The following is a 269,155-nucleotide window of genomic DNA, read 5'->3' as shown; positions in this document are numbered from 1 at the left end:
TCCTCCCGAGGTTTGCCCCTCCATTTCCTCCTCATCATTCTGCAGAAATTCCAATCTGGTATCCTGCAGATTCCCCTCTGCTACAAGGAGAGAGTCCCCCTGCGGAGGAATAGGGGCAGGTGCAGAGGGGACCAGCTGACGAGTCAAAACACGCCGTGGTCTACACCCTTCATCGAAATAACCTGGAGGGGGTTCACTCTCGGGAGAGTACCTGACTGCCATAATTTTTAAAGATTTCCACAGCTCTGCTGCTGTGTCCCAACAAAACCAGTAACATAACTGTCCCGGATGGTCTTTTTCGATCTGGCTCTTTACTTCTCTTAAGGCAGCCTGTTCGAAAGAGCCATACGAAGGCCACCTCATCTCCAGGTCGGCCAATACCGCGGTATACCCAGTCCAATTCCTTACACATAGTGTGTACAACTTCTTCCTAGACATTCCTGTCTGTACTGGGAGTTTCCCTTCGTTCCATAACTTATTTACAATCCCCAACGGACTCTCAAGAGGCACGCTAGTCCCTTGACCCATGGTGTCTGACAGGAGCCCTCCAACTGGCGTTTACCCTGCTGTCCAATACACGACCCCTCAATATTGAATTGGCTGGGAGAAATCTCCTGTGGCGCCTTGCCAATTCATATATGAGTGGTCTGACCACTGGACAGAGGTACCGCACCAGAAGGAAACCCGGACGAGCCCCCAAATTGTTAGGTAATAAAGCAAGTCCTCACTCACCTCTCCAGCACCCGAGTTCGTGCGGAGTTGGTATGGGGCACACAATTCTGTCAGAGACCAGACACCAATGCGTTGATTAACGGGCTCACACTATCCTTAGCTCTCAAAGCTTTAGATTAAGTGTGGCCCCTTTATTAGAGGTGAGCATCAATATTTATACACAGAAGTAAACAAAGTGATTAACAAAAGATAATGGTCATGCATAATCAATCAAGATTTTACAGGAAAAGCAAGTTTAACAAGTAAATGCATAGAGATAAAGGCTAATGGCTACTTGAGAAAGGGGGTGTCATGAGTAGTTTGCAGGTCAGTGCTTTGTTCGATAAAGGGTTCAGAAAGGATTATGCAGAGACGGCCAGTCTGGGTTTGTTTTGGCTCCCCAAAGTTCACCAAAAGTTTAGACCCAACAAGGGCCCAAAATTCATGTGGCCTGCATATTTCTGTGCCTCCCATGCAGAAAAACACAAAAGAGATCTGTGGGGGGAAACGCATCTCTTCCCCAGCAGCCCAGGCAGCGTGTCTGTTCCAGCGTGCCTGGAGCAGCTTTAGAGATGCAAATCACTGCGGGGGGCGGGGGGCTTGGCGTTCGTGCTTGCGGGGGAGATGTTGATCACCATCAGCGGGCAGGGCGGGCCAACAAGAGAGCGAGACTATGTCTCTCTCTTGACACTGTGACTCCAGGGGTGTGGAGGAGGATAGGTCTTTTTGTTATGTAGGAAGAAGGCTTTGTCCCCCAGGCAGAAGTGTAGCAGCCTGCCTGCCTAGTAAAATGTAACTTCTTGAGACTTGAAAAAACACTTAATTAAATATTAGTATCATGTTACTGAAAACTGTTTGTTTTTAAGTTAAAGCAAATAGCTTCCGTAAAAAAAACATATTTTGTTAATGTTTCTGGTTAATTGATCTCATTTTGAGGCAGAAATGAAGCAACCTGTCTGCATAGTAACATAGTTAATTATTCTATTGTTAGTTAACTGTTCCCATTCTCAGTCAATTCCCCCAGGAGCATAAAAACCTGTAGATGTTTTAAGGCCCCTACATTGCCAGAGTGATGTAAAGCCTTATAAATGACAGTAAGGGAATCAGCAAGGAAGATCTATGTGCTCTCTCACTTTTTCCCTGTGCCAAAATGGCAAAATGGGGTTAGATTTTTACTTACCCATTTAAAAAAAAATACTTTTGAGGGCAAATAAAACATTTACCAAGCAATCAATAAAATGTCAGGACAATTAAAATCAAGCATTTCCCAAAGTATGTAGTTAAGTCCAGAACAATGATTAGCAAAAGTGTATAACTTTTCATGTGTGAAAGTCTTAGCAATTAAAAATGACATTCTACTTTTTTTTTTCCTTCTGTTTGGTGTTCCGTAATGTAATTTAAATGAAAATCCAGGGTTATAACTGAAATGCAGGGTATTAGTTACTAAGTATTTGTAAAAGCAGCAAAGAGTCCTGTGGCACCTTATAGACTAACAGACGTTTTGGAGCATGAGCTTTCATTGGTGAATACCCACTTTGTTGGATACATGACATGCATCCCACGAAGTGGGTATTCACCCACGAAGCTCATGCTCCAAAACATCTGTTTGTCTATAAAGTGCCACAGGACTCTTTGCTGCTTTTACAGATCCAGACTAACACGGCTATCCCTCTGATACTTAAGTATTTGTAACTTAACTTTCATGTCTTTAGGAAATGCTGAATAGTTAGGGACTTTTTTCTGTATTCTAATTTTAAAGACTTACCAAAACAATTGAAACTGGTGTGATTACGTTGCATTATTTTGACAAATAAAATTTGCAGAATTTTTCATTCTTTGGCCCAAATTTTTTTGGCGCAGAATTCCCCCACGAGTAGTATCTGCCTGTTGTCATACACTTAGACTGTCACTTCTTTGGAGCAGGGAGCATTTTTTTAGTCTCTTGGTTCTGCATCTAGCACAATGCGGTCCTGGTCCATGACTCCTAGGCACTATGACAAAACAAATAATAAACAGGCCCATCTATTAGTCTAACCTACCGTGAAAGCTTCAAGCCCATTACTTCTGAGATGTTCCTTTGTAAATGGAAAAGTCACTGATTTTTCTGCTTTTTTTCTACAAATATTTAAGCTTTACATTTTTAATTGCATTTTTATAAACAAAGCTAAACAGGAGTTTGACATTTCTTTGAGTTTTCAACTGATGTAGCTTACTGATGAATACACATCACCCATGCTTTTTGAAGCACCTCTCTGTTAGGACATAAAAGGCAAATGTTGCTAAACAAGACATCCACATGGCAGAATTTTCAGAATGCAACGAAATTAAAACAAGCCATTTTTAGGCATACCAGAAGGTGCACTGCATGATTTCCCTCAAAGAGGAGAGGAAAACTTCTGCTCTTAAATATACATGGTAGATCTCATCTGCCTGAAAATATGATTGTCTATTTTGATAGAAATTCCATAAATATATAGAGAGTAGATAATCAGACGTGAGCTCCTCTGTGTGAATCTGAACGAAGAATTTAACCCCAATTGAAGAACCGGATGAAGGTCAATAAAGATAAATGCAAAGTGCTCCACTTAGGAAGGAACTATCAGTTTCACACATACAGAATGGGAAGAGACTGTCTAGGAAGGAGTATGGCAGAAAGAGATCTAGAGTTCATAGTGGACCACAATCTAAATATGAGTCAACAGTGTGATACTGTTGCAAAAAAAGCAAATGTCATTCTGGTATGCATTAACAGATGTGTTGTAAACAAGACATGAGAAGTCATTCTTCCACTCTACTCTGTGCTGGTTAGGCCTCAGCTGGAGTATTGTGTCCAGTTCTGGGCACCACATTTCAAGAAAGATGTGGAGAAATTGGAGACGGTCCGGAGAAGAGCAACAAGAATGATTAAAGGTCTTGAGAACATGACCTATGGAGGAAGGCTGAAAGAATTGGGTTTATTTAGTTTGAAAAAGAGAAGACAGAGAGGGGACATGATAGCAGTTTTCAGGTATCTAAAAGGGTGTCATCAGGAGGAGGGAGAAAACTTGTTCACCTTAGCCTCTAATGATAGAACAAGAAGCAATGGGCTTAAACTGCAGCAAGGGAGATTTAGGTTGAACATTAGGAAAAAGTTCCTAACTGTCAGGGTAGTTAAACACTGGACTAAATCGCCTAGGGAGGTTGTGGAATCTCCATCTCTGGAGATATTTAAGAGTAGGTTAGATAAATGTCTATCAGGGATGGTCTAGACAGTATTTGGTCCTGCCATGAGGGCAGGGGACTGGACTCGATGACCTCTCGAGGTCCTTTCCAGTCCTAGAGTCTATGAGTCTATGAATCTATGAATCAGGCAAGGACTCACACCATGTTTTCATTCATTGATACATGACCTGTGAATAAAAACATTGCTTTATTATGCTAACTAATCTTTTTTGGCTAATCAAGCCAATTTGATAATTAGCTTGGGTGGTGAAAGCTAAGCCATCTCTGCAAAATGTTTTGGGACAAATTGTACTCTGTTACACCCATGCAGCCCCCTTGAAACCAATGCTGCCAGCTCCTCAACTGTAGCACAGGAGCACTCAGGTAGAGTCCAGTTGACGTAAAAAGGAACCCCCCACCCATATGTGCAGGGGTCTGAGTTATTGCATTCCAATTCAGGGCTAGGACTTAAAATTGTAATTCCGTAGGCCTAAACAAACTTCTCTTGTTTAGTACTTATTTGTAGGAAGTTGTAATGAGTTCTGTTTGCCTTTGCTGTAACGGTAATTCTGGGTATTTTTAATTGCACCCCTTTCCTTGAGTCCAGCTGTTTCTAAGAAAACCCAATACACTGCAGCACTGTTTTTATTATTGTTGACAAACTCCTTTAGTTTATATATTATTGTGTGCAGAGACCCAAATTTCAAATCAATGTCAAATTATTTCTTTTACCTATTTAAAAACAAGTGGTCACACTTTTACTTGGAACACATCTTTAAAAGAAACCTTTGAAATAATAATTTCACTGAGGTTTGGTTGGCATTAAGGAGAAGCAGGGATCAAATTTTTTAATTTATACTATTTTATTTCAGTTGAAGCACTGTAGACTTAAATGATGGAGACACCATAATTAACCTTGGACTCACAGTATAAAATACAAATGAATTCAATGGTAACCTTGCATATTAGTTTCCCTTTTTGTTATAAGATGGTATTGATTTTCTTAATGTACAATACTACATAAAAATAATACAAAGTATTTTCTAAGAGAGAATTTCAGTAGGCTGGAATAGGTGAACAATTTTTTTCTTTCTGTGAACAAAGTCTATTAAAGGAATTTCTACCTCTCTCAACATTTGAACAGTACTGCCACAACTGCAATACTTAGGCTGGAGCCCCCCTTGCTATAAGAGAGGGAACTGCTGGCAGACCATTCTCCACAGAAATCCCTTCCCACCTGATCTGAAATATACCAAGACTGTTGATCTTTGGGGCATCCTGGAAGGCCCATCTTTCCTGCCCTGAAGCATTTGAGAATGTTGAGGGTAGGGCAGGGGAGCTATGGAAAGGATGGAGTAGGGTTTGAGTCATTGCTTTGTTTATTGGATTATGAATGGCTTGGGGGGTTGTTTGTTTGTTTATTGGGTTTTTTGTTTTGTTTTGTTTTTAAGAGTTGCATCTAACTATGGTGGTTTTTGTTTGTTTGCTTGCAAAACTGTACAACACTTAAACAATTTTCAGAGATGAGAGGGTGCCCACAGCCTTTGGATAGGTGCCTTTTTATTGGTATTAGGAATCAAAATAAATAAATTAGACTCTGATCCTGAAAAGTTATATGCATGTGCTTAACTTTACACACTGTGAATAGTCCCACTGACTCCACTGGGACTATTCGCATGTGCAGAAGTCTTTGCAGACTCAGGACCTCAATTTCTACCACCACTGTATCTACTAGTAGACAATAATAGTCTGTTAAAGAAACGTGTGAATCCGGGTGCTAAAGCTCTGGAAAGATAGAAATCGCTTTAGTTGGCTACCCATTTTTGCTTTTTTTGTATATAATTAAAGAACAAGAAAGCAAACAATGTATGCTGGAATGAAAACAATGCAGTAAACCCAGGAGATCCATATTGTCTTTTGCTCCTTGCCACAGACAAGAAAGTAAGTTCATGGTTTTCAAATGACAAGGATAAAATCAGTAGAGGAAAAATGCAGCTGTCAAAATTCTAAGACAACTAGCTAGACAATATAAATTAAAAACTATGGAAGTACTGGAGAGTGTCCTTTATAAGTTGTACTAGAAAGATCTGAACATCATGAGGGTCCTTGATTGGGGTCAAACACAATCTGTGAAGACAATATCTGAATGTAAAATACAGAACTCTTTCCCTCTTGTTAACTTTGTTCTTTGAAGTCTGTATAATTGTATTTTTTTAAAACAAAAGAAGTCAATGTAGCACTGTAGCCCTCATTTTTTCTATTTCATAATAAAAATCTCATCCTGGTCATGCATTTCTAGGGATTTCTAGAACTTTACAGTCCATTGTCTTTCACACAGCCTTTGTTTTGCTGATTGACTGAACAAATATTCATGGCTATGGCTCTTTCCCTTGATCTAAAGCAAAACAAAAGTTAGTTTGCAGAGTTTTCACTTGGTGGAATTAAGAGACACAGTCAACTGTTAACATCACAGGACTCCTCAGTTTGCATAAATATTAAACTAGAATGCTTCAGTTTTAACCCAGGCAGGTCCGCTTAATAATGAGTGAGGGGAAAAAAAACACCAGAGTTTCACTTCATAATTTCCTTACACAGGAACTGGATTATTGCCTTGGAAAGCTGTGCAAATTCTTCCACAGGGATTCCTGTGCACAATCCCATCTGTCAAAGTCTTTGGGCCACATTCTCAATTTGTGTAAACTGTTGTAGCTCAAGTGAAGTCAATGGAACTGTGACATTTCACAACAGCTGAACGGTGTTTATCACTAAAAAAAAGCAAAATAGATAAAATGAAATATATAGCTGTTATCCTACGCAATGAGAAGATCTACTTACAGGTATTTTGTACAGTGGATTAAATTTTTGTAAGCAGATCAATCTATACATTTTACTTTGCATTGTGTAGGTAACTACACACGCAGAATTGCTCCCATAACATGACTTGCCCTACTAGATTGCTTTCTCTCTCCAGCTTCTGATCAGAAGTAGACCAAAAAAAAAAACAACAAAAGAATGTGAGCAAGGTAATGGACAAATTGAAGGTTTTGCCATGTGAGGGAAGTGTTCTCTATTCCAGTGAAAGTGTGTCACATGACAAATAGCTTCCTTTGCACCTCCGCCATTTCTTATTACATTAGTGGCCCACCAATTATGTCATTTGGCCTTCTGTAATCCAATCCTTCTCCTAGTCCTCCCTTCTTTCTCTTTAATTTCTATTTTTATTCTTTCACTCCATTCCCTTCTGTGTTTTCTTTACTGTCCTCTGCTCCCTCTAGCTTGTTTTATCTTCTTGAAAAGGTACTCAGATACCATGATGATATAATTAGATACTCCACATTTCCCCATCCTTTCACTTTTCTTTCATCCTTCTTCCCTATTTTCCTCTTCTTGAGTCTCTTTCCCCGCCCTCATGGGCAGCTCCAGGCACCAGCGCACCAAGCGGGTGCCTGGGGCGGCATGCCTGTGGGAGGTCTGCCAGTCCCGCGGTTTCGGTGGCAATTCGGTGGCGGGTACACCAAAGGCGTGGGACCAGCAGACTTCCTGCAGGCATGCTGCCGAAAGCCGCCAGACTGCCATACTTGAGGCGGCAAAATAAATAGAGCCACCGCTGCCCGCACCCTATTGCTTCCTTACAATTCTTTGACTGCAAATCAGTGTCATTAATTACTCACAGCAACAATATCCATCTTTTCCCAAAGTTGGGCTGTCTACTTCAGGAATGAAACACAGGATGGATGTCTCTAGTGTAATTTTCAGCACATCAACAGCAGCAGTGAGAGGCTTCTGAAGACCTTGTGACAAATTCTTCAACTCCTTGGGACTTACGCCACTGTAACACAGCAGAATTTGTCCCCTGTGAGCAGAAAGAAACTATTATTTTCATGCCTTTGAAAATCCCTCTGTGATGAAAACTAAACTAGGACTTTGTTTAGTTTCTTGCTGTGATTCATTGGAAGCATTTACTTTTTCCAGACCCAATATTCATAGCTAAAGAGAAGTATCAGCTGAAAAGATAACCTCTTTCCTCTTTGTTAACAAATAATGTCATTGTGGATTGGTCATAGATGAGTACATGAAGTCAAAAAGGAGAGACTATATTATATTGCTTACAGACAGAGTTTCCTATGTGTATAGTAATAAATAGATAGTTATTGCTACTATAAGCAGGTCATCTAAAACACAGTTTTACTAAGGAGGCTCTTAGAAGTCTTCTGAGTCTCAGAAGACCATACCATAGCAATAGAATGTACCAGTCTGGAATAATTTTAAATGACTGTGCTTCTTTGCAGATAAGATTCACTTCTCTCCCAGTAAACTGAGGTTAGGCATGAAATTCATAACAAAACAAAATCCATGCTTTGAAAAACTGAAAACAGCAAGCAATAATCAGGAAAGGGACACAATTCTGTCCATCTATTATCATTTGTCTCGTACTTGGAATGCAATATACTCAGGGCAGGGACCATCTCTTTGTTATATGTTTGTACAGTGCCTAGCACAATAAGATCCTACTTTTAAGTGCCATCACAATACAAGTTATACATAATGATATCCACCACCACATCTTTGGTTCATGGCAGAAACAGAAGAATTGATTTGTGTAAATAAAAACAAATGAATGTGTATGTGTGCATTCACACACTTTAAAGAATGTTGACACTGCAAAATAAAGCACTCAAAAGTTTCAAAATCTCAGGATTAGGGTTACACATGGGCAAGTAGAATTTCTTATTTTATTATAGCTTTCAACAGCAGAAGCACTCTTTTTTCCCCAATATAGATGTAAAATAGTGTTAACAAACAATCATAATATTGCATATACTTGTATTGAATGTATTGCAATGTCTTCTCCCCTTATATTTTAGGGAATGTCACTATAGACTAAACACATTTTTATTTCTTTTAATGGTATTATCCTGAAATTTCTTTAAGCAGTCTTGTATCTCTGTTTCCACTAATCTTTGACAATATGTACAAGAGCCCAATTCTTCAGGCTGATTGAAATGGATGGACTCTTATACCTATGCAGGCCTCTATTAAAGGCAGAACCTAAACAGATTTTGAAATTTAATAGGACCATTATGATCATCTAGTATGATCTCCTGTAAATATTACACAGCCCTTAATGTCACTCAATGATCCCTACATCTAGGCCAACGCTTGTGGCTGAAAGAAGTCTTACATTTAAAAAGCCATTCAATCTTGATTTAAAAACACCAAATGATGGAGAAATTGGTAAATGTGCTCTTGAATGGTACAGGCATCTGCCTACACAGATCAGCTTGCAGGATTGGGACCCAGATTGTTAATTTGAAAAGTAACTTCTAAAAGTGTACCTGCAAAATTTATGGGCACATCTGTTCAGGCAGATTAAACAGACAATGCATTCACAAATGTGGGCTTTTTGAGTGCAAAAACTGATGTGCCTAAAATGTCTGTGCTTTTTTTTGGAAGATTTTAGAGAAAAAAACTGTACCAAAATCTCCTTTGCAAAACATTCTCATGAACTCATTTAGGAAGACATTAAAACTCCAGAAGAGGTTTCTGGGTTCAAGCTACATCATGTACTATCAAAAAAAGCTGTATTAAAACAGGATTACATCTTCTTTGGGAAACTTACTATGTGAACTGTGCGATTATGGATATAATCCTATTTTTTCTTATTGAAGTCTTCTAGAAGAGAATTTTTTTAACCTCTGTTTTCAAAGGAAAACAGTTCCCTCTGCTTATATCCTATATTACACCTATTTATGTTGTCAGTGGTTTGTACCTTTGGCAGTATGCTTGTTAGTTATTCATAAACACTTTTTCTTTTTAACTTACTTGTTTTGTGATAAAACAAACAGCATTGTTAGAGATGGAAAAAACATATCTTATCTGCCTTATTAGGCCTGAGCTCTTTAATATGCAACATCTGCTTTCTGGATATCATCTGTCAATTGTATTAACAATGGTTTTGAAATGCCACAGTAAAATTATCTGGATATGAGTCTCTGCTATTCTTCTACAAATCAACATTCTTGCTATCATGTTGGTACTTTATTCATAATATTCATAACAAAATGGAAATTCAAATGTGCTTGTTCTGCCCACTAAAAATACTTAAAAATAAATTAAGATTAACAAGATTTTTTTTCTAGAAAGCAGGTTAGCAAAAGCAACAGTTTGCCATAGTCTTTTGAAATACTATTATAGTGGTGGCACCTGACACCTACATCTATATTTTAATTTTCTCCAAGAAACATTTAGATCCAGACTGGGTTTATTCCTGTGCAACTGCACAAAAGGCAAGAGAAAGCACAAAAAGTCTCTCTTTCTTGCAGCCATGTACAGAGGTTAGGCTCAGTCTCAGACCTTGTACTCTCTGAGCTCAGTTTTCCCACCACAGGAGACAAGTTCACTGAGTTCTGTGGGAATTATACCTATCCTGCAAAGGGACAACAAGGCCCCTGAGAGTAAGAACGGTGCAAAACTAGCACTAGCAGCAGTACTAGCTTCCCATAATGGGCATGGATGGGTGATTCTTAACTTTGTACTTGGTACATAGATACCACAATGATTGGTGCGCTAGAAATTAACAGAGAGAAACAGTAGCCCAAGAACAGTCAAAACTTCATTCTGGAGTAGACACACTTCATCTGAAGAAAGTCTAAGAAAGCAGCTCAAAGCCAAATTGTGTAATAACCTCAATTATATGCATCTCATTTATTCAGTACTCACTTTTATCCAACACCAAACATTTATTAACTGCATTAAAAATTTGAAAAGTCTGTCATCTATCCAAGCTAATTCACTGTTTCAAAACTGAGCAGAAGCAATCTTACACCAGTCAGAAGCAAATGCAATATTTAAAATAGACATTTTGTGAGATTTAAAACATTAGATGCTGCAAATTGTCGACTACACTTTCAAAATGAATAAGAGAATAGAATGCCCCAGGCTATAAACATGAATTTAAGAAGAAATTAATTATAAAAACAAAATTGTTAGGGCACATCAGTATTTTCCTCCTATATTTTCACTCAACATTTTCTTTCCCATTTTGCTGCTGCCAACACTGCTGCTCAAAATTCAGCATCATGGACCTACCTGAGCAATTTAATTAGGGGAGTAAAACAATATTAGTTCTTATTCCCTATGTTTGCTAAAAGACCAAAGATAACATTATCAAAAGTGCCTATGTGACTTATGAACTTAAGTCCTATTTTCTAAAGCAATGTTGGAGCCTGAGTCTCACTGAACATCTAAGCACCAAAGTCACTTTTGAAAATGGGACTTAGGCTTCTCAGTCACTATGGCATTTTTGAAATTTTTCCCCATGATCTGTAACTAAAATATTAATATCTGAGAACATAGCAAGGGTTTGCCTTCAATATGCACTCAGTCATGGCAACTCAAGCTAAATAAATGCCACAGTACATTATGGCAATGCTAGGATTGGCCAACCCTCCAGGGTTGGCCTAAAGTCTCCAGGAATTAAAGATTAATCTTTAATTAAAGATTATGTTATGGGATGAAACCTCCAGGAATACATCCAACCAAAACTGGCAACCCTAGGCACTGTTGAACTCAGAGACTAGCTAAAGAGCGGCTGTGTTATCCCACATAAATGCAATTGCACCAGGCTTACCCTACCACAAACCCATATTACCCCACTTAAACCCAAACCACCTGCCATCAAGCAGCTTCCAAATCCCCTAGTAGCTCAGGACCCTCTAACCCAGTGCCTCCTACCTGCTACAGGAATTCCTTGCCAGCCCCAGTTGCAGGCAACCATCCAGCAACATACTCCCAGCCCCCAAGACACTCTGGAAACCCAGCCAGATCTGTCAAGTTTTGTGGAGCTCCCTGACCTAACCACACCATTGCTCAGGGCAGGATGTGTTGACCATAATCTGAAATTGATAGATATATGCAAATTACTTGCAAAAATGCAATTTTTCTCAAAAAATTTGCATAAAATGTCACACTTGGAGCAGAACAAAAGTTGACAGCTATGCAGTTTGTGGGTAGGACACTGTCAGCCCAGAAAGGTTTGCTGTTTAACCCCAAAGGCCAACATACCCATTCACACACTAATTAAGCACCTCAAAGTTAGTTAATGGTACAACAACCTTAGCTCTGAATATCCCTGATTTTGTCTAGTATTTCAATTTTGTTTTAATACGTTTTAAAATGTGTGATTTTATATTAATGCAATGCAAAAAAAATGTGTTCCAAAAATGAATACTTGAAGCAGGTCTTATTTTAAATGATCATTGCATGTCATTGGCAGAGCCGGCTACAGGCACCAGAAAGGAAGCAGGTGCTTGGGGCGGCCAATGGAAAAGGGCGGCACGTACGGGTCTTCGGCGGCAATTCAGCAGTGGGTCCCTCACTCCCTCTTGGAGGGAAGGACCTGCCGCCAAAGTGCCACCAAAGAATGAAGTGGAGTGGTAGAGCTGCCGCCAAAGTGCTGCTGATTGCAGCTTTCTCTTTTCTTTTTTTTTGCTTCGCTGCTTGGGGAGGCAAAAAAGCTGGAGCCGGCCCTGTTCATTCATTTACAGACACACAAACACACTCACACACACACTGCTGGCCTGATCAGAACACACTTCGAAATGGCTGATCAAAAATTCCTTTTTATAAGTCCTTTCCATAGCAACTGAATTCACACAGTTGGAATCCTACAAAATGATAGTTTTGCTTTGCAGATAATATATACTGCACTTTCACTGAACTGTTATGCACATTTATTAGGGTCGGTGGCAAATAAATATTCTCATTAACTTAAAGGAGAGATGGATCAGGCTCTGTGTGTAAAATTCCATGCTTTGAAAAACTAGATTATATAAATTATGTACATGAAAGTTAATGAAGTGCAAACCCATAAAAAGAGTTAAATAACTAGACTAATATAAGAAACAGGTCTATGCCAATTATTTTTACCTGATGAATTTACTGAGGTTTCAAGCAGGCAAAGAGATATACTATGTACAACACATTATGATTATTTCATCTGTCAAATCTGTAATGGATATTAGTAAACTTCTCTTTTTATTACCATAGAATTGCAAAAGGGGTCTGTTTAGCACTGTAGAGATTTATCAGAGGGGTAGCAGTAGTCTGTATCCATAAAAACAACTGGGAGTCCGGTGGCACCTTAAAGAGTAACAGATTTATTTGGGCATAAGCTTTCGTGGGTAAAAGCTCCACTTCTTCAGATGCATGGAGTGAATATTAGATACTGGCATAGATATACTGGCACATGAAGAGGAGGGAGTTATCTTACAAGTAGTGAACCAGTGATAACAAGGCCAATTCAGTCAGGGGGGATGTGGTCCACTCCTAATAACTGATGAGGAGGTGTCAATACCAAGAGAGGGAAAATTGCTTCTGTAGTGAGCCAGCCACTCCCAGTCCCTACTCAAGCCCAAATTAATAGTGTTAAGTTTGCAAATGAATTGTAGTTCTGCAGTTTTTCTTTGAAGTCTGTTTTTGAAGTTTTTTTGTTGAGGGATGGCTATTTTAAAATCTGTTATTGAATGTGCAGGGAGACTGAAGTGTTCTTCTACTGGCTTTTGTATGTTACCATTCCTGATGTCTGATTTGTGTCCATTTATTCTTTTATGTAGAGACTGTCCGGTTTGGTCAATGTACATGGCAGAGGGGCATTGCTGGCACAGGATGGAATATATCACATTAGTAGATTTGCAGGTGACTGAGCTCTGATGATGTCGCTGGTGTGGTTGGGTCCTATGATGGTGTCACTAGAGTAGATATTGGGACAGAATAGGCAACAGGGTTTGTTACAGGGATTGGTTCCTGGGTTAGTGTTTCTGTTGTGTGGTGTGTAGTTGCAGGTGAGTATTTGCTTCAGGCTGGGGGGCTGTCTGTAAGTGAGGACTGGGCTGCCTCCAAAGGTCTGTGAGAGTGAGGGATCATTTTCCAGGACAGGTTGTAAATCGTTGATGATGTGCTGGAGAGGTCTTAGCTGGGGGCTGTATGTGATGGCCAGTGGTGTTCTGTTATTTTCCTTGTTGGGCCTGTCCCGTAGTAGGTGACTTCCAGGTACTGTCTGACTCTGTCAATCTGTTTCCTCACTTCCCCAGGTGGGTACTGTAGTTTTAAGAATGCTTGATAAAGATCTTGTAGGTGTTTGTCTCTGTCTGAGGGATTGGAGCATTGGATGTAGACAATGGATTGTGTGATGCATCTTGGATGGAAGTTGGAGGCATGTAGGTAAGCATAGCGGTCAGTAGGTTTCCGGTAGGGTGATGTTTATGTGACCATCACTTATTTGCATGGTAGTGTTTAGGAAGTGAATTTCTTGTGTGGACTGGTCCAGGCTGAGATTGATGATGGGGTGGAAATCATTAAAATCCAGGTGCAATTCTTCAAGAGTCTCCTTCCCGTGGGTCCATATGATGATGTCATCAATGTAGCACAAGTGGGGGGGGGACTAGGGGACGAGAGCTGAGAAAGCATTGTTCTAAGTCAACCATTAAAATGTTGGCATACTGTGGGGCCATGCGGGTACCCATAGCAGTGCCGCTGACTTGAAGATATAAATTGTCCCCAGATCTGAAATGGTTGTAGGTGAGGACAAAGTTACAAAGCTCAGCCACCTCGTGTCCCACTGCCTCATAAGGGAAACTGTTCCTGACAACTTGTAATCCATCCTTGTGTGGAATATTGGTGTCAAGAGCCATTTATTGGCCATTTATGGTGGCCAGGATGTTGTTTTCAGGAAGATCACTGATGCATTGTAGTTTCCTCAGGAAGTTGGTGGTGTCTCAAAGATAGCTAGGAGTGCTGATAGCATAGGGTCTGAGGAGAGAGTCCAAATAGCCAGATAGTCCTGCTGTAAGAGTGCCAATGCCTGAAATGATTGGGCATCCATGCACCTGAAGAAGTGGATTTTGACCCACAAAAGCTTATGCCCAAATAAATCCGTTAGTCTCTAAGGTGCCACCATACTCCTCCTTGTTACTGTAGAGATCATTTACTACAGCTATTCTTTTGCCAGTTTAAATAACTGACACAGTGAGGGCCCATTTCTGGTCCCACTTGTGACAAAGGAGTAAGAGCAGGCCCTGAAAAAAAGTACAGGACACTCAACCATGTATTGTGTGAAAAACTGGGAGCTACTAGAACTGAGTTCCAATGTGATTATGTGAATTTTAACAAAAACAAAACTCACCACCAAGAACACAGACAATCTTTAACCAACAGCCATAGAACAAAATGTATTTTAAGCTCTGCTGCCCAGTCATTGTGGGTTCTCCTGCCTCCCATCCATCCTCCATCATTTGTCTGGAAGTTGTGTACTTAGCCCCTTATTCTGTCTTCCTACCTTTCTGCAAAGAGCTTAGCACATAATGTAGGCACTATATTTAAAAAAAAACAAACCCAAACTCACGCATGTGGTATGTCTACACTTTGAGTGGGGGTGTGTGATTCCCTGCTGTGATGCCTGTCTGAGAGCATAGGCATGTACTCGAGGTGGCTAGCCCACCTCGCCGGTCATTCTGACACAAATACACTTTATTTTTAGTGCACCAGTTCAATGAGAGCTAGTGGCAGCTGGGAATCACACCCCAAGTGTAAAGTGCAGACATACCCACTTGCAATACAAAGATGGTGAACTGTGCCATTTAGACACAGCCCTATATTGGGATTAAAATGAAGCCATACTAGCCCCTCCACAAAGGCGAGCCACCTCGCTGCAATCTCCCTTCAATGGGAGCTGGTTATTCCTCCTGGCTGCATTAATACCACTCAGGGTACATCTACACTACGGGATTATTCCGATTTTACATAAACTGGTTTTGTAAAACAGATTGTATAAAGTCGAGTGCACGTGGCCACACTAGGCACATTAATTTGGCGGTGAGCATCCATGGTCCGAGGTTAGCGTCGATTTCTGGAGCGTTGCACTGTGGGTAGCTATCCCGTAGCTATCCCATAGTTCCCGCAGTCTCCCCCACCCCTTGGAATTCTGGGTTGAGATCCCAGTGCCTGATGGGGCAAAAATCATTGTTGCGGGTGATTCTGGGTACAGCCACACCCCTCCCTCCCTGAAAGCAGCAGACAACTGTTTCGGTCCCTTTTTTTCCTGGGTGAACTGTGCAGATGCCATAGCACAGCAAGCATGGACCCTGCTCAGATCAATACTGCAATCGTGGATGTTGTAAACACCTCGCGCATTCTCATGCAATCTATGCTGAACTGGGACCTGCAAAGCCAGGCGAGGAGGAGGAGGCAGCTACGGCAGCGTGGCGACGAGAGTGATGAGGACATGGACACAGAATTTCTCTCAAACTGTGGGCCCCTGCGCTTTGGAGATCCTGCTGGTAATGGGGCAGGTTCTAGCCATTGAACGCCGATTTTGGGCCTGGGAAACAAGCACAGACTGGTGGGACCGCATAGTTTTGCAGGTGTGGGACGATTCGCAGTGGCTGCGAAATTTTCGCATGCGTAAGAGCACTTTCATGGAATTTTGTGTCTTGCTTTCCCCTGCCCTGAAACGCCATAATACCAAGATGAGAGCAGCCCTCACAGTTGAGAAGTGAGTGGCAATAGCCCTCTGGAAGCTTGCAACGCCAAAGAGCTACCGGTCAGTCGGGAATCAATTTGGAGTGGGAAAATCTACTGTGGGGGCTGCTGTGATGCAAGTAGCCAAAGCAATCATTAAGCTGCTGCTACGAAAGGTTGTGACTCTGGGAAATGTGCAGGTCATAGTGGATGGCTTTGCTGCAATGGGATTCCCTAACTGTGGGGGGGCGATAGATGGAACCCATATCCCTATCTTGGCACTGGAGCACCAGGGCACCCAGTACGTAAACTGCAAGGGGTACTTTTCCATGGTGCTGCAAGCACTGGTGGATCACAAGGGACGTTTCACCAACATCCACGTGGGATGGCCAGGAAGGGTTCATGACGCTCGCGTCGTCAGGAACACCACTCTGTTTAAACGGCTGCAGCAAGGGAATTACTTCCCAGACCAGAAAATAACAGTTGGGGATGTTGAAGTGCCTGTAGTTATCCTGGGGGACCCAGCCTACCCCTTGATGCCATGGCTCATGAAGCCATACACAGGCAGCCTGGACAGTGGTCAGGAGCTGTTCAACTACAGGATGAGCAAGTGCAGAATGGTGATAGAATGTGCATTTGGCTGTTTAAAGGCGCGCTGGCGCACATTACTGACTCGCTCAGACCTCAGCCAAACCAATGTCCCCTTTGTTATTGATGTTTGCTGTGTGCTCCACAATCTCTGTGAGAGTAAGGGGGAGACCTTTATGGCGGGGTGGAATGCTGAGGCAAATCACCTGGCCGCTGATTACGCGCAGCCAGACACCAGGGCGATTAAAAGAGCACACCAGGAAGTGGTGCGCATCAGAGAAGCTTTGAAAATGAGTTTCATCACAGGCCAGGGTATGGTGTAACTGTTGTGTTTGTTTTCCCTTGATGAATCCCCCACCCCCTGATTGACTCATTCCCTGTAAGCAACCTACCCTCCCCCTTCGATTACAGCTTGCTTAAGGAAATAAAGTCACTATCGTTTTAAAAGTCATGTATTCTTTATTAAAAAGTCATTATAAAAAGAGGGAGAGAAATGACAAGGTACCCCGGGTGTGGTTTGGAGGAGGATAGGAGGGAAGGAAAAGGCTACTAAAAACATTTCAATGTAATGACAGCCTTTTGGTTGGGCTGTCCACGGGGGTGGAGTGGGCGGGTGCACGAAGCCTTCCCCCACGCGTTCTTACACGTCTGAGTGAGGAAGACATGGAACATGGTGAGTGGTGAGGGTGGTTACACAGGGGCTGCAGTGGCACTCTGTGACCCCGCAGCTCTTCCTGAAGCTCCACCAGATGTCGGAGGATATCAGTTTGATCACGCAGCAGCCCCAGCATTGCATCCCACCACTGCTGATCTTCCTGCCTACACCTCTGATCTTCCTGCCGCCATCTCTCATCTCGAGCGTCTCTCCTATCCTCACATTGGTCCCTCCTATCTTCACGTTGGTCCCTCCTGTCCTCATGTTCACTGGCATATTTCCTTTAACTTGATACCATGTCCTTCCACTCATTCAGATGAGTTCTTTCATTGTGGGTCACTTCCATGATTTCCGAGAACATTTCGTCTCGCGTCTTCTTTTTCCTCTGCCTTATCTGAGATAGCCTTCGGGATGGAGTAGGGAGACTTGAAGAATGTGCAGCTGCATGAGGGAGGGAAAAAAGGGAGAGAAGTATTTAAAAAGACACATTTTACAGAACAATGCTTATGCTCTTTCACAGTGAACAACACTATTCACCTTACATAGCACATGTGATTTCACTCCAGAGTCGCATTTTGCATCTTAATATTGAGTGCCTGCGGCTCTGGTGTTAGAGATCTCACAGATGCAGGCTGGGGCATCAGAATTCAGCATGCATGCGGCCATGGTAAGCCATTGTCTTTCGGCTTCTGCAGCCTTCATATACATAGTGCCCTCCTTTCCCAAATACCAAGCAAATCCTGTTCAGTGATGCTTCTTTCCTGTTAACATGCAGCAGCAGAAGCCACCCTCCCACCTCCAATTCTGTGGGATGATCGCTTTACCCCTCCCTTCACCGCATGGCTGGTATCATGGAAGATCACTACTAATCACCCCCCTTACCCCCACCACCACTGCGTGGCTGGTAGCAGGGAAGATCCCTGATAGCTAAACGCGAAAAAGCTCAGCGCTATTCCCCTCCCCCCGCTTGGCTACGTGCAAGGAAGGATTTCTTTTAAGCAATAGGCAAACAGCCCAGTAGGAATGGCCATCTCTGTCCCCTTACTTAAATTCCTGAATTTCAGCCAGGTTACCATGAACGATATCACTCTCCTGAGGATAACATAGCGAGATAAAGAATGGATGTTTCTTGAATGCCAGCAATCACCATACACAGCTATGCTTTGTCATGCAGTGATACCCGATTACTTGCTACATGCATGGCGTGGTAAAGTGTCCTACTATGGTGGACGTAATAAGGCTGCCTTGCCCAGAAACCTTCTGCAAAGGCTTTTGGAGTACCTCCAGGAGCGCTTCATGGAGATGTCCCTGGAGGATTTCCGCTCCATCCCCAGACATGTTAACAAACTTTTCCAATAACTGTACTGGCCGTGAATGCATCCCAAGTCCTCATGGCCAATTCAATCATTAAAAAACGCTTGCTTTTAAACCATGTTTTATATTTACAAAGGAACACTCACCAGAGGTCGCTTCCACGGCTTCATTGTCTGGGCTACTGGCTTGTGAGGGCTGGGAGGGCAATTCCGTCTGGGTGAGAAAAAGCTCCTGGCTGTTGGGGAGAACGGAGTGCTGTGTGCTCTCTGCAAGCTCGTTCTCCTCTTCCTCTTCCTCATCTTCCCCGTCCACAGAATCCTCAGTCATGGCTGAGATTACCAACCCCACCTTGGAATCCACGGACAGGGGTGGGGTAGTGGTGGCAGATCCCCCTAGAATTGCATGCAGCTCAGCGTAGAAGCAGCATGTTTTCGGTCCTGCCCCGGACCTTCCGTTTGCTTCTTTGATTTTCTGGTAGGCTTGTCTGAGCTCCTTAACTTTCACTCTGCACTGCACTGAGTCCCTGGCGTGGCCTTTCTCCATCATAGCCTTGGAAATTTTTTCAAATGTTTTTTCATTTCGTCTTTTGGAACGGAGTTCTGTTAGCACAGAATCCTCTCCCCATATAGCAATCAGATCCAGTACCTCCCGTGCGGTCCGTGCTGGAGCTCTTTTTCGATTCTCAGGAGACTGCATTGTTACCTGTGCTGATGAGCTCTGCGTGGTCACCTGTGCTGATCAGAGCTCCATGCTGGCCAAACAGGAAATGAAATTCAAAAGTTTGCGGGGCTTTTCCTGTTTACCTGGCCAGTGAATCAGAGTTGAGATTGCTGTCCAGAGTGGTCACAATGGTGCACTGTGGGATACCGCCCGGAGGCCAATACCGCCGATTTGCAGCCACAGTAACCCTAATCCGATATGGTAATACCGATTTTAGCATGACTCCTCTCGTCGGGGAGGAGTACAGAAACCGATTTAAAAAGCCCTTTATATCGATATAAAGGACCTCGTTGTGTGGATGGGTACAGCGTCAAATCGGTTTAACGCTGCTAAAATCGGTTTAAATGCGTAGTGTAGACCAGGCCTCAGTGAACAGGAACAAGAGGAAAATTGAACCATGGTCTGATCTCCTCTTCACCTTGGGTGGAGCACTGTGTGCTCCAAGGAGAGCACTGAGGGAGCACTCCTTGTGCTGCCTCTGAATGCAGGTAGTGCGGGTATGCCTGGCCCTCTCACAGGCTGTGCAGGAGTAAGGGGTGAAGAAAGACTCATTGCATCTTGCTCCCACTTCACCTTTGTAAGGGCCAAAATAACCTGGGTGGTCCCCCAAACAGCACTGGACATTTTACAACTAAGACAATATACAGCTGGCTTTCCTTGTACTCTGTGCAAAAAAAAAAAAGAAAAAATCACTAGAGCAGAAAGAATAGTCATTGCACTTAGAAAAAAAATTGGACTATTTAATTTTCAAAACAAGACTCAGAACATCTCCAAGAGGCATGGACTTCCCCCGGCACACCTTACCAGATGCATGTCAGTAAAGTGATTGTGTTTTATGGGGGGAAAGTGATATTTAAGATGCTTTCTTTAGTGTTAGATACTAACACTGTTAATTCTGACGACATCTTATCTAACTTAAAGTAAGTCAGGTCAACAGAAAGGCATTGCCAGATGACAGCAACAAATGGTTTATTCAATAAAGATCATTCAAATGGTGCTATTCATCATTTAGTTGCATAGTGAACTGGAACCCAGCTTTCATGTCTAATATTTCTAAAACTAAGTAAGTTTCTGTTTTCAATACTAGTTTCACTGCAACAAAGAGTTCCAGTCACAATGGGGAAATGTTCCTTCTGATTTAAAGGCCGTGCAGTTTTTGACAGGTCTGAGCTATGCTCTTTATGGCTTTGTTTACCCGTTTGAGAACAAAATGACAATTCCCTGTGCATAAATAAGTTGAAAAAGTGTCATTGCTGCAGATCTTTTTCTTTTGAAGTCAACTTAACAGGGCTTTTTAAAAAATAAAATATCAAGTAGAAAATAGACAAAAATTTGCCTGGTTTTGTTTTGTTAGAGACTGCCTAGAGTTTGAGGAGGAAGAGTTAAGTGTCTGCTCAAATTGTAGCCTCCAGTTTTGCTAGCTGAAGTTTTCATTTTATGAAAGCAAAGATAACCTTCTGATGTACCAAAGTAATAGCAGGTAGTAAAGATGGTGCTCCCACCAATGGCCCCTGGACCTTCTGTGTCTACCCTCCTACCAAAGAAGGAAAAATGAGGGGATGGAAAGCCACTTTATTCTTTGTTTCATCCATGCTTAGCCTCAGCCAACAGCTATCTCCCATCCCTTTCTCGCTCCCTATCTCAAAAGAGGGGTTTTGGGGGAGGGAGCATGGGAGTCTGAGTGAGGGACAAAGTAGTTCAGGCAAACTATACTTTTCAGAAGTGTAGCAAGAACTGCTCCTTGGTAAACAAGACAGACAGAACAGGGACTTGAGCTATACAAAAACTTGTCAGTCTGTAGCTGTAGTTATTTTCTTTAATAAACACCTACTTTTTAAGGACTATAGTTCTATCTATCTTGACAGGGTCCAGGCACATACTCAGGGTGGCTAGCCTCTCCTGCCGCTCACACTACAGTGGCTATACTCTATTTTTAGTGAACTAGCTCAATGAGAGCTAGTGCCAGTATGTCTCCTGGAGCTTGGAATCACACTCCCAGTTCAAAGTGCAGACATACTGTAGCACCCTGGCACCCCAATATTCACCACTGTCATGTAATTAGGATATGTTTTGTACAAAGTATGCCCTGTGAGATATCATTCTAAAAGTCTTGATCTGCTAGACATTAATATATTGTTGGATTGTATGTGCTATCATTGTATGTGAAGTTATGAAGTTTGGCTATGTCTATGTTGTGCGGTTGAAAACACTTACAAGCAGCCTTTCAGGTACAACAGTAAAAAGACCATACAATGTTAATGGCTGATTGAGGAAATGCACACAAGCACAAGGATTACCCCAGGAACTGTGTACAACAGAAACCTCTCAGAGATAGCACTACACAATGGGAACTGTTTGACTCAGGTCACAGCAAAAGAGCTTTCCAGCAAGAGGGAAGAAGATATAAAAGAGGAGAAATGACATCATGATGGAACCCATCACTCTCCCTACAGCAACATACCTGGAAACACCTGAGGAATAAAGACTGAACAGGGGGAATTGATGGTCTCAGGCTAAAGGGTTTTCTAGCCTGTGTATGAAAACCTGGGAAACACAAGCTGCAAAGCCAAGACAGCTTGTGCCTTAAGAATCTGCCAGCCTGTTTATCACTCAGGGTGAGCATTTGCTAATTCATAATCTATCTAGTATGTTAAACTCAGTTTGCAGTTTTGTTTATTTACTAGGCAATCTGCTTTAATTTGTTTGCTATCACTTATAATCGCTTAAAATATATCTTTTTATAGTTAATAAACTTATTTTATGTTTTAATCCAAACCAGTGTGCATTTGCTTAAGGTGACTGGGAAAAATCTCAGCTTGTGTGCATGATCCTCTTCACATTGAGGGAGAGGCGGACCGGGTGTTAGACGGTACTGCTCTGGGTTCCTAGCTTGGGAGGCTGGTGGTTAGAGAGCCTGCATGTGACTGCAGCTGGGTGTGTCCCTACTTGTGTGAATGCTGGAGAAAGTGCAAGCTTGGAAGGCTTTGCAACTTGTCACAGCAACACAGTGTGAGAGGGAGCCCAGGCCGGTGGGTCAGAGGGCTCAGTGGTACCCTAGTTTCAGGTGGCACCCCAGGAGGAACCCGTCACACATACCCACTTGCAATATTCAGAAGCTGAACTGTGTCATTTAGACACAGCCCTTATCAGGGGTAGAATGGAGCCATACTAGGCCTTGCACAAAGGAAAGCCCCCTTGCAGCAACATCCTGTTAAGAGGATGCATCACTTGGAGTGGTGGAGGTGCTCCCCAGTCCCAGAGCTCAAAGCTCCCAAGGTCATAATTTGGGCTTGTATAGGGAAAATGTGTTTGAAGGTATAAAAGCAGTATTCCTCAACAGTATATATGATGGCCATCTAATTATGGATATTACATATTTCCACATATATATAAATATACACAACCCAAAGTTTCAATCACTTTAAATGAAACATTTTGCTGAGATACAATGGAACATTTTGTGTGCCATGACAAAACTTGCAAGTGAACATTTCTGTCGAATGCATCACTTTAGCACTTGCACACTAGTCTTTCCACTCCCACTCTTTTTGGTCACAGTTCATTGCTACAAAATTTCTGAAGTGAGATGAGTTGTGGCATGAACCTGGAATGTAATCACAGACCTTTACACCTTCAATCTAAAGTTCTCCCAATAGAGTTAATGCAATGGTATGCCTCACATCTTTCAGAGAAAAATTAGCCGGACCTTTTGCCATTATTATTATCTACTGTTCTGATTTCTAAAATGCACAACATGGATTTAATGTTTGTTTAAATAACACTTGCAACTTAATTTAATATATACATGATGCCCACAATAAGTTAGGGTTATCGATAAAATTTTCAAAATGGAATATGTGTAAAAAGAGTGTATTTGGCATCATTGTACCAGGAACTCACGTTACATAGTGGTTACACTATCTATGTATGTGCCAGCCAATTATAGCTCAAGGAAACACGGAATCTGGTCCAGTTGTTATAGAAAGAACATCATTCAATTTCAATGCCATGATGTTTCATCCCATGAGCCATATATGAAATTCAAATACCATATATGGCATATTGCTAAGAAAATGTTTACAGTGGTTTAGAAACCAAATTTTTCACTGTTCAACTGTCAGATACAGGTTGTACATGCAGAATTAATATTCCATACAGCAAGAAACCACACATTGTTTCTAGAGGATTTGAAGAGCTTTCACTCCCTGAAAAATATTCAGGAATATTTTTTCATTTGTTTTAGCACTCTTATTCCATGTTTGGGTTAATTGTTTATAATAAGATCCATTTCAGCCACATGAACAATAGAATATAGTAGGATTAGCCAGTAACCAGCACCTATAGTTATACTGTGAAATTTGTATGAATTAAGGAAAGAGTAAAGTAAATATTAATTTGCAGATAGGTTAAAAAAAGGCCTGGCTCTACAAGGAGGGAGTTGAGAGCACCCAGTACCCTGCCAGATGGGTATCACATAAACAAAATACAATCAAATTAGTTACATGATAACATATATTGTTACATCTTGTTAGACGGGGATTTGATTGGAACTGAAAGCTGAGGTCCAGATGCTGCCTGTTTCAGTTAGTATGCTCTCTGGCCTTGTTCATGCTAAGAAGATTTTAGCAATCTTCCCATTGTTGGTCTACCTTAGGGCAGGGATGGATACCATGGCGGTAGAAAAACCTGAGTCCAGACTACATTAATGCATTAACCACAGAGTTGCACTGGTGCTTCCCCAGTGGTAGAGGAATTGCTAAGAATTCTAAGTGGCGACACTGCCTCTTGGGCATAATGAACACAGGGTCCAATTCAACACTAAGAGATGTCAGTGGAAAGACTCCTACTGACTTTGATGGGAACTGGATTCTGGTCCTAGAGGACAGATCAAGAGCATGAAAGATTTGACTGGAAAACAATCAGAGAGGGGCAATTGTCTCTTTTTGCATCAAGTGCATATGATTAAAAGATCCTTCAACAATAGCTACAAAGGCAGGTCAGTCTAAAATGCACTCTAGTATTTTATCTCAGCTAACAGCAAATAACACATAACCATAGTAACCAGTTTGGTTTGAGAGATCCCTATTATGCTAAGCAAAGAGATAGTAGAAAATATCAGCAGAGACATGAAGACAGCTAGATACTGGGAATGAAAATGAAGTCAATTGGAGTTTTGGGTATTCAGCATCTCTGAAAATCAGATCATAGATGTGTTAGGTTGGATACTAAAAAAACTGAGGCATGCAAAATTAGTACACATTTTTAAAAAATTCACTTTAAATTAAAAAGTCACTTGCCTAATATCATGCAGATGGTTAATGTCAGAGCTGGAAAAATAACCTATAATTTTGACTCACAATAACTTCCTTTAACTCCTAAACCCCATATTCAGATTACACACTACAGCTTAGGTTGGTATAGGTTATGTCCTGGACCCCACACTACACGAAGGATGTGGAAAAATTGGAAAGAGTCCAGCAGAAGGCAACAAAAATGATTATGGGGCTGGACCAGAAGAGAAGAATGAGGGGGGATTTGATAGCTGCTTTCAACTACCTGAAAGGGGGTTTCAAAGCGGATGGATTTAGATTGTTCTCAGTGGTAGCAGATGACAGAACAAGGAGTAATGGTCTCAAGTTGCAGTGAGGGAGGTTTAGGTTGGATATTAGGAAAAATCTTTTTCACTACGTGGGTGGTGAAGTACTAGAATGGGTTACCTAGGGAGGTGGTGGAATCTCCTTCCTTAGAGGTTTTTAAGGTTAGGCTTGACAAAGCCCTGGCTGGAATGATTTAGTTGGGGATTGGTCCTACTTTGAGCAGGGGGTTGGACTAGATGATCTCCTGAGGTCCCTTCCAACCCTGGTATTCTATGATTCTATGTCGCTCAGTGTGAATAAGCCACCCCTCAGAGCGATGTAAGTCAAATTGACCTAGGTGCCGGTGTTGACAGTGCTATGCTGGCACAGAGAACTTCTCACACTGACATATCTACCACCACCCACAGAGGCTGGAGTAATTAAGTTGATGGGTGAGCTCTCTCCTATTGGCTTAGAACAGGGGCAGGCAACCTATGGCACACATGCTAAAGGCAGCATGCAAGCTGATTTTTAGGGGCGCTGCATTTTAATTTAATTTTAAATGAAGCTTCTTAAACATTTTTAAAACCTTATTTACTTTACATACAACAATAGTTTAGTTATGTATTATAGATTTATAGAAAGAGACCTTCTAAAAACATTAAAATGTATGACTGGCACACAAAACCTTAAATCAAAGTGAATAAATGAAGACTTGGCACACCACTTCTGAAAGGTTGCTGACCCCTGGCTTAGAGCATCTGCACTAGAAGTGGTATAGCTGCACTGGTGCAGTTTTGCCACTGTAAGATGCCCTTGCTGCTTGTCAGCCCCTTTCAGTGGCACCAACTTTGGAGTCCAGTTCGGGAAGGCCCCAGAGTCCTCCACAAAGAAGGCCTCTGACTCCATTTTCTCCATCTTACATGTCCCTTAGTCTCTCAAACGTCTGTACCAGGCAATAGTTCCCACAGTCCTCTATCTTCCCCTTGTATCAGGGTGACTGCTTACCTGTGTTCTCCACCATGTGTAATGGGGCACGACTCATCACTGTGGTGCCTCCTGCTGGCCGTCCTTGGAATTAGCTCTGGTTCGCCAGTCTGGCCCCATCTAGTGGTGTCTCGCCACTGCTGCTTCTGCCATCAGGACCTATGTCGCTCTTAGGACTGCAGTGTCCTCTTCTGGACATAGCTCTCTGGCTGTGCCCTACTCAGTTCTCTCCCCACTTCCAGGGGGCTGGCAGTCCTCTGTCCAGACACTTGCCTCAATGGCATGTTGCAGTCTCGGGTCTAACCACCTGCATCAGTGGCAAACTGCAGCCCATACTCTAGTCACTCCCCTCAGTGGCAAGTGGGGTCAAAGCAAGGGAGGACCCAGACCCGGTCGCTACTCCAGATCCTGGCCCAGGGACCCTCTAGTCGGCAGCCACGCACTGTGTCACCTCCAACCCCCGCCATCTGTTTCCCTGGGCCTTTTCCCTGCAGCTCTAGCACCTTCTCTGTTCTTGTATCTGGGCTTCAGTCTAGCAGCGGCCAGCCAGGAGCTCACTCATGCTCCTCAACCCAGCCCATCACTGCTCTGGCCATGGTGCTGTCTCTTCTTCCTTTAGGGCAGCCAGTCCTCCCTCTCCAGATTCCAGGGAGTAACTCCAGCTGCTCTATTCAGCAGCCCTTCTTATATGCTTCAGCCTGGCCCTGACTGGCTGTCTCTACAAGCCCTTTCCTAATTGGTGCCTCCTGCACAGTCTCCCTGGGGTTGCTTTAACCTCTCTTCTGCCAGTGTGGGGCAGATGCCCCACCACACTGACATAGGAGGAAGTGACTATTCGGCTGAGAAAGCCAGAGATGATGCACACTTACTGAAGTGGGTGTTTCATTATTCACTCTGTTGTTGGGATTATAACTCATCGTTGGTGTGGAGAATTTGGGAATTATTTTAACATTTTTATTAATGATATATATGTGATCAGTTTAGCCACTCATTTTGTATTGCTATTCTTTGAATGTGAAGGGTTTAAACTCGACTGTGGAGAAAGGGGAAATAAGACACAGCTAGACATCTTGTAGGCAGCAGTTCTGTCTTGATTGGAACCAAATGCATCATCAAAATGTGAATGGAATCAACACATGTGAATGGAAGACCCAACAACTGGACCATTTAAATGACCAGCAGCCAAGAGCAAGTTATTAACTCTTTGCAGGTAACTGGAACGGAAAAACCCCAGCAGCTGTAGAAAGAAGCCAAGATGTGGATGCTGGCCTTTAAAGGGCACACAGAGAGCAGAGACACACAATGAAGGAAGGTAGGAAAGAAGGAAGGAAAGAAGGAAAGAAACACAAGCAGATTCCAAGAGAACATGGAATATTGGGGAAGTTGCTTCTGCCAATATAGAATCTTTCTTAGGCCCTGTCTACACACGATGATTATACTGGCATAGCTATGTTGGTGTAGCTATGCTGGCATAATACCATAGTATAGATATAGCCTACAATGGAAGAGGTTTTATAGGAACATCACTTCCCTGAATGAAATTAGCTTCTGTTGACACAGCTGCATCTACACTGGGGATTAGGTCGACATAGCTATGTCAGTTGGGTGTGCTTTATACACCCTGGCCAGCATACTTATGTCAACCTAACTTTTAAGTATAGATCAAGTCATAAGCTTTGCTTTTCCATGCTGACCTAAGGACTCTCAGATTCTGAATTCAGTTGACTAATAAATGTTGGCTTGTTTTGAAAAGGTTGCCTTGCATCCCTGCAAATACTTACTAGTTGCACTGGGGTAAAAGTCTCTAAACAGGAGTCTGAACTCATTTGGACTTGCATTTGAGAGCACACAATAAGAAAGAGGGTTGATGTACCCTGGAGGCCCTGTCTCTGAGCCATGTGGGTCAACCTTGTGAAAGGCTAAGCCCAGGGCTTAGTGAATGTGAAGGTGCTCCCAGGGGCGGCTCTAGGGATTTTGCCGCCCCAAGCACGGCCAGCAGGCTGCCTTCAGCGACGTGCCTGCGGAGGATCTGCTGGTCTCGCGGCTTCGGGGGACCTCCCGCAGATGTGCATGCGAGAGGTCCGAAGCTGCGGCACCAGCGGACCCTCCGCAGGCAAGCTGCTGAAGGCAGCCTGCCTGCCGCCCTCGCAGCGACCGGCAGAGCGCCCCCCGTGGCTTGCCACCCCAAGCGCGTGCTTGGCGTGCTGGGGCCTGGAGCTGCCCCTGGGTGCTCCCAAACAGACTGTATAAAGGCTAGGGTATTGAATCCTGGATCTCTGACAACTGGATTGTCAGTCAAAACACAATTCAGACAGACAATGAGTCATGGCTGTCTGACAGGCTTGGCCAAGATTTTTCTAGAGCAGCACTGCTGAGTCACTTGGTACACAGACTTAAGAGTGTGTCTTGTTCTGACATCTTACGGCTGTCAAGGTGAGAAGTTAGTTTTCAATTATCAGTGTCATTCTGAATGCAATTTAGTTCTTTAAATCAAAACATTTCTTGTGTACTTGTACTACAGCTTGGTAGTGAGGCTATAATTAAGGTTGAATTTATAGATAGTGTGGTTAGAAGAAAGGGTTGTTTTGTTTTGTTTTTGATGATTTCTAATTATTTTGACCAGTCCTGAATAATGAAATTTTAAAAAGCCTTTAGGGCATTCAATCCTTCATGTAAAAAACAAAATAAAAACCCTGAGAGTTGTTTAATTTTGCAAAGCAGTTAGGGCCAAATCCTGATCCTCTTGCAGTCAATGACAAAACTGTCAGTGATTTCAATGGAACTAGGGTTTGGCTCTTACTACTACTAGGTTAGTGACTTCTTTTCTTAATGCTTCTATATATGGCAGATATGTAGTGCACTGTGTAAAAATACAATATTGTATTTGTGCAACTCTCACTTGCTCAGTACAGTGGCTCAAAACACATTGCAGAGCATTCTAGTATGCTATCTTCAATCTTTAGGTGACTTGAACATAGGTAGAAACTCATCACTTTTTAATCTCACACTCTCCTATCTCTGTATAACTAGTAGGAAAACTCCTTACTCTGTTCACCAAGCCACCCTCTCCCCATCTTTTCCCTAAGTGTTGCTGACCTCTAGTGGTGAAGATTTACAAGATTTAAAGGCACAGGAACTTTTAAAAGTGGATGTCATCTCCTCCATCAATTCTATTCCAGGTAATTATTAGGCCTCTCAAGAAATGGATTCTTGGTACATCCATGCTGAGCTCAGCTTGGTAGAGTGTAATAATGTTACTGTACCACATAAGAGGTAGTGAGCTGAATAGCTATATAATGTTCCAAAATAATGTTTGATGTGGTAATTTATAATGAACTACCTATGTAGTGTATTGTTTTAGTAAAAAATAAATAAGACAAATTGCAATACATTGCCATAAAGCATGCTTGTCAAAAGGAATCAGAATGGTATGGAAAAGAGGAATAAGACCTCAGATGTGATATTCAGGACATTTCTTCAATCTTTACTTTATTCCTCAGGTAAGGCTTTTCTATACCTGTGGTCATATTTTAGGGTTGCATAATTTTCTGTAAAAGTATGAAAGGCTTTTTAATCATCTGAAATGATGCAGTGAAAAGAGGCAGCCATGGTAATGGAATGGTAAACTGTTGTAAGCAGAGTCAGGATAAGCTCTACCCTGACATCTGGTGGAAAGAATGTCAGAGAGTGTATTTGCATAGGCACGCCCACCCTATCCCAGACTTCCAAGCTGTGGGATTGCTTGGTGACAAATTGCTCACCCTCAGTTGGGTGGTACTGGCTAGACATGGGACATGGGTTCCAAAACCCAGAGAATTGAGAGAGGCTGGGAACAGGTATTTGTGCCTGGTGGTGCAGCAGCCTCCTTGTGGAGCTAGAAGCACCAGTTGCACCCCCTCTTCTCTCCACTGTGGAATGTCAGAGTTGATTTTTTATTTCCTTAAGAATCCAGATACAGGTTACTGAGCTGAAATCACTTTGGGCTAATGGTGCACTAGCACTGGGGCTCCCCTACTATGAGCTGGAATCACTAAGAGCTGAAAATCACTAAAAAGCTAAAATCACTGAGCTGAGAGCACTGTACTCAGTGCTAACTAGTGGGGAGCCCAAAGCTATACTGTGGAACAGAGCTGTTGGCGGAGTGGAGCAGTTTGTGGGGATGGCTGGAGCGGATCACGGGACAGCTGGTGGCAGCGGAGCGGCTGGCGGAGCGGAGTAGCTGTGAGATGGGTGGAGCGCCCACAGAGCGAGCAGAGCTGAGCAGTCTGCAGGGACAACTGGAGCAGCCCACAGGGTAGCTGGTGGAGCAGAGCAGCTGGCAGAGCGGAGCAGTTTCTGAGGATGGCTGGAGGAGCAGAGTGGAGCGGCTGGTAAAGCGCAGCAGTTCGTGGAGAAGGCGGGAGCAGAACCCACGGAGAGGCAGGGCAGTCGGCCCTGGACCACGTAAGGTGCCCCTTTCTACCAGGCTGGGGCGGGGGAGACCTCTGCAGATAGGCTCTCGAACTTTGGGGCTGCACTGACCCAGGACAGAGACTTTTGGGACTGTGGGTGATTTGGGGGTTGCTGGACTCAAAAGCCCAGGAAAGAGGACACAGCTCAATTTCCTGGGGTGGGTCTTGGCTCACGGTTTGGTCTATGAACTCTAGTAGAGGTGTTTTTCCCAATTTAGTGTTTGTTGTTTATCTCATGTATTAAATCTTTTCTGCTACACCAAGACTCTGTGCTTGCGAGAGGGGAAGCATTGCCTCTTTGAGGCGCCTAGGGGTGTGTGTAAGATTTTCCCAGGTCACTGGGTGGGGGCTCGAGCTGGTTTGGAATTGGGTTATTGAAACGGAACCCCTGGATACTGAACCCGGCCCTTGTTGCTGCCAACTCAGAGGGGCAGAAGGGTTACACTGTATTATACTATTCAGCGACTAAATGGAGATGTGTGTGTCACATACCTTATTTAGGCTAACCTCAGCCATTCCTGTAGAACAGTGATTCTCAAACCTGGGCCACCACTTGTTCAGGGAAAGCTCCTGGCGGGCCGGGCTGGTTTGTTTACCTGCCGTGTCCACAGGTTCTGCCAATCGTGGCTACCACTGGCCCCGGTTCGCCACTCCAGGCCAATGGGGGCTGCAGGAAGTTTGAGAACCACAGCTGTAAAACATAAAAGGACCTTAGTGTGAACGCATCTGGTATATCTCTCTGAAAAGGAAACTCTGTAGTCAGTCCATATCTGATACAGAAACCTGATCTGCTAGTTCCAGCCCTGTAACCTACCATGTGCAAGGTACACATGACTAGGGTTGCCAACTTCATAATATTTAAAAACTGGACACTCCAGCAAGAGTGCTGGAACTCCCCTGCCCTGCCTCTTCCCCCAAGGCCCCACCCAAGCCCCGCCTCTTCCCCTAGAGGTCTCGCCTTTCCTCTTCCCCGAGGTCCAGCTCCTGCCCCACCTCTTCCCCCCCAAGGCCTTACGCCAGCCCCACCTCTTCCCCCAAGGACCCCCCTTCACTCTTTTTCCCTTCTTCCCCCCTGTCACTTGCTGCTTTTCCCCTCTCCCCCACACTCCCTCGGGTCCGGAGGGACTTGCCTGCGGAGCTGGGGCTGGGAGATGCAGCCACTCAACGCAGGTAGGAGGTGGCCCTAGTTTAGTAGGGGCTGGTGCGAGTGATGATCCAGTGCCTCCTCGCCTCCCCCACCCACAGTAACCAAACTTTGGGTGTTTGGTCAGTAGATCTAATCAGACACTGTCAGGCAAGGGTGCTGGAACGGGGCAGGGTGTTGGGGGCCATGGGCCCATGACTTTTTACCAGCAAGAGATGGGGGAGAGAGGGTGGAGAGGAGTGAGCGGGGTGAGGGCCTCGGGGGAAAAGGTGGCATGGGGGCAGGGCCTCTGGGGTAGGGCTGCCAACTTTGGTTGGACATATTCCTGGAGGTTTCCTCACATGACATAATCTGTAATTAATGATTAATCTTCAATTCCTGGAGACTCCAGGACAATCCCTGGAGGGTTAGCAACCCTACTCAGGGGAAGGAGTGGCATGACGGCAGGGGTTTGGGAGGAAGGGGCAGTGCAGGGACAGAGCCTTGGGGAGAAGGGGCAGAATGGGGGGGAAGCCTCAGTGGGAAGGGGCGGCATAAGGGTGGGAGGGTTCTGGGGGAAGGGGCAGCTCATGAGGTGGGGCCACAGTTCAGATGCCAGTGGCCTACCACACTTATAGGGAGCTTCTGCTGCTTCTGCTCCAGACTTTTTGGTCGAAAACCAGACACCTGGCCACTCTGCACATGACAGCCATTTTGTAATTAGTAGTGCACACATAGCCTTGACTGACCAGGCCATCTACTCTCTTAAAAATGCCCTGGAGAACTTTAACTCTCAGACACCAGAAACAAATAGAAAGGAGCTTAATTTTTAATGTCTTTGTCATAAACAGATGGTTAAGGGTTAATGTCTCTTTTACCTGTAAAGGGTTAAGAAGCTCAATTAACCTGGCTGACACCTGACCAGGGGACCAATGGGGGGACAAGATACTTTCAAATCTTGGTGGAGGGAAGTCTTTGTTTGTGCTGTTTGTTTTGTTCGTTGTTCCCTCTTACACCCAGGTTTTCTCCGATCTTTCTAAATCAGTCTCTCATGTTTCAAAATAGTAAGTAATAGCCAGGAAAGGCGAAATAGTCTTACGTTTGTTTTCTTAACTTATGAATGTTTTTCCTTTTGCTGGAAGGATTTTTACCTCTGTTTGCTGTAACTTTGAATCTCAGGCTGGGGGGCGGGGAAGTCCTTCTAGTCTATATGAATCTGAATACCCTGTAAGCATTTACCATCCTGATTTTACAGAGATAATTTTTACTTTTTCTTTCTTTAATTAAAAGCTTTATTTTTAAGAACCTGATTGATTTTTCCTTGTTTTGGAATCCAAGGGATTGAGTCTAAACTCACCAGGGATTGATGTGGGGGGGAAAGGAAGAGAATGGTTAATTCCTCTTTGTTTTAAGATGCAAGGAGTTTGGATCTGTATAGCTTCCCAAGGCAACCCAGGGAGGAGCAAGTCTGGCGGGGGGAAGAGGGGGAATGGTTTATTTCTCCTTGTTTTAAGACCCAAGGGGTTTGGGTCTTGGGTTCCCCAGGGAAGGTTTTGGGGGAACAGGAAGTGTGCCAAACACTATATTTTGGCTGATGGCAGTGTACCAAATTTAAGCTAGTAATTAAGCTTAAAAGTGATCATGCAGGTCCCCACTTTTTGGACACTAAAGTTCAAAGTGGGGAAAAGACCTTGACAGTCTTCATGCCAAAGTTTTACTCAGAAAGTTAAACCCATAAACTTGTGGCCTAATGATGAATTCTGGCTAATTGCAGAGCTATTTTTGTCCTCTGTACCAGCTTGTATGGTATGACAGCCATTTGAAGGGCCTGACTGAAAGAACCACTGAAGTCAACTGACAAATGCCGATCAACTTCAGTGAGCTATGAATCAGGCATTATTTTACATAAAATCATAGAGTTTAAGGCCAGAAGGAACTACCAGATCAGCTAGCCTGACATCCTGTATATCACATGCTAGCAACACTGCCCAGTACCCACACAATGAATCCAACAAAACTGAGATGCTGATTAATTGAGAGCTCAGCTCTTTTTGTACTATATACCAGATTCTGCATTCTGCCTTCTTAGGAGACTATGAAAAGGGTTAAAATCATTTAACCAAGCTACAACTTGCTCTACCATTCGGCTTCTCCAGGCCTTTACTCATTACATGGGCCAGAATACTGGGAATAACAATCAGGTTAACTTTTAGACTGACAGCTTCACAGCCACTAACAAGAGTGTTGTAGAATCATGTATAATCCGGTATAAAAGCAACCATTTTTTAAATTACCGCATTGCACTACTTTCACTACACATCCCCAATTAGAACTCTCTTAATCAAGATGCAACAAAAAGCTCTGCTTAGACATGTATTTTTGAATAATGCATGAAATCATAAAAAAACTGTCAGTTTTGGTACAGTACAGCCACAAACAACTTACTATTGATTTATGAAGGGCTTTTCTAATGCTTTGCCTTTGTCAGTTGTATTTAATTATTCTAAAGTCTGAATTTACAAAGAAGAAGATAGCTTTGAGCTGCTCGGTTGTTTTCCATTTAGAGCATCCTGTTTTCAATAATTTATTCCAATCATAGCAAAACTCTTATTTATAACATGCAGCCAAACTGTGGGAGCCTATGTTCTGAAACACTCACTCCAACTGCAAATTTCCTTGCTATTTCCTGTACCTCTTTATACTAAATTATACTGGAATATGTATGTGGCTAGATACTGGATGTGTGTTCTTTTGTAAAATGAACATCTGCCAATTCTGAGTTGTGGTGAATCTCAGGGCAATAAAACAGCACAAAAATGTGTGAGAGGGAAGGCCACTTGGTTTATAATCAGAATTATACAGTTACCTTGCTTTTCCACAAATAAAAAGGCATTGCACAGATCTGTAGAAAACTCCATACAGTACTGCAGTTCTTGATGCTCCAGTTATCTCTAGGGGACAGATCCATGTCTACAGACTCATGGTCAACAATATATCCTAAAATGGAATAAAGGCAAGAGTGTGAAAACTTAAATATCAAATTAAGCATATGAACATACATTTTAAAATGTTACAGGATACACTGAAGACAAGTAACATCATGATAGATTTCAAATAGATTTTTTAAACTTTAGATTATTCAGTAATTTTATTATTTCAGTGCAGTTTTGTTTTTTAAGAAATAAGGTCACTTGCGCAGAAAATTGACACACTGGATATGTATTCGCCCCAGTGACGTTCAGATGGAGTTGTAGTAAAGATGAATTTGGCCCCATTGTGTCTCCACTGTGAATGAGGCAGCATCAGAGAAGCAATATCAACAATTCCTCCAATGTAATTGTTGCTATCGTGGATTATTAGCAATGGATCACGGGTCCATTATAATGCAGAACATGTCTTTTTTACTCTAGATCTAAAGGTAATGAGATTTTGTGTGAGGAAAGCCACAATTCTGGTTTGCAAAGAACTCAGAACATAGAAAAGAATTTAGTGCAACCAAAAGCATGACCAAACCTTGGACTTTGTTCCCAGAACTCAGACACGTGTGCAGCTCTGAAATAGAAGAGCATTCTGTATATTAACATGCAAATGAGGAAACTCAGAGCCCTGCTTCATTTTAGAATTCTTGATCTGTATGCTGCTCTGCCTAGGCATGCATATCTTATAGACTCATAGACTCTAGGACTGGAAGGGACCTCGAGAGGTCATCGAGTCCAGTCCCCTGCCCTCATGGCAGGACCAAATACTGTCTAGACCATCCCTGATAGACATTTATCCAACCTACTCTTAAATATCTCCAGCGATGGAGATTCCACAACTTCCCTAGGCAATCTATTCCAGTGTTTAACTACCCTGACAGTTAGGAACTTTTTCCTAATGTCCAACCTAAATCTCCCTTGCTGCAGTTTAAGCCCATTGCTTCTTGTTCTATCATTGGAGGCTAAGGTGAACAAGCTGTCTCCCTCCTCCTGATGACACCCTTTTAGATACCTGAAAACTGCTATCAGGTCCCCTCTCAGTCTTCTCTTTTCCAAACTAAACAAACCCAATTCCTTCAGCCTTCCTTCATAGGTCATGTTCTCAAGACCTTTAATCATTCTTGTTGCTCTTCTCTGGACCCTCTCCAATTTCTCCACATCTTTCTTGAAATGCGGTGCCCAGAACTGGACACAATACTCCAGTTGAGGCCTAACCAGCGCAGAGTAAAGCGGAAGAATGACTTCTCGTGTCTTGTTTACAACACACCTGTTAATGCATCCCAGAATCATGTTTGCTTTTTTTGCAACAGTATCACACTGTTCACTCATATTAAGCTTGTGGTCCACTATGACCCCTAGATCTCTTTCTGCCATACTCCTTCCTAGACAGTCTCTTCCCATTCTGTATGTGTGAAACTGATTGTTCCTTCCTAAGTGGAGCACTTTGCATTTATCTTTATTGAACTTCATCCTGTTTACCTCAGACCATTTCTCCAATTTGTCCAGATCATTTTGAATTTTGACCCTGTCCTCCAGAGCAGTTGCAATCCCTCCCAGTTTGGTATCGTCCGCAAACTTAATAAGCGTACTTTCTATGCCAACATCTAAATCGTTGATGAAGATATTGAACAGAACCGGTCCCAAAACAGACCCCTGCGGAACCCCACTTGTTATACCTTTCCAGCAGGATTGGGAGCCATTAACAACTACTCTCTGAGTACGGTTATCCAGCCAGTTATGCCCCCCCCTTATAGTAGCCCCATCTAAATTGTACTTTCCTAGCTTATCTATAAGAATATCATGTGAAACTGTATCAAATGCCTTACTAAAGTCTAGGTATATCACATCCACCGCTTCTCCCTTATCCACAAGGCTCGTTATCCTATCAAAGAACGCTATCAGATTAGTTTGACACGATTTGTTCTTTACAAATCCATGCTGGCTATTCCCTATCACCTTACCACCTTCCAAGTGTTTGCAGATGATTTCTTTGATTACCTGCTCCATTATCTTCCCTGGCACAGAAGTTAAACTAACTGGTCTGTAGTTTCCTGGGTTGTTTTTATTTCCCTTTTTATAGATGGGCACTATATTTTCCCCCTTCCAGTCTTCTGGAATCTCCCCCGTCTCCCATGATTTCCCAAAGATAATAGCTAGAGGCTCAGATACCTCCTCTATTGATGTCAATGTGAGGAACCATGTAGCACTTCCACACACCCCATATTCAGTATGCCACAAATGGCTTTTTAACTGAAGTTTTGCATAGGACAATCAACCACAGCCCATCATTCAGCCAAGGAATGAGTTGCTTTTTCATAGAGACATGCAACATCTTTTAACATCAGCATGGGATCTTGGTACATGCCAGTGCCCCACAATTCACAAGCCAGAATTATGAAAGAAAATAAACCCATTTCCTTTTTGATTTGTGTACAATACACTAATTTTCCTCGCTGACAGAAGCAATTTTGTAGACATTTGGAATGAGATCATAGTAGATTTCTCTAAAATACACCACTACCCTGATATAACACAGCCGGATATAACGTGAATTCGGATATAATGTGGTAAAGCAGTGCTCTGGGGGTGTGGGGCTGCGCACTCCGGCAGATCAAAGCAAGTTCAATATAGCACAGTTTTACCTATAATACACTAAGATTTTTTGGCTCCTGAGGACAGTGTTATATCAGGGTAGAGGTGTACTTTTTCTTTTACTCCCATTATAAGTTGGTTAATTGCTCACACAGCAAATGTATAAGCCAGGCAATCTTTTCTTTGATGTGGTTGGTTGTTTTTTTTTGGTTTTCTTTCATACTGTTGCAGTATGATGGATTCTATGGTTTGGGAACACACTAACATACTTGTGAGTCTCACTGGTTTCTTTGTGTAAATATCCCAGGATGTGGGGGAGCCAAACAAAAGTCTTGCAGATAAAGACAGATATAAGTAGTGCATTATAATGTATTTAGTTGATGGAATTTAAGCCCCAGAAGATAGAAAGGACATATGTTACTGGGGAGGAAGGTTATCAAATATTTAGAGCCAATTTTAGGGGGAGCAGGGATTTTCCTGGCTTCTCCACAACCAAGAAACTTGCGAGGAGTAGATCTGAAAGCTATAAAGAGACATGAAGGCAAGAGGAAGATATACCTTTTAATTCCAGCAAAGCACATTGAAGTAGGAGTGCCCTATGTAGACGTTGTCCATCATGTCATAATGTCACCTATTAGGCATTGATTGCCTCTTGTGAAATGCTCAGTACCATCAAATCCCAATGTCTTCTACAGGCACTAAGTGGGCTGGGAAGCTCACAGGAGTGGATTCTGTTACAGAGCTACAGGATGATATCCAACACTGCATAATGCCCCAATCCTGTAAGCATTCATGCACACGAACAGTCCCATTGAATTAGAACTACTCATGTGCATAAGTGCTTGCAGGATTGGGACCTATCATTGTAAAAGCCTAAATAACTTTGGTGCTCTAAATTGTATGGGAATTTCAAGACAAGTGGCAGTCCTCTGAGGGGTCATATTTTGGAAGGACAATTGTAAATATTTTTGCTAGAACATAGAAACTGACTAACCATCCTTAACAGATGGGCACTTAGATTTGTGCTGTCTGGGAAATGATAACAGTAACTCAATGGCTGGTAAGGGCTGAGATCCGCTGAAAGTGGAAAGGTTTTTCAGAGCACACAAAAATTACAGTTTTTTTGGTTATTATTTGTATGACTATAGTGTGACGTTCTGTACCTTGTGGGAATACCCTCCACGCCCACGTTCACCCTATAATATGATTGTGTGGTATCTAATGCAAAGTTTGTCATGTCGGGTGTCTTCGGAAGGCACATGATGTACTTAGCACTGTTGTTACAGTAATGTTATAGGTTGCAATTTCATGTACATCGTTATGAGGTTGAAAATGTGTCCTCATGGTTTAAAGCAAGCCCAGGCAAAAAACATCCCAAGAACAGGGGGGCAGTTCACACCTCATACGGTCATGGATGGGACAAACCCAGCCCAGTGTCACAGGAACAAAGGACACTGGCCTAGGCAACAACAAAGGATCTGTTGGACTCTTGAGTGAGTCACCCCCCCTTCCTTTGGTCAGTTTGGGACTGCGATGAGGTAATGCTCACCTGACTCTGAAGTGGGAGAGGGCAAAGTCAAGAGGGAAGAAATAACAAGATAAAAGGGAGAGACGTTTGCCATGCTCTTCCTCTCTCTTCCACCTCCATCTATAGACATCACCACCAAGCAACTGAAGCGCTGATCAAAGGGGAGAGCCCGGCTAAAGGGCAACCAGACAGCATCTAAGTTTGTAAGGGCATTGAAAGTGATAAGATCAGTTAGAATGTGTTTTGCTTTTATTTCATTTGAACAAATCCAACTTGTTATGCTTTGATTTATAATCACTTAAAATTTATCTTTCATAGTTAATAAAATTTTTCTACCTGAAGCAGTGTGTTTGGTTTGAAGTATGTCAGAGACTCCCCTTGGGTTAACAAGCCTAGTACATATCAATTTGTTAAATTGACAAACTCATATAAGCCTGCAGCGTCCAATGGGCATAACTGGACTCTGCAAGAGGAAGGTTCCTAGGTTTGTGTCTGGGACCCGACATATTGGCTACTGTCATTCAGTTTCACAAGCCAAGCTGTTTACATGCCAGAGGCTGTGCATGAACAGCCCAGGAATGGGGGGTTCTCACAGCAGAGCAGGGTAAGGATGGCTCCCAGAGTCAAAGATTGGAATGCCCTTGCAGATCACTGGTCTGGATAATACCAGGGGAACAGCACATGCAGTGCCTAACAGCCTGAGCCACTGACAAAGACCCTATTGTGCTAGGCGCTGTAAGAACCCACCCAACTCCCCGCCCCAAACCCAGTTCCTGCCCCAATGAGCTTATAAATCTAAGTACAGTGCTGTTTTCCCCAGCTGCAGTATTGTACTAATTACTTCTGGTGGAGAGAGACTGTTCTATTTACCACGTCTCCCTATTTGGGTTTCCCTTCTTTCCCGTTCTTGTTCTTCTTCTTCCAAATTGTTTCTGAAACCTCTACAACCTAAACGTGGCTGCTTTGCCTCCTCAACTCTTCTAGGGAAAGAGGGGTCCCTCCGCACTCCTCTTTTCGCTCCTCCCCAACCCCTACCCCATACTTCTACTTCAGCTCCCACAGTTACTTCTTTTATTTAGAGACATATCCCTCTGCTCTGGGGAACAACCCAGCCCCTTCCTTCTGAACGTGCTCACTGCCTCTGTCCCTCTCCCTTCCCCCACGCCAGCAGCGAGGGGTCCGTCTCCAGCCCCCGCCTCTCCACACCAGCTCGGCCCCGACCTGCCCCCCTCCCTCATTCTTCCACCAGCCCGTCAGCCCCGACACGCTCCCTCCGACTCTCCCCGCAGGGCCGCGGGCCGGGCGCTCCCGGCCGGCTGCCCAGCAGCGCCGCGCAGAGCGGGGTCCGGCCGCACGAGGCGCCCTGCCGCCCGCCGGGCTCAGAGACTCCCGAATCCCGTCCCCGCTGCCCTGTCCGGGGAGGGCTGGAGGCGGCCCACGTGGCTCCTTCCTTCCTTCCTTCCTCCGAGTCCTGCCCCGCCCCTTGCAGCGCAGCGGGCTGCGGCTGCCTGAGACCCTGGCCTGGGGGCACAGACTCCCGGAGGGTGCGGTGGCTCCTCCCTGCCGAGGGGTGTTATTCATGCTGCCCTAGACAGCGGGGCAGCCCGTCATTGCTCCCCTAGGGGGGCTTGAAGCCAGTCTAGTTAGTAGGGTCCGGGTGGGAGAGCCTGGGCAAGCCCCTGAGCTGTGTGGGGAGCCCCACTGCCGGCCAGTCCATGGGTGCACTGGCACCACAGGGATGACCCTGGTATAAAGTGCTAGAGGGACAGAGCCAGTGACACACGCCTAGCACCCATGCCCAGCTCCTGGGTGACTCCAGCTGCCAAACCTATGGAGAAGGGAGAGCAGCAGTGAGGGCAGCATCCCAAGCTGGCCCCCCAACGATGGGGACAGCTTCCTCTCTGGTGAGCCCAGCGGGCACTGGAGGGGAGGTGATCGAGGATGCCTACGGGGGAGGTGGCGGCGAAGCCTGTGAGATCCCAGTGGAGGTGAAGCCTAAAGCTCGCCTGCTGCGCAGCTCTTTCCGCCGGGTGGGTGCTTCGCGGCCTGGAGGCCTCATCGGGGCCAGCTTCAAATCCACTGCCTCAGTGCAGGAGTTGGAGTGCATGGCTGAGTATGAGCGTCTGAAGAAAGAATATGAGATCTTCCGTGTCAGCAAGAACAACGAGGTGGCCTCTATGGTCAAGAAAGAAGCCAAGCTTGACCTGGAGAACAAGAGACTCCGGGCAGAGCTCCAGGTAACTAGCAACTGTACTGACCCTTGCCACAGTTTATAGGGGAAGGGGTGGGAGTGAAGATCTCATCTCCTGAGACAAATAATAATACTTAGCTCCTATATAGCGCTTTTCATCCTTACATCTCAAAGCACTTAATAAGTTGAGTGTATCCATTTTACAGATGGGAAAGTGGAGGCATAGAGAAGACAAGAGATTTGTCTAAAGTTATTCAGGAAATAAGTGTCAAAGCTGGGAACAGAACCCAAATCTCTTTCTACTCACCATGCACCTTCTGAAATGGGGAATAGACTCCTCAGCTATGGCTTTAGCACTGACCTCCTTCCTCCCAACTAGTATTTGAGTGGAGAGCAGTCCAGTGCTTTTTATCTCCTCCCCTTTCCAGCATCTTCTGGAAGGGCTGTCCACCTCCCAGTATTCTCCCTCCTACTCTATGTGGAGCTGCTGAGTAGCACCCTTATAAAATTCCGGTTTTTAAATGTAGCCTGATAGAAACACCATTCAGAACTGCAGGCTAAATATTTCAGATCAAGATAGCATTGTTTACATGAACAAATCAGAAACTAAAAAAAGAAATGGACAGTTAAAAATGTGTTTAATGCCTTTACCTGTGTTAATCTAGATGTCTTTAATAAAAATGTAGGTTGGTATAATAAAATAAAACATCTAGTTTACTTTTCACCATTTAGACAGTTTGTTTATTATTTGCAATACTTCCAGCCTGAACTGGTCAGTTTCACTTTTCTTTCCAGGTTTCTTCAGAGCCCCACTGAAATAAAAATGAAGTCAGTGGGGCTGCATTAGAGCACTGGGGTCTGCTTGCACTATATGTATCTTATAACTTTAAAAACAAATTTTGTATTTGTGGATAATCTAAGCCAGCATTTCTCAAATGCGGCCACCAGGGACTTTTCTTAGGCCACAGCCTCTTGGGTGATGAAGAGGGGCAAGGAGTAACCTTCCCCGAGGGCTGCCAGCGGGAGCTGGTCTCTGTCCCCTTATGGAGTCACAAACACTGTAGGAGCAGGTGGCCAGCGTGTATTCCCCACCTTCTTGGGGACTATGGGGCTCGGGTTTCAGGCTTAAGCCCTGGGGGGTGGGCAACAGGCTCTGGACGTGCAACGGCAAGCTCCATCCCTCAGCTGCAGTGCTCCAGGCTCCGGGCTTATCCCCTGCACATCACCCTTGACCCTCGCTGCCTCCTCCAGTCCCCATCTGTGCACCAGGGCCCCAGACTCTCGCTCTAGGCTCACCTCCCCCATCTCCCTTGACCCCTGCTATCTCCCATCTATTCTCCTATCACTCCTTGGACCTCCCCATCCGGGGCTTAATTTGTCCCCCAGCTTGCAGGGGCTGAGTAAGTTGGCTGTGAAATGTGATATTAACAATATCAGGTTTCACAGCCTCCCAGATAGTTAGCAAGTCTGCTGTGAAAAGTGATATTAACAAATATACAAAATGTCACTTTTCACAGCAGACTTACTAGTTAGCAAGTCTAAAAAAAAGCAACCAGAAAAAAAGCAAAACATGCAAAGCATCTTATTTGTGTTTCTATTCTGTTTTGGTCCAGTAATTAATAGACAACTGTACATTTATTTTTAATTACTGAGTCTGCAAAAAACCCCTACATAAATAAATTACAATGATTTGGACATGTACATGTGCGTATTTATTTATTTTTCCTAAAGTTAATTAAATATTTTAGGAAGAATTGTCAGAGCAGCCACCAGCAAGAGTTGGTAGCTGCACTCTGAGGCCACCCAAAAATTTGTTGCGAGAACCCCTGAATCTAAGCATTATACCCAGATGTACAGATACTCTAGTCTCAATCTGTGTATTATATAATTTTAACCTTCGATTTAATAAAAATTTTAAATATTTTGTTTCTCATTCATGATAGGATTGCACTGTTGCACTTATTTGTGTTCCAACACTGCAGTGCAATGTTTAAATCTAAACAAACAAAAAAAACCAAAGAATAACTTCTTCCTTGAATTAAGAGTTGCAAAAGGGCAACAATTGGAGCAACACTTGAATTTGCTATCTAAACTCAGTAGCTGAAAAATATGCTAAAACTTTATAGCAATAATATTTTTCTCTCAGAGAAATAATATATTAAATATTTTCAGGCTCTTCAGAAAACTTACCAGAAAATACTTAGAGAGAAAGAAAGTGCTTTAGAAGCCAAATATCAAGCCATGGAGAGAGCTGCTACATTTGAACATGACCGGGACAAAGTCAAGAGACAATTCAAGGTAAGCATCTTCACTTTATTCCCCAAGAAATTGACCCAGAAAATCTAAAGTAATCCCTTTAGCCGTTATCCTTCAGTGAACTCTTTGTGGGTAGGTTCTGCGTAGATGCAGATGTCTGCCAGTACAAAACTCATTGCAGGACTGGGGCCTTAATCCACTATTTACTCCAAATTAATCATACCAAAATTTATCTGTAGAAATGTTTTTTAATAACATTTAGTCTTAGTGGAAAATAATGCTTTTGAAAACAGAAAGGATAAAACTTATCATTGCTCAGCATCCTAGCACCTTCTGTGCCATTTCATCAGCTCTTGCCAGTTTCACAACTAGAAGGGGCAAGAAACATGCAGATCAGAAGTTATGTTACATGGTGTTTTAAAGAAAAATAAACTAGGCTCAAACACTGATTTTTGTTATTTCTCAGTAATGTTTATATTTAATTTGTTAATGTTCAACATTTTTAGTTTTCTTTACAAAAATAACCCCGTGCCAACTATTGGCACATCTCTTTGTGCTACTAAAATACAAGAGCTAAGTGAAGGTAAAAGCCTTAATATTTTTTTGCCTTAGGGTGGCTTGAAAGGCTTATTAATTGCCAAGCTGATGCTTCTGGTTTTCCCCTCCTGCAGCTGATCCCACTCCTAGCACCCAAAATTAGACAGTAAAAACGCTTCTCTGCACTGTTTAGGGCTTACCAATGTCATTAACTGTAGCAGAGGAAATGTTTTGGTAGATAAGTACGGCAAGAATTGCTTTCAAAGAGTTTTGTTTTAAGTTGTATTTGTAATTAAGTGTACCGATCTCTTTTATACTCTTGGGATCTTAAGTACTTAGTTCTGATCAAAGACCAAGCTCGCTAATCACTTTTAGCTTGTGATAGTAATATTGCATATAAAAGACAATTGCAGATATCTGGTCTCTGTATTTTAAACTACTTAAATTAAAGATGTATCGCTGTCAGTGCAACAATCCATAGTAAAATAATATATGTCCATTCAAAAAATAATAAGGAAATCTTTGAGAACAAATTATAGTTTTGTTGCTGAAAAAAGCTGGCTTTTATTAAAACTAAGTTAAAAACCATGCATATTACTTATGAGCTTATTTTAGTACTAAACATTCAAAAATCCTGAGTCACTAACTCCAAAATCATGGCATTGATTTAAAAATCATGATTTAAAAATAATAAATGTTGGATTCCTTTATTCGTCTTCTGGTTTAGAGAGAATAGGTTGCACTTGGGATGTTGTGAAGGCCAAGACTATAACAGGGTTCAAAAAAGAGCTAGATCAATTCATGGAGGATAGAGCTATCAGTGGTTATTAGCCAGGATGGGCAGGGATGGTGTCCCTAGCCTCAGTTTGCCATAAGCTGGGAATGGGTGACAGGGGATGGATCACTTGATGATTACCTGTTCTGTTCATTCCCTCTGAAGCACCTGGTATTGGCCACTCTCGGCAGTGGATACTGTGCTAGGTGGACCTTTGGTCTGACCCAGTATGGCCGTTCTTATGTTCATTTGGGTCACATTTTCTCTACCACAATGAGGGCTCAAATCTCACTTTTTTTTAATGACAGCTGATCACATGAATTCAGGAGCTGGGGCTATAGATCAAACATCAAATTTCACAAGACTTGTGATAAAATAATAAGAGTTGTCTTTATACTTAAAAAAACCCTCTTTTTCTAGATTTTCAGAGAAACTAAGGAAAATGAGATTCAGGATTTATTGAGGGCCAAACGAGAACTGGAGACAAAACTTCAGAGACTGCAAGCCCAAGGGATCCAAGTATTTGATCCTGAAGAATCTGATTCAGATGACAATTGCACAGAAGTTACTGGTAAGAATTCCATCTGCTACTTTTAGCAAGCGAATAAAAAAGATTAAATTCTATGAAGCATAGCAAAAGAAAAATATATATGCACTATAGATTTTGAGGTTTTGTAATGCAAGTTTTAAAAGCACAAGGAAATATTGTGTGAAGGATAAAAAGAGTTTACAATTTAAATTGTGTTTTTTGAACTCTGTGGAGGCCCTACACTAATTAGCCATTTTTGGTGATTCCATTTATTTTTATAGTGCCCCATATTCTAAAAGACACCTTGATTTTCTACCTTCCCTGAACCTTTCTGCTTCTCTTGTATTTTCATTGTGAGTTTCCTGCTATCTGATCTCCTTTTCACAAGTCTAGAGGTTATGTTCCAGTTTGGCATATCAGCCCCATATAACCCATCGGAACAGAAAATGAACAAAATTCATTGGAAACTTAGGCAGAATATCAAACTGGAATTTGACAAGAGGACCAGTTTTGAACAGCCTTAGTCTTTAACAACACTGGATATTTAATGGTTGTAGGCATTCAGTCTCCTGGTTTTACATCTGATCTAAAATATGGTATCTGCATCAGCACACGGCCCATTAGTGCCATGCCAGGGTATTGGTTAGATACAGACTAGGGATCATCAGCCTCACTTTCTGCAACACTTGGGTTTTCCCTTGAGGTCCAGTGTCGAGTGCTGTTACATCTGACCCTGCTTTGCTAACAAGATGTGACACAAATCACAGCTGAAGTGGCTGAATAACCTTCAGAACTAGAAATGTTTCATGTGATATGTATGGCTCTGATTCTGCAAAGCACTTATCCACGTGCTAAATTCTAGTGACACCATTGATTTTAACAGGCCTGTGATTCCTACCTCTATCCCATGTATATTTTCTCCTTTCTTCTTTTATGTTCCTTCTTATTTATACTTCCTCATTCCTCTTTTTAAAAAATCTTTCTTAACTTATTCTCATTTATTTTCTTCTTCAAAGAGTTGAATTTAGTGGTCTTGAAAGTGATAGATTAGTAGGCAATGGTGTAATCCAAGGATAATATGAGAAGTCAACTAAGAAATGTATTTCACTCCTGACCTGCAACACTTTTCTGCTCTCTGATTCTGGGTCTTTCTTAAACAGAGACTGTCAACAGTGTGGTGACTTTGTGAAGTGCACAAATGACTGCAGTAAAACTATGAAGCTCTTCCTTATAGGTGACCTAATACAACATATGAAACCAACGATGAGGTCCTCAGTTTTGAGAGACCCATGTACTAACATGCTCTGTTACCTATTTCTTTAATAGCATGGCTTCTCTGTAACTGTGAGGGAGTTCTGATTTAAAACTACATTAGCCAAAGCAGTGAGCGAATCTGCTTAGGGAGAAGAATTTCAATTAGTGGCATTTGTCAACAAATTTTAACTGAAGTGTTTAGGTTTGACAATGTATTTCAATTAGTGAAAATCAGTTTGTATTTACTTTTAAGCTACTGGAGCCCAATCTGAATATTGGACTGGTGGAGTGTTGGGAAGTGAGCCATCAATGGGTAGTATGATGCAACTTCAGCAGTCTTTCAGAGGGCCTGAGTTTGCTCATAGTTCCATAGATGTGGAAGGACCATTTGCGAACATAAACAGAGGTAAGCAACTGGTGTTTGTCTGCTAAGCGGGTTTAACAAAGGGCTGTTTACATACAAGTACTGTTTACCATGGAGGTCTTTTGCATTCATTCTTATGTTCCGTTAAGGGATTTACCGTGTCTGTCACTCCATATTTTGCTTTGAATGACTGTTTTTTGTAAAAATAAAATGGAAGTAGAGCTAAAACACACCTAATTGTGTTTAATGTTTTTGCTGCTAACAATATGTGCAGCAGTATTCTTAGGTAATGACAATGAATCTCAGTGCTTCATAGTAAATATACCAAGTACCAATTTATTGTATGGGGGCTCAAAAAAAGGCTTTAGATGACCCTGCTTTGAATGACATAATCAAGAAAAATTTATTTTAAATGTGATTTATTTTAGCCTGACAGAGTCCTGGTATCTTGTCCAATTTTTGCCTTGTTTTTCAAATTCTCAGATCCTTCGCCACATAGGACATATGCATGGCCCCTCACAAACTATGGCCCCTCTCCTTCAGCTGAATTTGCATAGGAAGACCCTTCTAGGCAGAGTCCCATTGACTTAAATGGAACTCTGCATGACTTTGAGGGTTCATCCACACAGATCCAATTGCATGATCAAGATCTATGCATGCTGAATTACATTTGTGCTATGGGAAAGATTATCACTGATTTCCCTGTCAAGTCCAGTATTTTGGAATTAGTAACAACACTTTCTAACTTGGCTTGACTCACTCACTACCTTAATCTCAATACTAGCCTGTGACGCAGACTCAGTTCAAATTAGTTACTTAGACAAGTAATTTATCATCCTTAACTTTGAGTTTCTCTCCATATGTCGCTTTGTGACACCACTTTACTACTAATGAAAGGTCACTTTTTGGACATTTTCAAGAGACCATTAGTAATTCAGTAGTCAGTTTATCAGAAAAATGGTGTTTTATATTTCAAAATACATTTGCAGGAATTTGCAAGATTATAGTGAGCTATTAGAGATCTCATAAAAATACAAAATTACACACATTGTCTTTCAGAAATGCTAAAGTGTTAAGACTTTCCCATGTCAAGCAGCTTCCTTGGAACTGCTCAGAACATAGGTAATGTTAGTCTACAAAATGAGAAGCTAAGAAAAGAATTAGCTTAAAGCTTTCTGTGAGAAGCTGAATTGACATACAGCGTACACATGGAGAACAGTGCATTTTATGTAAAGAATTATGCTACCTATTAGTCCACCAAAATTTGTTAGCTTAGTATATTTACAATAAATTTTGAAGCAGCAGTATTTTACTAAGAATTGCTTAGTTAGGCATCTAATTACACAGGCATCTTTATTACTCCTGTTAGAGATTTAATTTTTTTGTATAGCAGCCATCAGCTTGACATTTTGGCTAAATTTCACAAACATTTATTTTAAAGGAAACATGATAATAGATATGTAACCTGAATATATTTAACATTCAGCTGTTATGTTTTGCTATGTTTTATAATTTTGCATATTATTTAAATCTAATTTTTAATTAAATCTGAAGTATTTTGTGATATATTAGTATGAAAGATACTCTATAAAATGAAGTTTATTATTTCCTCAGGGTGTGCTAGGAGAGCATTGATGCAAACTGTTGTATGATGTAACAAGATAAGGAGACCTGTGTCTTTGTATATTGTTTGCAGATGACTGGGATGCTGCGATTGCCAGTTTATTGCAGGTCACGCCACTGTTTTCCCACTCTCTGTGGAGTAACACAGTAAGGTGCTATCTCATTAATACAGATGAGACTCAGCCTGAAGTGGACATCTTCATTAGGGTGAGAACAGTGCAAAAGTTATGTTAATTGATCATTAACTTAAGGTTCTCTATTTTTCTCCTTTAATACTTGTTCATTGAAACTGTGGTAGTTCTTAAAAGGTTTAGGAGTCGGATCTTGATCCATTGAAATCAGTGGGAGTTTTGTTAAGGATTTCAATGGAAGAAAGTTTATATTGAAAAGAAATTGGGTTTACTAGTAGGTCCTTATTGAAATACGTAATTAATAATAAAGGTCAGTTTATTTAAATTTCCTTTCAGAACTACTCACCAAAACTTCAAAGAATATGTGAAACAATGGGGTACTTCTTTCAAGTTGTTCATTTTCCAGTAGAAAATGGAAATCATTTCCAGGCTGTGAGAAAATGGGAAATTGAGAAAAGTTCCTTAGTTATTTTGTTCATACATTTAACTTTGCCAAGGTAAGTTAATCGTTTTGCAGATTGACAAAGCAAAGAGAAACTGATAATTTATGTACAGCACGTAGCTTATTAACATGTATGCAGCGTTCCACGTACAGCATTTTTTAAGCTAGTTTCGTCTAACAAATCTTTCAGACTTTAGATTTTCTAGCACAGACAGTTAAAGCAGCTTCTTTCTGAGGTTTCCCTGTTCCTGTGGCTCTAGATTCTATTAAAATAAAACATAAAAGAGCCATCATAATGTGAAAATTTCTTGCTTTCCAAGAACAGCTTTTTGCTGTTCATAGTGATAGAATCGTAGAAATTAGAGATGGCATGTGTGAACATCCACTGCGTGTTTTATTTGCTTATCTATCTATTCACCTGCCTATATTACCTCTGCTTTTATTTGGTCGCATATTCTTTTTGTCTCCCTAAGTCACTTCTCAGTTAATTTCCTTGCTCTTCAGTGCAGTGTCGTGCCCTTGCCTGTTGTGATGTAATTGACTAAATCCATGATATTTTATAACAACTGGTAATGCAGTGCTTTTCACTTCGACAGTGGATAATTGGTCATCTTACTAGAAGAAAAATAATTTCCTAAACCAACAGTATTGAATTAAAAATAATGTTACAATTCAGTTGTGATTGTTTCTATTTTGCAGCTTGGACTTTTTTTCTTTTTGGCTGTATACCATGAAGGAGGAAGAAAAGAGGGATTAGAAGTAAAAATACTAAATAATGGGCATAGAGTCATCATTTTCAATATGTCCTTATACAGTTGGACAGCCATTTTGATGATCTCTATCAGGATATTGTCTGACCCATAATTTTTTATCAGCAAGGGGCCAGGAACAGTCTAGATTTTGGCCTTTTAATGAACTATGACATTACTGCATTAAGTGTCTGAAGTTTAGCTGCCTTTGGAGTTGAGCAAGGATTGGGGAAGAAAACTGGGAGATGAATACATTGATTCATATGGAACTCTGTCAGCTTTGGTCAGGAACTTGGGGTGAGGCTTCTCTAGCTTTTTGAGTCTGCTTAGAGAAGGAGCAACATATGGAACATCAGTCAGGAATGTGTCCCTCTCCTAAACAAAAAAAGGTACCTACAGTGTCTGTTGTTCTGTGCCATTGAACTGTCACACAAGGGGTTAGGTTTTGAATCTTGGCGATTTTCCTTTTGCCGTTTTGCTAGCACCCCTGTTTGGATGTGGGATGTCTAGCCTATAAACTAAATATCTGACTAAAAAAAGGATTTTTTTGCTAATGGGCAAAAAGGCTAATTAATAACTTGCTAATTGATAATACTGCTGACTAACTAATGCTAGCAGTGTGTACAAAGAAGCAGGCTCACAGAGACATTTCAGGGGTTCCATCTCGCTGGCACAGGTGGTAAAAAAGAACTGAGGGAAAATTGGGTCTGCTCTGCCCTTTATGTCCTTGGACAAGTGCGGGGCAATGCAAAGATATTGAGAGCGTTTCAGGCCCTGCTGACATTGCTGGCCAAAAGAATCCAATCTTGCGTGCATGGGCCACGTGTGCACCAAGAGTGGAATCCATGTGGACAATACATCTCAAAGAAGAATGGAGAGCTTCCTGACAACCAGGGCCAGCTCCAGGGACCAGCACAGCAAGCAGGTGCTTGGGGCAGTCAACGGAGAGCAGCAGCACGTCCGGCTCTTCGGCAGCAATTTGGTGGCGGGTCCATCAGTCCCTCTCGAAAGGAAAGACCTGCAGCTGAATTGCCGCCAAAGAATAATGAAGCAGTGGCAGGAGAGTTGCCGCTGAAGTGCCAATGATCGCGGCTCCTCCTCCCCCCCCCCACCAGCCGCCTGAGGTGACAAAAACACTGGAGCTGGCCCTGCTGACAATAATATTAATTTAAATAGTTTTTTTGTACAAAAAGTGAGATTAAAATTATAATGCCTCATGTGAGGAAGATTACACCTATCTGCTAGTTTGTCTCCCTTGAGGCTGGCTCTGTATGTAGCATAATAGATTCACAAGGCAGAACTTTCAGGAATAAATACAGATATTCCTTCTTACAAGTACAGTGCACTGTCCAGATTCAAAATGGGAGCATAATTTGTCCATTTTCATGAGCCTTAACTAAGATCCTGACCCTATTTCTAATAAGGACAAAAGAAGTTTTCCCTTTGACTTTAGGGAGCAGGATAGGGCATTCAAATAATTGATGACAGTGTGTCAATACATTTGTTAATAATGACTTGTGACTCTGTTCTCATGTGTATGAAAAGCTAATGCAGAACTATTACTGTTTAATTTGAGTACCAGTATGAGAGGGTTTGTAGAAAATAGACTTTTGAATTAAAAAAGCAATAATGTGTAAACCTGCTACTGAAAGAATCTTAATATCTACAGTCCAATTAGCGGCAAGAGAACTTTTCTCCATTTTCTTGGCCCAGACTTTGGATATCCTCTGTTTAAATGTCTGGCTGCCTCCATGGTAAAAGGCATGCTCTCTCAATTAGATTTTGCACTGAAACCCATCCTTAGAGCTTATATTGATTGAACTGTGAACTGCAACAGTGTAATATAGTTCAAGATTGCTGATTTCCAATCTAGCTGTTTGCTGGAGGACTGTGAAGAAGCCTTATTGAAAAATCCTGAAGGAAAGCCCCGGCTGATTTACCGCAGAATAGAAGATGGCAAAGTCAGTTCAGACCCTGTGCAGCAGTTAACTGAGCAAGTTTGCTATGTGAACAAAGCAAAGGTACAACATGTAGAAGGTTGTTATGTTTCAGAGATTTGTTGTCCTCTTATTTTGTAGCATAAAACTTGTAACTTCAGATATGACCAGAAATTGCATAACAGATCCTTTGTTATGACATCTTTTGTGAACAGGTTTACGGTGTTGAATTTTATGAAAGTGTAGATTTAAAAAATTGAGCACTGTGCCTGTACAGAAACTTGAACAAAGTTTTATTCTAAGCTGCACAGAGGGGTGCAACTGAGCAGAATTTGTCTCTAAATTTCTTACAGAATCCTTATGGAAAAAATCCTATAAGATTTAATAGAAAAGAACTGTTCTATATTATTTTAGCTAATCCTCTAGGAAAAAACAACCCTGCTATAGAATTCTTTGGAATGATTTAAAAAAAAAGTATATACAAGGGGCATCCTCTGTTTAAATTCTATACTATACTGTAATTTCCATAGAATACTATTAAATTATTATATGCTAAATCCCTATTACATTTCACAGGACTTTCCAATTAGAGAAACAGTCTAACCACATCATTAATGATGCATTTTCCTGTAGTGTTTTTTTGTATACCCTCAAAACAAAGGAACTCTGATTCAAAGTCCCCTCCTCCTGCCTGTGGGTTGACTACTCAAATAAGGAAATGGACAACAAACAACCCTCTAAAGCATACAAGGCATTCCAGGCTTTGCTTGAGTACACTCTCCTGGCAGCCATCTTCCCTTAGAAGCTGACCTGTTCTTACAGGCACCTTCATTAGCAATGAAACACAGCTGCCTTAGTAAATCATTTTCCATATGTCCTCTCTTAGCTTCCATGAGCCAAGAGGGGAGCCCTCCTGGGTCCTAGCTCATTGTGAAGCCTTCCTATCCACTCAAGGTATCTTTGGTGAGGTGGAAGCATATCAATTTTAAATGAAATTGTGTTTTACGGTGCCAGAGGGTAAGCCTCCAAAGTATTTTTCATTTTGAAAGGTGGCGAATGTTGTTCTGGAAAGAATATACGTTTTGGATATATTTCATATCTACATGCCTCAGTAACTGCATCTGTGTTTAATAGTCAATCCCAGAGTTGCTTCATACTTTGTCATTAACTTTTTCAGCTCATTGATCACATGGGAGGAGTGGAAGAAGGAGCGTATGAAACTTATAATTGTGTGGAAAAGATCATTAAACAGGTAGAGTACATGATGCATGTATTCCACATGAGAGGCTACTTTGCGCATTCCTGCTTACAATTCGAATGATAGACTCTGGGGCAGTGCCATCCAGGGCTTTACAAAATTGCCATATTGCCAGTATTCTGCAAGCGCTGTAGTAAATCCACAGTCTATTTAATAATCTGTTTATATTCACTACAAATGAGTGATGTTTTGTCAAAATGCAAAGGCCTCCATATGTTTCAGCATTGTTAATACCTGGAAGTAAGGAAAGCCACAACCGAATAAAATAGTTTAAGAACTATGCTACTGTAGGCAACCTCCATCATGGGAAAACTGAAAGCAGCTTCTTGAGATCTCAGTATAAAGTGTCACTAGGACTCATTTGGTCACATCCTCTGCTGGTGTAAATGGGCACAGATCCATTGACATGAATAGAATTCACTCATCTATCCCAGCGTTGTTACCTAAAGTGGGAATGGATATAGTGCGTAAAAACTGTCCTGTCCAGTGTGTGTCAGTATGGTATGCAGCCCATACTATATGGAATACATTTCATGCCACAAATGTAAGTCCAGAATGACATGCAAGTGGTGCCCACTGCCTAGTTGAAAGAATCTGGGGCAATGATAGCATATACTTTTAAGGAGTAAGTTACAATATTTCCATGTGGTTTGTTTCTTACACAGGATATATTTGGCTGTGAAAGCACAGAAGTGGAAGGCAAGGATTTGGGTAATAAAGAGGAATCCACTGCACCCGAGGAGGAAGTTTTTGGAGATGTACTGTGGGATGCACATGATGAACAAGAACAGATAGAAGCTTTCCAGCAGGCCTCTAACTCAACATGTGAACTAGGATTTGAGAAAGTAAGCAGATAGAAATGTCTGTTGATTAAGGGAAATAATGATGTCTGTGTTTCATGTGCTGCAGTGATGCTGTTGTATGGAAGGACTTATGTTTGAGAACAACCTTGGGGCTTTCACACCTTAGGCTAGAGGAGACCATATGTGTTAGACAGATGACATATTTTGTTTCTGGAACAATGCCAGTTATGTCTGTTTTAAAGTGTCCTTGATGAAGAAATGGTCCTTGTTTTTCCATTGGAGGAAATGTTGCCATGATAGCATGCTGTCTAGAAATAAGGGGTTCTCTTAGAAGGTGGGTAACACACCGTACTTTGAAGCCTAAATGAAAGGCCTCAAACACCTCTTTGAAGCAGATGAAAGCCCTGTCTCAATACAGAGAATTAGGTCTGTTGGAATTGGATAACGAAAAGATTAGCGTATAGTCCCACAATCTTAATGTATCTGAGCCTGTGTGAGAGAAAGACATAGTAACATTAAAAATAAAGGAGTACTGAAATGCTCTGTACTTCTTGGGCTGCCTCACCTGTAAGCCCTTGTAAAACTAGGAGTGTTAAAAACAGATACACCTAGAAAGGATTGAATTAATATATCTAGAGCAGAGGTCGGCAACATTTCAGAAGTGGTGTACCGAGTCTTCATTTATTCACTCTGATTTAAGGTTTCATGTGCCAGTCATACATTTTAACGTTTTTAGAAGGTCTCTTTTCATAAGTCTATAATATATAACTAATCTATTGTTATAAGTAAAGTAAATAAGGTTTTTAAAATTTTTGGGAAGTCTCCTTTAAAATTAAATTAAAATGCAGAGCCCCCCGGATCGGTGGCCAGGACCCAGGCAGTGAGAGTGCCACTGAAAATCAGCTTGCATGCCACCTTTGGCACGCGTATCATAGGTTGCGTATCCCTGATCTAGAGGAATCTGTGAAAAGTGCCTCTGGTGGGGAGTTATGTTGCTGTTTGAATAGGTCGGTGTGCTTTCATGCTGTGCTGTGCTTCCTAGAGGAACTAGCTGACAATGTATGCTTGCGCCTCTTGGAGATGCAGCACGCACAAGCATAGCTCCGAGAAAGCAGGGCAAAGGTGGCTATAAGCCATCATTTTGTCCTTGGGATTTTGGGCTGATTGGGAACCAAAATGGCCCATGCTGTCATTTAGGAAGTTGAGGGGACTGCTCTAAATTACAGCAGTCCTCCCTGGACTGTCTTTGAACTGCTCTTCAGCCTGGAGCTTCTCTAAATGGCTGTTGTACCATGCACTATGATCGCACCCCCTGTTCCAGGACTCATGAGCGGTCCTGTGTAAGCCCTGGTCTATCCACAATTTTTTTATTGATTGAACTATTTCAGTTAAAGGTATGAATTTTCTACTGAAGTAGTTAAATCAATGTAACTCCTAGCTATAGCAGCGTAAAGGTGCCTTATACCAGCGTAGCTGTTCCTCCACCCTTTACACGAATAAGCTTTAACAACATACGGGAATAGTTAAAGTAGTATAATTTCTTTGTTAGATACAATCTAAGTGAGTCGACAGCTATGTAAGAGAAAGGCATAGTAACATTAAAAACAGAGGAGTACTGAAATGCTCAGTACTTCCTGGGCTGCCTCACCTGTAAGCCCTTTGTAAAACTAGGAGTGTCAAAACCAGATACACCTAGAAAGGATTAAATTAATGTAGTGCCTATACCTAGGGAACCCCGGGCTCGGGGACTTTTATGGCTCCTCTATACTGCCACAACAGCACTCAGGGGCTAGGCTATAACGGGAGAGAATCTCTTCCATGAGGTTTTGGAATGCAAAAATGTAATCATAGGGATCAAATGTGAGGAGTTAGTCCTGGAAAACTAGCCATCTCCCACTGACAGATGTTGTGTCCCATACATTATTGGCAAACCTGACACCGTCTGCTGTGCTGCCTCCAACAGAGATGAAAGCTGGAACAGAGACGTTTGAATGCCGTTTTTCCAGTAAATTTGATTAACTTTCTTTAGAAATGGAAATTAAAAAGTTAACACAGAGATAATTTCTTTCCTTAGAATTGTAAGGAATGTGCTCTGCTATTCTTCATTCATAGTATTCTGTACTTCTGGCTCTATAAGAATTTGTAGCTTCTAAAAATAGCCAGTTCCATATGATCAAGTGACAGGGAACATTAGAGCACTATCCTTTTGTCCTTGGCTATCTATCTTAGTTTTTTATGTGCCCCTGCTCCCATCAACATAGTGTCTGAGTGCCTGTATTTATCCTCATGACACTCTGTGTGGCAGTGCCATTATTCTCATTTTAGAGATGAGTAACTGAGGCATAGAGAGGCTAAGGAACTTGCCCAGGGTCACACAGAAGTCTGTGATGCAACAGGGAATTAAACCTAATGCACTAACCACCGTTCTCGGAGGTCTACATTCAAATTTGCCTTGTCACACGTCAAAATGATTTTTTCTCTCACTCTAGTCCATAATGAACATTTGCTTACCTCATAAAACCACAGCGTAATAATTTGGTAATACATTCTCGTGAGACACAAGTCTGGAACACCACTGGGGTCTGGCACTCCAAGATTGCAGTACATTAAAAGAGGTGCAGGGGGAATTGCATGCCTTCTTGTACTAGGTCTTACTGTACCAGTGCCACTAGTCAGTCACATTTATTAGTACTGCAAATTCATCCCAAACTAATTTTTAAAAATTATTTTCTACTTTAAAATGTTTTATGGAAGAGGTATTAAATAGTAGTTTTTAGTGATTCTAGCACTTTCTATTCTTTCTTCCCCATTAAAAAAGCAACAACAAAACCACTTTGTTTCTGTATCCGTATATTTTGTTTTACTCTTAGTCCCTTTGACTTCAATGGAACTAAACATTCTTAAAGTTAAGTGTGTGCTTAAATATTTGGAGGATGCATTAATCAGTATATTAATTAATTTGTAGATGTATTTTTTAAATACTGGAGCCATTGTAACTTAAATTGTTGTGTTTGCAGTATTATGAACGTCTAAATGATCTAGTGGCAGCACCAGCACCCATCCCACCTCTTCTTGTGTCTGGAGGACCAGGCTCTGGCAAATCTCTTCTCCTGTCAAAATGGTATTTTTAAAAATGGTTAATCTTTTTAAAAATTACACTTCAAACAAGAACAGCTGAACACTGGATTGGTAGCAGGAGAAACCAGCATTAGAAAAATACTGAAGTTCCAAAAGCACCCTGTGAAGTCTAGTTCTGTTTTTAGGAACACTTGAATAGTTGTTCCCCTCTGGGCACCAGTTACAACCCACAGGGGACAGTGCCACGGAGAACCCCAAACCTCAACTCCTTCACAGGGGTCTGTACACTGTTCTGAGAATGAGGGTGATGGTGGCTCCAAGAGAAAGTGTCACCTCCACTAAGTCACCCCGCTGAGGTAAATGGGAGGGAGGATCCAAATCCAGAAACATATTGCAGAAATGCATCTTGCAGTCTCTCATGATTTACAACAGAACCTGCTGCCATAAAATAAACTGACAGTATTCAGTCTCCTCCCCCAAGGATCTCCTCTTTTTGATGTTTTATCTTTGTATTCTGTGAATGTAGTGAGTATCTGAAAATCCCTCTAGTCCAATGGAGATCAAAAGTGAAAATTATGAGGTAAAATATTTAATTATGGATGACTAATTGTCTGACTTATTTTATTATGTATATACTGCACATGCCAAGCTAAAATGTATAATTACATTTGACAAATCTACAATAATATTTATTGGAAATAAGAATATATTTGCAAAAATATGGGCTATTGGGAATGTATGTGTGTTGGTTTTTTTTGCCCCATTAGGATTCAACTGCAACAGAAGCGTTCACCAAACACACTAATTCTCTATCACTTTGTTGGGAGGCCCATGTCTGCCAGTTCAGAATCTGCACTAATCATTAAACGGCTTACTTTGAAGGTACTCTAGTTATTGTTTAGCACATATAGCATTATTCAGAGAGAGAGAGTGTGTGTGTGTGTCTCTCTCTCTCTCTCTCTTATAAGTTCTTATGGCCCTGCTGTACCAAATCAGCGTGATACAGATGATGATTGCCCCCATTTTGTTGAGTTGATCATATATCAGAAATAAATTAAAATATCCCTCCGTGAGGCTTTTCATAATACATTGTCATCAGTTATGATTCAGATGAAAAATATTGGTGCTTTATAAAGAAAGCCTCATAAGCTTCTTTTACTATTTCCTGCCATGTGGCCAAGAAAAGAAGCAGGTAGCATCTGTTTTGTCTATGCATTGAGAAACCTGAAGCTGCATTTGCCAGTTGGCACCACACTGTAGTTAGACTATTGTTCTTCTTCAATTTGTTTTAGAAGTACATGTCTGATATGTGTGGAATAAATGAGAGGTCTGATTCTGCCAGGATTTGAGCTCTCTTTATCTTTAGAAGAAATCACTCAGGGCTGCACAGGACTGAGCCCTTCAGAAAGATTAAATCAACTCTTCCCTGTGTTGTTAAAAGCCTACGAATTTTTATTTATACATTTTCCACACTTCTTATTCCTCAGATGGTCCCATGGGATTTTTAACCTCACGTTGTCCATCTAAAATTAAATATTTAAGAACTTCAGAAAACTTTCTCCTTTTTAAAAAACGTCTTGCTCCTTATATGCAGTGAAGGGAAAACAACTTTGTATGAACTTGTTTGAAATCAGCTCCCCAGGAGTGAATGATTTTATCTTCTGTCCACCTGTGTCTTTCTGTCCAAGTCCCCTAAGCATTTCTTAAGATGCAATATTTTTGTGCATGTTTATAATTTTGCAGCTCATGCAGCATTCTTGGTTAGTGTCACCTTTAACACTGGATCCAGCTAAGCTCTTGGAAGAATTTCCTCGTTGGCTGGAAAAACTTTCTGCTCGTCACCAAGGCAGCATTATCATAATTATTGACTCTATAGACCAAATACAGGTACATTTCCAACCTAGCTGGCCTTTACAAGTGCAAAATAAACTTGGAGTGATGTATCAGGTTAATAGTGACAGTGAGACAGTAAAAGAATAAGTTTACTATGAGAGAGAAAATAAGTAGAAAATATTTTGCAGTTTTACTAGATGAATTAAATTATCATTTGATTTATCTATAAAACTTGGTATTTCTGGAATTTGCCAGAGCATGTTGCCTTTTGATCTGTCTCATTGCATGATCTGCTGGGGGTGGATCCAAAATTATGGACTGATTTGTGGGTCAGGTCATGTATCCAATCTGTAGGTGGTGAGAGTCTACATGATACTATGCTAACTACTTTACTTAAGTTATCACCATGCTGGTGCACATAAAAAGGGGAGTTTGGCTCTATATAAGAAATGTGGCCCTGAATAATTTTAAGAGAACGGAGGCAATGAAGATTGTTTTCACTGGGCTGAACAGTTAATGAGATGATAGTGATTTGTGGCTTTTGTTTTTAATGAATTTTGAATTAATGCTCTGAAACTTGTTTTTAAGCAAGCTGAAAAACATATGAAATGGCTGATAGATCCCCTGCCAGTGAATGTAAGGGTGATTGTATCTGTGAATGTGGAAACATGTCCTCAGGCATGGAGGTACGTTGTTCTTTGGGGAGGTTTCAAAGTAGCCTGTTTATATATATGTGGCAGAATAAAACTGAATCTTATTTTTTACCCATTGAAGTCAGTGGGAATTTTGGATTTGGATTTTCCCCACTGAACATATTATAATGCATCTTCAATGTAGGCATGTGCGCTTGCAGACTTCCAGTACTTTGATGTAGTCAGCTGTCTTAGGGCAAGTTTAAAGATACAAATGTGACTTTGTAGTATTAAAATCCTTTCATAGCAGAAGAGTGTAATTTCAGATTTCTGCATTGGTATCTGCCTTTTTGCCCCTTCAGGTAGTTAGGTCTCTTTTTTTTTTGCATACTATTTTGCTGGATTTTAGTGTAATTTTGTTCTCTCCCACTAAAAGGTTGTGGCCAACTCTTCATCTTGAGCCATTGAATTCTAAAGATGTGAAACGTCTCATTAGTGCAGAATGTAGCTGTGCAGATGTTAAATTGACCAAAGAACAGGTAGGTCTGTTGTAATTCTGCTGAAAGTATTTCACTCTAGAGTCTAGTATAAATTTTTATAAAGATGTGGAAGAGTAAAATGAGCTGATGAAAGCTTATTCTTGTTAATGTTTCAATAGCCAGGAAAATGTGTGGTTTTTTTAGTTAACTCATAGCCATTTTACACAGGATTTGGTGTAAATATTTTTATCTAGGGGCTGATAGCACCAAATTCAGATGGAATCATAGGCGCCGACTCTGTGGGTGCCCTGGGGCTTGAGCTCCCACGTAAAAAAACTGGTGGGTGCTCAGCACCCACCGGCAGTTCCCTGCCCTGCCCCAGCTTACCTCCGCCTCCTCCACGAGTGTGCTGCCACGACCTGCTCTCCCCTTCCCTCCCAGCGCTTGCGCCACAAAACAGCTGATTCACGGGGCAGGGAGGGAGGGGGGGGGAGGAGGGGGAACGCAGCACACTGTGGAAAGAGGCGGGGCTGGGGCAGGGATTTGGGGAAGGGATCCAATAGGGGCAGGGAGTGGGCAGAGTTAGGGCAGGGACTTTGGGGATGGGATTGGGATGGGAGCGGGGCCAGGGGCGGGGAAAGGGTGGCGTTGGGGCAGGGCCATGAGCAGGGAAAGGGGCCGGGGGGCACGGGCACCCACCAGTGCCAGAGAAAGTTGGCGCCTATGGATGGAATAGTATAAATTACTAGTGAAGGAACTATACTTTTACCCATCTTTCTGCAGACATGTCCTCCTGTTTTAGTATAATATGTCTTTGCAGTAAAAATGCTTGGACATGTGCAGGGAAGCCATTTTGAATCCTGTCCATGGAGCCTGACCCTAACAAGGTGCAGACCATCTCTTGAGATGATCTAGCCCTATTTGATCCTTAACTTGAAAGGAAGCCTCCACTTACATATATCCCACATCATGGAAAAACACACTTTTTTTACACTAGTCATGATGTGCTTTTTTAACATCCACAATCTGTTTTTCAGTGTCAAATCCTTAACTCTTCAGAGTGCTTAATATTACATTGGCTTATAATATTTCTTTAAACACTTGTCTTAGGAGAAGAAACTTGAGAAACACTGTCGTTCTGCCACAACTTGCAATGCTTTGTATGTCACTCTTTTGGGCAAAATGATTGCTTGGTAAGTTGAGATGGCCTGACATTATTGTGTGAGTCTGTGGATTTTAAAAATACAGATTGCTTTATCAGCGTATGAGAAAGTGCTCAGTTGAAAAAGAATTATTCTTTGTTGAGATGAAACTGCTTTAGCAGAAGAAAATAGAAAGTTATTTTCCCCATTTTTCTATAGAAAGGAAAAGAAAGCAGCACTATACAGAATTAATGGTCTATCCCATTTTGATGCTAAATATTTAGGTACCCACTGAATCTGAATATATTATCCTCTCCCTATTCTGAATCCAGGAACCAAATCCAGGTCTCTCTCCATCCTTTTGCTTCACTCTTCTTTTTGTAGCTGTCAGTCCCTTTATTCCCTTTGTAAATATTAATTGGGAAGTATTCCTTTTATATTGAGAGGTGCTTTGTCTGTGGGCGGATGTGCCTGATGCTTTGCATCCTAGACTGTGTCTACACTGCACTGCAGTGTTGACAATGGGGTTGTAAACTCCAGTGTGCACCATGAGAATGCTGTTTTAGTATGAACTAAAAGGGAGCTAGTGCACATTAACGTATTCCGCTTCAAACAGGTCTATGTTAATGTGAACTAAGTACCTTTTAGTTTGCGCTAGCAGTGTCCACATGGGACAGTTACAGTGGAACACTTCACACCCACATAGTCCAAACTTCGGGCCCATGTAGATGAGTCTATAAAATTTTAAGATCAGGGGAGCACCACTATGATCCTCTGGTCTGACCTCCTGCATAATACAGGACATAAGATTTCACCCTGTAATTCCTGCAGGTGGAGAGGATTCATCCTCAGTTATGTTCTATGTCAAAGAACATAACTGAGCACAGCAACTTGTGGCTGATCCAACACGTATCTTTTTAAAAGACCCATCAGTCTCACATTAGAGATTCCAAAGAAGGACATTTGTGATTGGTGGCTCACAATTGCTGCTTGTTCTTTATTTAAATATTTTATTTTTAGTTGCTACTGGAGACACACTTTATCAAATAACCAGGGGTGGCTCTAGACATTTCACCGCCCCAAGCACGACGGCATGCCGCGGGGGGCGCTCTGTCGGTCGCCTGTCCCGCGGCTCCGGTGCCTGCGGCAAGTCCACCGGAGCCGCGGGACCAGAGGACCCTCCGCAGGCATGCTGCCGAAGGCAACCTCCCGGCAACCAGCAGAGCGCCCCATGCGGCATGCCGCCCCAAGCACGCGCTTGGCGTGCTGGGGCCTGGAGCCGCCCCTGCAAATAACAGTATTAATTTGGGAGCGGTTACAAGCTGCAAGTGCTTTGGAGGATAGGACTAAAATTCAAAATGATCTGGACAAACTGGAGAAATGGTCTGGAGTAAATAGGATGAAATTCAGTAAGGACAGATGCAAAGAACTACACTTAGGAAGGAACAATAAGTTGCACACATTCAAAATGGGAAATGACTGCCTAGGAAGGAGTACTGTGGAAAGGGATCTGGGGGTCATAGTGGATCACAAGCTAAATATGAGTCAACAGTGTAACGCTGTTGCAAAAAAAGCAAACATCATTCTGGGATGTATTAGCCAGGAGTATTGCAAGCAAGACACGAGAAGTAATTCTTCCACTCTGCTCCATGCTTATTAGGCCTCAGCTGGAGTAGTGTGTCCAGTTCTGAGCGCCACCTTTCAGGAAAGATGTGGACAAATTGGAGAAAGTCCAGAGAGAAGCCACAAAAACGATTAAAGGTCTAGAAAACATGACCTGTGAGGGAAGATTGAAAAAATTGGGTTTGTTTAGTCTGGAGAAGAGAAGAATGAGAGGGGACATGCTAATAATTTTCAAGTACATAAAGGCTGTTACAAGGAGGAGGGAGAAAAATTGTTCTTAAACTCTGAGGATAGGAGAAGCAGCAATGGGCTTAAATTGCAGCAAGGAGATTTAGGTTGGACATTAGGAAAAACTTCCTAACTGTCAGAGTGGTTAAGCACTGGAATAAATTGCCTAGGGAGGTTGTGGAATCTCCATCATTGGGGATTTTTAAGAGCAGGTTGGACAAACACCTGTCAGGGATGGTCTAGATAATACTTAGTCCTGCCTTGAGTGCAGGGAACTGGACTAGATGACCTCTCAAGGGCCCTTCAAGTTCTATGATTCTATAAATAAAATAGCAGCATCTAGTTTTATGTTTCTGTCTCTTTATGTGATATAATCGTATTCCCATTCCGTTGCCTGCTAAACTAAAGGTATCGCTGCTTTTTTTTTTTTAATTACAAAAGGAAGACTCATATGGAATATGTTGGTAGTTGTGTTCAGGTGTTAAATTATTTGGGTTCTAATCCTGCAAGATGCTGCACACCTCCTGAAGCCAGTAGGAGTTGAGGGCACATAGCACTTCACAAGATGAAGATCTTTAATAGCTTAAATGCACTTTGTGGTTGTCAAATTTAACATATTAAAAAGCTAATCTTGTCCATTTGCCCAGTGCTGGAAGTGCAGGAAATATTGATGAAATCCTTCAACAGTGTTTCCAATGTCAAGATACAGTATCACTGTACGGACTTATTCTGAGATCAGTTCAGGAGTCCATGCTGAACGATAAAGACAAACACCTTATGAGAGAGGTAAGCAAACAATGCAATGGAAACTTTTGGAAGAAACATGTTCCCTTTCCTCTGGATGAGTTTCTGTGAATTAAATAAAAACAAAATATTTGAGGACTTTTCAGTAGTGTGAAATTGGCCTTTTTTTAAGTGCCAAATATATATAGCATTAGTTTGGACTGTGTCCTGTTCTGCACTTAACATATATAATCAAGCTATGCTTACTTAAACCAAGTAACCACAAATGTTTAGTTCTGTGATCAATTCCTTTCAGTCAAGAAAAGGTCTAATACAAAATTCTCCCATGTTGGATGAAACACTTCTTGAATTAGGAAATAATCATCTGTAACGTTTAGAAATTCTGAGGACATTTGAGAACTGGCAGCATGGGCCCTCCACCATATGTCACTCAAACTGAAGTCCCCATAATAACAGCTTTTTTTCCCTCTATACTTTATAGATAGGTGCTTAAGGAGCCAGTCATCCTGTTCTCTAGTATGATTTGGTGGTCTATAGTAGGCACTTAAGTAGTGCTCCATCTTGTTGCCCTTTCTGTTAAGATATTGATCCACAAACATTCAAGAGCCAGTATCTAATGTTTGGATTATTCTAAGAGGAAAAAAAAGTTAATAGCCAAATCCATCTAACTGAAGTTACATGAGGGACAAATTTGTCTCAGAAAGTGAAAGCAGTAATACTTATAATTGTATTTGCAGGCAATTTTGATGCATGTAGTTCTTATGAGATTATGATATTTATATTGTACTGAATAGCGTCTCGAACAACTTCAATCTCTGAAATTCCCTTATTGCTTCAACAAAACACCTTCTGAAGGATAAAAATATGTATTTAATTTGCTGTAGTAAAATGGAAATTGACAAATTTGTGTAACAGTCTTATATGGGGACCCCAAAGATGAATAATTTATCCTTTCTATAATGTTTCCAATCTAAATCGTCCCTAATTTTTAAACCAGTTACTGTCTTAAAGGTAAAACTGCATAAATATTTCTATAATGCTTGGGTAACAATGTTCATTAGAGACATGGTTTTGTATATTTTTGGAAAGATTTCTGAAATCACTGTCTGATAGCCATGTTGGGCCCAGTATTGCCTTTATTTACTCCAGTATAAATCATTCAGTCATTCCACTGAAGCCAATAAGATTGACTCCAGATTGACACCAGTGTAACTTAGCAGAATTTTGCCTGAATTGTACATCCATAACTTGATCTTTAGGTGGAATTAATTTATGAAGCATGTTTTCCACCCCACCCTTGGTAACTATACTATGTACTTTGTGTACTAAATGTATCAAGGAAGCCTATATTATGTTTTAAAACCTGGCATTCAGTATTTGTCTTGGGATTCAGTATACCTGAGTTACTCATTGAGCAGTTGTTAAACTTGTGAAAGCATTAATGTTTTGGCTACACAGGTTCTCTGTGTCATCAGTGTTAGCCACAATGGAGTGAGTGAATCAGAGCTGATGGAACTTTATCCCGAACTATCCTGTGTCACGTTAGCCTCTCTAGTACACAGTCTGCACAAGATGGGTATGCTGACATATGGCTGTGGTTTGCTAAAGTTTCAGCACCTCCAGGTAAGATTCCATACATTTAGACATATGCAAATAATACTCCACTAAATTAGAAATATTTCGCCAAACTCTGCTCTTAAATACATTGGTATAACTCCAAGAGTAACTTTGAATCCACTTATGTTTCTCTAGATTTACAACAAGGTAAATCAAAGCAGTATGGCCTGCTGTCTTCCCTTAGACACACAAGCATACTATATAAATCTGCTTAATTTTTTATGTAATTGTCATTGACTTAGTCTACAAAATGTTGTGGGTTTTTTTGTGCCTGCGTTATTCTTGACTATTTGAATGGTTGCAAAGCCGTACTAAGTGTTTGTATTTTTTTCCCTCCTCGGAACAAAAAATTCATTGCTTCAAGGTCCAGGACCAGTCCTTTATTAAGCCCTGGACCAGTGCTAAAGAGCACTGCTAGTCTAAAGCATGTGACCATTTTTAAGGTCTAGAGAACCAACAAGACTAGAAATAAATGATGTACACCATGGAAAGCGGGAGATTCTCTAGTTGCCAGTTATGCATTAATTTCTAGCTCTGGTGGTTAACTAGATTGCCTTTAAACTACGTAATTTTGTTTATATGTTTGTCTTCTCTCCCACTCTTTCTCCCTTCAGTTCTGATCTGATGTCAGTGTCTGCTGTCTTGAGGATTCTTACCAGGATGATCAATGTTGTTCTCCATCAGCATTCAAAAATTGCTTTCTCATTGATTGCTAACTCTAGCGGTCCTAGAAAATATTGTCTACTAAAAATCAAGTCAGAATTGAAGGGGAAACGAGGATGATAATTTTTAAGCAAGTGATAAATCTAAGAACTTTAGCCTAATTTAGTACTTTGTTTATAGTATAGTTGAATGCCAACAATGTATAACTTTATTAGTTTCACAAAAAGTAAATATACATTATCAGTTGTACCTCCATTATCTTCCCCTTTCCCAGCAAAGCCTGGGAGGCTATTTGAGAACGATGATGTTAGTTGCAACCAAAAGAGTTACAGTTTCCAAGGTCAAGGGGAACACGAAAGACCCAATGAAATTATTGTTACTGAGAAAAATAAATATCAGGCTTCCTCCTTTCCCCACTCCCTCTCCCACAGTATGATATATTTCCTCTTCTTAAATCCCTTAGGCCTTTGTAGCTTCTCTTCACTCATATTTTTTAAAAATTGATTTGCTTTCAAGTTGAAGATCCCTTTAGCAAAAAAAAAAAAAAGATTTAAAATTCCTCAGCACAAGATCCTTGTTTCCCTTTTGTGTCTTGTAGGGAGCCCCATGCATTGTTAGTATGTAACGGACATATATTGATGACTATAACTCTCTTTTTCAGGCTTGGGAAACGGTGAGACTAGAATACATGGAAGAAGGTCAAAATAGTATTTCTACTTACAGAAGAAAACTAATAGACTACTTCACCGTGCAGCTAAGGTATTTCAGAACTCCTCAGAACACAAGAAATGTTATAGTCTTTATAGCCATACTAATCTGCCAGGGAGAGGGGGGACACAGAGGAAACACAGGTACTATAGGCTTGAGAACACAGGAGCAATGCATGGTGGAGGAAACAATACCTTCCTCAGCTCTCATGGACCATTTGGGCACAGAGTCTAGAAATTCAGGCTATGCACAGGGTACAGGGTTTGCCCTTTTTTAAAAACATTTGTTTTCATGAAAACATGTCAATAAACGAGGGTGTGCTGACCAGTCTAAGGATAACTTGGGAACATTTTGTTTTTGTATTACCCTGGGTTTCATGAGTTTTGTAGATCTGTTAATAATTTATAATCTGTGAAGAGTCAAAGACAGACGTTGGATCTTTGATTCAAGCTGTAGTTAATAGTTTCATATTATAGACCTTCTTTTCACAAAAAGGGGGTGGGAAATTGCATACACAAGTCAGGTAATTGGTGATTTAAGAGGCTAACTGGTTGTTTGTCCATGTAGTTGTGTGAATTACTATTTTCCAAATCAAGCCCTATAATTTTAAATGTTAGGAATGGAAAGGGATTTTATTTTGGTTGCTTTTCTTCCATTAGTCAAGGCAGAGTGACTTGGAGAAGTGCCGATGAACTTCCTTGGCTTTTTCAACAACAGGGCAACAAGCAGAAGCTACACAAGTGTCTCCTGAACCTCTTTGTATCTCAGAATCTTTACAAAAGGTAACAGAGTAGCCAGGGCCTTCGTATGTATAAACATACTGAAATGGTTTAGTGTTAAGTTAAAGGCATGAAATAAAGTGTCTTTACTGTTTTGTTTAAAAAATAAATAATATAAATGATAAAATGCACAAATATGGGGAGAAATTTAACGAGGCCAATATGTAGCCCTATAGCAGGGACTGAAAGCTGGCTGAAGGGTACTAACCAAAAAGGGGGTGAGAAATAGCGAAGTATAAAGTTATATGGCAAGATCTAATGAGGTACCACTTATGGGATACCCTGCCTGGCTGGCTGATTGCAGAGCATCCAAGGCATGGGAACCAGTGCTGTTCCATTGCAGCTGATCCCTTTTGTGCACCTAGGTATATCCTGGTGTAGCGTGAACCCTGTTTGTGGGTGCTCTGAACATGGTAGTGTGTAGGTGCACCAGGGGGCGGGGCAGGGCAGTGATTCCTCTGTCATGCAGAGACCCTCTGTCCTTCCATGCTTCACAGCTGGGAGACCAGTAAGGTGCTGCATAGTCATTTTGACTGTTGGACTACAGCAGCCTTCACAGAGCTGCTTTGCAGCATGAGGGAAAATTCCTGAGATGCATATTCCCCATTCCTTATACCCTGCCATCCAGCTGGTTCTGAGCACAGAGATTTGGTGTTCTGTATTTTACTTCTTACTTTTCTTGTTAAAACAGGGGGCATTTTGCAGAATTACTGAGTTACTGGCAGCTTGTCGGAAAAGATAAGAGTTCAATGGCAGCAGAGTATTTTGACTCTCTAAAGCAATATGAGAAAAGCTGTGAGGAAGAGGAAAGTATGATCCGTCTGGCTGATCTTTATGAAACTCTGGGACAATTCTTAAAAGATCTAGGCCTTCTCAGTCAGGTAAGTGCATCTAGGAAGCAAGGGGAATACCGTGTAACAGCAAGCAAGCTAGGAATTTAAGCAGAGCATAGTATGTGCTTGATAAGATGTTTTGTGTTGCAGTGTTTTTTGTACATTATCTTACCTGCTCTAGTCACATTCTCAACTTCTTTATTACAGGCAGTTGCTCCTCTGCAGCGTTCTCTGGAAATTCGGGAGACTGCACTGGATCCAGATCACCCCAGGGTAGCACAGTCTCTCCATCAGTTAGCAGGAGTATATGTGCAGTGGAAAAAGTTTGGAAATGCTGAGCAGTTATATAAGCAGGCTCTGGAAATCTCTGAAAATGCTTATGGAGCTGAACATCCCAGGGTTGCTCGTGAACTGGATGCACTTGCAACATTATACCAGAAACAGAACAAGTAAGATTAATAGTAGTGGTGATTTCCTGGATTTCTCATAACATGCAAGTCTTTTGAGGTTTTTACGTTGTCTATTTGTTTCTACGATTACACATTTTAATAGATTTAAGTTCCTTTTGATGCATGTGCAGAACTGCTATTAATATTAATGAGAACTATGTGTTTGTTCAAGAGGAAGGGTCTAGAAAAAGATTTGGGGTCTAGAAAAAGATTAGTAAACATATTTGTGCATTATTCAAATATATAGTTATAACAAAGTAATCTTTTTTAAAAATGCCCTTGTATTGGTACAATTGTCACCCTCGCAAAATAGTTGTGAATACTTACCAGCCCAAACATAGGAGGTAGGTGGTATCATTATTTATTATTAATTATTATTTATTTATTAAGAGCAGCAGCATCTACTCACCTATCTTTACCTAGTGACTGTTAATAACAGGGAAAAATATCTTAAGGAGATTTTTCTTTTCCATCAAAAACAAATTACTAGCCCCAGGCAAATGTGTAGGTAGAATTTACAAGTCCAGTTGCAGATTTCTGTGGGTTTTCCAAAGGATATATGTATCCAAATCCTACTTGTTTTCTTTTAACACCATGTCTATGGAGTAGGGAAGTTTTACATATGAGAAAAATGATTTACCCTTAATACTTAATGCACATGTATTAAGTGACCTTTCCAATGTGACAGTAAGTCTCTGGTGGAGCCAGGAACAAAACCCAGATCTCCTTAGTCCTAATCCAGTGCCTTAAGGACAAGAACATCCTTCTTCTCCAGCACATACTTTAATATACTGAAGATATCCTGACACTTCTTATGAGGCAAATCCTTTCCCAGTGTCATTGCAAGTAGGCTAGTGATATTGGTGAGGGGAGAAAGGGAAGGAGTCCTCCCCCAGGAAATGTACTTCGGTGTGACACTCATTCAAAAAGTTTCTTGGTACAGTTTGTACTGTTGACTCTGCAGATCAAGCTCCTATACTTGCATGTAATTCTAGAGGAAACTGCCAAAATTCTCCTCTTTCTTCCTCTGCAAACTACTCCCCAACCAAATCATGGAAAACCAAGACTCTGAGTCCTTACCGTCTCAGTTGCAGAACGCACTCTAGATTTGTGTTCAAACTCACTCCTCTTTCTGGGGGATTTTCTTTTACGGGCAGTGGCAATAACATAATAGTTCAGCCTAAGTTTCTCCTTCAAACTAGGAAGTTTCTAGCATTGGCTTTAGAGTTTTTGTCTTACTCGCCAGTTCTCTCTATGCACAAAGCAGCTTGCATCTATTTACATTTAGGGTGGAATTAAGACATGCTGTCTACAACTAGTCAGCATTTCTATGCAGGATTCCAACACCTGCTAAGAGGGAGGTGTCATAAACAGATAGCTAAGGGTTAATGTGTCTTTCACCTAAAACAAAAGTAACCTGAAGCACCTGACCAGAGGACCAATCAGGAAACCAAACTTTTTCAGATCTGGGTGGAGGGAAGTTTGTGTGTGAGTCCTTTGTTCTTGGGTCTTCTGCCTGTACTCTCTCAGCTATGAGGAGTGATTTTTTCTATTTCCTGCTTTCTAATCTTCTGTTTCCAAGTTGTAAGTACAAAGATGGTTTGTTGTTTTGTATTTACATGTGTATAGTTGCTGGAGTGCTTTAAACTGTATTCTTTTTGAATAAGGCTGTTTATTCAATATTCTTTTAAGCAAATGACCCTGTATTTGTCACCTTAATACAGAGAGACCATTTTTATGTATTTTTCTTTCTTTCTTTTTTATATAAAGCTTTCTTTTAAGACCTGTTGGGAGTTTTTCTTTAGTGGGGAACTCCAGGGAATTGAGTCTGCAGCTCACCAGGGAACTGGTGGGAGGAAGAAGTCAGGGGGAAATCTGTGTGTGTTAAATTTACTAGCCTGACTTTGCATTCCCTCTGGGTGAAGAGGGAAGTGCTTGTGTTTCCAGGACTGGAAATAGAGAGGGTGGACTCCCTCTGTTTAGATTCACGGAGTTTGCTTCTGTGTATCTCTCCAAGAACACCTGGAGGGGGGAAGGGAAAAGGTTTATTTCCCTTTGTTGTAAGACTCAAGGGATTTGGGTCTTGGGGTCCCCAGGGAAGGTTTTTTGGGGGGACCAGAGTGCCCCAAAACACTCTATTTTTTTGGGTAGTGGCAGCTTTACCAGGTTCAAGCTGGTAACTAAGCTTGGAGGTTTTCATGCTAACCCCCATATTTTGGACGCTAAGGTCCAAATCTGGGACTAGGTTATGATAGGAGGGGTAACAGAATAATCTTGCTAAACTGTTAACACCCCTAACGCAGTCATAAGCATTTTGCATACTTCTATCTTTGACAAAATGCGTGATCCTTTCATGTATTTATACCTGCTCCTGTATTTTCCACTTCATGCATCTGATGAAGTGGGTTCTAGCCCATGAAAACTTAGGCCCAAATAAAAGTGTTAGTCTCTAAGGTGCCACTAGGACTCCTCGTTGTTTTTGCTGATACAGGCTAACACGGCTGCCGCTCTGAAACCTGATAGGTGACTTTCAGGGGGATTTGTGCTCTTAAGTCACTTAGGTGGCATTTTGAAAATCTAACCCAAAATGTATACTGTTGCCATGTATGGTGTTCTAACATTTTAAATAACTGTTTTCAGATATGAACAAGCTGAACAGCTGAGGAAAAAATCCTTTAAAATGCGACAAAAAGCAGCAAGGCGGAAAGGCAATTTGGTAAAGATTTGATACTTAATCAAAATGGGGGCTAGCTGTGGTTTTGTTGAATGGATGATGAAGTGTCTTTGAGGAGGTGTTCTAAAAATCTGATGCTTAAGTGCTTTTGATAATTGAAAGTTTGCCATCTTAACCACTTTAGGAGCAGCACTGGTGTCTGCTCTTTCAACCTCATTGGAAATAAAGGTGGATAAGTACAACTGGAATATTGTGGTGAGCGAGGGAAAATAAATAAGTGGATATAGAAACCTTCCAAATATCAGACTTTGGGGATTCAAATTTCATGCTGAGACTATATGTTGTTGAAAGGAAACTAGAGAAATTGCTCTGTAGGAGGTAACTGAGGACCTAATTCTACAACACTACTGTGCATAGTGCCTACTACCATAGATGATAATGTCACAATGGTGACAATGCCAGTAAGCAGTATACTTGGTAGTGGTTTAAGGATGAAGCCCTAAGAGTGTGCTTCCTTTTTATGGCACTTCAGTGATTTAGATAATGGCATAGAGAGTACACTTATAAAGTCTGCGGATGATAGCAAGCTGGGAGGGGTTGCAAGTGCTTTGGAGGATAGGATTAAAATTCAAAATGATCTGGACAAACTGGAGAAATGACGTGAAGTAAATAGGATGAATTTCAGTAAGGACAAATGCAAAGTACTCCACTTAGGAAGGTACAATCAGTTATACACATACAAAATGGGAAATGACTGCCTAGGAAGAAATACTGCAGAAAGGGAACTGGGGATCATAGTGGACCATAGTGGACCATGAACTAAATATGAGTCAACAGTGTAACACTGTTGCTAAAAAAGCAAACATCATTCTGGAATGTATTAGCAGGAGTGTTGTAAGCAAGACACGAGAAATAATTCTTCTGCTCTACTCCGTGCTGATTAGGCCTCAGTTGGAGTATTGTGTCCAGTACTGGATGCCACATTTCATGAAAGATGTGGATAAGTTAGAGTCCAGAGAAGAGTGACAAAAATGATTTAAAATCTAGAACACATGACCTAGGAGAGAAGATTGAAAAAAATGGGTTTGTTTTGTATGGAAAAGAGAAGACTGAGAGGGGACAGGATAGCAGTTTTCAAGTATGTAAAAGATTGTTACAAGGAGGAGGGAGAAAAGTAGTTTTTCTTAACCTCTGGGGATAGAGAAGCAGCAATGGGCTTAAATTGCATCAAGGGAGGTTTAGGTTGGACATCAGGAAAAACTTCTTAACTGTCAAGGTGGTTAAGCACTGGAATAAATTGCCTAGGGACGTTGTGGAATCTCCATCATAGGAGATTTTTATGAGCAGGTTCGACAAACACCTGTCAGAAATGGTCTAGATAATACTTAGTCCTGCCATGAGGCAGGGGACTGGACTAGATGATCTCTCGATGTCCCTTCCAGTCCTGTGATTTCATGGAGGCATACTGGGTGTAATTCACCCCCATGCAGAGACCAACAAAAAGCCTATGCAACCATTAATTCTCAAAATAAGGCTTACATGAGGTCTATTTGGCGCAAAGGCCTTGTGCTGTCCTTCTGCACTGGAGTGAATTTTAGTTGTAGATATTAAACTTTTGATGCTGATGCACTTTCATTACCTTGTGCTTTGCTTTAGTTTGGATTTGCTCTTCTACGTCAACGAGCCTTGCAGCTGGAAGAGCTTACGTTAGGCAAAGACACACCAGATAATGCTCGTACCCTCAATGAGCTTGGAGTTCTCTATTATCTGCAGAATAATCTCGAGTAAGTAATGTGTATGTCACACAGTCATAGATTCCCTCTCTCTTTCTTATATCTAATGAGACACATTATATGGAACCACATGAAAAATTCCCAGTGATAAGTCTAAATACTCTCAAATATAAATACAGTGTAATTTTCCAATTTTTTAGTTTCTATTATGAAGACTTCACTCAGTATCTGAAGTCTGCTGTATGGTGAGTGTCATTGGCATCTGGATATTTAACACGTCACTGCATTTCCTATTTTAGAACTGATGTATTACTACATTAAATTTAACTATCACTAGTTGTAAATATAGGGGATTGTGACAAGTCCTCTGCCCGCCCCTCTTCCTGGGGCCTACTGGTTGCCCCAATAAAGCTCCAAGAAGCTTCTAGTTATGCAGCACCCCTGGCTTTATTTACACAATGTTTTCCCACTACCAGTGTTATGCTACGTACAGAGCTTGCAGGCCCGATCATCTCCTCTCCTAAACAAAGTCTGCCCTCAGCCTGGAGACTGACCTTCTTCTGGCCACCAGCCAGCCTTTGTAGCCCTTGAATCCTCAGGCCCGCAGGTGCAGCTAATTCTAAAGGCCCGGCATCAGGCTTCTCCCCAGCCCCAATCTATTTCCCCTGATTGAGGTTGGCTGAGCAGGGGCTAATTAGGTGCCTTTGCACAGCACCCAGCTACAGGGATATTTTATGTCCTCTACCATGCTTCTCTATTACATTAGACTCTTTTATAAAATTCTAACAGCAAGGTTTTTTTTCTTTTATAGCATTCAAAATGCCAGTCCTACAAGGAAAGTAATGAATTGTAAATATATATTATATGTGAGATCCTTGTCCCTACTCTGGTTCCTTTTTGATTTGCAAAAGGGCCAGAGCAGTGTAAAGAGGCACCAAAAGCCACATAACTGGCCAGGAGAAAATTCCCCTAGCACAAGAAAGGCAGAAGACATCTATGAAAATGTCTCCTAAGAACTGCCTTGCAAGCCCCAGTTCAGAGGCTGTGAGGCGTCAGGGCCACAGCCCTGCAAGCTGAGCCCACAGGGAAACCTGTAGATGTTCTTTAACGTAGCGCCCCCCACCCCCACCCCCCATATAAGTTACATTGAGATTCTCTCAGATACCTGAAACAGCCCTGAAATGGAAGAATGCCTTAAAGCCACCTTAACTCCTTTTTTTTGCTGTGCCTCTTAGAAGTGCAACACAGAATTTCCCCTCAAGTCTTAAAGTCCTTTTAGATATATATATATATTTTTGTATCTGAATGTGAGGCTCTTAGTGGCAGAATAAAGAAGTTAAAATATGTTGTGCTTTAGAGTGTTTACATGTATAGGCACTAGTTAGTGTAAAATCCTAGTAATGAGAATTGACTTGTAACAGTTGATGCATGTATATTATTTCTTGTTTTACCTGTCATACAGTCAGGCCAAAGTCACTGACGATAAATGACTGGTATCTGTAAAATCTGCCATGTGAGATTATTGTATACTCTACAGTCCGTCAGTTCAGCCACAATTTTTTCAGATGCTATCTTTTTCCTGTAGCTCTTTTCCCCCCAATTTAATTGGTAAGGAAAATGGCACACTGTCTTCTAGTAAAGATGAAAGTTTGTTATTGCATTTTGAAACAAGAGTACTGTGCTGTAGTTCTGAATCAACCATTAAAGGGGCTTTTTTGATAGATTGATGCAGCTGAAGAGAATCAGTGATAGAAGCGAATTTGTTTGTATAAATGAAGCTACGTCTACACTACAGGATAAATTCGAATTAGCTTAAACCGATTTTATAAAACAGATATAAAGTCGATTGTGCGCGTCCACACTAGGCACATTAATTCAGTGGTGTGCGTCCATGGTCCGAGGCTAGCGTCGATTTCTGGAGCGGTGCACTGTGGGTAGCTACTGTAAAATAATGAGGCCAATAACGTCGATTTGCGTCCAAACTAACCCTAATCCAATATAGTAATATCGATTTTAGCGTTACTCCTCTTGTTTTGTAGGAGTACAGAAATCGATTTAAAGAGCCCTTTAAATCGATATAAAGAGCAGTGTAGTGTGGACAGGTGCCGCGTTAAATCGATTTAATGCTGTTAAAATCGGTTTAACAGCGTAATGTAGACCAGGCCTGATAGATGTAAGCCTGATCTGTAGCCATTATGTAGGGAGCACTCCTTTGGCTCCCATTAGGTGACTTCAGGCTTGAACCCATCTTTTGTGTATGTATTAGTCCTTCTCTCCATCTAATGTGAAACGGATATTTCCAATTTAGTAAACTGACCTGTCTCAAGAATAGGGTGACATAGAATGTGTGTGTGTCAGGATGGCAAACTACCTAGCTGTAATGGATATTGCATGCAGGGATTCTACTGGGGAATCACTTTTTTTGTCACAGAGGGAAAATAGTAAATGTGTGATGGAATACCACAATAATGTAATAAAATACATAACCATTTGATAGGCTAGACACTTGAACAATTACTTCAGAGAGAGCCTTAGGATAGATCTTAATATGTAAATTATAGCAGCTGAGCCTCTTCCTTATAAACCTATTTCTTTTACAGTCTTTACAATTGTTTGCAAAGGGAATTCTAACTGCTACTTTCTGAATTTTTACATAGTTCCAGAATTGTTTTACCTGATCCTGCCACTTGTTTCATGAATGTTTACTCCTGGGAGGAGTTACATTGAAGCCAGTGAGATTACTCACATGAGTAAGGGTTATTTGTATAAAAAAGGGTGCAGATCAGACTCAAAAGGAATACTCACAAGATAATGTAATATAAGAAAAAAATTTGACCCAACTGACCTAAAGTGCTAGCATGTGGTATTAGTGTTCTGAGATTGCATTTGGTGCTCTGGTTAACTCTATAACTATATTATTTCAGTTAGACAGTGTACTGTTACCTATTGTCTGTCTTTCGTGTTTGGATATACAGTTACTCACTAAGCCTGTTTAATTGTGTTGCTCTGTTGTATTTGTTTCCCAGTGGCAGCTGAAATGTCTATTAGAATACAATGCACTTCTGCAGGTACAAAAGGTAGCTTTCATGGAATGCACATATTTAATCTTTGGAATATTGTTGTGTGATTTGTTTGTAGGACAGCTGAACTTTTTCTGAAGCGCTCCCTAGAAATGAGGGAGAGGGTCCTGGGACCAGACCACTCAGACTGTGCACAGTCTTTGACAATCTGGGCAGCTTTGTACAATGAAAAGAAACACTACGATAGGCTGAGGAACTGTATGAAAGAGCTTTAGAAATTAGGAGGCGAGCACTAGCCCCTGATCATCCCTCACTGGCTTACACTGTGAAACATCTTGCAGTACTCTACAAAAGCTGGTAAGTGTGTCTGTGTATTTTACACATCATTTAAAAATAATGTCTTGCTCTTTCCATCTCAACAAGAGGCAGAGTATCAAAAAGAGTTTGGATATCAGCATTCTCCAGAAATGCACGAAAAAAATCGAAGTAGATAAATTAAAGTTGTCTCAGTTTTTGTGCCCCTAGGAGCCTGTGGGACATTTTCCTAAAGAAAAGCTGTTCTTAATAATGTCTTCAGTGTATTGGGCACCTACAAACTTTTCCTTTAACTTCATTCAGGCAAATATATTCAGCCAGTAGATATTTACCGTAAAGGAAACAACTCAGTTAGAAGACAGAATTATGGCTGTTGCCAGGGAATCGCTTCTCCACTTTCTTATTTTGAGTTCCTCTGCATAACTGTATGCAGCATCCTTTGCAAGCATTTGTTCCCATCAACCCTGATGCAGACACCATATTTTTAGCACCTGAGAATAATTTTATTCTAATTTTACATGGTGAACCCTGTCAGCCATCTAAGTATTTATAAATAGAACTGGCAGCAGCTCTCTGTGTGGTATCTTGAGCCATTTCTACTTCATTTCAGTTCAGGTGAAAAATAAGCAATCATTCTGGTGTAGAACACTCTGTGATGATAACATAATTAATATTATCAAATACCTTTATAAATATTAACTGTCAATGACTGGCCCTATATGAAGGGGAATCCCTGTCCTATGGGAATATTGTAATCCGTCCTCAGCCTTGCGGGCTAGGCAGAACATGAACCCTAAAGTTTCCAACTGTGACACAAAGAGTTCAAATTCAGAATAGAGTGATGGTAGCTGAGTGCTTCTTTCTGCACTCTTGCATTTTGCCATTCTTCTAAACTGGAAGTGTTGTCAGTAGGCTACCGGTGTGGTGCTCAGCTCTTGTTCGATGGATGATAAGTCAGCTTTGTGCCTGTTCCCTCTGTGTGCTGCCCTGGCTCTGTGCAGATAGCTGAAATAGCAGACCCCGAGAGAACCCCCAAAGACCACAGATTCTGGTAAGGTATGAAGGCACCTGGCTAGGTGTCATAGGTCTCACCCCCATTCTGAACTTTAGGGTACAGATGTGGGGACCTGCATGGACACTTCTAAGCTTAATTACCAGCTTAGATCTGGTCTTGCTGCCACCATCCAGAATTTCTGAGTACCTGGATCACTCCCTTTCCCTCAAAAACCTTCCCCTCCCTGGGTAGCCTTGAGAGACTCCTCCACCAATTCCCTTGTGAGTCCAGATCCAATTCCCTTAGATCTCAAAAACAAGGAAGAATTACTCCTCCCTCTCTTCCCCCCCCCCCCCCGCAATCCCTGGTGAGTCCAGATCCAATTCCCTTGGATCTAAAAAAAACAGGGGGAAAAATCAATCAGGTTCTTAAAAGGAGGCTTTTAATTAAAGAAAAGAAAGGAGAAAAAAAAAACCCCTCTGGGGGATGGCATATCCGCTAATCTCACAGACAATAGATTGAAAACACAGGACGGTCCCCTGGGCAAAAATCTTAATACACACAAAAATACCCAATTTGATAATTCCCTTAATGACACCAAGACAAGTTACAAAAGAAAATAAACATAAACCTATTTATTCCTTTCTAAAACTTACTACTCTGATCTTTTTCACTCTGGCTGAAACTGAAACTGACTAAACAAAGGAAACTTCCCTCCTTCCTTTTGAAACATCTTGTTCCCCCATTGGTTCCTCTGGTCAGGTGTCAGCTAGGCTAGGTGAACTTCTTAACCCTTTACAGGTAAAAGAGGCATTAACCCTTAACTATCTGTTTATGACATCAGGTTTAGTTGTCAAACGAAGCACAGTAATAGTTTCCCAAAGACTCTGCAAGACACACCTACGATTTTTACCCCGTAGCAATGGACCGGCTCAGTCACTGGGGGAACTTTCCACTGCCCCCAAGGCCGGACAAAGATGAGCACTCCCGACCTCCTTTTATACAGTTACAGGACAGATACTCATCCCTACTGGATGTATTGAAGTACAGCCCAAAGGGTACTGTCTCCTCCTTTGATCATGTTGTTTCAAACAGATAGAACTTTCTATCATGCTGTCCTTTTGACCCTGTTTTTAAGATGCACCTGCTTCTAGCAACCCTCTTTCTCACCAACTTCTGTGAATGAGGCCTGCCTCTGGCTCACAGCCCAGCTTTTGCTTAGCAATGCCTGGAAGTACTTTGGTTCAGGCTTCAGGCCTCAGGCTGGGCCTCTGACACAGGAATTTATGTTTCAGGGCCTCATTTTACTACAGGAAGAATCCTGTAAACTTACTTCCTGGCCAGACTGTTCCTGTGCTTTTGCACTAGTGCTTTTACTGCTAACACCTCCAATAGCATTCTGAAATGGCTTGAGATCACATGAGCTTTTCCCATTTCAGACTGCTGCAATTGACTCTGCCAGAAAAAAAACACTGCTGTGCTTGGATGAACATAAATGAATTAGTGGAAAGGAAGAGACTAGAGTTGGAGGTACATAAAGAATTATTAGATACTTGACTGTAGACAGTTACCTCTTGATATAAAATCATAGCTGGTGTGTGTGAAGAAACAGAGAAAACTGCAGACCTTACACATCCAAAACTACCCTAGACATGTTCCTGAATTTCCATTTCATGTTAAATGTCAAAACATCCATATTCCAGAAATAGAATCCCAAATACATGCCCCAAGTTAAAAAAAAAATAAAAAAAAAAAAATCAGTAACTCAGTACATCCAATGAAGCAGATACAAGGAAGGGAGCAGATACAAATCTGGAGTGGAACAAAATTTGCTGGTAAGTTTCCCTTTCCCTCCTGTAAAATTAAGGTCCACTAGAACTATTTGCTGAAAATCAACTCTCGCCTCTGCCATCTGTAGTAAGGGTGGGGGATACAGCTGCAGGGGATGGAGAAAATTTTTTGATGGCCAAGAATGAAACTACCTTTTAAACACTCTCTCTTGTAGATACTAGTGGAAGGAACATGCTTGAGAAATAATCAAAACTAGAGATAGTACCTGGAAGGACTTAAATGGGAGTTGAAGGCAGTCGGACCATTAATAATGATCAACAGGAATGGTTTATTGTAGATATTCATTAAGGGTCCAGTCCTGCAAGGTTTAAGTGACCTTTCTTGTCGTGAAAGCAATTATAATTTTTCTAAGCTCTTTATTCACAAAAAAATGATATGCATATAGGCCTGCTATAACCACATGTCTGGTTTTAACATTGGTTTGTTTTCTAGGGAAAGCTTGACAAGGCAGTGCCTCTGTATGAGTTGGCTGTTGAAATTCGACAAAAATCATTTGGTCCAAAGCACCCTAGCGTAGCTACTGCCTTGGTAAACCTGGCTGTTCTTTATTGTCAGATGGTAGGTTTTTCCTGTCTTATTTTTTTCAGCAATTTTATATATGAAATTTAACAGCATATAAAACGACACCCTCAGGGAATTCAATCTCATGTACATTTTTACAATCTGAAAGAACATAATGTGATTGTACTGATTGGAATTTAGCCAGGGTGAAAGGTTAAATTAATCCCTTTAATCTTGTAAAAAACGACCATGGGATTTTTAATAAATCATATAAATCACAGCCTTTGGTTTAAAACTACATCTAAAGCACTGGTTTAATACTGACTGAGGGAGCATTAGCTACGGAAATTCTGGCACTCCTTCATGCACACTGATCAAGTGCAGTCTTGCCTAGTCTTTTAAACTCTGATAAGACTGCAGTTGTAGTCTTTCTACTTCATACCTAATATAGGGTCAGAGAGAAAGAAACATTTACCAATATCTTACCATCCATTTGTTTCCTTATATCAATAACAGTAAACACTTTTACTTCATATATCATATATTGTTATGTTGCTTGGGATCTGTAAACCTGACTTTGAAATAAGAGGTTACAGCTCATTCGCTAAAACCCAGGAATGCATTTGGTAGTTATAACCTATTCATTTAGGATAAGACTTTCAACCCACCAAAGGAACTCTGACCTCAATTATCATAAAATTAATGGGAACTGGGTGTCCAAATCTTTAGGTTGCTTTGTGTCTCACTCTTATGGTAAACAGTTCTTTTAAAAACAAATACTGTTTTGGTTTAGTAAAGAAACTTAAGTCTAGGATATGCCTATACAGTTTGTAGAAACCAAATAGTATGTGTAATACCCATTTAAACAACTGGTTTTCATCTTGTTTTCCTTCTCCCACCCAAAAAGAAAAAGCACATTGAAGCTTTACCTCTGTATGAATGTGCATTAAGATTATGAAGACAGTTTGGTCAGATGCATCCTCGTGTGGGAGAAACACTAAAAAACTTAGCTGTGTTGAGGTAAGGACAGATATTTTTCTCCAATCACCTAATATAGGGAACTGCTTCCATTAAAAATTAACAAATGCGAATAATTATATCAATAGAAATGCTTTATTAGGCAAGCTGGGGGCTAAAATGTAAACAGTGTTGGTAACTGCATTAATTATAGTAGGGTGACAGTCTGAAATGATGCAGACTAGAACCCTGAGGTACATATGCACCTCTTTCCTTTGACAACATGGAGGGACTTGGATCCAAGTCTGGTCCTATCACAATCAACTCTTCCAATTTATTCCTCCACTAATGCATACAGTTACACTTAACACAGTGAATGCAGCTGGAGTGCATGCTGATAATTCCTAGTGGCTAGTGCCAGCTCCATTAGGGCAGAGTTAAGATTGGGATGGTCCTTTACCTTTGTATTTCCTTGTTTTCAGACATTTAGCTGAACTCAATGTCCTGGAAGGGCACAAGCTAACACCAGGCAATCTTAACTCGGCCTTAACCAAAAGATTTTTGCAGACTTCAGTACAGGAGTGAGTTGGTGGGATGGATTTGGTTAAATTTTGGTTTCTCTCCAAAGCTATGAAGGAGGAGATTTCGAGAAGGCTGCCGAGCTGTACAAGAGAGCCATGGAAATCAAAGAAGCAGAGACTCTGTTGATCGAGGGAAAAGCACTTCCCGGCCCTCGTAAATGGAGACACTTTTCAGGTTTAAGAAGTACATTATCTCCAATGTTTTTCTAGACCAGGGACAAAGGTGATGCAAACTGGCACAAAAACAAATGCCAGTGAAGAATGCTTGATGGTTAAGTACTTAAAATAAGCCTGCTTCAGATTAAAAAAAAAAAATTCTAGGAGACAGTTTGTGATGATGAAAAAATGAACAAAGTTTTACATTTGAGTTTAAATATTTCTGTTCATGCCATTTTTGTGGACCATGTGATACAGAGTTACTTCTGTGTTACACACAGGCAGTTAGTGAGACTGGCTGAGTGTGTTCTGGTTAGTTAATTGTTCAGACGTAGCTGTAATGCCAGAAAACATCAGTTTTTGTTTTTTCTCTATACCTCTTTTTAGTAGAGGACCTGTGAGCTGCAAGGTATAATCAATAAAACAGCTACTAGGTGTTATTCCACGTGAGTTCCTTCAGTGTCCACACTGTTTTGGTGTTTGTATCTTCTGTCTTTTCAGGAGCAGTTTGTTGTTCAGGGACCAGTATTTTGAGACCCATGATAGTGTGTTCCACCAAAAGAAGGAAAAGGGTTCTTAGTAAGACATGCTTTGAGTTTTTAGATCATGGTGTGTTGAAGGGGGGGCTTGTCTATGTGTCGTTTGTGCATGCAAGCCTGGGGTGTAAATCCACAGCCCACCAGCCCTTCACACTAACTGGCCTTGGGACCCTGATACCACACACACAAATGTCTATTGTGTGCTTTGATTTAAAACTGTTTTGAAATAGACTGAGTGCACTATAGAACTTTTAGTGCATGGTAGCAGTCCACACAGCCTCTGAGTGTGCAGCATGCTAATGCACTGTAGATTTACATCCCAGCTTGTCATGCATGAACTGATGACGTAGACAAGCTGACTGATATCTTTGTCCTCTTTAGCTAAAGCTTTTTAAATTGGTGTCAGTTATATCCACTTATTTTAGTAGGAATATGCTTTTTCAATGAGTAACCTGAGAGAAAAATATTATGAATTGATTGGGGACTAGCGCACATCTCTCAATTTTAGTAGAGAGAAACTGCTCATTAAACTCCAGTATACAAGCATACTTGTATTAAACAGAAGAAAGAACAGAACAGCATCAGTGAATTGCAGTAAACTGATTTGTATTAAACTTACAATGGAGTATTTCTCCCAGTTTAGTTACATGATCAATTAAGTCTGTTTGTTTACAAACAATAGAATAAATTCAATAAATTCACTAATTTAAAAATAATGCTCCTTTCATACTTTAGAGTTCAGTGTCAGATCTGTGAGGAAACTTCATTTGTGAACTAATCCATTATTCAGCTAGTGCTAAAGTGCCGAGCTGTTTATCTCAAAGGGATCTATTTATCTTCCCCTTTTCCCCCCCTTTTAACCGTGAGCAATTAAGTCAATTCCAGACCCTCCCCTTCTTCAGCATTTTTTCTGAATAGAAAAGGAATATTTACATAATATGTAACTTGGAACGCTTAGTTTTTATACTGCTGCAATTTAAAATGCACCAATCAAAACTGACATTGAGCACTAAAACTTGGTTTGAAGAAGAAACTTCTGACTACACTAACGATATGAGTTCTTGCAGCATAGAAAAGCTGTTTTTATCTAGACAAAAATTGTAATCTTCTAATTTCAAACAGATGGATGTTTGACTTCTTTGGAATGGTGTCCGAAACAGGTGTACAGCTCTCTGATTCTCCTTCTGTAGAAAACATATCCTACCAAGTCCCTGTTCGTACATGAATTGAAGGCGTTAGTATATTTGGTATAAGCGAAATTCTATGTAACTTAATGAACACAGTAGAACTCCACATCAAAACTGATAGTGTCTTCCAGTGTATCAGCAGAGATTTAATGGTACAGAACCCATAGCAAAGGCTCATTATTAAAGATTCACTGTTAAAAATTTAAGTTGATAGTATATTGTAGCTTACCACATAAATGAACAAAGTTAGCAAAAATAGACAGCATTGAAGTGTATTGTTCACTGAGTTACAAAAAAAAATCAGACATTTCCACTAGATTTCTCAGTCAGAGAAATACCATGGTTCGTTTTAGACTTCTAAAATTCCAATATGCTTTAATTGCAAAGGTGAAAAACATCATCAGCCACAGGGAGCTTCTTTTTTAAATTAGTTTTAAACACTGGTACACAATCATCTGCAAAGTTAGGTCTAGATTCCACCACCTCACTTTTACACTTGCCCATTCCAAATTGTAAAGTTGCTTTGCTAACTACAGTCAGTCAAGAACTATTTTGCATACACTAACATCATCTCTCTAATAATTTATATAGGTATTAATTACTATTTTGTAAAACGGTACATAGGATAAAATTGTAAATATTTGCTTTTGTATAAAGCTGTCAGCCATGTAAAGTAGTAGCTAAATCAGGCGTCTCAAACTTTTGTACTGGTGAGCCCCCTCCTCCCTTTCACACAGCAAGCCTCTGAGTGCGACCCCCCCCTTACAAATTTTAAAATATATTTAACACCATTATAAATGCTGGAGGCAAAGCGGGGTTTGGGGGTGGAGGCTGACAGCTTGCAACTCCCCCATGTAATACCTTGTGACCCCCTGAGGGGTCCCCAACCCCCAGTTTGAGAACCTGAGCTAAATGCGAGCCAAATAATTCTAAATGAATTTTAGAATTATAACTAGCTTTTAAAAACTAGTCTTCTCAAAACACCTAAAAGTAAACAAAGAATGAAGTTTCCTGTGCAGTTAATTTTTTCAGTGATAAGTCATAGCCATGTGTTTTACATAGTAAAAATGCTCATCAGCTGCAGTGATGAACATGCTAGGAGCTGTTTTGGTCAACTCAGTCCTTGACCCAGTAACAAAGAATTCATATGAAAACACTTGTGCCTTACACTGCATACTCACACCACTATCAAACACAAGCAATACATACATAAATACTTGTTTATGAAAGAATAGGGATGTGACACAACCTGACAAATCACTCAACCCTTTAAAATTTTTCTAGTGAAATTTATGGCCTATGAAAAGATTGAAGCCTTCCATTTACTCACAAAACAGGTACAGCCACACTACAAACTTAGACAACATAGCCCATTGAACAGTAGCCAGCTGGATGCTTACAACTACCACAAATCTGGTTTACATTTGAAGCAGTAATGTACATGTTAAAGACTCCATTATCAAGCCTCTGAACCACTCTATCCAGATAAGGTTACTCCACCTTTAATTTCCCCCATATTGCCAACATGTGGAAATATCATTCCACATCATGTGCGATGCTTACCTTTTTTGTGTGTCAGTTTGTCTATTACCTTTAATTTTCCCCTAGAGATTTTGGACCCTAGCATGATGAGAAATGAAAACTTACAGTAGTACAACTTTGTATTTTAAAGCAGTATGTAGACAACAGCAGAATACAGTTATGAGATGCCATCTCCAAGTTTTTATAGTTCCGTTTTACCAAAAGTTCAAGTTTTAAGAAAGGAATTTCTTACAGGACCTTATTTCTTGATTCAGCTCTAGTGCAAGATCCCAAACGTTAAATTCAATATTCCATTTGCCTACATGTTCTTCATCTTGGCCATGAGTTCTTCTAGGCTTTCCTCAGACTCTGCCACTGTTGTTTCCCCAGCTACAACATTCTCTTCCTATTAGCAAAAGGGGGGAGGGGGAATATTTAGTTTCTTTGCTCTGAATAAAACAAGATATAACGGACCCAAGGAGTTCAGAATGCAGAGTTCTTGCAAGATCAGGCCCAAACATTACAACATAAGCTATTCCATAGCCATTTACAGTTTTATATGTCTGACCCAAAATCCACTGGTAAACTCCATTCTGATTAGGATTTAAGAAAATGAGTTTTTGATGCATAAGTATGGAAGTCAGATTTCCCGGAGACTGAGCTTCAGTTTATGGTAATTTGACTGCATCTTTCTTTTAAAGATAAGTTATTTGTAGTTGGGGATTGGTCCTGCTTTAAGCAGGAGATTGGACTAGATGACCTCCTGAGGTCTCTTCCAACCCTGACATTCTATGATTCTATAAAATTTGTAAAAATGGTTTTGCCTGCCTAAACAATTGGGGAATTCCTCAGTGTGCTTAAACCTCAACACAAATAGAGAAACTGAAATTCATTAATTCCTGTTGCTCTCAGAAGTGTCAAGCTAATAAATTGTTTAAAATAATTTTATTGTACAAACTCAAGCATTAATAATTTGATTGTAAGATATACTCAGATTGAATGTACAAGCGTGCAATTATTTTACTAGAATTGTTACAGATGGGGTTTTACTATGGACAAATGGTAATAAGTTGATAACTATCATGTATTTTCATCAGTTTATGTAATAACTGAATGCTTTTTAGTACATTCCAAAGGATATGGCAGATAACTGATTTATAGTATTTTCCTCTATGACTAGTTTCACATAATACAGAACCTTCTAAAACTGTCATTAAATAAATCTATAAAAGGGATGATTTAACATTACCTTGTTTGGTATGGTATATGCTACTGTAATTCCCTTTGGAAGATCAGGAAGTGGACCAGAAGCAGCCTTCAGTTCCTCTTCTGAAACCTCCGATACCAGCTCAATACCTAAGTGTCAAAATGTCAACTAATTATTTAAATAAAAAACTGTAATCAGAGGATCAGAGTTATTGCCATTAGATAAAACTGCAGCAACCAGAGCTTATTAAAATAAAAAAAATACTTTAACAGTACATCCAGTAAGAGACCTTTTAAGTCAGATTCCCTACAACATATTTTAAGTGGCTCCAGGGATGGGCCTTTCAACTCCCCTATGGGTACTCTTTCATAGTCTAAGTCATTCATTGTAGGGACTTTTCTTTCCTGATAGTAATTTTATATTTTCATTTTGTTACAGAAACCTGATTATAATGAATATTCGTTGACAGCTATTTAAAGGGACATGCAGATAAACTTAGACCCAAACTTGAGTTCTGTATAAAAGTTCCTGTAAAATCTAATGAATATTTTTACAAGATTAAAGAAGTTTGTTTAAATAAAATATTTTCATTTTATTTAAACAAACTTCTGTAGTGTTGAGATTAAATTTTCACCTGTTCAATATCTGAGAACCAAAACGTGAAACTGGTTTAGTTTAATTATCAGATTTATTAGAAGTGAAAAAATGTGAGTAACCGATAGTGTTTAATAAAGATTAGTTAAATTCCTTGCTTTGTTGGTGGTGTTCATTCAAGTTTGAGATGATTGCTTACCCCAGTCATTGTCTTCATGAACTATTTCTTCTTCCTGTTCAACTACTACTTGTTTTGGTTGTGCAGCCTTTTTTTCCTGAAGAGACTACATGAATAAACAAAACACAAACATGAATTAGTGGTTATTTTTGTTGCAAGACTGAGGAGAGTTAAGACAGTCTAAATATTTGTGTGAGTTTGGCCTTTTAGAAAACATTTAAGGGTGACCTGCAAAGGATTAAAAAAGGGCATAGAACCATAGAATATCAGGGTTGGAAGGGAACTCAGGAGATCATCTAGTCCAACCCCCTGCTCAAGGCAGGACCAATCACCAGAGAGATTTTTGCCCCAGATCCCTAAATGGCCCCCTCAAGGATTGAACTCACAACTCTGGGTTTAGGAGGCCAGCATGCTCCTTTACTATGTATAAAGAAGGCCTGAAAGGATTTCTTCCCCCAATTCAACATCAATGACTAATGAAAATTTTGGGGAAAATAAGATTTTTAATATTCAACACTCACACTCTTTAATTAAGAGGCTAAGAGAGCCCACAATTTACATAATCGTTAAACCTTCCACAAATCTTAAAGCAAAAGCAGGGAAGAGCAAAGGTGACACTCTTGATATTTTTAATACAATATAAAAAATAATAAACAGTTCAAATCTTCTTTATTCATCAGAAAGCAAAGCATAATTTTTTAAATAAATTCATTAAATGTCATCTTTACACACTGTTAAGCACATACATAAGAGGTTGCAGGATTGAGGCCTAAGCAACAAATATTTTATTAGGTTGTTTTATCGCTTTGCCCAGGAAAAAAGTTTCATAAGTCACTTTGCCTACCTTTTACTTTAAGATGACCTACAAATACTTCTGAAAATATTTCAAATAATCTAACTTCAAAGTTTGTGCAACTATCAGGAAACAGCCTGTCAACACTACAGACTGACCTGCTTTATTTACCACAGACCTTCAGCATGCATTAATAGATGGATTTTTACCTTGTATGCTTCCTGCTGTTTCCTGCAATTTTTGTCATTGCAGTATGGGTTTGGCTTCATGGCCATAGTTGGAAAGAAATCCTGCATCGCATTATAACCAAGATAGTAACTCACAGTACCAAAATTTAATAAAAACCTGGAAAAACAGAATGAGAACTGCAGTGAAATGAAAGTATTTTCTTGTTCGCAGCTCCAGAGTGAATTGCCTAAATGCTTTTTCCAGATGTTATATTTTGTACCCCTCAGTTGTGATACTGTATTGTTACCCTAAATGACTGGCATTTGGTTTTAAATTACCTATACCAACTTCAGAAATTATGTAGTAGATCCTCACTTGGTGTAAATCAGCATAGCTTTATCAGATAATGGAGCTATCGTGAATTATACTGCATGAGAATTTGGCCCTATGTTTGTACAGATATAAATATGAGAGATGGATCACGGATGAAATTTGATACTTGATTGCAAACCCAGGAAATGGTATGTTTAGAACAGGATTGGCAACCTTTGGCACACGGCCTGTAAGGGAAAACCGCTGGCAGGCCGGGACAGTTTGTTTACCCGCAGTGTTGGCAGGTTCGGCTGATCGCAGCTCCCGCTGGCCGTGGTTCGCCGTTCCAGGACAATGGGGGCTGTGGGAAACAGTGGCCAGCACATCCCTTGGCCTGCACCACTTCCCGCAGCCCCAGTGGCCTGGAAAGGTGAACTGCGGCCAGCAGACACTGCAGATAAACAAACCGTTCCGGCCTGCCAGTGGACTTCCCTCATGGGCCGCATGCCAAAGGCTGCCGATTCCTCATTTAGAATGTCTCATGGTGCAAACTTCCCCTCCACCCTACTTGTGTCCAATACCATTCAGTCAGGGTGGAATTTTCAAAAGCAATTAACATTAGCTTAACTCTCCTATCACTGAAGAAAAATCTTCAGTGGGGACAAAATTAGGCCAGCCTGACCTCTTGGAAATCACACACTAAAAACAGTTAATTTCTTATATTTATTACTAGAGAACCAAATTCTGCCTCTATGTAAATTCACACAACATATACTAAAGTCAATGGCACACCTGTGTAGCTGAAGGCAAAACAACCCTCTGTTTTACTTCACAAAATTTGGATTGTTTTTAATTCAGCATCTGCACCTAACAGCATCTGGACAATTATCCCCAGAATAAGTTTGTCTAAAATAGGATTTTAACACACAAACTCGAGACAAAAATCCTATTTTCCAGACTTAAAAATAAGGAAAGGGAAACAAATTTATGCACACAGAATTGTTCAAAATTTTCTCATGGACACAGTTCTTTGAACAGCTGGAGTTTGTGATATTGTAGAAAATTTTATTATACAGTAAAAATATTTATAGCTGTTTTGCATCACTGAACAAAAACTATGCAGGACTAACTCTCTTCCCATGCTTTGTGCAAAGGAAACTAAGAAGTTATTCTGCTACTTTGACATTCTTCAAGACTTCATAATTCAAGATGAATAAAAAAACCCAAGTATCGCGAAAGAGCACTTGAAACAATTTGTAGAAAATGGTAGCTCCAAAACAAAAAGTTCAGTGACTCAGGATATGTCTACACCAGGGGTAGGCAAACTATGGCACGTGTGCCGAAGGCGGCACACAAGCTCATTTTCAGTGGCACTCACACTGCCCGGGTCCTGGCCATCGGTCTGGGGGTCTCTGCATTTTAATTTAATATTTTAATGAAGCCTCTTAAACATTTTTAAAACCTTATTTACTTTACATACAACAATAGTTTAGTTATATATTATAGACTTATAGAAAGAGACCTTCTAAAAACGTTAACATGTATTACTGGCACGCAAAACCTTAAACTAGAGTGAATAAATGAAGACTTGGCACACCACTTCTGAAAGGTTGCCGACCCCTGGTCTACACTAGGGGAAAAAACAAACCTGTGGCAGCAAGTCTCAGAGCCTGAGTCAACTAACTCGGGCTCACACTAAAGAGCTAAAAAATAGCAGTGTAGACTTTTCTGCTTAGGCTGGAGCCTGGGCTCTGAAGTGCCCCTCCCTCCCCCCGGGTTTCAGAGTATAGCTTCCAGCCCAAGCAGAAACATCTACATTGCTATTTTTAGCCCCACAGCACCCGAATCAGTTGACCCAGGCTCTGAGACTTGCTACCACAGGGTTTTGTTTTGCAGTGTAGAGGTACCCTCCTATCACATATCTTGGTATCAACTCCTTTAAGCAAATGCCTTTGTACATGAGTGTGTATGAAAGAGAGGCAGATCTGTCACTGGGAAAGAAAGATCACCAATCTCGTAAGCTTATAAAGTCCTGAAGACGTGAAGCTCTAATGATCAGAAAGAAGCCTGTTGTATTCTTTATAACAAGATACTGTAAGTTTAGTCATAGAAGTTCATTCAAATAACTTACTTCAGAACATTTTGTACAAGAATCCCTGCAACTACTCCCATAGTGGTAGGAAGGCTGGCAGCACAAACTCCTTCTCGCTTTAATGTTTTTTCATCAATATTGGCAGCAACTACAAGTGGGGGAGCACACTGGGAGGAGAAAAAAAGCAATCTCATTAAAAAAAATTAATAAAAACCTCAGACCACACAAAGGCAATAACCAGAATTACTATGAACTAAAACAAGCTGTGGCTATGTAGCCTTGAAATACCAGTTTCACACCACATATTGTTTTAAAAAGCACAAACTAGAAATACAGTGAATCCTAGATTTCAGAAAAGGACCCCTTAGCCAAGGATTGCATACCGCAAAACAAGCAGATTCACCAGGTATGATAAGTTGTATATGTCCTGAGACTGCATTTTCACTCACTCCAGATTCCATCCATGTTTGTCCAAGCTCATTGCAGGCCTTGAAAGCACAAACATACACAAGAGTTACTATAAATTAACACTGTAGAAGTTCGTTAAAAAAGGTTATTAGAAATCATGCATTACACTGATGAATCTGTGACTTTTACCTCTTAAAGCCAGAAGACAAAAGAACTGTCAGATTAAAAGAGGTCTGGCTATAAACTATTTCTGTGTCTTTTTTTTTTTTTAGTAACTCTGACAATAACAAAAATCAAAGGCCAAATATGGGTATTGGATTCACGAAGGCAGATCTCTGCACTTGTCTGGAGCGCCATAAAAAATCAGTGGGGGTCTGCGCAAGTACAGAGCTCCAACTCACAGTTGCCAGATCAGGGCCCGGGAATCTAATATGATTTATTAGGATTTTCTATCAATTTCTTTACTGTTTTTCCCCTTTAATTATATTTATTTTACACACATGCACACACAAGAATGGATTTATTATATTTATACATTTATATGCATCATATATACACATGCTGATCAAGCTAGTAGGTGGATGGCAACAAAAATGTTTGTTTTGGAAAATACACTGCATTTGTTACAACTGTGAAGGAAAACTGCACAGTAAAAACTGTATACTGCCTTAAAAATGTACATCAAAATAGAACGATTCTTATCAAATATTCCATAGGATAGTTATACAAAGAAAGTTATTAGTGAATTTAGACAGGGTTTACAAGATGACTCAATACAAATAAAATTTAATAACAAAAATACATTTTTCCTTTACTAACCATTACTTACTATCACATGTAATCTGTTTTAGGTTTACTTTTTATGCTCTAAAGAACTGAATAAAAAGCTCATTTCCTCCCCACATTTCCTTATTTTCCCATATATTAACAGACTCCTTAATAATGTTTTGCCTTCTTTATGGTGCACATAACTTCTGTAAATAATAATAATGGAAGACTGTATTAGCAAACCCACAAGAATATGTGCAGACCTCAGATGCTGTACTTACAGTGTTAATTGCCATACGAGCTTCAAAGTTGTCCACGCAGCTCAGTACAAGATCAATAGGTTTCCCTTCTTCTAACCCACCATAACTAAAGTAAATACCACAGTTTACATGAGGATGGTTTGCAAAACACATTAAAATTGTAGTCAAGACAGTTCATTCTTTTCATTACATAAATTGATGGGAAATATATTCCTATCTAACAAAATAGTCTGGATCCTATTTAACACTCACAGTCTCAAAACAATTCAATAAAACCCTGTTTATCCATGAGCAGGGACATCCATAGAATTAAGTAAAAAGGCAGTCCTTAAAAATGGAGTCATCTGAGGAATCATAAGAGATTCAGATAAGAGGATATTTCAGACTAAAGGAAATATCACTGGGTGTAATTTGTACCTCTAACAAATTTTTTAAGAAGTGTCGTATAAATGTTTATTTCCCCTAATAGTTTCTCTTTGCATAACATATCTGCAGTCATTTCAGAACTAATTTGAGAGACATTAATTATATTGAAAATGAGAGTCAAGCTACTCAAAAGAAAGGATTGTGCAATTTGATGTCTTTTTAAAGAAGTATGACAACATATGGAATCTTCAATTTGGCGGGAAAGCTAAAAATACACTAATATAAACAAGGAACAAATTTAATTTAAAGTGAGACAAAAGTAAAAGCTATCTACCAAGATCTACTTGGATAACAGGGCTAGGAAACAAAAAAGTGTCTTTATATACATATATTTTACATAAAATGTGATTGTTTTCCAGTAAGAGGCCTAACGTTTAAAAAAATTATGAAGCCAATAGAGTATTTTAGACTTTATTTACCAACAAACATCAAAAGAAGTCTTGTGCTTTTCTAAAATTTTTTTACCTTATTCTGTCCATGAAATGTTGGAAGTTATCCACTGTTGTGATATTGTAGTTATGTACTTCAAACTGAACATCAGGATTAATATTCCTTATAAAGAAAATAAAATCAGTCAATAGTGATAATGAATGCAGTAGCAATCTCAAAGAACTCCCTCACTCATCCAAATCACAAGCACTGCTGGAATTTTTAGAAATTGGTGTAACTAGCTAATCTTTCACTTACAAAAGATTAGCTAGTATAGCTATTCTGGCAAACCCTTCTAGCATAGACACAGCCACTACTGGCAAAAATGTGCTTATGCCAGTTCTCTGAATGAAAAGCTTTACTGGCAAAAAATCACTTTTTGCTGGTCTAACTGCATTTCCAGTGTAAAAATGTCATTAACAAATAAATAAAAAATCCTACATCTACTCTAGATTATACCAGAAAAAATTCTAGTGAAGCTCAGTCCTTGGATTCCATATGAACAAGCAACTTTGTTGTGGGGTTTTTTTGTAGAGTGAAATATCGAAGTTTGAAGTAGCATCCCATGTTAAACATATCTGATACCCACTATATACCTCAAAGTATGCTCCGCTGCCTGCACTTTACTTTGTCCAGCTTGATGAGGTTGGAAGAAGAGCCTGTTCATGTTCGCCAGCTCCACCTTGTCATAATCAAACAGTAGCAGCTACAATGAAGATTATAATAATATATATGAATTTTCAATGGGTCTCTGCTGATGAACACCATGTATTATAAACAGCAAACTGTGACAAGCCCTGATCCTATAAATACATCTGAGTAGTTCCATCCATCAAATGCAAACCATTATTGAGGTGTATGGACTGCAGGACTGGGCCCTAAACTACTGGTCACTAAGACCTGAGAACACCAAACTGTTTAGATCAAGTCACCAGAACGATGGTTAACAGAAGACATCTATCTAAAACAAGCAGAACGTTCAGCAGATTATCCACATCAATAGACACTAACTTTAGTGAGTGTTCTTTTGACATTCCTACATGTGATTATTTCAAGCTAATTTCTGATTGTATTTTTGAGTTGCAAATCTAGCGTGTAGATAACAATTACTCATTTTCAATGACTAGCTAATACAGAAGAACATCTGATATGTCGATTTGTATCAGCTCAGTAGACCAAAGAGTCAAGTATCCTGTCTTAGACAGAGGCCATTACCAGCTGCTTCAGAAGAAATCATAGAATCATAGGACTGAAAGGGACCTTGAGAGGTCATCTAGTCTAGTCCCCTGCACTCATGGCAGGACTAAGTATTATTTAGATGAGAAGTAATTAAGCTTTTTTTTTTCCTGAGGCCCCCAACAACATGCTATAAAAACTCCATGGTCCACCTATGACACAATAATTGTTTTTCTGCATATAAAAGCCAGGGCTGGTGTTAAGGAGTAGCAAGCAGGGCAGTTGCTGGGGGCCCCATGTCACAGGGCACCCTGCAAAGCTGAGTTGCTTATGCTTCTGTTTCACCCCCGGGAGGCAGGGTTCAGGGTCCCAAGCGTCACCCGTGTGTGGCAGGGCTTAGACTTTCTGCCCTGGGCCCTAGTGAATCTAACACTGGTTGTGCTTAGCAGACCCCCGGATCCCTGGTTGAAACCACTGATCTAGACCATCCCTAGCATGTGTTTGTCTAACCTGCTCTTAAAAATCTCTAATGATAGATTCCACAACCTCCCTGGGCAATTTATTCCAGTGCTTAACCACCCTGACAGTTATGAAGTTTTTCTTAATGTCCAACCTAACCGCCCTTGCTGCAATTTAAGTCCATTCCTACTTGTCCTATCCTCAGAGGCTAAGGACAACAATTTTTCTCCCTCTTCTTTGTAAGAACCTTTTATATACTTGAAAACTGTTATCATGACCCCTTTCAGTCTTCTCTTCTCCAAACTCAACAAACCCAATGTTTTTCCATCTTCCGTCATAGGTCATATTTTCTAGATCTTTAATCATTTTTGTTGCTCTTCTCTGGACTTTCTCCAATTTGTCCACATCTTTCCTGAAATGTAGCACCAAGAATTGGGCAAAATACTCCAGTTAAGGCCTAATCAGTGCGGAGCAGAGCAGAAGAATTACTTCTCATGAAGCTTACAGGACTCCTAATACATCCTAGAATTATGTTTATTTATTTTTTTTTTTTTTGCAACAGTGTTACACTGTTGACTCATATTTAGCTTGTGACTGCTAAGCACTCGTTTCTCATTTTGTATGTGTGCAACTGATTGTTCCTTCCTAAGTGGAGTATTTTGCCTGTGTCCTTACTGAATTTCATCCTATTTACTTCAGACCATTTCTCCAGTTTGTCCAGATCATTTTGATGTTTAATCTTATCCTCCAAGTCACTTGAAACCCCTCCCAGCTTGGTATTGTGCACAAACTTTATAAGTGTACTCTCTCGGCCATTACTGTACCTAAATCATTGATGACGATACTGAACAGAACCAGACCCAGAAGTAATCCCGGTGGGACCCCACTTAATATGCCCTTCCAGCTTGACTGTGAACAACTGATAACTAACTATTCTCTGGGTATGGTTTTCCAACCAGTTATGCACCCATCTTACAGTAGCTCCATCTAGGTTGTATTTCCCTAGTTTGTTTATGAGAAGGTAATGTGATACAGTATTAAAGGCCTTACTAAAGTCAAGATATACCACATCTACCACCACTTCCCCCCATCCACAAGGCTTGTTAGCCTGTCAAAGAAAGCTATTAGGTTGGTTTGACATGATTCGTTCTTGACAAATCCATGCTGCCTGTTACTTATCACCTTATTATCATCTAGGTGTTTGCAAACTGATTGCTAAATTATTTGCTCCATTATCTTTCTGGGTACTGAAGTTAAGCTGACTGGCCTGTAATTCCCTGGGTTCTCCTTATTTCCCCTTTTTATAGATTGACACTCTATTTGCCTTTTTCCAGTCCTCTAGAGTCTCTCCTGCCTTCCATGACTTTTTGCAGGTCATCACTAAGGGTTCAGATATCTCCTCAATCGACTCCTTGAGTATTCTAGGATGTATTTTATCAGGCACAGGTGATGTGAAGACATCGAACTGGATTAAGTAATTTTTAACTTGTTCTTTCCCCATTTTTGTCTCTGATCCTGCCTCATTTTCACTGGCATTTACTACATTAGACGTCAAATCACAACTAAGCTTTTTGGTGAACACTGGAAAAAAAAGTTATTTAGCACTTTGGCCATTTGCACATTTTTTGTTATTGTTTTTTCCCCCTCATTGAGTAACGGGCCTGCCTTGTCTTCCTTCTAATGTATTTGTAGAATGTTTTCTTGTTACCCTTTATGTCTCTAGCTATTTTATGTAAATGATATAACCTGCTTATTAGGATGAGTTATGATATAACCTCCTCATAAGGTTTCTTCCTAACCCCGAAGAGACAGAGGTTAGCTTTTGCCTTGAAGTATGAATGTTTAGATCCCTTCCTACACTTAAAAAACCCTGTACTATATTAACTCTGGATGTTCTCGTTACCCATATAAATCTAATTTTTCCTGCTGCTAAGCTCTTGGCCTCTATATCTTGTGACAATGAGTTCTATGTATTAACTGTGCATTGTGTGAAAAATTGTGTCCACTTATTTGTTTTAAATTCATTGCCTCTCAATTTAACTTAATGTCCCCTTGTTCTTGTTTTTATGAGAAACAGAAGTGCTCAATCTTCCTTCTCTGCATTATGCACCCCCACCCCGCACAATCTTTATTAACAGCTTTTCCCCCTCCACTGCCTTCTATGGCTGAACTAAAAGCAATACAGAAGGAACCTGATGCAACAGTGTGCAGCACCCAACTGAAGGTGATTTGCAACATACAGGACTAGGCCCTAGGTAAGGCTAGTCTACTTGAACAGAGAACAAGTTGCCTCAGAAGACTCATCACTTTCAATGTTTTTGTCAGTATTTCTCTTTTGTTTGCTTCAGCTGACTAACATTGGTGCAGACTCAAACAAGAAATCCATCTTGCCAGTACCTATTATATACAGGACTAGTTCATCTGTTTACTGGTACATGAAGAAAATGTATATTACCTTACCAATGCCACATCTTGTCAACATTTCAGCAGTCACACTGCCAACTCCACCAACACCTATTACTGCTACCGTAAAGGTACGGATTTTCTGTAACAAGAAAAATAAACACAGATTAATATGTTACAAAGTAGCCTGCATGAGAGGAAGTAAAAACAATTTTCTAAAACAAATATAATCATACCTCATAATCTTTCACAATTCCCATTCGTTTTAATGCCATCAGGCGGCTAGGAAAAACAAAACAAATAAATAAAAAAACCATCCAACATAGTCAAGGAAAGCTCTCTCAAAATCACTGAGATTCAACTTTTTACTGTTGCTCAAATAGTTGTGACAAAGAACAAGCCCCAGAGGAGCTCAAAATAGAATTAACAGTTACACAGTAAATGCTGTGGAATTCTTGACTACAGAGAAGGGACACAAAAGAGGAGAGATTAGCATCGATAATTTTATTTCTGAAATATTTAGATTTACACTACTTCACTAAGGTATCTAAAAGAAAAAGATTCAGAATATGAATATAGCCATATTTATGATAGTACTCCTCTAAGATTACTTTTTTAAAAAGTGTTAAGTTTAAGCAATCAATTAAAGATGTACTAAAGACTAGAAGACTAAAACTAAAGTAAAATGGTAAATTATTTGAAAATAAACATAATAATGTTAATAAATTCAAAAGCAAAGAAAATGAGTTAATGGCTTTGAAATCAACACTAACATAAAATGTCAGATTTCTCACCAGATACTATAATCTCTTCCCTGAAATCTAATATTAAGTACTCTAAAGCAGATTACAATAATTAAATTTTCCACTTGTAGCTAGCTGTTATCAAGAACCATCTGAGACCCTTAATTTATATTATTTTCCTTTCCTTTTATTTGTTTTCCAATTCTATTTCTAAAGTGTATGCATTTCAGAAAGTTGAAGTATTAGACACACTTCAGAATGAAAGCCCCTATGTCACTATATCATGCAACCAACCTACTAGCATCACATCACATTCTCTAAACAGCAGCTTAGAAAAAACCAAACATTTCCTGCTAGCTTCAGAAGAACATGACTTTAACTCTTCTGCATACTGGGTTTCTAACGAATAAACCGAAGACCACTGTGCTCATTACACTTAAAACTGCTAAGTGGACATGTATGAAGTGAGAATGGAAACCCATATCTATGCACAGAACACTAAGGCCCCAATGCTGCAAGCACTTACATGCTTTACTTTATTAGTGTGAATAGTCCCACTGAAACAAATGAGACTATTCATAGTATTATTGTTTGCAGGATCAGGAGGGAGAAAGAGGGAGAGGAGCATGTACATACAATTTCAATTATTTTGAGGACTAATGTGGCTGCAATAACTGCTTTCCCAATGCCAGGCTAATGCCTTGATAACTACCTTAAAAACAAAACAAAACAACAAAATCTTTCAGGGAGAACAATCTTTTAACTCCAATACTGGACTATGAGAGAAATTTGGAGGTACTGAGCTATTTTCAGGTTCTGAGAACAACTAGAAAGGAAAGGATTAAACACAATTCTGGTACTGAAACATTTTAAATAGTAATACTTTGCACTAATATGCACTTTTTATAGAGGATAAGAGTGCTTTACAAAAAGTGCTGTATCCACTCTATTATTATTTTATTGCTGTGTAAGTGCAAAGTATTACAATTTGAAGTGTTCCTAAAGGAGGACTATTTTAAACCTATATATTATTATTTAATCCCAGGGCAAACTGAGGAACAGAAAGGTTATAGGACTGATTCTCAAATGTGGTGAAATCCATAAGTTAGGCACTGAAAATCCTCAGCACCTATGATAATCAGCCTCTAAATGACCCAATGTGCAAAAGTAAATAAGTGGTGGGGAAAACAGGGGTCCCAACTTCCATTTCTTCCCAAATATTGTATACTATTTCCTTATGAGTAACTTCTCCGTAAGTAACTCATAGTAAAATACTCCACTGTTAAAGACAGAAAATGTAAAATAGTGTTATAATTCATCACCAAGAGACAGGTAGGGTTTTGGGCAAGATGAAGGGGGTGGCACATCACACCACTTAGTGAATGAAACTGGGGCAGATGTCTTAATTTGCTTAATAAATAGCATCTCCTAAACAGGGGTCGGGATCAGACCTTCCCCTCCCCACACAGTATAGGGAGCCTCCCTGTCCCCACAAATCCCCTGTACAACAGCCCCCATATGGCAGCTCTCTCAAGTCTCAATAAAACAGGTGCTGACTCCTGCTCTCTTCCTTCTCCTTCATGACAACACCCCACATGGCAGCACCCCCCCCCCCCGCTATCCCAAGCCCCTACGTGCCAGGCTTGCCCTCACTGTCCCCAGATGGCAGGGCCCCTTCCCCCCACTCCCCGTGGCAGCCCTGTCCCTTCCTCCCACGCCCACAGGGCTGCCCTTCCCCTAGGGCAGCCCCTCCCCATAGGGCAGGTACCCCCTTCCCCCAGGGCAGGCCCTCCCCATAGGGCAGGTACCCCCTTCCCCCAGGGCTGCTCCCCTCCCTATAGGGCAGGCGCCCCCCCGAGCTGCCCTTTCCCATAGGACAGCTACCACCTCCCCTAGAGCAGCCCCCTGCCGTCACCTGTAGGGGTTGGAGTCGGTCACCTCCGGGCTCATCCTCTCGATGCGAGCCCGCTGGCCCTGCCCGCCGCCCCGCTCCCTGGCCAGCGCCTCCTCCAGCTCCCGCACGCGGAGCTGCAGCTCCTCCACCAGACTGGCCGAGTCCATGGCAGCGGCTCGCGACGGCCACACGCTCAGCCCGGCAGCACAGGGACACGTCCCCACTCCTGGGAGGCTTCCCGGAAGGCCGGGAGCCCAACGAGCAGGGTCCTCCCCGCTGCAACCCAGCCCGCGAGGAGAGTTCCGGGCACAAAAGAGCCCGAGCTGCAGGAGGGAATGGGGGAGTCTACTGCTGTCTGTGGTGTGTGCACGACGGATTATCATAATAATAACGATCAATAAATAGAAAATAAATGCTAGTGACTGACCCGGTGAAGTCATAGCCCAAAGCTTTGCATCTGATAATAACAATGTGTAGAGACACTGTTAGAGGAACAGAGATACATCGCTCTGTACAGGAGACATACATAAGGCCATGCACGGTATTATAGACGATATATGCACTGCATTGTACAGGAGGCACAGACACTGCTTTTTACTTAGAAGATAGACACCTTATGGGGAATACACAGTTATTATAAACATTTATGGTCCATCTGTGGCATGTTTTGATTCAAAATATCCTGCATTACCAAGCCTAAGCATTCAAAAAATCTTGAGTCAGGCCCCTAAAAATCAGGAATTTAGCTGAAAAAAAAGAGATTTTGCAAAATAATACATTTTGGTTCTTTATATTTGTCTTCTGGTTTTTGAGACTGTAAGGTTCAAATTTTCAGTGCTTTCAGACCAGCCATGAGGGCTAGAAACTTCCATTTTTAAGTGAAGGCCACAATTCTTCTGCAACCACTTGACTCTGGAATTTGGAAGTTTAAGGAAAAACTGAAATATAGCAAGATTTGTGATAAAAATCAGGATGATGTCACAACATTCTTTTCATTTAAACATCACACAGCAGGCTTAAAAGCTGATGTTTCAACATGGTTTTCACTCACTGTTGTGACATGGTTGTAGGTTAAACATTACAACACAATTGCTGTGATGAAGTTGTGAGTTAAAAGTCACCTTGTGGCTGTCTGTGATATATTGCTACCATGTTGTCACTCGCATGTCACAATGTGATTGCAGGTGAAATGCTCTGGCCAGAGTTAGGGTTGGAATCTTCTAAACCTGAATGAAAACAAACACAAAGACCGAAGGGTTCACATTTTATACTAAATCATCACCTCCCCCTCTCCCCCAATCAGCTCTACAGTTGGTCGGAAAACTTGCAAATGTGGCTGTGACATACACATAGGTGCCAGCACCTGTGTCTGCCTGTCTGTCAGCCACACTCCTGGCATCTCTGACAAGTGGTGAAGGAGCAAGTTTTGCTCTCGCTGCCGCTTGCCGACCTTCTCCCTCGCACTTCAGAGTTGGCCAGGCCCCTTCTCCCCACATCCCTTAACTTCAGGTAACTTACTCGAGCCTTGCCCAAGAGGGAGGGGCCTCAAGGCCAGGGGACTGTCTGCGCCAATAGCGTATGCCGGGCGAGGGCTGCCGCCTGGCGTAGGTCAGGGGCACGGGGTATGGTTACGCTGCTAGCGTACATGCGCTGGCTGGGATTCGCAGCCGCGCTGAGAGGGGCTGGAGATGGCCGCTGAGCCGGGCACGACCGCGGTGAGGGAGCAGCACAGGTTTGACCAGGGAGCCCTGGAGAAATACCTCTCCCGCCATTTGGCCGGGTTTCCCGTGCAGCCCCCCGGCGCGCTGACGGCCAGGCAGTACAGGTAACCCTGCAGGGACTCCCCGCTCCTGTGCTGCGCCTGCCTCTCCCCATTGCTCGCCCGGGACAAAACGCTGCACGTCACGGGGTCACTGCTGGCCTGACTCTGGGGCCGCGAGTCATGACACCAGAACAGGGACAGCGAGCGCTGCCAAGGGAGCCCGGCTTGCACGATCTCTTCGAGAAAATTAGCCCTGAAAACCTGGGATGGGCAGCAGAGCTGGGCTGCCTGCCCCTAGACTGTGGCTTCGTCTGGTGGCACAAATTTCTGCATCTCAGCGGTTGCCCGTGTAAGATTGCTAGGGCACCGCCGCTGTGTGAAGCGAGCTGTCATTTAGGTCAGTGGTTCTCAACCCTGGGGGTACTCAGAGGTCTTCCAGAGGGGTACATCAACTTATCCAAGTATTTGTCTGGTTTTACAACAGGCTACATAAAAAGAACTAGCGAAGTCCGTACAAACTAAAATTTGGTACAGAAATGAGAAGAGTACGTGATTGTTTTTTTCAGTAATAGTTTTTGTATTTTTATGGCTGATGTTGCAAGCAAGTAGTTTTTAGGTGAAGTGAAACTTGGGATATGCAAGACAAATCAGACTCCTGAAAGGGGGACAGTAGTCTGGAAGGGTTGAGAACTACTGATTTAAGTAGTCCTAAGAATGACTTTGGCAGCTATGAATGTTGTTTGTGGTAGGTAGGGTCATCCTTCAAAAGATGGATCTATCCAAGAAATGCTGGGAAGGATGATCACCCGTAAGGTAGGCAAAGTGCCTAGTTTTTAGTATCTTACCTGTTTTTAGTGCACCCATCATCTTTGTGTCTATGACAGGCAGATTACAGATGTTGTCAAAGTGTATCAGTTAAATACATGTATTGAACAGAGTCAGAGGTGTGTGTTGTACTGCATTGAGCTCATTGTGCAATTAAAGAGGGACACCAAGGAAAATCATGGCTACATGTTATGATAATGCAGAAACATAATACTGTATCTTCTGTTATCAGTATGAAAGTTCACCAGTTACAAAACATGTTATTGTGTTCAAAGTTTATTTACTGTAAAACAGTAACCTATCCTGTTGGGCACAAGTTCAATGTGAATAAACAGTATTTGCTCTAAGGACAAATTCTTTGATGAATTCTTTTATGATTAACTTTATTGCTGTGTGTGTTAGAAATAGACAGGGAACAGTGTATAGACCCTTAACAGTTCTGTAGTAGTGGGGCCTTTGGGATTCTCTCATGTTTTATTGTTTGAAGAAAGAGACCAGAGAAATTAGCATGTGTGTGATCTAAAACAAAATACTTGTAAAAATTGAGTTAAATCTTCTTAATTGGATCTCAAAAAAGTGAGAGTTGACAATATACCAAAAAATTGAAAATACTGGTAATATCATTGTAAAACCACTAGTGACATTTTCCTCCCAAAACACATGACATCATAAGACCATAGATATAAGTATAAGAAGGTGACATTAAAATATAAATTTTTATAATGCTGAAGACTGTACGATTACATCTATCATAGCAAAATAGATTTATGTCCTTTGTAAATTTAAATTTCTTTCATCAACCTAACTCTGTAGTGTAGACCAGACCGTAGATACTTAGGAGAATAAATGTAATTGACTTGCATTGAAATGCAGGTTTCTAAGCACCTACGTCACTTCTAAAAATGGAACAGGGGCTCCTAAGTCAATGAGGCACTTTTGAAAATGTTACTATGACAGAATGCGCCCCTGTGTTCACACCCTACACACTGTTGTAATAATCTTTGTACAAAATATGCTTGTAAGGTATCATTTGAAAACTAATAACTTTCTGGTCAATAATATTATGGTGAAATGTGTGTAGCAGCATTATAGGTAAAGTTGTGAGTATAAGATGAAATCACGACTGAAGTGTGTTTGTCAGACAAGTTTGGGATGTGAGTAAGCCTGTTTTTCCAAGACACAGGCAAGTTGAGGGCCCTAGTCAGATGTCATCAAAGCTGATGGGTCATCACCTGTCAGGTGGCCTTTATTTGGCAAGGGAAGAGGGCAGGAACAAAAAGATGTACATTTCACCAACAGCATACACAGGTGAAAAGAAACAGCATGAAGCCTCCTTCCTCCATCAGACTCCATGTCTCCATGCTCTCAGTAAGAGAGAATTTTAACTAGAGGTCACACTCAGGAAAGTGCTTTTCAAAGGGTGACTCAACTATAAAAGTGAGAGGCAAAACCACCGCAAGTTATCTTTTCCTGTCCCTCGGTCTCTTGCATCTAAGAGGACCTTCGGAGCAAATTCTGATCTGAAACTTGGTCAGCAACGCCATTGAAAACCTGTGGTAAGAATGTAACCTTGAACAAAGTCTAGTTTTGTTAAGTTTAGTACTAGAAAGCATTTTATCTTTATTTTTCTTGTAAACATTTTTTGTGTAATGCCTTAATACTTGTACTCACTCAACACCTATCTCTTTGTAATTAAATAAACTTGTTTTATTGTTTTAATCAAAACTAATCCAGTGTTGTGAACTGTGTGGGCAATTCCATTGAAAGTGGCAAATTGTTGTATATTGACCTTCTTAAAAGGGCAGTGGACCTAATATATCTGGACTATGCAGTAGGGGGATTGACAGTGCAGAGCAGACATGTTTTCGGAAAATCTGGGAGTGGTTTGGGGTAACTCTGCATATGGTAACCAAGGCTGGTGGAAGCCAGAGTTGTAACTGGCGTGTACTGACCGGTTGCAGATGTCAGAGCTGCTGAATCAGGGCAATAGCTGTAGACAGAACTCCAGGTGTGATCTGCTTGCTGGCAGGTTGTTTGTGAGTGACCCAAGTTGGAAGCTACCTCCGCAAAGGATTATGAGACACCCAACGTTGCAGGGAAGTGGTGAAACAGCCCCTCAATAGTACTGGATTGCAACCCAGAATGTCAGTTACCCATGACATAATAACAAGGGTAGCAAGATAGTAGGTGTAGGGTTTGGGGAAGAAGAAAAAGAGGGGTAACCAGAATGATGACTTGGTTATTTGGCAAGCATAGCATGGAGGAGCAAATATATTTATTTTAAACAAAATAAATGGATGTTTTAGTCATCTAATATCTCATAGGTGTTGGTGTAGAATGAATCTTAAGGAGGAACTTGAATGAGGAGAAGGTAGTGGATCATCCAGAGCATTGAAGGCGAGGACTAGAAGTTGGAACCTGATGTGGTAGAGAAAGAGGAGTCCCTGAAGGGATTTAAAGAAGGGGGGACGCTCTGGTTGCATTGCTTGCTTGGTAATAAATATGATATTCAGATTGGAGGTGTGACTTAATAGCATACTTCCCAATTTCAGTATTCGTCCTTAAAAACTTGCCAGTTGCCTCAGGCAGTGCCTTAGGGACAGATCATGCACTGGATGAGTATGAGCAGACTTTTATGCCCATACAGAGCAACATGGGCTTCACTAGGGCTCAGTGCTAATGCAAATGTCCACCTGCAAGGACTGGGGCCTTGATTAGAGAACTATCTCAATGTGTGCTGTATTCAAGATATAACCTATTGTCACGGATGTACAGGATCTGTGCTATGTCTTGGCTTTTAGGCAGTCTTCTGGGAGTATCTGTATATATGCCAGATCACCAGTGGATCACACTTTTCCACAAGGATCGGTCACTTGACCTTAGCTCCTCTGATACCTGCCCTCTTTCTCATCATGAGCACTGAACAGTGAGTCCCAACTGAGGGAGACTCCTGTTCAGAAACGTTTACCCCTAAATGTACATTCGTAGGTGTTTACAGTAAGACTAGGCAACCTTTTCAAAACAGAGTAGGGTTTATTAATCAACTGGAATATAGCATCAGGGACTCCTTAGGTTAACGTAGAGAAGCAAAGGTTAAGACAGTTGAGACAGGCCAAAGTTAGGGCTTGTACATACTAGCGCTTACTTTGAAACAGTTTGTTATTCAGGGGTGTTGAAAAGCCGCCCTTCTGAGCAACGTAAGTTACACTGACCTAAGCGCTGATGTGGACAGTGCTATGTCCGTGGGATACATTCTCCCACTAACATAACTACTGCCCCTCAGGGAGGTGGAGTAACTATGCTGATGGGAGAGCTCTCTCTGGTTGGCATAAAGCGTCTGCACTAGCAGCACTACAGCAGTACAGCTGCACCACTGTAGTGATTCTAGTGTAGACGCCTTTAGAATTCCACCAAGCCAGGTTGCTCTAGTGCCCATCTTGGCTTTCTCTGTCTGTCAGTCCCAAGTGAGAACTGCTGTATCTCTGTCAGCCCAGATCTTACTGCAGATTCCTGTCACCTCCAGTACTTTCACTTGAAAACCATGCTGAGTTTCCATGTCCAGCCTGCCCAAGCATCTTGCTGTTAAGTGTCAATCATTTAGTCACTGGGGTTCCCCTTGTTTTTTGTGGAACTTCCATTGATATGTATTGTTCCAGCCAGCGCTTAATGGCTCATTCAAATCACCCCAGACAGTTAGCTGGAACCAGGGCCATCCCTAGCTATTCTGGGGCCCTATGCAGCCCACCCCACAGGGGGGGGCGGGAGTCAGGCTTCTGTGAGGGATTGGTGTTTGGGGGGGCAGGGAGGAACACACATTCTCCCCCCACCCCCCAGCACTCACCAGCAGCTTGGCTGTGGCCGGTTCTCTGCATTTCCTGCCACCAGTGAGTGCAGGCCTGGCCCTGCTGCAGTCCTCAGGAGTGGAAAGAGGCGGGGTGGAGCAGGGCGGGGGCTTTGGGGAAGAGGTGCAGTGCGGGTGGGGAACGGCGAGGCAGGGTTGAGGGGGCTGGGGAAGAGGTGGAGTAGGGATTGGAGCAATACACAGCTGTGCAGGGCACTGGGAAATTTGGTGCTCCAAGTTTCCTGGTGCCCTACGCAGCTGTGTACTTTGTGTATGGGAAGGATGGCCCTGCCTGGCACAAATATCTTATACCTTTTCTCCATTCCAAGGGAAGCATTTTACCCCTTCTGCACCGACTAGGTAACAATACTAAGCCAAAGGGTCAACTGCCATAAGTATCATTCATAAAAGTGTTACAGAAAATTCTCACTTCTGTCACATCTATTGTAAGTCAAAGGAAGTTTATGCACTACTGTATAATTCTATTTTTCTTAATCCAGATTGGTAAATTTTTAAGGCTACTACTTTCCATCCAAGAATCTGAGTGAGCTTTGAAAACATTAAGTGATCTTCACAACATCTTTGTGGGTATTACCTCCTTTCTACAAGTATCAGAGGGGTAGCCGTGTTAGTCTGGACTGTAAAAGCAGCAAAGAATCCTGTGGCACCTGATAGACTAACAGACGTTTCGGAGCATGAGCTTTCGTGGGTGAATACCCATTCACGTCATGCATCTGATGAAGTGGGGTATTCACCCACAAAAGCTCATGCTCCAAAACATCTGTTAGTCTATAAGGTGCCACAGGATTCTTTGCTGCTCCTTTCTACAGAAGAGCAAACAGAGGCATAGAGTAAGGCCTTGGCTACACTGGCGCTTTACAGCACTGCAACTTTCTCACTCAGGGCTGTGAAAAAAACACCCCCTGAGCGCTGCAAGATACGGCGCTGTAAAGCGTCAGTGTAATCAGTGCCACAGCGCTGGGAGCGGGCTCCCAGCGCTGCAAGCTAATCCCCCTGAGGAGGTGCAGTACGTGTAGCGCTGGGAGAGCTCTCTCCCAGCGTTGGCGCTGCAACCACACACACTTCAAAGTGCTCCCGCGGCAGTGCTTTGAAGTTTCGAGTGTAGCCAAGCCCTAACTGTGACTTTTCCAAAGTCAAACAGGAAACATGTGGCAGAGCTGGGAATAGAGCCCAAGGCTACCGACTTTCTGAACTGTCATCTGCTGATTTGTAAGATTGTATGTTTAAAATAACACCCTCATTGTTCCTGGACATCCTCTTCCGCCCAAACAATGATGTGCACTTTTCCAATTTGGAGTTGCTGCTATTCATTCTGTTAAATGTTTGCAACTTTGTTTCTTAGTAATTCATTTCTTGTTCCTCTGTAGCTCAGGCCAGTCCAATCCAACCTTTTACTTGCAGAAGGGTTTTAGGACATATGTGCTTAGGAAGAAGCCTCATGGCCCTCTTCTGCCTAGAGCTCACAAGGTGAGTAACCAATTCCTTGGCAAACTATAAATGCATTTCATAGTTCGTGTGCTAAAAGTACATAACTGTGAGGAACAAATATTTTAATGTAAGGACAGAGCCAAATGGCTCACAAATACCTTGGCTAAATTATCTTCATTCTAAAGGTTTCTGACCCAGTTGCAAATATGAAAGAAAAACTGGCTTTGTATACTTTTTTATGGATTTTATTACACATTAATAAATAAGCAAATTTAAAGTTAATCAAACTTATCACCAGCCTAACTACTATAAACACGTACTATACTAAGAATTAGACAGTACAGTTATCAAATCAAGCTCACAATTAGAATTAATAATGATATGAACTGAGTCACCAATTAAGTCATCAAAGTAATACAATAATCAAATCATAAGTAAGGCTCAGATTTTGTCATGGATATTTTTAGTAAAAATCAGGGACAGGTCATGGACAATAAACAAAAATTCACCAACACCCATCACCTGTCCCTGTTTTTTACTAAAAATATCACTGACAGAATGTGGAGGGAGGAGGGTCTAGTACCTACAGCAGCTGGGGGCTCTGGGGTCCCCTTGCCCCCTGCAGCAGCTGGGAGCTCTGTGGTTTCCTCTGCCATGGCTGAGCCCACATGAAGTCCTGGCTGGGCAGCCTAGAGGTTTTCCCCCCACTGCAGCTGGGTAGCTACGGGGGCCCACCGCCAGCCGTGGCTGAGAGCTGTGGGGCTGCCTGCTGACAGCTTCAGCCCTGGGGCAGAAAATGTCACGGAGATCTCTGGAAATCACAGATTCTGTGACCTCCATGACATAATCGTAGCCTTAATCATAAAGCTACTCCAGCACATGATCAATTTTTACAAATACGGAAACTTGACAAGGCAGCCACCTGCTTAGTTCTAACTCCAGTTACAGGATCTTGCTCATGGCAAAGTAATCTATTGAACTGGTTGAATGTTTCAGAATCAGAACCAAACTTGTTTACCTCTCAGCCCTTGAAGCAATATTTAGACTCCTCCCAAAGTTCCTGTGTGCTTAGTGACTATACTGAGCACTCCATCTCTGGTTTAATTTCCCAGTCTTTGATACAACAGCAGTTAACAGCTCTTACTTCTCCTGTAGAGTAGTGTGGTGTTCCTGACACCCTTCACTATTTAGGGGAAAAGTCTAAGTTTAAAGCAGGATTGCCTAGAACTTGAATTAGGAAATGAGTAATGTTGCTTACTGCAAATGAACTCGCATATGCACGCAATCATTTTAAACACACACGTGCACATTTCAGAAGTGTTAGAGAATAATAATAATGTGGACATCATCACCCAATAACAACATAAGAAAAAGAGAGGGAAATACTTAAGGAAAAAGATTCATTCTTCATCTTGTGTGGTCTTTAGCGTCACATTGCATCAGTCAGGAATGCAGTTCAGGGGATTGGGTGGTGTCATGTCTGGTCAGTACCTTGGTGCTGGCAAAGTCTTCTGGGCACTTAGGCCAGCATAGTCTGTAGTGGTCTTTGTCTTTAGTTGGCTGGTACAGATGGCACCAATTCATTAGAAGGCCTTGATATGTTGATGGCTATAACTTCCCTTGTCCACGCTTATACAGCTCACACATCTCCATATCTCTTCCTTTAGCATTTCTTAAAACAAATATATAGGCCTCTTTACAACTGTCACATGACCCCTATACTGACAAGGAACTGGGGAACTAATAGTTAGTTGCTTTCAGTGGCCGAAGGGTCGTTAGCAACTTTAACCCAGAGACAGAGCTGCTCTAGATATTGTTAATATAAATCTGATTTAAGATAAAGAAAATTAAAGTTTTTACCATGCCCAGCTCTGAAGTGGGTTATTTCCCTCACATAACTATTGGCATAAAATTTAAGTAGCTGTTGAATGTTAGAAAATGCAATTAATTATTCAAATGCACAAACCAGTAGCAGTGTTCTGTACTGCATACATAGCAGTATTCTATACTACTTGGTGTTTAGTAGGGCACAGTGTTATATTCTGTATATATGTAAAATAAATGTAATTAAATGTGTTTGAAGAATTTGAACATTATTCTGTACCTATCATATTATATCCTTCTTAGGTTGATAGAGAATATCATGTGCAGAAAGCATTATTTTCAGCTGGATTTCCAGTCCCTGAGCCCCTACTGTATTGCAGTGATGTTTCTGTGATTGGAACTGAATTTTATGTGATGGAACATGTACAGGTTAGTCAATACATGTTGTAGGTTTTTGTTTTGTTTTCTTTTTGGTTTTATTTCCATTGCAAGCTGTTTTAAAATATCTAAAGTTTTATATGTTGAAATAAGAAACTGGATGAAATTTTCAATCTTGGGTACCTAGAATAGGGCTCCTAAGCCCCTTTTTAGGCACCTGAATAAAAATGGCTTGATTTTTTTCAGAGGTGCTGCTCACCAATCGTGCCAGTTGACTTCAGTTTTTTTAGGATTTATTTCCCTCTCACAGGGTCATGTGTTTGGCTCACCATTCAACATGATCTTCTCAGGTTGGTTGTCAGGCAGACATTCTGAAATCAGGCAGGATCACAGGTGTGAAAACTCTAGACTTATTAGCAGGAGCTGGTCCGGCTTTAAGGTTGGACAACTATTCTCCATCCCAGGCCCTCAAAGTTTCTGGGTCCACAGTGTTTTTTTTTAAAAAATGATGAATGCATTAGCCAACTGTTCTTCAAAAGCTAACAGAGTTGTAGTTCAGGCGGCAATTATAAGAATATAGGGCAGGTCTATGGGCCACCACTAGATGGGTCACAGAGGTGCCTCTTATTTACTCTGGGGACTCCTCAGATTCAGAACACTAACGTCTCGGAAGGAAACCTCCAAACCGCATGCTTCCGATGTTCTATATTTTATTAACTAATTCAAATAAGCAAAATCATAAACTATTTGTAAACATATCAAATGACGAGAAAGTGGGTTAATATCAAATCATCAGGTTGTGTGTTCAGTTTAGGAGACAGATGAGTTGGGTGTGTGTTTGTTTTGTTAACCATGTTCTAATATTGCTTCCAATTAGATTAACTTTGAAAAACTGCTGCGATATTTCTATCTTTGCTTTGGCACATTTATAAAGTTGGAATTTTCTCTGTCTTATCTCGAGCAAGAAGTTTCTTTTTAATAAATCTAGTTCCCTTAGCGTTTATTTTTTTCCCAAGAATGTAAGTTTACACTTGACTAAATTGGAAAGCTCAGTTGCTTTTTTATTTTTTTATCTTTTTAATTAATACAGTCCAAGGTTTTAGAAAGTAGAACAGAACTTGATGAAACGTATGTTGACTAAACAGTATCATGTAATTCTACAATAAATTCTGTTCTTTCACAATTAATTGGCAAAATCTAACCTAGTCAGTGTTAGCTGTGTACATTTATTTAAACCATAAACTATCTGGAAGTGAGTGGGTTTAGAGAAAAAATTTGCCTAGTCTTTCCTTTTTCCCATGTCAAACGGTCTACAACAGAGGCAAATGATAGCCCCTCCTTCTTCCCTCTCCCTCCAAAAAAAGTAAGTGAATTACTTTTAACTATTTTTGAAATGTGAAAAATCCTTATTAAACTAGAGCTTATCATTTCATTTTTCAATTTATACACTGAATTTTTTTGATTCAGAATATTTAAGATGGACTCAAGAAATACAAACTGGATTTCACACACCTCAGAGTTTGGAGGGTGTCTGGTTCTAGAGTTCTAGTTCAGGATCTACAAGATATATGTATATACTCCTCTACCCCGATATAATGTGACCCGATATAACACGAATTCAGATATAACATGGTAAAGCAGCACTCCGGGAGGGCGGGGCTGCGCACTCTGGTGGATCAAAGCAAGTTCGATATAATGCAGTAAGATTTTTTGGCTCCTGAGGATAGCATTATATTGGAGTAGAGGTGTATTAAATTCACTGCTCAGGGAGATCCTGTGAGATTAGTAGTTTTGGGATTTCAGTGAGCAAGAGTGCTTTGACCTTCCTGGACAAGAAACAGATGGGTGAGGAAGAGATTACTGATGCAGTGACTGTTAATACATCATCACATCTTGTGCTGTTGAGCTGTGTGACCTTTCCTCCTCTCCTCCTTACTTCCCACCAAATATCTGATTTATGATGTCTTTAGGGTCGCATATTCCGAGACCTCACACTACCTGAAGTCAGTCCAGCGGAGCGATCTGCTTTGTATGTTGCTATGATAGAAACCCTGGCCCGGTTGCACTCATTCAGTTTGCATTCATTGGGTCTCCAAGGATATGGCAGAGGACCAGGATACTGTAGGAGGCAGGTAATGGTCTCCAAAACCACTTACTATGTAATACCCTTGAATGTTTCATTTGTATTCATTTGGTTACAACACTTTATATTAATGTCTTTTAAAATAATGAACATCTTTAAGCTACTCAAGATTTTGGCTTTACCTAGTATCTTATAATTAGTTCAATTACTCTATATGTTATAGTGTTTTAGAAAACATTGATAAAGTCTGTGGTCCTATTATCATACTGTAGTATCCATTCACCTGTGTCACACCTCCAGATTTGGAATTACACATGCAGTGGGATTTATATTTGAAATATAACAATGATCAAGCCTATCTTTCAGTGTTCTTTCCCCTTTCCAGAGATATTTAGTACAAATTTAAAGCTACTAAGGGTATAACAACATTGTCAAAATCCAGAAGCAGGAATTACACTCCAAAGATTAATTGTCATTAATCTGGATCACCTGTGCCAGTTGATATAGGGACTTGCTTTGTCTCTTTTAGAGCAAGCTGGAAAGGGTCTTAATCATGTACTCCTAATGGGTCAGAATCTGATATGTTATACCAGTATAAATCAAGAATAACTTCAAGGGAGTTGCTGTGGATCTATAGTACTGCAGCCTAGGTCAGAATCTGGTCCTAAATTGTTTTTTAGAGAGAGTTTCCTGAGCATCAGAAATTGAATCTGTATGTGACAATTTCTTTTTGTTTTAGTATGAAGATGTGGAAGTATCAAAGCTTATTCAATAGTACCTCTGAGGAGTTGATCCATGGTGTTTGATTTTCTGTTGTGCTTACTTTTGTAGCATATAGCAAGGTTTTGAAACAAAATATGCACTCAGCCTTCCACTGGTGATAGAAACAAAGGCCAAACATTGAGAGGTGCAATTTTCTGCTATTTATTAATCCTTTTTGAATTCTCTTCTGTACCTTATTGGATCTCTAAGATAATCTAAAGGCCAAGGGCAGTGAACAGAGATCAAAATAGCTAGGCTGGTATCTATCAGAGGGGTTAAGGAAGCAGAAGTTCTTTGGGTTGCTGTAATCAGAGCGAGCCATTGGAAATGACTGAGCTCTGAAGGTGTGAAAAAACACAGAGACCTATGAGTAAAGGTGAAACGGAAACTCAGAGCAGCTAAGCAACACACAGAAAAGTGTGGTGAGATGTGGTTTGTTAACTAAGAGCAAATCTACACTTAAAATGATGCGTTGGTGCAGGTGCACTGATGCAACTGTGCCACTCTAGTGCTTTAATGAAGACACTCTAAGCCAATGGGAGAGAGCTTTCCTATTGACATAGTTAGTCCATTCCCTGAGAGGCGGTACCAGTGTCAGTAAGAAAAGCTCTCCAGTCAACATAGTGCTAGCTACGTAGAGGTTTAGGTTGGTATAACTATGTTGCTCAAAGGTGTGGATTTTTCACACCCCTAAGCGATATAGTTATGCCAATATAGATCTGTAGTGTAGGCCTAAAACCATAACAGTGGACATTCAAAGGGGAGCGTACAGGGTAGACTGAATGGGCTGGAGCGGCTGACCATAGTGGGCTTCAGAACTAGAGAAAACATGATAGGAGTGCATATGTACAAATTATAGTAAGTGAAAACCCTTTAAATCCAGCCAGTATTTGTCTTCATTTAGGGCATTTTAAATGCATTAGGGCAATAACGGAATCAAGCATATTCCTGCCAGTTACATTTCTTCACCTTAGAGTTCTAATTCCCAGGCCCACAACTAGCTGCATGTGAATGTGTCCCTGCACTTGTGCATAGTTATGACTGGAACATAATGTATTATTGTCTTTTAAATAAAATCAATTGGCTGTGTCAGGCTAGAGTTCCAAGAAGAGACCGAGACAAAAAATGAGTGCCAGGAAGTTTACCAGTGAATAGAAAATCTCAACAATGGCCTTTGTCTCTATTACCAGTGGAAAAATTGACTGTGCATCATGTTTCATAACCATCTTGCCTACGTATTTATAGCCATAATTATAAAAGTGAAGAGTAAGACCATCATAGAAAAGGGATAGTATATGGTGACAAATATTTTTTCAACACCTTTGAATTATAATAAGTAAAAAGGAAGTTTGAATGGTTCACTCCCTCAACTGTATAATGTTCTGCTTATTTCTCAGTTGTTTTACGTGTTTTTTATATTTTCAGGTTACAACTTGGAAAAAACAGTATGATGCTTCTGCTCACGTAGACATTCCTGCTATGAACCAGCTGGCTGAGTGGTTAATGAACAACTTGCCAGCTGGTGATAATGAAGAAAATCTGATTCATGGAGATTTTAGAATAGATAACATCATTTTCCATCCAAGAGAGGTACTCCAAACATATATATACATATTTAATCATACTTCTTAGTGCTTGTTGTACTGTTTCTCTACTTTCCTACCTTCATAATAGACATTGATAGGTGTTGCAGAGCACAATTTTCTTGAGGTAAATTTAAGGACTGCTTAAAACAAATTCACTAACCTAACTCTGATTCATTAGACCTTCTTTTCCCTCTTCCCATCCCCCAGTGCAAACAATCCTGCTCCATTATTGTACTTGGAATATACAGCTCAAAAAGGGAACCATAAAATACACTTAAGAGTCAAGCATGTGCTCAAAGTATCATTGATTTGCTCAAGTGCCTGATCCAAAGCCCGCTGAAGTCAGTGGAAAGACTTCCACATTAACTTCAGGTGGTTTGGGATCAGGATTTAGTGTTATCATGGGACCTGGTAGCCCTCCTCATAGACGAAGACTCCATAGTGATAGACTCTGCACAAACACAGAGCAAAAAGGTCTAAATATATAATATGCAATCTCAGTGAAAACAAGGAAGAAGGTAAAAAAGCCAAACCTATGAAAGTAAGGCAGGCCCATTGACAGGAATTCCAGGCCCCAGGGCAGAACAGTCAGTGGGCCCCCGCTGGTGCCCAGCAAGCTGCTGGGTGTGCTCTTCTGGCATGGCCAGGGCTTGCACATGCCCGCCCAGTTGGTGCCTTCGCTGCCTCCGATACCACCCAGCATGCGCCTAGGAGCATAGGCGCCGACTTCCAGATTTCCCAGGAGATGCTTGGCTCCCCACTCCGTCCTAGGCCCCTTCCCCTAATGCTCCATCCCCACCCCACCTCTTCCCACCCCTGTTCCGCCCCCTGCCCCGAGGGTGCCCCATATACAACTGGTGCCTCCCCATAGTTGGGGGGCACGTTCCAAAGGGCAGGTCATGTGTCTTCTAAATGGGAAGGCATGTGTGTATGTAGTTGCTTGCCTTTATCATTCATCTGATAATTTTTTATTTATTTATTTAGGCTCGTGTTGTGGCAGTCCTGGACTGGGAACTTTCAACCACTGGGCATCCTTTAGCAGATTTAGCTTATACTGCTGCATTTTACTTCTGGCCTAACACAATTAAACAGTTAGGCCAAGGGGGTACCTTGAGTTTTAGAGATACTGTAGGTAATTGTAATTTTGTTGACATTAGTTTTTTAAAAATTGATTTCTATTTAGTTTTTTATCTTTATAAACAGTTGATAGACAACTATTAAGCATACAATACTAAACTTGTAAATAACTTCCATAGTTTACTAACAACATGTATATTACATTCTAGAAAACTATAGATAGGAAATGTATATTTCAATATACTTATGAGGTTATTAATGGTATTCCTTTAAGTGAAAAGATATTTTGAATGCTATTTTTCTTAGAGACACTGCCAGATAAGTTAAGCCTAAAATTTAATCTTCATGTTAAAAGACAAGACAACAATATTATTTTTTTACTGACCCAAAAAAATGTTCTGTTTATATTTGGTTTGAATTTGAACAGTCCCCATTTGTGTTTGGCTCCCAAATATAACAGTATTAGTTCATGAGAACCAGTTTGTGACACTTAGTAGTTTATTTTTATTTTGTAAATTGAATATAGTTTGTAAGACTAAACAAGTAGCATAACTGGTAAAACATTAATTAGAATTTAAAAACCAAGAAAGAGAAAAGTTTTGGACATGCTAAATATTCTGTATGGTTTTCCTAGGAGTTCCATCACTTGAAGAATTGATTTCAGTTTACTGCCGCTGCAGGGGTATTAGCACAGATTTACCCAACTTGAATTTCTTTCTTGCTCTTTCATATTTTAAAATAGCTGGAATATGCCAGGTAACATTTTCATTGATACCTAATATACTTTCTTATAGTTTTATTATGAATATTTGTAGTTTGGTAATGTAGATTAAAAATGTAAAAAATATTGAAATGTGAAAAAGTTGAAAAGCTTTTGTAATTTTATTTATTCTTTTAAAAGCTGTAGCGTGTTAGCTGCCTGTCCCTAGTAGCTGTCTGGGCTATTGTTCCCTTTATAAAACTTCTGATCAGGTGATGGCTAACTTCATAATTTTTAAAACAGACATTAGCCTTCTTTAGATTTGTTCATTTTGGATATGATCACCGTGGATGCTAGATGATGGGGGGGGCCCTCAGGAAAAATCACATATACTGTCCTTTAATCTCTGAGCATTGTGGGCCCCATCCAGTGCCTATTGAAATCAACAGATGGGAACCCATTGACTTCAGCTGGCACTAGATCAGGCCCCACATGAACTTGTTTTTAAACTTTTATAATTATGTATATGACATTTGCACAGTAAATACTTGTCACTTGTGCTGTTGATTTTGTTGGTTGTCCTTTGGACTTGGACCATTAGTCTGTTCATAGTGGAGTGAGTATTTTCTTTTAGTATCTCAGTATCACTACTGATTGGAAATGGATCAATGGCAATACTAATGTATTCAAGTACAATTTGACCAACTTTTATATTGGAACACTAACTATTTGTTTTTATTGGGAATATGTGCATTTAATTTTGTCCACCACTTCACACAGATTATCTGTCATATGGAACTCCAATTTTAAGCAGATAATTAAATTATACATGTCTATTTTATTTGGTTTTAGGGTGTATATGCTAGATATCTCCTTGGAAATTCTTCTGCAGAGAATAGTTATGAGTTCGCTGAGATGGTGAAACCCTTGGCAGAAACTGGATTACTGCTCTCAAAAAGGTGAGAGCACTTGTTGGATATGTCTGTGCAGAAATTAAAAAAAAACCAGTTGGCCTGGGTCAACTGACTTGGGCTCGCAGAGCTCGGGCTCCGTAGTGAAAAAAATGCTGTGTAGATATTTGTGCTTGGGCTGTAGTCCAAGCTCTGGGACTCTCAACCCTTGCAGCCCGAATGACTACACAGCAATTTTTCAGCCCTGCGACCCAAGCCCTGCGAGCCTGAGTCAGCTGACCTGGGCCTTTTATTCCTGTGTTGATTTGCCCTAAAAGGCTTGGCTAACTCAGGTCAAACCTTTCACAGCTTTCTTATATATTTCTTTAAATAGTTATATTTGTGTAAGGAAGTTTGTATTAGCATCAGGAGAACCTGACCTTATATATTTATTTAAATTTTGTTCCCTAGAACTTCTTTCACCCGTGATGCACAACCCAGCGGTACAGGAGAGCTGTTCCAGCAGTCTGAAAAAGGCCAGGAGATTCTGCGGAAGGTGAAGCAGTTCATGAAGCAGCACGTGTTTCCAGCTGAAAAGGTAGAAGCTTTTTGTTCAGGAAGTAGAGTGTATTTGTGCAGAAATGCAGAGCTTACTTCACAGCTCACATCTTCACTTTGTTTAGGAACAGATACAGCGCTTAATTTTGTCCAGTCAGTGATGATTGCAGATTATTACTCATTATAAATCAGTGTAGCCTTGGCAATAAAATCTATCCAAAGTACAGTCTATGAATTAGTAGAGAATGCTAAAGGAACAATATTGAATGGGGGAAAATACTCTACTAATAACAAATACAATAGTATCTTTCACAGTAGAGAAAAGACAGAACTCTGTTGTAGTCAGTGAGTGCAAAGGGGGTTCCTGATGTTGGACATAGACAGGCACTATTGCGCTCTGACTAGCTCACAAACTGGAAGATGTTGATGGTTCGCAGTGTTACCATACAGGGTCTGCCTGAATCCTGGCCTAGATTGTTTCTCCTTTAGCTTTTGAGGTTCATTGTTCTTCAGTTCCGAGGGAGTGTTGGAAGCAGGAGATTAGGAGTTGATACTTGAGTTCCAAGTGTTGCTGCTGACTTACGCATGATCCTAGGGATGTTGCTCAGCCTCTCTCTGTATCTATTTTTTTTTCTCTTCTTACAAAGTTGTTTTTGATAATTAATTGTTTGTAAAGTGCTTTGAGATCCTTAGTTTGAAAATAACTTAGTATAATCGTTGCCAACTATCATTGCTTTATATGTGGTCATGACTAATCATTGCATTACAGGTGCTGCAGGTTCTCTATGCCCTGTGACTAACTCCTTTACAACATCTTTGACCCTCAGGACAAACTGCTTGTTAGGAAAGTTGGGATTAAGGGTATGTCTACACTACGGGATTATTCCGATTTTACATAAACTGGTTTTGTAAAACAGATTGTATAAAGTCGAGTGCACACGGCCACACTAAGCACATTAATTCGGCGGTGTGCGTCCATGTACTGAGGCTAGCGTCGATTTCCGGAGCGCTGCACTGTGGGTAGCTATCCCATAGTTCCCACAATCTCCCCCGCTCCTTGGAATTCTGGGTTGAGATCCCAGTGCCTGATGGGGCAAAAAACATTGTCGCGGATGGTTCTGGGTACAGCCTCACCCCTCCCTTCGTGAAAGCAGCAGACAACCATTTTGCTCCTTTTTTCCCGGGTGAACAGTGCAAACGCCATAGCACAGCAAGCATGGACCCTGCTCAGATCAAGACTGCAATCATGGACGTTGTAAACACCTCGCGCATTCTCGTGCAGTCTATGCTGAACCAGGACGTGCAAAGCCAGGTGAGGAGGAGGCGGCTACGGCAGAGTGGCGATGAGAGTGATGAGGACATGGGCACAGAATTCTCTCAAACCGTGGGCCCCTGCTCTTTGGAGATCCTGCTGGTAATGGGGCAGGTTCTAGCCATTGAACGCCGATTTTGGGCCCGGGAAACAAGCACAGACTGGTGGGACTGCATAGTTATGCAGGTTTGGGACGATTCGCAGTGGCTGCAAAACTTTCACATGCGTAAGGGCACTTTCATGGAACTTTGTGACTTGCTTTCCCCTGCCCTGAAATGCCATAATACCAAGATGAGAGCAGCCCTCACAGTGGAGAAGCGAATGGCAATAGCCCTCTGGAAGCTTGCAACGCCTGACAGCTACCAGTCAGTCGGGAATCAATTTGGAGTGGGAAAATCTACTGTGGGGGCTGCTGTGACGCAAGTAGCCGAAGCAATCAGTAAGCTGCTGCTACAAAAGGTTGTGACTCTGGGAAACGTGCAGGTCATAGTGGATGGCTTTGCTGCAATGGGATTCTCTAACTGTGGGGGGACGATAGATGGAACCCATATCCCTGTCTTGGCACCAGGGCACCCAGTGCGTAAACCGCAAGGGATACTTTTCCATGGTGCTGCAAGCACTGGTGGATCACAAGGGACGTTTCACCATCATCCACGTGGGATGGCCAGGAAGGGTTCATGACGCTCGCGTCTTCAGGAACACTACTCTGTTTAAATGGCTGTAGCAAGGGAATTACTTCCCAGACCAGAAAATAACAGTTGGGGATGTTGAAATGCCTGTAGTTATCCTGGATGACCCAGCCTACCCCTTGATGCCATGGCACATGAAACCATACACAAGCAGCCTGGACAGTAGTCAGGAGCTGTTCAACTACAGGCTGAGCAAGTGCAGAATGGTGGTAGAATGTGCATTTGGCCATTTAAAGGTGTGCTGGCACACATTACTGACTCGCTCAGACCTCAGCCAAACCAGTGTCCCCATTGTTATTGCTGCTTGCTGTGTGCTCCACAATCTCTCTGAGAGTAAGGGGGAGACCTTTATGGCGGGGTGGGAGGTTGAGGCAAATCAGCTGGCCGCTGATTACGCACAGCCAGACACCAGAGCAATTAGAAGAGCACACCAGGAAGTGGTGCGCATCAGAGAAGCTTTGAAAACGAGTTTCATCATGGGCCAGGGTACCGTGTGACTATTGTTTGTTTCCCCTTGATGAATCCCCCCCTTGATTGACTCTTTCCCTGTAAGCAACCCACCCTCTCCCTTGGATTACAGCTTGCTTAAGGAATAAAGTCACTATCATTTAAAAATCATGTATTCTTTATTAAAAAGTCATTATAAAAAGAGAGAGAGAACTGACAAGGTATCCCGGGTGTGGTTTGGGAGGAGGATAGGAGGGAAGGAAAAGGCCACTAAAAATATTTCAAAGTAATGACAGCCTTTTGGTTGGGCTGTCCACAGGGTTGGAGTGTGCGGGTGCATGAAGCCTTCCCCCACGCGTTCTTACACGTCTGGGTGAGGAAAACATGGAACATGGTGAGGGTGGTTACACAGGGACTGCAGCAGCACTCTGTGACCCCACCGCTGTTCCTGAAGCTCCACCAGACGTCGGAAGATATCAGTTTGATCACGCAGCAGCCCCGGTGTTGCATCCCGGCACCGCTGATCTTCCTGCCTACACCTCTGATCTTCCTGTTGCCAGCTCTCATCTCGAGCGTCCCTCCTGTCCTCACGTTCACTGGCATCTTTCCTGTAATTTGATACCACGTCCTTCCAATCATTCAGATGAGCTCTTTCATTGCGGGTTACTTCCATGATTTCCAAGAACATGTCGTCTCCCGTCTGAGATAGCCTTCGGGATGGAGTAGGGAGGCTTGAAAAATTTGCAGCTGCATGAGGGAGGGAAAAAAGGGAGAGAAGTATTTAAAAAGATACATTTTACAGAACAATGCTTATATTCTTTCACGGTGAACAACACTATTCTCCCTACATAGCACATGTGATTTCACTACAAGGTCGCATTTTGCATCTTAATATTGAGTGCCTGCGGCTCTGGTGTTAGAGATCTCACAGACAAAGGTCCAGGCAGCAGAATTCAGCTTGCATGCGGCCATGGTAAGCCATTGTCTTTTGGCTTCTGCAGTCTTCATATACACAGTGCCCTCCTTTCCCAAATACCAAGCAAATCCCGTTCAGTGCTGCTTCTTTCCTGTTAACATGCAGCAGCAGAAGCCACCCCGCCACCTCCAATTCTGTGGGATGATCGCTTTACCCCTCCCCCCACTGCGTGGCTGGTGTCATGGAAGATCACTGCTAATCACCCCCCTTCCTCTCCCACCGCGTGGCTGGTAGCAGGGAAGATCCCCGCTAGCCAAACGCAAAAAAGCTCAGCGCCATTCCCTCCCTCCCCTCCCCCCGCTTGGCTACGTGCAAGGAAGGATTTCTTTTAAGCAACAGGCAAATAGCCCAATAGGAATGGCCATCTCTGTCCCCTTAATTAAATTCCTGAATTTCAGCCAGGTTACCATGAACGATATCACTCTCCTGAGGATAATACAGCGAGATAAAGAACGGATGTTGCTTGAATGCCAGCAATCACCGGTACCATACGCAGCTAGGCTTTGTCATGCAATGATACCAGATTACTTGCTACATGCATGGCGTGGTCAAGTGTCCTACCATGGTGGACGGAATAAGGCTGCCCTGCCCAGAAACCTTCTGCAAAGGCTTTTAGAGTACCTCCAGGAAAGCTTCATGGAGATGTCCCTGGAGGATTTCCGCTCCATCCTCAGTCATGTTAACAAACTTTTCCAATAACTGTACTGGCCGCGAATGCATCCCAAATCCTCAGGGCAAATCAATCATTAAAAAATGCTTGCTTTTAAACCATGTTTTATATTTACAAAGGTACACTCACCAGAGGTCGCTTCCATGGCTTCACTGTCTGGGCTAGTGGCTTGTGAGGCCTGGGAGGGTAATTCCGTCTGGGTGAGAAAAAGCTCCTGGCTGTTGGGGAGAACGGAGTGCTGTGTGCTCTCTGCAAGCTCGTTCTCCTCTTCCTCCTCCTCATCTTCCCCGTCCACAGAATCCTCAGCTGGTGGTTTCTCTGCAGCTTGAGGTCTTCAAACCAATTTTGAAGATTTCAATAACTCGATCCTGGGATAGGGGTTGTTATAAAATTGGATGGGTGGGGTTCTGTGGCCTGCCTTGTGCAGGAGGTCAGACTAGATGATCAGATTGGTCCCTTCTGACCTATGAGTCTATGAGTCTATGAGATTACCACCCCCACCTCGGAATCCACGGACAGGGATGGGGTAGTGGTAGCAGAGCCCCCTAGAATTGCATGCAGCTCAGAGTAGAAGCGGCATGTTTTCGGCCCTGCCCCAGACCTTCCGTTTGCTTCTTTGGTTTTCTGGTAGGCTTGTCTGAGCTCCTTAACTTTCACTCTGCACTGCACTGAGTCCCTGGCGTGGCCTTTCTCCATCATAGCCTTGGAAATTTTTTCAAATGTTTTTTTCATTTCGTCTTTTGGAACGGAGTTCTGTTAGCACAGAATCCTCTCCCCATACAGCGATCAGGTCCAGTACCTCCCATGCGGTCCATGCTGGAGCTCTTTTTCGATTCTCAGGAGACTGCATTGTTACCTGTGCTGATGAGCTCTGCGTGGTCACCCGTGCTGGTGAGTTCTCCATGCTGGCCAAACAGGAAATGAAATTCAAAAGTTTGCAAGGCTTTTCCTGTCTACCTGGCCAGTGCATCCGAGTTCAGATTGCTGTCCAGAGCGGTCACAGTGGTGCACTGTGGGATACCGCCCGGAGGCCAATACCGTCGATTTGCGGCCACACTAACCCTAATCTGATATGGTAATACCGATTTCAGCGCTACTCCTCTTGTCGGGGAGGAGTACAGAAACCGATTTAAAGAGCCCTTTATTTCGATATAAAGGGCCTCGTTGTGTGGACGGGTGCAGCGTTAAATCGGTTTAACTCTGCTGAAATCGGTATAAACGCGTAGTGTAGACCAGGCCTAAGTCTGAAAATCCAAGCCTTCTGAAAGAAGCAGTTTTTTGACTAATACTCTACTTGGATATGCATTTTGTTCCCGTGATTGTTCTTTGCCTGCAGCACTAGGTTGTTTACTTTCTCTAGACTGGTCTCTTATTTGGTGTGTGGGAGGTAACATGCCTTGCAACCAGGTTAATTTGATAAAAACTTTTGGTGTCCTGCTTTAATGATGTTGTTAGAAGTTAATGTAATATTCAGTAAAGTATTTGACTGTAAGTTCCCAGGACTATAGGATGTTGCTTCTTGTGGAGCCATAATATGCTATTAAGCATGTTAGAGGCTTGATTGTGTCCCAGAGGGAAGAATTGCATTGGAGGGTTGTTTGTCATCCAGGAAGAAGGCTGCTGTTCTTACTCCCCCATCGTGGATGGAATGTTTATCTTTCCCATAGCCCTTTGTAAGGAGGACAAGGTTAAGTGCTGTTTATATCTGATATTAAGTACACTTCTGTAATATATCAACATGCCCTCAGTTCCTAGATGTGTCTGACATTAATGTAGGCTTGAAAGCTGATAGTGGAAATGGCCAGAGAGGTCCATAATTATGAAAAACAAGATGATTTCTTAATGTACCTGCTCCAGTTAAGTTCTTGTTTCTGAAAGATTTTCTCAAACGTCAAGCAGCCATCTTCTGGTCACACAACTAGTTTTATTTCTCTTCAGGAAAAAATGGGTTCTAAGGAATGTGTGTTTAACAGAAAACAATATGGAAAGTTCCCTACATAACCCTTTAAAGGAAATGTATGTTGGTTTTTGTTTGTTTGCTACAGCGGGGGTTGGGAAGTCAGGACTCTTGAATTCTGTTCCTGAATCTGATACACTGCGTGGCTTTTGATAGGCCATTTAACCTTTCAGTATAATGAGTCATTTAACCTTCCCAAAGTTGTTTGAAAAGTGCTTTGAGATCCCTGAATAAAAAGCACTAAAAACTGTGAAATATAATCAGTGCATAAAAAATTAGTCTTCAAAATATTCCGTAGAGAGCAACATTTAGCATTAGGATTGCTGTGAAGCACACAACCATATACAGTGCTGATATCTAGTGCTCCAGATGACTGAGTACGCAATGGAAAGATCATCTATTATTTAGAGAAACAGCTGTATTCTTCATGTGTTCACTTGTTGCATACTAAAATTGGATAACTAGGTTGCATGTTGCAATATTGCACTGGTAGTACTGTATGTGCTGTGTCAACATAGTCAGTTTAAGTTTTATATAGCAGTGGTTATTTCATCATGGTGTAATTTTATATACAATTACCCTTCAAAAATAATAGTCATGATAAGTGCTTACTCATATCTTCAGAAAATGTTGAACTTCAAAAACCATCAGGTAAGTGTTTTAAATAGCACTGAGTCATTTTTATATCTGAAGTGAGGTGCTGTTTTGGCTAAATTTCATGAGGAGTCTTAAGCCTGTTTTATATGTGTGAGACAGACATAATCAGATTGCAATTAGGTTTTTAATTTTTTGGTTTTTAATTATTTAACATATACTCTTGTACAATAAAGATGCACGTCTAATATTTAATAGGAATTAATTGTGGTTTGTGGAGATTGGGAAAGAGGTAGTAGAAGACACCATATATTATTACTTTTTATTGTATGTTTGTTTGTTTTTAAGGAAGTGGTTGAGTACTATGCCAGGGATGAAAATTCACTGGACAGATGGAAGAAACCTTCAGTGATTGAGAAACTGAAGGTACTACCAAGTGAATGTTTGCCTGAATATTGCAGTGATGATGGAAATGAAGGAGCTGATGCAATTGCCTTAGCAAATATTACCTAGAGTAGTTAACCTTTTAGATAATCACGTTTGTCTTATGCATATAAAATACAATAAGCTTTTAAAAAGGAAGTGCAGTTTAAAAATACACGTGGTAATACAGTATTTCCCAAGCTTTTGAAAGCTCAGGAAAATAAAACCATTTGTGCCCCTTACAATCTTGCCATATGGTGATGATGTGATAATTGGGCCTACACATTTACCCTGATTGTGAACTGAACTCCAAGAAGTGAGCATGATTTTATAAGATGTTACAATAACCGATAACAGCAAATGCTGATGGGGAAAGATACAAAAGTGAGACAGATTGAATTAGTACAAACAAAAAGGCCTACTGATATTACTCAAGGACTGTGTTAAGATCATGCCTGGTAAACAAGAGATGAGGGGAACCAGAAATCATTGAACCAAAATGGTGTGTCAGAAAATAGGCCTAATTGGTGAACAAAACAAGAGGTTGGGCTGTTCCACCCATCACTCTTTTTTGGAAGAGACTTTGGGAGGAAAAATTGGCTGCTGAAGTGAGATTCACCATCATAGCTGTCACCCCTGCCATCTCTTGGGTCCCTGGACCCTCTTCATCTTAATCCCTGAGAAATGTCCTAACCAGAGCAGGCCAGAGAGAGGGAGGTAGATGACATTGCCATCTCTGCTGGCTCTAGCTAAATCCCAGTTGCCACCTGCAGTGTGAGACTTTCTCACCCCATCCCCCCACGTCCTTTTCCTTCTTTGCCTTATTTCATATCTTTCTTAACTCTCTCCTTTTTCCTTCTGTCTGATAAGAGTCTGGCTTAGCTGGCCAGAACTGCATATTTCACCATACGTCTGTAAGCCTGTGACAGTGGCTGATAACACTGTGTGCTGTACCTGTATTTTTCCAGCAGTGAGGATGCAAGTGACTCAACATCAAAGACAGAAGATGCATTTTCTATCTTTGCTATTTCTTTTCTATGTGTCTGTCTTGTTTATCTTCTTAGGATATGGGATCAGACTTTAATAACAGCCATGCCAGCTCCAGCTCATCTCAACTAACTTCTCTTTTTCCCCAAAAAGAAGAGTTATTACTATCTTAAAAACTGTCAAACAAGGGTTATTTTTTCTTTTAAAGACACTCTCCAGCGAAAGAGAAAGGGAGTAAGCATTGTTCTTGAAATGAAAGCCTTACTTTACATTCCAAACGCTTTAACTGGTTTTCCTGCTTTTCTATATCTTTAATAAAAGCTTAAAAGGATTTAAATGGTGTGTTTGCCAGGGTACTAAGCATGCTGTGGTCTCTGTATATCTAATCCGAAACCTTGTTTAAGGTTTGTTTAGCCCAGGTACTGCATCTAGACTTTTTTACAGTCTTACACAGTATGAGTGACGTCTCAGAGCAGATTGTGTTGATCTTCATATTAGGTCTTCATCTCCTTTCTTACATGCTTTGAGCAGTGGAATAGTTAACAACACTGATAGAATTTTTTAAAAAGAGAAGTGAGACTGGAGAAGAAGGAGGAGACCTGTCTGAGGGCTTGTCTACACTGCAAAGTTGTTGACAAAACTTTTGTCTTTCACAGGTACTTAAAGCCGCCCCCCCCCCCCCCCAAGACAAAAGTTTTGCCGATGCAAGTGGGAGTGTGAACGCGGCTTTGTCCGCAGGAATGCTCTCCTGCTGCTCGCGGGGCTGGAAGTATTTTGTCGGCAGCCTTGTCGCTAAAAGCTGCATAGTGTAGACAAGCCTTGAGCCTTTCCCTTCCTTCCTTCCTTCCCTTCCCTTCCCTTCCCTTTCCCACCCCAGCACATATGCAGGCGTACGCGCACACACACACACACACTCTTTAGAAAATGCTGTGCTTATACTTGCAACTGTTTTAATTGTTACGTTGACATGAGTAGAATTCACCTCATATATTGCTAATCTATATGCCAGTTCTGTATTTTTAATAAAGCTTAAATAAAGTATTCACAGTGTCTTTAGGGGGCACCCTGATCCCATGAGAAGGGAGGCCCTGCAGCACTGTGGAGAGAGAGCGAGAGAGCTCCTTTCTTTCGTTGTCCTGGGATTGGAGCATACCATCACAAAACAGCGTAGTGTTGTACAATGGTGAGATGTGCTGAAACAGTTAGCCATCTCCTCATTCAAATAGCATAGATTCCAAAAGCACAAAAGGAAAACAATATACTACTGTGCAAACCAGAACACACGCATGCATGTGCACACAGTGAGTTATCACCATTCTAGCCAGAACACTTCATGGAGCAGGCAGATTTTTTTAACAGTTCTTTTCAAGGAGTGTGTGGAAGCTTGGCATATGCTACCTGGGTGGTTATTCTGGGCTTATGTGGTAGAAACCCTGGAGTTCAGGAGTAGGTGAAGGAAACAAAGAAAGAGAGAGAGTGTGTGAGAGAGGTTGAGAGAGATGTACACATGGAAAAAGTTAGGGAGAGTTTGAGAGTGAGGAGGAAGCTTCAACATTATGCCAAAAAATGGAATATAGAGACTCGGGAAAGGAGAACTGTAGTTGGGACAACAAGATTGACTCGAGGGAGGTGAGATGGTTACTGAATCATCATGTAATCTCAGAATAAAGATTCATTGTGTGTTGGTCTTATGTCTTCTGACAGGAAATGGCCAAAGCAGAGGGTCTGTGGAACCTCTTCCTGCCAGCCATCAGTGGTCTGAGTCAGGTTGACTATGCATTAATTGCAGAGGAGACAGGAAAATGCTTCTTTGCCCCAGAAATTTTCAATTGTCATGCACCAGGTTAGCAAACCCTCCCCCCATCCCATTCCTTAGCCACAATTTTGTGAACATTTTATGATGTATGAACTATGTATTGCAAAAAGAAACATTCTGATTTCTCCCAGATACTGGAAACATGGAGGTCCTGCATTTGTATGGGTCTGAAGAGCAAAAGAAACAGTGGCTTGAGCCTCTTCTTCAAGGGAAAATTAGTTCTTGCTTCTGCATGACAGGTAAATGTTTCTGCAGTTGAAAACTGCCCCCCCCCCGGTGTATGTTTCACAGCAGTGCAGAGAGGTGCAGAAACACAAGCTATTGTGTTAATACCTTTTGCATTCCACCATTGCTTTGAACCTCTCTATGTGCTATCGACAGCCAGAAGGTCTAATTCTGCAAGATGCTAAGATCCTTAGTCCCCATAGTCACAGTAGTTGCCATTTCCCGTAGTTAAAATTAATAATAATCTATTTGCTATAAGAATATCTTCACTCTTGCTTTTTTATTAATAGCCAAACAAAATTTCTTTGCAAACAGGACATACAGTAAACTTATCCTCCTTTGTAAAGTGCGTTGAGATCACTGATGGAACACACTGTAAATATGCTAAATATTATACCACTTTAGCAGCTAATAATGCTTATGTAATATTTCAAATATCAATGACAGTCCATCTGCAAATATTTCATCTTTGTGAAGTGTAATGTAGAAAATCACCACCAAAACATGATGCACTTCCTGCATAGCAATTGTTTATCATTTCTTTTGGGTTTACATTGTCCGTTATGGTCAAAATTTTCAAACCCGGGTGCCTGAAATTATCCTCTCAGTGAAAATTGCTGGTGGGTCAGCACACCTCTGGGAAAACTGGCACTTTTGATACAGGAGAATATCTTTAGGTGCCCAAGTTTGAAAATTTTGGTCCACAGGTTTAGGGCCAAATCCTGCGAAGTGCTAAGTGCCTCCTGCAAGTCAGCAGGAGTTTAAATAACCCTGCATCTTGGAGGATAGGATATAATGTCTCTTATTGCTGTGTTCCCAAAGGAGAAGAGGTGTTTTCACCTAAGATTTGGAAGGAAACAGAATATTGATGAAGCATTCTGAAGGAAGGTTGTTCCAAACAGCTGAAGCTGCAAAGGAAAGGCTGTCGCTCTATCAGTGATAACATTCTGTGAAGAACTCCAGGGTCACTGGCTTTAGGAGGATGTAGAAAAAGAGAAGGACCCAGATTTTCTCCCCTGCTCTGCCCTCTTGTAGTATAAAGGGGCCAGAAAGAATCTGTCTCACCAGCTGAGAATTCTTTTGGCGTGAGGGTGTTCTCAGATGGCATAGAGTTTATACAATCCCACCCTGTCCTAAAATAGGGTTTGCCTGTATCTGGCACTTACCAATTATTCCTGGGACCAGCTTGAGAATTAAGGAGTCTTACCTGGCTCCTTGACTGTACCATGCCTCCAGCAATGACTGGAATGAGCAGAAAACCTGAGCCAAGGTCTGTGAGATAAAAAATGCTTGGTCCAGAAGTGTTGAGAGGTTATTAGAGAGCATAGTGTCAGTGTTTTCTGCTTAGCCTTGAATTACACTTTTTATCCCCGTCTCTTTTACCTTCTCTCCAGTTTTTTATTTTTGACGTTTCTATAAGCAAAACCAAAAGTAATTGTAATCCCCTCCCATAATATATGAATAATGGATCTAACTGCAAAACCACTGTACATGCTCATAAATGTGCTTTGTACAGAGCCTGATGTTGCTTCGAGTGATGCCACCAACGTGGAATGCAGCATTCAGCGAGATGGAGATAGCTATGTAATCAATGGCAAGAAATGGTGGAGCAGTGGTAAGTAAAAAGCTCATCATTGTAGAACAATGAATTTATGCTTGAATTCCTTCTAAACATGGTGAAACAAAAATAATTTGCATTCCAGTTCTGAGAAGTTCAAGTGTCTCTTCAGTGACCAGGGTGCTGGATTGTAAAATAGTGGGGAAGTGATATTCAGGCTTGGTTTTAATACATGAAGCCAAACTTTAATTCTGTTAGGGGTATGTGCTGTTGTTTTACCCTTTTAGTCTTTTTTGACCCTTTTTAAACCCTTCCAGAAGCTACTTAGCTGACACATTGAGCTGCACTGTACTCTAATGTATCTTTCCATCAGGTGACCCATGTATTTTAAACTTTGTCTTGAGGCTTTCTTCATATTTGACAGCTCGTGCATAAAATGGGGGTACTATGGAGAGCTCTATGGGTGATTATTTTAAGTCATGCTTCCCTGGCTGTTTCTTTAGACTAGGCTTTGGTGTTGATGCATTAGTCCTGGTCTGAACACTTCCTGTCTCACTTCCTAGCTAGTTTTATAAGCTGGTGCATAAATGGTGAATATCCTTGAAGCTACAGTGCAAAAACTTTGTTACTCATTTAAATGCTTTGGTTTATGCATTTAAATGCTATGAATCCCAGCCTTGAGTTTTGTTTCTGCCCCCAAGTATGCAACATATATGAGCATCATTTGTTGCTGTATGTCTTCCCTTAGAAACCAAGATAAGTAGTTAAATGTACCAGGATATAACACATTAATTCAACTACACTTTCAACATCACTGCAAAGGTCTCGAAACTAAGGCTTATTTTGAGCCCTCGCTCTTCCTGGCGGTAGATTACCTCTTTGCTGATACAAGCTGGTTCTGCCTCCCAGGACTGTGTACCTCAGACCCTGTGCCCTGCAGCTACAACATGGATATTCTTATCTTGAGTCTCTCTATTCAGTGCTATAGGGCACAACTGCTTTCCTAGATCCTACCCTCAGAGCATCTGTATCTCCACAGGCTGGTCTGGAAGCAGTTAATTGGTGTGATTTTAAAATATTGTACAGGGGATCATAAGGTGAATCACACAGTGACAAAAATTATTCCTGTCCTTGATAGCTGGGAAGGGATAGAGGAATTCTGCTGTCCTTGCACTAGTCTTTCTAGCCTTAAATCAGCATAGACAATGTACAGTAATGTACTATAAGAATATTTTAACTCATCCATTCCAAAAAAAAAATAAGAAAAAGCATTAATGTAAAATGTATCCTAAATTACTGCAAAGTAACTGAAGCAATGACAGTGCTATGATTTACTATGATTTAAAGTAGCAGTTCCAAGCTCATAGGAAAAAAAGATAATTTTCTTTTTGCAGACTTTCCAGAAATACATATGCTAAATACTATATTTTAATATAGAGTAATGCAATTCTAATTTACATAAATCATTTATATTGTAGGCTTCACTGTTGTATTTTGTAAAGTTAGCATCTAATCCCAGGAGATTCTGATAATGAATTCCCAATAAAAACAACTAAATTGCATTTAAATAACTGTTACTATATTTCTAGAAAATCTGAAAACAGAAAAACATCAGTCAATGGGACCTGAGGGCACTCAACGCCTTGCAGGGCAGGGCCACAAATATACTGTAGTGATATCTATACTAACAGTAATTGGAATGGAGCTTGAGTGTTATCTGTGTGTGCGTGTAGGGGGGAGGGGTAGCTATATAGTGAGATGCATCCACAGAGTTTGCAAATACACCTCTACCTCGATATAACGCTGTCCTTGGGAGCCAAAAAATCTTACTGCATTATAGGTGAAACCGCATTATATAGAACTTACTTTGATTCACCGGAGTGAGCAGCCCTCACCCCCCAGGAGCGCTGCTTTACCGTGTTATATTCGAATTCGTGTTATATCGAGGTAGAGGTGTAGCTCTTATAATTTACTAATACAGTCTGACCTGCAATATCTAGAATCACCAGTAGATGGAGGACTCTGTGTAGACCTAATACTTCAGGGACTGAAGTGGAAAGGAAGCTTGGCATATTTGTCACCTTCCAAAATGGGATTGTCACTGGTTGATAGCTGCTGTTATCTCAACATAAAGAAGAAGATTGTCTCTTGTCTTCTCTTTAAGCTTACACAGGTTTTTACACTCCATAAGTTTAAACCTACAAAGCATGCCTGATGATTTGGTGAGAGAGACAGACAAGCTTTCATAGAGTTCTTCTTCAGGTCAAAATAGAGTGCTTTTGGGGCCTATCCAAAGCCCATTGTAATTAATGCACAGACTCCCATTCACTTCAGTGGGCTTTAAATGAGGCTCTATATTGGAGTCCAGTGATTACTTGAAGTGTTTGTTTTTGGAACACCTTTTGAAATGCAAGTTGCTTGAAACAGTTTAATTTGTCAACTGATCACAAATACAAAAAGTGTGACAGAGATTTTTACTTCTTCATATATAATAAATCTAATAAAAGCAAGGATATAATTAAAACCAGAAGTGAATACATCAGGGCCACCATTTTACAATATCACCTTATTTATTTATTTATAGGTAGTAATTACCACAGCATCTACTTCATGTGGAAATGCCAGGCCCCTTGTGTGGAAGTTGCCTTAGAGTGCTTTCTTCAGTATAGACTTAAATACTTGTTAATATATCGATTACACTGCTTTTAAAATACACAGGGCCAGCTCCTCTGTAAATCATGGAGGTATGCCAATATATGCCAGTCAAGAGTCTAGCCCACAATACATGCATATTACAGATGAAGAACAATATCTATATCAACGCCTGTTAGTTTCACTAGAGTGAGGCTTTGTCAGTATAAATAAAGGTTATTTTATTTATATATTTTTTAAAAACTCTCAAAATTAGATACTGGGCATAACACTGATTAGTTTCATAATACCAACACCTCCGTTTTAGCATGTCATCAGTAAAACTGACTGGCAAAACTGTCTTGCAGCCCACAGGCAATGATCTATTGGATAATGGTTTAGTTTCCCTACACTGGGGACCACAAAGCCAGCCTTTCATCTTTCGCTTACACCCTGATAGAGCGTGACCCGATATAACATGAATTCAGATATAATGTGGTAAAGTAGTGCTCCAGGGGGGTAGGGCTGTGCACTCTGGTGGATCAAAACAAGTTAGATATAGCGCAGTTTCACTGATATTGTGGTAAGATTTTTTGGCTCCCGAGGACAGTGTCATATCGAGGTAAAGGTGTATCTATCTTCCTCCTCTCATGAGCCCACTCAGTTTCCAGCTCTAGCTTCATCATTTTTTGTGTTTTCCCTTCTTCCTAGGGCAGGGAGCTTATGTTGTAACCAAATGACCACCTACCTTGCCCTGTACTCACGGGGATGAAGGCACAGAATTTGCTGACTGATTAGCCACCTTCCTTAATTCAGTGGGCCTGCATTCATTACCTTCTTTTCTGCATCAAATATGTATGAATGTCTTGAGACTGTTGTAATGTGGGGTGTGTAGCCAATTAGATCCACCTTTGTTACCAAAATCATGCTCGCAGTGAAACTCATGTAAACAGATTGCAGAGAGTACTCAGTTTCCTTTTATTATTTAAACTCTTAAATGTAACAATTATATTGACAATTTAAAAAATTGTCTATCTTCTAGCTATCACAGGCCAGTACTTTTAATCTCACTAATTCCTTCCTTAAGGACCATGACTATCCACTCATGAACTATTGAGTATAAATATGCTCTCTTGCTTCAGCCAGTTATTTATACTCTGTATGCTAAAGCTACAGAGATTGGTGCCTGAAGTGCACCTGCAAAATATCCATAAAGGCATGCAATATATTTACAAATCAAAACTAATTTTCTATAACATTATAGGGCTACGTGTTCAAAATTAGGTCATAAGTGTCATCTGCAAAATGTAAGACATTTTCATTTCTGATTGTTACATCAGTCCCCAAAGCATTTTGTAGAGGTCATTGGAAATGTGAATTGCCTTCCAGGACATGACCAAAATGAAGCTCTGAGTAATCTCACATGAATATGGATTTAAAACCAAAGATTTGGCATGTGCCTGTAATAGGAAATAGGACTCATTGCAATCTAGTGCAAGCAGAATATAATTAAAAGGCATTCTGTATTGTTGCAGAAAAGGAACTCTTTTAAACATGCCACACATATCTGGAATCATAAGACACTGGACCATAGTTTGCTGTTTGCTGCTGCCTCTGTGAAATACCAGAGATGAACTATTTCCTCAGCTCAAGCCTCACAGGCCATTTGTGAGGTGACAGCTAAGAAAAAACAGAGTTGCAATTTCACACAAATATTTAAAATCAATAGGAAGACCTGAAACAGTTTTGAGAAGCAACTCTGGAAGGTTACGTTTTAAAGGACTGAAGATTATTAACTCTGGGGTACAAAATTCAGTGCCATCATATTTTTTTTAACGTATTAAGTATATATTTGTTGTGATTAGCATACCGGTATGTAGTCCATTCACTCCTCGTCTAATTAATGGCCTAGCACTGTGACCCTTTAAATCTCACTTTTTTCAAGCGCTCAAGCTGAACTCTGTTTCTGTTGTTTCCATTACCTTTACTATATGGTTTTTGGTCTTATTCTATTTTGAATTTCTTTGCAACATCTTGGCTGGTTCGTGTGTCAGAACATCACTTCAGATTTGACTTGCAGAGTAACATGGATGTTTAAGTTTAATCAAAGAGGAAATAGCTCTCAGATGCATTATAATTGTTCCCGTCTGTTACATTGTTTAGAGACGGTGCTACAGCAGCTATATAGTAAAGCTACTTGTTTCTTCTGTGTGGCCAGCACAATTCATAGAAATCTCTTCGGTTGGTAAATTGCGACTTCTCCTCCAATATCCCAAATTTTTGGCTATTTTCGTAATATGCATTTTAAAAGAGTCTCCCATAAAGACGTACAAGATTGGGTTCAGGCAGCTGTGAAACAAGGCTATACTCTTAGTTATTTGGAGGGCAACATCTATGGTTTTACTCATGTCACAGTCTGTAATCAGCAAGTAGATGACGTCTATGGCTCGCCAGAACTTGACTATATTGTAAGGCAGCTGAGTGACAATGAAAACAGCCACTACTGTCAGCAGAACTTTGAGGGGCCTAGATTTTTGAACGTTTGGAGACCTAAAGAGTGCTCTGGCAATAGCTGAGTAGCAGGTCAGCATGACGAGGAAGGGTAACACAAACACTAGCGTAACTTCCAGGATTTGAATGGTTGCTTTAAGGAGTGTTCCCAGGTCCACTGGAAATACAGGAAAGCATGCATACCGATCACCGTTTTTCTTGCCTGTGTTAAAAATCAGTTCAGGAATGCTCAACAAAATGGCAGCCAGCCAGACACAGATACAAGTTACGCTGCATTGCTTTCCACCTCTTTGGTGACTTTGGGGTTTGGAAATGGCATTATATCTATCCACACTGATACAAGCCAAAAACTGCATGCTAGAGCTGAAGTTCATGGTGTATAAAGCAGAAGTGACCTTGCACATGATGTTTCCAAGCACCCATCCGCGGACTGCATTTGCAGCCCAGAAAGGGAGGGTCAATAGCAGTAACAGATCAGCAATTGCCAAGTTGATGATATAAACATCTGTCTTAGTCTTTGGTTTCTTGCAGTAAGCATAGATTGCCACCACTAATGAATTTCCTGCAATTCCCACAATGAAAGCCAGTGAATAAAACACAGGTAGGAACAATTTAGTAAAATTTCTCACCTCCTCTTTTTCACAAAGCATTTCAAACTGAGTGTAGTCAAAGGTGAAGTTTGATTCACCATTATCCTCATAATAGTCCATTGAAGTATTTTCACCCAACTCCATGGCAAAAGCTACAAGACAAAAAACGAATCTAAGTTGATTGCATGTTTAAAGATTGTCAGTGGGCCGTAGAACACATGTTAGGGTTTGTATAAAGATCTAAGCTAAATACAAATAAAAACTAACACTATGTATACATTTGAAAATAGTAAGATACTACCCCAAACAAACTATACATCTACAGCTGCTCAGGGCAAGGGCCTGTCTTCTCCTATCTGTTTATACAGCACCTAGCACATCTGAGCAAAACAATCCTGGCTTAGGGTGCTACCACAATACATACACTGAGAAGGAGAGCTAACTGTTTGAAAATGAGAGGCAGACATTGCTAAGGGGTGCCTGCAGTTGTATACTTCAGCAAGGGGTGTGTGTGTGTGTGTGTGTGTGTGTGTGTGTGTGTGTGTGTGTGTGTGTGTGTGTGTGTGTGTGTGTGTGTGAGATTTGTCAGATGCAAGTCTGCTGCTTATGGAGGGTGTCTGCTTAAAAACAGTAGAGCAGAATTGGTCCCAGTTCTGGCCATATTGAGTTCACTGGTGCTCTGCATAAGCGCAGGGTCCACCTACACAGATCTCTTTGCAGGACTGATAGTCTGGGTATGTCTCCACAGCAAAAGCTAGCCTACCTAAGATAGCTTGAATCCAGCTAATGCACATAACAATCACAGTGAGGACAGTGCAATGCAGGCTTCAGAACCAGCTCACAAACAGCGTACATATGCAGGGCTGCACTGTCTTTACTACTCTCGTTAGCTGTGCCAGATGTATTCACGGTTGCTTGGGTAGGCTAGCTGTTGCACAGCTTTTGCTGTGGAGACATACCCTCTGAGGCAGTCTCAGTCCTAAGGGAAGAAAGGAAGCCACCTATTAGTTTTCCCAGTATACTATGCACAGACAATTTTGTATCTCGTGAGAATTTTTAAAGGGCAGCAAAATAGTTCAAAACCAAAAACTTCAGTAATTTCCAAGAGTTATGCTGACAGATTTTCGTAATGATTAAATGCAAGTATATGTTATAAATAGTCTCCTCATTAGATTTGTATTGCCCTTTAATACTGTATTTTAGAAGATCCCCTCTCCAGTCTGCATCTTGTAGACAATTCACTTATTACACTTTTCCCTGTATCCTATTCCCAGTTCCTATAACTATGTGGAATTTCAGCAAATGGGTAATTCTATCTAATGTAAAAAGAGACTGTGAGATCCTGTAATGGCCTATTATCTGGAAATAAACTGGACTAATGCTAGCCAAGAGCAGAAATCTGCTGAATAGAGAAAACACATTTTCTCTGTTACAGTGTTTCTGAATATTACTGTGTTAAAGTTATTGAAAACAGATGCTAAACTGATATCTGGCGCTGCCAGTGGGCTTTTTGAAACTTGAAAAAACGCATACAACTTTGACTGTCTCTAAAGAAAACATCTGCCAAATCCTTACTCAGAATATTTATCTGAAGATCTTTTTTAAATGGCTTCTTTCTACAAATAGAAGTTAAATTGTTATTAATGTCATGTGCAAAGTATCAGTGTGTGGTTAATCAAGTTGGAAACTTGAATTTAAAAAAAAAAATTGAGAAACGTTAACATTTTCATTTGATACTTGTGTCCAAAAATTATTTCCTCGCCGGTCATGAAACTGCTCTCAAATTAATAAATGCTGGTTATTTAATATTGATGTTTTGTTTTTAATCCTTAACCTCTGTGGAATTTTTCAATCAACATTTCAACAGATTTCCTATTCTGGGCTTTACATGAGAATTAATTCTTCTTCATATAAGTCTGTCATACGGTATTACTGCATTGTGAAGTATACGGTATAGAAGATAAAGGGATTCTATTCATTTTTATTTTGTTTGGCAAGGGATACTACTATATATATTCTACCACTGGTAGTTTCTATCAATCAGATGTCTCAACAACAATAATATTTGTGCAGTTACATAGCGCATTCATTGGAAGAATTCAAAGGTGGGAATTAATATTCCCATTTTACCAAAAAGGAAATGGAGATCCAGGAGATTAAGGCAATTGCCTAACATTAGACAGAAAATTAGATATATAATCTAGGTCTCCTGACTCCGTGCTCTAAACATTAGAGCTCATCTGGAAATGATTAATATAAGAGGATTATTAACAGATTTTCTTAAGGGCTCATAAAAAGGGAATTTAAACAGTTCCAGGAAAACTGACTCTCTGACATTTTTGTTAATGCATCATAAAGCAGAGAAGCTTGTAGGGTGAGGCATGTTCAGATACCTGATATAGTTTTGGGTGAGCTGAATTCTGTATTAAATAATTGCCTGATGTGGCACAGTGGCTATTTGTCCCTAAAACTAATATTTCTTATTCTTGAGTAATGTTTCTATTCATAGACATGCATTGTATCTAGTATGAATATTAATATACATATTTGCACATCTTATAAAAATTACAGAAGTTACCTTTTGGATATGAATTCAGTATTACTCTGCGTGTGTGGGTAGGCAGCGCTCTGTATGGGGTTGTATGCACACCACGACGATTAAATATGCATAGTGAGAAATGTACAGATTTTTTCCTTCCCCTTCTCCCCCTGGCTTTGACTTTACTGTATCACATGAGCACAAATCTATCACTAATGAATTATTTAATGTGACTTTCAGAATTGGAAGTGATTGCTTGGTTCAATGAAATCCTTAACTCTGTAAAACAAACTTCAGTAACATTCACCAAGAGCAAAATCGCCAGTCCTTCTAGCTACAAACAGACTCAGTATTACACTTAGTGTACAGCTAAGTAAATAATAACATTTTAAAAAGAGAGAACTGACCTGTTTTTTTTGTCAGCAGTCTGGTAGCAGAAGCTGAAGTTTGGAAGTTGCACAGTGGAATGTTCAGTTCTGATGTGACTCACCCTAATCTTCATCCTCTCTCCTGCACCACGCCCTTAAAGTGAACCCAACTGTACTTTCGTTTTAATTATCCTGTAAAAATCCTGCTTTCCTGGAAGTCAGTTATCACTTGTGAGCTTGAGTAACAAGTTTGCTATTTATGTGCGTGTTTAAACCAGAACAGCAGAGTTCTCTGGAAAATCAGCTGGTGGCATTGAACTTGTTTAGGTATGATTATCTAAAAGGGATAGGTGAACATTTGAATCTTGACTGCAATAGACTAGAATAACAATTCTATATTTGAAGCATCCCATCTGTGATGCATTGTGCACAAAATTAAAAACAAACTTAACAACTCACTTCTTAAATTATGAAAGAAATAAAAACAGGTTTGTTACAGGAGGAACCTTTTGGGGAGGTTACCAATGGCGGTGCTTTACTTTTTTTGGCTGTCTACAATATTTGACATACAAAGGTGAATGTTTCCAGTGGGTCCCCACTTCTACAATTTATTAAGGGATAGTAGGGGATGCTTTATTGGGTCTTTCAGTTTGGCCGTGTGCAAGATCAAATAAAGCCAGAAGGCTGGTATGCAAATATAGGGGAGTCACATCTTACGTGGGGGTTAGGTTCTGAAGTCAGCGCGTAAGGCAAAAATCGCGTATAGTCAAATGCTCATTGAGTGGAATGGCGGGTGGAATCACCCACACTACAGGTACAGTATGTAAATTGTTGTTTTTCTCTTTTGTTTTTGTTTTACTGAGCACGTATAGGGGAGTAGTGGGGGCAAAAGACATATCTGGCTTTAAGATTAAGCTTGATAAGTTTATGGAAGAGATGGTATGATGGGATAGCCTAATTTTGGCAATTGATCTTTGATTATCAGCAGATAAGTATGCCCAGTGGTCGGTGATGGGATGTTGGATGGGATGGGATCTGAGTTACTGCAGAGAATTCTTTTCTGTGTGCTGGCTGGTGAGTCTTGCCCATATGCTCAGGGTTTAGCTGATCGCCATATTTGGGGTCAGGAAGGAATTTTCCTCCGGGGCAGATTGGCAGAGGCCCTGGAGGTTTTTCGCCTTCCTCTGCAGCGTGGGGCATGGGTCACTTGCTGGTGGATTCTCTGCAGCTTGAGGTCTTCAAATCACAATTTGAAGACTACAATAACTCAGACATAGGTTAGGGGTTTGTTATAGAAGCGGATGGGTAGGGTTCTGTGGCCTGCTTTGTGCAGGGGGTCGGACTAGATGATCACATTGGTCCCTTCTGACCCTAGAATCTGAGTCTATGAGTCTAATTAAAATCGTGTAAGTTAAATGTGCCTATGTTGCGACTCCACTGTCATGGAAAAGCCAGTGATATGTTATCTGCTAGGACTGAGGATCAGATCTAATGCCCAAAGGAAGAATTCTCAGCCCTGATGGGCAATGAGTGAGGCCCTGAATGAGGCTGGAGCATTATTATTATTTAATTATTTCTATGGTATCTGAGATGATGTGCCACTTTCCAGAAACATAAACTGACAATGTTCTTGCCCAGAAATGTTTATAATCTAATTTAATCATGACCCCACAAGTAATGTATCAGTTAACAATAGTGAGAAAGACAGATTTATTCAGTTAGGAGGTTGTGTCAGTGTTTTGATTGTCGACATTCTAGCAGATTGTGTATTCTCAAGAGTTTACAAAACAAGAGGGTCTTGCCCAGATTAGTTTATCTGGCCAACCTCATGACAGTGACACTGCTCTTTTGTATATATACAACATCAGCGGCCTTCCACACATACTTTGACAGATTTTATTCTGCCCTGTCATTTTGTATCCTGTAGCAGTTCAGTATTTTACAGTAAATGGCATACAGGATGCCAGACAGAGAAAGCAGAAAGCAGGCCAGGGCTTTGCTTTTTGGTATAATGGATAATTAGTAGCACCTGCCATGTTCTGCCTGTGCTGAAATCAGTGTAATGTGTATAGGTTCCATTTTGCAAAATGGAAGGCTAGAGCCAGGTGTAGCAAGCATTGTTTCAAGTCTTTTGGTCTGATTTGTACAGCATAGAAAGAAAAATAGGAGGAGAGTGGAATTTCCAACTTTCAGAGAGAGAGTCCTGATGTAACAACATGTTGCTTGTCTATAGGGCCTTTCGTCTGAGACATCAAAGCACTTGACTCAAGAAGGAGGAGATTTAAGAAGGAGGAGATTTTTTTTAAAGGCCCTTAGGTACCTAACTCCAGTTGACTTTCAGCACAGACATTTCAGACAAGGAATGCTGTTGCTTAAGGGTCTGATCCAAATCCCCTTGAATCACCGGGAGTTTCTTGGATCAGAGCCTAAGAATGCACAATACCACTAGACAACCAGTTTAGGACCGAGAAAGAAAACTGTCATGTCCACTTGAAACTGCAGGGAGAAGATAGCAATGAGAGTTAATATTTATTGGGAGGGAGGCTCAGTTCAGTGGTTTGAGCATTGGCCTGCTAAACCCAGGGTTGTGAGTTCAATCCTTGAGGGGGGGCATTTAGGGAATTGGGGTAAAAATCTGTCTGGGGATTGGCCTATAATCTCCTGTGGTCCCTTCCAACCCTGATATTCTATGATTCTAAAATGGTGTTGTTAGCGATGTTACTGGCCAATAGGCAGACTCTGGAAAAATCTTAATTTGACAAACTGTGTCTGATGTCCCAAAAGGTAGAAGTTGGTGTTCCACCATGCTTAAACTCTTCAGATTCAGCTTTGGAAGATGTGGGGTAGAGCCCCTTTCCCAGACAGGGGAGAGAAAGTATAATATAACCTTTAGGTAGGTTAGCAGTAGGACACTTGAAATAAATAAATAAGGCGGGGGGGGCTTTTAAGGAGTGGAGTAAACTTTAAAATGATACTGAACTTTGTTTAGCTTAGCGAGTGTGACAGGATGTTTTTGACTAAGTATCATTTGTTCATGTTTCAAGATACATAAGCAGTGCCCACGCAGAGCTCTTGTTGCCTTTGCTAAAAAGCTGAATGTGCAGCTGCATCAAAAATAAAGCCAGCAGCCACTCCTTGTCTCCAACACATAACCAACCACAATAAATCAAGCCCAACCAGCATTTCATCCCTCATATATGCTAGCCCTTGTTATGCTCCATGCTTCCTGAAAATCTGGGGAAATAGTTCAGCCTTGCAGCATGACCTAAAAGATTAACAAATTTGGACTATTTTGAAGGAGAAGGCGAGAGGAGCAGCATTCAGGACCCCTCAATGAGAACAACTTGAGACCAGCTCACTCTCTTACTCTGACAGGCCTGCAGCTCAGATGCCTCTACTGACTGCTCATGGCGGGGTGGCACAGAAAAGGAGGTACTCTCTCAAACATACAAACCACAAGGCGGGATACATCAAAACCAACACCTTATAACTGAAAATCAGTAGGCAGCCAGGGCAATTCACAGAGCACTGATGGCATCTTTTTGGGGCAACAAACTCTGTTTAATAACGGAGCTGCCACATTCTGCACCAATTTCAGTTTCGGGATTGAATTCAGCCATGCCAAACCCATGAAAAAAATGCAGAAATTGGACTGGTTTTTGGCTTAATTGGCTTATGAGTTGCTTGTTGGCTAGTTTTTGGCTTTTAGCTTGTTGCTTGTTGTAGGTTGTTGCTACTGCTTTTTTGTGGGGGGGATCGGTTCCCTGCAGGCAGGGGTAAAGGTAGTCAGGGGTGCACAGCAGCTGGCCCACCACAGTCTCACCATGCCAGGTGGAATCTAGTCAGTCAGAGTGTTGGGGTTCTTAAGGATTGGCTTGTTTTGGCCTTGTTTTGAAATGTGATTAGGCTGATTTTTGGCTTATTGTGGAAGTCAGGGTGCTTATTTTCTGCGTGAAAGTGGGCAACTGTGGTTAAATTACAGCTGATCCAAGTTTTTTTGCCCTAACACTGGGTAGTGCACCACTTCTTTGTTTGTTTTTTCTTTATGATAGAAGAGGATAACACCACCTCCTCTCTGGGGCTTTTCTGCTGTTAATTTTATCCCTCTTGATTTACTTTACTTCAGAAAGATCAGAAATGCCTGGTCTCTCCTGGTTTTGCTGGGGGGCCACTGGGACATGTTTAGTGTGAGGTCTATCACCTTAACAGTGTGGGGGGAAAAAACAACAAGCGGGTTGTTTTTTAGTTAGTTTCTTTAAAAAATATATAACATTCTGGCCTTCTTTATATATCATGAAGAAGCAAAAGAAGGCCAATGTGTTTGTTCCTTCGCAGACCTCCCACAAAAGGTAGACCAGATCCAGTATATTGCAATAATCTACTCTTGAGTTGATGTAGGCACAGATCACAGTAGCAAGGCCCATAACTGAGGGAAACTACCACAAATTCATAGTCAGATCAGGGGGAAGGGGTGGAACCTTTCCTGAAACTAACAACACTTGGGGCTCTAACCCCCCACCCCCCAGATTGTGAGCTCTAGCTACATATAATTGGCAACCATCCTCAGGAGCAACAACAGAATAATTCTCACTGTGACTTCTGATTGCTTCTCTTCGACACACCCATGCTCCCCTTCTCCCCCAGTACAACCTATTCAGCAATATCTTGTACTTATCTGGATTGAGCTTCAAGCAGTTAGCTCTCATACATGCTTCAATCTCCCCCAAACACTGAATAAGGCATTTATCAGCAGTGCCTGGGTGGGATGAGATAAAAATATAGAGTTGGGTGTCAACAACTTATCAAAAGCACCACAGCCCATGCTTACTGACTAACCCTGTTAGTCGCTGGCCCATATTGAACAAGAGGGGACATAGGTTGGAATCCAGTGGAACTACACCTGACAGCACTTTTAGGAGAAAGAGCTATCGCCCCACACCACCCTCTCAGCCTGTTACCCAAGAGCAGCTCTGCCCACTGTAGCTACTACCTACAGGACTGTCAATAACACCTTTTCATCAATGGCCTTGAAGGTAGCCAATAGATCAATAAATATCAGCACGGACACACAATCTTTGTTAGCAGGAGAAGGTAATCTAGAAGTCCACAGTGCAATCTGTGGCATATTTGGGTCTGTACCCAGAGCAACAAGGGTCAAGGATATTCTTGGCATCTAAATACCAAGAGTTGGCTTGCTCTAGCCGTCTCTATAACCTGAACCCAGAAGGAAAGAGTAGATGCTGGACAATACATAACCAGATTGTAAGTATCAAACTTTGGCTTCTTGAGCAAGGGTCTCACAGCTGCTTCCTTAAGAGAAGCGGACACATACTCTCTCTTAAGGGAAGAGTTGATACTCTTCATCAGCAATGGACTCGTTTTATCTCTGTTTTAAGTGCAATTGAGTAAAAGTAGGTAATTATGAACATGCATTTCTTTAGTTTGGAACCACACATAGGGAATTTAGAGTAGGATCACAAAAAAAACCAGGGTTGACCATAATGAGCTAACATGTTTTTAAATACCTTTATCTCTGTTCTACATCAGGTGCCATGGAGTGTTTAAAAACATGTTAACTAACATGGCTAACCAGACCTCATTTTCCAAGTCTAGACAGAGTTATAGTCTAAACATTTTGGCCAACTTCTGAAGAAATAAAAATAAGGACAGCTAATTAGAATTTGTCTAATATACATATTGAAATGTACTTGCAGTCAGCATTCAAAGTCTGCTATTCCTATTTGTTGAACATTGGGTTTCCTGCAGTCTTACTATTAATTCCTGCCAAAATGGCAGTTCCAGCTTCTCTGAGTTCTGTTTTTGTTTAATAAAATGTAATAAATACCAAATTGTTTTGTAAACAAGATTGAATTTCGGACTTGCAGAAGCACAGGAGTCTTCTTTTTGTCTCACCCTGGAGCAGAGATCTCTCTCTGATTCTTACAGTTCTTTTCTAGGATGGAAAAAATCATATGATTATCAGACCTTTTGACTTTTGAGGGTGGGAAAAAATGGAAAGCAGTTTTTCCCTCTTTCCATAGGAATGGAAAACTCTGCTTATGTTGAAAACTCTGGCTTTCTGTGCACCGCAGGCCACAGAACCTCATCCACCCATTCCTGTGATAAGCACACAATCTCTGGCTGAGTAACTGAAGTCCTCAAATCATGATTTACGGACTTTAAAAGTTACAGAAAATCCACTATTTACTCCAGTTCAAGCCAGCAAGTGACCCATGGTCCATGCTGCAGAGGAAAGTGAAAAAGGCCCAGGGCCTCTGCCAGACTGGGTGAAAGTTCCATCCTGACCCCAAATATGGTGATCAGTTAGAACCTGAGCCTGTCAGCAAGGCTTATCAGCCAGACACGTGATAAAGAATTCACTGTAATAACTCAGAGCCCTCCCCATCTAGTGTCCCATCACCAGCCACTGAGATATTTTCTACTAGTTGTTGCAGATGGACCACATGCCACTGTCCGTTCATAGTGTCCCCTCCATAAACTTACCAAGCTCAATCTTGAAGCCAGTTAGGTTTTTTTTTGCCCTCATTGCTCCCCTTGGAAGGCTGTTCCAGAACTTCACTCCTCTCTGATAGTTAGAAATTTGTCTAATTTCATGCCTAAATTTGTTGATGGCCAGTTTATAACCATTTGTTTTTGTGCCACCATTGGCTCTTAACTTAAATGACTCCGCTCCCTTCTCATAGACATCCTGTGATTGATCAGTACACCCAGGTCTTTCTCCTACTTGGTTGCTTCCAACTGATATGTCCCTAGCTTATAGCAAAAATTCATGTTATTAGTCCCTAAATGGATGACCTTGCACTTTGCAATATTGAATTTCATCCCATTTCTATTGCTCTAGGTTTTAAGGTCATCCGAATCTTCTTGTATGATGTTCCAGTCTTCCTCCTGTATTGGCAATATCTCCCAACTTTTGGTCATCCTCCAATTTTATTAGCACATTCCCACTTCTTGTGCCAAGCTCATTAATGGAAATGTTAAATAAGATTGGTCCCAAGACTGGTCCTAGAGGAGCTGCCTTAATAACCTCCCTCTAGCCTGACAGTTCATCTTTCAGTATGACCCGTTGTAGTTTCCTCTTTAACCAGTTCCTTACTCACCTTTCAATTCTCATATGAATCCCCATCTTCTCCAATTTAACTAATAATTTCCCCTGTGGAACTGTATCAAATGCCTTACTGAAATCCAGATTAAATCTATTGCATTTCCTTTGTCTGGAAAACCAGTTATCTTCTCAAAGAAGGAGAACAAGTTGGCCTGCCACCATCTACTTTTTGTAAAACCATGTTGCATTTTATCCCCAATATCATTTACCTCTATGTCCGTAACTACTTTCTCTTTCAAAATGTGTTCCAAGACCCTGCACACAATTGAGGTCAAATGAACCTGTAGTTTCCTGGATCACTTTATTTCCCTTTCTGAAAAATAGGTACTATATTAGTAATTCTCCAGTCATAGAATATGATCGCCAAGTTTACGGATTCATTAAAAATCCTTGCTGATGGGCTTGCAACTTCATGTGCCAATTCCTTTAATATTCTTAGATGGCGAATCTCTCCTCCCCACCCCCATTTGGTCCCATTAAACTGAGTTTGATTTCCACTTTGGATTTGGTAATTTCTGCTTCCAAATATGCATTTCCATTAACCACCCTGCCACTACTCCAAGCTCCTCATTACCCTTATTTAAAACTAAGGCAAAGTATTTGTTTAGGTGCTGGGCCATGCCTAGATAATCTTTAATCTCCACCTCATCCTCAGGGTTTAACAGTCACACTTCTTCTTTTCTTTACATTTATATGGCTAAAGAATTTTTTACTACTGGTTTTAATTTCCTATTCCTAGGTCTAACTCTGCTTGGCTTTTGGCAGTTCTCAATTTATTCTTACACTTTCTGACCTCTAACAGGTAGCTTTCCTTGCTGATCTATCCCGTCTTCTATTCCTTGTAAGCTTTCTGCTTTCTCTTAATAACCGGTTTGAGATGCTTGTTCATCCAGTCTGGTCTGAAATCCTTCCCTATGAATTTTTCCCCCTTGCTCGGGATGCAGGCTCCAGATGATTTCTGCAAGTTTGACTTAAACTAATTCCAAGCTTCCTCCATATTCAGATTCTTGAGTTCTTCAGTCTAGTCCACTTTTCCAGCTACTTCTCTTAATTTTTAAAAGTTTGTCCTTTTGAAAAGGACCTTTGTTGCCGACCAATTTTTGTCTGTCCTTCCATTTAGTTTAAACTGAATTAGCTCATGATCACTCAAACCAAGACTGCCTTCTACAACCAGTTCTTCTATGAGGTCCTGGGTATTTACCAATACTAAATCTAAATGGCATCATATTTTGTTGGTTGGTGACCATTTGGTGAAGAAGAAATCTGTCAGCTATCACATCTAGGAATATAGTATCACTTGTCCTGCAATCTATAGCTGGGAAATTAAAGTCTTCTACAATTACACAATTCCTGGTAGTGTTGATTTCTTTAAAAATATTAAATAGGTCTCTCTTCATGTTCAGAACAGATTCTGGGGGATCTGTAGCAAACTCCAAGCACTATACTCATAGAGCCTCTTTCTTCTCCAACGTGATTTTGACCCAACCAGATTGTTTTATCTGTTCTATCACTTTTAATTTTTTTACAGTCTATCTTGTCATTAATATACAATGCTACTCCACCACCTTTGTCTTTATTTCTGTCTTTCTTTAGCAGTACATACCCTTCAATACCTGTACTTCAGTCATGAGAATTATTCCACCATGTTTCTGTTATTGCTATAATATCTGTTTTCACCTCCTGCACTGGTCATTCTAGTTTCTCCATTGTTATCCAGACTTCTTACATTGGTGTACATATATCTTAGTTGTTGTTGCTTGGCTTTGCCCAGATTCCTCTCCCTATTAGGTATGGTCATTCTACTGCCAGTATTGCCTACTTGACTGTTAGTGCCAATACTAGTGACATTCCTGTTGGTGTCCATTCTTCAACCCTCTATTGTTCCATTCTTCATTGCTGTATTCTGTCTTCCTTGATTTTCCTCCTGCTCAGCATTAGAATCAGGCATGGAGCATCTTCCAACTGTCTACCCTGAACTCCTAGTTGAAAGCTGTTTTAATCAGTTGTGCCAGCCTCCATCCCAGCACTTTGTTTTCCTCTCTGTTCAGGAGGAGTCCATCCCATGAAAACAGTCCTCTATTTGTGAATTCCACCCAGTGGTCGAACATCCCAAAGCCCTTCTTATAGCTCCATTGCCTGAGCCATCTGTTGATCATCATAATCTGGTCTCACCTTCACTCTCCTCCTCTAAGGACAGAGAGAATACCATTAAAGGTCACCTGAGCCTCTATTTCTTTAATGTCTTCCCCAGTCAGGCATAGTCTCCCTTGATACATTCCAGTGAGAATCCAGCAGTATCATTGTCTTCCATGTGGGAACAAATCAGTGGGTTCTTTCCTCATCCCATTAGAATCCTTTTAAGCCTCAGGTTCACATCCTGTATCTTAGCTCCTGGCAAACAGCATACCCATCTGTTTGCTGGATCAGCTCTGGTGACACGCCTGTCTGTTCCTCTTCGTAGGGAGTCCCCAGTCATGTAGACCTGCCTCTTCCCAATGTTAGTGTAATTCTCTGGCCTTCCTCCTTTTGTTCCTTCTGGCTGCATGTCTTATGTCTTTTGTTCTCACTTGCAATCTTCTGAGAGTCATCCTGTATCCTCCTGGGACTCCGAGCTTTGGCTGTCTCCACTGATTCTTCCCCTCTGCTTCTCTCCTTTGCCCTCCCACTTTCTGTTACTACCTTCCGTGTCCATTCATTTTCCAAGTCAGCAAACCTGTTCCTCAGCTCATCTGTTCAAATCCTCTTTAAACCTCATTAGTAGTTTCTGCCAGCATCTCCCAACCTTAGATCTTTTCTTCCATCAGCTCTATCATGCAGCACTTCATACAAACAAAGCACCGATCAAGTACCTGCTCCAGGATAATGTACATCCCACAGCTTCCACATCCAGTCATCTTCATTGTCTCTTCCATTCCTTGGATCACTACCACTGCTACCTCTATGGCTGTCATAGCCTTCCTGCCTAAAGTCCTGTCAACGAGAAGAAAAGCACATGCACGTACGCAAGCCTTCCCCCCCTTCCAATCTCTCACCTCAGACTCCCCCATTTTCAGCACTGTTTGCTAGCTCCTGTGTGCTGTGCCCAAGATTGAGATATTCCCTTTTCTCCGTGCCATTGTGCTATTGATTTATAAGATCTGACCAGATATCTTGTCTCAGTGCTGAACCATGCACTAACTTAAAAATGAAAAGTTTTTCTAATTGTTGGACTATACGATTATTGAGTCATAGAAACTTTTTTCCTAATTTTTTTTTAATGTGACAGTGATGCAGTTTAAAATGATTTTCAGTTATTTAAATAATAATTCCAGAAGGTCACATTTTGTCCTGAAACAGGTTTTATGATGAAGCTGCATTACTGAAGGGTTAGGAAAATAACACCATTACTCATGGATTACAAACTACAAGATAAACATTGTTTGAGTGGAAGGGGCGATATATATTTTCCTGGGTGTATCTGTAGCACCAACAGTCTGATACTGTGAGTGTTTTCATCTGCACCCTTTACTTTACCATGCTAAATTAAAATAGCTTTAGGAAAATACTCACCAATGTACTATACAGTGCTATTCCCCATATCTGTTACTAGTTATATCACCTCTTTTCATGACCAATTCCCAGAGTCTACAGACCATGAGTCCTTAGGGGCATGAGACACAGGCAATCACATTAGCTGTTCCTCCACAAAAATGCTACCTAGAAACCTACCCCATGGATGTGCTGGAGAGAGAGAAGAGGGGTGGGGGTGGGGTTGGAAGAGACTCCCATTTGTCTTCTCAGTACATTGTAATGTACAAACTTGGTCTGTTTTACAGCTGAGTGGGACATCTATGTTTCACTTTGGGAACACTTTGCTGTATAATCTAGACTAATCCAGAATCTTGTGAATTGTTCCTGACTTTTTTTGAAAGAGACCTTTTCTTTTTTCCAGAGATTTTTCTATCAATATGATATTTCAGTTTGCAAAGTTTACATCTCCAGCTTACGTTTCACAAAGTGCTGCTAATTCCACTCCTAAAGAAAAGCTAATGTGTCAGGAAAGAGGGAAGTAAACAGCCAGCACTCTTGCCCTCCAAGCAAAAACAGCCTTTAGCAGAAGAAAGTAAATATCTCTCCCACCTTGTTACTCTTAGGACATGCAACTGTAGACTGTTCCTGTGTCAAGGTAGCTGTGCTTTTGTGGTGGCAGCTCTCTTCAAAGCCAGGCTGGCTATGCTCCCCAGGCTGTAGTTATCGTCAAAGCTCCTATGGCAGCTTGACTCTGGTCACCATAGCTCCATTTCCAGCTACTTCCCCATACAGTAGAGATCCCTCAAGCACGGCTGGGGCAGCATTTCCACATGTTTTCAAAGCTGCTATTCAGACGAGAATGGTTTAAATGTCAGTTGATACAATGGGCACACTGTACTGAATAGTGAAAAACGGCTTGGTGTATGGAAAAGATGTTCCATTAGCGTGAGGTACTACCCTGAAGTGTGACTTGAAAAGTGTCATCGTGGGGTTACCGTGTTATTGTGTCTCAGTGATCTCCTTATAACCACTTCACTTTACACCATAAACAGGATGGATTTACTGACTACCAGCTCAGCAAACTTGAGACTATGTCTACACTACTGCAGGATCGACGCTGCTGCGATCGATGCACTAGAGGTCGATTTAGCAGGTCTAGTGAAGACCCACTAAATCAATGGCAGAGTATTCACTGGTGGACTCCAGTATTCTTACAGGAAAGAGAGGAGTAAAGTAAGTTGATGGGAGAGCATCTCCTGTCGACCCAGTGCAGTGTAAACACCTCAGTAAATCGACCTAAGCTATGTTGACTACAGCTGTGTTACTCACATAGCGTAATTTAGGTCAATTTACCGCGATAGTGTCGACATAGCCTCAGCTTGGGATCTGACAGTCGAATTGTGCTTTTGGTTCATTACCACCAGTAATAAAGATCCTGCAGGTCAAATCCCATCCTCAGTGACACGATCTGTGTAAGTGTGATGTCTTCATTGGGCATTGTCATGGCAATTTAACAATTCTGCTGATAGATGTGCAAGGTCAAACAGAATCCAGCCCATTCTCCCATAGCTATGGTGTTCCTGTAGGATGTAAAAAGGACCAAAGCTATGTGATGGTACTAAAGCAAGGAGATGGGTCTCTGAATAGATCATAGTGGGGGAGCAGATCTGTTGAGAAGTCATTTTTTAGTCACTGTTGTCATCCAGATCCATATAATCCATCCTAGAATAATCTTTTGGATTATCCATTACATTTTTGGTTTTCTGTGACACAGACATATATCAGATAATGCAGTGGCTGGCTCAAAAGACCACTGATGTATTTTCAGATAAGAATTCCCATTGAGTTTAGTTTTGTCTTGAAACCAGAACAAAGCACTTTGAATGAGAAAAAAGAATGCTTACAAAACTGGCTGTGCTTGAAGAGGGCAGCATCTGGTTTGAGTGAGTGAGTGCTTGCCTTGGTTATTTGCTCAAATGCAAGGGTGATGGAATTAATTTAGACTCCCTCTTCAAGCACCTTGTTTGATCTTTTTCCTAGGAAAATAAAAATGAATGATGGAACTGGATCCCGGCCATTTTCTGTTTGATTTTTTTTTCATGTTAATCAAGTGGTTGCACTTCCTTTTCTATTCAATAGCCCAGAAACAGCATAGATAATAGATTCCTCACCTTTGCCATCATTACACTAAAGAAACATTGTAAGAAGTTGTTCTGTGAAACTTCATTAAATTACTTCCCTAGAGAGATTTTTATGTGAAAAGCTATTTCTTGTGTTTTTAGGGGCTGGGAATACAAATTGCAAAGTTGCAATTGTGATGGCCAAAAATAAAAATCTTTCTGCATCCAGGTAAGAATTAAATGGTTATGGAGACATTTGTTCAGGATCCAAGCAAAGACATTCAAAGAAAAAATCCATTTATTGAACCAGCCATTGCTCAAAACACCTTTACATGGAACCATTTTAATTGCATTGGTCAGTTACAGTTGAGTATGGTTTAGAAATGGAACCTTAGGCCATGTACGTACCCTCAGAAATCTAACTGACCAAACTTTAGAATTTCTCAGGTAAAGAGTCCAAGTCATCAGGTACTCTTGAACTGTGTGGATTGGATCAAGGACAACATATGGCCTTAATGTCTTTAGTTCTCCCTTCAGCCTTTGAAAATGTTTCCTTTAAAATCAACGTAATGAATACTCACTTTTTACAACTAAAGCCTACCAGCAGACCTGCTTTACATTGTTAATTCATTTAATTGTGTTGCTGAAGCATTACTAGAGGGTGGAATGGTTCTGTGAATATTAATAAAGGCAAAACTATACACAGTGTGTCAGATCAGAAGAACTTAGTGCAAGAATCAAATCAAAAGGGCTGAATCCTGCTCCTACTGATGTTAATGCCAAAACTCCCATTAACTTAAATGGGGCAAGATCAAGATGCCAGTATACGTGGAAAAGTTAATTGAATCACAGGGTTTAACAGATCATTCATACCACAAGTTCTGAAAGCAGGGACTTTAGTATTTCCTCGGTCTTCTCAACCCAACTATTCCTGACATAATGTATTGTAGTTACATGTACATCAAGCAGAGAGAAAAATATGAAGGCGTCTATTTTGATGCTTACTATAGAACCTTAGGCTAACACTCAGGGCGCACACCTTCTATCTGGCACCCTTCTCTGAGTGTTGGAACCCAATCTCCAGCTGCGCAGCCCCCCGGGCACAGCATTTTACCTTCATTTCTCCCCCTTGCTCCCCATTCCTAAACACATCTCTCTCCTACATCTCCACCCACATGTGTAGCACAGGAGAGTACAGATCATACAAAACTTTTTAAAAGTTGTACTTAATAAAAAAATCTAAAATAGCTATTGAGATTTCTCCTAACTGTTACTTTTATCTTGATTAGGTACAGACAGCACAGTATGATCATAGTTCCACTGGACATACCAGGCTTGAAACTTATAAGACCCCTTTCCGTGTTTGGCTACCTGGGTAAGGATGAAATCGTAATTATCAGCCATGTTTGCATTTGTATTAGCCTACTCGGGATCTCAGGAGTAATAATTATACTATAAACATAAAGTACTAAAGACACTCTTCGAATGCATATCTAATAGGAACATCAGTACTGAGCACCTGTAATTTGTGAGTGAATATTGGCTAGAACCAATTTTATACATGGATATTTTGTTTTTTCTTTGTGTGATTAGATCAGCCCCACGGTGGACATTTTGAAATACATTTTAATGAAGTGCGAGTACCTGCTTCCAATTTAATACTAGGTGAGCTTCACTGGTAACTGTTCTTTGAAAGTCACTGCAATGACACTAACAAAGTAATTGTGTCCTTTTAAAATCTGATGAAAGCTGTGATGAATAACCTTACTATGTAAGGAATATGCCATTAAGTTTTTGTTCTTCCTTTATATGTTTAACTGCCTCTTGGAGAGAGAATTTCATTCTTGACAGTAGTGTCAACAGGGGTGGAATTGGGCCAGCACACAGTCCCTTAGCGGTACTTTTCTGCCTCAAAACATCTCTTAGTAGTCTGCAGCATCTGAGTTGTCTCCTCTTCATAGCAGAAGAGGAGACGAATTGTGCTTAATCTGTTTCCAACCTATTGACCTTCTGCTCAGCCAGGAAAAGGGTTCAAAGTGTTATCTTTTTTCCCCCTCCTCCAATAACCTAACATTGCAGAATACTCTTAGTTTTTATCTTTTTGGTTTTTAAGTAGATATGGTTGCTGTACCAGCAGTGCCAGAATTCCTCCTGCACTGTGGCAGGCCAAAGCAAAGGCTATGGAATTCTTATCCAAGAACAAACAAACCTCTTAGAAGTTTCCTTCCTTCCTAATTCCTTCTGAATACAGCCCAGGCCTCTCAACAGACAGGTCTGCCTCAGAGTCTTTCAAAACAGAATTCTGATGTAGCCTATGGCCATGCTATCCTGAACAAGCCTGATCTTGTCAGAATTCTGCATGGGCAACAATAGTTATTACTTGCCCCTTCTTGTAGGAGGAACGTTTTGACCTCTCTGACTCACACCAAGTCTCATCTGGGGAGAATCTAGGATTTATGTAGCTTCTTCGCCCACCATGTAAGTGCTTTGCTGAATCAGAGTTTTATTGAATCACCCTTGGAACTGATCTTTCAGTTGGACTTTCATCCCTTATGCCCTGGGAACCACAAATTAAAAAACCTCAACTCCCATAAAAGTTGATAAAAATGTAAGAAATAATTAGGTAATTCAAACCCAGCTGGAAACCAAAATAATAACCCCTTAGGCACAAATAGTATTGACAGAACCTGAAGAGAGAGGGGGAGTTGCTGTGTGTTGCTTTGTGTGAATACGTATAGGTATTAAACAATTAAAATGGCTACAGTGCTGCAAAATAATCTTTGTAAAGAAGCTCCTCTCTAGGGTAGCATCAGACAATGCCTGCAGTATGGCCACTGATTTTCTTCAGAGCAGAGGTGCGCAGTTATTTGAAGCATTGAAATGAGTTCCATGTGGCCATTTTGTTTCCCACCTCTCTCTGTTTTTGTTTCCCACCACACAGGTGAAGGAAGGGGTTTTGAGATCGCTCAAGGTCGGCTTGGGCCAGGCCGTATTCACCACTGCATGAGATCCATAGGTACAGCTGAATCTGCGCTACAGATAATGTGTGAGCGTGCAGCTCAGAGGGTGACCTTTGGGAAGAAACTGTACCATCATGTAAGCACACTACCTCTTTGCCTAGTTTGCTATGAATACCCCTTTGCTTAGCTCATGTGGAAGCCTGGGATTCTAACAGCCACAGTAACAATCACTCTAGAAAAGGCTGAGATGTCAGACAGCATTACCCGTAACCACCAATTCCCATCAACTCTGGAGATGCTGTAGGTTCAATATCTGTCTCAGATAGGAAAGAAAATATTAAGGTTGGGAGAGTCTCAGTTTTGATTGTGCCAAGATCTGCAATCTAAGTGAATTCCTATAGTTGTTTTCCTAACAAGTACTAAAGCCCCATTCACTGTATTTAAATACACATTTTGTAGCAGAGTTTTGGCTGGTTTTCTCTGATCATCATGGACCAGGACTCCAGAAGCAGGGCACATCTGCAAACCCTGGATGTGTTTTCACGGACACAAATTTGCATTCACCGTTATTGGGCACTTAGATGTCTAGCTTTGACTTGTGGGCTCAGTCATTGTCTGGGCACTGTGTGATCATAGCTAGAAAATAACTTTATTTTTGCCAGTGCAAATCAATGTTAAGGCCAGACATTCCTTTCTGACAGCTTGGCCTGTTTTGCTATGTCTGTAAATTGATGTGCTGAAGACTTGCTTTGGTTGGCAGACATCAAGTATTTCTGGGTCTCAGCCAAGCAGACACAAATGTTTGTTTGTCTTTTTTCCACAAAGTGAAGACTTGGAAAGAAGGAAGTGATTGCAGCAGATTCTGGAAAATGGTTATACAGAACTGATATAATTAGAAATAGCTGCGTTAAGTGTCTTAGCACATCACACGGAACAATTAAGCACAAAACCAAAGTACTACCATTAGCATGGCCAACAGTGGAATCACCAAGTGCACACGTTGTCAGAGCCCCTTTCAAATAAACAAAGAAAGTTAGGCTTTGTCTCCAGTGGCAAGTGACGACGGTGTGAACAGCGCTTTGGTGTCAGGAGCGCTCTCCTGCCAACCACACTAACATAGGCTTAGAAACATAGCCCTAGAAACAAGATTGTGGGGTAAAATTATTGGGCCAGATCCTCAGCTACATTGACTTATGCTAACTGAGGCTCTGGCCTGCTGTGTTCACAGAAGTGCAAAATGGAATTTTTATCATTTGTGAATGGCCCAGAGGCTGTTCCCTCTGAAGGGCAACCTCATCCTGGAAAGACAGCATAGAAGGGTTGTTATCAAGGTCTTAAATTACTGCAAACAAGCTGAGCTTGTGCAATTGAGTATAGTGGGATTAGTAATACATTGGCAAAAATAGTAAAGGGCAAATGCACTAAGAACCACAGCACAACTGTTTCCCTAGGTTGTGAAGCGCCTCATTCCCCCCTAGATTTGAACATTTGAGATAACTAATTGAACTTAGTCCCTGACACTTTTTTTTTTTTTTTTTTTTTTTTTTTTTTAATGTCATGGAAGGACTTTGCAGGGAGGTGGGTTTGAACAGGTAGTAATGGCAATGAGAGGAGGTGCAAGTAGAGCAGAAGTAGGTAACACTACCAGAGCCTGAGGGGAGTGGAGAGTCTGAGTAGCAAGCAGGCAGGTGTACAGAGCCAGAGCAATGGGAAGAGCCTAACAAGTGAGGATGGGCATTTCAGAACTACAAAAGTAGTAAAGAATCCTGTGGCACCTTATAGACTCACAGACGTATTAGAGCATGAGCTTTCGTGGGTGGCATCTGACGAAGTGGGTTGTCACCCACGAAAGCTCATGCTCCAAAACGTCTGTGAGTCTATAAGGTGCCATAGGACTCTTTGCTGCTTTTACAGATCCAGACTAACACGGCTACCCCTCTGATACTTGAAGCAGAACCACAGCAACTCTGAGGCTGAATATTGCCCATCACATCCACGAAGACACACTGCTGTCTCTCTGGCCACTTAGGCCTTGGGCTCCAGGGGTCGGTAGTTGAATAAGAAAAGCTTTTATTAGTTGACTGTGTGTCTGGTTAGTTTTAATTGATGGTCCTCTCATGTGTAGAAGTGGGCTGATTTTCAGAAGCGCTGAGTACACGTGATCAGCCCACTTCTATCCAGGAGACTTATTTAAACGTCCAGCATTGAAAACTTTGCAAGTGTATAGCTAAGAGAGGCAAAGAGCTGTTCTGAAAACCCAAATGATGATGTTCTGTTTCATGCCCCCAGTTTTCTCTTTATGTCTCTACAGGAGGTTGTTGCCCATTGGATTGCTGAAAGCCGCATCGCTATTGAGCAGGCCCGATTGCTTACACTGAAAGCAGCCAGCAGCATTGATACCAAGGGCAGTGCACAAGCAAGGAAAGAGGTAAACAGGCTTGGACTGGGTTTTTTTGGTCATTGAGGGAAAAAATTAAATTAATAAAGGGCCCACTTTCAGGATTCGCTCCTATCTTAATAGAGCTGATGGAAATGTTTTGACAAACCCCAGCCTGTTTATGGAAGAGAACACTTCCACAGAAAATTCCATTTTCCATTTATTTTTTAACAAGATATTTTTTCCAGTTGTCAAAAAAAAAAAAAAAGGGCAAACTCACTGTGTTTTAAAAAATAGAAAATGGGTGGGGTTTTTTTTTTGTTAATTTCCTGGCACCTCCTTGCCCTTTTCCAATCAGTTCTGCTTAATAGATTTACCCCTGTGAATCCAGCAAAAAAATACCAGGGGAATTTGAAATCCAAGAGTCACTACATTGTCTTAAATCTGGCTCTCTTGCCCCTCCTGTGCAAAAGCTTGATATTTTGATCACCTGCTGTTATTAGCCACTTAGAACAGGTTAAAGATGCCCAGTCATTGATTGGATACTGGTAATCTTTTACCTGATATATTTATTTATATTCCAGGTGAAATCATTACTTGTTGTTCTAAGCCTAAAGGTATAAATGGGGTGGAGTGCATTTGGATGGACTAGAGGATAGGTACAGAACCTTACTCTCTCAGGCCACAATCCTGCATGGTGCGAAATACCCTACATTTCTTTGGGAGCTAGCACCTTGCAACAATTATTTGAATATAGCCCAAATTTGATATGATGTTAGTCCAAGTGTCCCCATCACAGAACAAAGCCGTTGGCAGTCTTTGAGAGACCAAGAATTGTTGTGTGTCCAAAGACTGAATAACCTTTTGTAGCCACTGAGGTCATTCCTGAAGGTCAGGGTAAGTAACATTAAAGGTGGAATGGAAGCTTGCAATCCAAAGTCCCTGAGTTGTGGCAAATGCACAGCTTGTTACAATCCAGCTCTTGGAACTGGGCCTGTGGAAAAAACAGGACCAGAGCTGTGCGAAATTCCTATTTCCTGCACCCCTTATGGTGGAAAACTCCTACATTCAGGTTTGTTTGTTTGTTAAAATGCAGGATAGCTATGATCAAGGTGGTTGCACCCAAGAGCTGTCCTTTAAAGTGGTGGACTATGCAATCCAAGTTTGTGGAGGAGCTGGAGTTTCTCAGGATTTTCCTTTGGCTCGTATGTGAGTAGGAGGGATATCTATCCCATGTTTCTAAAACACTAGCAGTATTTCCCCTTTCTTGTCAAACTGGTTAAAAGGCTCTGCATTTCAGGTGGGATTGAGCCAAATTCTGCTGGGACTGGAGCTGGGCAGTTTCTTTTTGGCAAGTAATTTGATTTAAAAAAAAATGCAATTTCAGCTGACCCAAAACTGTGAATTTTTATCAAGTGTTGTCAGATAGTTTTTGACCACTCCAAAATATTCTAATGGTTTAGTATATCAAAATTACATGTTCTAACCCAATGTCAAAATTTTGTTTCCAACCTCAGGCATTTCAAAAAAGCAATTGACTAGATTTTTAAAGTTTGAGGAATAGGGGAGATGGCCAGCTCCACTGATCATCTCGAGCCAGGGGTTAGGACAGTCTCATGGGGTATCAGACACCCAGGTTCAATTCTTCCCTCTGTCTGCTGAGGGATTTGAACTTTAGTCTCACATTGCAGCAGGGTGGCCTAGCCACAGGGCTCTGGGTCATTCTCAATCAGACCTGTGGAAGATGTTTTACTTTTAAACAAATAATTAGTATTAGAACAGGGACTTGAATTTAGGATATGGGAGACCCCAGTTCAAGTCCCTACTTTAGTGACTGTTTACAAATAAGTGAAAGAGCTTCAACAGGAGAGACAAAATGACCCAGAGCCCAGTGGCTAAGACACACTGCTGCTCTTTTGATTTTTACAAACTTAAATCATTTTGGATCAAACTGAAAATGGATATATATATAGGCTCTAGCCTTGCTGTACTCTTACACCTCCATTGAAGGCAGTGGGGCTGCATCTGAGAGCAGACTTTTATCTCCTCTACTCAAAGGCATTATGCCACTTCAGAGTAGAGAGGTGATATACAAAATAAACTTGTATTCAGTGAAGATCAGAAGGGACTATTGTGATCTACTTGGACTGCCTGCATAACATACACTGTGGAATTTCACCCAGTGATTCTTGTATTGATCTCAATAACCTGGGGTTGAACTAGTGTCTCTTCTGATGACTCAGTGATGGAGAATCTACATTTTACACTGAATATTTTTCTAAAACCAACTCCAGCTAATCTGTCATATGAGGGAGGCTCAGTCCAGAAGAGGAGCTTTGAAGAGAGTGAGAGATTTAACTTTTAAGGGAGAAAGGATGAATAGATCAATCTGAGCAGAACCTGCCCTAGAGCTGGAGTAAAGTTTACTTCCAAAGCTGGGTCTTCAGGCTCAGTTCAGAGTGCTTGTGCCAACCTTATTTAAGGACTTACCCTTTGTCTCAGCAGTAAAGCACCTTATGGTTGATAACAAAAATATCCCTTATAGCTGCTGCATGTGTGATCTCAGCAGCAAAGCAGAGGTTTGAAAGATAGTTGTTGTGTATCCTGAAGCTTGTCAGAACCAGGTTCTGTTATCAGAGCACCAAGTCACAGTTTAGAGGCCAGCAATAGCTGCTAAGGCAGCTAAACCATGCCCTAGCAGTGATGGACCCACACCACTGCAAGACATGGGCACAGGCTTACTCCTGTTTCAGTATCAATAGTGCTTCTCATATAGCTGGCTTAGATTTGTCAGTTTGCTCTCATCTATGGACCAAAATAAAGTTCTGATTTCAGAGGCCCACAAGCCCTACTGCTGGCAATAGCTCCATCGTTTGAGAATAGACCAGTCCAATGGAATGAGGATTCCTGGTTCACATCCAAGCTTTCCCTGTGATCTTGGGCAAGGCACTTTGTTTCCACTCCCAACCTCTTAATAATACAGCCCTTGCTTCAAGCCCTGTTTGTATAATACCCATCACCATGAGAGGGAGCCTAGTCCCACTGGGCCCTCCAGGTAGTACTGTAATATAACAATGCATTTCCAGAGTTAGAAGTGAGACTTCAGTATAGCTCTCCCACTCTAGTGGCCAGACATGAGGTTGCATGGCCAGTGTATGCTGTACTCTGCACTGCAATTTGGGGGACCCATCCCTGCTGGCTTCCACTAAGGGGCTGTTTAACTACAGTGTAAGATGCTGGAGGGTCCCAGAGCACAGGCTGCAGCCCAAGTCTGAACAGCTACACTTCAGTCAAATAGTCCCTTAGCCTGAGTCCAAGTCAGCTGACAGGGGCCAGCCCACAGTGGCTAGCCCACAGTGGCTAATGGCAGTGTACACACGCTTTCATCTTAGTGCTGGTCATTTTAAAGATGCTGGTTCTATCCCCTTAAAGGTCACTACTCTCCCCCCCCCCCCATCCCCCAAACACCACAGCATCTACTGCTTGTGGTGAAAGGACAGATTCAGAGGCAGTAGCAGACAAGTCTATAGATGACCTGCATGGGGACTAAAAACAGCAGCAAGCATGGTTACAGTTAATACCCAAGGGAACTGTAGCACTTTGGGTGTAGTGAAAAGAAAATGGTCATAAAAGGATAAATGGCTCTATTCCCTCACATAACACCAGTTAACTTGTGGGGGGAGAGATAGCTCAGTGGTTTGAGCATTGGCCTGCTAAACCCAGGGTCGTGAGTTCAATCTCTGAGGAGGCCATTTTGGGGACTTGGTCCTGCTTTGAGCACAGGCTTGAACTAGAGCTGAGGTTCCTTTCAACCTTGATATTTTATGATTCTAACTTCAGGGCTATGTGTATCTGAATTCTCTAAACAGGCTGCTTACATTACAGTAAAAACTGACTCATCTGGCAGTGCAAATAGGATAGGCCCTTCCAGCAGATGTGGAAAGGCTTGCTTCTTAAATCAGTTTGATGCTGGCTTTTCCAAGTGCTCCAATCCTGTAAATCAGGGGTCAGCAACCTTTCAGAAGTGGTGTGCCAAGAGTTTATTTATTCACTGTAATTTAATGTTTTGCATGTTAGTAATACATTAATGGTTTTAGGTGGTCTGTCTATAAGCCTAATATATAATTGAACAATTTTGTATGTAAGTTTTTAAAATGGTCTAAGAAGCTTCATTTAAAATGCAGAGCCCCCTGGGTTGGTGGCAAAGACCCAGGTAGTGAGAGTGCCACTGAAAATCAGCTCGTGTGCTGCCTTCGGCACACACGCCATACATTTCATACCCCTGCTGTAAATGCATAAAAAAGCTCCTGGCTTCATGCACTGGGTTCCTAGCTGAATTTAGTCTTGAGGAAAAATTTCCATTTTGGATTGACTCCTGTTTCCTCTAGGCTAGCGCTACTCATTAAGAGTGGCTCTTTCCCCATAACCAGTTCTGTTCAGTCAAACAGTTCTACCAAACACAAGTTTCCTTATTTCATGTATGAAGGAAGCAGCCTACTTTAGGTTTTTACTGAGAAGACAGGTAACTAGAAAAGAAAACCTTGGGTTGCATTCTTTGTTGTGACATTACCAAGCCACACTATTAAGTGCTGGCACTGGAGGCTCTAGAATCCACACTAATTTCAGAACAACTTCTTATAGGTTTGCCTTTATTCGGACCCTCCGAATAGCTGATGGGCCTGATGAAGTTCACCTCTCAGCAATTGCAAAACTCGAACTACGGGACCAAGCCAAGCAACTGACCTCAAAAATGTAAAAATTTAGTCTAAGTGTACAAGAGCATTACTTGTTTTATAAAGAACACCTCTGAATGATTTAGAGGGAGGGGCAACACTGAGGGTATTTGAACTAGAATTATCTATATTTTTAATATTTACCAAAATGTTAATTTTCTACATTCTTCACTGATAAGGTTAATAGTTCAAGGGTAACTTGAATTTGTTTTTGCTTAGACAAATAAGCTGTTAAATAACATTTTTCCAGTTAATCTTCCAGCTAGTGACTTGAAAGGTTGCTTTATCAAGCCCTTAGTTGTTCTTGTCACTGATGTTCTCTCAATCAAGGCCTCTGTGAAGCTGTCTGTAAAATGTTATGTTTGTGGGGCACTGCATCCAGCTAAAGCTTGCAGTTTACTGTTTAAGATTTAAAGTGTCACTAAGGCATTGAATACGTCTGAATAAAAGATTTCTCCCCCAAACAGTCCAATGCTGCTTCTTTGCTAAATGATCAACAGTGTTTAGGGAGACTATTTCTTCTAGATCTTTCCTAAAAGGCAAAAATCTTAGATAAGGGTTGCTTGTACCACAAGCCAAAAATGCCTTAAATTTATCGAACGATCCAGCCCACGACTGACAAGTAATAACTATCTATACCTTGTGTAAAGTCAAGTCTGCAGGAGTTGGGGGTGGAGGAGGAAATTAAGGAAACAAGAGAAAGCTCTCAGATTCTAGCTGGTTCTAAAGAAACACTTTCTGCAGCTCTTCAGCATTGTAGTGGCAGACAGGCATCATACTGAATACTGATTTTACTACACATCATCACTTATTAACATATCAAGTTTTAGACAGAACTATTAGAGCAGCAAAGAGTCCTGTGGCACCTTATAGACTAACAGATGTATTGGAGCATGAGCTTCTGTGGGTGAATATCCACTTCAGATGCAAGTGTTGCAGGCCACACAAACTCAGACCAGAATGTGGGTATTTATTCAGCAAAGCCTCCATTGCTGCTACTCATGCTATTAAGTGTACATTGCTATTTATACTCTGCTAGCTTGATGAGTCTACACACAGGCAGAGGGATCATACCCAAGCTTGTAGTGTAGAGGTAGCCATCCCCTATGCCATTGGCATGTGTCTTCAGTAGACCAGATTGTGATCTCAGCAAAATCATACTCTGCTAGCTTGATGAGTCTACACACAGGCAGAGGGATCATACCCAAGCTTGTAGTGTAGAGGTAGCCATCCCCTATGCCAGTGGCATGTGTCTTCAGTAAACCAGATTGTGATCTCAGCAAAATCATACCAACTGAATATTAAAGGACAGATTTCTTTCCTCACGTGCATACATTTACGGACAAAGGCAAAATTTCATCCATTTGTTAGTTATGGCCATAATAATGACTTTACCCAGCTGAATTTAATGAATATGAAAGGTCAATGTTAACATTGCTAATAACTGAGGTTATGCATAGTGTTTAGCTGCATATTAGACTGCATCTCCACAGCTCCAGCTGGGCTGACCCAGTACTTTTTTGTATAGTTAAAGATCAGAGAGGCAATATAATTTTGACTTGTGCTGCATTATTTATCTGAGTTGCTCTAATAGCCACCTGCTTAATATTTTCTGGACTCTTTCCTTGGAGATTGGCTGATTATTGCATTCTACCAGCATGCACTAGAAATCTGTTCTGTTAAATACCAGAAGAATGGAAGAATATGGTCAGTTTTTACACCTCTACCTGCATTTATAAAAGTTAGGAGTATGTTACTATCTGAGTTTACACATTACTCTGGAATTTTCTCTAGCTTTAGTGTCCAGGGTATAGGACTTTCTCCTTTGTCAGACATCTGCTAGGTGATAAAATACTTAGAATACACAAATTTCTTCATTACATTTTTCCATCACTCAAGAACACCCCTCTCTTGCTGGCTGCTCTAGAATTCTAACCACTTCCAAGAACAAACAAACATTCCACTAAGAGAACAGCTTCGTCTCAGTAACAAGGCTCTCAATTCCCTTTATTTTTAAAATTTTATGTACATATGATCTGTATAATGTACATTCAATATAGAAAGCTTTTATATACTGGATAATGTATAGAACATTTCACAATTACACTAGGTTCTTACATACCAGGTTGACTTTTTTTTTTACTTTTTTTTTTGCTGAAGTGTTTTCAATTTGGTAAAGCCAGTTATACATACAAGTGTCTAATGTGGTTTGATCTCAGGAAGATAACGTTAATGATTACGGATATCAGTGAACCGGTGCAGGGACAAACCTCTAGTAAGTCATGTTCAATGAGAATGATCATCAGGACTTGGAGCAGAGGAGGAAAATGCCCTGTTAGTCGGGATGCGGGGGGTGGTCAAGTGACTTAGCCCAATTCTTCTAGACTGTAGTTCAACTCCAGTCATGCTAATTCATAAAATATAAAAGCTAGGAAAAAGTTGTTTGATTCACAGTCTTGTAAACAAATAGAAAGGAACACAATGTGCTTATGTACAACAAGAAAAAATTCTTGTGTACCCATTTGGGCTGATCCTTAGAGTGCTCTCTTATGTTATAATGTGACAGACCCACTGACTTTTTTCCCTAAAAAAAATATATTCATAGAAAAAGGAATAACACTGTCAGGAAACAATTGGAAAGGCAGTAGGAGTTCATTTCAAAGCATCAGACGGAGGAAAGTGCTGTTCCTCGTCACTGGCCAATCTGCCTTTAAAGAAGTCTTTCATGGGTATTTCAAATCCATTAGCTGGTATCTCCCAATTCATTGTCTACAGGGGGTGGTACACTGGGCATTACAGAGGATGTCGTTCCTGCAGTAAGGTAGCCAGCAACTCCAGGCCCTGGTGGGGGGGGGGGGGGGAGAGAGAAAAGAGAAAAATATTGATAATTAGTTTTAATATAATCAAATGGCTGTTCTGTATACTTATTATTCAGAATCACTCGTTAAAATTGTCATCTTTGAAAATATTGAGACACACAGTTTGATTGACCTTATAGTTTTGTTAACCTTAATAAGGAGACCATCTGTTCTATGGCTTTTATTTATTTAAGACTTGCCATTAGGAATTGAGGCTAAATCTCATTTATAGCTGTAGTATGAGAACTAGGAAATTCCTAGGATTTGTGCTTAAGGAAACAGAGGTGCCCAGGGTTTGGGGTGGCATGTTCATATATTTGAGAGTCTGCAGTTTAATAAATCTAATGTGCTGAGTACCACTAGACAACAAGGAACCAACCAAAAAACCCTGAAAAATCAATTCCAGACAAATGGAAGAGAAGCTGACAAAATAAAGTGATCAAATGGTAACTAGTATTCAGATATTTTATAACCCGGGATTGGCAACCTTTCAGCAGTGGTGTAACAAGTCTTTATTTATTCACTCTAATTTAAGGTTTCATGTACCAGGGATACATTTCAATGTTTTTAGAAGTCTATATTATATAACTAAACTATTGTTGTATGTAAAAGTAAATAAGGTTTTTAAAATGTTCAAGAAGCTTCATTTAAAATTAAAATGCAGATCTCATCAGTTAAGTGCAAGTGGTTCTTAGCCTGGCGTGCGCGAACATGCGAGATTTTTTTTTTTTAAAAAGGTAAATCATCAAACACACAAATTAAGCACAGGCACGTAAGTACAACTACTTTGTTAATACATACATAAAGTTGATGAAACATACATTTAATGATTATTGTAATATACAAAAAGTTTTTAAGCTAACTAGCTTAATTTTTTATAAGGGCTGCAGAGCGCTGTGACCAGGCCAGGAGCAGAACCCTGGGCTGGCTGCTGGTACCCCAGGCCAGCAGGAGGGCTGAGCAGGGCTGGAGGCCTGGCTGGCAGGGGTCAGGCAGCTGGAACCCCAGACAGGCAGGAGACATGCAAGGATCCATAGGGCTTTTTCAAAACAAAAAAATCCTACAGAACCCCATTGTTTTAGAAGTTATATGGCTTTGTTACCCTCTATTCAGGGAGTTAGAACTTGTCACACTTAAATCATCAATGAATGTATCCATTTAATTTCCCATCACCTACATAAATATTGAAATCTAAAGTTCTATTGTCGAAATGTAATAATGTTTCCTTACAGCACACAGACAGCCATGCTGTTTTACATTTCAGAAGAAAAAGGCAAACGTGTGCCATGAGGAAACCAAAAAGCACAACACCTTCCAAGTTTATGAAGAGCCATGAAAAAAACACTTGGCCATGAAGAAAAGTTAATTTTTGGCAACCTGCTACTTCGGGATTTCTGAATAAAGCTTAACTCCATGACTGTATATATGCAAGGTATACGTGTTTCACAAACCAAATGGTAGAGATATACCTTAGCCTATTGGCACAAAGCAATGGACTGGACTCAATCATGTGAGAACCCCAACAGATTCAACATACTAATCCAATTCACCTGTTCCGCAAATCTTTTTCCCTGAAAGAATATCCCAATAAATTCCTTCAGGAATGGTTTAGTCTATATGTTTACATCATCATTCAGCAAAGTATCTTCTAGGAGGAGCAAGTTCCAAAAGTGCAATATTTTAAGAAGACTACACACTTGCTTCTATTGTACAGCATGCATCTAAAAGAGCATATACATCAGTTACCAGGAATGCAGTGAATGGAACATGCATTTAGCAAAATGATATCTACCTGCATTAGACAGCTACACAGAAGTTAGCAAGCTGCCTGGCAGAGCACATCTAAAGCCCACTTCTGAGGTGAAGGGGACTGCTACCAGTTAGAAGGGAAGGAGAAGAGACACCTGAGAGAAAGAGAGAAATAAGCAAGGGAAGTTGTAAGAGAAGGGCAGACAGCAAAGCAGTTTGAAGCAAAGAGGGCAGAATACGGTCAGCCCCAGTCTACCCTACAGATTTACATGACTGTAACCATGTCACTCAGAGGTCCAGAAAATCCACACCTGTGAGCAACGCAGTTAATCCAACCAAGCTCCCAGTGTAGACGGTGCTATTCCAACGAGAGGGTTTCTCCTGTTGACATAGCTACTGTCTCTTGGGGTACGTCTACACTATGGGATTATTCCGATTTTACATAAACCAGTTTGTAAAACAGATTGTATAAAGTCGAGTGCACGTGGCCACACTAAGCACATTAATTCGGCAATGTGCGTCCACGTACTGAGGCTAGCATCGATTTCTGGAGCGTAGCACTGTGGGTAGTATCCCGTAGCTATCCCATAGTTCCCGCAGTCTCCCCCGCCCATTGGAATTCTGGGTTGAGATCCCAATGCACGATGGTGCAAAAATAATGTCGCGAGTGATTCTGTGTAGATGTCGTCACTCATTCCTTCCTCCGTGAAAGCAACAGCAGACAATCATTTCGCACCCTTTTTCCCTGGATTGCCCTGGCAGATGCCATAGCATGGCAACCATGGAGCCCATTTTGCCTTTTGTCACTGTCACCGTATGTGTACTGGATGCTGCTGACAGAGGCAGTACTGCAGCGCTACACAGCAGCATTCATTTGCCTTTGCAAGATAGAGACGGTTATCAGTCGTTCTGTACCGTCTGCTGCTGTCATGGGTGCTCCTGGCTGAGGTCAGCCGGGGGCGCAAAGACAAAAATGGGAATAACCCCCCGGGTCATTCCCTCCTTTATGTTTTATCTAAAAATAGAGTCAGTCCTGTCTAGAATATGGGGCAAGTGTGCTAGAGAACCAGTGTATCAGAGAGCACAGCCGCTCCGTGTCAGATCCCGCAGAAATGATGAGCTGCATGCCACTCTAGGGGGTGTCCCTGCAACAACCCCACCCCCGTTGCTTCCCTGCTCCCCCAACCCTCCTGGGCTACCATGGCAGTGTCCCCCCATTTGTGTGATGACGTAATAAAGAATGCAGGAATAAGAAACACTGACTTGTTAGAGAGATAAAATGAGGGGGAAGAAGCCTCCAGCTGCTATGATAGTCCAGGCAGTTCAGAATCTTTTCTTTAGACATGAAAGGAGGGGGCTGATGGAGCTCAGCCCCCAGTAGCTATGATGAAGACGGTTACCAGCCGTTCTGTACCATCTACTGGGAATGACCGGGAGTCATTCCTATTTTTACCCAGGTGCCCCGGCCGACCTCACCTGAGGCCAGCCAGGAGCACTCACAGGCTGATGACGACGATGGATAGTAGTCATATTGTACCGTCTGCCACCGGGGAGGGGAGGGGAGAGGAGAGGGTGCTGCTGTTCAGTGCCCCAGCACCCCGTCTACCAGCAGCATGCAATAGACATAGGGTGAAAAAAAAAAAAGTCAAAAAATGATTTTTTTTCCCTCTTTTCTTTCATGGGAGGGAAGGGAGGCGGGTAAATTGACGAGCTATACCCTGAACCACCCCGGACAATGTGTTTGACCCTACAGGCATTTGGAGCTCAGTCAATAATGCAAATGCTTTTCGGAATTGCGGGGACTGTGGGATAGCTGGAGTCCTCAGTATCCTCTCCCTCCCTCCATGAGCGTCCATTTGATTCTTTGGCTTTCCGTTACGCTTGTCATGCAGCACTATGCCGAGTCCCTGCTGTGGCCTCTATCTGGAGATTTTTTCAAATGCCAAAGCATTTCGCCTTCTGGAACGGAGCTCTGATAGAACAGAGCTTCCTCCCCATATAGCGATCAGATCCAGTATCTCCCGTACGGTCCATGCTGGAGCTCTTTTTGGATTTGGGACTGCATTGCCACCCGGGCTGATCAGAGCTTCAGGCTGGGCAAACAGGAAATGAAATTCAAAAGTTCACGGGGCTTTTCCTGTCTACCTGGCCAGTGCATCCGAGTTCAGATTGCTGTCCAGAGCGGTCACAATGGTGCACTGTGGGATACTGCCCAGAGGCCACTACCATTGATTTGCGGTCACACTAACCCTAATCGATATGGTAATACCGATTTCAGCACTACTCTCGTCGGGGAGGAGTACAGAAACCAGTTATAAGAGCCCTTTATATCGATATAAAGGGCCTCGTGTGGACAGGTGCAGCTTTAAATTGGTTTAATGCTGCTAAAATCGGTAGAAATGCGTAGTGTAGACCAGGCCTTGGAGAGGTGGAGTATCTACACCAGTGCGAGAAGCTCTCTCATGTCAGCATAGGTAGCATCTTCACAAAGTGCTACAGCAATCTAAGTGTAGACAAGCGCAGAGTATAGAGAAATGCTCAGTTTACAGTTAGATCATCATTTCTACGGAGTCTTCCCTCCTATGATCAGTAAGCACTTTACAAGCATAAGGAATTTAGCCTCATCCCTGTCATTTAAGAATAGCCCAATGCAATGAACATAGGCATAGAGAGGTTACTTGTCCAGAAAGTCTTGTAATTAAGAATATAAATGGTGTGTCCCTCCCTCTCACCCCCAAAGAGCTGAAGCATATAAAATACTGTAGGACTCTACTCAGCAAAAATTAGCAAAATAGCAACGAATCTATTAGCAGGAAGTCTACCAATGCATGGAACGAACCACAGTGGCTCTGAAGTCTTGCTGGGAACCGAAAGAAAGCAGAGACTATTTACCAAAAGAAATGGAGTAGGAAACAGCTAGACCAGAAGTGGGCAAACTACAGCCCGCGGGACCATCCTGTCTGGCCCCTGAGCTCCTGGCTCACCTCCAGCCCCCCTCCCCCACCGTTCCTCCTCCCCCTGCAGCCTCAGCTCACTGAGCTGCTGGCACAATGCTCTGGGCAGTGGCGGAATGAGCTCCTTGGGCAGCACAGCTGCTGAGCTGGGGCTTGACCCAGTGCCCTGTGCTGCGCAGCACAGCTGCCTGTCCTGGTGCAGCTGCACCGCCAGCCACCAGTGCTCAGGTAGCGTGGTCAGGAGTGTGGATAGGGGCTGGGGCAGTCAGAGGGTGGGAAATGGGGGGGAGGGGTTGAATGGGAGCAGGGGTCCCGGGGGGGGGCAGTCAAGAAGGAGAGGGGTTGGATGAGGCAGCGAGGGGGAATAGTGTGGGGGGGGGTCTGGGGCGGTCAGGGAGGAGAGGTTGGATGGGGCGGCGAGGGGTGGTTGGATGGGGCAGGGATCTGGGGTGGGAGCAACAGGAAGGAGGGGGGGTTGGATGGGGTAGGGAGTCCAGGGGCTGGAAGGGGGACAGAGAGCAGAAGGGGTGGATGGGGCAGGGGTCCCGGGGGGGGGGGGGCGGGCATTAGGAGGTGAGAAGCGGAGGGGCCTCTCCATACAATTTCAGAAACCTGATGCGGCCCTCAGGCCAAAGTAAGTTTGCCCACCCCTGAGCTAGACAGAGACAGTCTTGAACATACTGTGTGACTAAGAAGTGCTTTGCCCTTTTCATGTAGGGCAAAACCAACTACGAATTAGTGTTCTGTTCAAATCATGGTATACTCCTACAGCCCAACAAATGCTATGAATCTGCTCCTAGGCCAGTGGCTCTCAAACTTTTTGCACTGGTGACCCCTTTCACATAGCAAGCCTCTGAGTGCAACCCCCTTTATAAATTAAGAACACTTTTTAATATATTTAACACTATTATAAATGCTGGAGGCAAAGCTGGGTCTGGGATGGAGGTTGACAGCTCGTGATCCCCCATGTAATAACCTCGTGATCCCCTGAGGGGTCCTGACCCCCAGTTTCAGAACCCGTCCTAGGTCGTAACATTCTTAACCTCAATTAGCCAAAAGGGCTTAGTGAGATTTATCTGGAAATATGATCAGAAACAAATAGAGACTTTCCTTTCTACCCCTTTTTCTTAATGTGTGAATAATCTAGTCAGTATTATTTCACAAGTGAGGGTTGATGACCACGTGCACATAGAGAGAAAGTGTGACTAACTCTGTGCTTATTTGGGGAGAGGCATGCAAGTTCCCTGGACTGTGAGGAAAAGCTTAGTTGTACTTGACTTAAGGAGAAAAGGCTTAATGAAGTCCTTCAAAATCAGAAGTCTTAAAAATTAAAATCCCACATCAACCTTTTGGCCTTTCCCTCAGATTTGAATAATTTATTTTAGTGGAGAAATTTCATGACAATGTTCTAGGTTGCTTTTATCAGCAATCAAAGAGAAGTGAAGAAACCTGTTACAGCTTATCGACAGTTTGTAGGTTATGTAGAAACGTTAAACATCATCAACTAAAACTGAACTAACTCATTGCTTATTTTATTTAACAAGTTTAGCTTTGGACTCCATGAAGGATACTACAGTATAATACAGTATGCCTTATCAAAATGAAAAATCTAGCCATGCAAGTTTCTCGAAGTTTGAGCTCTTCCTACCACAAATTTACAGGTCTCAGAATACAAGTATGCTGCTTCAGTATAATTTTGAGCTTTCATGAGTCAGTAAATTAGTCAAATATTTGCACAGTGTGAACAAGTAACATGGTCTTGTTCACAAAAAGGCTAAATTTGCTTTTGAACAAAAATGATGCCATTTGAAAAATGGTGAATAGAACCGACACACTAGAAGTGATGAAGCCATAATGAACTATGCTTTTAGGCACTTATGAGAACATTGCCTGTGATATTTAAGTACAACAGCCAGCAGGAGCTGGAACAACTTTAGCTGTATCACTACAGAGCACTGTGAGGACTATTTGCTATTGGTAGGAAAATCTGCAAGTATAAGAAGTCTTACAAAGCCCAATACACTTATTTTTAAACACTAAAAACCACAGTAACTGATTCCTCAGAAATATATGTTCAGGTATGTACCAGCCTTGGGCTAACAACAACAACCACCACCACCAGATAGCCTACCCATGTCAGCAGAAGAGATCAAACTATAAAATTAAAAACAGTACTTCATGATGGCAGCAAAACTTTGGAGGATAAATAGAGACTGTACCCACCACACCATTAAACAATGAGTCAAGTATCTCAGCTCTATTCAGGCATATTTCAAGGTTCATTTGAAACAGTAGCAGTGAAGTGAAGGTTACAACTCTAATCTGAAATAAGTGTTGCTGACCTGTGAGGTATCCTACTGTTTGTGTCTCAGAAATGAACAAGTCATGTTTCTGATCTTTGAAGGCACTCCACACAGATGAATGAGACAGGATTTCATTTACCTATAACAATAAGAGCTGGTAAGTGTCTACATTTAATAACTGCTTACAATAACTTGATAGAAACATTCCACTCTTTACTAATGATGGTAAAGTCAGTTTTTAGAAATTGACTAGATCTATAAAAATGAACACTTAAGTATCCAAATAGGCATACACAATCCTAAACCCAAACCACAAATATTACACAGGATAAACAGTTGGTCACTGTTCAGGTGGGGGTTGAATATACAAGCATTGATATCCCAAGAAGATTTAGTGCTATTGAACAACTTGAATTTCTCCCTAGTGCTTCTCTTCCCTCACCCATTCAGTGGGTCAACAGGGAGAGCAGAAGCAATGGTAGCAGCCTCCTGCCTCAAATGCCAGATAGCCCGAGAAGCAGAACTGTTGCCTTGCGGCAGAATCATGACGTCAACCTGGATAGTACTTGACAGTCCTGAATGAGGATGGAAGAAAGGAGCCCAGGACTAACTGAACCAGAGGGACGTATGAACAAGATTCTGATTTTAGTATTGCTGTGGGAGCGAGAACGTACACACCATCTCAACTGGTCAGAGAAATCTGTGTTACTTGGACAATTTATTTTTTGGGTCTCAACTCTAAAGCATTCTCTGTGCAGAGGAATTTAAGAATCCAAAAAGTTTTCAAGCTGCAGTTCTCCAGATACTCACTGCAGTACAGGCTCCAAGAACACCTGTGCATCAGTCTTGCCTATCTACTTTCAGATGTCAGCAGCCTTCACTGGCACTCTAGGCCTCTCAGACGCTATTTCTATAGTTTGTCCAGTGGCCTACAAATCTCATCCTCTGCTCCTGCTCTTCCTTTCATAGGACGATATTGACTGACTGACTCATTAAAAGCTGTGCATCTGGAATACTCTGCCACTTAACATTGACCACTAGTTGACACAGCTTAAGCACTTCAATAGAGGTTAGGCTGGGAGACATGCTCTCAGGTGTACTGGCTCAAAAGTGTCTCTCTGTATATAATGATTAAGCTTTCTCAAGCCCAGTGATTCAGAACATTGTTAGCATGACCAGACAGCAAGTGAGAAAAATAGGACATGGGGTGGGGGTAACAGGAGCCTATATAAGAAAAAGCCCCTCAAATCAGGACTGTCCCTATAAAGTTGGGACATCTGGTCACCCTATTGTTAATAAGTACTTACCTGTTCTCCATACTGTAGGCTGCGAGTCATAGACTTCAAGGTTTTAACTATCTGAGCCTTTGTGGCAGATGGGCTTTCCAAATTTTCTAGGCCAACACCTTCAAGCAATTTTAGGAGATACGGAACCAAATCTGCTTTCAAAGCCTACAAAGCAAAATTATTTAAGATACTTAATACAATGGACTCTGAGAACATTTTAAATTGAATGGACTTTTACTAGTGTTTGATTGCTCACTTCACTCTGCTTTAGAACAGTTGCTGCACTAAAGTTGTTTTTTTTCATCTTTTTGAAATAACAGGATCTCTCTTTTGAAGATCCACAATACTCTGAACTGCTCTATTACACCTACTTCTGAAAACAGGTCAGTACACGTATGCAAACAGCTACGCTCATGCTGCTGTAGATAAGATAAAAATGCCAGGAAAAAAAGAAAATGCAATGATGTTAATTCAACTCAGAAGACACTAAGCTACTCAGTGACAATTATGAAGTGAGTTGGCAGTTCCGCTTCTGGTCCACATCCTTGAAGCAAGCCCTACGGACACCTTTTTTTTCCTACTGTCTCAGAGGAAAAAAGTTAGAGAATGCAAGTCACGAGCTACTCGCTCACGTTAGAAGCTTTATGATAAAGTCTAAGTATGTTGTCCAAAGGCATGGGGAAGCCTGTTCTGCAGTTCTGAGCTATGGATGAGGGACTTCAGATTCTAGCTTTATCAAACCTGGACTTTTAATAGTACTAGACCGACAATGGGAAAATAGACAAGTTAATAGGTAAGACAGAAGTGTGCACCAGCTAGCACTCTACAGTAGTCAGTAATCACAGGACACAGTTCTTGCACACCTCCTGAACTAATGCACACCTGAGTGTGAGAAGTACTTATACCATTTCTTTAGAACAGGTTGCTTACTTGGGCTACCAAATCATTCTGCTCCTTTTGAAACATTCGATTAAGTGCTTCACAGGCTAGACCAATCGTATCCGATCGCTTTTTCATTCCATTCATCAAAGGGCCAATGGTCTCAAGTGATGCCATTGCTCGAACACAAAGCTGTACATAGAGAAGGAAAAGCATTTGTACTGTATTGATTGTATTTTTAATCTAAAATTCAAATCATGAGTACTATTGTAATGTCTACATCTACTGCGATGGTAAACTGCAGATATCTGACTGTCACCTTCATACTTTCCTGTTTCACAATAGTAGCAGCAGGCCCCAACTGTTGCAGCAGATGTTTGCTGGTTGCTTTTATCCATAATAAGGATGAATTAAAACTACTTACTAACCAATCAACCACAGTAATACAGTGAACACAGAAGAAAAACCCACCTATTGTTAGAAGCTATGTGGGCTTAGTTTTAAGAATGTGGGGGTGAAATATCCACGTAGGTAACCAATATGGCTATTAAGAGAGTTCTCTGAAGATTTATTCACCACAAAAGTAATTAAGAACCTGTCTACAGGTCATGGTAAAGTGCTTCAACATGTTGTGCTCCAATTACCTCGTGCAGACCTTGCTGGCACACTCCAAAGGTACCTGGCTTGCATTAACACTACATTACCACATAGTAGGTACATTTTAGAGTGTGCCAGCCAGGTCTAAGTGTGGCAGTTAGAGCGCTCTACAAATTGCACCCCTCTAGAGTGCTTTGTTGGGCCAGGTAAACAAGCCCTAAGTTGGTATGAATGTACACGGCATAACACTTAGTATATACAAACCATCTGAAAGAAAATTTTAAATGTGGTACCTCATTATCAGACAGTGTATGTATGACACGAACAGCACTTTTAGGAATAGCATTGTTCTTGTGATTTAGAGCCTGGAGAATCTTGGGGAGATGACCAAGTGGTGGGACTTGATCTGCTAGCTGAGGCTGAGTGCTGAAGAGGCACACAGTTGCCATTGTTACAGTTTCTAATGTTTCCCCCTGTGAACGCATACAAATTATTAATTATTAATTTTTCAGATCAAAATTAGCTATAACATTAAAGAAACCCAGTGCAAGTACTTGCTGTTTTAGATCTGTGGAAAGTCAGAAGTTACGAAGTATTACAGATACGGATTGATTTCTACACTGATTTAAAGCCAGTAAGTTTTGGGGGGAGGAGGTGAGAAGAATGCATCTTTATTAACAAAAAACACGTTTGCATTAACTCATTGAATACATGGCTTCATTTAAAAAACTAGAATGAGCAGAGTAGAAGTAACTGAGCCAGGATGGACTTCAGCCTACCTGAGTTCCTCCAGACAGTGTCCAGGGAATTATCAAAAAAGTCAAATTTGATGCCACTGAACCACTGACTTCCCTCAGAGTTTCAAGCACAATTAATGATTTTGCTCATCCTGTGAATAAGCTAAAAATGGATTCTTCTTTTTACACTGAGCTGAGTGCTGGGGGAGGCAACCTTGCTCAGCAGTAATGTAACTGGGTCAACAGAAGTATGGGAGGCCAGTGGCACAAACTGTCCGTCCATTTCTAACCCGCTCTTAAATGTGGCAGTTTATGTTGGCAAGTGCTTCTTTTCCTGTAATTTTTTGTACTGTTACATTGAGCTAGACAGGTACAGTTTTCCTCCAAGCAAGTCATGAGTTACAGAATGTTTGCGGAACTCTCTCGGATTTGCATTCCCCTAGTCAATACCCTGAGTTAAAACTCCAATAGGACTTAAAAGGAGCAATCAAAAGACAGGGACTCTTGATTTAAGAAATTCAAATTCTAATTGTTTGCTTATCTGGTATTTTTAAAACGCTTCATCATATCTAAGTGCTTTTGCACAAAAATCAGAAAAGATTTAAAGCTATTTCTATGTTGGAAAGGAAACTGCCACCACCACTGCAAGCAGAAATACAAGCAGCAAGACAGAAGCAAAGTTAACCAAACACTAATTAGCATCTTACATTATTGCTTGGAAACTTGCCCAACTTTGCCCTTACTATATGTTGAACACAATTTTAAAAGCAGAGCTATAAAGGTTTCTTACATGGGGGTTATTTTTCTCCAGCAGTTCAGTGAATTTTTCCAACAGTGCAATAAGAAATTCTCTAGGTTTTCGTAGAACCCAGGCTGGCTGGTCAATAAAGATTCTTAAGAAGACTCCCCCTACAGAAAGTTCACCTTCTGCTTCACCATACACCACAGCAAAGTCTTCAGGCAGCTATATAAAATTGGAGAGGAACAGAAATTACCATATAACTCAGCAACAAGTCATCCCTCTCATCAGGAAAGAGGCAAATCAGTAAAACCTTGCAACCAATTACAGCCATGATTTCACTAAAGTTTTTTCATTAACGGAGATTCGCATAATACCAGCTTTCTGTTCCCTAAAACATATCCAACACGGAATTGTTCAGCAAAGTCAGCAATACTGTAATTTCTTTACAGTAACTTACTGTAGAAACAGTGGGTACCTGATTCTTTCCTAACAAGATCCTGAACTTGGAAGTACTGTATGGTGAGTGGGCATTTTCAAGTAAATCCATGGGTTCAGCTAGTTGCAGCGAATGCAAATATACTAGTGATGGACACTAATCACAAAAGAAATTAAACATGGCTGATGAAGACTGAATTCTATGTTTAAAATTAACTGAGAATAATCTAACGAGCCTGATTTCTTAGTAGATCATCTCAACTTTTATGAAAGACATTCAAATATTTGAAGCTTTACACCAGAACTTGTAGAAAAGTTCCAGTTCCGATTTTTATTGGAACCTACAATTGCATTTTTCCTTCTTGTGTGTTTGACAGTTTAGAGAGTGAAACCATATAGCAGTGTGTTATGTTAAGCTATTTCCTAACACTACTCAATTGTCTCCCCTCAGAAAACGTAGTTCTGAAAAATTACTAGAATTGCAGTGGCAGCGGAAGAGATTCTAATGTCCTATTTTTAGTATCAAGGGGTAGCTGTGTTTGTTTTTGTGGATACAGACTATGAGGAGTCCAGTGGCACCTTAAAGACTAACAGATTTATTTGGGCAAAGGCTTTCACGGGTAAAAACCCACTTCTTCAGATGCGCAGAGTGAAAATTACAAATAGAGGCATAAATACACTGGTACATGAAGAGAAGGGAGTTACCTTACAAGTGGAGAGCCAGTATTTCTTGGTATTGACACTTCCCCATCAATTATTGGAAGTGGACCACATCCACCCTGACTGAATTGACCTTGTCAGCACTGGTTCGCCACTTGTAAGGTAACTTCCTTCTCTTCGTGTGCCAGTATACTTATGCCTGTATCAGTAATTTTCACTTCATGCACCTGAAGTGGGTTTTTTACGAATTGCCCAAATAAATCTGTCAGTCTTTAAGGTGCCACCGGACTAATTTTTAGGACAGATTTACAAATACTTTACCATGCATTTAACAATGCAGGTGGCATTTACTATACAACCAATTCAGTTGGCCCAGACATACATTTTTCTGTGATGAAAACATTAATGGCTTACAAACAACTGGAAAACAGAGTAATTTGCTATAATCATGTAAGATTTGAAAGTCAGCATGCTGGGGACCATTTAAGGCTCTCTGATCACAATATAATTTTGAATGTCACTGTTAAATTTACAACTTATGTACATTTGTAGCCCACTTGTGTTTAAATGCTTCTAGCAAGAGACTGAATTTGTGGGGTTATTTGGAGGATAAATTCAGTAATTCTACAATGTAACTTGTTTTTTAGATGTCAACTCTAGACTACAGTAATGAGAGAGAGAGAGCAGGTGGTGTTTGCTAGAAGCGTGTCGCTGGCGTTTTCTACGCCACTGAAGAGAAAAAAATGCATATGAAAACAAAGCATGAGCACTTATTAACAAAATTCCCTACTGTTTCTCTTTGGTTTCAGGGTTCCGAAATATGAACATTTTTGCTTTTACCTTCCAGTTAGTGTCAGGGTTATCCTTCTGAAGTTTAAAGTGCCTATTAAAAAAAAATTAGGTGAATTAAAAGGATTATCGATCCTAGATACAACAAAACTTTGGCTCCCATTCAAAATCCCAACCTTCACTCTCCTTACTGGCTCCCCCATTCCCTGACACATGTAATGGTTAAGCAAGGGTCACATTCCAAAACTCTACCTTCTTTCCCCCTCACTTTCAATTCTCCCTTCTCAGGCTTGAAACAATGTGACCTGTTGGGCTGAGAGAGCACACAGAACTAGGTGCCTTCTTTTTCTTTGGAGCTTCATAGGCAGCGAGTGGCCATCAGGTGGCAGTTATATGCGCTGCATTGCTTGGTACTTATTATTCACAGTTGTGCTGAGGCTCTATTCAACCCACATGCTCTGCTGGAAGGCATTGCCTTAAGCCTTCTCTACTTTTTAATCAAGCAGAACTCAAATTTTGTCACAAATGGATATTTCTGTTAATTGATGAGAATGACCTTAAGGAATCAAACTGCTACACAAGTGTATCACACTTAGCAAATACAGTAGCTATTTATACAGTAAGTCTACATACTCTAGCATCATTTCTCGAACGGTTGCTGATACTCTCTCCCTGGAGAGATCATTCCAAATTAACTCAGGATTTTCATGCGTTCCTTCAAAAATATGAACAGCAGCTTCAGGATTATCTCTCATGGCATCCATAAAGACTCCAGGCAGAAACTTCATTAGTGTAATTCTAACCTGCAAAAGAAAAGCAATCCGCCATCTTATAATATCAAACACCATAACAGTTAAACTCAATGGCATCATAAAAGGTCTTCCTATGTAAAGTTTTTTTTTTCTCTTTTTAAAATTCATGTATTTGTACATGACTATGTCAAAATACTTCTGTCTGATAAGAGAAAGCATCATTCAAACTCAATTTTATGTCTATTTCAGTTAATAAGCTATCTGGTATAAAAACCCAACCATTAATTTCAGAATAAGAAACGGCATCTCAAATGCAGGCACCCAATGACAAAATCTGTCAGAAAACAAAATCTGAGATCACGTCTTTGTTATGCTGGTTATCAGTGAATTTGAGATTTTATACTCAGATCTCAATTAGAAAGTTATAAAATGACAGTAATTCATTTCAGTTATATATTTTCTCTTTACATAAAGATGGAAAAAAAGCTGACATTTTTGATATGCAAGTTTGATTTTCAGGGTCTTCAATCTCATCCTCTATTGAGCATCTACCCTTTAGTCTCCTTCCTGAAAAGAAGCCTTTTGTCCCTATCAATGATTTTACATACTGGAAACTGCTATTGCCTAAATCCATCTCCCTCTAGATCTACCAATGTGATCTATATCTTATCAAGTACTCTTGCCATCACATGAAACATATCTGTTCTTATGGACGCTTCACGGAACATTGCAATCTAATCACATTACAAAAGGTAAAATGTTTTCAGACAAATACCTAATGTTACTATAACTGAAAGATTAGAGAAACATTCGGTTTTTCTAGCCAGTTTCCCTGTTGTTCTACAATCAGTTTCCCATGCTTGAGTCTTTCACAAGCAGAGGAGACAAGCTTAAGAAAATCTTGTGAGCCCACAAAAGCTGTTTTGAGATGGGGGGGAGAGGCAGCTGGGGCGGGGGGGGAAGCAGGTGTAGTAAACTACATTTAACTCTTCAAAGTTGACTGAATTTGGAGTTGTTCAGTACCTCTTCTTTGATTTCAGGGACACCAAGTCCTTTGTGTGAAAAATAACATAGTAACTTTTTTAATTCACTCTCACTCACCTTTGGACCCACAAGCTTATCTGCAGTCATTTTGGCAAAAAGCTCTGCTGTCTGGGTTCGGACCTGTGGATGTGTTGAATTGCAGAACATATCTAATAAGTAGATTAAAGCACCTGTTTGGAAAAATGGGGAAAATGTTTAGGTTTTTCCAGATCACAGCAGCCACTAGTTATACACTGTTCTCAGTAGCAGAGCTAAAGCTCCCACCACCATGTCTGCAACAGTTTTGATCTTCACTTCATACAAGTCTATTTTATCAGCCATTCACAGAATACTGTACCTTTTGCCATGGCCTCTTTAATTATTTTTGTACTAGATGTCAGGGCATAGAGAGTTTCAAGAACAAGCTGCCGACCTGTCAAGATGAAACAAATATTAGAGAAACTATGCCTGCTGTTATGATCAGTTCTTCCATACAAGATTTATTGGACTGAGCGCTATGAAGAACAGAACACTTCAGTTCTGGTGTTAAGCCAACCAAGGAGTTTTTCCTCCTAAAGAACTGGTTCCTGGAAAGCATCATCATGAGTAAAAAATGAAGCCTACCTAATGAGAATTTGACAGAAAGGATTTGAAAGTAAGTACAAGGTAGAGATGGCAGGCCTAGAGTCCTGACTAAATTCCAGTTAGGCAAGTATGTTCTATCTATCTAAAATTTCCTTTATCAAGTTCACAGCACAGTTGTCATTCAGGTGAAGACCAATGAGTGGAAACTACAAAAACTGAGATATTGTACAATTTATAGATTTTAGAATTGTAGAAAGAGGTATTCAGTTTATAAAGTGAATGTCAAAGAAGTGTTAATTGTACGTTTCCCAAAATGAAAAGCTTGAAATCTAAATGCTTAAGACATGTGTTTGAGCTGAACCAAAAGTTAAGTGTATAAAATGGGTATCCAGGTCATGCATATTACAACATTAAGGTTCTTCTCAGGATCAAGTTACAAGTTCACCTAGTTGCATTCCAAATCATTAACTTTTCACAAATTTGTTTGGTTTTTTTTACACACAAAAAAAAACTCTTTCTAAAAAGCAACTGCCCAGTACATACTTGAAGGCAGGGAATGCAGGAGAGTCAGTAAGTTGGAAAGAACCATTGCCTCAGCAATATTGTTAACACATTCCTGGTTACAAGTCACTATGTTCACCACCTGCAAAATATCAAAAGCATGAATCATTAGAAAGAAGTAAAATTTATTGGCAAATTGCTAGATCAGTGGCTCCCAAACTTGTTCTGCCACTTGTTCAGGGAAAGCCCCTGCTGGGCCAGGCCGGTTTGTTTACCTGCCGCGTCCGCATGTTCGGCCGATCGCGGCTCCTACTGGCCACAGTTCAGCAGCTCCCATTGGCCTGGAGCAGCGGAAGTGATGGCCAGTATGTTCCTTGGCCCGTGCCACTGTCAGCTTTGTCAGGAGTATTTAGCTTACTCTTCAAGGCAGGGACTATCCTACTATGTATATGCACAACGGGACCACCCCACCCTCCGAGTCTCTGTCAGGACTTCTAAGCACTACAATAGCACAGTAGTCTCCAGTATGTGTAATAAACCTAGATTCAAAACCCAATGTTGAAATTTTACAAGGACACGTACAATGAAGGTGTTAATTCCTAAAAATACATATATGTTAAAGTTTTTGGCTATGGTTAAACTAGCCTAAATTATTGTTAGATCTCTCTCTAGCTTCAAGATCTATTTGGTAGCTGTTTGATACACAAACGTTAGAAACTGAATTTTTTCCTAGTATATCCTAAAACAGTCAGTATTCAAGTGTACATCCCAATGTTCAGGAACTACCATATGAAACTGTAAGCTTAGAATGAAGTCACGATTTTAAATAGGAGCAAGTTATGATGGATATTTGACAGATTTTAACAGAACAGTTTCTATTTGCAAATAAAAAATGCAATTTCTTAACTTGCTTGGTGTACCTGGCTCATCTATGCAACAAACTACACTCAGCATCCATGAGATTGGGTACCGCGGGTTGGGTACACAAAAATATTGCTTAAGCAATGTTTTTACCTCTAAAGCCAACTGCTGCACTTGGCCAGCTCCATGGACACGCAGAAGAGAGAATATCAGCTTAAAGTGACCTATGCATTCACACTCAGAACCTATAAAGGAGGAAGAAGTTATTTTACATTGGAAAGAACACTTACTGAAGAGCTTCCCAATCAGTGTTATACACAGTATGAATTACTTTACAAGTCTATGCTCTCTGGAGCATAGACTGTCTTTGTGTTTGTAAAATGGGGGCCTGGTACATAACCAGGACTCTTAGCTACTGCAATACAAATAAGTAACCATGCATAAAATATCTGAAGAAGCTGCCTGCAAGTCCAACTGTGAAAGCACTAAGCCAACATGAAAAATAGCTCTATCAAAGAAAGGGGATCAATATAGGTTTTGTCCCATTAGAATGGCACTCTTGGAAAACCAAGTACTGAGTAGATAAAAAAATAGGATGTATTTATGTAGTTTCAAGGTTGCAGGAACTGGCAAGCACCTGCCAAGCATGAGAATTCAGTTAAAATCAAATACATTTCCTTGAGTTAATATGCAAATTAGATACAATTAACTTAGGTTTAAACAGAGACTGGGAATGGTTGGGTCATTACATTAATTGAATCTATTTCCCGATGTTAAGTTCTCCTCACACCTTCTATGGGTTCTCGATTATCACTTCAAAAAAGGTTTTTTTCCTCCTGCTGATGATAGCTCATCTCAATTGATTGGACTCTTACAGTTGGTATGCGTACTTTCACCTTTTCATGTTCTCTGTATGTATAAATATCTCCTGTTTGTGTGTTCCATTCTATGCATCCGATGAAGTGGGTTGTAGCCCACGAAAGCTTATGCTAAAATAAATTTGTTAGTCTAGGGTGGCACAAGTACTCCTGTTCTTATTTCAAACTATCAGTTAAAACGTATCTAGTTCAAACTGTTTTCCAGACATTTAGCTACTTCCTTTCTTCTGCTGTTACAAAAAGTTAGTCCACTTCTACAGAGTTAACATACATTTGACACAAATGTTCAGTCTCCATTTCAAACAAATACTTTCAAAACAATCCTACCCCGTGGTCATCTCTGCAAGAACTTGCTACCTGTCAACTGCAGAACTGCTAACATGCCGACCTTCAGTGTTTTAAGAATTAAATTTAGAGAGCACTTAGTTCTAATCTTTTCCAAAGTGAGCTTTCACTACTTGTAGGGACATTAGTCATCTCATGCGTTACAAGTAACACTGGAAGCAGAAATGTGACTAATTTCAGTTGTAGTAGTTTCCTGGATTTTTCCTGTTTATTTTGTGCATTTCACAGCACTTCCCTTTTAGAACTGCCCACTCTTCCTTAAAGAAAAGGCCCTTAAAGTCAGCAACAGGGGAGGAAAAAAAAAAAACCACTTTTTTTTTAAGAAATAGCCAATTTTCAATATTTTTAAATTCATTTCGCAAAAAATTCTCTTTATGTTCAACAGATTCCAAAAAAGTTAGCATTGACAGCAAGCCCCCTTTGAAGGAACACAGAGAAACAGTTCCATTTTAGACCAGGGTTCAGCAACCTTTCAGAAGCGGTATGCCGAGTCTTCATTTATTCACTCTAATGTAAGGTTTCGTGTGCCAGTAATACATTTGAACATTTTTAGGTCTCTTTCTATAAGTCTATAATATATAACTAAACTATGGTTGTATGTAAAAGTAAATAAAGTTTTTTAAATGTTTAAGAAGCTTCATTTAAAATTAAATTAAAATGAGAGCCCCCTGGACCAGTGATCAGGACCCGGGCAGTTTGAGTGCCACTGAAAATCAAATCATGTGCCACCGGTTGCCAACCCTTGCTTTAGGCACATTAATTTTTATCTTCAGTTTCAGTCTGCAATAGTCAGAGTATCTGATTAGAACCCAGGCTGTTCTGGAAAGACTTTAAAACAAAAACAAAAAATCCCCTCACACCACACAACAGCTAAATGAAAGCTCAGCTTGGTTACACAGAACATAATATGTAGCAGTTCACCAAAACTCTCATCCCGTCTTTGGCCCCTTCAGAATAGTCTATTCTGCAGATAGAACTTTTAACAAAAGCAGTCATTTTTCTCTACTTCTGAATACTTCTAGGCTGCACCCCCACCACTCCAAGAAAACTTCAGTGTTGTAGTATTATTGCACATTTGAAGACATGAATTCAGAATTTCTAGTAAGTTTTCCTCTAGTAATAGTTTCCATAAAACTAAATTAAAAATTTAGCAATCCAGTGTATTTGAAGAGTGTCTTCCCTCAAAATACTAAAACATTTTCTACCATCCCTGGGATTCCATCCTTTAAACAGAGCTATGCTAGGTCAGGTTTTTGTTTTGTTGTTTTTTTTTTTGAAGTGGGTTGGTTTTCAATAAACCATTGAACACAGTACAATAATTTTGCAAAATGACCCTGATATTTCACTACGCTAGGCACATGTATTCACACCCCTTTTTACCATAGTGACTAAAAAAGCTGAAGAGACTTTACTCCGTGGTTAAAGTAGATTTCTGCAGGATTGATGTACCAACAGCAAGAAAAGGGAAACTAACAAAACACCGTCTCAGTGAAATTCACTACTTTCCTAGCCAAGAAAAGCAAAGAATTCTACCAATGCTGCTGTTAAACTATTTAAAGATGTGTTAAAAGTATTCCAGAAATACTCCTTTTAAGACAACTAGCTAGCCAGCAGCATGAATCTCTATAGCTTGGCAACAAGCACAGGTTTATTGCTAGATTCATATATCTAAAATAAGTCTATAAAAGGTAATTTCCAAGGTGTTGCTTATTGATTAATTCAACATGTTTAAATTTACCTGGGTTATGTTTTATGACATTTCTCAGAGCCTCCAATGCCATTTCAACCCTCCGTAACCGGTCTCCATGTTGATCAGACTCTACTTTCCCAGTCTGTGTGATAGCCATTAACGTGTGAAGGTACTGTGCCTGTGAGCCAATGTAATCCAAAAGGCTTGCAGCAAATGCTTTTGGAAACTTGAAATAATGAAGAGATCAGTGAGTGTACATAAGAATCTTAATTATTTCAAAAACATGTACAATGCATTCTGCACTAGAAGTATTGAACTGCATTGTACAGCAAGCTCATACTTAAGGAATATATGGCCAAAAGCCATATCCAAATTCAGTACAGTGGTGATTCTCAACTGCTCCCTACTAGAACCTCTTGTTCTACCAGTGCATGATCTAGCTAGGATTCCTTTCCAATTTAGCAGAAGGTTCTGATCCTCAGTGGATAACTATTGTATATTCACACCAGTCTTATCGTCTTACCCATTTTTCCCTCTTCTGACATGATAGTATTACAGTTTAACTATAGGTAAAACCTGTTAAGAGTTTGATGATGTGACCAAGCATCACCATCTTTTTTTAAGAAATCATAAAAGCTTGTGTGTAACATTTCCTGGGCAGTATTAACTCTTGATGCCCTTTGGAATAGGAGTTTGGTTTAAATTCATTAAGTACGTACCATTTGAAAGACCAGCTTGAAGTTTCTCCACAAATAGCAAAATGAAAAAAATCTCACCTCTAGCTGAAAAGTAGGGACTTCATTGTAAACTCTAACAAAAATCTCTCCCACAATAAGTTCTTTTGCATGGTCACTGAAGACAAATTCAGATCCATAGCTTTTGTCACACTCACTCTAAGAAAAAAAATTATGTCTTGTTAAATATATTTACAAAATGACCCACCATATAAAGAAAAACATTGTATAGAGGTATGGAAAAAGAGTTAACTGCTGAGACTCCATTATTTCCAATGGAAACACAAACAAGGCAAAAGCAGCATAAGACTTCATACAAATATGTTTTAAGTTTGTAAAATAAAGCAGTTCAAGCAAAAGTATCTGAGAAGATGGCCAGTGTAAGGTTTCGCTCAGTGGCAGGATAATTAAAACGGCATGAGCAGATTTTTCCTGAGCTTTAAAAAGCTTCCTATAATGTGAGGACACCAGATTATTTAAGCAACCTAGAGAAAGGCCTCTATCATACAAATTTTAGAAAAGTGCCTCACTCTTTTTATCATGCTTTCTTGTTCCGATTCCAAGAATTCAAGAAGTTCAGCTCTTGTCCCATTGTTCCAGATCAAGTAGGGGCTCTCTGTGTTGCTGTTGAGCATCTTCAGAATCTAGAAGACAGCATAAGGAGTTTAGGCAAATAAGTGGGTTTAACAATTCTACACGAAAAGCAAATTCAGAGTTTTAACACTGTTCCAGGAGGAAAGATCATACGAGGGAGGGGGGTGTGAATGGAGTAGGGGAACTATGGCTTTTGTGAAGATCTGGTTCAGCTTATGTGGCCCACCGGCTAGATCTTGGATTTCAGGAGTAGGCTTAAGGCCAAATTTTTCAGATACAATTTTTTTTTTGGAGAGGGGGTGGAGGGGGGAGAGAACAGAGAGAAGTGATACTTGCCAGAAAGTATGCATGCATATTATAAATGCTGGTTTTGCATGCAGTTTTTCCATCTCTTCTTCCCACGCACACATGCCAGAAACCAAACAGCAGCAGCTCCCCCCTGCAGCTAGCAACTAGAAGCAGCACACCTTCATAGCCTCTGCGGTAACTCTTTCCCTTGGACCTGCGTTCGGGCTTCAATATTACCCCCTAGTCTGCAAATGCTTCCTTTCCCTTCCATACTAGCTGTTTGAAGTCACCTTCCTCCCTTCACCTTCTTCATCCCTATGATCTCCTCTTCATGCTCTTTTCCAGCCCCATCCCCCTCACACATTTCAAGAGATGACTGACAACCTCATACTTGTACTTTACCACTTCCCACTGTCCTCTGCCTGTTCCAACTCCAAATAAGCTTACCTTGAACCATCACCTTTACTTCCTTGTACTCCCTGAAACCCAGCTGAGGACTCAGTCACTGTCCTCTCCTTTGTTCTCTCCACTCTCCCAATCATCAGAGCAAAGGCACTGAACAGTAAATGGTGTGAGGGGCTAAATGGAGAGAGTCTTTCCTCACTTCCTTTGCGGAGCATTCCATCTGGCTCTTCTCCCTTTCTTCCTCCAAATGGTTATATACTCTCCACCATACCCATACTGCAAGGCCTGGTTTGCCATCTTCCTCATCTCAGCTCCTCACCCACACAAGTGACATCCATTTCAGAACTCTTGGAAAGCATGTTTAAGTGAGAATCCACCTGCAGCTTTGGTATTACTTCACACTCATATTAGTCACTTTTTTTTTTTTTTTTTTTTTTTAATTAAAACATTGTCTGCTTTGTCACTTACCTCTAACTACAAACTTGTCTCCTGTTCCTTCCCATGCTCCCACCACCCACCCCATAATTTACTCAGATAATTTTATTAGCCTCCAACTTCCCTGCTGCTCTTATCCTTCTGTGCATTGTTGCTCCTTTCTTTTAAACATTGAAGTCTTTAAATTCTGCCCTTGCATTGGCTTTTGTTTCCCCACATCATGCTGTCTATTCCAAACGCTGGCACCTGCAAACCCTGAATTCACTTTCTGTTTCCATATTTGTGCTGCAAAGTGCTATACCTGTCATACATTTTGGCGTAAGGGTGTTCACCTGTATCGTTGGTCAATTCAAGACTTGAATTTTTATTAAGATTGTAAAAAATTGACTAGATAATCACTGTTACCTAGGTACTGTTCTAAAAACATTCATAAAAATCAGTAGAGTTCAGTTCTAAATATCAGAAGTTAAGTCATTTACTTGGGAAATGGTTATCAAATTGCACTTCATTTCTCAGTATTCAGGCTGCTCTGGTTTACTTATTACTGTGGCTAACAAGTAAGTTTTTAATAAACAAAAATCATTTCTTGTATGTTATTTGTTTTACATAATGTCAACACTCTGGTTGCCTTAAACATTCTTGTACCTCAGTAGGAGCAGCCACAGCAAGTTTCCTTGCAACATATGGTGTCAGCATTCCAGTCAAGCTTTTCCTTATTGCTGGATTTTCAGGTGTAACTTGTTCTTCACACAAATACCCTCCAAGACGACTCAAAGCAAGAAGACTGAGTTTGGCGAGACTATTGGCTACTTCCTGTAAATGAAAAATACATACATTTTAAAAAGATCAATCCTATTACTGAACTTGAACAGAAAACTCAAGCTGGCTAAAGAGAAGTATCAGCTACCTTTTTAAAAACCACCTCTTGAAAATAATTTGTCCAATGCTTTTTTTATGCCTTGCATGATCATAAGCAAATTCAGTTCCCTTGGGTTTACTTCTTGTTTATGCGCCAACCTTGACAGACAAAAATATGCATACATCTTGGCATAGCACTAGGTGTTGCAGAACAGTAAGAGATACTAATAGTTATTGACAGGTTACACCAATATAGTTTGTCTGCATCTACCTGTGTAAAGCCCATGAAGAAAACTAGATGAATTTGGGGCTTTAAACTGAAATGAAAATTTCTTAATTCATAATTTAAGAGAAAAGTTGACCAAAGAATAGCCATTTCTAGAACAAAGACATTTTTATGAGATATGTAAACCTTTGTATAATGATTCAACAGTGCACTAAAAGAGCATCTTTTTTGCATTCTGGCAAAGCTCCTCATTGATCCCAACCCATGGGTTTTACAACCAGCTGAAGTTATATAATTCTGCTATGAAGAAGCCTTTTATGGTGCTAATATTAGTCTAAGAGGTTGTTTTTTTTTTTGTTTTTTTAGAGAAAAGTAGTGTTTCCAACAACTAACAAGCTACTTCTTCAGTTCTGGACTATCTGCATCTAGTATTTTCCTGCTTATTTTTCTACTGGGAAAATCTGTACTATAGGTGGATAATGTTGTTTATGGCCTATCTTGATCATATCATTTTATCTAGTCCCATAAAAAAATTAACACCATCAATAATTTATTGTAATATACGTTACAGGGATGTTGTAATTATCCCAAAACCAAGCACTGTAAGCTAGAAAATATAGAGTTAACATGCTTATGCGTAAGAAATTCTAACATAAGATATGGAAGTGCACATTTAGGTCACCCAAACCATATTACCTCTGCCCTGTATGACACCATACAATTATCACATGGTTACAGTTAAAGCATTTTAGCATTTATAGTTCCAGATTAGATGCAAGTAATTTTTAACTCAAAGACATGTAATTTGGGGAAATGTTGTATTTTTCATACCTAACAGAGTTTGTATCTGTGCTATACAAGCTAATAACTGAACCTCAGCTAATGAGTCTCAGCTGGCACTTCCATAATCTATTCCCAACAAATTCTATTACAAGAGAAACGTATGTACAGTCACCAGAAACAAATTCACTTAAGTTTAAGCATTATTATTCAGGAAATGCATTACCACCTCCCAAGATATGGTAACCAACATCCATCGTAAAGTCTGAAATAAAGTCAATTATAAATTGCTCATAAATATTACCTGCTGATTAGAATCTTCACTCTTCTGAATGCCACTCTCTTCTAGTGTATAATCATAGTTAAAAAGGTAACCGAGTAAATACCACAAAATTCCAGCTTGAAACAAATGTGTTTGTAGCCAGTAATCAACAGCAAATGAACTGACACATTCCACTCCCAAGGAAGCCACTCGTGGACTGTTCTGAGGAATGAAGGAGAACTGGCATTCAGTATTTTTGGTGACTGAAGAAAATTTTAACTGAAAGGAAAAAGTTAAATAGCATACCAGCAAGTTCATCAACAGGAACAATGTTTTGGTTTAAGAAAAATTTCATGTTTAAGATTTTGAATCTAAATATAATGGGCAAGATACTAACGATCTGCAAACTGATGACATTTGAAGTCTACCGGGGAGGAGGGGGGGTAAGGAGAGAGAAAGAAAGGCTTATGGTGTTCACATCTTCAGCATAAGCATCTACATAAAGCTTCAGGGGACATATGGATAGAGCTGGTTGAAAATTTTCCAGCAGAACAGTTTTCTGTCAGAAAATCCTGATGTAATGGAAGCCAGGCAGTTGGGCTGTCTGCCTGCTCAGTTAGGCCAGCCAGCTCTCAAGATCCTCTGCAACCTTTCTGCCCAGCTGCTGGGGAGCAGTGCCTCTTCAGAGCCCAGTCTCCTGTGCAGCTGGCCAGCAGCTGGAGTGACTGGTGTCAAGAGAGCCTCTGCTCCCCAGCAGCTAGTGAGCTGTCCTCGTGTAAGAACTAGGGAGGCAAGGAGCCAGTCAGGCATCTGGAAATTAGGGTTCTTCCAAAAATCTCTGTTCTGTGAAAAAATTTTCCATTTTTGACTTTGTTCCACTTCAGAACAAAAACATTTTGAAAGTTTTCAGCAGAATGGATATTCTGGTTACTCTGAGCTCCACATGACCTTCAAATAATTGAGTTTTGGTTAACCAGGGTTTTGATAAAGATTTCACTGTATTCAGAAGCAAAAAACAGCAAGGTCAGACTTTGCATTCCCTCACGTAGTGCAATCAAGATGGACTACTTCTGCTACAAGTTGCTTTAATAGACTCCAGTCTGCAATTTTTCCACATTGCTCAGCATGAACTTATTTGTTGATTTGTATTACAATTTGAACAAAAAAATTATTCTATACTTCCTTTTAGAAATAAATTTTGAAGAGCTCATCTAAAATAGCTCTTTAAAAAGAGAATAGTTATATACATTTACTTCTGCAGTGATGTTCTGTAGGAGCAGTCTAATACACCTCTACCACACTATAACTCAGTCCTCTGAAGACAAAAAAAATCTCACTGCATTATAAGTGAAACTTGCTTTGCCCCCTGCCCCCATTCCTTGCCCCCCACCCCCATTCCTTGTTCCCTGACCACTCCTCCAGAGAGACTCCCACCCCAATCACCCCTAGAACCTCACCTCCTAGCCAACCCCCTTGTCCCCTGACTGCTCCAACTCCTATCAACTCCCCCCTCCCCACCCCAACAGGCACTTACTGGCAGTGGCGGGAAGCAGAGCAGCCCAGCCCCAGCCTCCTCCACTCTGCCGCCTCCCAGCTGCGGCACTCCACTTCCTGCTGCCGGTGAGTGCGGGGAGGTTGGGGAAAGGATGCTCCCCGCATTCACCTGTGGCAGGAAGTGGAGCAAAGTGGCCCCAGCCTGCTCTGCTTTCCTTGTCCCAGCCCCAGCCATGTCACTGGGGGGTGGCTGGGGAAAGGTTCTGCACTCACCTGCCTGGCGGGGAGAGGACCGCCACAACTGGGAGCTGGCGGAGTGGAGCGGGCTGGAGCCGTGTCACTCTACTTCCCACCGCAGGTGGGTACAGGGGGGGCATTCTTTCCCCAACCTCCCTACACTCACTGGCAGCAGGAAGCGGAGCAGCCCAGCCCAGACCCAGACAGCTCCACTCTGCCAGCTCCCAGCCATGGCGCTCCACTTCCCGCCAGACAGGCAAGTGCAGGATCTTTCCCCATCCGCCCCGCAGCGACACGGCTCAGAGTGGGGCAAGGGAAGTGGAGCGGGTTGGGGCCGCATCACTCCGCTTCCTGCCGCAGGTGAGTGCGGGAAGATTGAGGAAAGAATGCCCCCCTGTACCCACCTGCAGCGGGAAGCAGAGTGCTGCAGCTGGCAGAGTGGAATGGCTTAGGGCCAGGCTGTTCCACTTCCGCCACTGCTGGCGAGTGCAGGGGGGGGAATCCCCTTCCCCAAACTCCTTGCCCGAGCGACTCGGCTGGGGCAAGGGAAGTAGAGCAGGCTGCTCCCGGCCCCCCGATAATCCCCCGGGCCACTCTGGGACTGTGGGACCCCCAAAAGTGCCCTCCCACAGCTCCTGTCCTCCAGGGTGGGGGGAAGGAGAGCCCCTGACACCCTTTGCCCCTTATCGAACTCCTTGGCCCCAGCCTGGCCTGGCACCCTTAACATGCTGCTCAGAGCAGCGTGTCAGAGCTTTACTGCCTTGTATGTGAACCCGTGTTATATTGGGTCGCGTTAGTCAACTACACCTTTACCCTGATATATCTCAAGCACTTCACATGAAGTTCTTAACTGATAGACTGCACTAAGCATTGCAAAGATCTGTTTAACGGAAAGTAAAATCTTTAAATTCTACTGTGTTTTGAAAGAGCTTTCAAATGGATGTCACTCAAAAACGCTTTTACTACGTTCTCAGCTGATTGCGTTTCTTTTTAATTTCAAAGTGAGGCAGAAGTAACCTTAAGTAATTATACCAGCTTTGGATTTTGTAGGTCAGTTTTTGAAGGTTTACGATTCATTTTATGTTTTAAGTCAGAGCTTTAGATTTTGTTCCTTATATCAGCTGTGCCATTTTCTTCCTAGCGCAGCAATGCTATTTTAAACCACCAGCTAAAGGAATTTAGACTTGATTTTTTTCTACTTTTAGAAGATAAAGTAAAATTAGAGTAAAAATAAAAACAGTCTGCCTAGGTAATTGAATAAGTAGTTACTGGTGAAATTCTGCTTTGTTACATAACTTTAAATTCAGAGTAATACCATTAAAACCCATGGAGTTTCTGGTTCTTAGAGCTGTGAAACAGAACAGAATTTGGCCCCCAGTGTGGAAGATAAGCTAGGATGGTGGCCCGCTACTCCCTTCTCACCAATTTGAGAAATATTCTGACAGGTAGCATTTTCATCTACTATAATTGGCAGACAGGGAAGTACAAGAACAGTAGAATCAAAGACTAGGATTTAAATTTAAATGGAAATACTTGGAGTCAGAATGTATGGATTGGTCTCCACACAAGCTGCACTGGTTTTCAAACCAATTTGATTAAACTAAGGCAAAACCTGCTGTAGATGATCTAATCTGTTTAAACCAGACTTGTCTGGGTATAGCTTGCATCCTGTAATTTACAGACGGAATTGAAAGGTGAAAAAAGCAATATAAGCTAGATATAATAAAACTTATAGGTGCAAGCTAAACATATGTAAGAATCTACACAGGTAATCTGCACCATTTAATTAGCCTGTTTTAAAAAAAATTACACCTTTAGTTAAATCAGTGCAAGTGTATGTGTGGTCCAAGCTTTATATGTGTGTCAGACAGCAAGTATCTGTATTACTGGGAAATTAACAAAACAGTTTTTATAAAAACGTATTTTGAGAATTAGTCTCATACAGCAGCTCATTTTTTGGTACCGTATTTACAACGCTTAAATATAAAACAAGAACACTACAACAGCTTAGGTAGTAAGCCAGGAGATCTTACCTTCCCGTAATATAGCACTCTACAGAGATCCTTGATGATATTAGGCATTTCAGTGATCTTTTCTCTGCACTCCTCAAACTGAGCTGCCACACTGTAACACTTGCTTATATGCCCACATACCTACAAACAGAAACACGTTCTTAAGCCACACAAATAATGTAATGTACTGCATATCCCTTGAACAGGAGAAGGACATGCAAATTTCTATTAAAAAAACTTTGTATTAGCTGCACAAAGCCTCTTAAGAAAATAGTACAAAAGGTATGAACCAACATACTGTTAAGTACTGTTTTACAATTTCTGTATTACTTACCTGTACAGCCATGTCATCGGGTTTACTGGAACGAGTCAAGACTGCCACACAACGATTAAATGCTTCTTGCAAGACCTTTAGGGATTAAAAAGCTGTAAGGGTTAGAATTCATCATAAGCCTAAAGAAAGTATCTTTCTGCAAAAAGTAAAGCTTGCAAAGTTTTGTTTCAATAAAGCCTTCACAGGTCTGTAAATCTATTACCTCGTGTTATGGTTAATAGCTGTCCTATGCAGCAAAATGATTTTGCTTTCGCTGTTTGGGCTTCATAAGGACATTTTACATCCATAGAGGGAGATTTACGCTACTTCACATGAATTGTCCATCATGTAAAGATAATTTCCCGCGAAATATCTAGCCATTTCACACTGCCATCATAGCTTAAGGGAGTTTTTAGAAGATTCTTAATACAAGCACAATGAATTACAGTGGTGGCCTCTTCTCCAATATGTGCTATTCAGAAGTATTCATTTGGAATAACTAATCCATGCTCAAATGGTTTGCTCCCGCCCTTTAAAGCAAGTCACAATTTATGGGTTTTTTGTTTTTTTTTTTGCACAAGAACAAGCACAACACAGAAGCCTACTACAGACAGTGCCGTTTCATGCAACAGTCACTAGAACTTGTTCTGGAAGATGAATGTTATGTAAATCAATTCAGAGCCACTTTGTGAAGTGATGAATTAGTTTACTCCAGAAGGAGATCTCTACTGCTCCCTACCCCTTCCATTTCAGAAGAAACAATGAGAATGTTTCTTGCAGGAAAGAAGTGGGTAAATGTGCAGATAACACTACACCATCAATTTTGTTCTCCCCTCCCCCTCAGCTGATTATTCAAGTAGTAGTAACCATCAAACAAACTGTGAAAACGGATGTGCTTATGAGTTTCTTTGGGTTTACCTCTATTCCATTCTCTCTCCGTAACTCTTCTGCATTAAGTGCTGAACAATTGACTGTGTGGAAAGCCAGCTCTGCAGCAGCAGGCAACAAAGGAGATTCCTTGGAAAACAGAAGATCATCTGAAGTTTCTAGAGTAATGGTCTTAATCAGCATGGGATAGCCTGCATATTTGTAAGGTTTCAAATCTGAAGGATAAACAAACTGAAATGTAGCAAATCTGATACACATTTAGACACTGCTAATTAATGGATGAGGATTTTATCTTAAACTGCTTCAGATTACTAAATTACTCTTTCACAAAAACGTTTTCTCCTCCTTCAGAGCCAAGCTATGCGTGAACACAATGTTGGTTCATCTGACAAGTAGGATTATTTCTGTAGCCCTGGAGAATTTTCTAGTAATGCACAAACCAGTTTGCCATCTTTCACAGCATGTGTCTAGCCTACTTCAAGAAATTAAGTAACTGTTAATGTTATTGAATCAGTTTTAGTAAGGGAACACTACATTGGGAAAGTTGTGGAAGTTCTTTATTTTAATGTTACAGAATGACTTTGCTGAAACTTGAGTCCATCACTTTCTCACATAAGGCATCAAACCCTCTGAACGGGTTTCAGATGGACTTAAGTTAAATTCTAAACAAAAACTTTTAATTTGCTATAGAACAAGACAATCTATATGTTAATGTAGTATTTGGCTCAATACATCTAATTGATATTATGGGTGACCTTTTCCACACAAGTCAAGAGATACAGCTGTAGCTCCCTAAGCAACATGCCATATTGCATACAAAATATTTTCTACAACTAAGATGTTTGTGGTTTAAGTTACCATATATGGTAATGCAATGGGCTCTCAGGATTGTTAGGCAATAATGATTAGACCACATTAACCATCACTTCTCGCTGCTAGAGACTGCAGAGGAGGAGGGTGGTGTTGGAGCTGGTACATGCAGAAAATACCCGTCCTTGCAACTAGGCAACAGAAGGGGGAGCCCTGACTAGCAGGATGCAGTCAGTTTACAACTCTCTTTGGATTACTTGAATACTGCAAAGAGTAGAACAGGACAGAGAATCTTAAGTACATCTCTACCTGGAAATAACACTGTCCTTGGGAGCCAAAAAAATCTTACCGTGTTATAGGTGAAACCGCGTTATATCAAACTTGCTTTGATCCACCAGAGTGCAGAGACCCGCCCCTCCCTCAGAGCACTGCTTTACCGCGTTATCCAAATTCGTGTTATATCAGATCGTGTTATATCGGGATAGAGATGTACATTTAAGAATGAGAAAGTCACAGTGCACATGTGCAGCATGAACTACTTATGTTTAGAACTATCTAAGGGACATTTCTTAAGTACTAAAAAAATTTTCTTTGAGAACTCAACTTTCAGTCTTGCCAGAGAATAAGAGACCTTTGAGTGCAAGAGTCAGACATTTAACTGATGAAAAAAGCCTTTTCTTCATGAGTGATTTTCAAAAACAGACAACCACGTAACAAAATTGTATTGCCAAATGTTCACCTTCAGCCTTGTTGCCATCTCCTGCTATTTCAAAGCACCTGAAAATGTTAATTGAATAAAATGACTTTTCAGTCACAATTACAATACTGCCAATTATTATTTGACTAGGTTCCAGCACAGTCAAAGTAAGTCCTGGTCCACCACTGACAAGATTGACACAAAAAAGTTACTATATTTCCTGTTATCAGATTTTTACTAGATATCTGGGTATTTTTATTGGGTATCAACAAGAAAGCATGATAGCTAGGGCCCTACCAAATTCACAGTCCATTATGGTCAATTTCACAGCCATAGGATTTGAAAATTGGTAAATTTCATGTTTTCAGATATTAAAATCTGAAATTTCACAGTGTTGTAACCCTGGGGGTCCCAACAAAAGGGAACTGTGAGTAGGGGTTGCAAACCTGTTGCCATCTTCACTTCTGTGTTTCCTTCAGAGCTGGACAGAGTGGGGAAAAGGGGGTGCAGAGCTATCTGCAGCTGGAAGAGATACCCAAGAGCAGCACTGCAGGGAAAGGGCAAGTCCTATCCTGCCTCAGCTCTGCCCAGATTAGCAGCTAGGAGCTGCCTTTTCTGGGGCACTCTTAGGAAGAAGGGAAGATTGGACTCACGTCCACAAGCCTCTTCCAGCTGCAGGAACCTCTGGGACTATTGCACAGTCCAAGAGCACCCTGCAGCAAGGGGAGACACCGGGAGGTGGATCTGGTCTCCCCATTCCAGCCGAGCAGCTGTGCAGAGGATGGACAAGTCCTGTCCCTCCCCAGCCCAGCTGGAACTAGGAGCTCTGTTTGCTGGGGCACTCCTAGGAACAAGGGGACATCAGATTTCATGGGAATAGTCTTATTTCGTGGTCTTATTTCATGGTCCATGTCATGTTTTTCACAGTATAGAGAGAAACATGAAACTAGATAAAGTCCTCCTATTTAACTTTTACTATGTTAAATATGAAGCTTCCATATTTCATGATTTTTTTTTATATTTTCACTATTTCATGAAAAGAAACTTCAAAATTAATGCATTAATAACGCAAAGCAGCTTCAAAAAGCTCCTCTGAGAAATACAGTGGAAGCGATATTTGAGTCAGTATGCCCACCTTCTTTGTGTCTGTTGAAGAGGATGCTTTGAGCTTTCAGAATTAAGATGATATTCTCTGGATCTGGGCCATCCACCACTTTGGAAGATTTTGTGCATAAGAACTCATATGCTTTGTTCACTTTTTCGAACATATCCTGCAGATAACAATATGGACATCGTCAACATGTTATCAACAAAAGCAGAGTATTTACTAAGTCTCAAAACTCACTTGCGGCTTCAACCTATTTTCCCTAATTTTGATTTTGAATTGGTAAATGACGACATTAGCAATATAATTCCAATGCAAACGAAATTTCAAGGGAGTGTCACATCAGAGAAAACTCTGAAAAATAGTAACTAACTATCTATGCTACTATAGTAATATTTTTCTGGTTCACAGATCAGTTTTCTTCTATTAAGTCTTTCAGTGAAGGTGTAATCCGATATTTAGTCTTATCAATGAAAAAACTGAGATTTTACAAATTTAGCATTATGGCTTCAATGTAGAATCAACTGAGTGGAAAAGAGGGCCGTAAGAGTACAGTTTTCTCAGACATATAGGTTTGGTAGTTACTGTAAAGAAAGTTACACATTATCTTTATTTTGTATTTAAATGCCTCATCCTTCAGAAACCCACAAGATTATATGCAGTGGATGTCATTTCCTTGCATGATGGAATGAGATTAATTGTTTCTTCAGAGGAAGAAGAAAATGTTTTTAATAAGCGTGTAGTATTCCAGTTAAAATGCTATGAACCTCTAGAGTTTGTGCAAGTGTATTCTGGAAGAAAGTGACTTGCTGTGAAAACTCTGATGTAAATATTCATTAAAAAAAAATCAGACAAACCCATCAAACCATAATCTCAAAAAAGTCTCAGTGTACACTAAAGTCATATCATAATACAATACATACCCTCCCTTCTGGGTTCTTATCAGGGTGATATTTTTGTGCCAACCTGAAGTAGGCTTTTCTGACCTTGCTCTCATCATGCCTATCAGATGCAGATAGAGAATTTCATGTTATATATAGAACACGTCAATAAGATAATCATCAATTCTCATACCAAAAGAACAAATTGACATTTTCAAAAACTACCAACCTCAAGAAATCAAAAATCATGACTCAGACCCCACTCCCCATCCAAATCTTTAGATTTTTTTTTTAAAAAAGATATCACATTTTAATCTCTCTTTTGACTAACTCCTCTACAAAGTGTCTGTGATAATTTCAGGTTGAAAAGTTAACCTTTAATGCACATCTCTCCCTCATTGTTCAGAAGGAGACTTGCTCTTATACTCCAAGAGGTGGAAACTGCCATCCACTTTGTTACTGTTTGAATTCTCCCCACATAATTTCCCATTTCCCCTCCCCCTAATATTTCCCTTCTGTGCAAGAGAGCTAGAAAATTAACAGTGAGCATCCAAGAAATCAGACACTCTTTGTACCAAGTTTTCCCAATTATTTTTCACCTCTATTTTGTAAGCTGCAAAGATTGTTCCATGCAAGAATGTTTTTACAGCCACCACCTTCCTAGCTCAGGAAAATCCCTAACCCAAGTAGAACCTTCTATAACCGAGTTCAGTAATTATGTTTATAAGCCTTAAATAATTTAATTCTCATATTCAAAGCATTTACAACATTAGCTCATTCTTTGAATAATTTTGGTCAACCACATAAACTATGAAATAATTACAATTTAGTCTAAAATCCCACCACAACTGTTCAAATAGCTGAAATAATTTTAATTATCGTTCTCTCCTGCTGTCCAGGGACCTCAGCCACAGAACTTCCATGACTGCCTCCTCCTCCTCCACTCCCACTGCCCCAGGACTCCCTCTCTGCTACCACAGATACAGAGTCAGACATGAAGGCATGGTTCAATGACAATGGCAGGTCTGTGTCCTCAGCTCTAAGAATCCTGCAGAGTTCTGCCCATGTGTACAGCTCGGGGGAGGTGGGGGGAAGAAAAGGGGGGAATCAAGAACAGAGGAGATTCCTGTCTTCATGAGAGCTCCTCCCAAAGACAAAGAAGTCCTGTGACTCTCAATTAGTTCTGATGGCTATGAATAAGATTACAAAGAACAGTTATTACTGCACTATTCACTTTAAAAAAAAAGTGTGTTCTCCAATGAGTGAATCTGGGGTGACAAAATAGTCACAGCCTGGCAACAAGACTATCTACATCAGACTACCAACTCCACTTAATTGTGAGCACCGTTTCTTTGCAAGACCACTGTGCCTTCCCTGTAGTCTGTCTCCACCCTGGACTGAAAATTTCCAAATGGCATTGACAGATGCTGAATAAAACAAATCAAGGTTCATTACCCTGGTGGATCTTCTATTCAAATACAAGCACTTACGGGCTATGAGCTAGCTCCCACACACAGAAGCCAGTCCTTCCAGGTGAGCCGGTAACCTTGCAAGCCATCACCGATAGTCTGAGACTGATTAGATGGGTCACAAGAAAGAAAGAGTGGGCAGGAGGAAGGAGAAGAGAAGAAGAGGGTTTTGGGACCCTGGAAGGACTGACCAAAGCCCAAAGAGATTTCAGAGCAGTGAGGATACGAAAGAAAGGATTTTGCTTGCAGATACTTATTTCTGCATTGATCTGTACATCTTGTGATTCTCTCTGAGTAAAGGATGTGCGTTTAGAAATCTTTGCAGGTTGTATACACTTGCTTATAGTCATGTAGTTCCAAAAGAGGGAAACAGTAAACCAGCAGGTCCACAGCGTTGATAGAACTCAATGTGCAACAGCTACTGTGAGGTTTGCGGGAGCTGGCGCCAACTTCAGGGTCTATGGAATAGGACTGCAGGGTCCCCACTCGCAACAGGAATGTCAGCCATGGAGGCTGTACCTGGAGTGTGCGCGCCTACACACTCAGAGTTAAACTCTGCCCAGCCCAGAAAGCAAAGAGCATGGTGGGACCCAACGTTTGGATCCAGTAGAACAGCTCAGCATGAGCTCAAGACTGAAACAGACATTTTTTCCAAATTAACGGAAGTACCACTTTTTAGCTACAGTGATTAGCCTAATATCAAATCAAAGAGTTTGGGATTTTTTCAGTATTTTATGAATAAAAGTTGCCTCCATCATTAGTATAATTTAAATGCCTGAAATACAATGCCATCTGATACCTGTTTTTCAGATCTCTCCAGCTTTGGGTACCATATGCTGAGATCAAAATTTCAATTTATCTGGAGTAACTCATGATATAAAACAATGGAGCAGTTACATATCAGCTTTAGTTTTGTTTTAGGAAGTTTTATGGCAACTTACTGTCCTTGTCCTTTTGGAAGGTTAAGAACTTCATAAGCATCATCTGTTGACATTGTAGGAGGCTTCTTTTCTACCTCCTTCTTCCAAGCCTCCAGAGTATCTTTTAACAATTTAACCTGAAATTAATTAAAATCCATTAAGGATATTATGGCCAGTGTCAATCATACTTGTTAGCACTTGATACTGAAGTAGTACTATCAAGAAATTCAGATACGTGAAGCTCTTGGTTATGGGGCTAACTATTTTAATTTAATCTTTCCATCAACAAACCGCTGGAAATTTGAATATTAGTTGATTTGAATGCAGGCAACATTGCCTGTTTGAGTTGCTTGCAACTAAAGCTGTTTTCCCATTTGTGGCTAAATACTAATATACATATAGGTAGTTACACTTAACGCAGAGGTGAATTTTTTTTTTAACATTAGCATGTAACATCACTTAGATGCTCCTATTTTAAATGCTTTCTATGGTAGTTTTATCCTTAACTGACTCTGGGATTCTGATTTTGCTCCACGCTGCCATCTTCTGTTCTTAAAAATGTGTTACATTTAAATTTGGAGTGGACAGAGCTCTAGAAAGTGTACTGTACCTGGAAGACCTCGTAGGTCTTCATTTTTGTTTGGGGGATTCCATTTAGATATTTTGTACATAAGTTAAGGTTAGCCTCAGAGTTCTAGCACTAAAGTGATTTTTAGATTAATGCTAGTAATCAAATGCTAAGAATCAGCTACTAGATATATTAGACTGAACTCTGCCAAGTAGCTTTGTAGCAACTTCTAAGTTAAAATTATGAAAACATTTACATTTTGTAAGTTTCAATGAGTAATTTAAGACAACCAAACATTCCTCTGCATATGAGGAACGAGTGACCATACAAGACCTTTAGTTTCATTGTCCAAGTGAGGGGAACTGCAAACACTAAGAGAATATCATATCTATACTGCACTGTAGCCTTAATCCCACTACCATTCACAAATGAAAAACCTCTGACCTGGCTTTTTAGGGGCACTTTAAGCACAGGTCAATTTACCTGGCTGTATGAGATGGGCTACAACCCACGCTCTGTTCTAAGTAAGGCTGGAACCAGTCTACTTTGTATTGAGGGCCCATGGGAAAATAAATAAAATAAATCATTAAAGCCACAGTCCTCCCGTGTCCATCCCACAATTCCCCAAAAGGATAAATAAACTCTCTCTCCCAATTTACTGGGTAAATCTGACAGGATCTCAGCACAAAGAACCATGGGCTACTTTTCCAGGCACATGCAGGAGGGCAAAAACTAATGCAGATATGGCTTTGCAGTGGGAATGCTCTCATCCTTGCTAGGCTAACTGAGGTGCCTATCACCTGGGTTAACTGTCAATGTTGAAATAGACTTAGACTGAAAAGATGGCTATGTTTCTTGTTAAGCTTTAGAAGTTTAAGCATTAAAAGAAGAGTTACTAAAAGCGTCTGTCAGGTTACTTATCTGGCTTAGTCTCTAAGCCCAGGATTACTAAAACTCAGTTAGCAGACGCTAGGTTTGTTAACCTGGGGCTGAGTGTCTACACCCATTTGTAACTGCAGGTTAGAAACTGTTGAACCCTGTGTCCCAACCTGGGGCTGCAATGTCTACACTATTTTAGGTGGGCAGACTAAGTCCAACCTCCCATATCCCAGACTTCCTAGCATCCTCCCAAAATCTGGCTACTGTAGTCCTTTGTAGTGTACTGTGGGAAAAGTTGATTGTTCACCAGACTTGACTGCCCAGAGGACAAAGATATCTGGCCTGTGGGATCATGGAATATTTCTGGTGGAGTCCCAGAGCACGAATCTAGTGGGTCTGCTTCTACAAACTGCAAAGCGATATGGCTTAAACCTGGGTTCCAGCTTGACTCAGGCTCAGACCCTCCACCCCCTGGGACTGAGCCCTGATTAGTAAGGTTTATGTGTAGATGGAAGAGGTAGGGGCCTTGAGCATGAATTCATGCCCCAGACTCACACTGCAGTGTAGACATCCCAAAAGTTACTGAAAGGGAAGTATGAGCAATCACACCTGATTGTTATAGCAGCAAAATAGTTTTTCATGCCATAATCAAGAGTTCAGTGGACAATTCAATTATATTCCCGTTTACCCAATACTGATTTTTAGTTCATCACGCATGAGTTGTTACAGCAGGTCCACAGCTTTGATAGAACTCAATGTGCAACAGCTACTGAGAGGCTTGCGGGAGCCGGCGTCAACTTCAGGGTCTATGTAATATTACTGCAGGGTCCCTACTGGCAACAGGACCAGACATGAAGGCTGTACCTGGAGTGTGTACGCGCACCTACACAGAGTTAAACTGCCCAACCCAGAAAGCAAAGAACACGTGGGACCTAAAGTTTGGATCCAGTACAGCAGCTTGGCATGAGCTTAGGACTTGCAGATGTAGACCAAAATATATTGAGGTTTATGGAAGAAACAAGGTTTGAGGCCAACTATTAAAACATTTTATCACTCTTCTTGGATTTTAGAAATGTTTAAGTTTTGTTAGGTTTGTGCATATGTGCTATGGATATACAAGCACACAAAGATTTCTGACTTACAGGATCTTTAATTGGCCAATCTGGAAATAGCAGTGTATCACACAGGTGTTTGAGGTAATAAATATTACAGAACAGCTCATTCTCCAGTTGTGGGTAGTTGATAACTGGTATAGGGCAATACTGATAGAGTGCTCTGGTATTACTCTGAAGACGAGGGGTGAAGTCAGCAAGGTGTGCAGCAATCTTCTCGATCATAAGGCGCCTGTGAATTGCAAAAATCAAGAATTATACTAATACAAGATTTTGGTCAGGTACTTTTCATAATTACTCCACTAAACATCTTTGACAAGGGTTTAATATCCCATAGCCAGCCATATTTTCTTGAACAGATTAAAAGTCTTACGAAATTTGAGATACTACAGTGCTATAATCTCATGTGACTCATTTTAATTTTAAGACACCGAAACAAAAAAAAATTCAGCCATAATACAGAAGATGTATACACAGTTCTGCCTACTTATTTGCAGTCTCAAATTTGTTTTAACACTGAAGATTTACATGTATATAGAAAAAGATATATAATTAGATAGATTTTCCATGCTTTATATGGGAAATACCCCAGCAACCTGAGAGGTACGATATCCAGACAAGAATTACATGATTTGCAACACCATGTAGTTAACAGAGGAAACTGAAGAATGGTCACACTCTAGAGACAGATAACATTTGCTGACACTAACTAAGCATGACGTAGGCAGGCATAAAGCAAACTGTTGGAGAATTTAAAGTGAAATGGTGTAAACTGTTCCATGATACAGATATGTACCATGGGCTTCTTTTGAAATGAGACTGTTGTGCCATGTCATTTCCTGGCTAAAGACTTAATTGAGACAACTAAATCCATTTCACTGGAGAGTTTCTACAGGCAACTGCTACTATAGCTAAGCGAAGTGAGTCATTGAACCCTCTTTGCCCAAAATGTAAAATATACTATACCAACTAACCCTGGTCAAATCACATGGTATGCACTTAACACAAGTTTAATCAAAAGACAAACCTCTACTTAATGGGAAATAGATACAAATAATTACCTCATTTCATTGCTCCAAATTGCTTCTGGAGTATCAAATTCCCCAAGAAAAATTTCAGAAAATTTTTCTGGCTCATAGTTTTCCAAATAACACACCATTGCTTCAGGAAGTATGTGTCCTAGTATACTTCTTTGAACTATATCTTGCCCTTTTGTCTAAAATGAAAGTATTTCACAGGTATTGAGATATTTGCAAGTTGTAGTCTGATCACACTCATTGCATGATTAACATACACCAGGATAAGGCGCTTATATTACAATGAAATTCAATTAAATGGATTTGATCTTAAATGTTTTTGTATAAATTTTCTTTACATAGCTTCGAATATGCAAAAATTTGCTAGTCATTAACAGCTACTTAAAATTTAAGAGTGGCTAAGGAAGCTGATTTTTTAAAGGATGCTGACCATGAGTCATCTTCACATCACTTGTAAAGGAGTGAAACACAGCTAAGTAAGCAACTGTGACTTACAGTATAAAACCCAGAACAGTCATAGCACTTTAAAAAAAGTTTTATACCCGGGGTGGTGAAGCCCATCATCCTTAGAGATATAAAGTTGTGGACTATAAGAGACACTAATCTTAAGGTCATTGCAGTTATGTCCAACAGCAATATGGTTCAGTTCATCAATGGAAAGGATTCATAAAACACTGAAATCTACTGCATAATATTGATTTTTCAGCCAATGGCAAGGCTAGAACAAGTAGCAAGTATCTCTCCAGAGCTCAAAATCATCACTAGGTATCCTAACTGTATGAGCCAAAAATCCTATCTAAAATTTCTAAAAGCTATCCAGACAGATTTAATTATAACATTTACTGATCAAATTGTTTGCTACATCAATGATCTCGTTTAAGATTAAAGATTTTAACGAGCAACGATATCGTAAATCCTTTTTGATATCATGAATTTAAAAAAAAAAATCTGATGTGAGCTAGCATCCCTTATATCTTGAATTAAGTACATGGAAAGTTATGCTGGTTTACAGAACAAGGAAGATTCCTGGATCCTGCTTACTATAAGAATGCTAATACGAAGTACGTTTAATTCAGAGGCACAGTACTACAGGCAGACAGACATACTATAGTAGCAATAGAAGTTCAGCTCTAAAATTTTAAATTGTAAAATTATTCAATTTTTATATATGGTTTAAAATTTGACTTTAGGGTGACTAAAGGGTAAAGACACTGCTAAATATTTCAGACAAAACAATGTATTGCAGGCCTTCTGTATTAAAAAAAAAAAACAAAAAAAACCCCAATACTTGGGAAACCACTACCAGACTAGCATAGTATCCAGAAGCTGCTTATCATCTCCTCCCCTGGTTCAGCTTTACATATGTCAGAGCGTTAAATCTGCAGAGTGGGTGAATTAAGATGCACTTTCTGTAAGGGCAATTTATCCCCTTTAAAAAGGTGACTGAGTATTAACACCCACAAGCACTACTTCCCACAGTTTACTAAGCTGCAACCAAGTTTCTATTAAAAATCCTATTTGGCCTTCTCCCTACTAAAATTCACAAAATTCAAATTGATCTCAAACCTGAAATGTTAAATTCTACTTTGGCCAGGAACTTTCCTGCAAAGTTTAAAATGACTTGGACAAAAGGAGTTCCTAATATATAACAACCTAAAAAGTAATGGTTAGAGTTTCAAGTTCTTCATTTTTGCCACTTTGCACCAAAACACACAGAGAAATAGACTTAGTTCACTGGATTCCTTTAGCTTGATCATTTACTAAGCATTGTGTTCCTCCAAGCGGAATAGTACACAACTGATATCAACCAGAGATTTATGGTCCACGAACTATAAAGAGTTTAAAGGATCATTGTACTGTCCAAGCCAGAAGGTGCTACAAACTCATCTTAGCTTGAAGCTGCTTCCACTTGGAGTTATGAAGAGTAAACAGACCTCTTTTGAACTGCCAACTGCAGTCATCCTAGCTGCAAGTTCAGAAGATAGAGGCCACACAAGCTATAAAAACCTGTAAGATTTTACTCCTGTACAAGATGTTGGATGGGGAAAATAGAGTCCACCAGATTGTGTCTCTCTCTGCCACTGAATATAGGGAATGTGCTTCCCCCTACTATTTCCCTGGAGTTCTAGTGAAGGTTTTTCTTTAAACACATTACAAGCCAATGTCCCATTTTGAAACTTCCTAGGACAAAAAAATTCAGTCTCGGAAAACAGACTTCTCTGGTCATCTTCAAGTGTTCACTCACCTCACTTTAAAACCAAGTTAGATCTTTTGCTGTACGCTGAGACACACACAAGAGACATGCAAATAGGCAGTGTCTAGTAAAATCCCACTGTTAACCAATGGGAATGTTGCCTGGAGAGCTGCTGGAGAGGTGGTAAGAAGTGAGATCTCGGTGTCTCAAAGAGTCTAACTGTAAGAGGAATGAGTAGTTGCTTGGATTGTTACTCCAATCACTATTTGTAGCACTACTAAAATAAACTTCACATCTTAGTTGCAAATGCTTGGTTTCAGTTTAGGAAAAGAAGAGTATGTTTAATGCACCGACTAGGCTGGATTGAACAAGCAGCAGGAAAAGCTACTCAGCTGTGCAAATGGCATTTCTTCATGAAGACAGAGAGAGCAGATATTACAAACAGGATGCTTTCTAAAGGAGATTCAAAGCAGACTTGACTGACAGAAGTCAAGAATACAGAAGTCTGCGCCTTGTATTTGGTGAGGGAATGTAGTTCATTTTGTAATGAATTACTGCCAATGCACAACAGTCACAAGCAACACAGCCAAGAGAATTAGGCAGTTGTCTGCTCAAGCTGAGGTTTTTTGTTTTTGATTCTGTTTCTTTAAAAGAGGACTTTAAAGATGAATACAAGGAGGGAAAAGAACGTTTATCTTTAACAAAATTAAAAGCGAGAGTGTCCATTTATGATGAAGATGTAAGCACAAGGTAGAAAGATTGAAAACTGAAGGAGTATACTTCACAATATTTAATATAGAATTCATTAGTTAACTTAGCTTACGAGAGCAAAAATAAATGTTTTTATACTAGTATTTACTCACCTCTTCAGACTTGAAAGCTTGTTTTGTATGAGTGTACTTCAAAAACCTAGGAGAAAAGGAATGTTTCAGTTTAGTGGTATTCTCAATGCGGCTCTGCAGAAAAGAGCAGTATAGATGCCGATTCAGAAATGCACTTGCTTTTTCATTTTAGTCCTATCTTCACATCATATTTATAGCTTAACCCTAGATTTTTTGCCTCCTCATTAGCTTTATGGAAAGCTTTGAATTTTTTACTTTAGATATCAAGATATCAGTGACATGTTTACAAGCTGTGAATGACTAATTTATAAAACAATTTACTTCTGATATTCTCATATTCTGTTGTATATGAGGATGTATACTGTGACTTCTTCGTGTATGGGAAGAATAATTCATTACATGCAGCAAAATCGCTTTAAAACTCAAATTCATGAGCTTAATAGGAAGTCATTTACATACGCCTGAAGATACAAGTCTGATAAATGTGAATGTTTACATTAAGTGTTTTAGGCTTTGATCCTGGAAGGAGTTTTATGGACCCTTATAATCTCACTGTTGAAACAAAACTATTATAAAAATAAAAGCTCAAATAGTACACATCAAAATCCTACAATATTTCTTCTAATTCTGGTATTATGTACTCATGTACTTGCTCTCATGGCTTTAAGTCAATGGAAGCCTTGACCAGATACATGATTTTAGCTGTACAGCTGGGCACACTATAGGCACACACCCTCAAACTCCCAAACACTACTTCAGTTCAACAAAAACTGTAAAATGTATGCATATAGCTTAATTACTTGTACAGAATCAAACAAGCAAGCCACAACAAAAACCTTGCTGTTCACTGCTTAAGAGAAGTAACAGGTTCCCCTATCTAGTTAGGAATATTAATATACAGAGGCAGTTCCCAAGAATAAATACCTAAAATTGTTATTTTCACCATTCCTCTTGTCCTTACCTTGCAACAGGAAGTACATTGGAACCTGTGTACATCATGATAAAGAAGAATACTCCGCTTAGATAAAAACGAGATAATTGTGGGTTATCTTGCATGATGTGAAACAGCAATATGGCAACTTTCTCAACAAGGATAGGGTCAAATGTCAACAGCAGCTGAAATGAAGACAAACAGCATTTACATGGAGCATCAAATTGTAGATGAGCAGCAGCCATAAAACAAACTAACTTTAACCAGCTAATCAAAATTGGAATGATTAAAACAAAAAAAAAAAAGTTAGTGAAAAATAGTAGAAAGAAGCACAACAGTCCAGAACACGATGACTGTTTAATTATATTAAGTTAGCTGGAATCATTTCTCGATATTTATACATTTCTCAACAACAAACTGACAAAACAAGCAACTTACCTGAGTAATATGGGGAAGGCAAGTACTGTCTGAAAGCAACCTCTTTACTCTGGGCAAAGGTCTTATAATGGCATTATCTTGATCCCTAAAATAAGTATTTTGCCAATCAATGTTTTTAGTGTATAATACATAAATATAAATACAGTATTTGTGCTTTTATTTTAAATGTTTAACTGATTTCTCAGGCAGATTTTAGATTTTGATAAAAATGGACTGGGTTGATATCAAGATCCTCATATACATTCCAAGAAGTTTTACTATCCTCATTTCTTAAATATTCATCAAACTTTCACTTGGTCTTAGCTTTGATATAGAGTATATCAGAAAGGTTTAGTAAAATTCACATCAAGTATTCACTCATGGAAACAGTGAGATTAACTATGTGTTTAAGAAGAGTTATAAAAAAAGTTAGATTATATTTCTAATGCTATCAAAGTGACCTGAGACATTCACTTCTGTTATATTTAAGATAATGTTAAATTATTGTAATTTCAGTTTGAGAAGGAGCAGTCAATGCAGCAGTGACCATGAAGTTTTATGGCATGTCTATTAAATGGATTTATCTTTGTCCCATCATAAAACTGCATCAGTTCATCTCTGCTTTCATGGTAGGAAGATAAAAACTTCCATGTTCACTAACCAAATGAAATTCGCTACGAGATGGTAGATGCATGTCCAGTCTAAAAAAAGAGTTTCTCCCATTTAACCCAGGAAGTATATCAATAAAACTGGAACAGCAATTGTGCACATTTGCTACAACCATGGAAAGTTACAGCCATTTTCTTCTCTTGGAACTAAAAAGACTCATTACCTGCTGGGAAAATAGCCACACATTGTGATCAACATGTTGAGGATAAGCGTGGCAAGGTCAGTCTCATTCAGCACAGCCTGTCCACTGGCTAGCAAGCACCATTTAAGCTGAGGGATAAACTGCAATGGCCTCCAGCCATCCATACCCTGAGCCCAGCAACGTGTTTTTGCAGTCAGCTTTCCCTTGGTCCATAATTCCTGCATCTTTTTTAAGATCAGAGGTACAAGTTAGATGTTTCACACTATGAGCAGTAAGGTTTTCTGGCATTTTTCATTATTTGTCTTGGTAGCTCATAATGCATATAAAATCAGATGCTCTCCAAGTATGAAAAATATTTTTTACTATGAAAAACCAATACAGCCTAAATATTCCTGTTCCCTTTAGGAGCTCTAAAATCTATCCTTTGTACGACAGGAAAAAAAGGGCACAGAAAAACGAAAGAAAACCAACTTGGAAGAGATTTTCAACTTTTTTTTTTTTTTAAGTCAAGTAATTATAGTAAATTGGATTATTGATCTCATTTTAAGACTACACAGAATTATAATTCTAAAAGCTTCGATTCTTGCACTCTTAAAAATCCTAATTTTTTATATCATTTGGTAGTTTGTGTTAGGAAGATCAAATGCACGATCATATCCAAAGTGATCAGATCACGATTTCCTTTGAGAATTTAACCTTTCCTTAGTATATCAAAATTAGAATTTTATGAAATCAAACTACATTAAATGTGCCATACCCACATTTTTCAGAGGTTGGTACCCAATAAACTTAATGTACACATCAGAACAATACTAAATATATATTGGATGTGGATGAAGTGTAGGACAATTCATTATAACAGTAATTTGGTACGCCAGTGCACATCTTTACATTTTAATACCATTTTCACGTTAAATAAGATTTTTTTTTTTATGATGGAGCTCCTACTGGCTCAGAGAGCAGTAAACTACAAGACTAATTCATTCCACCATATGGCAGGTACAAGCAGTAGCTCGTGGAACTCCAGAATGCTTTTAGAATGCCAGTTACAGTCAGAGTGGTGGTGACGGTATCACTCCCCTTTATTACCTAGGACTTCATGAAGTCTCAAACTTGAGTGGGGTAGGATTATCTAGCTGTACCGAATATCTGATAAGTTATACTAAGCAATGTGCACATATTGGAGTAGTGTAGACTCTTTCCTCTTACATTCAGCTCTTTTATAAACACACAATATCCTGGCCTCTTGAAAAAGAAACACTGATTTTAAAGTAACGCACATTGGAAATCCCAACTAGACATACAAAATGATGGGGTCTAAATTAGCTGTCACTGCTCAAGAGAGACCTTGAGGGTCACCGTGGATAGTTCTCTGAAAACATCTGCTCAATGTGCAGCTGGCCAAAAAGACCCACCCACCCAACCACCCAAACAAACACCACAACATTACAATGTTAGGGACCATTAGGAAAGTGATAGATAATATCATAATGCCACTAAATATATATCCATGGTATGCCCATGCCCCATCCCAAAAGATATTAGAATTGGAGACGTACAGAGGGCAACAAAAATTACTAAGGGTATACAACAGCATCTGAATGAGGAGAGATTAAGATGACTGGGATTGATCATTTTAGAAGAGAGACTACTGGGTGTCTGTAAAATAGATCTATCAAAATCAGGAATAGTGTTGAGAAAGTGAATAAGGAAATGTTATTTACCCCTTCATATAAACACAAGAACTAGGGATCACCCAATGAAATTAATAGGCAACAGGTTTAAAAACAAACAAGGAAATACTTCTTCACACAATGCACAGTCAACCTGTGGAATTCATTGCCAGGGATGTTGTGAAGTACAACAGGGATCAAAAAAAGAACTGGATAAATTCATGGAGGATAGGTCCACCAATGGCTATTCCAAGATGGTCAGGGACACAACCCCATGTTTGGGAGTCCCTAAGCCTCTGACTGACAGAAGCTGGAACTGGATGACAGGGGATGGATCACTCAGTTATCTTGTTCTGTTCATTCCTGCACTGGCCACTGTTGGAAGACAGGATATTGGGTCAGACTAGCCCAGTACGGTCATTCTTAAGTTTAATTATTTTATGAATCAGCAATGAAAGAGTATGATACCTCTATAAAGCTGTAAGGACCGCTCCTCTCTTTATCTGCATTGCCAAAGTACCACTCTTTCTCACTTTCTCTCTTCATATCAGGTGCTGCTTCAATCACATTGCTCTAAAAAGTTAAAATATTTATATTTAAATGATGTAACCAATTTAATGCAAGATCCAGTCTTAATCCCATTTAGCAATTTGGAAATTAGCTAGTTTATGGAGGGGATTTTACAAGGCTGTTTTTTTGCCTGATGTGCATGAGGAGGGGGTATGAGAGTTGGGTGGTACTAAAGAAGGCTTAGACTATAAAATAGTACATGCAGGGAAGTTATGGTTGGCAGAGAAACTTCAGCCTGTTTCCTTACTTTTGTAAGTGAAAGATCTCAGCCTTAAAAGACTGAATTTCATAATCCTAGTTTCTGTTCAAGTACCCTTTAAAAACAGTGTCCCATTTTAAAAATTCTCTTAAAAAGGCATAGTGCGAATAAACCAAAAGACCTCATACTTGCAATGGTACTGTAGCCCTGCTTGTGTGGAGATGTGCCATGGTAAGCAGATCCACAAGGATTCTAATGCCATTTGAATCCATGAGGTCCTTAACATTTTTCTGTAAAGAAGAGAGAAAAACTCCACGTGAAATAAATGTGAGCATTATATAGGTGTGTTATGGGTAAGTAAAAAGCACTGTAAGAACCAATCTTTGTATAGTATTTTAATAGGACTCAAAAGTGAGGTTTCAACTCTCCTCCTCACACTCAACCATATTCTTTAGAAATCTAGCACAGAACATTTATACTTCCTTATCCCCTCATTACCCATTCAAAAACCCTAAATCATGCCTATAGATACAGCATCTGTGCCAGAAAGGGAGAGAGTTATACCTTTAACATTTGCATCTCACAAAAGAGATTGTTCTTTCCATTAAGTAAGCACAAGATTAGAGATTCAGTTAATTTTTAAAATCAACTCAGAGCATTAGTTTCAAACTGGAGAACATTTTAACAGTTTAAAAAAAATGTATCCATGTTTCATGAATTTTCTTTTAAGTACTGGAAGAATAAAATCTCCTACCTTATTTAGAATGAGCTTGTTAAGGAATAGTATCAATCTGTCCCGCTCAAGTCTATCAGTGCACTTTTGGGGTCAAAAAAAAAAAAAAAAAAAAGAAGGGAAGAAGTCAAACATGTCCAACAGGAAATACAAATTAATCAAGCCTCAAAAAATTTGCATGTTGAATTGACCAGAGAGTAAAATCCAATTCTCCAATATCTTGTAACAAAACAAAAACTGCAAAAACAGATAAGGTTACCTTTAACAGTAAGATTTCAGAAAAACGTATATATAAAATGATATTGGAAAAAACATGTTACAACATTCTCAAACATTTTCACAAATATCTTGCAAGTCACTATAAAAACAGTCTCATTAATTTTGGTAGTATTATTGGATATGTTTTCATACTAAAAACAGCTCTTGAATAATTTCTACAGTTTGCTGTGAAGTCTGTTTGTGCAAAGTAAGTTCAAGTATGCAACCTTCTTCTGAATCACACCTAATCTATGTTAATTGTTCACGTTATGGGAAAGGTAAAAATACCACTGCCAAATAATCATGCTATAGAATTCACTGTGAAATGGAGTTTTAAAGTTAACTGATTTTTAATATTACTTTATATCCTATTACTGATTTGGTATTAAAGCATGTATGAGTTTATAAATTTAAATGCACTTAAATGAAAGAGCAGCAAAGAATCCTGTGGCACCTTATAGACTAACAGACGTTTTGGAGCATGAGCTTTCGTGAGTAAATACCCACTTCCTTAGATGCACCCATGAAAGCTCATGCTCCAAAACATCTGTTAGTCTATAAGGTGCCACAGGATTCTTTGCTGCTTTTACAGATCCAGACTAACACGGCTACCCCTCTGATACTTAAATGAAAGATGAGCTCTGATTTAAGGCTTGAGTTAACGTTTCTTCAGAAAGAACTGCCAGACTACTAAGACAAAAGCATTGTAAAAAAGGCAGCTCTCTAAAGCTTAAAATGTTAATTTCAGTTGCTGTTAGAGAAGTGCAACTATGAACTACCCTGTTGATAGGTCAAACCTCTTCAATTCACCTTCAAAGATTAAACAGGCATAAGAATTAGAACCTATTAACTCAACTGTATTTAAACATGGTTTGTGTCTGCCTTTACCATTAAAAGGGTTTCCAAGTTTTATGGTTACAAACAAATCCAACCCATCATCCTTAAGTATACCAGTACACCCCTAGTTTTGAGAAAACACGCTGCCTAAAAGACCACTGCCAGTTCACTTTGAACCAGCCATTCCGAAGGCAAAGCGTCTCCCTTAGTGGACAGCTCACTCTCCACAGGGGGGCAAAAATTTAAAAAAAGTTCGCTGTTTATTCCTGATGTGCTTCAGGAATAAGCAGAAGACTAAAATACTGCATTGAATGCAGTCTATATTGTTATTTATATTTTACTATTAAGGCAGTGCTTCCACTGACCTCATTTCAAATAAATGTATTCTTGCATATTAGAGTAATGGGACTAAAAATGCAACCATCATAGACTTCCATCAGCAGAACGTATTCATTAAGAATGAGTTAGAAGACAGAAACTGACTAAAAGACTCAATCCAGCAGTAACTTCCAAATGAAACTTCAAGCTAAGTCTGCAATACCAAAATCTGAACTGGACAGCAGCATATCAATGACTAAGCTATTCCTAGCCACCATATTAACATTTATTTTTATCTAAATAACACTATCCAAACAAAACTCACCCTTTCCAACATCCCAACAATATATTTAGTGTCACTGAATTGTCCTATTTCTTCATGACATCGTCCATAAACAATTGCCAGTGCTTGTAGACATAAACATTTCATGTTCACTTTAGGGGTGAGCAAGAACCGGTGATAAAGTTCATTGAAAAATTCATACCTGCAAAAACAGAAGAAAGTTCACAGTGGAGGAAATATGAATTAAACCTCCTAAAAAATAAGGAAGGCAAGCTGAACTGTGACTCACGATTTTTTGATTGCTCCACTCTCTTCAGTTTCATCTTCCTCCAACAATAATCTCAGGTAATAATCCCCTATTTTTATTTCCTCTGAAAGGCACTCATACTTAACCTATAAATGAAACATAGGTATGCAAACCATGTGTTATTTCAGATTATGCACGTAAAATTGAGCTTTTAGCAAGCTGCCACATGCAATCTATATTTTACTTGATTTCATAGCTTAACATGCTCAGTAAATATTTTTCTCTTTTCTTTTTGAAGAAGCCTCTCTCCTGCAATAAGCAGTAAGGTTTAATAAGCAATATTAATGAAACATGGATTTGTATTAATTGCTACTCTAAAGGAGAATTTAATTTTCATTTTACTAACCTAGACATTTGAAGCTGAAAAATTACTTTTTTTACACATGGATGAAGACTAGAAATTAACATTCTAAAGAACAGTTGATATCCAGCTTCTCCCAGACAGCCACAATACTCTAAGTGGCACAAAGCCTCTGGAAATCCATAGGGAATTTTAATATTCTAATACACTATGTATTTTAAGACAAAGCGTTTACCTAAAACTGAAGCATTGTACAACACACCTTTTAAACCATAGTTTAAACAATCTAGCATAGGGATCTCTACAATAATGGATACAGTACACCATTGTAACAGATAACATTTAACAAGTCAAACAGGTGTTGCAAAGCCTAGAGGCAACAGTTCAATAGCAGGAGTATAAATAAAATCAATTACATGAGTTAATAGGGTTCCAAGATGAAGTTAACTCTGTACCCTTCACCCATCCTCAATTAAAAACCACTAATATAAGAATACTTACATGTAAAGATACCCGCAAGAATACAAAAGTAAGTTTAAACGTTTTAAGTGTGGCATTATACACCAATGTCTGTTTCTTGCAGGTTATACTGCCGTGATACAGTCAAGTTTTGTAGATTTGGGAGGGGATCTCAGAATCTATGCTTTTTCTAAAGCTATATATGTGTTTGTTACAAGTTTTCTGTAAGCTTTTCACATGTGACCAAAATATCAGTGAACAACTGCAGAAAGTGTTTACGATGTACTGTCCAGAGTTTGAGGTTGTTTGATTGCATTTATTGGAGACTGATGTAAAAGCAGGATTTAGTTACTTCTAGTGACTTCCTACTGATGAGATGGTGATTTGCCATCCTCAACAGCACTCAAGTTCTGCTTCCTGTTTTTGTTTTCTATTCAATCCATTCTGTTGTGGAGACAATGTAGATTTCTAATTTTGACAATCTGCTATCTGAAAGCTTTATTATTGAATGATTTAAAAAAACAAAACAAAACCCCACCACACCTGAAATAGACCTAGGCAAATCAGTTTATTCTGTTCCCACCTAGTTATGGCGTCTTTGCTTATGCGACACCTTAGAGAAATACTACTTATTTCCAAAATAATAGTTTCGATATATGGAATTCCATTTTACCCTGGGTGTGCCACAGACTGTTGTTTCAATGATGTTTTGAAGGGCTTGTTCATCCCAGAAGCATCAATGTTCTGCATGCTATTTGATATCCAATCTATTCAGGACTTTAGATCAGCTGCATAATATTTAGTAAGCTTTCTGAAAGCCAGCCCCTCCAAGTGTTTTGGTACCATACTGATTTTTGCACTTGTTTATTATTCATTCACTTTTAACTGAACATGGGAACGTACAATAAATCATCAGAACAAGTATGTTGATACATACTGTAAAAAGAAAGTGGAATACTGCATGGACCTTATATTTTAATGGCTCTCACTCACTGTAAACCTTGCTAGAATTAATGCTTGAAATTAATAGAACAGTTCTATTGGGAACTTATACATAGGTGCTTTCTTCCAGTGTGTCAGAAGCCCTCTTTGTTATGTTTATGGGACTTTGGCCCAGATACCCAATTCTGGTTGTCATAATGACAACTCCTCTAAGCTGAATTAATCTTTGAATCCACATGTTAAATACACATGAAGCACTGCAGACAAGTGTATATTTTGTCATATCTAAATATCTCCGCCACTTTCACTGTTAAGACAAATGGCTATTTATAGAGTTTGTGTTTTTAGTGAATATATTTAGACTCCCTCTTGGCTGATCAGAGATCTGTCTTGCCTGCATAAAAGCTATTTAATCTGGGTATATGAGGTAGTTCATAGAGTTTCCTTTGGAAAAGGTCTACGCATCCTGTCAGGAGGGGAACTAATTTGCATAGCTGCATATAGTCAGTCAATCTCAAAAAAAAAAAAAAGTCAGTACTATACAGAGGAGGTGCCTGCTTTCTCCTTCATAGCTTTGAGTTTATATACTCTGCGCAATCATTTATTGACAAAGGTTGCGTACAACACTCATTTAGAACGTTACAGAAAAAAGCTGATGCGTAGGGACACTAGGACTACAATTAGTGATTTAAGTAAAACATATTAGAAAAGTTTACCTCAAACTCATGATGATTCCATGAGATAACATTAGCACTGCCAAGTTCTCTGTCAATATTGAATGCCCGCATTTCAGATTCAAGGGTATCTCTCAACTCTTCCCGTGTTTTGAAGTTCCAAATCAAATTTGACCTAGCATGATCTTGAAGAAATCTAGGAGAAAGCACGGCTAGTAAAAAAAAGGTTCTCCTCTTTTAATGTTAATAAAGATAGTTTAAAATGCATATAAACCTGCCATGCACATCAGAGCATACTGTACTTCAGTGAATTAGTACAGAAGGGAATATGCTTTGCCATTTTATTCTTGATTTGTATAATACAAAGTCTCACTTGTGTTTAAATCATTTTTATATTACAGTAGTGACTTGCTCAATATGTCTACTTTGTAATTAGTCTAAGGATCTGTCTACACACAGCAAAGAAAAACCTGCAGCTGGATAGTGCCAGCTGACTCAGGTTCACAAGGCTCAGGCTGTGGGGCTGTTTCATTGCTGGGTAGACTTCCGGGCTTGGGATAGAGACTGAGCTGTGGAACCCTCCCACTCTGCAGGGACCAGCCATGTTTTTTTCTCTGCTATGTTGCCATATCTTTAGTGTGTCTCAGCATCAGACAAGACATCCACTCTACCTTAAAATAAAGCCAGAAGCCACTTTATCAACAAAAATAAAGTTTTGAAATAGCAATACCCTACTTTTCAAAAGCATTAACGCTATTAGTTCTCTGAAATGCAATTTACCTCCTGGGACTTGTTTGTACAAGTGATAGCATAAATGGTAAAAGCAAAACACGTTACAGTTGTGTCTTACAAAAATTTAACAGCCTTGTTAAATGTATCTGAGTATGCAAGGTCAAAAGCAAGACTGAGGTTAGGGCTAGCCATGTACATTTCAGAAGCAGACTAAACAATTTACCTAGCGCATTTGAGTATTTTTTGCTCCATACATTATATTTGTGGTTAAAGTTCATGTCAAATATTTCAGGTTGTACTGTTTAAACTATCTTTATAGCTGTAGCTTTGAGTTAGGGCTTCTGTATCTGTCAAGTGAACGGCCATGATTTATTAACTTCAGCTCATCTGTTATAGTTAACACATGGCTATTTTATAAAGCCTAGTACATTTATTCTAGATATTTACCTGTAATAGAAAAGATCCCAGTTTGCTTCTATTTTTATTCTTTGCCTTCGTTTCCTTAGTATTACTGGCTTTTGATTAATGTTCTGCAAATAGAAAAAGATGCCAAATTCAGGGCTAGGACAATTAGCAATAGCAGATACCTGGATAATTTTACTTCAGCGCATGTTCTTATAAAAGTGGGTTTCTAGTGTTACTTGAAACATGAAAATTAAGCTGTTTTCTCACTGGCTGTTCCTGAGAGATCTCTGCTTTCAAGAGAACACTTACTACTACTGATGCAGTTTTCTAATCAGTGATTTCAAAGGCAGTGACAACAGAACCGCACAACTGAAATCTTTAGCTAGTGACTTGCACCATATTAATACTAAATTACCAACAAAAGTCATCAAATCATGCCAGAGAAACTTGCAGCCATGTACTTTTATCATACACATTTATCATTACCCCTTATCTTGTATAAAAAACCCAAATCCCATCACCATATGTACACTAAAATAGAGAATCAGCAAAAACTGCTGGGTAATCCTGTATTTAAAATATACTGTGTTACATGCATACATTAACCATGCAGGAAAAAAAATCTCTTCCACCAAGCCAAAAAGAGTGACTGGGGAGCAGAACCAGCCCCATCTTTCAGGAGACAATACCCACAGTAAGACTGGAAGCCACAAAGCTTGAGAACACAAAAGGCTACTTTGTTGTTCAGAAGTAAAGGATCTATGAGTAGCACAAGGGGGGGGAAGTCACAGACCCAGCTTGGAAACTGAAAGATTGTTTGGTTAACAACAACCTCTAAAATGCACTGCTAGACAAGACATCACATGCCAGGCAGAGTTTAATGAAACATAAGCCATGAAAGTAGTAAACAAACTCACCATATTGTTTCTGTCCTGAATGTGATTGGAAAGTAGAAAGAAAAAAAGGAATAATTTAAACAAAGTAAGATACAGCCACTAAAAATATTGTATATGGTAACATGGAGTTATAAAATGTTACCAAAAACAAATACTTTCAATGTAATTTGATTGATAAGAATCACAATCAAAAGTGAAGACAGTTCAGAATTTTGTTTTGCAGAACTATGTCTGTTACCTATTGTGCATTAATGGTTTATCCTTCCCAAGTAAACAAGACATCAAGGAAAAAGCGTAAGTGTTCATACTTGGAGAGTTTATAATATGCAGCTTGTGGAAACAGATTTTTACTGAGAAATTCAGCTAAAATAAAAAACAGCAATACATCTCTGATTTATTTGGCACTGAATTTTCACTCTGTCCCACGAAGAACGTTTGGCCTATTTCCTCTGTGTAAAATTTGTTAAAGCTAAATAAGAGTAAACCTGCCTCAGGACCCAAATAATGTCTTACTTTTCTAAGTTGTGTCATTTGTGTTTTACTTTAAGACTTTATTTATATCAGAAATCAGGAGAAAGTGTTGAAAATCAGATGTGACGTTGCATTTCCCTACTTTTCCATCTTTCCTATGTATGGGCAGCAAACCGAAAATGACAAACTTCTAAATGAAGAACTGAAACTTCAGAGATCAGGCAAATTTCACCCAGAGGAAGCTAATCGACTAGAATGCCAAGTTTAGTATTGAGAAAACCAAAAAGAGTCAGCAAGAAAGGACTAGGGTCAAAAAAGTTGGAATTATAATAGCAAGAAAAAAGGGGTAAGTCATATCAGCTGACCTGTATAATCACAAACAAACCATCATACAGAAAGGATAGGGGAAGAGAAGGAATGACAAAGCATAAAATAAATGCATAGAAAAGTCAAGAGCAAGTCTCACAGCACCCTCCAGTTTCCTCAACAAGGAAAATAGGGTGACCTCTTGGCTATTAAGACAATATAGCTGCTGAACACACAGACTTACACCATCTTAAAATAATTTAAGTACTGAGGAGGAGGCACAGACTGAACAACAAGAGCCAGGTGACCTTAAGGTAAAAAGCTGACATTACTATCAAGAAATTCCAATACTGAAAGTTTAAGTCCAAGTCTATTCATTCAAGGCAAATGTTCTATTCTTCCAAACACAAAGTCGGATGAAGTACAGTGATACTAATGAATAAATATACCAAATGAATGTACACCTCAAATACACATTGAAAATCCTTTAATATTTTCCTACCATATTATTGCTTAAAAGACTGTTTCTGCAGCAGCCTCTTAAAGGATTTCAGCTGCTCTAACTTCTGTAAGATGCTTATAACCACAAGGGTGCAAAAGAATCCAGTTGCAGTCTAGTTTCCTAGGTAATTAGTTTAAGCAAAAAAGAGGTGGTTATGCAAGTTGTAAATGTGTGCATGACAAATGACATGTCTGCAAGTTACTAATATGCCCCTCTCCTACCTCAACTGATTCACTACAATCACTCAAATTTCTAGCTAAAAATGAAAAAAAAGGGAAGAGGCAAAAATTTGTAAACTTAGAAACAAAGAACTAATGTTTTGTAACAGTAATTTAAATAGCAGATTCACAGTTAAAGCAAAGAATCAGTATTTTCACCACAGTCCTTGAAATCAACCATGGCTAAAACCTACCAGTTATACTGCATTAGTCATGGAAAAAGCCCAGTGTTTACACAGCATGGTAACTATGAGTTAAGAGAAATTTGAGATGAAAAAGAAATTTGAAATGAAAAAGAAAGGTATAAACTTCTCTGTATTTTTACCTCTTTTTGAGCAATGCCCATTCTGTCCCTCCAGTGCATCAAAACCAGATCTACTTTGTCTTTGGCAAATTTTTCTACTTCTTTAGCAGCTTTTCCAGCCAGTCTCTGCCACTCTGGCACTTTACTAAGCTTGCCATACTGGTCCTGTGGAACAAAAGCCTATCAGTAACTTAACAGAAGTTTAATCACAAGTGTATTTTGGAGACAATCAGCATCAACATTTTACAACAGTTTCTTCCCTCCCTCTCCCATTTAGATACTAGGTATGGTACATGGAACAAGTTACACAGCTGAAAAGAGAATTAGTCATTAGTCACCATTCTTTTAGATAAATACAATTTTTCTACTTACTGTTGCAATTTTTAAATTATCTCTAATATGCATCCGGTCAGCATCTCTCTCAGGAACAGGGTCAGCACTGTCCAGGTATGCCAGCAAACCTGATGGCTAAAGCCACAAAATAAATTTGTATTCCATAACAGATCTCTGAATTCAAGAGTAAGTTATACTGGTTTAAGTGCCTAGTGTAGGTAAGTAGTCTATCATATACAAAAACCCTACATTAAAAGAATGACAAGTATGTGGCAATATTTCCAAACACTTGCAAGTTAGGAAATATTAGCATTAAGGTTGCACAGGCAACATGAATCTGCCCCCCCCCGTGCATATACATTCAGATAGTATGTAATTAAAAAGACTACTCACCCCCCCCCCCCCCAGGACCCTGCTTCACTCAGTACACAGGACGGACTGTACTCAAGAGGTTAATCAGGGTTGCATAGTGGACAGAATGTTGTATGTAGGACCACTGCCCCATTTGTTGGGGAAGCTGGAAGTTGTGTAGTGAATGAAGCAGGGGAATGCAGGAAGAGATAGGATTATCCTATGTTTAATGCAGTTAATCCGAGGCACCTGGCACTGGCTTCTGTCTGAAGATAGGATACTGGGCTAGATGGATCTTTGGTCTGACCCAGTATGGCCATTCTGATGTAAAAGCCAATCTGGAGCACTGGATCCTCTCTCTACTCATACCACAGAGTTCCAATGAGATTTTTCCAGAGGTTTAACGTGCCAATTTTCATGGACACAGCAAATTTGGCCAAGAGACATCCCTGATACCAGGGCAATCCCCATGCCCAATTTGAGCCCCTTCCCAGAAGCATGGAGATGCTAGAACTTGCCAGTGATGGTTGAAAGTATTTAACAGTTTTTGCCCATGTATATATTTGCCTTGTTTAACTGAATTTCGGTTTTTTTCTGCCTTTTTTTTTTTAAAAGAAAGTTCAGCCTGAAACAGAGACCCAGCATGGCAAATATCAGCCAGAATGGTTGAAATTCAAAATTACAAGCAACTGAAAACAGAGTCCAATAATGGAAAAGGTAAGGCAACCTTAAACTATTTAATAGAAGTTCTTAGATACTACACTGCTAAGGGATTATAAGTACCTTCCAGCAGTTCTTTAATCTATGGGTAACAGCATAGCTACTAAATCCATCCAGAACCCAAGATTCTGGCAAGTTTCCCTTGGACTAGGATACTAGCCAAATGAACATTGAGTGCATCACAACTTTCCCTCAACCCAAAAGCCAAACTCTTCAACGTAAAGCAATAAAGTTGGCTGTTTGGCAATGCTTCCATCAAACTTACTTAATCTTTTAAAAAGCATCACTTACTCTATCTCCTGTGCCCTTGGTAGAGCTTGCCCCCTTACTGGCTTCACTCCACTATCTTTCTTGTTCTAGTTCACTTTTTCCAACTTGTTTTGAGTGTTTTTATTCTCTCCATCTACTCCTTATCTCTACTGTGTTCCATTTTCTATCTCAATCTCTTTTAAAAAAAATAGTTTTATCCAGAGTCTTCGCCCCATCCACACAGCTACAGTCTCATTTCTGCCTCCCACACTCCGTAGTGAAGATAGCTACAATGACTAGGTTGCTCTGTTCTCTGATTTATCCCCTTACCTCAAGAGAAGGAGCTAGCTGCTCCAGTTAGCTCATCTGCCAGTTCAAGTTACTTCTTCCCCCATGTGGTTGTGTTTCCCATCACCCTATCCCCGGCAAAATCTTTACTTGCGTATTAATGACAATAGGTGTTACAGGCTTTAAACTGTATGTTCTATAAAGTTATCCCATCCCTTCCCACTCTTCAACCTAATCTCCTGCACTGCATGTCAAACTTAACATTGACACTAAACAAAAGGTGCCCAGATATTAAAAAACCCTAAGCTATTCAGGTATATTTAGCTGAAAATTTTTACACCTAAAAGAACAACATTTGAGGACACATGAACTGACAAAATAATAATAAAAGACTGTTACTCACCTTTGTAACTGTTCTTCGAGATGTGTTGCTCATATCCATTCCAATTGGGTGTGCATGCGCCGCATGCATGTTCGTCGGAAGATTTTTACCCTAGCGACACTCGGCGGGTCGGCTTGGTTGCCCCCTAGAGTGGTGCCAGATATATAGCCCTGCCGACCCAACGGCCCTTTACTTCCTTCTTGCCAGCTACTCTGACAGAGGGGAAGGAGGGTGGGTTTGGAATGGATATGAGCAACACATCTCTCGAAGAACAACAGTTACAAAAGGCGAGTAACCTTCTTTTCTTCTTCGAGTGCTTGCTCATATCGATTTCAATTAGGTGACTCCCAAGCCTTACCTAGGTGGTGAGGTCGAAGTGAGATGTCGCAGAATGTAGAACTGCTGATCCAAATACCACTTCATCTCTGGACTGTTGAACCAATGCGTAATGTGACGCAAAGGTGTGGACCGAGGACCAGGTAGCTGCACAACATATTTCCTGGATGGGTACATGAGCCAGGAAAGCGGCAGATGAAGCCTGGGCCCTGGTAGAATGGGCGGTAAGGTGGCTCATCAGAACATGAGCCAAGTCATAACAGGTGCGGATGCACGATGTCACCCAGAATGAAATCCTCTGGGAAGAGACAGGAAGGCCCTTCATCCGGTCTGCCACCACGACGAAGAGTTGTGGTGTTTTACAGAAGGGCTTTGTTCTCTTGATATAAAATGCGAGCACCCTACGGACGTCCAGGGAATGCAGTTGCTGCTCCTGGCGTGATCAGTGTGGCTTCGGGAAGAAGAACGGAAGGAAGATATCCTGGTTCAGATGAAAGGCCGACACCACTTTAGGGAGGAAGGCCGGATGTGGTCGCAATTGTACCTTGTCCTTATGAAACACTGTATATTGGGGGAGGTGGAATCCACCGTGAGAGCCTGAAGCTCGGAAACTCGTCTTGCCGATGTAATGGCTACGAGCAAGACTGTCTTCCAGGACAGGTACAGCAGCGAGCAGTTGCTAGTGGCTCAAAGGGAGCAGTCATAAGTTTGGCTAGAACTAGGCTGAGGTCCCAAGTTGGGGCAGGGCAACATACTTGTGGGTATAGTCGCTCCAAGCCCTTGAGGAACCTCGAAACCATGGGGTGAGAGAACACTGAGTGGCTGCTCTCCCCTGGGTGGAAGGTAGAGATGGCTGCCAAGTGCACCTTTAATGAAGATACTGCTAGGCCATGCTGTTTTAGAGACCAGAGGTGGTCCAAGATGGTAGGGACTGGAACCTTGGTGGGAATAACATTATGTTGGCCGCACCAGCAGGAGAAGCGCTTCCACTTGGCCAGATATGTTAACCTAGTGAAAGGTTTCCTACTACCTAGGAGCACTTGTTGCACCAAGGCAGAGCAACTTAACTCGGACTGGCTTAAACACGCAGTAACCATGCTGTGAGGTGAAGAGACTGCAGGTCTGGGTGAAGTCTCCCATGGTCCTGAATTATCAGGTCCAGGTAAAGAGGTAGAGGGATTAGGTTGGCTATAGAGAGGTCGAGCAACATGGTGTACCAGTGTTGCCTCGGCCAGGCTGGAGCAATCATGATGGAGGTGGGCTCTCTCTCTGAGGAGCTTGACCAGGACCCTGTGAACCAGCGGGAATGGTGGGAAGGCGTAAAGCAGATGGCTCGTCCATAGTATCAGAACTGCATCTGAGATCGAGCCCTGGGAGAGACCTTGGAAGGAGTGGAACATCTGGCATTTCTGTTCTCGCGGGAGGTGAAGAGGTCTATGCGGGGAAAGCCCCACTTCTGGAAAACAGAATGGATAACTTTTGGATGAATCAACCACCCGTGAGACAGGTAAGATCTGCTAAATTGATAAGCCAGAGTGTTTCGAACCCCAGGGAGAAAAGACGCTATCAGGTCTATTGAGTGGGCTATGCAGAAGTCCAGAGTGGAATAGCTTCCTGACAACGGGAGCAGGAATGTGCTCCTCCCTGCTTGTTTATGTAAAACATGGACGTTGTGTTGTCTGTGAACACTGAGACACAACGGCCTTGTGGACTGCTCTCAGCTCCCGGACATCAATGTGCAAGGCCAGTTCCTGAGTTGACCAAAGGCCTTGAGTGTGGAGATGTTCGAGGTGGGCACCCTAGCCGAGAGATGATGCGTCCGTTGTCAGGGTCATTGAAGGCTGAGGCAGATGGAATGGCATCCTTGCACAGACCAGGGAGAGCATCAACCACCAGTCCAGGGAGCCTAGGATGTTCGAAGGGGATCGTGAGGATTATGTCTATACTGTTTCTGCTCGGGTGGTATACCGAGGAGAGCCAAGTTTGAAGGGGACGGAGACATAGTCTGGAGTGTTTGGTCACGAACACGCAGGCAGCCACGTGACCCAGGAGGCCGAGACAAGTGCGAGCAAAAATTGTCGGGAAGTCCTGTAGGCCTTGTATAATTGATACCATCACCTGAAACCGAGGCTGTGGTAAGCAGGCCCTGGCGAGACTGGAGTCCAGAATGGCCCCAATGAATTTGATTCTGTGTGTGGGAACCAGAGTGGATTTCTCTATGTTGATCATCAGGCCTAGTCGCTGGAATAGGTCCTTGACAATGCCCACATGACAGGTGACATGAGTCTCGGAGGCCCCTCGAATGAGCCAATCGAGATACAGGAAGACATGTATCTGACAATGACAGAGGGAGGAGACGACTATAGCCATGCATTTTGTGAATACCCGTGGGGCTGTAGAGAGGTCAAACAGAAGGACCGTAAATTGGAAATGTTGACAGTTGACCACAAATCGGAGGTACTGTCTGTGCAGAGGGTAAATGGCAATGTGAAAATATATGTCCTTCATATCGAGGGCGGCATACCAGTCTCCAGGATCCAAGGTTGGGATGATGGTCCCCAGGGATACCATGCGGAACTTCAACTTTATTATGAACTTGTTGAGTCCTCGCAGGTCTAGGATAGGCCTGAGACCTCCCTTTGCCTTGGGGATTAGGAAATAGCGGGAATAGAACCCCTTGCCCCTCGAGTCCTTTGGTACCTCCTCTATAGCTCCCATGGCAAGGAGCATCCGTACCTCTTGCAAGAGGAATTGCTCATGAGGGGGCCCCTGAAGAGGGACAAGGATGGAGGGGGCAAAATAAACTGGAGATGGTATCTGAATTCTACCATGCGTAGGACCCAACAATCCGAAGGTAGTTGAGTCCACGCAGGGAGGAAAAGGGAGAGGCGGTTGTAAAAAGGAGGGGAAGGATCCTGGGAAACAACTGGTACACCGTCCTCAGGCATGCCTTCAAAAGTTTGGTTTGGATCCCGTGGGCGGTTTGGAGGGATCCTGATTCTGACCCCCTTGAGGTCCCAACTGCCGTCTGCAATTGCCTCAGCCGCGCCTTCTGCCGAAGTCCTCTCGTGGCCTAGGCGGGGGGGTAAGGGCGATGAAGTTGGGGACAGAAGGATTTGCGCTGAGTCACCGGTGTGTGCATCCCGAGTGAGCGCATGATCACCCTGTTGTCCTTTAGGCTTTGCAGCCTAGGGTCAGTCTTTTCAGAAAATAGGCATTGGCCATCGAAGGGCAAGTCCTGTATTGTGTGTTGCAGTTCAGGTGGAAGGCCTGACACCTGAAGCCATGATATTCACCTCATGGCAATACCTGAGGCCAGAGTTTTTGCTGCGGAGTCTGCTGCGTCCAGTGAGGCCTGGAGAGAAATTCTCACCACCTTCTTTCCTTCCTCCAAAAGGGCAGCAAACTCTTGAAAGGAGTCTTGGGGGACTAACTCTGAATTTTCCAACCGCCGCCCAGGTGTTGTTGTACTGGCTAAGTAGGGCTTGCTGGTTTGCCACCCTGAGTTGGAGGGCCCCCACAGAGTATACCTTGCAGCCCAATAAGTCCATGCGCCTAGACTCCTTTGATTTTGGTGCCGGAGCTTGCTGGCCATGGCGCTCCCTTTCGTTGACTGATTGCACAACAAGGGAGCAGGGTGCATGTACAGGTACTTGTACCCCTTAGAGGGTACCATGTACTTCCGCTCAACCGCCCACGGCCAGGGGAGAATAGAGGCTGGAGACTGCCAGATGATATCAGCATTTGCCTGGATCGTACGAATGAATGGCAAGGCCACTCTTGCGGGGGTGTCAGCTGACAAAATATCCACCACCGGGTCCTCTATCTCTGGGACCTCCTTCACTTGAAGATTCATACTCAGGGCCACGCGTCTCAGGAGGTCCTGATGTGCCCTCAGGTCAATTGTAGGAGGGCCCAAGGAGGATGTCCCCGCCACTGCTTCATCAGGAGAGGAGGAAGAGGAAAGGCCAGGGACAAGAGGGTCCTGCGTGGGCTACGTCAGGCTCAGGTGGAAACTGAGAGTCTGTTGACTGCATGGGAGCTTCCTTCATACCTGCGGGTGGGGGGCGGGGGGGGAGGGGTGACTGACCATCACCTCCAGCATCCAGTGTTCCGATGGTACGGCGCATGATGGCACTGGAGGCACACCTTGGGCTTGGTGATATGCCCAAGGTGTCCAAAATGACCACTGATGAGGTCCTTGTTCTTGGGCCTGGGTCTCCTGGAAGACTCGGCTGGGCACATCTGAATCACGATCCTGTGCATAGGAAGCACTGTCCGCGCAAGATGACACCAATGTGTGTCGAGATGGCCACGGAGGAGCTGAAAAGCTCTGGGAAGGGTCCCCATCTCTAAAGGATCTCTCTCTCTCTCTGCAGCACTGGAGAGCAGTACCGGGTGGCATACCGGTACCAGGAATGAGACCGGGACCTGCGACCAGAGCGATGCCGGGAGGTCGACCGAGATTGCGACGCTTGATGTCTGGAGCAGCTGCAAGAGTCGCGGTGCTGGGAGCTGGATCGGTGCTGAGTGTACCGGGTCAGAGATGCTGAACGATGCCTCTCGGCGGTGCCAACCGAGGATGGTCTCAGCAGGGCAGGCTTGCCGAATCGATTGTATAACCCGCACCGGCAGTTGAGGCAGCGCAGACTCCGTCAGCGCGATCAGCTCCCTCGCCATGGAGAAAGTCTCCAGCATGGAGGGAATAGTGAACTCAACCACGGCGTGTGCCGCAGAGCTTTCAGGCATCAGACTCGACAGCCGTTGCAGGACCGGAATAGACGGTGCCGAAGCTGGCGGTGCCATGGCAGGTGTCAGTGCCAGACGGTCCAATTTAGGTGGGTGCTCTGACTCTGGTGCGGCTGGCACAGAAGCAGAGTCGTCTTATGTTTCTTAACCCGCGGGGAGAGGGAACAGTGCCGAGCAGATATCTGTGCCGGCGACGGTTGGTGCAGAGGGGCCTTAGCGGTACAGTTCAATCCGGTGCCGAAGAAGCGCTTCTCCCTGGTGCGGACTGTCCGGCGCTTGGTGCTGAGGGCAGAGGAGTAAGAGCTGCCTCCATCAGGAACCGTTTGAGACGAAAGTCCCGCTCCTTCTTCGTCCTCGGCTTAAAGACCTTACAGATCCAGCAATTATCTGAGAGATGGGATTTCCCCGAGTCACTTAAGACAGGAGGAGTGGGGATCTCCCGTTGGCATCGGCTTGTGGCAGGCCGAGCACGATTTGAAGCCTGGTAAACCGGGCATGGGCCCCAGTACCGGGTGCAGGGAAGGGGCTAAACCCCGAACCCTCCCCTTAAACTATATACACTAATTATAGAACGAATAAAACTAACTACAACTATAGAAATTATAACTATATACACAAGAATTAGTAATAGAACTACGAGTAGCTAGGGAAGTAGAGATCAGCTAAGCTGCACTCCACTGTTCCAACGACCGACACGGGCGGTAAGAAGGGACTGAAGGGCCGTTGGGTCAGCAGGGGTATATATCCGGCGTCACTCTAGGGGACGACCCAGCCGACCCACCGAGTGTTGCTAGGGTAAAAATCTTCCGACGAACATGCACATACACCTAATTGGAATCTGTATGAGCAAGCTCTCGAAGAATAAATTTAGAAGTGGAGTTTAAGAAGAGTAGATCACTCACTTACCAAAATACGTTTCAGCAAGCTCATTGCAGTTGCATTTTCAGCTGTCCAAAGGCCCACTAAATGTCTACTTAGCTGTCTGAAAAATGAAGACATTGAGAAATTTTTTCGTGTTGTCTTGGCCAGAACAGTAGTTTAATTATTGTGAATTCAGTACTACCTTATTTAAAAAAAAAGTTTTATGTTGTAAGCACATCCAATGCTCAGATGCCCTTTGTTCACAAGAGCAAGAATGAAAAAAAAAAAAGAGAATTAATGCCAACTAGGTACCTTTTTGTAAAGCACTTCAGCATGCTGCTCTGTAACTTCCTCATGCAGACCCTGCTGGCACGTTCTAAAAAAAAGGTACGTTAATATGAACTACGTACCTTTTAAAAAGTGTGCTAGCAGTGTCTACACAGAGCAGTTAAAGACCACCACACTGGAAAGCTTTACAAATTGCACCTCTCTGGTACATTTTGCCAGCACCATGTAGATAAGCCTAAAGTTATACTTTGTGAAAATTATACTTTCATCATTGTCAAACAGATCATGGATCTAAACAAATAGAGGAAGGCACTTCAAAAAGCAGAGTACTAGGGAAATAGTAGCCTCTCTCCATACATTCCCATAAGAAAGTTTAAGCATCCAGCTTGCATAGTAAGCAAAGAAATGTATGCCATCTTGATTATTAAGGCCACATTAAAACTGGACTGTATGAGGAACTTAAGAGAAGTGAGTTGTGAAATCTTGTTTATGAAATTGTATATTTTGTACTGTCACATTTGAAGTGCTACTAGGCAAAGCAGTTAAAATGCAAAGAAAATGTCTAAACTACACCCAGTCATAACAGAGTAATTCACCTGTAGTATTTAAATATGCAAATTAAGCTTAAAATGAAAAATGATTCTTCTAGAACAAGAATGGAAGCTTCCCACATTTCAGTTTTCCCACATATGAATAATGCAAATATTAACCATCACATTAATATCAAATAAAACTTGACATACCTATTTGTAAGCATCCTTTGATCTGCACTTATTGTAAACATAGCAGTACGTAAATGACGAGGTAAGGCACCTTCACTGAGGGCAAGATCTTGCATTTTGGTAGCAATCTCTTTATCTCCTTCCTTTGGAAACAGGACAAGTTTACTATGGAGAGTATCTTAACTAAGCTGTTCTATCTTTAGTTTACAATATTCATTACAAACTATTTTGACTATTTGACTCATTTAAGTATATGCATTTTGGGTAATTCTGAATGGTTAATTTTGCATTTCTATTCAGGGCACCCTCCTACTTAGCTTTAAAAAATGAAATCTCAGCAGCAGGGATCAGAGGTTCTAACTGAAGTGAAGTCACAAGAACAGAAGCTTTCCAATTGGCTTTAAGACATTAGTTCAAATAGCCATTACAACCTAAAAAAATGGCATGTTTATAGTAACATCAAATTTGCTCATTTTAGAATTAGTGATGTTTTGCTCCCCAGCACCTACCCCCACAAATTCAACCTGGGATCTGAAAGACAAGCTGGATTCTTTTATTTGTGTACTACCATCAGTTACAGAGTGTGCAACTTGAACTTAGTTAACAGTGCTGTGTTTCACAGTTCAGGACAACTGCACTTGTATTTTCCACAGTAGTCCAGAGGAGGGAATATACTCTCAGGCTTCCACCAACTCTCAGACTTACAGCTCCCCAGCAATTGCCTTTCTTGGGTGAAGACCTGCCTCTCACTCCTTTCTGACTAGGCTATTTCCAGGCTACACAGGTCCCTGCCTTCACTGTGTTATTCCCAGCAGGGCAGGCTTCCCAAGCCCACCTGCTTACTTTCAGAGACTAACAGAGTGAGTGATTGTCAATGGTTGTAAGTTATCAAAGGCCTCTTCTTAAGCAAGCCCATTTTATTCCTAATGTAAAAGCAACACAGAGGACATAAAAATAAAAAGAACCTACTTACATGCTAATAAACTTCCCAGAGATTACCCCAGCCCTAACATGGGCTCTGACTGAAGCAGTCCCTCAAACAGCTGACCCAAAAGGGTTTCCTTTTAGTTTTAAATACATCACAGCTTCAACTCAGAACACCCAGTCTTATAGATCTCAGTAGGCCCAGTCCTTCCTTCCAACCCTCGTCTAAGGACTTTGGCAGGACCTCTGTCTGAGGGTCCATTTGGTGAATCAGGAAGAAGGCCTTGAGCCAGTTTAAAGCCAGTCTATTTATCCAAAAAATCCTTTGTCCAGGAGCCCATAGAGATTTCAGTTTGAACTAGTATATGCATACCTCTCCCTGGGGGCAGCTTCAATGGGCTGACAATGGAGAAAGTACATTAGCATCCTTCTCCTACTAGAGAAGGTATATCCAAACAGCTCAACACATAATTGCATTTTTACTACAATGGACCTCAAAAGGTATTAAATATAGTTCAATTCAAGAAAATTCCTATAGTCTGAGGATATCTACCACTGAAAAGTTGGAACTGGTTTTTACTACTGACAAGCTGCAGATTCCATTTTCCTATTCAGAAAAGAAATAAAGCCACATTCAACACTTCTCAGCATGCTATCCCAAAGTAATTGTTATTTAAAAAATAATAATCTCACCTCTATTATTGCCTTCATAACCAAACCAGCTCCTTTTACAATTGCCATTGAAGGATGCTGAAAAAAGTTAGCTACAATTTAGCAACAGAACAAACTTAAATTTTTATGGGAAAACAGACAGTTCAAGGGATAGGAAACTGAACTTCATCTAGGATGCAATTTTGAATTCAGTTCTGGTCAAAAATTACCAAATTTTTATAGTTCTTGGGGAGCATAGTCTCAGGGTCCCTGAAATAAATTAAGAGTTCTGACCTGTTCCTATGAACAAGAGTCCGTATTCCAGTCATGCAAATAGCACTACTGGAAGTTTTCTGGGTACTTTCAAAAACTGAAATGATCAAGTGGACATGGAAACAATTCTTCTTGGCCTGGTCCGCACTACAAAGTTTTACAGGCAAAACTTACCATTTGCTAAAACAGCCTTATATGCATACACGTTCAATTTTATATCTTGCTGACAAAACCCTGAGCTTCTGTTGGTCAAATTAAAACCAGTTCCCAGAGCAGCACAAACCCTCTACCAGCACTCTTCTACTGGCAAAATGCCTGTGTGGATGCTGAATTACTTATACTAGTACAGACAGAGTCCTCCAGCAACAATCCCACAAGGCCATTGTCCCCACAGACTTTTTGAACTCTGCAATCAGAGGTCACAGTGACTGGAAGCCCATGCCCTTTTGAAATGCCTCTCTTCCTGCTAGCACATAGGTAGGGCTTGAGGTTCTAAGAGAACAAAAAGGTCTCACCTGAAAGAGCTTAAAGAGGGTTCTCCCATTAGATGCTACCATCTCTAACAACATATCAAACTGCTGCCCTTCAGTTGTCTCACTATACGGAGCACAGAGGGCAAATGTAAGGAAGTCCAGAAGTGAACTAATAACAAGGGCACCTGTCCCATGATCCTGAAATTTAAATGAAGCATGTAAGAATTTTAATCATAGCAGCTGGTTTTAAAATCTTAAGTAAAGATTTTTGATTATTGTCCTTGAGCTACAAAAGGAGCACAGGTCATTTCCCCCACCACTCTTACCTGCATCCCATTTGTAGCTAATAAATAGCAGTATTTCAAATACATAAAGATAAAAACCATTGCCATTATTTTAGTGTGGCAAAACAAAAAAGTTTACAGAGCATCCCACAAAGGATTCATTATATCATGCTTCACAGCAGCAGCGAGTCATCTGAACAGAGTTGAAAGGAAGTTGTTGTTTTTTTTTTTTCGGGGGGGGGGAGGGGGGGGGCCAAAAGAGCTCAAATAAAATCAGAGCGCTACAGATCAGAGGAGTTATAGTTTTTAAGTCGTCCTTTTAGAGTCCTTGCACAAGGTTGTTCTGTTGGAAAGGACTGGTTTAACAGGAATGCTTTTCTGCCTATATTAGGCTGAACACATTAGGTTTTTTTTAATGAGAGCCCTCTTATGGCATGTCTACACTGCCCTGCATTTTGCACAAGGGGGGGGTCTGGATAGCACCAAAATGCCGCACTGTGACTCCTCTACATGGATGCTGCAGGCACAAACTTAAAGGTTCTGAGTTATCAATAAATTTAGTCCTCTTTGGTAACTCAGGACCTTTCAATTCACACCTTCAGCATCCATACAGGGGAGTTACAGCATAGCACTTTGGTGAACACTGCTATTCATATGCCCTTAGGGCAGCGCAGACTTGCTCTCAGAGTCTGTGGAGAGAGCAGTTTCATTCTGATTTCCCCAGATACAAACTGACTGAACACCAGTCTCAGTATCAATTAGATATATTTTTGCATTTGAGCCATGAGTGCAAACTTCTCTTATGGCAAAGATGTGCACAAGCTTACTTTAAAGGACTTGCTATATATGACCTGTCAAACCCTCAACCTTTAATATTTCAGTACTTTTTCCCCATGAACTATGCCTTAATCTATGACTTACCACATGAGAATTAAATTTCTCTAATAAGTTTTCCAGAAACTTCTTTGAAGAAAGAAGGGAAGCTTTGTTCAGCTGCTCTTGCCTCAAGTCGTAATCATCATGCATAGGCTATGTGATAAAGAAAGCATTCACAAATGCAGTCATAGTTCAGCCTTTGAACTAAACTTAAAGATCTGCACAAGTCTTTTGATGTAGCTGAATGAAGCTACAGTCTACCAAAATTTAATACAAACAGTGGACTCGTGACAAAAGGAAAACAAGCTAGTTATGAGAGTGAATCCTGTTTCTACTTCTAAATAACCATGACAGTCTACTCATGTGATACTACTGGATATCCTATGTACACTGCAAGTTAGGCATGCACTACACTTTCCACACAAACCCCCATTTTCAGCATCTTGCAATTCACATATTTAATCATTTCAAAATAGGAAATATCCTATTCTGTAACATAATGAGTTAAACACTTACACACATGAGAGCACACAGCATGTCAATAGAAGCATGTGTTACTCCATCATTGTTTCTTTTAAGAGCTTTCACCACCTTTACTCCTAGACGTTCCCGAAATCTGTCACGAGAAAAAAAGGTCATTTAAAATGGATATTGCAAGTGCACTTACCTAAAAAGTAAGTGTATCAAGAGCTCTTTTTAAAAAGCCTTTGATATCAAGAACCTTTGAGCAGCTAACTCAGAATTTAGGGCTTGTCTATATGAACTGTTAGTATGTGGCAAGCTGGAGTATAAGTCTACCCAGGGCCGGTTCTAGGCTCCAGCGCTCCAAGCATGTGCTTGGGGCAGCACTTTCCAAGGGGCGGCACGCTGGCTCCTTTGTTTGTTTTTTTTGCGCGCTTGGGGCACAAAAAGCCAGGAGCTGGCCCTGAGCGGAAGTGAGCTGCAGCAGTGGGGAGTAAGGGAAGGGCCGCAGGAAGTAACCGGGGGGAGGGGGGAGCGCGCAGAGCAACAACCCCTGACCCAGCTCACCTCCGCTCCACTGCCACCTGCTCCCCCAAGCATGCTGCCGCTTCATTTCTCCCGGCTCCCTCCCAGGCTTGTGGTGCATATCAGCTGTTGGGGGGGGGGGGGGGGGTAGGGAGGGCCGCAGGAAGTAACCAGGGGGGGATGAGGGGGTGTGGAGGAACCGCTCCCCCCCCAGCTCACCTCTGCCTGCTCCCTCCCAGACAAGCCTGGGGAGGGAGGGATAATGCAGCATGCCCGGGAGAGGAGACAGGGCTGGGGATGTGGTGAAGAGGTTGGAATGGGAAAGGGTGGAGTTGGGGTGGGGGGAATTTTTTTGCTTGAGGCAGCAAAAAACAAAACAAAACAAAAAACAAAAACACAAAACAAAAAAAACACACCACAAACTTGGAGCTGGCCCCGAGTCTACCTCACACTAGCCTGCTGCATACTAATGGCTTGTTTTTTTTCACTACCACGTGACATTGGAACCGTTGCACAGCATCAGGTGAAGACACATTGCGCCAATGGGAGAGCACTCTCCTGTTGACCTAATTATTCCACCTCAATGAGAGACAGAAGCTATGTCAGCAGGACAGCATCTCCCCCAATGAAGTGGTGTCTACACCACACTAAATTGGTGCAGCTTACATTGTTCAAGGTGTGGTTTTCACATCCCTGAGCAACATCATTTACACTGACTTAAGCCATACTACATACAAGGCCTAAGCATCTGCATGGAACCTTCTGCTGCACACTAAAAAGATTATGCAGTACACTTTTATCTACTCTGCTTTGAAATGGGAGTAGATCGAAGTGCACTACATAATCTTTAGTGTGCAACAGCAGGATCTACATAGACCGTTAGGATATGTCTACACAGCAAAGAGATAACTGCAACTGGCCCATGCCAGCCAACTCTGGCTCGTGTTGCAGGGCTGTTTCACTGCTGTGTAGACTTCTGGGCTCTGGCTGGAGCCCAAGCTCTGGGACCCTCCTATGCTGCAGGGTCCTAGCACCCAAGCTACAACACAAGCCCAGAAGTCTATACAGCAGTGAAACAGCACTGAAGCCTGAGCCCCATGAGCCTGAGTCAGCTAACACCAGCCAGTCATGGGCGACCAGTTGCTGTGCAAACATACTCTTAGAGCCCAGCAGGATGGTGTGGGGTAAACTTAGTGTGGAGCAGCCTGGGGTGTAACTCCTCATATATACAAGTCTTTAGAGGACCTCTCCCTACATATTTTCATTTTCTTTCATTACAACTAAACAATGTACATTATGGCCAAAAGAAAGCTGAGTCCAAAAGCCCAAAGTCAGAGGTCAAAGTCTGACATAATGGTAGTTTTAGTAAGTCTGTCCTTACTATATGCACAACAAAGGAAATAACTTTACATGACCAGTGAAAAGTTTACAATAGATTGATTTTTTGGGGGCATTAGAGAATCCAGTTCAAGAAAAAAAAAAGTAAGTATAGCTAATTTAATTTGCCCGATTTTTTTTTATTTATAAAATTTCTTCACAATAATCTTCTAAACGCCACACATACCCTTAACATATATAATGAAGGCTGAACTGACTTCATTTTTACAAAAGTAGACTAATTGTGAAAGTGAACAAGACATGCACAATTTCTTCAGAAAGTCAGTCAAAAGGTTTCCAGATTGCATCTTTAAGCCAATTATGAGTATGTACCATGAGTTCTACAAATTGGCAATGAGCAATATCGCAAAACCTACTTCCTTCACATCTTACTTTTTGCTTCTCTAATGCATGTAATTTAAGGTGTAACTGACTTTACATTAAGCTTGGTGCCCACTGCACCTTCTATCCCCTGTGGAATGTATGGAATTTGCAGCTGATGTGTCACCAGAAAGATTAAACCAGAGGTAGTCTATTTTTTCGTCAAGGTCCAAATTTCTTGGTGAACATATAGTCAAGGTCCAGACTCCAGCGAAAAACAGACAATAATGAAAAATAGTAAATAAAGATTTTGGAGTTCGTTCAATAGCATCTGGCGTTCCATCGACTACCCCTAGATTAAACCACCGCATTTGTTCTTTCAATGAAAAAAGATCAGTTCTGAGTGTTTTAACATATACTATAACATTATAACTTAAAAGCAGAACTAAATAGCTGGGAATGCTAAAAATCTTAGTGCTGAGAACCCCTAATTCAGAAACCGTCAGCAATATGCAGTTTACACGATCAGGTGATCCAGTACCATCAACCTTATAGTCTTACATACATGAAACTGCTACTTTATAAAAAGTTTTTCCCCCGATGCCTCAGCAATTATGGATGATCCCAACCTCAACTCAGACTCAACGTTTCAAGGAGACTAGTGAATACAAGTCTTTAGAACAGTTTCCCGCTATCAGCTTAAATACTCACTTCGGAAGCTGAGTAAAGGCAAGGAAGCCAGCTTTTGAAGCAACTAGTCGTCTCACAGCTTGGAACTGGCTTTCAAGTTCTGCATTAGATGCTACAATGTCCCCCTCTTGAGACAGTAATGCTGTTATGGCATTATTAATCAGTTTCTCCTTGTTTTCAGAGAACAGACCCTGGTTAAGGAGGAAGAACCATTAATACTTGTATAAAGTAACAAAAAACTGTAAGAGGTTGGGCAGAGAATTAATTCTTACATCTTGTGTTACTGCATGCAGAACTCCACTGTATGAGATGTTAGCATTGAACCTGAACACAGCATCTGCAAAATTACCATCTGCAATGAGAAATAAAATGTAGTTGGGAGTTATAGATTTTAAATGGCTTAGAGATCTGTTGTGCTATATAAAAAAAAACGTTCTTTGAACTGCAGTAAAAGCTGAACTTACTTGGAGGAGCAGCTAAAAACCGGAGGTGAAGGCTCTCTACTTCCTCATCTACAGGCATGCTCAGCAATCCCCAGCGCTGGCCTTTGTGTGTTGGGGTCATTTTCACACACACATCTCTATTGCCAGAGGCTCTTACTCCATCCAGCAAGCTAGCTAACAGGGAATCTCTGAGAAGACAGAAACATGTTTAGACACTTATTACCCTGTGAATTTATTTAGGCACTTAACTGGAAAATTATAATTGTTATAAGAAAAAAGTTGAGCACACTAACTGAACCGTACATACGTGTGCCCAAGATTTCTACTTGAATTCACATAGATCAATGTTTTCCACATTTTTAAAGTTTGCAATGTTACCAAATATAAACTGCATGAACCCAATAACATGACAAACTATAGCGGAACTCTTCCACTAACAATAAGCAGATATGTAAAGTGATAGTGGATGAGTGTAGTATGATAGGGAAAGTAGTATTTCAGCTAAACTACATTTGTCTGGCCTTCCCCCCACCCCACCCTTGCATGTGCTACTTTTGTTTTTATTTTCTGCATACAAGCACCTTGCTCTACAATCAAAGGACCATTCACAGCCCACCAGAGCATTTCATAAGGCCCACAGCCTGCTTCCACACAATATACTAGCAACTCACTCAGCATTCTGCTGTCATGCTTACATCATTTTAGTTTACACAAGAGTGAAAATAGGCTGTTTCTATGTACAAGTATTGTCTATCTAAACAGATACAAAATAAGCTGAACTTAAAATATAAAATCAATATACATTACTTTAAATCTTAATATGTAGAATCTCTTTGGCCCACGCAAGGATGTACTTAGGTTTATGACCCTCTTGTGTAATAAGGGTGACACCACTACTCTACAGGATACCCTCAGCCACATTTAATCCGTTCAGGTATGACGGACGGACAAAGAGGAGAAGCGGGGGAGAAAAGAGGAAAACCAACTCAGTCCAGACACTAAAAACAGTTTAGCACATGGATACCAGCTAAACATCTAGATTTAATATATTAGCTTTCAATCAATACAAGTTTCTCAAGCTAGAGCCTGTTAATACTGTCTCTCTCCTCTAATCGACCTAGTTCCTAACACTCCAGTTTGTTTAATCAGCATGTCTAACTACAAAATTTTTCAAAAACTTGACACCGAGTGGACAAAATGTATATTTCTAATTGACCCTCAATAACTATTTACCTGTATGGGATAATATAAGTGTAGTGTAATTTTTAGTTTCTTCCACAATCCCATTTACTGAAAGCAGGTAGATATGGAACACCAAGGAGTTCACAAATTTAAGTGAGAAGCAGATGACATATGGGGAGATGTCACATGGTATCTGTCTGAGGTAGTACAGGCATCTTCAGGGGGCAAGCCACAGAGTTGAAAGCAGGCTTTGAATGAAGTGAGTCTGAATTTGGTCCTTGAAGGTGTTATTTTTAACTTCACACAGCTTACATAATATTTTTGTCATTCAACTGATTTCCCATTAATCAATAAAACTTTTAAAAAATACCTCTCTGTTGAAGAATATTTTCGGATTTGTCCCTTGATAAATTCAATAGTAAAAAGCTGTGGATTTTCACAATCACATACTAGTGCAAATACCTAAAAAGAAGAAGCCATGTAATAAGAGACCACCATACTTATAGGAAGCATTTAATGCAATTCTCATGTACTCAGGAGGTGAACTGTTGAGCCAAATGCTCAATGTTACAATATAAACTCAAGTTTAAAGGAAGTGACACACCCGCTCCCCTTCCCCCCACCCCCAAAAAGAAGAAATGCAAGTGTAATCAGAACTTCCTAGAATTTGTTTTGTCGGCTTTTTGGTTTGTGTTTTTTCAAAATGAATCCCAAGAATGGTTTCTGTATCTTTAGAAAACGGGTCTGACAGAATGAACCTCAGTTTTAATAGTCATGTTGCAGTAGCACTATACAATGCTGCATTTTAATAGTCAAATTTATTATTCTAAACAGGATTGTCACCTACCTCTCCTAGAGGTTTCAGTGTCACAATATTATAAGTAGCAGGATCCCGCTCTACTAAGCAAGTTTCTGTAAGGGCTAATACTCTTTTCACAGGTTCCTTAAAGAAAGGACGAACATGTTAGAAAAGGGGACCTCTTTTTTAGCCACCTAATAAATCAAACAAATAAGATGTAGTCTAAGTTTGTAGACCTTACCAAATGTCTAGGTGTTATTTTTTGAACAACAAATTCTGCTAAAGATGTGACAGACTCATCAGTGCTGTATTTCCCAAAGCGAAGGCTCAAGTATTGCTCAAATTCTAAAGGTTCTTTCCTTATTCGGAGGGAGATGCCTATGTAATTGCCAGCATGTTCTATTGCACTTTTGATAATTTCTTCCCTTTGTTCAGATGCAAACATGTGCTGCAAATTTTAGGAAGAGATATTTAGGTAAGTTTAACACAAAAAATTAGAAAAACTGAACAGCAGGTGTAATCAGCTCACAGACTTAAAGTTTAATAGTTTTAAAAAAGCTGACTTGTTTATATTGCATGGCAGTCTGATTTTTTTTTTTATTAGTATCATTTACTAGTAAATGTTGTTAACTTGACAAATGGCATACTTTCCCCCACTCCACACAACTGGAAATACTATGACAATAAAGAATTCACATTTCTCCACAGCAGTTTGTAACCTGACTTCACTAGTTAAAATGGTTATAAAAATATTTTAAGTGAAGGCATTTTCCTAAAATAATCAGAAATAAAGTATTATATAGAAGTTGCTAACAGCCATTGTAATTTTTTTGTAAACAAGAAATAAGACACTAAGTGTGTCTCGAATAGCTTAACTCATGTTTCCCTCTTTAATAAATAGAAAAATTACAACATTTAATTGCAGCAGCACTGATGTAGAGGTATCTAAGTTTAAGGGAATTCCTACTGCAGAGCTATCTTGTTTTGCTGCAGACCATTCAGCTGCTTGCAGTGTAGTTCACAATGAGTGGCTTAGGATTTTTATTTTAATTGTGCATAGCTGCATGGGTTCTCTGCTCCCTCATTTTAACTTGTTCCACTCAAGTTTATACACAGGCAAACAACCACCAGTCTCCCGGTTAGTACTCAAGGAGACTTGGGCAGAATTCCATATTAAATGTTTTATTGAACCAACTTCTGTTGATGAAAGCAGCTTCCAAAGTCTGTGGAGATCAAAAGCTTGTCTCTTTCACCCATGGAAGTTGGCCCAATGTCACTCTCATATCCTAGGACCAACATGACTACAACACTACCAATATTAAATGTTGTATAATTGGCCCTGTTGAACTTATCAAACTACTCAATCTACAAGCTATTTAGTATCTGCCATAGTAGTGATTTGAACTTCCAGGAAAGAGAATGAGATAAACCGAATAAGAAATGTGAGGCTATGTAAAACTTCTCACAACTTTATATGCATATGCATAAAATGTTATAATACTCACCAATCTACTAAATCCTCCATAAAGTATAGCAAAACCTCCCTGATAGTCAGAGAGATCAGCAAAGCCTTCAATATTTCTGTAGTCATAGGAACACAGGACTTTATTAGTTGCAGGATTAATCTGATCAAACCCTCCAGGAGTCACTTCCAGAATCACAGGTTTTCTCGTCTCACTCCAATGATGCTTATAGCAGTTGTATCTCTATGGAAGAAGAAACTGCTGTTAAGTCCGGAGACAACCAAAAAGACTTCTTCACCTTCTGAGGACTACATCTACACATAAACAGTTCTTTAATTTGAGATGGTTTCATATGATCAAGCAAGTTTTCCCAAATAAATCTGAAAGCCATGACAGCACAGCATGGTTTGACCTATCTTTACCTCCTGACCTTCAAGTTTATTGATTACATTGTAACTGATATAACCTTAACTCAGTTCTGACACACTGTTCACTTACCGGATATTCACACTACAAGACCTGAGCCTGGGCTCATGTATCTGCCATCCCCTCCAGCCCCCATTTACACTGAAATAGTGCTAACCCAGTGTTCGGACCCAGGGTCCCGAGATCCTGCAGGGCAGGACCACCCATGCTAGAGTCCAGATGGAACCCAGGGTCCAAGCTCTATTGCTCTGCAGTGTCGCCGCAGCCCTGCTTGACTCAGGTCCTGGGAGTCATCCAGAAGTATGACAATTCCATGGGGACAACTATCCTAACAATCTGCAATCCACTTGGAGAACTGAAGTTAACCCCCTTGGTGAACAGGAGCAGCTCAGGTCAGTGTTATTCTCATCACTGCTCTGCAAGCACACTATCAGAGAGCCTCCTGGGTTGGGTGATCTGTTCAAGCTTCCTGTAAAGTGCAGGATAGGCAATAAAGTTTTCCCACAGTGCACCACGGTGGTAGGGCTAGAGAGGCCACATTCTGCAGGGGACACTAGAGATTCTGGCATATGGTTACCTTGACTTGGGTCTGCACACTGCCAGATGCCAGAGCCCTAGGTTTTAGCATGGGTTAGAAGAGTCTTAAATGTAGGGTTTAAATACTATGTAGACACAAGCCCAGGGTTCCCCATCATGGGTCAGTTGACTCAAGTCCCACGAACCCTGGGCTTACAATACAGCGTAGACAGCCTTAGATTGGGAATCCCCAACACATTTCAGTCATTAGAATCTTGATTGTTCTATAACAGTGCTATGGAATTCTTGTTTAATAAAGTATCACTTCAGAAAAGTCCTTTGTGGTATAGCCCTAGAATGGTAATAGGCTTCTAGACACTCAAATGGATATAAATGAACAAAGCCATGAAGACAGAAGATCTATTTAGATGCATTCCAGGGAGACCAGTGGATGTGAAACCAAGTGTCAAGGTGTGGGTGTTAAATGCATAAATCTCATAAAACTGACTTACTACAGAGATTCAGTAGTAGTTTCCAGGAAGCTCTTTCATGCTCTCTGCATAAGTGTCTGAGAAAATATGCCTGGAAGTCTTCCCCTACTCCCACTATACACCAAGAATTATCTCTTTTTCCCCCCCTTTCACAGTGACTAGCAGTGAAGTCCTCCCAAAAGTGCTACTACTCATTTACTTTCAAACACAAGACTTTGCTGAACAGTGTTCTGATAACTTCACTTTAATTTCAACTATTTCTAATTAATAATATTCAATCTCCTTTTAAAGTGATTTTTGAAATAGATCCACACTTCTGTAGTCTGTCTATTATGGCTACGCCACATAAGTAACTTGGTAGCAACCCTTGAAGTGACATAAGTACATTTTTTCCAGTTTGTGCAGTTACCTATTACCTCTTTGCTCTATATGGAGAGAGTTCTCCCATATTGTTCATCTCACAACACTTAAAAGAAAAAAACTGCAAAGCTACAAAATTGGCAGGAAATTCAGATTTAGGTGTAGTAGGTAGCCATAACTATTTAAAATATAAAGGGACATGGTCAACTAGAAATTAAAGTCTGTTTTTACAGTGTTTGTAAATATGAAATGAATGGATTTGTAATCCAATACAGACAGGCCAGATACTTGCCCTTCCTGTGATTTTTCCTTCTGAAAAGTCTGTTCTGAATCTCTGTAAAAAGGAGAATGAAAAACAAGTTGTTACTGTGATTTCAGTGAGAAAATAATTCATTGCTCTAATTATTCCAGAGTGACTCGAGTAAGTTTTAGACTATCCCAAAAGTAAAGATTTAAAGAGTTGTATATTTAATGTGCGCCATTTGTTTTATATAAAAACATATGTTCATTGGTAGTGAACAATGCAGCGATATGCAGATGGAGGCTCACAAGCCGCAAGTACCTCTTTAATGCTTCTCCTGCAGCATGTGATATTAAAACACTATGCAATTTAATTATTAATCACTACAAATGCTTTTACTGTGTTATTAACAGAGGTGAAAGTAAGCTAGTACCGTGTACCGGTAAGAAAGCGGCCTCTGGTACAGGCTGCTACACAGCTGATGTTAAACTGCTGCTGCGGCAGGGGCAAAAGGGGCATCTGCCCTGAGGCCAGGTGATTTAAAAGGGCTCAGGGATCCTGGCCACTGTGACAATAGCTGGAGCCCCAGATAATGCAGGCCAGGCAATGCTGAAGGGCTGGTTGGGGGAAGGCTGGCCCCCAGCCCCACCCATAGGTGCGGGAAGTATGGGTGCAGAGGATACTGCATCACCCCCTCAGGCTTTGCACCCAGTGTGGCCCCTCACCCAGTGTGGTGCCATCTCCTCACTCACCAGCCCCTCTGCTGCCATCCACGGTCCCGGCCCCCTTTCCTGACCCTGGTCTGGGGCTCCACAACCACCTCCAGCTGCAATCCCAGCCTGGGGCGATGAGGGGTGTGGACAGGGGAAGGAGCAGGCACAGCTCAGCACTCCCACCCTAAAAATTGTTCCAGCACCACTGGCCCCGCCCCTTCCACCTGAGGGCCTGCCCCTTTGGGGGCCCAGAACCAGGCCTCTCCCACCATGCCCAGGGGCTTGGCAGCACTGCATACCAATAAGAGATTTAAGTTACTTTCACCCCTGGTTATTAACCAATTAAGTTATCAACTTGGATTAATATTTAGGACTATAGTAAATGAAACATGCACACTACTGTGGCCCTTTTGGGTAATACTGGTCACTAATTTGGCTCCTAAACCGCTGAGGTCTAAGTATCACCAGTCTAACACATTCAGTAAATTGGAGTCTTCAAGTTATTTCAATGAACACCATAGGCCAAGTAAATGAATATATATTTTAATATAAGCACAGCAACTTTCCTTCTAATCACACAAAATACAAAGTGAACATTTTTACATCTAATAATAGTGTAACAATACAGTAAATGTATCTTAAACTGGTTGAACAGCCAAATAACTAGTTCTTACCAGTGCTTCCGTAATGAGTTCTGTTCTATGGTCTGTAGAAAACTTAAGAGTTTCAGACTTCTTTCCACTCCCCTTACGAAAGGTGAGGCTGAATTCTGTTCCTTGTCCCTTTCCAACAGGACCGATACTACAAATATCTCCATAAGGCCACTAAGGTAAACAAATTAATAGAAACTTATCAAATTACCTTAAGGTAAGAAATAGAATCTTTTATATCCAAATGTAGTGAAACAGGTATTGAAGGGTATATTTGTACTTTTGGTCTCTTTATAAGAGGTCTTAAATTGTTAAAAACAATTAAGGTTATAACAAAACCCACTCTAGTTTGTGACTAATATAAACGTACACCGTAACTAAATAGGGGCATTAACAAGCAGCATACACATTTGTTTTATGTGTAATTCAAATTTGATGAGGAAGCTCAATGCAGTCACTCTCTGCTAGGAATTCAAAAAAGTTTAAAAAAAAAAAAAGCTAACAATTCAAGCACAAGGATCCAAGCAAAGAAGGATGGAGGAATAGAGCAAAGTTTGGTAAAATTTGTGACCCTGCAGATCTCTGCTCTGCAGTGATTCTTTTCAGGGACACAAGAACTGTCAAATAGTCCTGACATAGGAGACACACAAGAAAAAAAGGGAAGTTGAAAGAGATTGTTTTACTAAGTAACTATTTTAGTTCTGTTGTGTAACAAAACTAAGAGGACTATACAAGCTTCTAAAGCCACCAACTCACAGTTTAAACTATTAGCTATTGCATCAGCTACTTTTCTTTAGCATGTAAAAGGACAATTTGACTGAGCAAGCCTATGGGCACTGCAGTGCCCAATCATGAAATTAGTGTTACCGATACCCCTTTTGGTTATGTTTAGTGTTTACACAAAAGAGAACCCTCTGTAAAATATAGCTGACCACACTCAATACTAAGGAGAGGACAAGAAAAAGTCAGAAGAGTATTAACATGAACTCAGATTGCATTAGGATATCTTAAGGTATCCAAGAAGGCTATAACTACATTTATCATTACCTGATTTGTAACTTCTAGTGTGTTCGGATTATATGTAGTGATGGCATGGGTTCCAACTGAGAAGACTCTCTTATACCTAAAACATACCAAAAAAAGTATTTAGTTTAAAAGTATTTTCCTGAAATCTCATAAAAAACAATATGTACAGATATTCTACTATAAATACACAATCTCCCATTAGGAAAGAACCAACATAGGCCTAATCATAGTCACTAACCATTACAATTAATATGGCCAGACTTAAGTGAGTATGCAATTTGCTCAATAGAAAGGATTAAGTTTGCTAGAGTACCCTTTTATTCCTTCATGTTTGCCTCTTTTTTCAATGTGCCTGGTGAACAGAAGGAAAGGTTTACAAATATTTAAATTGTTGCAGCAGTCTCTCCCTCCCTGCCAAACACAAGAAGAGCTAAGCCGAAAAGCTTAAATAATGTGCATTGACATGTTAGGATAATGGGAAACTTGCAATGGATATTTTCACCAACATGACTATATGTAGAAAGGCAAAAAAAATTTAGGGAGAAAACTGATATTTACAAATTTAAAATAGCTTAAGTTGAGACAATTCTGAATGGAGAACACAGCTTCCAAATAAAAGTCACTACATGAATACTTTTCTCCAAGGAACTATATTGATCTAATTTAGCAAACAACAAAGTATACAAAAGCTGCACCAGAAGTTCGATGGTTTGTGTGGTTCAAAGAAAAGCCAACTGGTCCAAATCTACCAACTGCTAGGGTTTGCAGCAAGCACATGAGTATATAGCATCTATACAAACCTTATTTAAAAATAAACTCAAGACCTCTAACTTCAAGATCAATGTCTGTGTCTGTATTTTAATATTTAGGCAAATACAAGAGCTAGAAATCTGGAATTAGAGTTCTACAAATTTCTTTAAATCACACCCTATTTCTCTGCCCATTTATAATTCATCAAAATTAGTAATTATTGTAACTAGGTATATTTTACATATAGACTTCAGACATATTAAAGACATTCACATTCCTCAGCATGTTTCAGCTATCAAGAGCCCTCTACTCAATGTGACTAAAAACGGTATGGCAGGAGTGCATTTCATGGCTGATCATTAACTATGGATAAAGGCAGACATAGTGGGATTTTTCATCAGCAGAGGATGTATTAAGGAGACACTTTTCTATGGATCATGGTGAAAGGGTAAACAGTAAAGATTTCCTTTGAATCGCAGAGGCAAGCAGGCAGATACATTTTTCAGTGAATGGACAAGTGAACTGGAGGAGGATCTCAAAGTGAAGTTGTTCTTTACAGCTGTCATAAACAGATAGTTAAGGGTCAATGTCTCTTTTACCTGTAAAGGGTTAACAAACAAACAGTGACCTGCAACACCTGACCAGAGGACCAATCAGGAGACAAGATACTTTCAAATCTCGGTGGAGGGAAGCCTTTGTTTGTGTTTTTTGGGTTTTGCTTTGTTCTCTCTGGGCTCTGAGAGTGAGCACATGTACCTACAGGCTCTCTAATCTTCTATTCCAATGTTGTAAGTATAAAGGTAGAAAGGCACTATAGTCTTTTTATCGGTTTTCCTTTATGTGCAAGTGTGTATTTTGCTGGAAGTATTTTAAATTGTATTTCTATTGGAGGAGGCTATTTCTCCAATTTCTTAAGCTGACAGACCCTGTAACTTTTTACCATCTAAATTGCAGAGACAGACCTTTTACTTTTTTCTTTCTTTTTATTAAAAGTTTTGCTTTTAAGACCTGTCTGATTTTTCCCCCTTGTTGAGGCTCAAGGGAATTAAGTCTGTACTTAACAGGGAAGGAGAAGGAAGGGGAAGGGTGGAATCCCTTTGTTTTAGATTCACAGAGCGTGAATCTGTCTCTCTCTCCAGGAGACCTAATTTCTCTGTATCGTGGTTCAAAGGGTTTGGATCACAGTAATCTTCCAGGGTAACCCAGGGAGGGGAAGGCTGACAAAGGCAACGGTGAGGAAAGGGGTTTACTTTCCTTGTGTTAAGATCCAGGGGGTCTGGGTTTTGGGGGTCCCCAGGGAAGGTTTTGGGGGGACCAGAGTGTATCAGGCACTGGAATTCCTGATTGGTGGCAGCTTATCAGATCTAAGCAGGTAATTAAGCTTAGAGGAATTCATGCTAGTACCTATATTTTGGACGCTAAGGTTCAGAATAGGGAAAGATACTATGACAACAGCATATGTATACTGTGTGATACAATGATCTTTAGTCTCTATTCAAGTGATGAGGTGCCTGGAAGTAAGAGGCTTTGGGTGAACAGAAAGTTAAATGACCAAGTGAAAGAGGTAGTTTCCAGAAGCTCCTTCAATTAGTATTTCACACACAAGCCAGTTTAAGATTTCTAAAAGGTGACAAGTCAGTAAGTGTCTGGCAGCACTTAGTTTTACTACTTGAAAGATATTCCTCAATTAGTTACGAGTATCTTCAGAAACAAGCAACCCTAGGAGGAGAAATTTTAGACAGTTACCTTCATTCAAGGTTTCATTTCAATATTGCCTAATGTTTAGTCACCATGTTAGAAATAACTTTCCCCTCCCCACCCACCCCGAGACTAGTTTTACAAGTTACTTTTAATTATATTTCCTTGCTTTTGTCAGTTACACCATTATATCCTTTTGAAATATTAGTATTTAATGCCTGATTGTAAATCAAATCCGTTTAGTCTGAGGAAGGATTTACACACTTCCCATTTGCTCAGTCTTTTTTGCATGCTACGAATTACGCACATTAAACTATATTTCCAATGACAGTACTGAACATTTAGAAGCTATAATTTGAGGGATGATGGAAAGCAAGAAACTAGATGCGACTTTGAGCAAGTTAAATGAACTTCTGAAGTGTTTACTAACTTCTACTATATTTGGTATACAATATAAATCATTGTTTAAAAATAAAATAAGGTGCAAATACAGAAACAGTTGACAATTCAAATACTTGGAGTACCCAGAAAGAGCTTTTGAATAGAAACTGTTTATCCTATAAAAACTTGAGACCCATGAATGCAAATTCTCATGGCATCTATTCTATCCTTACAGGAAAATTGTCAAAACTACCATTCTGTTCTCCTCGCTGCTTAGCTCTGTTAGGAGTCAGGATGTCGAAATACAAGAATTCTGCTTTATGTTCTAGAATTAGATAAAATATTTACTTTGTATAATCACGGAGAGGTGAACAAAATGATAACTTACATTTACATCTTTCAAATGTGAGTTAGGTGTATGGCTGTCAAGAATGCCATAGCATGGACATCATCCTATATATCCGAGGTCCCACATAACTCTACATTTTGTGGCTGCACGGACCCCCTTCTCCTCCTCTGCAATCAAATTTTCATACACCATGGAAGAACAATTTTATTAGGATATAGATATTCAGGCCTGTCTGCAAAGGCCTATACTTTAAGAATTTAGGTGTATTTTTATCACTTAGCTAGTTGTAGAGGTATAAAAGAAAGAATAAAAAAAAATCACTGTCTGTCTGTGTAATGGCCTTCTTTTACTGTGATAATCTGAGGCCCGGTTCTTCGGCTAAGCAGCAAAGGCAGCCATAAGCTGGGAAGTGTATGGTCACATCCTCACATTCCAAACTAGTCACACTGAAATAAGGTGCTATTAGGAATACAATCCTGTCCTGATATACCTCTCACCTCCAGAGGAAAGGAAGAGCCTAGCAGACATAAAAGGAAACTTAGTTTGATAGCATCCTGTCTGGTAAGAACTAACTTATCAATAGACACAGCTGGAAAACCCTTATGGCTATATAGATGCAGTTGTGAAATCCTCACTTCTGTATTGTTTTACATGTTTATTTGCATGGTCTCTGTCTGGTTCTGTAGTTGTTTGTCTGTTGTATAATTAATTTTGTTGGGTGTAAACAATGAAGGTGGTGGAATATAATTGGTTAAATAACCATGTTACAATATGTTAGGATTGGTTAGTTAAATTTCAGTAAAATGATTGGTTAAGGAATAGCTAAGCAAAACTCAGGTTTTACTATATAGTCTGCATTCAATCAGGAAGTAAAGGAGGGTGGGGAAATGGGAACAGGGACTGGGGATGGGAGAACTGGGATCATGTTTTACTAAAGGGGGAAATGGGAACAGAAACAGGGACACAGACAAGGCTCTGTGGTGTCAGAGCTGGGAAGGGGGACACTAAGGAGGGAAACTAAACTCATGCTTGCTGGAAGTTCACCCCAATAAACATTGAATTGTTTGCACCTTTGGACTTTGGGTATTGTTTCTCTCTGTTCATGCAAGAAGGACCAGGGAAGTAAGAGGGTAAAGGAATAAGCCCCCTAACAAGTTTGAGGAGCTGTTTTGGTTTCAGGGGGTGAGGGGGAGGGATAGGGGCTCCTGCCTGTAGTGTGATGTCTCTCTCACCCTCTTATGGAGTTGCACCTAAGCTGCTTCCTTTACAGTTTAGCTACTTTTACAAAACCTTCAATCCTCTGGTTTGCAATGATGCATACAGACGCAATCTGAATTTACAAAAACTTCTGAGCAGACCATAGCACTATCACCAAAAGTAGTTAACTGTCAATTAAACTGAAGAGTAGGTTGCAACAAATAGTAAATAAAGTGAACTAGGTCTGGAAAAGCATTAATTGTTTTAGTAGTAGGAGGAAAAAAAAAAAAAAAAACTAACTACCTGGTGGTAGATCAGTACCTTAACTATAATTCTTCCAAATATAGTTAAGGCCCCTCTACACAAAGCAAGTATTTTTGAGAAATGAAGAGCTCACTTACGTCACACAGGCTTAGTCTACACTTCAAAGTTTTGCCAGCATTGCTATGTTGGCTAGGAGCATGAAAACAAAACACACTCCCCCCCCCAACAGCTATGCCAGCAAAAACCCTGCTGTAGACAGCTATGCTCACACAAAAGAGTGCGTCTGTCTGTTTAGCTAGCATTGCTGGTTGAAGAACTCTGTCAGCTTACACTGAATCTCTAAGCCGACAAAGACTATAGGGCAGGCAAGGCCATCTCTACTTTTGCAGTGAAGATGAGGCCTAAATCAGTGGATAGTTTCACAGTATGTGGCCACTCATTTGAGCTACCTATTGCAGTGAAGAAAAAAATATTACACAAGCCAAAAGTAAAAATGCATCTTTAACGGTGAAGATAAGGTCTTGCTTGCCAATAAAATGACTGGATTAGCAGCTGATGACTTGTGCTAACTTGAGCTGGGTATCTGAATCCCCACTACTGTACTGGATTGTCAGCAGCACTGGAGATTTAACCCAGACCCCAACAGGCCAGCTAACTTGAATTTAAGGTCCCACCTAATTCCAGCTAGAGAATGTGGACATGAGCTGGAATAGGGCCAACACTCAAGTTATACCATGACTTAAACACAGCAGTGAAGACAATCCTGGAAAAGGAGAATCACAGGATTCCACTGCAGAACAGGCTAAGGCACAAGGCCATTATCTGTGAGAGGTGTATTCAGAGATCAAAGAAGGGTCAGAGGTCACAGGGAGATCTCTAGCAACTTGAATGAGGACTTTAAAAATTAAGTCACTTAACCTGATGGCTCCCTTTTGGGAGCCTTTCTGGACAAGATCTATAGCAAAGGCAATAAACTTAAATCAAGAATCTGGAAAAGGAATGCGACTACAGCTTATACCGAAATGTCTAACTACAGACCAGTTAGTTTAACTTCTGTGCCAGGGAAGATAATGGAGCAGGTAATCAAAGAAATCATCTGCAAACACTTGGAAGGTGGTAAGGTGATAGGGAATAGCCAGCATGGATTTGTAAAGAACAAATCGGGTCAAACTAATCTGATAGCGTTCTTTTATAGGATAACAAGCCTTGTGGATAAGGGAGAAGCGGTGGATGTGATATACCCAGACTTTAGTAAGGCATTTGATATGGTCTCGCATGACATTCTTATAGATAAACTAAGAAAGTACAATTTAGATGGGGCTACTATAAGGTGGGTGCATAACTGGCTGGATAACCGTACTCAGAGAGTAGTTATTAATGGCTCCCAATCCTGCTGGAAAGGTATAACAAGTGGGGTTCCGCAGGGGTGTGTTTTGGGACCGGTTCTGTTCAATATCTTCATCAATGATTTAGATGTTGGCATAGAAAGTACGCTTACTAAGTTTGCGGACGATACCAAACTGGGAGGGATTGTAACTGCTTTGGAGGACAGGGTCAAAATTCAAAATGATCTGGACAAACTGGAGAAATGGTCTGAGGTAAACAGGATGAAGTTCAATAAAGATAAATGCAAAGTGCTCCACCTAGGAAGGAACAATCAGTTTCACACATACAGAATGGGAAGAGACTGTCTAGGAAGGAGTATGGCAGAAAGATCTAGAGGTCATAGAAGACCACAAGCTTAATATGAGTCAACAGTGTGATACTGTTGCAAAAAAAGCAAACGTGATTCTGGGATGCATTAACAGGTGTGTTGTAAACAAGACACGAGAAGTCATTCTTCCGCTTTACTCTGCACTGGTTAGGCCTCAACTGGAGTATTGTGTCCAGTTCTGGGCACCGCATTTCAAGAAAGATGTGGAGAAATTGGAAAGGGTCCAGAGAAGAGCAACAAGAATGATGAAAGGTCTTGAGAACATGACCTATGAAGGAAGGCTGAAACAATTGGGTTTGTTTTGTTTGGAAAAGAGAAGACTGAGAGGGGACATGATAGCAGTTTTCAGGTATCTAAAAGGGTGTCATCAGGAGGAGGGAGAAAACTTGTTCACCTTAGCCTCCAATGATAGAACAAGAAGCAATGGGCTTAAACTGCAGCAAGGGAGATTTAGGTTGGACATTAGGAAAAAGTTCCTAACTGTCAGGGTAGTTAAACACTGGAATCGATTGCCTAGGGAAGTTGTGGAATCTCCATCTCTGGAGATATTTAAGAGTAGGTTAGATAAATGTCTATTAGGGATGGTCTAGACAGTATTTGGTCCTGCCATGAGGGCAGGGGACTGGACTCGATGACCTCTCGAGGTCCCTTCCAGTCCTAGAGTCTATGAGTCCTTTCTGGGCTCAGATTCACTAATCCAGGCTCCTGAAAGTTCAGGAACAGAAAAATAAGATCTCTTAATAGAAAGGGAGAAGGAATGGTTCATGTTTGTAAGCCAGGAGCACAGTACCTTGCAATACCATTCTATATCAACAGCAGTGGGGACAGAAGTGCCAGACAGTGAACTATTAGTTATTTGCATAGTATCTAGGAGCCTCAGTCATGGCAGAGGACCCCCATTGTACTAGGTGCTGTACAAAACAGAACAAAACCACTAAGCTGCTCCTTTATTTCCAGCTTTTACATGAAGATCTATGGCAACATCAGTATCAAGTTCTCAACATGGAAGCCTCTATGCATCATCCTAATCAATTCCCTCTATTTATGCCAATGCAAGCAGCAAGATAGGCTTAGTTGAACCATCTTACCAGCAACATTAATGCATGCTCTTTAAGAAATGCCTATGAATGTTCCTCCATATTCAACATCCATTAATGCTAAAAGCTGTCTAGTCCAAAAGGCCTCATGTTCATTATTAGCATAATAGTCACAGAAGGGTACAACCACTCCAGTTAAGGCTCTAATACAGCAGCAGATCTGCCTTTCCTAAGGATAGCTAGTTAAGATCTCACTCAAAGCCTCCAGTAATTTTATGTTAAGTCAAAAACTTGACCCCTTTACAAAAATGTAACAAATTAGAAATTGATAACCTACCTCTTCATGAACCACAGATAAGGGATTCTCTGTTCACTTGGCTGATGTATACATAATGTTATTAGCATCATAAAAAAAATCTACAGAATGCCAGTCAGACAAATCAGATATCACTGACTTAATACCCATTTCTTATATAAGGCTCTTCATCAGTAGATCTCAAAACATGGCAATCTTCACAACATCCTGTGAGGGGAGCATTAACCCCATTTTACAGATGGGGAACTGAAGTACTGAGAGGTTAAATGAGTTGCCCAAAGTTACATGGAAGTTAATGGCAGGGTAGAGAACTGAATCCAGCTACAGTGGCTAGTGCTGTGGGAGGCTCTCTTTCCCACTCTAACAGCTTCTCAGCAACTTTAGTGGACTGAGTAATTACGTCTCCACTTTGATAACTGATTTGTCGCCTTTTTAAAAAGACAAGCTGTAATTTCTTTTTAACAAGTTATTTGTGTAGTCCATGTACAGGTTTGGAAGTATTGGAAAGTACTGGAACATCCTTGTCTAACAAAGTTCCACAGAAAGCCACAAAAAGAAAGAATGTGCCTCCCATACCCAAGGTGTGTTAATACCTAACAGCCCTGTGTGTTACAGTGTTTAAGAGGGACAATGAAACAGTCAAATATTATATTTAAAAAGTAGTTCTCAGAAATCAGACCCATTTCTATTGATTTTTTAAAGGTGTAAATGGAAAGTTTGCCTAAGAACTAGAGAATAAATCAATTTAACTTGTTTCTGAATAGAGTTTTCATTTTTTAAAAATTCTATGTTACTCATTTACACAAATATATTTGAAAGTTTGATTTGAGAAACAGGCTCCAAAAATCTGAAAGATTTACTTATTCTAACAAAGTGAGGGAATGGAGTTCAATATTTTTATGTTTTAGGAAATGTTATATAATGTTCTAGAAAACTGAGAAGGAGAATGGGTGGAATTATTGATCACTAGAGCAATATGGCTATTGGATGTAATCAAGTGCATGCTGCAGAAAGGTGAATGGATGGAGTTGTGAATTACAGGGGACTTGCTCTGCTAAAATCTAGAAGCTTCTGGACTGATGGGCAAAGCATTTGATAACATGGTTCTATATCAGTCTGATTTAACTCATTTTTATTGTTCATTGTGTCCATTCACTAGGTGGTTTCTTGTTCTAACAGTAAAAAATAGGAAAAACTGAACCAATACTACTAACCAGTGAATAGTAAAGATTACCAAGAGCTAGTACGAAATTCTGACTCATTATGCCTTGGAATCAAGGTGGAATGATTTAATTCAGCAAGCAGAACCCCAATTTAATTTTGTTTTGCATCTATACTTTATTCACTACTTAGAAGAAGAAGAATTTTCTCAACATCAGGTGTCCCACTGAATTAAATGGAATATTGTATGTCACAACACAGATGATCCTGCAGGCAGGACATTTTATATGCTGACCACAACAATGGAATAAGGTCCCTATTCTAGGCTTTTCAGCAGCATTTCAATATACACTTAATTCAGAAAGAGTCCACTAGTATTATATAGCAAAAGATGGTGTAGATGAACTTGATTATTCCACAAAACAAAAAAGCAGAATAAGGAAGTTTTAACTTTATAGGCTAGCATGACCTTTGTTGCAGCAGTTTGTTCACCTGCAGAACTGTAAAAAGGTGCTGGCTTCAATTTCAGAGTCTGTCATACATTTTATAGATTGTGAGCAAATGTTTTATGAATTACAGCTGGAGAACTACTACCTCATATAGCTTAGGTTCTAGTTACCAGAAAGACCATTTCTCACCAAGACGATTATGGCAGTCAAGATTCAACACCAGTTGACAGTACTGGAACCTTGGTAGATGGTGGGAGGGTATTTTCAATGGAGAGCTCTTGATTCTGGATTTCACTTGCCCCATTGGTCAGAAACAACCAGAGTCTGTTGGCATTTAGGGCATGGAACAAAACCCCTGTTCACTCAGACTTTTTAACCTTATGAGGCTGGTGGAGAAGAGGATTTTGTATTTAAAGATAGCCTTTGTTTCCTTCTCTTCCCCCGCCCCCCCCAACGACATTGCCACAGAATTTAAAATGGAATAGTTGTAAAGTTCAGGAGTGTCCTTTCATGCAGACAATAATTTGCAGTATGTTAAATCAAGATTAACAAACTGTTTTAATTATTGAAGATGTGCCTATAGGCTTAGGAACAAGATGTGTGTTTTGTAATTTAACTATAAAAATGCAGACTACATCACAGAAAATCCAATTTTCTTCCTTGACGCTGTTCAGACTTGAATCCCAACAGTGTTCTATTGTCAGGGACGCAAGACAGAATTTTGGCTATCCAAAAGTCTCTTCACTGCACTCCAGGAGAAAAGCCTGGAGCACAGTCTTTTCTAAAAACTGCCATGTTTGTATCTCACCCCTTCATTCAGGAAGCTGAAACCCTATTTATCACAGAAATTCGGGTGTCTGAGATCTTCAGATAGATTTCTACTGCTGCCACATCTGCACACACAGTATGAGAAGAGGCTGGTGTGTGCCAGTTTTAGATTCTGGTGATTTTATGAAGTTAGTTTTCATATTTATCATCTAGTATGTAACAGCACTGTAGGATAAACTCCAGTACCAGTTAAAGCCAGCACTTTGTTTCAGATACAGCCTGTACCATAAAACTGCCTACAAAAAAGTTTAAATAGACATGTAGCTAAATTTCTATATGAAAACAGCTTTTTATAGAAGATTTTAATTTTGCTGCTCAGATCTTCACACTGACATAAAGCAAAAAATTAAAAACTATGTTTTTAAAAGCTACCACTTCATCAGAATGGCTTTAACTGACCCATTGCTAGTTAATGATATTCTCTAAATTTAAAATGCCTCTTACGCGAAATCAAGAACTTTTAGTTTATTCATTCAAAATGTTGAATATTTGTTTTGCCACTAAGAAAATTCACCTTTTTTTTTTTGAGCACATTGAATCTGGGGAAATTTTTAGAACTAGAAGTCTGTATCAATGCACATCTGGCCCTGTGCAGCAAAATCTTCAGCCATCCAGACAGCTCCTTTTTCACATTACACATTCCATACATAATTTTTTTTTAAAAAAAGGCCTCCAAACACGAGGTCAACCACATTTAAGTAGGTACCATTTTCCCTTGAACTCCAATAGAAAACACAATTTGGTGTGCATATATTTTAAGAATACAGTGTCTCACATTCATAAGTTGTCCTGCCTGTAAAGTTTGATAGGATATGCTCTAGACAGACATTATACACTTATTTGTAAGCAAAGATTCAAGTTAAGAACAGTTATCACAAAATCCCGACAGTTGCTAACAGTCAAAAATGCGTGCACTACAACAGTACCCCGAACAAGTCCAATTAATTGTAATAAGTGATGCTTTAGGGAAAAAATTGCTTTAGTAAAAGTTTAAACACAATTTGGGGCCTAGTACAGATTTAGTGACACATATGACTGGGTTTTAATGTAATTGAAGCATATATATTTCTCCTTTACACTTATACACACAGAAGAGCTTATATTAAAAGAGCATTAAAGTTGCAAACTCAAGAGTTAGAAAATGTCAGAATGAAGGGTTCCTGTGCAACCTTAATTCAGTCCTCATGTGCACATGCCACAAGATACAGTCTAATTATATTATCGCATGCTATTTTCCTAATATTTGAATGATTGACTCTGCAATCCTATTGTTTTTAATCACAGGTTTGGGGGTTTTTAAATGCAACTCCCTGATTGGAAAAAAAAAATTCTATGCACCTGCAGCTTGGGTCAGCACCAACAGGACCTTTAGCAAAGACCTGTACCGCCTGAGTTAGAGTAACATGCAGCAGTAGTAGGCTGTTTTTCTCTGTGACCAGTCACTAACAGAGTGAAACACACTTCGTCAGGGTGCTTCATAGCTATTAGCAGAGGAACTTAGACTCAGGACTGCTGGGTTCAATTTCAGGTTCTATAGGGGAGAGAGTTCTACAGTGGTTATAGACTCTTCTGTGCCGTATCCCAGCTCCTAACCAACCACATGCCCACAATGCCCCAGCACCTTCCACTTTCCTACTAAATACACCTAGCCCCATACGCTCTGGCTCCTGCAACACCCCAAATTCCTCACTCTTCTGCATTCGAGTCAGGTGGCCCTTCCTTTTCTGTATGGCCTGGAGGCCAGCAGTGGAGCACTGAACGCAAGGGAGATATTCCTTGATTTCAGTTCTGGTACACTGCACCACAGCAGCCACAGGCGCAGTTAGCAAAACACCTGCTCAATCCCTTCAGCCCTGAGATCAATGATGTTCAGCACAGGCAGAAACTCTAGAGACTTTAGCTGCCAAATTCTTACAAGTGGGCCCATGTGTTCTGAGGCTCATGACTTGGCCAGATTTGGGTGATTTCTCAGAGGCACATCTCTGGCACTAGTGTGCTTTTTCCCCCTCCCACCATTGCCAAACTTCAAATCCCTGTTTCAAAGCATAGTGGTGCTAAGGTTTCCTCAGTGAAGCAGCTAGAAGAATTTTTAACATGAACAAGACAATGTATTTGCACATCCTGCTTCTTGGAGCCAGCTGAACCATTTTTGCTAGAACTTAAAAAGAAAAAAGAAGTCAGCCTCATGCACACACCCACCATGGAAAAATTTTATCCCCAACTTAAAACTTTGGCAAAAAGGTATAAACAACTGAAAGCCGAGCATTATGGGAAATGTTAGGCAACCTTAGCTATAGGCAACACTACCAGCTCTTTATATAATAAGTGGCATGATTTGCAAAGGTGTTGATCCCTGCAGTTCTCATTTGTGTCCTTGATGTCACTGACATCAACAGGAATGACAAAGTGATCAGCACCATTGGAAAAAAAAATTTTTTTTTAAAATATCTTTGTCCATACAAGACATCACAGCAATCCAATACGTATTTACAGGTAAATCTGTGGTTGCAGCAGCATGTACGTCCATTTGCCCATTTAATTACACAGATTTGTTTTAATAGTGTGTTTTTAATTAGGCTCAGCACTGTTTCTGTTCTTATTACCCTGAGGCAACATATGCACCTTTTAAAAGATGTCTGAGTAATTTTTCCATGATTATTTTAATTGAGAGTTTACCTCCTAGCAATAATCATGATTTCAGAGATAAGTCACCACTGTAAAGCGGCTTAAAGGCAGAGCTTTGTCCTTGCATCAAGGCAGTAATAATGTAGCCCAGAGCAGACTGAGTGGAACTGCCAGGCTTTATTGTTGTTGGACAGAGAACTGTCAGATATTGGCAAGTTTTATTTCAAGATTTCTTGGCCATCAGTCCTTCCTTTGGCCTCTTCCAAGAATTCATGATGCTACTTCAGTCAAGCAGTGGTGGGTCACTTTTGTCCCAGTACTCCTAGCCTTTGCTGAGGAATGAGCTGACACTGATCCTGAATTCTGGAATATTACCAAAAGTGATCAGGTTTCAACCTCAATTCATTGTTCAAGAACGTGTCTACAAGCTAACCCCATATATGTCCCCAACAAGGAGGAATGCATTGTACTCTTAAGAATTCAGAATGCAGCAGCATGAAAGTGATGCTACCCTACAGTTTTACAGTGAATGCTACTAACAGTTGAGTGCTGGATCAATTCAAGCAGTCCTCACACAAACACACTAAAGAACTTCTATCGCACTATGAAACAGTCAAACTTTGCAGGAAGATTTGCTGCCAGTAAGAATGCTGTTTAGTTTCATTCCCATTCTAAGAACAGGTAGAGAAGAATTTCAGAAATTTTTATACTGCAAACATTGAATTGAAAAATATGCCAGCAATATTGCAGATGATGTCAGGAAATACGAAGGGAGGTAACTTCACTATCCAGTCTACTTCACAGGGCTGCCAAGTTGAAGGTCAGTTAGTCATCATCGTAGTAGGAGGGAACCCAGGATTTGAGTTTTATTTTTGTGTAGGCCTCCAAATTTAAGTTTATCATGCAAGGAGACAGAGGGGCAATGAATAAATAAAAGCTATTTTCATGTCCATCCATCCGTCTCCCCCGCCCCCCTTACACTTCAATTGTATGCTCTAAATGCATCATGTCACCTCAGTTCAGGTTTGGGTTGAAAGTTGGGAAGAAGGAAAACAAAAAAACACATGCACATACCTGAGGCTTATGTCCCTCTCCATGTCACCACTGAAGTGATACTTCTGGATGCCACCCTTTCTCAGATAATATGTAACCATTGTATGTTCAATACAAGTGACAGTATGGCCCCCTAGTCTTATGGAATTTTTAAAATGATAATCTTAAAAAGCTTTAGCTCAGTGTATGGTTGTTTGTTTTTAGGCTGAAGTACCAGAAAGCAAACACTTAAAGTCCCTCTGTAGCATTCTAAGAAGCACACTTAACTGGATAATTATTTGCTTTTAAAAATAGACAAGGCAACTTATATGCCAAAGACTGAGGTAAAGTTAGGTTTCATTTTAAAACTACAATCAGTAAACAAAGTTAATGACTATTGTACTTTGAATTGTGACTTATATTTGCAAAAACCTCAAATACAACAACATTACATTTTGCTTTAGTATCCAAACAGTCACAGCATAATGGCACGTGGAAATTATACACTGAAAATTTGCCACGTCTCTGTTTGGCTCATGAACAGTAAGCCTCGTCTATACTACAGATTTTTTACAAAGATCTGCCACTACTACCAACACTACTTTAGCTGCATCAATGCCTAAAACACTGATATGCTGCTCTCGAGCTCCAGCAACAGTATCCAACACAGACTTACTTATATTTAAACTTATGGTACTGAAGACAAATGCTGGAGCAACACGTATGGTAAGGCTCCCACCGTCACTAAGACCAGTTCAGATCCACTATTGTGTCAGCAGTAGTGGAAGGTTTTTTACATTACCTAGCGAAAAAGATTTAAAATTGTCTACACTGCATCAGAATAGGTGTTCCCAAAATAATCTCCATTAGTAGTTCAGCAGTTAACCCTTAACAATACAGTCCAAATAGAAGTACAGACTAGTGATCTCGTCTATTAAAATGGAAATGAGAAGGAAAAGACTCTCATGAAAAAGCAGTTTCTAAATATTCAGGTACTAGTTTGAAAATGTATTACATCTCTATTTATGTATGTTATTTAAAATACTTGGACTAGTCACTTTAATTTCACCAGTGCAACAGAAACCAAGACAATCAGACAGCATAGCCCAAAGGTGCTCTCTCAAAAACTGGGAAACCTACAGCACAGAGAAGAGAATTGGAGCAGAAGTGGATGAAGGCAAGCTGAGCAGATGGTTAAACAGTAGGAGTTCTGGCTTCTGAGGAGGCAGAGTAGGGTGACCAGATGTCCCATTTTTAAAAAGGGACAGTCCCATTTTGGGGGACTTCTTATATATGTGTCTATTACCCTCCACCACCTGTCCCATTTTTTCCCCACAGTTGCTATCTGGTCACCCTAAGTCAGAGCAGAGACTTTACACCACATGAGCTTTCAGCTCCACAACATTTTAAAAGACTTGAGAGTACACAATTAGAGATTAGAAACAGGATGAAATAGCTATTTTGACTATACATGACAGTATTTTGTATGGACATGAGACAAAGTAATAGATTTTAAACTACTTACTTTCCCCTCCACGAATGTTTTGTTGTGTAGAAACAAGCAAGATCTTTATTTTCCCTGATTATATTCATTTTGTGCCCAGACCTGAAACAAAATAGATCTCATGTTAATACTTATGATCTTAATTAAGACCAAATACAACCACTAATCACCAATATGCTCTAAAATACATGTGATAACAAGGATTCAATTCATTTATCTTTCACTTGGGTCTGTTTGCAATTTAAGATCTCCTGAGATACTTGACCACTGCCCAGATTTAGCTACTTGAAGGAATATGGTTTTCAACTATTCACTGAATGCAGAATACTTAGTATTCATTTCTTCTCCTCCCTCTTACCAGCATATAATGATCTAAGAGTAGCCAATACTGCATTACTCCTATCTGCTTAAAAGACACCAGTATTACTGTACGCACACTGACAGTGCACAGAAAACAACCTCCACTTTAATAACTTCCCAAAGAAGGAAGCCAATTTAGTTTTATTGTCTGATATGATTTTTGTCTACTCTGAATCAAGTATGTGTGTTTTCTTAACTGCATAAGGTAATTTCACTCCTGTTACTTTTGTACACTATAGCTGTGGGAGTGTAAACAGCTCCTCTTCATCAATACAATTTAGTCAAGTTCCAGAATATTATTAGTACGGCTGTCAATTAATTGCAGTTAACTTACACAATTAACTCAAAAAATTAATCGTGATTAATTGTTGTTTTAATCACTTTTAATAGTATACCAATTGAAATTCATACTATTTTGTTTAATCTTTACAGTGCAAATATTTGTAATCAAAATATAAAGTGAGTAATGTACACTTTGTATTGTGTTGTAATTAAAATTAATATCTGAAAACATAGATATTAATTTTAATTACAACACAATACAAAGTGTACATTACTCACTTTATATTTTGATTACAAATATTTGCACTGTGAAGATTAAACAAAATAGTATTTTTCAATTCACCACATACAAGTACAGCACTGCAATCTCTATCGTGAAACTGCAACTTACAAATGTAGATTTTGTGTTATATAACTGTGCTCAAAAACAATGCAAGGCTTTGCAGCTTACAAGTTCCCTCAGTCCTACTTCTTGTTCAGCCAGTCGCTAAGACAAACAAGTTTGTTCGCATTTACAGGAGATAAGTTTATTGCTTTTTATTTATAAGGTCACCAGGAAGTGAGAACAGACATTTGCATGGGACTTCTGTAGCTGGCATTGCAAGGTATTTGCATGCCAGATATGCTAAACATTCATATGTCCCTTCGTGCTTTGGCCAGCATTCTAGAGGACATGCTTCCATCTGATGATGCTTGTTTAAGGGAAAAAAAAGTAAATTAGTGACTCCTTGGGGGAGAACTGTATGTCTCCAGCTCTGTTTTACCTGCAGTCTGCCATATATTTCATGTTATAGTAGTCTCGGACGACTACTCTGCACATGTTGTTCATTTTAAGAACACTTTCACTGCAGATTTGACAAAATGCAAAGAAGATACTGATGTGAGATTTCTAAAGATATCGAACAGCACTCAACCCAAGGCTTAAGAATCTGAAGTGCCTTCCAAAATCTGAGTGGGACAAGGTGTTGAGAATGCTTTCGAAAGTCTTAAAAGAACACTCAGATGCAGAAACTATAGAACCTGAACCATCAAAAAAAGAAAAAAAATCAACCTTCTGCTGGTTGCATCTGACTCAGATGATGAAAATGAACATGTGTCGGTCCCCACTGCTTTGGAGGAGAACCCATAATCAGCATGGATGCATGTCCTCTGGAATGGTGGTTGAAGCATGAAGGGACATACGAATCTTTACCACATCTGGCATGTAAATATCTTGTGACACCAACTACAACAGTGCCATGAGGACACCTGTTCTCACTTTCAGCATTATCTCCTGCAAATGTAAACAAACTTGTTTGAGTGATTGGCTGAACAAGAAATAGGACTGAATGGACTGGTAGGCTTTAAAGTTTTACATTGTTTTATTCTTGAAAGTTGAATTTACAAATGTAGAATTATGTACCAAAAAAACCCTGCATTCATGATAAAGAGACTGCACTACAGTGCTCATATTAGGTGAGCTGGGAAAATATTATCTTTTGTTTTTTACAGTGCAAATATTTGTAATAAAAATATAAAGTGAGCACTGTACTCTTTGCATTCTGTGTTGTAATTGAAATCAACACATTTGAAAAATTAGAACACACCCAGAACTATTTAAATAAATGGATATTCTATTATTTACATTGCAATTAATCGCTTGATTAATCACATTTTTAATTGCTTGACAGCCCTAATTTAGTGATGACAGAACTACAAGGGAGGGAACAGCTTTATTCTCCAATTCTAGGATGAGTCTAGATCAAAGATGACAGCATTTTTACTTGTTAACTGAACACATTTGATGGAAAAAACTGAGGAAGGAAGACTCTCTCAAGATCAGACAAACCTAATTATCACCAACTAATCTTATATAGTTTCTAATCACGTAGCATTTACAACATTGAGTATTTAAAAGTAAGCTCTAAAAGTAGGTTACCACAACTAACTAGACTTCCGGTTTCCTATGCCACCTATCATAGCAGTTAAACATTAGAAGATACTAGAGACACAAAGCCCACGTCCAGACTAACCCGCGGCATCGGCGGGTTAAAATCGATTGCTCGGGGATCGATATATCGCATCTAGTCTGGACGCGATGTATCGATCCCCGAGCGCGCTTACATCGATTCCGGAACTCCATCAACCCGAACGGAGTTCCGGAATCGACACGGAGAGCAGCGGACATTGATGCCGCGCCGTCCAGACGGGTGAGTACCTCGATTTTAGAAATTCGACTTCAGCTACGTTATTCACGTAGCTGAAGTTGCGTATCTAAAATCGATTTTAATACCCTAGTCTGGACGTGGCCTAAGGCCATGTCTTCACTGCTGAAAGAGGTAACCTCCAGGTAAAATATACACCAACATGCATGAGCTGTTTCAAGCTAAAAATACAATGAAGACAAAGCACTTTAGTTTTACTGCCATGTAAACTAGGTGAAGTCAGCACAACAATCCCCCAATCATAGGTGGCATTAGAAGACAGCTAAAAAGTTTAATATCAGGAAACAATTTCTTTTCTGTGGAAGCAATTATTACAGGGATGTTACACAATCACAAATGGAAGGACAGGCCATCCTAAATTAAACAAGGTATCTCTCCATAAGCATGGTCCACTCTGGGAAAGTTTTAGAACTCCTGAATGGAAAAAAGGCACATCATTACTAGATATGCAGAACCAAACCCGATGAGGAATTTGAGGCATTGTCCTTAAAAAAAGAGGAAGCACTTAAATGACTCAGATGCCTAAACCCCATTTTTAAAAGTGACTTCAGCACTTAATTCATTGAAAGTCAATTGGACTTAGGAGCCCAGGTCACTTTTGAAAGTGTTACACCTTACTTTTCATGACTCTGTAAATTCTCTTTGTAATACATGCCCTATTTATGAGTAAGCACAGGAAAATAAATTCACCTGAATTGAAGTGCCAGTATCTGAGGTCTGATCTGCCAGTATTTTTTACGCATGTATATCTTAGCATAAATTAATGATAAGATTAAGTACTGCAGATTGTGAATGTCTTGCAATTCTTAGGGCCACTTTTCAGAGAACAAGGTATTCTCTATTCTATCCAAATGGATAGAATCAAGGTATTAGCCTTCACATTTCCCTTCCCACACCTTCACAAATTTTCTTGCCATCACTCAGTGTTATTGATCATTTAGGTTGTAAGAGTCTCAGGGCAGGGGCAAGGGAGACAAAATCCTATTCCTATAGGCCTACATGCATACCTATGAACGTGTATCCATATACTTGCTTGTCTACGGTAAATTAGAAATGTAAATAACATCAAGTACTTAAAATCAAGAGCAGAACCAAGACTAAACTGTGGGAAATATTTCACTAAATCTGAGATGCAACACCATAAAGCAGTCTAATATCAGCTCTATCAAACAGTATCTATGCTGGAATATTATTTTAGGGAACAATCTCAAATCTCTGGAGTTCTTCACGGCTCCCACTGATATTACAGCAGTTCAGTGACATTCATCAAACTGATATATTCCTAACCATGAATTAGCTCAAGAGAAGATGAATCATTTGTTTAATATCCCGCTGGCTACATACATCCATTCTTTCAATCTTACCAAACAGCACATTTTAAGGGAAATATTCAGGTTACATGGCCCCTAGGCAATTTACTCCAGAAATATTTAGTTATTTATTCAAGCATCTATTGACACAAGCCAATAAAAGTTAGGATAATGAGAACTGAGTTAGTGAATGGAAGACAGTTATATATCATTTTGATTTTCTTGGCTTTTGTCTCAGCATGTTACAACTTTGATGTTACTCTTAATTATTTTAATGAAAATATCGAACACAGCCATAAATTGCTTTCACAAATGTTTGCTACTGGGATACTTAGCAGTTTTACTAAGGTTTTCTGCACATAAATACTAGGACAGTCTTTTGGAGCCATCCAATAGCCATCCACAGCAACTGTTTTCTGAATGTAAAAAGGTAAATGTACTTTAGGAAAAACCTCCAACATAAGTTTGCTTGTCAGTAGTCTGCAGCAAGGAGATTTAGAAACAGTTAATTCTTCCTAATATCTAACCTACAGATAGTTAAGCACTTGAGCAGGTTTCCAAGGTGGTTGTGGAATCCCCACCACTAGAGATATGAACACGTGCCAGAGATGGTCTAAATATACCTGTCACTGCCTCAGCAGAAGGATATGGATTAGATGACTGTTCAAGGTCCCTTCCAGCTCTACTTTTCTATGATTCTTTGACAAAACCAGAATTCATTTCCCAGTTTTAAGCTTCCTACCACTTGCAAGAACTGAGAGGGGAACTGTAACTCCTGTCACTAGACAAAGTTCTCTGGAAAGGAGACTCTCCGTGCTCCTCAGATCTCATCAAGTGAGAATATGCAATAATTGCAGCCATACCTTCCCTACCTGCAAGGCTAAGGCACTCTAAAGATTGTGAGTTGCTCAGATTCTATGGGCTAAATCTGAGAGGTGGAAGGTAAGTCAGCAGGAGAGTGCCTCCCCTTAACACAGCACGGTGTAGACTTCAGTTTTGTAAGTTACATAACTGAAGTAGCATAACTTAGGTCAACTTACAGCTTTAGTGTAGACCAGTCTTATAATAATGGGGGCAATACAAGTGCATGACAGACTAATTTACCAAAGCATAGGTGTATCACACTGCATTATATACACCCATAATAGGACACTAGAACTAAATTAGCCTAACCAGGTGATAACAGCTAAGTAGGGGTGCACTATATCGCATACACAGTCACTGCAAGATCATGTTCATCTTATTCACCCTCTCCTGCATCCAGTAGTTACATTCACCTGTTGCATGTTGTCAGTTACAAAAAAAAAGGTTTTAATCTGACATGAGATTCTCTTTACCAGAAATGTTCAGCCTTTTTGTCTAAAAGCAAAGCTTCATTGTTGCCAGTCCTTAACACTTTCTTTCAGTGGGTTTCTACAGTGTCTAAAGCAGAACTGGGATCTGATCGGGACAGGTGCTTTTAGGGACCACTGTAATCCATACAATTCTCCACCACAGTTTAAGTGTTGGAGGCCAGAAAAATACTGAAACCTAGCACTACTATTACATGCAACTGAGCTATCACCTATACCATCTTCAACTTGGCATCTAGTTGTTTTATTTTTGTTAAAGTGAAGCATGGAATAACTCCACTTGTTTCCACATGCACTTTCTAATGCACTCTCCAGGTTTTATAAAACTACTGTATGGAAGTTAAACAAGCTTCCCACAAGACCAAGAAAATTTATTTAGCAATATTTTGCTGTTACAGTATTGTAAGAATGAATGAAATATTGGGAAAGTGAGCTTTGCATTTTCCTTGCATTGCATACAGTACTGAGTTAAAAAGATACTAGTGTCATGTATCTACTACAAAGGGTTCAATAGAGTTTAAAAGCTGCGTGTTCCCTGCCTTAAGATTTTTACATAAAACACTCACCGGGGGGTTGCACCTATACAAGCCATCGCTAATTTTAACCCTTCTGTTCCATTTTAATTTTGCAATACTGGATACCATCAGGTGTTGGCTAAGAGTGGAAAGGGATCTTTGTTTAGGTTTTTGTTTTAGACAGGGAAGTCTGCTGATAACTCATGGTTAGAAACTAGGGCCCTGATCCTCCAAACACTCAAATATAAGCACTTCACATTCGTGAGCAGTTCCACTGAATTCAGTGGAAGAGTTCTCAAGCGTAAGTTACTCATGCACCTGAACGGAACCTAAAATTTGAACCACGAGTGAAACTTTTTTTTTTTAAACTCCCCAAAAGCCTATATCTATGCTATTTCAATCTTTTGTATTTCAAAGTGACATGTTTAGTATTTGCATTACAGTAGCAAGTAGGGGCTAAGATTATACAGTGCCTACCACTGCAGGACCCGAAAGAGTAAAATGGTGCTCTACAAAAAAGAGTATACAATCTATAAAAGCCAGACACAGGGTGGGGAAAGGGCAACATACAACCAAAGCCAACGGTGATGGTTTGCAGGTATCATACCTGTGTATGAATTTATTATGTAATACAGTACACTTCATTAATTTCACCCCAGTAAGGCATCAGTGGGAGACAAGGGAAGATAGGAAGGGATTACCTAAAAGGAGTAACAAAAGCAGGGAGCAAGACTGAGCAGAGGATGGAGTAGACAATAGAGACCAGCTGCAAAGAGGCGCAACTGAAGAGACTGAGGGAGGGGATAGGAATAGGCTTTCTAAAACAGTCTGTATACTTGATCCTTGACTCAGTTTTAAATTAGGAGAGTCAAAATACAGATAGACCAAGTTCATTCCAGATAAACAGATGTTTGTCAATTGACATGGGCTGGAACCTCCTAAGCCTATCCTCTACAAGGATTATTAAAGATCTAAAACCAAACAAACAGTTTATGGCATCTCTGAAAGATACTGCTTAAAGTTATCTCTAAGTCATAAACAAAGTGCTTTTTGTACAGCGCATTCTGCTTTTTAATGGTGTTGGTTCCCTCTATACAATTATAAGAGACAAGACTGAAAAGTAATTTCCTTTTCATCGAGTCTCTTAAAAAATACCAGAAAATTTCAACCGTTTTGTCTAAAAGCAAGCTTCATTTCAGCCAAGTCTCTTAAGTATTATCCTAGCTAACACTCCCCTTTGTGCAACACTCCTTTCTCCCACTACTGTATTGACATATTTACTTTCAAAAGTAAAACAAACCTATTCCCCCCCTGCACCTCTCAGGCAAGACTTTACCACTTCATGTTTTTGAAACAGCAGCCTGTTTCATTCAGGAGTTGATGTTTAAAAAGAAATAAACCCAACTATTTGAAAATCCAATTGCTTGTCTCTTACTATGTACCAGGGGTCGGCAACCTTTCAGAAATGGTGCGCCGAGTCTTAATTTATTCACACTAATTTAATGTTTTGTGTGCCAGTAATACATTTTAAGAAGGTCTCTTTCTACAAGTCTATAATATATAACTAACTTATTGTTGTATGTAAAGTAAATTAGGTTTTAAAAATGTTTAAGAAGCTTCATTTAAAATTGAATTAAAACGCAGAGCCCCCCCGAATCGGTGGTCAGGACCCAGGCAGTTTGAGTGCCACTGAAAATCAGCTTGTATGCCACCTTTGGCATGCTTCCCATAGATTGCCTACCCCTGCTATATACGGGGGATTTTAAAAGTTACTGGTGCAGCCCAAAATTCTTTCACGAAAAATTCGTGAAACGATCAAAATATTTTGGGGTATAATTCATGTGTGGGAAAAATGAAGACTACACACAAAATCGCGAGACTATCAAACAACCAAAATATGATCTTAAATAGATATTTTTCAATAATTAATATTACAGATTTAGTTGCCTAGGGCAGGATGAAGACTAGTGTGGATTTTTTTATTTTGATTTAAGAGGAAGTATAGAGTTGCAAACTTTCCATCATCAAATTAAGTTGTAGTGATATGTTCCAAAGTTTGTTTAAATGATGTTTCAGATCTTTTAACTAAGATCTATGTAGGCCACATAAATTAAACCTGTGTTACTATGAAGTTACTCCTTTATACATATTTGAAGTTAAGGTTTATAGATGAGTATTGATTAAGATTTATGGATGAAGTTATTAAAAGTAAGATCTGAAATTTTTTTTTAAAGTGATACTCATCAGATCTCCTTAGTTTGATATCACTTATGTCAAATCTGAAATGTTGACCATTAAGAAGAACTGTTCCTGAAATGCCAAGAGTTTGAACATTCAGAAAATACTTGATGATTCAATCCCTGAGACAAGTAAGCACATGGAAAGTATTATCCTAGACCATTCAAAGAAACAGTCAAACATACATACAGAATTTATTGTTTTTTAAAACTAAGCTGCTTTATGGAGATAAGGAGAATGAGAGCAGCAGCAAACAGAAGAAAGAAAATAATTTGGAAAAAAGTGTTCATAGGTTATGTAGGGAAAGTGTTTAGTTTACGAGTCTTTACGCATTATCTTTCCATTTGCAGCAAGCTGTTGAATATGGTTTATCGAAGAAGTTCAAATATTCACCCGAATGTATTACTGATGTCATGGTTTAGAATTTGGCCCCGTACAACTAATACAGATCAGACCAAGCTTCAAGTTAATGAAGTCATCTGGGCTAAAACCCAGTATAATTTAGCATTTAAATAGTTTTTTTATTATTATTATTATTTTTAGAAATGAGCACTGGCAAAATGCTGCTACTAAATGAAGTAGTGGTTTAACAGATAGTGAGAAGAGTAGCTCCTCACATCCCCTCGACTTGAAATTAATGGATTAAGCCAGAATCACTCATGCTCCCACTCCCTAGACTTCATATTGAGCACAGATACCACCACCAACAAAAACAAATAATTCATTCCCAAAACTTAAATTTTTCCTAAAAATAAACTGAAGCAGAGGCTCACAATTTACAAGACTGAAGAAGGGAAACAGGAAAAGAGACTTCCTGAGATAATCATTAACACCAGAAATGAGACTAAATAACAGTAAAAAGAGAAACATTTACTCAATTTTATCTTTTCAGCCCTTCTGGCAAAAAAGTCTAACTTGTGTGCAAGGAAGAGGGGAGGGGCACAATGGAGATGTCCTTCAGATTAATCTTCAAGCAGTGTTTTCAGCTCCCTCAAACAGTGGAGAATTCAGTTGTGTATGAAGATTTTATTAGTCTCAATTACCATCATTTACATCCCCTAACTGAAGTTGAGAGCAACAGTTCCTAATAGCAAAAGCAGGTTCTCTCCCTCCAATATCATCTACAGTTCACAATGGAAAAGCTGAACAAACTTAAGTCACATTTGAAGGCAGATGACCTGGAACATTTGATGTAGGAAGGGATGCAAACTCATCAGGATTGAATAGAGAATGCACTTTACTGGGTAGATCATATGAACTAAAATACATTTATCTAGCTTGTTCTCTTCAGAGCTACTGCTGAAGCCTGAAGTCCAATTTCCGGTTGAGGACAGAGACCAGCCTCACCAATAAGTGACCCACCCTCAAATTATTTCTAGAGTGCACCATGGTGTCCAAAGATTTGGATCTTGCAGTGGTGGAAAAGGGAAAACAGGTGAAGGTTTAAAAAACAAACACTAATTGGGGTTACTAGTCTCCCCGAAGAAGATGATGCAGATTTTGCCAGACATCCACTACCTCCTCTCCTCGGGGGATAAAACTGATTCAGCCAACACAGGGAGGAGCAGATTCTGCTGTGTGTGTTACCGTCTCTCCTGATGTCGGGGAAAAGGAAAGTTGGGGAGGAGTTTTTGGCAAGTGTCACAGCCTCTTTCAGAAAGGGGGGAGGGGAAGGAGGAAGAAAAAGGGGATTTCGCTGGGTGTATGACAGCCTCCCCGGTGCCATCCTCCTCCAGGTGAGACAAGAGATGAATATGAGCCTCCTCTATCCCACCCCCTAAAAGGGGCAGGAGGGGGTGAGGTGCTGAGGCAAGGAGGGGGTATGACAGCCTCCCCCGGGGCAGGAAGGGGTGGACGCCTGGTGAGTGTGTGACAAGCGGAAGTCACACACGCTCCGAGCGAGCCAGGCGCGGGCCGGACACCCCGGGATTCCGCTACTCACGCAGGCGCTGAGCCCCGAGGGATTTACCTGGCCGAAGAGCTGCGCTGCCCGGACTCCCCCAGCCCGGCTGCCCCCCGGCCGCAGCCGCCGCTGAAGATAAGGGCGGCGGGCAGACCCAGACGCTGCTGCCGTCACCGAGCGCAGCGCCCACCCTGCAGCTGCTGCGCCCCGTTTCTCTGAACCGCTCAGACTCTCGCGCTGGAGGCCGCCATTTTCACTCCGGCAGCGAAACGCCTTCTATGCGCAAGCACAGTCGGTTCCCACACTGTCACGAGACCCTGTCAGCTGACTCTCCCCATCCCTTTTCCCGTCCCGAAACGGCCCCTCCCTTACCGAGCAGCAGCCTACATGCGCATGCGCAAATCGGAGAGCAGCCGTGAGTTGGCATGGCACAGAGGGACTGCGGGAGGGCTCAGTGAGTGGGCGGGGCACAGGAGGGTGGGTGGAGAGGGGTCAGTGAGAGGACGAGGCACAGGCGGAGGGACTGGGCAGGGCTTAGTGAGAGGGCGGGGCACCGAGGGGAGGTGCTTGAGAGGGCTCAGTGAGTAGGCGGGGCACCGAGGGGAGGGGCTGGAGAGGGCTCAGTGAGTGGGCGGGCCATCGAGTGGGGGGCTGCGGAGGCTCAGTCGGGGGGCGGGGCACCGAAGAGAGGGGGCTCGAGAGGTCTCAGGGAGTGGGTGGGGCACCGAGGGGAGGAGCTGAAGAGGGTGGGACACAGAGGAGGGGTTGGGGGAAGTTGTGTGGCAGGGAGCAGAGCTGGACAGGGTCAGAGAAGGAGGCTCTGAGAACTGGAAGGGGTCATGGTTATTAGGGTGACCAGACAGCAAGCGTGAAAGATCAGGATGGGGTGGAGGGTAATAGGAGCCTATATAAGACAAAGACCCAAAATTGGGACTGTCCCTATAAAATCGGGACATCTGGTCACCCTAATGGTATGGGTGGACTCAGAAGGACCTTTGGGGGTGAGGATGGTGTGAGTGGGAGGAAGGTGGTTTGGGCCTGTAAGACATAGTTACACGGAAGCTGAATGGAGGATGTCCACATCCATTATTTCTTAGATCGCCATGTGTTTTAAGCCTACCTTATGATTTTTGGGAGTGTGATTGTTGAACTGTGACTACTTGGGGGGGGCGAGGCCTCAAGCATTGACATGCCTACAATAATCATGGCTCCCTCCATTTTTCAGACCATGTCCTCTACT

The 269,155-nt window shown here is 40.7% G+C and overlaps 5 protein-coding genes across 16 annotated transcripts; 2 read left to right on the top strand and 3 right to left on the bottom strand.

The window, feature by feature from the left end:
* The first annotated feature begins 40,375 nt into the window (after nt 1-40,375).
* On the top strand, nt 40,376-81,819 carry NPHP3 (nephrocystin 3). The gene is given in 28 exon segments (XM_030551120.1): nt 40,376-41,177; nt 43,304-43,429; nt 45,120-45,270; nt 46,736-46,888; nt 48,543-48,676; nt 48,937-49,097; nt 51,665-51,812; nt 52,906-52,980; nt 53,652-53,831; nt 56,807-56,910; nt 57,635-57,749; nt 58,611-58,754; nt 59,289-59,386; nt 59,769-59,871; nt 60,922-61,004; nt 63,452-63,590; nt 65,007-65,171; nt 66,490-66,587; nt 67,196-67,318; nt 68,007-68,196; nt 68,356-68,597; nt 71,238-71,313; nt 72,928-73,055; nt 76,143-76,267; nt 76,270-76,381; nt 79,617-79,742; nt 80,593-80,705; nt 81,271-81,819. Coding segments are annotated over 26 exon segments (3,612 nt in total). The 5' UTR covers nt 40,376-40,823; the 3' UTR covers nt 79,702-79,742; nt 80,593-80,705; nt 81,271-81,819.
* Nucleotides 81,820-83,944: 2,125 nt separating this feature from the next.
* UBA5 (ubiquitin like modifier activating enzyme 5) lies at nt 83,945-134,185 on the bottom strand. 7 transcript variants are annotated; one of them, XM_030551111.1, is made up of 14 exons: nt 134,097-134,185; nt 127,975-128,039; nt 98,958-100,162; nt 96,536-96,581; nt 96,352-96,441; nt 92,858-92,967; nt 92,298-92,384; nt 91,428-91,512; nt 90,354-90,458; nt 90,010-90,137; nt 87,608-87,743; nt 86,627-86,711; nt 85,876-85,982; nt 83,945-85,032 (listed from the first exon to the last, which is right to left on the bottom strand). In XM_030551111.1, exons 3-14 carry the CDS (start codon nt 99,374-99,376, stop codon nt 84,946-84,948), a joined length of 1,485 nt encoding a protein of 494 aa, XP_030406971.1. In that variant the 5' UTR covers nt 99,377-100,162; nt 127,975-128,039; nt 134,097-134,185; the 3' UTR covers nt 83,945-84,945. The 7 variants fall into 7 exon arrangements, with proteins under 7 accessions (XP_030406971.1, XP_030406976.1, XP_030406977.1 ...); XM_030551116.1 differs by having other exon boundaries at nt 98,981-100,162; XM_030551117.1 differs by having other exon boundaries at nt 100,058-100,162.
* Nucleotides 100,583-159,818, top strand: ACAD11 (acyl-CoA dehydrogenase family member 11). 3 transcript variants are annotated; one of them, XM_030551108.1, is made up of 21 exons: nt 100,583-100,761; nt 106,753-106,852; nt 108,941-109,066; nt 110,986-111,147; nt 113,286-113,450; nt 114,431-114,578; nt 115,158-115,279; nt 116,076-116,182; nt 116,585-116,711; nt 123,665-123,742; nt 126,431-126,569; nt 126,674-126,781; nt 128,284-128,382; nt 149,883-149,949; nt 151,010-151,095; nt 151,314-151,385; nt 152,662-152,816; nt 154,992-155,108; nt 156,155-156,266; nt 156,344-156,408; nt 159,699-159,818. In XM_030551108.1, the coding sequence occupies exons 1-21, from the start codon at nt 100,625-100,627 to the stop codon at nt 159,729-159,731; spliced, it is 2,325 nt and encodes a 774-aa protein (XP_030406968.1). In that variant the 5' UTR covers nt 100,583-100,624; the 3' UTR covers nt 159,732-159,818. The 3 variants fall into 3 exon arrangements, with proteins under 3 accessions (XP_030406968.1, XP_030406969.1, XP_030406970.1); XM_030551109.1 differs by lacking the exon at nt 156,344-156,408; XM_030551110.1 differs by lacking the exons at nt 156,155-156,266; nt 156,344-156,408.
* On the bottom strand, nt 131,911-137,172 carry ACKR4 (atypical chemokine receptor 4). Of its 2 annotated transcripts, XM_030551118.1 has the most exons (3): nt 137,004-137,172; nt 134,821-135,036; nt 131,911-134,209 (listed from the first exon to the last, which is right to left on the bottom strand). In XM_030551118.1, the coding sequence occupies exons 2-3, from the start codon at nt 134,849-134,851 to the stop codon at nt 133,137-133,139; spliced, it is 1,104 nt and encodes a 367-aa protein (XP_030406978.1). In that variant the 5' UTR covers nt 134,852-135,036; nt 137,004-137,172; the 3' UTR covers nt 131,911-133,136. The 2 variants fall into 2 exon arrangements, with proteins under 2 accessions (XP_030406978.1, XP_030406979.1); XM_030551119.1 differs by lacking the exon at nt 134,821-135,036 and having other exon boundaries at nt 137,004-137,167.
* A 1,952-nt stretch (nt 159,819-161,770) lies between the features above and the next one.
* On the bottom strand, nt 161,771-268,230 carry DNAJC13 (DnaJ heat shock protein family (Hsp40) member C13). 3 transcript variants are annotated; one of them, XR_003998858.1, is made up of 58 exons: nt 267,982-268,230; nt 257,773-257,853; nt 242,468-242,543; nt 241,445-241,594; nt 240,109-240,150; nt 238,066-238,266; nt 236,802-237,008; nt 236,609-236,704; nt 236,132-236,223; nt 234,601-234,767; nt 234,409-234,488; nt 234,158-234,327; nt 231,278-231,377; nt 230,807-230,914; nt 229,644-229,799; nt 228,898-228,954; nt 227,302-227,423; nt 226,316-226,391; nt 218,374-218,469; nt 218,023-218,166; nt 216,222-216,236; nt 215,347-215,429; nt 214,210-214,363; nt 211,774-211,877; nt 211,527-211,686; nt 209,810-209,872; nt 209,244-209,345; nt 208,755-208,859; nt 206,635-206,837; nt 205,824-205,908; nt 205,416-205,570; nt 204,476-204,521; nt 201,443-201,597; nt 200,412-200,613; nt 197,844-197,959; nt 195,476-195,554; nt 194,583-194,718; nt 191,971-192,155; nt 191,074-191,148; nt 190,761-190,880; nt 187,039-187,218; nt 185,516-185,683; nt 183,679-183,792; nt 183,191-183,307; nt 182,463-182,640; nt 179,655-179,746; nt 178,683-178,782; nt 177,913-177,987; nt 177,633-177,745; nt 176,413-176,582; nt 175,831-175,873; nt 173,944-174,117; nt 172,710-172,889; nt 171,871-172,011; nt 170,962-171,105; nt 169,694-169,793; nt 164,441-164,552; nt 162,547-162,631 (listed from the first exon to the last, which is right to left on the bottom strand). XR_003998858.1 is itself a non-coding variant. In XM_030551106.1 (57 exons), exons 2-57 carry the CDS (start codon nt 257,838-257,840, stop codon nt 162,534-162,536), a joined length of 6,738 nt encoding a protein of 2,245 aa, XP_030406966.1. In that variant the 5' UTR covers nt 257,841-257,853; nt 267,982-268,230; the 3' UTR covers nt 161,771-162,533. The 3 variants fall into 3 exon arrangements, 2 of the variants coding, with proteins under 2 accessions (XP_030406966.1, XP_030406967.1); XM_030551106.1 differs by lacking the exon at nt 164,441-164,552 and having other exon boundaries at nt 161,771-162,631; XM_030551107.1 differs by lacking the exons at nt 164,441-164,552; nt 216,222-216,236 and having other exon boundaries at nt 161,771-162,631.
* Nucleotides 268,231-269,155: the final 925 nt, after the last annotated feature.

The sequence above is a fragment of the Gopherus evgoodei genome, chromosome 2 (assembly GCF_007399415.2).
Source record: "Gopherus evgoodei ecotype Sinaloan lineage chromosome 2, rGopEvg1_v1.p, whole genome shotgun sequence".
Taxonomy (NCBI): domain Eukaryota; kingdom Metazoa; phylum Chordata; order Testudines; family Testudinidae; genus Gopherus; species Gopherus evgoodei.
The sequence above is the reverse complement of the archived record's forward strand: the minus strand, read 5'-3'. Positions and strand labels throughout refer to the sequence as shown.

Excerpts from the sequence above, each read along its gene's own strand:
- UBA5 (XM_030551111.1), bottom strand. The coding sequence starts at position 99,376 with ATGACTTCACCGGGTCAGTCACTAGCATTTATTTTCTATTTATTGATC. Across the intron at positions 90,138-90,353 it reads GTGAATCTGCTTGTTTTGCG|TGTGCTCCCCCACTTGTAGT; the intron begins GTATGCAATCCT and ends TTCTCCTCCCAG. Across the intron at positions 85,983-86,626 it reads TCATGAAGACAATGACTGGG|GTATTGAGCTGGTATCGGAG; the intron begins GTAAGCAATCAT and ends TTTGACACTTAG.
- ACAD11 (XM_030551108.1), top strand. The coding sequence starts at position 100,625 with ATGGCCGCTGAGCCGGGCACGACCGCGGTGAGGGAGCAGCACAGGTTT. Across the intron at positions 109,067-110,985 it reads ATGTGATGGAACATGTACAG|GGTCGCATATTCCGAGACCT; the intron begins GTTAGTCAATAC and ends TGATGTCTTTAG. Across the intron at positions 152,817-154,991 it reads GGAAGAAACTGTACCATCAT|GAGGTTGTTGCCCATTGGAT; the intron begins GTAAGCACACTA and ends ATGTCTCTACAG.
- ACKR4 (XM_030551118.1), bottom strand. The coding sequence starts at position 134,851 with ATGTGCATTAGCTGGATTCAAGCTATCTTAG. Across the intron at positions 134,210-134,820 it reads CTGGATTCAAGCTATCTTAG|CTTTTGCCATGGAGTTGGGT; the intron begins GTAGGCTAGCTT and ends TTTGTCTTGTAG.
- DNAJC13 (XM_030551106.1), bottom strand. The coding sequence starts at position 257,840 with ATGAATATAATCAGGGAAAATAAAGATCTTGCTTGTTTCTACACAACA. Across the intron at positions 201,598-204,475 it reads AAGCTTTCAAGTCTGAAGAG|ACAAAAGGGCAAGATATAGT; the intron begins GTGAGTAAATAC and ends CTTTCATTTTAG. Across the intron at positions 178,783-179,654 it reads TGCAGCAGTTGGCTTTAGAG|GTGGTGAACATAGTGACTTG; the intron begins GTAAAAACATTG and ends GATATTTTGCAG.